Genomic DNA, 267336 nt, shown 5'->3' with positions numbered 1-267336 from the left:
GAGATTCTTTTGGTTGATTTGTGTATTGAAGGAAAACATTTTTATGTATACATATGTATGTGTATATATTAGGTTTAAAAAATTTTTTCTCCTGAGAGCTCTCTTCCTATCTTTTGACCATTTCCATTGCATTCTTATTTATTTATACTCTTTACATATTAAGGATATTATTTTTAAACTACTTTATTGAGATAAAATTAATATACCATACATTTTGCCCATTTAAATTATACAATTGAAAGGCTTTTACAAGATATGGAAGCAACCTAAGCATCTATCAACAGGTGAATGGATAAAGAAGATGTGGTATACATACATATACAGTGGAATACTACTCAGCCATGAAGAGAAGGAGATTTTGTCATTTGCAACAATATAAATGGACCTGGAAGGTATTCTTTTCATTTTTCTGATAGTGTCCTTTGAAGGACAATTAAAATTTTTTTATGATATCCAGTTTATTTAGTTATTCTTTTGTTGTTGTGCTTTTGGCGTGGTATCTAAGAAACCATTGCCTAATTCAAGGCCATGATTATGCCCCTCTCCTTTTCTAACAGTTTTGTAGTTTCAACTCTTATATTTAGGTCATTGTTGTACTGTGAATACTTTTTGTATATGATGTAAGGTAGGGGGTCCAAATTCATCCTTTTGCACATGGATATCCAGTTGTCCCAGTACCATGTTGAAAAAAATTACTTTTTGTCCACTGACTTGTCTTGGCATCATGGTCAAAAAATAATTGACTCTAGATGTAAGGGTTTGTTTCTTGATTCTCAGTTATAGTCCACTGAGCTATAAGTTTGTTCTTATGTTGGTATCACACTGTTTTGATTACTGCAGCTTTGTAGCCAGTTTTGAAATCAGGAAGTGTGATCCTCCAACTTTGTTCTTTTCAAGATTGTTTTTGGCTATTCCAGGTCCCTTGAAGGATATTATTCTCTTGATCACTATATTTCTTTGCAAATGACTTCCAATTTGCTGTTTGACTTTGTTTATGAGGTTTAGTTATACAGAAGTTTTAAATTTTATGTCAGTTTATTGATTTTTTAAAAATTACAATTTGTTTCCTCTGACAGGTTACAAGACAAACACCTAGTTTGCTTGAGTTTTAAAAGGATATTTCTTTTGCCCCACTTGAATGACCAATAAAGACATAAGTCCAAATGGCAAAGTGAAAGGGAGATTATTTGTTGATCATTTTTTATTTTTCTGTTGCTCTTATTTTTATTTTTTATGATAATTATCAATTCCTTTTTCCTTCCAGTATTATTGAGATATAATTGAAATACAGCACTCTTTAAGGTGTACAGCGTAATGATTTGACTTACATACATCATGAAATGATTATCACAATAGGTTTAATGAACATCCATCCTCTCATATAGATACAAAATAAAAGAAATAGAAAATATATTGTTCCTTATAATGAGAACTCTTAGGATTTACTCTCTTAACTTTCATATATAATATACAGCAGTGTTACCTTTATTATGTTGTACATTACGTCCCTAGTACTTATTTATCTTACAATTGGAAGTTTGTACCTTTTGACCACCTTTCTCCAATTCCCCTGCCCCCTCACACCCCGCCACTGATAAGCACATATCTGATCTCTTTTTCTGTGAGTTTGTTTGTTTTTAAAGTATAATTGACCTACAACACTATGTTAGTTCCTGTTATACAACATAGCAATTCAATATTTCTATACATTTCAAAATGATCACCATGATACATCTACTTACAATCTTACAAAATATTACATTATTATTTTACATTCCCTACAGTGTACATTTCATCCCTGTGACTCTTATTTTGTAACTGGAACTTTGTACCTCTTAACCTCCCTCCCCTGTTTCACTCATCCCACCCCCGTGCTTCCCTCTAGCAACCGTTTGTTCTCTGTATCTGTGACTCTGTTTCTATTTCGTTACATTTATTTGTTTTGTTTTTTAGATTACACATATAAGTGAAATCATATTTGTCTTTCTTTGTCTGACTTGTTTCACTTAGCATAATATTCTCAGAGTCCATCCAGGTTGTCACAAATGGCAAGATTTCATTTTTGCTTTATGGCTGAGTAATATTCCATTGTATGTATATACAACATCTTCTTTATTCATTCATTTATCGATGGACACCTTGGTTGCTTCCATATCTTGGCTATTGGAAAAAAATGCTTCAATGAACATTGGGGTGAATATATCTTTTCGAATCAGTGTCGTTGATTTCTTTGGAAAAATACCCGAAAGTGGAATTGCTGGATCATATGGCACTTCTGTTTTTAATTTTTTGAGGAAACTCCATACTGTTTGCCATACTGGCTGTACCAGCTTACATTCTCACCAATAATGCACAACATTTCCTTTTTCTCCACATCCTCACCAGCACTTATCTCCTGCCTTTTTAATAACAGCCATTCTGACAGGTGTGAAGTGATATCACATTGTGGTTTTGATTTGCATTTCCTGGATGATTAGTGATGTTGAGCATCTTTTATGTGTCTGTTGGCCATCTGCATGTCTTCTTTGGAAAAATGTCTATTCAGTTCCTCTGCCCATTTTTACTCGGGCTGATTTTTGATGTTGAATTGTATGAGTTCTTTATATATTTTAGATATAAACCCTGTATCACATATATCTTATGCAAATATCTTCTCCCATTCTGTAGGCAACCTTTTTGTTTTGTTGAATAGTTTCCTTTGCTATGTAAAAGCTTTTTAGTTTGAATAGGTCCCATTTGTTTATTTTTGTTTTTATTTCCATTGCCTGAGGAGATGTAACCAAAAAAAAAAAAAATTGCTGAGAACAATATCAAAGAGCATACTGCTTATGTTTTCTTCTAGGAGATCGGGTCTTACACTGAAGTCTTTAATCCATTTTGAGTTTATTTTTGTATATGGCATGAGAAAGTAGTCCAGTTTGATTCTTTTGCATGTAGCTGTCCAGTTTTCCCAGCACCATTTACTACAGAGACTGTCTTTCCCCCATTGTGTATTCTTGCCTCCTTTGTCATAGATTAATTTCCCATGTGAGTGTGGGTTCATTTCTGGACTCTCTGTTCTGTTCCATTGGGCTATGTGTCTGTTTTTCTGCCAGTACCATACTGTTTTGATTACTATAGCTTTGTAGTATCATTTGAAACCAAGGAGTCTTGCTTTTATATTCAGAAAAATTATTTTTCATTGTTAATTTCTCAGACCTTTCTGAACCTAAATTTCTGAACCTAAATTTATTTTTCTATTTGTTTCCTTCTTTATTTAGAAAATGAGTTACAGAAAAACCAATCACTTATTGTGAAAAATTTAACTTAATTACTTATAAAGCAAAGAGTGAGAACTCCCCCATAACCAAGTGATTCCCAGTCTCACTCTCCAGAGATCACCACTATTAGCAACTTGTATCTCTCCCAGCCATTTTCTATGCAGATACACATGTATAGTGTTTAAAAAGTGGGATCAAACTAATAAATATTCTTCTGCATCTTACTTTTTTCACTTGACAGTATAGCAGGGCATCTTCCTATATGTGGCCAATCACATACTTTTTTGTTATGCTACCTAAAGCCTTCTCCACCCCATGGTTATAAACATATCCTCCTATGTAGTCATCTAGTACTTTTATAGACTATTTTTTATTTATTTTTAACTTAAAAGAAAGTTATTAAATTAAAATAAAGTTGTAAAAGAACAACAACTGTAGCATCAGTAGAATTCTTAATGTCATCTTGTCTACAACAGAGGGGACAGTAATAAGCTCCTCTCCCGTCTGCGCATATTCAAGAGAGGGGCTGGAGAACATGCTGCCTGTTGACACATTCAGAGCTCAAACTGGCTAGAGGAAGAGGGGAGTGTGTGTGTGTGTGTGTGTGTGTGTGTGTGTGTGTGTGTGTGTGTTTGCCCGCACGTACGTTTTCCTCTCCACCTTACTCATGCCTTTTGTACTTGTCTGCACCCATTCTCTGGAGGTATAAATCAGTGATTCCTCATAGAGTGTTCAAATGGTTGGTCTATGTAACATCAGACCACTCTCCTCTGCCAGAAAATTTTGAGAAGGATAAGGATTAAAGAAAGAAGTGACACTTGCAATTCCCATAAAGATTTCTAGCATTGGAGCAAAATCCCGATGGCATTGATTCGGTTTCAGACTTACACTTTTAAAGTTGACATCCCCTGGCCTCTTCTGACATCTCATCCTGACCTCACTGGGCAGCTCTCTGGGCAGCTCCCTGGGGCGGGCTCCCGCAGGCCCTGCACACTCTCTTCCTTCCTTCCTCCATCTTTCCTCGGCCCTGAGCGATCTGGGGCAAGGCAAGAGCTCCGGCTCCTTCCCTGTCCCACCTGACTTCTTTAAGGGGTCACTTCCTCTTGCCTTTCGGTTTTCTTGTGCTCTCAGTATTCTTGAGCCCTCTCTAGGATACGTCAAGTTTCCAAAGCCTCTGAGGGATGGCAGCCCAGGTGCCTATACGGGAGGCTTCCTGAGACCTCAGCGTTTGAGATCAGGGATCTGGAGGGCAGGGGACTTAGCATCCCCAAAAGGTCGAAATGAGTGTGTGTGTGTTTGCGCTGGGGGTGGGGAGGGCATATTCTGGTTTTAGCACAGACCCCTCCAGAGAGAGTCTCCTCTCGGCACCGGTAAGGACAGCAGTCCTGGTAGGGCTACCGCAAGTGCCCTCGCAGAGCAACTCCCGCGCGCGCCGAACCTTTGCCTCGGTCAGCGCTGGCCGGATGCTAAGGAACCGCGGAGACTTGCAAGAGTTGCCATGGGAGTGCGAGGCCGGCCATCTCCTCCCACCACGTGTGCTCGCTTAGGCCGGCCTTCCCTCCCCTGACAATGGGCGTCTCCGCAGGGGCTCTCCCTTTAGGCTTCCCGAGTGCCTCCTCCCCCTCCCCCGCCTCCCCTCCTCCGGGAAGCTAAGCGGGGGCGTGAGTGCGCACCCGGGAGGAGTTGCCCTCGCGGCGGCCGCGGCCAGAGGCGCTCCGCCGGAGCCGCAAACTCCGAGCAAGTCCCCGGTCTCCGGCGCTTCGGGCCCCGCGAGCGGGCGCGGGAGGGCGGGCCGCGGTGGCCGGGCGGCGGGGCCGAACAGGCGGGCCGCAGACCCCCCCGGCGGGGCCCGGGCGCGCGGGGCTGGACGCGGGGTGGAGTTGGGCGGCGGGTCGGGCTGGCGGTCCCGGCCCGGAGCCCCGCGCGAGGATGGCGGCCGCAGGCTCCCAGCCCCACCTAGGCTCGCCCGCCTGGCACGCGCCCCGGGCCCCGGCGCCGCGGACCCCCGCGCCGGGCAGCAGGACGCCGGGCCGGCCTCGGGACCGGGCCGGCCGCGCGTTGATGTCGGCCGCCCAGGCCATCCCTCTGCAGGTGGACATGGCCATGGCCCTGCAGCGCGTGCGGATTTCCGATAAGTACGGCAAGAGCTACCTCTGCCTGCTGCAGGCGGTCTTCGTCGCAGGTACGTCCCCGCCTGTGCGCGCCGCCGGGCGGCCTCCGCCTCCCGCCCCGCTCGCATGCAGCTCTCCTCCCGCGCTCCGTCCCGGCCGGCCGGCGGGCACACTTTGTCTTCCCTCCCAGCCGCGAGCGCCCTTGGCCGGCCGGCCGGCCGTTGTTCCCCGCCGCCCCGGGCCGCGCGGCCGGCGGACCGTGAGAAAGTCCGGGAGGCGGTGTGAGGACGTCTCCGCCGTGGCCTGTTAGGTCCCCTCTCCGCTTCTCACCCGCTCCCGTGTGTCGCCGGAGAGGTGGGGCTAGACGGTACCTGCCAACTCCGCATCCCGCCGACCAGAAGCCGGCCTCCCGGGGATACAGGTCCCTTGTAGTATTGCCTGAATTCTACAAAAACGGGGATGGGGGAATGAATAACACGTTTGGGGAAACCTAGTCCAAAAAGGCGCTGGGATTCGGAGACCCTGGGCACCGCCGTTGGAGGAGGAGTTGTAGAGAAACAGTGCCGCCGCCGACTTTCACCCAGGTTAATGCATCTTTCCAGCCGGGTCCCCGAGTTTCCTGTCTCCTGGGGTCCTCACTACAAAGGCAGAAGTTTTTGTTTGCCTGGCAGGATAAACAAAAAGAGCCAGCAAACCGCACATCCTTTACTGCCACTGCCGCGCTTTGGGTGAGGTGTGAGCGGGGTACCGTGGACGTGGTCACTTGCCAGCCTGGCTGCACACACGTTTACCTCGCCCGAGATGCCAGGCTTTGGGGTTGGTGCCGCAGGGAAGATGCAGTGGGCTCTGGGCTGAGAGAGGTTCCTAGGGGGCCATGCAGACTGGGAATAGGGTGTAGTTCCGGTACCTTAAATTCAGCCAGGGATTTTTAGACAAGTTTTTGAGGTACTGCAGTTGATGGACGTGTCTTCCTCTGAACCTGTCGAGAGTTTTACCTTAACAATTTCCAAGCCTTACAGTGGGAGTTTGGCACCCAAAGAATAGACTTGGTGACAATTTCCCGCAAATCAGGTAGCCCCCCTCCCCACACCTTCCAAATACTATCCCTCCTTATTCAGGGCTACCCATGAATCCAGAGGAAGCCACACAAAGCGCTGTAGTTAGACCACAGTAAGTCAAGGCTGCAGCCTGTGCATTTTCAGATCTTGCCTGGGGTTTTTCAAGGTGGGCAGTATTGTTTCCCGTGTGTAGTAAATCACTAAGAGGGGTGCAGGGATGGGGCACACCCGCCTTCAGGTCTCAAGCAGTTTGGGATGCTACAGCAGCATCTCACTGGAACCCATGCAGCTCAGCAGAATGTGGAAAGTGCTTTGTGTCTTGTCCTTTCCCTCCTGAATCTTCCTGAGAGTTTAAAAAATCGCCATAGGAGAAATGTATGCTCTATCACAAAAATTAAGCTAGCTATATTATGAACTCTTAAGTTGGCATTTCTACCTCCAGTGATTTCTCTTATTTCCATAGTTGTGTGATGTTTCATCTTCCTGTACCGCTGAAGCCTCCGGCACGCAGGCAGGCTCCTGTTGCCTGGGCACCGTGACGCGTCACGGCACCTAAATGACACCAGTTGCTGCGCTTTCACACGGGCGTGCGGTACTTCTCTGCCTTTCAGCCTTTTTAGCAGTAATGTTCATCTCTGTGTGGACCAACGGAGTGTTTTGCAGTGGTTTGTACCTATGCCGTTAGGACACACACCTTAGTTTTACGTGTGAAAAAGATTTCATATATTTGGAAAATATTCGTCTATTTAAAAATATGCTTACAAAGCTTTTCATTGTGGTACAAAACTTTCTGAGAGGTCATTTCAATAATGGCCGTTTAGAGACAGCTCGCACCAGGACACGCTATGGTATAATAAGCTAATTACACATGCTTGTGCAGGATCTGTGTGGGGCGGCCAGAAAAGGGGATGATTGACTCTACTTAGGGAGTTAAGGGAAGACTTCAGGGAGAGGATGATGGATGAATTGAATCTTCAAGGTTGCGCACAAATTTCCGGGTGGACTGGGGATGGGGATGGTGTGTGGTGGGGAAAGGCAGGGAGAAATAATCCAGGAAAAGGAAATAAGATGTGCAGAAACAAGCAGAAAGGGGTCAGCATGGTAGGTTTGGGGATTTTTTTTTTTAATGATTAATGTGTAAAGTGTGGGAAGTACAGGACAGAGAAATTTGGAGAGATAAGCAGAGGCTGCATCAGGCAGAGCCTTGTAAGGTATATTAAAGGGCTTGACTTTATTTGTAGGGCAATGGGGAGTCATTGGAGTGTTGTAGACAGGGGAATGGAACAAGGCTGCTGCGTATGGTTGTACAGGCTGTGCACTGCAAAACCGCGAATGATGCCCTTGCTAGGGTTGTACAGTGCACAGTGTGCGCAGGGGTCAACAGTGGCAACGCACGGTGGGGCTTCCTGCTTTTACAAATACCACGCTGGCAGTGTGTAGGAGGACAGTGTGTGGAGTCCACAGTGGGGAGGAGGAAGACTGTAAGTAGGGCGGCCAGTAAGAAAGCAGTCGTAGAAAGCTGGGCAAGGATGGATGAAGGCATGGACTAAGTCGGTTCTGGGAATGGGGAGAAGCCTGAGGAATTGAGAAGGTAGAATTGATTTGACTTGGCGACTAGCTGCAAGGTTTGAGGGACAGGGAAGGAGACCAGGTTAATTCCAGGTTTCTGGTTAGGGTGATGGGGTGAGGAGAGATGTCATTAAGACAGGGAATGGAGGAGGAAGAGGAAATTGGGGGTTCAGTTTTGGGTATGTGGTTTCTGCATATGTGGTCTGGAGCTGGGAAAAAGCAAATGCTATTTCTTACAATCATCTGTGGCGTCCATCAAACAACTCCTGGCACAGAAGTTCTTTCCTTCAGTTACTTCCGTGGGTTATCTTGATAATTCAGAAAGCCTAGCCTAGATGTAGCCCACATTTATTATAAAATTACCTTTTGAACTTGCCCTTAAATAGAGGTTCCCCTCCTCATCACACTTTCCTTACCTGATGATGGGGGGAAAAGGGAAAAAAGGAAAGAAATGGTTTGCATTCCTTGCAGGACAGAAGAACACCGACTATACTGATGTAAGGTATACTGATCAGATAACTTAGGTAAGGAGCTGTGAAGCCCTATTCACTGCAAATTTGATTTTGTCAGAGTTTAGCTCAAGAAGATGTGTAAATCACAACAAAAGTTGATTATTCAGTATACATTGCAACATGGTATAAAAATGTCTTTCAGTGATGGTGGGTCATTTGCTGGGCAGCACTCACTGCTGAGTTGCTCCACATCACTGACTTTCTGGGTAACTGAGGTTCAGCACTTTAAGTGCTTCATTTTTTCCCTCGCCCAAATCTCTAACCATTTTGGGTGGAAAGCTTTTCAAAAGCAGTGTTTACCTTCCTGACTCCTGAACCTGGAAATAATTGCATCCTTGCTTGATAACTCAAGATTATCCTTATAATAGCATTATTAGTTGTTTTAATTTGCTGTATACAGTGATGCCTCAAGGGCTCCTAAACTGTGGCGGGTCTGTTTGTTCCTGCATTAACTGGGGCACAGGTTGTTCTGCCTCTTAATTTGCAACATCTGGTTTTCTAATCTTCCCATATATCCCCTGTCAGCTGCCGTTTCTTGCTGCTCTTACTTTAACTCCTTGTACCAACCAGCAGTTACTGCCTAATCCTCCATGCTCCCTCCTTCATTGCCCCTTCTGATGTGTTGTGATGGGCTAGAAAGCGGGATAACCAAACTTGTCAGACTTGTCTGCAGAATATGAGTAAATAGACAATGAATAGGGCTGTGGGGAATCATCTTCTGCTAACGTATATGAACTTTGGTACATGGACTCTGATGTCTCTTCTGGTCGCATAAAAGCTTTTTTTTTTTTTTTAAAAATTGAAGTATAGTTGACTTACAATCATATTCATTTATTTGTGTACAACATAGTGATTCAATATTTTTATAAATTATACTCCATATAAAGTTATTACAAAATATTGACTGTTCCCTGTGCTGTATGTTACTTCCTTGTATCTTATTCTATACTTAGTAGCTTGTACCTCTTAATCCCCTTCCCTCTCCCTGCTGGTAACCACTAGTCTGTCCTCTGTGAGTCTGTTTCTATTCCTAAAAGCTTTTTATTTATCTTTTCTAGTTCTCATTGTGTCCTGGAGAGTTGATGCTGTTACATAAGCTACAGTAAACTTGTGTTCTCTTGTAAATTGTGGTATCACAATATATGCAATTGTCATATTTTGCTTTCTTGTAAAACAAAGAAGTGTGCTCACAGTCTACCAGAAAATCGAGATGCATTTTATCCATTGTATTTCTCAGGCACGCCTGCAAGTGCTTGGCACTAGGAGGCACTTCAGTCTTAGATGTTGCCCCAGAGGCTTGAAGGCAACTGTCCCAATACAGCATCTTCTCCAGCAAGTACCCTCTGAAGACTCAGTAAGAAACCTGCTCCTCACCTGCCCCAGGGCAGAAGTGGGGGTCCGCCCCCCCAGGGAGATGCCTCCTGTCTGATTGCTGCCAAGGTCTTGTCCTGGAGGTGGTTCACTCCTGGCAAGAGGCCAGCATCACAGCCCTTCCTCTCATTTATTTTTCACCCAAACCCTCCCCTCATTGTATATGCATGACAAATGGAAGGATGCACCCGACTTCTTGTCATTGAGCAAAGACCTAAGGGAGGTGAGAACGTGGTCAGGGGGCTCCAGAGGAGGTTTCTGGGCAGAGGGGACAATCAGAAGTAAAGGCCTGGAGATTAGAAAGTATTGACAAGTTCAGGGAACGGGAAGAGGACCAGTGTGGCTGAAGCAGTGTGTGTGTGATGAAGTCAGAGATGTAATGGGTCTGGATCACATAGGGCTTGCTAAGGACTTTGACTTTTACTGGGTCAGATGAGGAGCCGTAGGAAGGTCTGAGCAAACCTTGAGTGACTTACACTGCTCTGGATGCTGTGTGGAGAATAAGGCAAAGGGGAGATGAAGGGGAAAACGGGGCAGCCAATTAGGAAGCTCTTAGGGTTGATGGTGGTGGCCTGAACCAGAGAGGTGATAATGAGGGTGGTGAGCAGGGCTGAGAGTCTGAGTACGGTTTGACGGTAGACCCCCAACGATTTGCTAATAGTTTGGATGTGGGCTCTGAGAGGAAGAGAGCAGTCAAGGAAGACTGACTGTAAGAACTTCGGCCTGAGCAAGTGGATGGCAGGAATTGTCATCAGTGGAGATGGAGGTGCCTACAGGGGGAGCAGCTTGTCAGGGAAATCAGGAGGGTCAGAAGTTTGGTTTGGTACTTGCCGACACTTGGAGGCACCTATTCGACATCCATGCGAGATGCTGGGTAGGAAAATGGATACAGGAATCTGGCCTTCAAGGAAGGGACCCAGGGGGAGGATGTACATTTGGGAGTCAGCCACCTCAGAGGTGGTATTTAAAGCCTGGCTGAGTGAGCCTAGCTAGAGAAGAGATCAGTCAGAAGAGATGTTTGCTTCGCACCAGTGAAGACTTGGGGGTGACTTCCTCCCAGAGCCACATTTACGAAAGCACAAGAGAAAGATGTGCTCCAAAAAGATCATTTCTGTGGTTTGTTGTTTAAATGTTTGCACCGTCAGATTTGCTCCCAGGTCACTTTGACTCATGTTCCTTTGCTCACAGTCTGGAACCAACATAATCTATGCCTGGGGGGAAAGAGGAGGTCTATGATTAAAGCTCTCCAAAGAGAGAAACTGCAACATCAGTGTTAAATGCTTCTTCTTTGTGGGTGTAAGAAAACTGTAGTTTAGTCACTGACGACTTAAATTCGTGCTGCAGACGAATTCCTTCCCATCTTATTCTTTCTCCAGCAGCAATGCTAAGCAGCCACTATTGCTTTCCATTTGAGAAGCCCTTTGTTCAGTTACCTCCTGTCATTTTCAATACATAATGTAATTTTCATTAAAAAATCACATTTTAATGGAAAAATCAAAGCCTGATGACAAATTGGAAGGACCAGTGTATACTCAACAATAAAATTCGGGGCTTTAGAAAATAGCTGAATTAGCAAATATAGGGACATTTTAATATATTGAAATTTAGTCCTAAAGGAAGATTATCTCCTTTCTGATTTTCTTCCCGATATTTATCAGTGATATCGTCACCTCTGCCATGAAGAGGTTAAGTCAGCTGGTTAGCCCTGTAGATGCTAGGAAAGCAGACTTTTTAGGAGCACTTATAATTTAAATATGTGTATTTGTCTCTGGAAAATTATGAGTCAGCAATTTGATGGACATATGTCTGTTCTGTTTTCAGATAATTTTTTTGTACTAATTTGAAAAGGGAAGGGGAGCCATTCCAGCGAGGAGAAACAGAAGAGAGTTTTGTTAACAAGAGGACAAGTGGGAGAAACAAGATCCCATTCTAGTTTTTTTTTTTAACGGTTTTATTGAGATATAATTCACATCCCTTACAATGAAGCCATTTAAAATACACATTTCAGTGAGTTTAGTATAATTAGAGTTGTGCATTCATCACCACAAGTTGAGAACATCCCCATCACCCCCAAAAGAGAGCCCCATGCCCATTAGCCATCACCCCCCCACCCCGTTTCCTCCCAGCCGCCCTTCCCACCAGCTCCTGCAGCCACTCACATACTTTCTATGTTTATAGATGTGCCTGTTCCAGACATTTCTGACAAACAGAATCATCATATACCATCTCCTGTGACTGGCTCCTTTCACTTAGCATAATGTTTTAAAGTTTCATTCATGTTGCAGCATGTATCAGTATTTCATTCTTTTATCTGGCTGAATATGACGGCACTGTGTAGCTATATACCACATTTTAATTATCCATTCCTCAGCTGATGGACATTTGAATTATTTCCACCTTTCGGCTATCATGAATAATGTTGCTATGAACGTTCTTATACAAGTTTGTGTGTAGACATGTTTTCACTTCTCTTGAGTATCCAGGAGTGCGATTGCTAGACCATAAAGTAACTGTATGTTTAATCTTTTGAGGAACTCCCAGACTTCCGAAGCCCAAAGTGGCTGTACCATTTTACACTCCCACCAGCATTGTGTGAGGGTTCCATTTTCTCCACATCCTTCTCCGGACTTGTTAATCTCTGTCTTTTTGATTCCAGCCATCCTGGTGGGTGTGAAGTGGTTTCACATTGTGATTTTGATTTGCGTTTCTCGAATGACTAGTGATATTGAGCACCTTTTCAGGTGCTTATTGGCCGTTTGTGTATCTTCTTTGGATAAATGTCTATGCAGATTCTTTGCCCATTTTTAAATTGGGCTATTCTTATTCTTTTTACTGTTTAGTTAGTTGTAAGATCTTTATATAGTCTGGATTCAAGAATCCTTATCAGATATTTTATTTTCAAATATTTTCTCACATTCTGTGAGTTGTATTTCATTTTCCTTGATGGTTTCATTTGAAGCACATACCTTTTTTAACTTTGAAGTCAAATTTGCCTATTTTCTCTTTTTTTTTTGTTCTGTTTGAGTCCCTGCTTTCAATTCTTTTTTTATTGAGGTATAACTGATATTAGTTTTAGGTGTACAAAGTAATGTTTCGATATTTGTATATATTGGAAGTGGTTACCGTGGTTACTGCAATAAGTAATTAAATTAACATCCATCACCATACGTAATTACAAACTTTTTTTCTTGTGATGAGAACTTTTAAGATTTACTTTATTAGCAACTTTCAAGTATGCAGTATGATATTATCAGCTATAGTCACTGTGCTGTACGTTACATCCCCACGATTTATTTTTTTTGCAACTGGAAGTTTGTACCTTTTGACCCCCTTTACCCATTTCTCCCACCCCCTATCTCCTGCCTCTGGCAACTACCAATCTGTTCTCTGAGTTTCGTTTTGTTTTTTTTTTAGATTCCACATATAAGTGAGATCATATGATATTTGTATTTCTCTATCTGACATTTCATTTAGCATAATGCCCTCAAGAACCATCTATGTTGTCTCAAAGGACAAGATTTCCTTTTTAATGGTTGAATAATATTCCACTGTGTATATACAACATCTTCTTTATCCATTCATCCATTGATGGGCACTTAGGTTGTTTCCGTATCTTAACTATTGTGAATAACACTGCTATGAATATGTGGGTGCAGATATCTCTTCAAAATAGTGATTTCATTTACTTCAGATATATACCCAGAAGTGGAATAGCTGGATGATATGGTAGTTGTATGTTTAATTTTTTGAGGAATCTTCACTATATTTTCCACAGTGGCTGTACCAGTTTACATTCCCACCAGCAGTGCACAAGGGTTCCCTCTCTCCACATCCTCAGCGATGCTTGTTATTGTTTGTCTTTTTGGTAATAACTGTTCTGACAGGTGTGAGCTGATATCCCATTGTGGTTTTGATTCCCGTTTCCCTGATGATTAGTGATGCTGAGCATCTTTTCTTATACCTGTTGACCTCTTTTTTCTATTGTCTTCTATGCTTTTGGTGTTATATATAAGATAATATTGCCTAATCCAAGGTCACAAAGAATCCCACCTATGTTTTCATCTGAGCTTTATAGTCTTAGCTCCTACATTTAGGTCTTTGATCCATCTGAGTTATTTTTGTGTGTGATGTGAGCTAGGGATACAACTTCGTTCTTTTAACCATGTGCACATATCCAGGTGTTCCCAGCACCACTTGTTGAAAAGAATATTCTTTCCCTAAGAAAATGTCTTGGTAGCCTGGTTTAAAACCAGTTGACCATAGATACAAGGGTTTATGTCTGGATTCTCGGTTCCATTCCATTGGTCTATCCATAAGTCTGTCATCATACCTGTATCACATTGTCTTCACTGTCTTGATTACTGTAGCTGTGCACTAAATTTTGAAATTGGAAAGTATGAATTTTCCAACTTTTTTCTTTTTTAAGATGGTTTTGCCTATTCTGGGACCTTTGCATTTCCATATTAATTTTAGGATTATTTATTTATTTAACAATTTATTTTCTGCATAAAAATGAGCCAGGATTCTGCTAGGGATTGCACTGAATCTGTAGATCAATTTAGGGAATGTCTGAACCTCATTTTTTATAGGTGTACAAATTGAGATGTCCCCAAGTAGGACATTTATACTTCAGATATTTGGGAATTATTTACTCTAATGCTTCTCTGGCCCATCAGTGCTCACACTGTATGATTATTCACCTACAGATTTTCATGAATTTAGAAGGATTACGATATATTAATTTATTCTTATTATGGGAATTATTCTAGAGACCCCCGCTAAAAGCTTAAGAGGCCAAAAACATCCATGTGAGTTCTCCAAAGGGCAAACAAAATCACAAATGAAGACAACAACAACAACAAAATATAATCACAAACAGTTGCCTTAGTGTTTGTGATTCAGCATTTGGCCTGCGAGTCTGTGTGGGACTAGGGTGGCTTAACACAGGGAAAGTGAGAGGCACGTTGACCAGGAATCGGCAAACATCTTTCCAGGCTGGACGAGACCATTTTTCAGTCAAATGTGTAATCCCCCTCCCTGTGGCAGGAAAGTTGATTGCAGCGGCTAGCCGGTTCAGCTGGGGCCAGCTCTACTGTGGACTGGCTGATTCTTTAAGCAGGAAAAACGTTACTTATCCTGATTAATTATCCCGATTTTTACATACAGTGGATCACCACATATGTCGTTCTCTTTACGGAATGATTCAGTCCTTCTCAAAAGTTACCTGTATGTATTGGGTTCCGGAGTCATGAATTCACTAGGCAGTGATTGTTAGGCGGGTTGCCAAGACAATGGCAGCTGTACAAGGAAAAGATGCTGTCTCTATTGGGTAGTTTTTAATCTTAAGTGGGAAGGAAGAAAAAGCTTTCCACGGCTGCATTCTTCAGCACCTACAGGAGACACAGGTGAGGCCCAGCCACCTGGACACCATGCTTTTGAGGGGGAGGGTCTCCCCCTGACACCGCCCACCCTCTGTGCTTCGTTTTTTCTCCTGTGCTTTTTGGCCCCCTCCCTTTCGTCCCTCTCTCCTCTTGGTTCCTCCTCTTTTTAATTTCTCCTTTTAAAAATGTCTCTCTTCCTTGCCTAGTGCTTTAGGTGTGTCTTTTTTCTGTGTGTGTGTGTGCTTTGTTTTTTGTAAAGGATTATCTTTTATTTTTCCACTTTCTTATGTTTTATTTTTTTTTCTCTGTTCCAGTAAAGCTTTATTTACAAAAACAAGGAGCAGGCTGGTTTTGGTCCCCAAGCTGTAATTGGTCAGCTGCTGCTCTAGTGCACGCTGTCATCCACGCTGTCTGGTTATAAGAGTTGCCTGGCCTTCAGGGTAGAATACAGGTTCCATTGTCTCCCTTCTGATTCTAATTTAGGATGAGGCCCAGGAATCTGCATTCTTTTCAAACCTCTCTGATGATTTTTCCCCAGGGGCCAAGTTGGGGAAACGCTGATTTAGCATATAGTCATTCTTGCTTTGTAATACTAGAAAACCACAAATGTTTATTTCCAGTCTTAACTGATTAATAATGACTTTTCCAATACATACCAGGTCAAGGTTGAGTCAAAAGGATTTTAATATTTGGCTTCAATTTGGTTTAGCAGATTAATTTGATTTATATTATTATTATTTTTAATTGAGGTGTAGTTGATGTACAGTATTATGTAGGTTGCAGGTGTATAGTATAGTGATTCACAATTTTTAAAGGTTAGCCTCCATTTATAGTTATTATAGAATATTGCCTATGTTCCCTGTGTTGTACAATATATCCTTATAGCTTATTTTATACATAATAGTTTGTATCTCTTACTCCCCTACCCCTATATTGCCCCTCCCCCTTCCCTCACCCCACTGGTAACCACCAGTTTGTTCTCTATATCTGTTAGTCTATTTCTTTTTTTGTTATATTCATTAGTTTGTTGTATTTTTTAGATGCCACATATGAGTGTTATCATACAGTATGGTACTGACACAAAAACAGTCACATAGATCAATGGAACAGAATAGAGAGCCCAGAAATAAACTCATGCACTTATGGTCAATTCATCTATGATGAAGGAGGCAAGAATATACAATGGGGAAAAGACAGTCTCTTCAATAAGTGGTGCTGGGAAAACTTGACAGCTACATGTAAAGGAATGAAATTAGAGCATTCTCTAAAACTATATACAAAAATAAACTCAAAATGGATTAAAGACCTGAATGTAAGACCAGAAACCTTAAAACTCCTAGAGGAAAACCGATGCAGAAAGTTCTTTGTCATAAATGGTAGCAATACTTTTTTGAGGGGATTCATCTCCTAAAGTAAAGGAAATAAAAGCAAAAATAAACAAATGGGACCTAATTAAACTTAAAAGCTTTTGCACAGCAAAGGAAATCATTGACAAAGTGAAAAGACAACCTATAGAATGGGAGTAACTATTTGCAAATGATATCCAAAATATATAAACAGCTCACACAACTCAACATCAAAAAACAAACAACCTGATTAAAAAATGGGCAGAAGACCTGAGTAGACATTTTTCCAAAGAGGACATGCAGATGGCCAACGGGCACATGAAAAGATGCTCAACATCACTAATCATCTGGGAAATGCAAATCAAGACCTCACACCTGTCAGAATGGTTGTCATCAAAAAGAACAGAAATAACAAATGTTGGCGAGGATATGGAGAAAAGGGAACCCTTGTACATTGTTGGTGGGAAGGTAAATTGGTGCAGCCACTCTGGAAAATAGTATGGAGATTTCTCAAAAAACTAAAAATAGAACTACCACATGACCCAGCAATTCCACTCTTGGCAAACAAAAACACTAATTCAAAAAGATAGGTGCACCCCAATGTTCACTGCAGTATTATTTACAATAGCCAACACATGGAAGCAACCTAAGTGTCCATCAACAGATGAGTGGATAAAGAATATGTGACATATATGTGTATTGGAATACTACTCAGCCATAAAAAACGAGATTTTGCCATTTGTGGCGACATGGACTTGGAGGTTATTATGCCAGGTGAAATAAATCACCCCAAGAAATATTTTCTTATATTTTTAAATTAAATTATTTATATGCAGTCTTTGTAAAACATCTAAGTAATACACATGTTCATAAACTAATAAGTGGAAGTCACCCCTGTGCCCAATGGAGTCCTACTCTCCAGAGGAAAACACTGCTAACAGTTTGGGTTTGTGGCCATGGGAATTTTTTTTCTACAGATACAGATACATCAATTCAGTTCAACATGAATTGATCACCCCCTGCGTGCTAAACACTGTTGGGGTATTTCAGTGAACAAAACACACGAAACCCCCTGCCTACAAGGAGCTTATTTCTAACTGGTGAGAACAACAGTAAAGAACCCATGTATATCTAAGTATTTTAGCAAACTGGGATCGTCCCCCTTACGTTGAACCATGACTTGCATTTGAATGTGTTTATTTAATAAAGTGATTTCATTATGAACTTTGTGAGACACAGAAGAGTGCAGGGAACATAAAATATATAAGATAAAATCATCTTGTTATATTATTAAAAATTTCTCCTTCCATAGAGCACAAAGAGGCTACTGAACATTCAGGGACCCTGAGCTCTCTGTTCATCAAAGTTTCATTCGAAGTCCTGTGCCACTGGTAGTTAAGTTGGAGAATTAGCTGTTCAATATACAGTCTGATGACAAGAAAAACCATTGGGAGTTATTTTAAATAATAATTCCTCAATTTAAACTGAAATGGTGTGATTAGGTGTTCCTAGAGTCTTTGATGACACTTCAAAGTAATATGTGGAGTTGACAGACATCTTTGAGTTTCCACTTGCCAGCCGGATCACGTGATTAGTCACAGAGCAAAAAGCGGTGGCCCTGTCTTTGTCATTTTGCACTTAGTTTACAAAAGAGGGTCAGTTTTGCTTCCTTTCTTATACTTTCCTAGGACCGTTAACCGATGTTGTGTGTTCCTTTGCATGCTTTATAAGCTAAAGTAAGTCATTTTAATCGGATTTACCATTGTAGATGCTGTGTATTTCAAAATAGATTTTCTGAACCCAAGAAGAGATGAATAGCCACGGAATAGGAGATCTGGCATTTAGTCATATGTCTACATGGATATTGTGAGTTCTGACATTAGTGGGTCATCTTGTCTTCTTTTATAGCTTGTGCTTTAAATAGCTGCTCTCAAAAAGCCTGATGCTATAGTAAAAATGTTAATATTTACCTGTTGCTAAGCTAGTATGTTTAGACTTATCTAGTGATGGCCGTGGCTATGGTGGTTGGGTACTATCATTTTGTTTTTAAGCTCATGTTCTAACATGTCCCTGCTCATTTGCACTGGGGGTACTTGAGTAAGTATGATTTGGATAAATTAAGTGATATCCCTTTGATTTACGTGCTTCCCCCCCCCAAATTTCTATTGTGAAGAAATAATCTGGAACATTCAAAATTGTGTGAGGAAGAAGTTTTTTAAAAACTGCTTTCATGAGTATCCAAAGAAGCTAATTCTCAAAGACATTTATTTTCATAACAGGTAATGTATAGTTTTAAAGATGACGTGTAATTGTATGAAACATACATGAAATATGTGTATTATATATACATATACATATATACATTTTAAAGAGCCCTTTTACCAGAGTTCTGGCATTGAGCGAAGATTTTGTCAATTTTCATAGACTGTAAATTTTAAAAGATACATGATCTAGTCACAAAAGAGCTTTCGTACTGGAGAAGAGTAAATAAAGGCTCCACACAGCAGTTTTAACCTTTTCTTATCAGCGTGAGCTTCCTCAGATTGCATATTGACTTTACAAGTCAATGATAGGATGAAACTTGGTAGATGTACCATCTAAAGATGGTGGAACGAACTTTCAAAACCACCCATTTTAACTGCATACTTATTATTTCCACATCTGCACACTGTGCACGTACAGAAACACATAAGCAGTGGTAGTTGGCAAAAGTTACAGGAGTGAATAGTTCCCCTTCATTTGTTGCATCCATGAAAAGATGAGGGAGCTTGCTGCCAGTTACCCCTCTCCTTGGAAGCAGGTCGGAGTCCATCGATCTTAGTATAACATTGAGCCATGACCTCTAACTCATATGCTGAAATTGAGTCCCAGGAGGTATTCAGCACAGGTTAGGCCATGAAAGCACTTTCCCCCAGTTTTTGTACGTCCTCTGTTTTATCAGTTTAGTGCTAGATGTCCTTTCTCTGTGTACTCATGGTATCCTGGACTCAACACTATTGTAACACTCCGTGCGCAGGGCTGTAACTGCCTCCCACTCCTGGATGAAGAGCCCGCGAGGCTGGGCCAGTGTCTTCACTGGTTTCTCTGCCCCTGGCAATGCTGGGCAACAGAAGGGAGTCTAACAAAGGTTTGTTGAAAGAAGAAATACATGAATGATTAGAGTGGCTGATAGGTAAATGAAAAAGACACTTAAAGTTGTTTTGAAATGTGGATTCCTGATTTGTTCCTGCTCTCTCCTTCCAGCCTCTCATTCCTTCCTTCCGATTCCCATCTTCCCTTAGAATTCCTCTCCGTGCTACTTAGGGGTAAGTCAGCCCACGGTTTCTTCCTTCAAAGCACAATTAAAAGGTTGAGCATCTGAGGACAGCCAGCTCTGTGGACGTTCTTCCCCGAATTGGAACCTAGTCATTCTTATGTGCTGTGTAAGCAAGTCCTAAAACAACGCTGAATGCATAGTAGGTACTCACTCAGGCCCCACTTCCGAATGTTCGTGTTAACATTATCCATGTGTTGAATGCAACCGCAGAGTTCCTTTGATCTTTATTGTCACATCTAACTGATTTTTATTTTTTCCATTTTAGCCTGTGTCAAGCCACCTAATTTACTCTTCAGCTCTATCAGGGTAAAACTCTCCATGATATGTTTTCTTTCGGGTATCATTAAAACAATTTTTAATGTGGTCTTTCCAAATGGATGCTTCATGAGAAAAGAAATCTGTGGTAAGAGCCATAGCCAAAACCAAAACATATCTATAATGATTATGTTATTGCACATATAGGTGCTTGCTAATGTCAACTTTTTAAATTACTGTTTGAGTGGTAGGTATAGAAGATTATCTTACTGTCCTTGGAATCTGTTTTCCACATTACAAATGCAGGCGAGGATCTTTTCAAATGCTTAGTGATCATTGCTATTTCCTTTTCTGTGAAATACTTGCTTGTTTTATTTTTTCCCATTTTTCTATCACTTGGTTTGTCTGTTTTTGATTGACTTAAAATCTCTTATACATCCTTGATAACAATTTGTTTGTCACTTATATGCATTGCAATATTTGCATCTACTTTGTAGCTTGTCATCATTTTCTTCATGATGTCTTTTGTTTAAAGAAAATTTTCACTTTAATGCACCTAGATCATCAGTCTTTTCCTTTAAGCTTTGTGCTTCTTGTATCCTGTTTAAAATATCCTCTCTCCTACTCACAGGTTATACAGATAGTCTTCTGTATTTTCTCTTGTGTGATTCCCAGTGCTGTCAGCTTTGAATCTCCACCAATGCATGACCATTAAAACCAAGTTCTGGGCTCTCTATTCTGTTCCATTGATCCATATGTCTGTTTTTGTTCCAATACCACACTGTTCTGATTACTGTAGCTCTGTAGTATTGTCTGAGGTCTGGGAGGGTTATTCCTCCAGCTTCGTTCTTCAGTATTGCTTTGGCAATTCTGGGTATTTTGTGATTCCATATAAATTTTAGGATTATTTGTTCTAGTTCTGTGAAAAATGTCCTGGATAATTTGATAAGGATCACATTAAATCCTTAGATTACTTTGGGTAGAATGGCCATTTTAACAATATTAATTCTTCCAATCCAAGAGCCTGGGATATCCTTCCATTTCTTTAAGTCATCTTTAATTTCCTTAATCAATGTTTTGTAGTTCTCCACACATAAGTCTTTCACGCTTATGGTCAATTAATCTTCAACAAAGGAGGCAAGAACATACAATGGAGAAAAGACAGTCTCTTCAGCAAGTGGTGTTGGGAAAACTGGACAGCAGCATGTAAATCAATGAAGTTAGAACACTCCCTCACTCCATAGACAAAAATAAACTCAAAATGGCTTAGAGACTTAAACATAAGACAAGACACTATAAACCTCCTGGAAGAAAACATAGGTAGAACATTCTCTGACATAAATCTTAGCAATGTTCTCTTAGGGCAGGCTACTCAGGCAATAGAAATAAAAGCAAAAGTAAACAAATGGGACCTAATTAAACTTACAAGCTTTGGCACAACAAAGGAAACCATAAGCAAAACAAAAAAACAACCTATGGAATGGGAGAAAATATCTGCAAATGACACAACTGACAAGGGCTTAATTTCCAGAATATCTAAACAGCTCATACAGCTTAATAAAAATAAAAAGCCAAACAACCCAATCCAAAAATGGGCAGAAGAACTAAACAAGCAATTCTCTAATGAAAACATACAAATGGCCAATAGGCATATGAAAAAATGCTCAATATCACTAATTATCAGAGAAATGCAAATCAAAACTACAATGAGGTATCACCTCACACTGGTCAGAATGCCATCATCAAAAAGTCTATAAGTAATAAATGCTGGAGCGGTGTGGAGAAAAAGGAACCCTCCTACACTGTTGGTGGGAATGTGAATTGGTGCAGCCACTATGGAGAACACTATGGAAGTTCCTTGAAAAACTAAAAATTGAGTTACCATATGATCCAGCAATCCCACTCCTGGGCATATATCTGGAGGAAACTCTAATTTGAAAAGATGCATGCACCCCATTGTTCATAACAGCACTGTATACAATAGCCAAGACACGGAAGCAACCTAAATGTCCATCAACAGATGACTGGATAAAGAAGTTGTGGTATATTTATACAATGGAATACTACTGAGTCATAAAAAAAGAATAAAATAATGCCATTTACAGCAACATGGATGGACCTGGAGATTGTCATTCTAAGTGAAGTAAGCCAGAAAGAGAAAGAAAAATACCATATGATATCACTGTGCAATCTGAAAAAAAAAAGACAAACAAACTTATCTATAAAACAGGAACAGACTCAAAGACATAGAAAACAAACTTATGGTTACTAGGGAGGGAAGGGAGTGGGAAGGAATAATTTGGGAGTTTGAGATTTGCAGATACTAACTACTATATATAAAATAGATAAACACCGAGTTCATACTGTATAGCACAGGGAACTCTATTCAGTATTTATAGTAACCTGTAATGAAAAAGAATATGAAAATGAATACATGTATGTATATGAATGACTGAAACATTATGCTGTACACCAGAAATTAACACAACATTGTAAACTGGCTATATTTTAATTAAAAAAACACCCCCCCCCAAAAAAAAACCAGGTTCTAAGTCTCCTGGGATTTGGCAGCTGCCTTGGGGCAACTGCTCTTCTCAGCTGGCTTCTCGCAGGATATTTGCCCTGGTAATGGTTTTGGCCTCTGAGGATTTCCTTGTCTTTTCTGCCAGCTCAGCCATGCATAGGAAGAATTTAATTTTCTTTTTCCCACCATGTTTTTGTGTTTTATAGCAGGGAGTTTTCTGGATTTTTAATCCCCCATGGGACCAATAAGGGGAAATTCCTCCCTGTTTTTCAAACTTGAAAGTTCAGTTTTTACATTCAAAGATTTATATCATCTCAGCATTTTCCTTCTATACAAGACCTACAGATATAGATAAGGAACTGTGACCTAGTCCGCTATTTGCAGATGAACTGAAAGATGGGAGTGGTATTGTGACCTAGAAGCAGTCGTGGCTGTTTGGGGAAGGTGGGAATGAAAACCTTTGCAGAACCACGATGCTGACCAATCACTGTCTGCCACTGCCTGAATGCTCGCTTGTACGCTAAACCTTTTAAATTGTAATATTGTTTTCTCTTTCTTCTTTAACAGTGGCCAACGTTTATTGAGCACTTATCACAATCTAGGCACCGTTCCAATACTTGGCTTGTATTAACAACTTCACTCTTCTACAGTAACACTATGAAATAGGTACTATCATTTTCTCCATTTTATCAATAAAGGAAATTGAGACACAGAGTTTAAGCAGCTTGTCCAAGGTCATACAACTTGTAAATGGTAGTGTTGGAATTGGCATATAGGCATCATCTCTGAAGCATGCACTCGAAAGTACTGGGCTCTGTTACCTCTATAAGAAGTATTTATTTGTGTGAAAAAAAAATCAGAATTTTATACAAGTACATCACCCAAGATAACACCAAAATATAGCCACTACGTTAACTTACTGATTCTGTGATGTCATTGTGGTTTATCTTTATGCAAAACCTTTATCATTTTTCCTTAACATACATTTCCAAAAGGTAAGCGCACTTCTACTGGTTTTTCATGTTTAAAGTCCTTTGGAAGGAGAAGTAGAAAAAGTGCATCCTTTGCTCAAATGACCTTTTTTCTTACAAACACCAATTCTTTCCTTGATTTGTTATTTTGTAATAGCTTTATTGTGATATGTTTCACCTACTATACAATTTAGTCATTTGAAGTGTAAAATTCAGTGTTTTTAGCACACTCAAGAGTTGTGTAACCATCACTGCAATCAATTTTGGGGCATTTTATCATTCCTAAAAGACACCCTATACCCTTCAGCCATCATCTTCCCAATTGCCCCATTCCCCTAGCCCTGAGCAACCACTGATCTACTTTCTGTCTCTTTCTCCATGCCTATTCTGGATATTTTATACAACTGGAGTCACATAATTTTGTGGTTTCTTCCATTTAGCAAAATGTTTTCAAGATCCATTCATGTTGTAGCATGTATCAGTGCTTCATTACTTTTTATTGCCAAATAATACTCCATCATATGGATACACCACTTCTTGTTTGTCCATTCTTCAGTTGATGGACATTTGTGTTGTTTCCACCTTTTGCTTATTATGAATAATGCTATTAACATTCCTGTACATGTTTTTGTGTAGGTATTTGTTTTCATTTCTTTGGGGTATAGACCTAGAAGTAGAATTGCTGGATCATGCGGTAACTCTCTGTTTAACTTTTTGAGGAGTTGCACAACTATGTTGCACAGGTCCTGAACCATTTTACATTCCCATGAACAATGTATGAGGGTTCTAATTTGTCCACATACTTGCTAACACTTCTTATTGTCCACCTTTTTCATTATAGCCATCCCTGTGTGTGTGAAGTGGTATCTAATTGTGGTTTTGATGTACATTTCCATAATGACTAAATGATGTTCAGCATCTTTGCATGTGCTGATTGTCCAGTTCTATATCCTCTTTGGAGATATGTCTATTCAAATCCTTTGCCCATTTTAATTGTACTATTTGCTTTTTTAAATTATTACTTAGGAAGTGTTCTTTATGTATTCTAGATAAATATTCCTTAACAGATAATGATTCGCAAATATTCTCCCTTTCTGTGAATTGTCTTTTCACTTTGTTCTTAATGTCCTTTGAAGCATAGAAATTTAATTTTTTTCTTTTGTTTCTTGTACTTTTGTTTGTTTGTTTCTTGTACTTTTGATATCATATATATGAAGGCTTTGCTTAATGCAGGTCCCACAGATTTATTCTTGTATTTTATATTAGGAGTTGTATTGTTTTAGCTGTTATATTTCAATGTTTGGTCCATCTTGAGTTAATTTTTGTATATGATGTTAAGGTAGGGGTCCAACTTCATTCTTTTGAATGTGGTTATGCTGTTGTCCCCTCACCATTTGTTGAAAAGGTTTATTCTTTCCTTATTAAATTGTCTTGTCCTTGTCAAAAATCAACTGGCCATAGATATATGGGCTAATTTTTGGACTCTCAATTCTAGTCCACTGATCTTTATGTCTGTCCTTATCCCAATACCACACCGTCTTGTTTTTATTGTAGCTTCGTGTAGTTAGTTTTGAAACTGGGACGTGTGAGTCCTGCAGCTTTGTTCGTTTTTTCAAGATTGTTTTGTTTGACCTACCTCCCATGTACTTCCACGTGAATTTTAAGATCAACCTGTCAATTTCTGACAGAAAAAAAAAAAAAAAACAACAAGCCAGCTAGGAATTTAATAGGGGTTGTTTTGAATCTGTATATCAATTAGGGGAGTATTGCCACCATAATAATAGAAAGTCTTCCAATTCAGGAATATGGGATGGTTTTCCATGTATTTAGATCATCTTTAATTTCCTTCAATGTTCTGTAGTTTTCAGAGTATAAAGTTTGCACTTATACTTTGCACAATGAAATACAATTGATTTTTGTATGTTGATCTAATAAACTACAGTGTTCCTGAACTTGCTGATTAGTACTAAAAGGTTTTATTGTGTTTGTGTCTCTATGTGAATTCCTTATTCTTTCTACCTACAAGATCATGTCATTTGCAAATAGAGTTAATTTTACTTCTTCCTTTGGGGAAGCCACTGTGTGTTGAGGGTGCTCAAGACCACCCCAGGTTTGATGACTTCCTAGGAGGACTCACAGGACTTGGCATTTAGTTGCACTCATAACTTGTATTTATTACAACAGACAGGTACAAAGCCAAATCAGCAAAGAGAAAAGGCTCATGAGATGAGATCTGGAAAACCTGGCACAAGCTTTCAAGGGCTCTGTTCCAGAGGAGTCACAAAGACAGCACTTAATTAATTCCCCCAGCGACAAGATGGGACACATGTGAAATGTTGCCAATCAGGGACTTCTTTCCAGGCTCGGTGCAGGTTTGATATTGGTGGGTAGTCACATAGGCATCCTACCCCTCGCAGGTACCAAAATTTCCTTGCTCCAGGAAGGGAAGCAGGTGTTTAGCATAATCCTCATTGTTTACTTCCTGAATCCAAGTTCCTAGATGCCAGCCTAAGGCTTATTTTGCAATCAGGCCTTTCTAAGGATAAGCAGTCCAGGCCTGCTATGTTAACTCTTTCTGTACTGACTTCTAATACCACAAGATTTCATTTTTTTCTCCAGAAAGTTTTTTCTTAATTAATTAAAAAAAATTATATAAGGTTACTTTCCATTTACAGTTATTATAAAACATTGGCTCTATTTCCCGTGTTGTACAACACATCCTTGAGCCTGTCTTACACCTAGTAGTTTGTACCTCCCACTCCCATGTTGCCCTCCCCACTTCCCCTTCCCCACTGGTAACCACTACTTTGTTCTCTCTGTCTGTGGGTCTGCTTCTTTTTTGTTATATTCAGTAGTTTGCTGTATTTTTTAGATTCCACATATAAGTGATATCACACAGTATTTGTCTTTCTCTGTCTGACTTATTTCACTTAGCATAATAGCCTCCAAGTCCATCCATGTTGCTGCAGATGACATTATTTCATTCTTTTTTATGGCTGAGTAGTATTCCGTTATATATACACCACATCTTCTTCATCTATTAATCTGTTGATGGACACTTAGGTTGCTTCCGTGTCTTGGCAATTGTAAATAATGCTGCTATGAACATTGGGGTGCGTGTGTCTTTTGAATTAGTGTTTTAATTTTTTTCAGATATATACCCAGGAGTGGAATTACTGAGTCATATAGTAGTTCTGGTTTTACTTTTTGAGAAACTTCCATGCTGTTTTCCACAGTGGCTGCACCAATTTACCTTCTCACCAACAGTGTAGAGGCATTCCCTTTTCTCCACATCCTCGCCAACAACACATTTGTTATTTGTATTCTTGTGATGATAGCCATTCTGACAGGTGCTATCTCATTGTGGTTTGATTTGCATTTTACAGGATTTAATTCTGAAGTGATGAAAATGTTCTGGAGTTACATGCTGATGGTGGTTGCACAACTTTTTGAATATACTAAAATCTACTGAACTGTACACTTTAAAAGTGTGAATTTTTGGTTTGTGAATTACATCTCAGTAAATAGAAATAAATGTATAATAAAAAAGTGTTTCTTCTCAGGCTCACATGGAGCATTCACCAAGATGGACCACCTTAACAAATTTAACAGAATATAAGTCACATAATGTCTGTTCTCAGACCACAGTGAAATTAAGCTAGAAATCAATATCAGAAAGATAACTGGAAAATCCTAAAATACATGGAAATTAAACAGCACACTTCTAAATTACAGATGGGTCAAAGAAGAAATCTCAAAAGAAATTTTAAGAATATTTTGAATTAAATGAACATGAAAGCACAATATCAAAAAAGAAAGAAAGAATGGATAAACAGTGGTTCATCCAGAGAAGGGAATGTTGTTCAGCACTAAAAAGAACTGAGCTATCACGTCATGGAGGAAACTTAAATGCATATTACTAAATGAAGGAAGCCAATTTGAAAAGACTACATATTGTATGATTCCAACAATATGACATTCTGGAAAAGGCAAAACTATGTAGACAATAAAAAATCAGTGGTTGCCGTGCATTGTGTCTGGGAGAGATGAATTGGCAGAGCACAGAGGGATCTTGAGGGCAATGAAACTCCTCTGCATGGCACTATAATGATGGATACGTGCCATTACACATTTGTCCAAACCCATAGAATGCACCACACCCATGAGTAATGTCAGCTGTGACCTTTGGGTGATGATGACGTGTCATCAGTTGTAACAAATGTAGCGCTCTGGTGAGTGATGTTGATAATGGAGGCTCTGCAAGGGGCATATGGGAAATCTGTACTTTCCCCTCAATTTTGCTATAAACCTAAAACTGCTCTTAAAAATCATCTTAAAAAATGAATATACCAAAAAATGAATTTTGTGGCCCAGGAGGAAAACCCTGTATATTTTTTAACAGACTTTTTAGGTTAAAGAGATCTGTTACATAGTTGACATCATACTGAATATACAGTTTTTTAATATAAAAATTTTTAAATTGAAGTATAGTTGATTTACAGTGTTTTAGGTATGCAGCAAAGTGGTTCAGTTATATGTATATTATATATATATAATTTTTAGATTCTTTTCCATTATACAATGTATTGAATATGGTTCCCTGTTGCCTTTGTTATTTATCTGTTTTATATATAGTACTGTGTGTCTGTTAATCCCAAATTCCGTTTATCCCTCCCCCATTTTTCCCCTTTGGTAACAGTGAGACTGTTTTCTATGTGAATGTACAGCTTTGTATTCTGCTCTCTTCATGCTGCATTATCTTGTACCATATAACATCTAAAATGACAGTTGTGAAATCTAATGATATGTGTGTGTATATATATATATCTATATATATATAGACTACAAAGAGGTTGGGAATTAATTTTTTTGATTTCCTATTTTTCCTTCTTATGATTGTAATTGATTTGTTCTGAGGTACTTCATATAGGATTTTCGATGGGAAAATGAAAGACAGAATCAAATGTGATGGTGAATCTGAGATACCAGATTTCAGAAATGTTAACATTTGAAAAAACAACGGGCATCTTAGTACTCAAGCCAAGTTTTATTTGGAGTTTATAACACATGAAAGAGGGACTTTCACTTCCCTTTCCTTTCTCCTTCCCACACATTTTGTTGTACAGGTGCTTTTATAAGCAACCTGAGTCATAGGGCGTCTTAGTGAACTGCCCGAGGTTATACCAGAAATTGGTAGCCAATTGACTCTAGACTCCACCAGTTTCTCCATCCCTGCCATTGTGCTGTAGCAGTTCCCTGCTTGGAAAATACCATTGTACTAAGGCAGTGATCCTGGCTCAGAGGCGTTCCAGAAGCCTGCTCTCCTCCTCGGAAGGTGTGCAAGGTTCTGCACTTTTTGCTTCCAGTCTTGCTTTCTAGCTTTAGCTAGACTATCCCACGCTCTAAACTCAAACCACTTCAGGCCATGTACAGTCCCTGATGCCTTCACCCACTCCTCTGTCGGAGCCTTGCTCCTTCTACCTAGAATGTCCTTCTTTATTCCCCTGTCGAAGTATTTGAATCCTAGTCAGTTTTCAAGGCCCAGCTCAGATGTCACATCATCCATGAAATCTTCCATTTTCTTAATCTCTCAATTTAGAAGCAACAATCTCTCCCCTCCCTGCACCCTATATTGTATATTTCTGTGACAGCACATGCTGTACTGCAGATGATGGCCGGTTATTTACATGCCATGTCTTCTGTTAATTTTTAAGCTTAAGGTGAAAAGGCCTTTCATATTCCAGTGGGCCACAGAACCTAGCAGAGAGGGGCAAATAGAGACCCAGTAGATGCTGGGTGTCTTGAATTACAGTAGATCAGAAGGAGGTTGTTAGCAGAAGGGTTTAGCAAGAATCTCGGTTTTCTTTTGTTAGTACAGAATTATGCAAGTCTTTTATATTGTACTTTTATTGTAGAACAGAGTACTGCATAGTTTGTTGTACTGTAGTCTAATGGAAATTCATCTTGTGATGGTTTCAGAATTAGCCTTTTATTTGTTTCACTATTTAAAGCATAACACTTGTCAAGGCAGCACTTCAGTTTGTTGCATGTGCTAAGTCATTACTGTTTACAGACAGTACAGTGTATCTGACGTTCATATTGAAAGGGAAAAATTACGCTCATACAATCCCATCTGCCTCGCAACAGGATTTAGGGCTCAAAACAAAGCCTAATTTTATTTGAGTCATCAGCAATAGTAAACTTTCAAAGAGATGATTGCTAAAAGTAAGTAAGCACTATTGTTAAGAATTTCAGGCTGTAAAAATAATGGAGTTTCTGGCAAAAGATTGTTTATAAACATTCTTGGTATGATTTGGGATGAAATTCCTCCAGGAAGAAAATGGAAGGTTAAGGAACTATAGCTAGCTAGTAATTTGTATTAGAGCTAATTGAGTGTATTCTTCTGCATGCAGATTTTATTTATTTTATTTTATTTTATTTACGATTGAAGTTTAGTTGATTTATAATGTGTTAGTTTCTGGTGTGTAGCATAGTGATTCAGTCATACATATACATATTCTTTTTCATTATAGGTTATTAACAAGCTATTGAATATAGTTCCCTGTGCTATACAGTAGATCCTTGATGTTTATCTGTTTTATATGTAGTAGTGTGTATATGTTAATCCCAAGCTCCTAATTTATCCCTCCCCCTCCTTTTCCCTCTGGTAACCATAAGTTTGTTTTCTATGTCTGTGAGTCTATTTCTGTTTTGTAAATAAGTTCATTTGTGCCATTTTTTAGATTCCATGTGTAAGTGATATTATATGATATTTATCTTTCTCTGTCTGACTTACTTCACTTAGTATGATAATCTCTAGATCCATCTATGTTGCTGCAAATGGCATTATTTCATTCTTTTTTATGGCCTAGTAGTAGTCCATCATGTATGTATACCACATCTTCTTTATCTAGTTATCTGCTGATGGACATTTAGGTTATTTCCATGTCTTGGCTATTGTAAATAGTTCTGCTATGAACATTGGGATGCATGTATCTTTTCAAATTAGGGTTTTCTCTGGATATATGCACACGAATGGGATTGCTGGATCAAAGGGTAACTCTATTTTTAGTTTTTTGAGGAACCTCCATACTGTTCTCCATAGTGACTGCACCAAACTACATTCCCACCAGCAGTGTAGGAGGGCTCCCTTTTACTCACACCCTCTACAGCATTTATTGTTTGTGGACTTTTTAATGATGGTCATTCTGACTGGTGTGAGGTGATACCTCATTGTAGTTTCGATTTGCATTTCTCTGATAATTAGTGTTACTGAGCATCTTTTCATGTGCCTATTGCCCATCTGTATGTCTTCTTCGGAAAAATGCCTTTGAAGGTCTTCTGCCCATTTTTTGATTGGGTTGTTTGGGTTTCTTTTGTTATTGAGGTATATGAGCTGTTTGTACATTCTGGAAATTAAGCCCTTGTCAGTCTCACCATTTGCAAATATTTTCTCCCAGTCCGTAGGTTGTCTTTTTGTTTTGTTTATGGTTTCCTTTGCTGTGCAAAAGATTTTAAGTTTGATTAGTTCCATTTGTTTATTTTTGCTTTTATTTCTATTGCCTTGCCTGACCTAGGAAAACACTGCTATGATTTATATCAGAGAATGTTTTGCCTATGTTTTCTTCTAAGATTTATGGTGTCCTGTCTTATGTTTAAGTCTTTAAGCCATTTTAAGTTTATTTTTGTGTATACGTGAGGGAGTGTTCTAACTTCACTGATTTACATGCAACTGTCCAGCTTTCCCAACAGCACTTACTGAAGAAACTGTCTTTTCTCTATTGTATATTTTCGGCTTGAAGATTAACTGACTGGCGTGCAGATTTCAGATTGCCTGTCTGAAGATTAGGGAACCAAAGGGATGAAACCGTTAAAGATTCTCCTAAATCTTCTACTAGATTCTACCTTGGGTCTGAATGATGCCCGTGCCTAGCAGTTATTCAGTATGAATTTTTTAAATGAATAAAGGCATGTCTGGTAGCCTCTCTGAGCCTGTTTCCTCATCTGTAAGATGAAGGTTTTAACATCCACCTTGGAGGACTGTTGTTAAGATGAGAGAAAATGCATACTCCGTACTTTATGTGGTACCTGGCAAGTACTAGGTGCTCAGCAAATATCTACTTTTAATAATTTACTACAATTTCCCCCCATTGTTTTCATATTGGAGGTGGTGGCAGGTTGATTGCCTTCAAAGAGACTGTGTCTTTCTGGTTGACATTTCCTTTATTTCCTTTTCCATTTTAATTTGTGCTCCATTTTTGCCTCTTATTTTTAGGAAAACGTGAGAAGAGAGGTGTTTACTCTCTTAAGTGGTCCATTTGCCCTGGCTCTGTAGTACAAGGGCCGAATGTGCACAGCACGGTTCAGAACTCGTGTTCTTCTGTGGGATATGGACAGAAACCCCAGAGAAGGGAGAGATGTTCATGAGAGGCTGTCTCTGTGAAATAAGGCCCAGGGGTGGAATTATTGCTGTTAAACACCAGAATCTGAAGTAAAATGCTTTCTATAAAATAAGAACGCTCATAGATACCAATTTACCTAACTTTATTAACTATTGTTTTCCCTATGGGAGTCAATAATAAAGTCAGTAGAATTTAAATTCCTTGGAATGGTAATACATACTCAAATCATGGCAGCATAGACTCTCACAGAGCAGGACACGAACGATCATTTATTCTAATCCCACTACATGCTCCATTGTCATCTCCAGCCTCCCTCACTCCAGAGCTGCTTGGCCTGCGTTCAAGCACTGTTAGTGATGGGGAAGGGCTTTTCTGCAGACCATGGCAGTCATTTCTGACGTTTCAACAAGTGCTTCTTTCCGCGGAGTCTGTGTAGCTCTCTCTGTTGCTTCCTGTTTGTCTTCTCTCTCTCTGAAGGGCAGAAACAACCAGCCAACCAACCAACAAAAAAATGTACCTGATCAAATAGGTTTGGGAAATCCTGCATACATAGCCCATTTGGAAGGAGTCGCAGTGTGTGTGTGTGTTTGCTGGGGGAACCCTGCAGTATGCTTAACCCCTGATATTTCACAAACTTATTTGATTGTGAGCCTTTACTTTTACCTAGAACATCTATCCACAATTTAGAACACTATTTGGCATATAGTAGGTGCTTGATAATATGTGTTTCTAAAAAGTGAATGGATGCAAAACCAATCTTTAAAAATGACAAAGGGCACCCTGTATCAAGGTGACAATTGTTTTTTATCTCTGCAAGTGACACAACCAAAATGGATCAACTAATTGGATGAGTGTACCTTCCTTTGTGAACCATCCTATGTGTATTATTTAGTTCCATACCTTTTAGGACTTTTATATTTGAATTCTGAGCTTGCATCCTCATTTGTACAACTACCTTTTTTTTTTTTAATATTTTTTTGGGGGGAGGAGGTAATTAGGTTTGTTTGTTTGTTTGTTTGTTTATATGCACAACTACCTTTTATATTATAAAAGAAATATTAGTGATGAGTTTGCAATTTATGGCCGTGGCAATAGAAGCTTGTCTCTCTTGCTTCCTGATCAAATGTATGGAATGAATGAGTTGACAAGCATTTTCCTTGTCTTTTGTTTTCAGTTCTTGCCTGACCATGTTTGATTGGGCAAGCACATGGTTCTTCAGCAGAGCTTTTAAATGAAAAGCTGCTCCAGCAGGCTGTTTTTGAGGGTGTTTGTCAGATTACTTGTTGAGTTAGTGCCCTTTTTTTTGGCTTCCCAACTAGCCCTATTGGGGTTCCACAACTAGTCCAAAGTGAGGAGAATGCATACCTTTCATTGTTGAGTGATTGAACTTCCCACATGGGAGAGCTGGGCAAGGTGCCTATCAAATGTGAGTCCGGTCAACTAGAAACATGCTTTAATGTGGACTAGACTCAGCTTTGTGACCTGGGCTTGTTATTTCTCATGCTCTGGAGTGAAAGAGTTTAAAGGGTCAGCAAGAAGAACGTTATAAATCATATTTGTTCTCACTTTTGCATTTTGCGAGGTGATCTGTGTGGAGATTCAAGAGGGTTAGATACAAAGCTGAGTGTAACTCAGCGTCGGCTTTCTCCCAAGTCTGTACCGTCTCTATTTCTTTGTTCTCAGCAACAAGCCCACCTTGTCTTTTGTGTCCGCTCAGTGATAACCCCGTGTCTTCTGCTTCCCTTTCCTGTAATCTCCTCTCCCTTCGGTCTGTTCCAACCAAGCTTGATCATTTCTTAAGGTAATAACATCTTCTTTTTTAACCCTTCTTTCTGTTTTTTAATTGAGGTGCAGTTGATGTACAGTATTATATAAGTTTCAGGTGCACAACATAGTAATTCACACGTTTTAAAGACTATAGTCCATTTATACTTATTATAAAATATTGGCTATATTTCCCTGTGCTGTACAACATATTCTGGTGGCTTATTTGTGTTATACCTGGTAGTCTGTACCTCTTGATTTCCTCTTCCAATTTCCCCCCACCTCAACCCTGTAACCACTGGTTTGTTGCCTATCCCTGTGAGTCTGCTTCTTTGAACCATTATTTCATCCTTTCTCATTAGTAGGGAAATGTGATTTTGTTGCCACAATTGCAGGAGACATTTTACGCTGGAAACATCAGTATGTTTTCCTTATATCTGTGGATTTTACTTGCTGTTGGATCGCAGAGAATGTAAGGGACTCAGAAAGCATTTGTTGTGTTGCCTTCACTTCTAAAATGGGGTGGGGAGTAATGAGGTAAGGGGTGGAGAGTGACTTGCTCCAGGTCACGGAGCTGCTCAGTGGCCAGGCCAGCACTCAGCCCAGGTCCTCCCACTCCCAGCCTTTGGCCTTTTATTTTATGCCCTGACACCTCTCTTATCACATGAATGGATTAGCAACCGCCTGGATGGTGTGTGAGGAATCAGGTCACAGATATTAGTATTTCCAGATCTGCCCTTCGCCATGAAACTCATCAATTTGTCTTGTTAGATTTCCTACTGATCAAAGCAGGGGAGAAATTTGAGTCTTATTTTGTAGGACTGTTTTCATGCCTAATGCTCTCTCATCTAAACGGCAAAACACGTTTGGGGCGTTGCCACTTGTGCAGGCCTCTGAGCAGAGAAAGTTCTAGTCCTCTTTGCATTATCGCCATCTCATCCTTCCTTCAGGCATCCATGCCTGAAAATGTCAGTGTGTGTGGCACACATTTGTGACGGGCACAAACATTGTTTTATCTGAGGAAACATGTAGCATTGTGAAACTGACTGTGTTCGGCAGTCTGGATGTGAAGACTGGGACATCCCAGGAGCCTAATGTTTTAGAATAATGAGACATGTTTAGGAATTGAGTTTTATGTCCTGACAAATTATGGATTTTTAACAGCATGTTATCTTATGAACATCAATTTGTCAATTTCTATATGTTTCAACTCGGAGGTGTGTGTGTGAGCTGTGGGTGGTGCTGTGACAGACAGAGCCCCTATTCCACTGTCTAGGGTGGGTAGTTGACAACTTGTTTGTGCAGTGCTCTTGAGCAGGATTGGCTCCGGTCAGCCACATGTACATGGAATGATTGGAAAAGCACTGAGAAGGGCAGCTGGTCACCTGCCTGACACCACCAGAGACCAGGTTTTTGAAGGCCCTTTGGATCCGAGAGCGCGTGGAAAATATGGCTTCTCTGAGAGGTGTGGAACCACAGGCATTAAAAGCAACAATCCAAAATAGCTGAGTTTCATAACTCATTTTCTTTTAAAAAGTTATCCTTGCTCATGGACCAGAGGCAGGTTGTGGACTTTGATTTTGGGCCCCTGTAGAGTTCATTAGCATTGAACATGACACATCGGTGCTTAAGATCTGGGACAACTAAAACATATTGAACGTTGCACGGATGTGTTCCATCTCTAATGATCGAAGAGGAGTTAATATGCTGCCGTGTATTGAACACTGACTCTTAGGCCAGTTATTTTGCATTTGGTTGGCACAGCACCCTGTGGGGTAGATATTATTATGCCCAGTTTACATGTGAGGAAACTTGAGGGTCTGAGAGGCTAAGGAACTTGCACGTATTTGTTCAGCCAGTAAATGCAACAAGCTGGGATCTGAATCCAGGTCTCTTTGACTCAAAAGCCATAGGCCTAACTTGCTCTTGGGCTCTTCTCCTCACCTATAAGATGGGATAATAATACCTCTCTCTAGGTTATTTTAAGGAGCCAATACGATAAAAGATCAGAAAAGTGCTTTGTAATGGCTAATAAAGCTTTGCAGGATGAAAGGCGTTATCAGAAGTAGAAGGCAATATGCTACAGTGGCTCTGCGTGCCTGTCTACCCTTTAGACAAATCCAGATGTCCCTGGAGGTTGGACCTTTGCCCCTGGCTTTCTGGTGAGTGAGAGTCATTTATGTCCTGGGCATAGATTTTGAGAACTGGGACACTGGTCCTACTTACCCAGTGATATTTGCCAGTATGATTTCCCTGTTAAGTACCTGAGAGGAATAAAGAGGAGGCCAGCAGTGCGTCTGGGGACACAGAGCTGCGGGACCCGCAGAGTTCTTTGCAGCGCGGTGAGAAACGCCGGTGTGCACTTCCAGCTGTCCTCTAACATGCACATCATTTCTCTCCCTCTTGTCTTAGAAACCGAGGTGCTCTTCCGCATAAAGGACATCAGCCATTTCTTAATGCAAGACATCGCCTTCTTGTCTGGTAAGCAGACTCTTTCATATATTTCGATCAAATGAGCGTATGAATCTGTTAGCAAAGTTAGTTGGGTCCTTCTTTTATAAGTGGCTATATAATTTGTATATTTTAATAAGCATTTCTACATTGTGCATGTAGTTGCTAAACAAATGGACATTGAGAGAATAACTAGAGGTTTTAAATATGTTTAGATATGTGATTAAGACCAATCACGCCAGCCTTGCGCATTGGACGTTCAGGCAAGGCTTTGGCCACCCATGATGGGTTTATTACAGTGCTGTCAAGTCACCCTGATGAAGCAGAATGTACTAAGATGATTTTTAAGGATTTTATTTACACATGATTGAAAAAGTTTACTTCTCTAAAATATGTATATGTATTTGTATGTGCATATGCATTTGTATATAACTCCTAGAAATTGTGAGAAAATATACATCACATAAAATTTACCATCTTAACTATTTTTAAGTGTACAGTTCAGTGGCATTAAATGCATTCACATTGTTGTGCAACCATCACCACCATCCATCTCCAGAACTCTTTTTGGCTTGTAAAACCGAAACGCTGTACCATTAAAAAATACCCCCTCATTCCATCTTCCCTCAAGCCCCGGCAGCTACCATTCTACTTCCTGTCTCTAGGCATTTGACTTTCCTAGATACCTCGTGTGACAGACCACATTTGTTTGTCCACTCATCCATTGATGGACACTTGGGTTGCTTCCACCTTTTGGCAATTGTGAATAATACTGCTTAATAGCATTACATATTTTTAGAGCTATAGGTATGGTAAACCACCCCTCTCTTTTTAACTTGGTCGAATGTATAGGGAAAGTTTTGCTTAAAGACAAGCAAATTACCTTCAGGTGTTAGAGTAACTTGAACTATGCCTTTAAACATTATATTTATTCTATTAAATAGATAAGAAAAGTTTACGAGTATATGCACTGTTTGCATGAAAATACTTCCTAGGTGTTGCGAGTACAAGAGACCATCTTATTCTTTTTAATTAGTTTAATTATTTCTCCTAAAATGATAGCTACATGCTCGGTTTACTAAACAAGCATTTACTTTATAGATGATCCTAATTGGACACTTCAGTCCGGCCTCTGCTTTAATGATTATAATTAGCAGTAATTGTGAATTAGTGGTGGCTTAATTGATGTGGTTTTATGTTTTATTTTGTAAGTGGTATAAATGTGTGATATGCTTTCACTGTCGAGATTTGGGGATTTTACTGAAGCTCATCAATGTTTTTCAAACTGTGTCCCAAAGAGAACCGCCCCCGGGGCCTGCTCCCACCCGCCAGACCCCTCTCCACAATTTCCTTCCGTATCTCCTTTTTGTAGTTGCTTTCAGAATGCTTCTATCTATGGTTTCTTTTGATGAAAGAGTTCCCAATGGGAAAAATAATTCAAACCTCCCAATTTAGGATATAAATATCTCCTTTGTTCTTTTCTCACACAAGTTTACCACCTGGTATATCACTTGTAGGTACTCAGTAATAATAACAGCTTCTAGTTTAGTGGATGACAGGTTGCCCTTATAAGAATGTTGCATTCTTTCATTAGATAGGCAGAGTTTGCTGAAGTGCCGCTTGGCAAGTCTAAGTCATGTTAGATATAATACATAGGTTGCATTATGTGTTACATGTTATTTATATTACTAGTTCTACACCACGCCCTACCTGTAGAGGCCCTCTGTCTAACAGTTGGCTGAATCTCTTGGTTCAGAGTCGTACAGTGTCTTTTCTTTAGAGTTTCTTTAAAACTTGGGTGGAGGCCATCATTTTCCATGATTATCTTTCTTCATCTTGCTCTTGAAGTCTAGAATATTATAAAGGTTTATCATTATTTGCTTTAATACTTTGGACTAGTTTGATTCAAAAACTACTTTGGGAATGGGGACCCTCCCTTAAGTTTCCATTGATAAAGATTAAGGCAAGGAATAAATCTGATCTTTTCCCAAGTGCACGAGAGGAGAATGTGTGTTCTACTTTTGTTGGGTGGAGTGGTCTACAAGTATCAATTAAGTCATGTTGGTGAGACTGCTGTTCAGTTGCACTGTTTCCTTGGGAATTTCCTGTCTACTTGTTCTACCAACTATTGAAAGGGGTTGTGAAATTTCTAAAATTGTGTATTTGTCTGTTAATCCTTGCAGCTCTGTCAGTTTTTCTTTCATGCATTTCCAAGCGCTGTTATAAGATACATAAGCACTTAGGATTATCATATCCTCTTGTTAAATTTAGTGCTATTTGATTATCAAATGATCTTAATATCTAGTAATGTACTTGACTCTGAAATCTACTTTGCTAAAATTAGACAGCTTCCTTTTGACTAATTAGCATGATATATCTTTTGCCATCTTTTTGCTTTTAATGCATTGTGTCTTTGTATTTAAATTGTGTTTCTTGTAGGCAGTATATATAGTTGGGTTTTTATTTTTTTATCCAATTATAATCTCCAACTTTTAATTGGGGTCTCAAAATCATTTACATTTAATATGATTTTTTTCACATGGCTGGGTTTAAATCTACCATCTTAATATTTGTTTTTGATTTGTCCGTTAGCTCTTTTCCCCCCTTCATTTCTGCTTTCTTTTGGAATTAGTTTTATCATTCTATTATATCTTCTTTGCCTTTGACATGTTTTTATTGCATATTGAATTTTTATATCCTGTATCTTTATTCACATAAATTCAGCCAAATAAGAATTACAACTACGCCTCTGGAAAAAAAAACTTTTAGCAAGCAAAATTCAAAGACCACCCTATAACTTTCCTTGTAAAATAATCATTCAACTTCCACTTAGCACTAAATATTTATTAAGCATCTACTCTGTGCCTAGGTGTTAGGCTGGCTACAGAGTGGGACCTTAGACACATGTAAGGCACATCCTTGCAATTAGGTGGCTTTCATTCTCAATTTTCCTCATCCTCCAGGCTGTGTAGAGGGCTATGGAGTGGGGTGCACACTGAATTTTAACCCACAGAGAATTCGTAGTCTTTCTTTGCATTAGTTAGATTCTGATACCATGGTTGCTGTCATTGTGTATGCTGTTTCTTCCACCAATCTGTTAGGCCATCACTTATTTCCTGCAGTTTGTATCCTGTATTCTTTCATGTTCACCATGACTCTAAGTGGTCAATTACTCATTTTGAATGTAGGCTCATAGCACTGGTATAGAAACAGTTATTTCCCAATAGTCATGGTTGTCCAATATGAGGAGTCAGCTATATTTTCAGCTACATTTATTACACACATTTTGTGAAACTTTTTTCTGACTATATTCACTCATTTTGTCTTCTCTCCTCTCTCTTCCTCTTTCTTTCTTTCTTTCTTTCTTTCTTTCTTTCTTTCTTTCTTTCTTTCTTTCTTTCTTTCTTTCTTTCTTTCTTTCATTCATTTCAAAACCACTCTGGCACATTTTAAACTTAAGCAGGAGCCTGGTGCAACTTTGGTTTCTGTGGAAATCATCAATCATTCTTATAAAAGTTGCATTGGCCCCAAACCGTCTTCTTATCACCCCTCTCAAATCTAAAATCCTCTTCCTTGTATTGCTGTTATGTAAATGTTAATTTGGTTTTTTATACTATTTTAGGTGGCCGTGGAAAGGACAATGCTTGGATCATTACGTTTCCAGAAAATTGTAATTTCAGATGCATACCAGAAGAAGTGATTGCAAAAGTGCTGACTTACTTAACATCTATTGCAAGGTATAGCATTTCATTGCATTTTTTTTCAATTTGTTTTATATTGGATACCCATTTGAATGTAGTAACAAGAAAATGGATTTTAGTGTGGCTATTATTAGTATTGTAAATGATCATAAGACTCACCTTCAAAGTAGATAAGAAAGAAAACTTAGAAGGGGAAGCTGAAAGCTACCTAAATTGCCATAAAAATTATACTGAGGGTCTATGAAAACAAAATTGAGGGCCTAGAAGTATTTGTCTCCATTGAAGAAGATCATAGTATTGAAAATGATCACACATAAAGCCTTCAATTTGCCTAAAAGGAAATCTCACTATCCACGTGTGAGGACAGCTATTCTTTATTTCTTCCAAGGATGAACATTAAATAGACTCAGATGTGATACTGGAATAGATAGGAGTACCTTCTTGATGTTAGCCATCATTTGAGATGAGAATACTTTAAGGGGAAAGTTTCAAAAGCTTCCTTAAAGATTTTATTTAAGTTGAAAACAATTTTTTTTAAAGGAAATAGTTTCCAGTTATTAAGCATGAAGACCAAAATGGCACAAATCTAGGATGGTAATATTGTGAAGAGTCTCACGAACAAAAATCAAGTCCCAGAAAACTAAATTTACAGTGCACCCCTGAAAGCTTGAAAGTGGTCTTTTTAGGGCAAATAAAAGTTCTGTTATCCATTAAACTGCCTTCCTTCAAGGAACAGACAAGAGATATGAACATGTATATAACAGGATTTGAATGGGTGAGTGAATGGATCATTGGCTCATGATGGTTTGCCATGAAAAGTTAAATCTGATGTCACAAAGGTTTTCCCATGCCCCAAATCACAGTATTCCAGATTTATTTTAGTAGTCTGCCTGCATTACACATTACTTGTCTATTTAAAAGATTGACATCAGTAACAGAAAAGAAATTTTAAACAGTGAGTAGCAGAATATGGAATTTAATTGGTTTTCCAACGTAGCACTTTGTGATAGCTTTCCAAATCCAAATCTATTCTCAGTCAAGACATCATGTGTAAATGAAATAATCAGAAGTAAGGACATATCTAGGAAATATAGATTATTGTTAAGAAAAATATATTATCTCCTCTTACTTTGTAGGCAAAATGGATCTGACTCCCGGTTTACCATTATTCTTGATCGAAGGTTGGATACCTGGTCTTCTCTCAAAATCTCTCTCCAAAAAATTTCAGTAAGTACCAATTCATCCTACAGTAACTTCTTAATTTTTTTGCATTATACTTTCTGATGATGGGGGTACAGATTATTTTGATACTGTTAGAGACAATAAAAATAGATGGGGTGGGGAGGTAGGAAAGTAGAGAGAAGAGTCGGTAGAGGAGTTTGAGCTAAACAACTCCACCCAAAATAGAACCTAATAGGAAAGAGCGAGTAGTTAATGGTTCAACTTGAGTGACAAGAGACTCGTGATTCCCTATGCCTTTCAAAGCAAGGCAAGTTTTTATGGGAACTTTTTGAAAAATGGAAATAGCTGTGTTGTATACCCATTGTATATGGAAAAGTGTAAAGAAGGCTCAACACAATAGCCAGTAATCCAACCATCCAGAGATAAGCACTTTTTAACATTTTGGTGTGTATCTTCCTAGACTTTTTTCCCACGGGGTAGAGTGGGAAGCCAGTCACCCGCAAAATGACATATCTTACCTCTTGGAATCTAGTCCCTAGCTCCCCAAGACCCAGACAGAGAAAAGAGCTTCCCTAAAGGAGACAGTATAAGAGATGCAATCCTGTCCACAGCCAAGATGATCTTTTACATCATTAGGCTCATCTGGATATTGTCTGACACTTCTCTTTCATAGAAGAAGAGGGAGATGAGGAACCCGTAGACTCCTCCTGAGCTGGTAAGAGTGGGCCTGTCAGCGGAAGTACCATTGTGGTCAACTTCCGCTATCCAACCAGAGTAGCTGAGAATCAGTATATGGTTTTCTTTGAGAGCCCAGTATCATCAACCATATGAAGTTCTTCCTTGTCTCCTGACTGACCCAGGAGGCCACACCCATCAGAGGCAGTCAATTTAGTTGTGAAGGCAAGACACAAATCTAAGTTGGTGGACTTCTGAGCCAGTGTTCTTTTTGCTGATCAGTATGAGAAATGCACTGGCACTCGCGTGGTAAAATGAATGAGATCGTTATTCATCTTGTACGCAGTACGAATGATTCCTCGTCTCGGGCATGTCAGCAGTGGGATTTTTTGTTTATTTCTTATAACAGAGGTACTTAATCATAAGCAATGGAGAGAAGAGTTAATACCAGATTCACACACGTTACCAAAATAAAATAGTAAAACCTGGACTTTATATAATGTATTTTTGCTTTTTCAAAAGTGGTCACATTTATTGAGTAATGCGGATTGTCTTTGTTTCCTGATGAAGCCCTGCCAGCAGGTATCAGTATAATTGTCCTATAGATGAGGGAAGTACATTGATACACGCACTTTGGAAAGGTTATGTGATGAATCCAAAGTCAAACAGCTAAGTAATGAAAAGAGCCTAAGCAAGAATAGCATTTCCATGAATTCCAGTTGATGGCCTTTCCACCTGCTGCTTTCTCCCATTTTCCGAATGACTTTTGATGAGACAGATGAATTTGTTTTTTTTACAAAAAGGTAAAATTCCTTTGGAGAGAGTACAGCTGCCCTCCATATACTTTTGAGCCCTGTCGATGGAGCTGAATAACGTAAAAGCCCTGCTTTGGCCTTTAGGATTGGTCCTCGGGCTTGTTGAACAGACTTTAGTTTATGACAATAATCAATTCTTTTATACTAAATATAGCACTTGTTACAATAAAACTTTTTTTAATCACCCAGACCAGCTTTTTTTTTCTTTTAGCCAAAACTACCTGCTTGATGAAATTAATTTTCATTGAGTGACTGATTGGCACACAGCACCAATTTTTTGATAAAGTTTTATTTTCATTAATCAAATAGGTTGCTTGGAACAGAGGTCTTTGCCATGTACAGATAGGTGGAACTGTCTTTGGTATGTTATTTTAAACTCTTACCTATGAAGTAATTATGCAATTTAGTTTGGAGACTTGAATTTCTAGATTCAAAAAGAAACTATGCAGTTAGGTTCAATTTCATAATGATAGGAGATTTTTTTTTTAAGTTATACATTTTGGGGAAATGTTTATTTGGGAGAGAATCCTATCCATCTTAGAAAGTTTGCATGCTCTATTCTTTCTAGATTATCGTCAGGGCAAAATTACACAAACTGTTAACCTTTCAAAAGGCTTAAACCCAGGATAGAATTTAACCTAAAAAAAAAAACCAGAACTGAATTTTGAGTTACAGATCAGGGTAGGACAAGAATAAAGATATCAGTGAATACTACCTTCACAAAGATTCTTAGCATTCCACCTTAAAAATCGAACTGCGCAGAGGAAAAAGCCAGTCCCATCAAGCTCCTAGGAGGAGAGTCTTTTTTTTTTCCTTCCTCTACACTTAGGATGTGCCTGATCGTCTTGAGCAGTCCAGCACCAGCTAATCCATGAGGCTCAATCAGGCTAAGTAATTGGGGGACTGTGTCGACTCTGAATTACAATGAACAGCAGGGAAGGATCTGTCAGCTGACTAATCAGGGATAGTGGGGTTTTTTTTTTTTTGCAGCGCTGCCACGGTGGTAATGGAAGCAGCCACGGTAGCTTTGTTTGATAGAGATTTTTGGCTGCCGCTTTTAAATACCACCTAAGAAGCAGCTCATATTTCATCAATGTTGCATTGACAATTCGAAAAGAAGAGTGTTATTGTGTATAGGCGAGATGGCAGAAGCAACTCCCCCGAGAGGCAAGATGAGGTTCAGAAGGAATGCGGTAAGGGCTCTGCCTGCAGTCCTGGAAAGCCTATTCCCAAGTTCAAGTGCAAGGATGCTGCAGCATGGTGCTATAGCACAAGCTGCTGAATGGGGCTTTTAAGGACAGATGGCGAGAATGGAGACTTGTCTTTGCATGGATTTGCATTGATGTGATGACTGTGATATGGACATAGGGAAACATAAAGGAGTCAAGGAGGTAGAATGTCATTTCAAAATCTAAATGTGCTCAAGGTTATAAGGAAGCACCGTTAGTCATGTTATTTTAGACTGTACAAACAATTTTGAAGTGTTTGGCAGAATAGCTTGAAATCACTAGTTAAAATAATATCTGACAAAAGGATTCTTCCTTCCTTTCACCATGGTCAAGTAGAGTATGATGTGGACAGATCTGGAGCCGACTTCATCAGCATTTAAAAAGACAGCCCTTCCTGGGTGTTACTGTACAAGTGAAAAAAATTGTAAAGTCTAATGATTTGAAACCTTTCTGATTTCAATTCTTCCCCAAATTCAAACTTTAAAGATGCAGAATTCTAGCCTGTTGACAACTTTTTTTTAAAGAGGCAAAAAAGTGACTCATTTTTCATTATAGTCTGGAATTTAGAAATTTCTCCTTTCAGATACATTTCAAACACTTTTCTACCTCAGATTGGTTCACTTGTATCCTAAATTCCCAGCAAATTTCTAAAGGGAAAATATCCCTACAAAATAGGTGTATTCTGGAGAAATGTGAAATAACACTAGCTAATTTATTAGCTAGCTGATCATCAACAAGGTTTTCAGTGCTACTCTTTTTCTTTCAAAACTTAAGACGTTATTGATGTTATGATTTAAAATATAATACTTGCTTATTTAAATAATCAAGACAACACACAAAAAATAAGAAACTAAAAGTCAGTCATAGAAAAAAATGACACTTGGTATCAAAAGTAAGATAAGGGAAATAAATCAGTATGAATGACAGTGAGCATCAATGGGTGAGTAGATGATTTATTTCCTAATAAAGCTCTTAGCACCAAATGCTATTTTAAAAATTACAGTTTAGGATGTGAGTCTTTTTATTTTGACAAAATTGTATCTTCAGCTTTACACATGATTTTGTATTATGGGAATAATAGCTTCAGATTTTTAACAGACAATTTATGGTGCACAAGTAATGCCTGTGTATCTGCTTTGCAATATTGGGTGCAACTGATGTTAGTACTTTTGTTATCAAAAGTAATTTACTTAAGCTTTCAGAAAATTCCCAAGTCCTTTACGTGCATACGTATTTTCCCAGTTCTGAACTTTGTTTTGCATATATACACATATACAAATATACACGCAAAAAGAACACACAGTACTCATTGAATAGATATGTCTAGTACTGTGCTACACACACTGTGCCTTACAAAGGTATGGAATGGCTACTGAGCTGAAGGAGTTCTCAATCTAATACAGAAGGTAGGACATGTTCATAAATAACTATTATGAAAGAACTTCTAGCTACGGGGGAAGGCCTCATAAAGGAGATGACATTTGTTTGGACCTTAAGCAAGAGCGTTATGTGTCTGTTAGCTTTCTTTGTTTCTTTCCTCTACTCTTCTCACAAATGAATTACTTTAAGTGGTCCCTAGGAACAGATATGAAATTGAAATGAAACTGGTTAGATTTAAGTCAGAAGCCAAGAACTATAGTGGAAGACAAATTTCTTCCACCAACATGAATAGGGCTTAACCAGAGTAGAAAATCGGAAACTCAGCTGATGACACCGTGGTTTAAGTTTGAAGGCTCTCTGGAGTCGGGCTGATTCTGGAGGCTGTGATAAGGTAGCACCTGAAAAGATGATGACAGCGAATTTAAAGTCCAAAGAGAGGATCAAACTGCTTACTTGGAAACTGCAATGACTGTGAAAGAGTGAGAGAGAAGGTTGAGAATAGATTTGAGACAAGAAGGACGAACCACAAGGAAAGAGTCCTGCCCAGGACAGTCCTGCTCCTGAGGTCATGTGGCAAGTTATTTGACGATCCCTGGAGTAACTCTTACTTTCTGGACTCTTTAAGGGTGGGGTACGTGGGAAGAGTGCGGAAGTAGCTCACAGCACTGGAAACACTTTTCTGTAGCTTGAGGTCATGAGCTTTTCCCCAGTGTATTCTAATGTGATAGTTTGGATGCCAACAACTCAGTATTATGTTCTATAGTGATATTAAATTATAATAGTTTAGTTCAGTAAGCTCCATGATGCTAAATTGTTTCAAACCATTTGTTTTGACTGTTAATATTTGTCTCATTTTGTAGATGTCAATGTCAAGTTATTCCTAAATGCTCGGCAGCAAGTCTGAGCTTGCATTCAGACTATGCAGTGTTAAATGCGGGCCCTAGAAAGGGTTAAGTGTCCTGGAAAGAGCTAGCCCTTGGGATTCAGATAGGCCTGGGTGCCACTGCTCCCTAGCTGGAGCCTTGTGCAAGGAATTGCACCAGACTGGGCTTCAGTTTGCTCATCTGTAAAAAGGACAGAATACCTCCTTCACTGCGATGTTACAAAGGCTACAGGGGAGAACATACGTTTAACAAGCCTGGCACGTTATGTACTAGGCTTTCAGTGAAGAGTTCCCTCTTGTTGTGACTGCAGTTCTTGGTCCTTAAAGATTAAAAAACAAACAAACAAAATGAAACAAAACAAAACAACCCATAGGAATAGAAATTATTTGTATAGTAAAATAATTAAACTTTTGTGTTGGATAAGCCACTTTTAACATTTTTAAAGAAATAACTAGAATAACGGAAAAGTGTACAGAGGGTATATGAATTGTCTTTCTTCCTGTCTTAGATGCTGCACAAAAGAATATTAAACAAGGCTAATTTCCAGACTTTAGTAGTGAAATGATGCATCAAGGATATGCCTTTTGTCTTTGTCATTGCTGTCCCAGCTGCTGTGACGCCATAACACTGGGTGATTTGAAGGCAGGCATTCGGAGAAGGGAGTACAATCTTCTATAGGAGGGGAAGGGGAGAGAAGGCTAATTCAGTGCCTGTCGACTTGAGGCAGCAGCTGCCGAGGGCGGGGGGTGGAGCCGCGCTCAGGGACAGGAGACCGGGCTCTGAGCCCTAGGAGATGCAGCATGGCCATTTTCACTGAGGTGCCTTTAAGCCGTCACATGTTGGAACTCCAGAAAAAAATCTGCAACCAATGCCTAAAACCAATGCTGCTTTCTTTCTCCTGCTGCATGCGTCTTTTTTTTTTTTTTTGTAAAGAAAAAAATCCATAAAAGAAAACAAGGCTGACCTTTGCCCACATCCTTTTGCTTTTTTTGACAAGTTCTCAAAAACGATTTATAGTTTTAAAATCTAGGGTTTGATTTTGGAGAAAATAGAAACTGTGCTTTTCCATGTTTATATAACCAGACAGATTAGAGATCCTTAAAGCAACATACCCAAGAATGTAGAAATGTAGTTTCCCCGAAATCAAATGGGAAGAAAGCTGTATGGTGTTGAGCTGTATTTGCTGTAAGATTATGTGCCTCTGATACTGTTTATGATATGTAATATGCTGTTTGATTGCTCAGTTAAATACTAGCTTTAAACTAGATTATCTTGAATCTTTTGCTTATACAAAAACCTATATATAGAGAAAAAGAACTCTCTCTCTACACCTGTATGTATGCTCCGTGCAAACACATCCAAACTGACCTTAAATCCAAATGGCTTTTCAGGTTAAAATTTCTCAAGAGTGCTCCGTTCCCTCCAGATTCTCCTGTCAGGGGTCATAGACAGAGAAGTGGACATACAGTCGATATTGGGCCAGGTTCAGATATGTGAAGCTTTAGTCCAGAGGTTGCAAACCGTTGGTCCAGAGCTGTGTTTTGTTTAGACCATCCGGTGTTTTAAGAAACTTTCTATTTGTTTCCCATCTTTAAAAATCCCACAGAAATCCAGGTTTCTGGCTTCTTTTGAGGAATCATAGATTTGGCAGTGCTGGGCCCACCTTCCCACATGACAGCATTTAACTGAACTGACCAGTGAGCCCCCCATGCTTTCCAGTTTGCCCCAGTCCCCACCATTTCCTAATACTCATCACTGTATAGGAAGAGTGTGAATTGCCACTTTCCACCTTGTTCAGCCTGGGTTTTAATTAAACCCTGCCTACCTCATTAAAACAAAACAAAACAAAAACACACATGGTAGCCATTCAAGTTTGTTGACTTTGCTTTAGGTTTCAGGTGGAGACTATTGACCTTGAACCTGATCCTTGTACCATCTTTGCTATGCTTCTCCAAATTCCTCCTGTTGATCCTTCTTCTATCCATTAGGAGTTTCTGCAGAGGAAGGTGAATCTGGATTTTAATTCTGCCACTTACAAGCTAGAAGTTTCTGAAAAATTGCTTAACCTCACAAAGCCTCAGTGTATTAGGTCTGTATTGCTGCTGTAACAAATTACCAGAAACTTAATAGCTCAAAATGACACAAATGTATTGTTACAATTCTGCAGGTCAGCAGTCCAAAATGAGTCTCATCTCACTGGGCTAAAACCAAGATGTCAGCCGGACTGTGTTCTTTCTGAGGCTCTAGAGGAGAATCAGTTTTCTTTACTTTCTAGGTTCTAGAGGCTGCCCACATTCCTTGGCTCATGACCCCACATCCCTCTGACCTCAGCTTCTGTGGTCACATCTCTGCCTCTCCTGCCTCCCTCTGTCTAATAACTCTGGTGATGACATCATTCACACCCTGCTAATCTAAGATTGTCTCCCCATCTCAAGATCATTAACTTAATCACATTTACAAAGTCCTTTTTGCCTTGTAATGAAACATATTCACAGCTTCCAGGGATTAGGATGTGGGCATCTTTGGGGAATCATTCTTCTGCCTGCCATGCTCAGTTCCTCCCACTGGGAAGTGAAGATAAAAACAGAACCTAATGCATGTAAAATACTTAGCACAATGTCATAATAATGCTCATGGTGTGCATAATTCTCATAATTGGCATTCAGTAAAAAGCAAGCCTCCCACCCATGGCCAGCTAGCCAATCTCCTGTCCCTACTTTAAGGCTTGGAAAGATCCTGAATGTGTGTGTGTGTGTGTGTGTGTGTGTGTGTGTGTGTGTGTGTGTGTGTGTGTGTGTGTGTATAGTTGTTGGAGAGAAGCTATGAAAAGTCATTCATGTGAGGTTGTGGATTTGCTATAATTAGTCTAAGCACCTGTTTAAATTTGGGATAAGTGACTGGGACTGGGATTTAAAAATCAAGTATATCTGATTCACACATGGGACTTAATGGACATAAGAGATGGAAACAATGTACCTGGTCCGAACTGCATGATTTAGTTTCCTAAAAAAATAACTCTGACACACCAAATGAATTGTTTGAGTGCCACCCAGTTGTTTAGTGGTTCTGTCTACTAAACAATAGGTATTGCCTACAAGTTTTTTCTTCCTTCAGACGGCTGTTAGATTTGAGAGTAGCTATTGGCTTAACAGAATCCATGTATTCTAGGAAGATTTGCATGTTAGCTCAATAAAGATCCAAAAATTATCCTATAATTGAAAACATGGCAAGTACCATTATACAGGCAATCCATCCTTGATAGTGCATTTTATTCAACAGTGCACATTTTGGTAGGCTTTGTGATAAGCAAGTCACTAAACATTTTGAAAGAATTAAAGAAGGAGAAGGTATGAGAAAATAATCAGAAGGTTTTACTTAATGATCTGACAAGAACGTAGAATTATCTTTAGAAGCATTTTGTTCAGCTGTCAATGTTTGGGACAGACCGCTTTATCAGATAGAGGCAATGACTGGGTTCATGAGACAGCCAACATAGGAGCAGCTGAGTACCCCCCAGACCCCGCCTGAACTCTCTTCCCTGTGGGCTCTGTGGACAGCGACTCCACTTCTCTCTGCTTTCTGCTTTTTTCTCTGCTGTGTGATCAGCTGTCCCTCGGCCTGGCTGCTGGGACAGCCTTGTACTTTTAGGAGAACCTCAGGCAGAGAGTTGCCACCTGGCCTTCTCTGCTCCCATAGTGTCCCGCCCCACCCCCACCCCCATTTTTGGAGGTGGGTATTTTCGGCTTTAACTTGACCATCCCTAGGGTCTCGCATCTAGAGATTTCCAACACAATACCAGAGAAAATGACATTAAGGAGAGTCAGAGAGAAAAAGACGATGAGACCAGATCAACCTAGAATCCACGAAAGAATAAAAGTAATTTTGCTTTAAGTGTTGGCAAAAGTAGAATGCTTTCGGTTTCATTTGAAAGTCACAAAATAAGCTGGGTCAAGGCAGGTAAGTGTAATAATAAAGCTGGTTATTTGCCCACATGGAGAAAGAAAGGCTTAACTCCTAAAATGAATGGGATAGAAATGGAATGAGCGCTCTCAATCTAAAAATAGGTCCATAGTTCTCACAAGTCCCTATCAGAGTTTCCTCCTAAGCAAGTCTTTATCCATATCTCAAGAAAGTTTTCTATCTAAATCTGCTTGTCCTTAGTTCCAAGAACCCAAAGTAAATTTTAAAAACTATCTCATTGATTTTTTTTGGATTTGACAGAGTGCCTTTATGTTCTTTATTTCTTTTAATTCTTACAATAACTATGGAAAGTTCTTAGCATAAAATAAAATATATATTATGTACATAATCCATTATCATTGGATATCATTGGATATCACTTCTGTCTCTGTTCCCAGTTCTCTGTACATGTTGGCTTTGTTCTTTGGAATAAGCTTTCTCTAGCAGCAGGAATCATGGCTACCAGGAGCTCTGGAACTGCACCCTCCAATTTTCCTTTGAAAAATCCTAGGGTGGGACTTTGTTTCTGCTTCCATCAAATTTCTATCTCACTACCAATCATTGTGTGTTAGAAGGTCAAGGTCATGTAGAAAGATAACAGTTCTCATTAAGAGCCAATGGTAAGAATAATAAGAGGTTGTCTTAGTCCAAGGGGCTGCTGTAACAGAACACACAGCCTGGGTGGCTTATCAACAACAGCAATTTATTTCTCACAGTTCTAGAGTCTGAAGTACATGATCAAGGTGCCGGCAGATTCAGTGTCTGGTGAGAGCCCACTTCCTGGTTCATAGATGGCCGTCTTTTCTCTGTGTCCTCACATGTTGGAAGAGGTGAGGGAGCTCTCTGGGGCCTCTTTTGTAAGGGCACTAATCCCATTCATGAGGGCTCCACCCTCATGAACTAATCACATCCCAAAGGCCCCACCTCTAAATACCCTCACATTGTGTGTTATGTTTCAACATATGAATTGGGGGGGGGGGCATAAACATCCAGTGTGTAGCAGACGGGAAGTAGTTTCTCAGGAAGGGAGAGGGTAGCACAGGTATGGCCACCTGGGGGACTTCTTAGGCATCCCAGTTACAATCATTGTTTAATTTATTGATTTAATTTTGTGCTCCTTTCTTTGACCTATTTGTCTCACACTCAGTTCTCATTCCCTCACTCTAGTTCTCATTGCTACTTTGTGTTTTATCACCATCTCAAGTTGAATTTTAAAGACCTCCAGTTTTGAGTGTCTTTTGAGAGTCTAGGTCTTATCCCTCTATGAAACTTACTCTTTTTTTTTTAATAGACTTTATTTTTTAGAGCAGGTTTAGGTTCACAGCAAGCACTAAGTCCAGAGTTCCCATATACCCCTGCCCCCACAATATCTTACTAATTTTTGTTTTATAGTTTTATTCAATCATTAATATTTCAGCATGCCTGAAAGATGACTGTATTTTAAGCATTTTGGACATAGTTTGCATTTTTATGGGTTTTTTTTTTGTTAGAGGGAGGTAAGTAGGTCTTTAAAATTTATTTATTTATTAATGGCAGTACTGGGGATTGAACCCAGGACCTTGTGCATGCTAGGCATGCACTCTACCACTGAGCTGACATATTTTGCTTTATTATGCTTTAATCCACTGTTTTGAGGCTGATGACTCCCAATTCTACATTCCCAGTTTAGGCTTCTTTCCCTCCTTACTTGTATGTACACTTGTCTGATGGACATCATCTGGTTGTTCTGGTGACCCTGCCAACCCAGCAGGTCCAGGAATGGGAATCAGTATCTTATTCCCCTCCTTAAAAACCTGCTTCTCTTGTGTTCCCATGTCGGTGAGGATTGTACCATTCATCCAGTTACTCAAGCCAGAAATCTGGAAATTGATTGTCCTAGTCTGTCGTTTCTCATCAGACACATCCAATCACCATGCCTTGCGGATTGTAAATCCTAAATTCTATCCTCATCACTGCTGTTGTTGCTCCAGCTCAGAAACTCATCATCCCTGGCTGGGATTACTGTTCCAGCCTTCTAGCTCATCTCTTTGCTTCCACTCTTGTCCCATCCAGTCATTTCCCAAAGCCAAAGTGATCTATCTCAATGATCGTGTTGCTCTGCTGCTTAAATACTCTTAAGAGTCTCCCCTTGCCTCCAGGGAAAAAACCCAAAGTCTTTCCTGATCTGTCTTCTACCCATCTTTCTAGTACCATCTCCCATTGCTACCCCCCCGCCCCCTGCCCCACCCCAGCAGCATTTGCCTCTAGCTTTCCCAACTGAGGCCTCAACATGGGGCAGACTCAGGTGCAAATTCAGACTTCACCAGCTGGGTCAAGTTACACTTAAACTCTGAGCCTCACTTTCTTTATCTGTAAAAGAGGATAGCCTAACTACTTCACAGGATTATCATGAAAGAGGAACTGTGGTAATGTTGGCAAAATACTTCCTTTATAGTAAGCGTTTCCTACATGGTGGTCTGTTATTAATATCAGGCTTACTGTCCCACCCTGCACTAATTTTGCACAGTGCCCTCCTTGCCTTTTGCATTCTTTGATTTAGCAATTATTTCTTGACCATCTGCATGTGCCAGTATTCTAAGAAGCCGGGAAACACTGGCGCACCAGAACAACATTCTGAGCCGATTTAATTCCTCCTTATGCTTCGAGACGTTTTTTTGACACTCCTAGGTCTAGGATGCTCTGTGCTGTCACTTCCTGCTGTGTATTATTCTAATTCCTTTGTTTCGTTTATCACCTTATCGTGCTATAGAGTATATGATACTAATGGGCTCTACTATTAGGCTATCATTTTCTTGCAAGCTGGGGAGGGACTATATTTTATTAATTTGTGGACACTGAACGGTAACAGTGTCTGATAATCGTTCACTCAAATACATGGAATAGACACACAGAAGATATTCAGTGAATGTTGCTTGGATGAAATAAAAATATGAGTGTATAAAGGAGTTTTCTTTCCTTGTTTCCTCCAAGTATACAGTATCTCAACTCCTTCTGGCTTTTAGGGCTTTTCTAGAAACCTGCCTCGTAGGTCTCTTTTACAGGGATGAAATGCAATTTGAGTACAAATAACTCAGTTTAAAAAGAAGCTTCAGAGTCGAATTCTTTGTAATTTGGCATTTAGTTTAGTGTGAGAAAATTCCACACCACGAGCATGACAAGGATCTGACCTGATGACCTTACATTAGTTTTATTTCTATTTTCATGGTTTTAGATTTTATCAATCTCCATTTTAAAGTTGTATCCCTTTAGTGGCTTTTATGACTTCAAACTCTGTTTAATCATGTATTTTCTGCTGTGTGCTCAGTTGAGTGCATGTTCTGACAACTTTTTCTTTCTTTCCTTGTACAGGCTTCCTTCCCTGGGAACTTGCACTTGGTTTTGGTTCTTCGTCCTACCAGTTTTCTGCAACGAACTTTCACAGATATTGGATTTCGATTTAGTCAGGAAGATTTCATGCTCAAACTACCGGTAAGCGTCTATTATGTAGATGTTTTGTCCCTTCCTCGTGAAGGCTGTGTACCACGCTGCTGATGTTTTACATGTGGTCACAAAGCATTTAAAAGAAAAAAAGTTGAATTTGTCTTCCAAAAATGTAAATTTGAAATGCCGAAAAGTCTTCTGCTGCTACTGTTAAAATAAAGGAGTAGATTAGTCAATTTCTAACAAAGCAGTTCCTTTTGAAAAAGATGTATGTCATCACATATGTTATATATGTGTATGTGTGTATGTGTGTGTGTGTATAAAATCAGAACATTTTATTTTTAGGCAAAAAAGGAGTGTGTGTTTTATGTATTTGAACTCCCACGAACTTACATCCTGGGCTAGTTCAGAGTACCATGTGTTTTTTTAAAAGATATTTTTATACATTTTTAGGGTTAGGAAGAGAGTGCTCATAAATTTCAATACTTTTGCAAAAGATCAGTCCCTCCTGATAAATTCTAACTTGCTGCAGAAAGCCCTTTTACTGTTATGGGCTTAACGTTCTTTCAGAAGGTTGACCATGAACAGTGCAAACTTTGAGATCAGGGAGAATGAGGTGTTTGGGTTTCCATGGAGATTGCTTTTGCTTTGCAGACAAATGTTTTGTAACTGGAAATTGTTACTCCCTGAAGGAAAGTAGCGTATACCTGTGGGTGTCGGGGGGGATGTGTGGGAGACAATTCTTAGAATCCTTTATAAAAGATGACTTTGTGGTAATGAATGCTGAAGTTCATTGTGCAGGTGGATGGAGGGATGCCACGAAGGACAGTTAACAGTATCTTTCTTGCTTATTTACATAGGTGGTTATGCTGAGCTCAGTTAGTGATTTGCTGACATACATTGATGACAAGCAGTTAACCCCCGAGTTAGGCGGCACCTTGCAGTACTGCCACAGTGAATGGATCATCTTCAGAAATGTACGTTTCGTCTGCCCTTACCGGAGAGCCTGTAGTTCGTGGTAGCTCTTAAACCTAGTTGGAGAATTTCTTTCCTCTTTGGGAAAACCAGATTTCTGGGGTTCCGAGTCTTCAAAAACATATATAATTCAACGTCCCGATTTTCTCCCATAGGAAATGTCTAGAAGTGATGAAGAGTCACTGAGGATGGCACTTGAATGAGAGGCCTAGGGAATAAGGAGATCATTGTCTGCCCACCTCCTCCCGTGGCCATGTAGTAACTGGAAGAAGCAAAGGGTTTGGGTTCCAAGCCCAGCGCTGCTGATTTGTAGCTGTGTAACTTTGCGCAACTTACAAACCCTCTCTCAGCCGCAGGTTTTCCTATTATAAAACGAGGATAATAATACTTTACCTCATAAGGATTTTAGGAAGATCAAATGAGATTACAAACGTGAAGTGTTTGGCACTGTGCCTGGTGTATGGCTCGCCCTCAGAAAATGCAAATAATCTTCTTAATCTCATCATCCCAGTGATTCTCCTGAGGCAGTTGGATTTGTAGCAAAGATTCCTTCTGTTCTAGAAACATATGAACAAGCCAGGTCCCTGTGACTCATCACTGTGAATTTGTCTTAGAAGCATCTTTGCTCCAAATCCCAGAGATATGGGAACCCTTCTGAAGGAAATAATGATATTTAATTAAATCAGAATTCTGTTTTCCTCATCCTTCTTCATTCAGCAGTCCTGTTCATTTGTATGAAAGTGTATTGTCAAAATAATCAGTATCGAGCCTTTAATAACCTGTAAAGCTATAAATAAAAGAGCGGATACCTTGAGTTGCGTGGTAAACAAAGGGTTTATGTGGTCTCTACATGTTGTCCTTCTTTCTCTGAGTCCTCGGTTTTGGAAACAAAATAAACCACGCAACTTTACGTGACATTTTAGGGCAACAGAGCCTTTGGAGCCACAATTTCAAATTTTCTGCAGTAGCTGAAATGAAATGTTGTGACTCATTGTTCCTCCGTCACTGTAGTCCATCGCCTTGTTTGGAATGCTAATACTTGCTGAAGAATGATAATAAATATAAAGTAGCTTTGATGTTCTCATGTCTCTTCAGAAGTAAAGTTACTATAAAGCAATTTAACAATTTAGAGTTTACTAGAATAAGGAAAACACTGATTTTCAAGAGCATAAAACAAATTATTCAGTACATGGCATCTTTTTTTTGGTTCCTAATTTTTTAGTTTTTAATCTGTATTTTTTTCCTGCTGCAGAACAATACACACTCATTATTGTAAGTCTGTAAAACATACAAATAAAGCAACTCACTATCCCACCATTTAAAGCAACTGCTGATAAGTTTCACATTGTTTCCCTAGTGTCATTTATAATTGCGTTTTGTCTTTTACTTTGTTGAGAAAATACTGGATGTACAATTATATAACTTTTTTTGCTTAGTGTTATAACACGAGTTGTCCCTTGGCATCTTTAAGAAATTGTTTTCATTGGTATTCAAGAAATAAGTGCAGAAGTTTAGATAAAAGACATTCAAGAAGACTCTTCACCTCACTTTAGTTTCTGAGAGGCTTGAATGCAAAGTTAGGATTGATTGTCAAGGGCAGTGCCAACTTTCCTCAGCAGAGGACAGTTCATAGTACATGTTTGCTGTCATACCTAAATAAATACCACTATGGATCTAGGTTTTAAAATTTATTTATTTTTTTTACTGAAGTCTAGTCAGTTTACAATGTTGTGTCAATTGCTGGTGTACAGCATAATGTTTCCAATTACTGATCTAGGGTTTGAAGTGCTGGCAGAGTTTCCATAGAATTAAAAGAATCATGGGCTCTTTGCAGGCTATAGAAAATTTTGCCCTCACAGTGAAAGACATGGCTCAGATGTTACAGTCCTTTGGAACTGAACTGGCTGAGACAGAACTACCAGATGATATTCCTTCAATAGAAGAAATTCTGGCAATTCGTTCTGAAAGGTACCACCTGTTAAAGGTATGTCTGATAGAGGGGACAAACCAAATTGTCCATGGGCTTTTTCTGTAGACATGCTCACTGTGTCCATTTCACAGATTGCTGGGGAGGGAGACAAAAGCTCTATTTATATATGATATTTATTTATTTATTTTAATGAAGATACTGGGGATCGAACCCAGGACCTCGTGCATGCTAAGCATACACTCTACCACTGAGCTACACCCCAACCTGTGCATATTTCTATATTCTAAAGCCCACTATTAAAAAACAAGAATACTTTACAAAAGGACAATGTCCTGGATATGCGGAATCGAAGTGTCCCTTTTTTGCATTTGCAGAGAAATTGTGCATTCTCTGGAGAAGTTGTTCATTTGTAAATAGAATAGTTTGTAAACGCTCCGAATAAGAAATCCACCGTCATTTTTGTTACCGTGCATTCTTTATCTTAGGGAAAGGCCCTCTCATTTGGAAAGCTAGAGTGAGAAGCAAGAGGCAGACAGGTGTTCTGTTTTAACATCCAGCACAGGGACAGTGTGAAATGGAGAAGGAGGACTTCATGAGGAGTCTTGTCCCAGAGCTGCTGTGTACTAGCATTGTGACCAAGCCAAACATTGCTAAATTCATCACAAGCTTGCTTTTCTGCAGAGCACTAGTTCTTGTTGGCGAGTTGAGTTTGCTCTCCTCCCCTGTTGTCTGGAGTGTTGTGTTTTGAAGGCTTCTGAGTCACATTTCAGACAATCACCAAGTACTTTTAGATGCACTTTCCCTCTAAAGTTTAAGAATGATCTGAACAAGCACCAGGCGTCCCTGTATAACTCACGTCCTTCATGTGATAACAGGCACGCTGGGGGCACTGACGACAGGTACAAGCTCTACGTGGAGGTGACATTTTGAAATTGAGAAGAGAAACTGAAATTTTGAATCATAATCTAAAAGCAAAACTCTATTCAAGGGAAAAAAACTCTGTCCCTCACAAACTGTCTGATTGGGTAATTTGCTTACCCTCTCAGAGTCTCTTTCCTTAGATGTTCGATGGGGTTGATGATGAGGATGATGCCGATGATGGTGGCGATGATGATGATGATGATGGTGGTGGTGGTGATGCATACCTTGTAGGGCTGTCATGAGGATGGCATGAAACACGTACGTGATGTATGTAAAACCATGTGTGGCACATACTCGGCACTTCATAAATCCTAGCTCTTTATGTTTACATTCTTCTTTCATATTGGTGGTGGTATCATGGAACCCAGAAAAATCCATGTCCATCCAAATTTTTGCTTAAAGTTTCAGAGAGCCCTTAGATCTCCTGAAGGAAGTCGTAGATCACTCTTAGATGCGTGAAAGATCAACCCTCTAAGGTTAAGACCTTCTGAATAGAAGCACATGCTTCATGGAGAATTAGTCAATTCAAGTGTGAAGTAACATAATTCTTTTGGCAGGCAGTAATTGGTGACAATTAAGGATTAGTAGGAAAGACATCTAACTATATCTGAATGTGCATTAAATATTACCTATAACTGTATGCTGTAGTGTAGTTCTCTATATTATTATGGTACTACTGCTTTACTGGAACACATTAAAAACATTGGCAGAATAGAATAGAATGAATTAGAATGTTCTTTTTAAATTGAGATATAGTTGACTTACAATATTAGGTGAGTTTCAGGCGTACAATGTAGTGGTTCACTATTTTTAAAGGTTATGCTCCATTTATAGTTATTATAAAATATTGACTATATTCCCTGTGCTGGATAATATATCCTTATAGCTTATTTTATACCTAGTAGTTTGTACCTCCGAATCCCCTTGCCCCTGCCCCCTTCCCTCTCCCCACTGGTAACCACAAGTTTGTTCTCTATCTGTGAGTCTGTTTCTCTTTTATATTCAGAAGTTTGTTTTAGTTTTTAGAGTCCACATATAAGTGATATCATGCACTATTTGTCTTCCTCTGTCTAACTTATTTCACTTAGCATAGTGCCCTCCAAGTCATCCATATTTCTGCAAATGGCACTTCATTGTTTTTTAATGGCTGAGTAGTATTCCATTGTGTATGTATACTACATCTTCTCTATCCATTCATCTGTCGATGGACACTTAGGTTGCTTCCATATTAAATTAGAATTGAGAGAAGGATGCTACAAACGGAGCATGGGGTACTTTTACTTGTAAAGATCTTATAAAAATAGTGATCGCAATGTCCATCTCAATAGGCAGAGGCTTCTTGGAGATCCTCACAGCTTTTGGATTCTGTGGTACTGAGGTATTCCTTGATTTTTTCAGTTATGAAAGCAAAGGCCATTCTAGAACTGCTGTTTCTATTCTGCATGCTGTTGGTGCATGCTTGCTTCTCCCCAGGTCATTCAGAACAAGTCACCAACAGGCTGACACCTCCTATTGTGCCTTTGTACAGAATGATATTACAGCTGTAACCAAAGAAGGAAAAATTCTGCTAACAAATCTGGAAGTGCCTGACACTGGAGATGCTGTCAGTTCAAGACTTGAACATCATCAGCAAATTAGTGGTGACTGGCAAACGATTAATAAGTGAGTAGTACTCTTTTTGATTAGGAGTTACTTATTTTATACTTTTGAAAGGGAATAATACATTTTTGCTGTAATCTGTTACGTGTGAAAGTATTCCTGGACCTCTGGGAATCTGAGAACTCCTTCCTGAGTTGTCTCACAGAGATTAGTTTGCTTGTAGAGGAAGGTCAGTGGACACTAATGGTTGCTGCCTGGACCACATGTCATGGGCTATGACTTGCTCGTAATTCTTAATGTCCAGACCAGTTTATCTATATACTTGCGACACAGATTGTTTTTTCAAAGGAATTCTATGACTTTTCTTTGTTAAGATTGCTGACTCAAGTACATGACATGGAAATAGCTTTTGATGGATTTTGGGAAAAACACCAACTAAAAATGGAGCAGTATCTGCAACTCTGGAAGTTTGAGCAAGATTTTCAAGAGGTCAGTTCAAACATTCCTTGCTACGGTTTTTTTTTTCATTATGCTGGAGGTTCTTCCTCCTTGATTATCAGAAACACAGTCTCACAAGAGACTATCTACACTGATGTTTCTTATTCAATTTTATTTTAGGTATAAAATACTTCTGGACTATGGGATGACTTTCCAAGGAAATAACACCAACTTCCTTCATGATTTTTTAAACACCATATCCCTATGCTAACCATATTTAATACACTATAACCAAACATTTTTTTTCTGACCTAGCAATTTATTTCTATGGAAAGCCTGATGGATGAAACTAAACCATGTTTAATTACACATTATTTAAAAGGCTACAAGTTTATTCTAGTTCCATCCTTCTGGAAAATCCATCCTGTATGGTCAAGAGACATGGATTTATTTTCTTCTTTTCTTTTGTAGTCAGCGTCCAAGCTCCTCACAGTCTCTTGTAGAATTTTCCCAGGGATCCAAGGAAAACTCACCTCCTCACCCTTGTGCGTGTGGTCAGCTGGTTTCTTTCCACGCGTGGCTTACTTGCTTGGCGTTGCATTTGTTCTCGCGGAATTAGTCCGGGGAGGGGCGCAGCATTCGGACGCTTACTACCAGCCTTTTCCCTCCAGGGATTCAGACAGATTTTGAAGTGCCATTCTCTCCATGACACCTTTCTTAGCAGAAGAATAGGTCAGATTGCTCTTGGTCCTTCCAGATACTTGTGTCTGTCCCTCCTCCCCAACCAAACACATGCAAAAACAGCACTTTTCTTGAACAAATCCATGGTGCCTCTACTTATACGTTACTTTGCCTCCATGTGACATTCTTGTCCTGTGGTTATACTCTGTTTCTTGAAGTCATTGTTGCCTCTGACCAGTATTGTTGTCGTTTGTCTTGAATGGTAATCTCACTGACACGATCCGTATCTCATAGGGACATGCAGATAGGTTCTGCATATTTAGAAATGGCAACTAAAAAAAGCTAATTTGGAAATTCAGACTCACAAAAAAATTTGAATATTCTCAAGCTTGAGATATTCTTAAACATACAGAATAGGAATATTTTCTTGTATAATCACAGTACAGTGATCAAATTTTATACATTTAACAGTCATGCAATACTTTTATATTATCTGCCATCAGCATTCCAATTTTGTCAATTGCCTTAATCATGTCCATTATATCATTTTCTCCTCCAGTACAGGATCCAGTCTAGAGGGTTGGGTACTGTATTAAGTTGTCATGTCTCTTTAGTCTCCTTTAATCTCTAACATTTCCATAGCCTTTGTCTTTTATGACACTGGTGTTTTGGAAAAAAACAGTCATTTTTTGAAACAAACTGCTCATCATTTTGAGTTTGTCTGATGTTGTCTCATGATTAGATTAATCTTGCATGACCAGCAGGAACACTAGGTAAGTGATGTGTCCTTCTGAGGGCATCACATCTGCAGGTAGATGAGGTCCACCTGCCGCTCATTGTTGGTAGGGGTTTTGATCACCCTGTCAGCGTGCTGTTGAATTTCTCCACTGTATAGTTACTTTTCTTTCCCTCCTTGTGCAACTGGTATGGAATCTGTGGAGAGAAAATTTAAAGCCATGCAAATATCTTGCTTCCCATCAAAAATTCTCCATAAGTTTAGCATCACTTGATGATTCCTATGTCAAGCAATCTTCACTATGATGGTTGTGAAATGCTGATTTTTCCATGCAAAGATGTCTTGTAGTTGTAACTGTTTCAGGCCCACCAATAGGAACGAGAGCATAAATCATTTTGAAGAAGGTAGAAAAATGTCTATCGAGAATGCTATTTGGTATTTATCTATTTATTGGGTTCATGGCTTCCTAGTTTTTAATTCATTACCGTTCTTAACTGTTTTGGCATTTCAAATTGGCTACTGTGTCCTTGTGACATGTCCAGACGTTTTAATCACTTCTTTACTTTCTTGTGTAAAGAGCTGTTCCAAGCTCATCTTATTCCTACTCTGTCTTAGCCCTGGAAGCAGCCATTTTCCTGAGAAGCCCCAGTTTCTTTTTCTGGAAATTGATGTTAAAAGACCAAGATCTGGGTGCTAGGTGTGTTCCTAGCTGCTAAAGAGTCTTTGTTTCTAGAACCATTCACCACAGAGCTAGGAATATATATGCATGTATATGCACATATATATACTTCCATACGTATCCACATGTACATAGCAACATTGTACAAATCATCAGTACATACTGATGTCTGCTGGGTTAAATTTTAACAGATTATATTGATTTCTATGAATAAAATAACTGAAAACATTTTCCACATGTGCAGTTTTTCCATATTGATGTTCTTAATTAATAGCATTTACTACAAAACTTGATTATTAAGGGGAAATGCCTAATAATTTGTATACTTTTAAGACTTTTTCCCCCTATTTTTAGCTCGTGAGTGAAGTTGAACTTCTCTTAAATCAACAAGCAGAGTTGGCAGACGTAACAGGGAATATAGCTCAAGTGAAACAAAAAATTAAAAAGTTGGAAAGCTTAGATGAAAATTCTCAGGTAAGATTGCATTTTATATGTTCTCTCTGTGGAGTATAATAGTTACATTTTGATGGTTTTTAGTAGTATAAACTCTTCTTATGATTAATCTCTCATAGCAACAATCTGTATAATTGGTTCAATAATGTTGGTCTGTCTATATTCTGTTTTTGTTTTTTCTTTTACAAAAAATGTAAAGTTTTTTTTAATTATGTATATTCAAGTCAATAAATTTTTTAAGGATTTCACATGTTCTGATTCCTTCCACTGCCCATCACCTTAGTTCCTCCAATGTTTGAGTTGTAATCTTCAGGATAGCCCTTTCAAAAAGAGTTTTTGCTCAGTCAACTGTTGTCATGTCAGTCAGTACATAATTCTTTTAGTTGGGCTTCTTTGATCTCCAGTAGAACATGGACACACTTCAAAAACTCCTCACCTGTCATCTTTGGGGTCCAATTTCCTCAAGGATATATTCTGTTTCTGTTCAGCGTGGGCCTGAGGTGACCCAGCAAATATGTCACATAGTTGTAACTGTTTCAGGTCCACCAAGAGCAGAAATCATTTTGAAGAAGCTAGAAAAATGTCTATCAAGAATGTTATTTGATATTTGGAAATGATGCAAACATACAAGAACATAATTCCTTAAATAACCGTCATTTGATATATGCATAGATCCATACAGGTAGATCTACTTACTCTTACTAGCTGTGTGATCTTGGGTAAATTAAGTTTTCTAAGCTTCAGTGTCCTCATCTATAAATTAAGGATGTAGTGACCTACTTTGCAGAGTGATTGTAGGATTTATTTAGATGCTGTAGATAAAACACCTAGCACAGTACTTGAGTATATGGATATATAGTAAGTACTCACAAGGAGGGGGGCAGTCAGTAGTTGATAGGGTGGAAACCAGGCTGCTGACATCCCTTTTGACAAGGGAACGCAGTGATGGTCACTTCAGGTGTGTAAAGCTGTCAGGTAGATGCCAACTGGATCTAACGAGGTTTCCAAGGTGGAGATGATGTGAAATCCCTTAGCTTTCCCTTGGCTGGCGTGTACCTCTATGCAGTTCTGTTCTAAATCTCCACATACCAGGAGAAGCAAATCTCATCCACATTCTGGGCGGGCTGGTTCGTTTTCTATTTCTGTTACCAGAAGCACCTGAGCTTCTGATAACGTCACCGCCGTAGCTGATTCCTATAACTGTGGGCTTTTTTGCAGCCTGCAGAAGTATGCCACCAAACCATGTTTTTGATAATATCTCTCTCTGGCTCAACCAAGTTGCTGCCCAGTTACTTGCTCTTCCCCGCTCCATTTGGACAGAGATCATGTGGTTATTGTTTCCCTTCTTTCTTCACATCAGGATCTGTTGGCAAAGACCCGGTTCGTGATATTACACGGACACAGACTTGCAGCAAGTCACCACTATGCCCTGGATTTGATCTGCCAGAGGTGCAATGAGCTACGTTACCTTTCCGATATTTTGGTGAATGAGATCAAAGCCAAACGGATACAGCTCAGCAGGACCTTCAAAATGCATAAACTCCTACAGCAGGTAGTGTCATGGGACATGGCGCATTTCTGAAAAAGATCCATTTTTTTCCCTGAGTTATAGGATGAGGGTCTGGTATATAGCTTTGGAATCAAGTTTGTAAGACATCTGAAGGCCTGAGTTTGACTATGTTTATTGACTCCTTCTACTTGGGAGTATCCACAGCAGGTCCAGGATTGTAAGAATTTCAGCCTCTGTTTGACTGTTGAGATGGTGGTTGTGATGGCTTCCTCCCTATTTTGGGTACACTTCTGAAGCCTCCGCTCTGGTGATAGTTTGCAATCAGAACACTTTTAGAAGCCCTGGGGGCGTTTTGCTAAAGTCTAGACACTCATTCCACGTTTCATAGTTACAGCAATAAAAAAATTAAACAGTGATTGGAAACTATTCCTCCATGGCTGATGGGTCTGACCCCTTTGATGATTGGGCAGTGAAGAGAGGCTCTGATTGTGGCAGTGGAATATAAAATAGGGGTATCACTTATAGGCACTGGATCTGAACATGAACATTTTCATCTTTACATCGCCTTCTCTGGCAAGGAAACTTTTATCTGTCCTCGGCAATCATTACGCGTTTATATTACACTTGACATTTTGCTAGGAGTTTCTATTTCAGTTATTGATTTGGGGAAACTAGGATGCAGCTCAAGTGCTAGTGTGGAGAGAAGGGTCAGACTCCTGCTGCAGAATGAATTCCTTGTTATGAAATAAGCGCAGCACTTTCCAGCCTTGGCCGTGCGTCAGACATACCTGTAGAGTGCTGTAGAAATAAAAATGCCTGGCTTACACCCAGAGCTACTGAATCAGCATTTCTGGGGGTTGAACCCAGATACCTTTATTTTTTAACAGCTCTAAATACAACTCTGATTCACAGAAGTGAGGCTTGATAAACACTCTCCCCAGGGACAAACATATTTCTTTCTTCATTCATTGTGTGTGTGTGTGTGTGTGTGTGTGTGTTTGTGCGATTTGCTCACTAGGCTCGCCAGTGCTGTGATGAAGGAGAGTGCCTTCTCGCTAATCAAGAAATAGAAAAGTTTCAGTCTAAAGAAGATGCTCAGAAAGCCCTCCAAGACATTGAAAATTTTCTTGAAATGGCTGTACCCTTTATAAATTATGATCCTGAAACCCTACAATATGAATTTGACGTAATTTTATCTCCTGAACTCAAGGTAAGAGGCATTTTTTTGGGCGAGTAAATGCATTTTTAAAAACTATAATTGCGGTAGTGTTAAAAAGAGCTTTACTCTTTCACAGGTAACTTTACACCACATTGCAATTATACTGCAGTTCTCTTAAGGATTAGGGGTTATATTAAAGCCACAGTTAAGCATCAAAGAATCCAAAGACTTACGTTTGCTTTATAATGAAGAGTAATTTCCTTTTGGAGCTCTGACTGCATTATTTTTGAATCCTTTTCACATACTAGGACCTCTCACATACATTTTCTTGCACATTCCTTGGAGAAAGACCCAAAGCTGTCTTTGAATATTGGGCCCATATCAGGAGCACTCTGCCCTTTCCTTTGTGCTGCACTGACCACCAGCAGCTGCTCTGTGGACACAGAGCTGGCTTCCTACCCAGTTTGAGGATGAAGGGATGAAGGATCTGGATCTTCTTGGGGAAGGGGGAGCAGCAGAAGCTGGTGTTAGTGAGGAAGATTGAGGTTAGTTCAGCTCCACCCCATTGCAGCTGCCATGAAACACTCTTTCCACATTGTAGATAAGAGCATTTGTGTTGCTATTTGCTGCTAAAATGTCTAATGACTTGTAAGTTTGGAGCAGTATCTAAACCCATGCTTAGCTGCAGATCTTAGGGGAATGCCCCAGAAAAATCAGAAACATAGCTGTGGCAACACTAAACATGCCTTCTTTTCCAGCCATTAACCATTCCAGCCAATGAAAGGTGAATCATTTTATGTAGTGACCTATTTCATGACTGCTTGATTAATTTCTTCTTCAAGTTGTTTTGGTTGAGACCTTCTGGATTTATAACCATGTGAAATAAGCCACTAATCTGTTGCCATTACTTTCCTAAATATTTTCTAGTTATATTTTGAACTAAATTAATTTTTTGACTGTTTGAGTCTGAGAAATGTAAAAGAATTTGTAATGACCCCATTTCAGAAACTATTTCACAGAATTCTTATACAACCTGCAGGTTCAGATGCAGACTGTACAACTCAAGCTTGAAAACATTCGAAGTATATTTGAGAACCAACAAGCCGGCTTCAGAAGCCTGACAGATAAGCACGTGAGGCCAATCCCATTTGTAGTACCTGCTTCTGACAATTTGATCGGATCTAGACCACCATATTTTTCATCTAAACAAGGTAAAGTACCTTACATTCCCCTTTTCTATCTCTCTTTTTTTTTTACTTTGTTACTCTTGGTGTAAATACTGAACTCATTCTTCAATCCTGAGAAACTGAAATTTTATTTAAGCATCTTTGGTCACATTTATATTATATTGCAGAAGGCAAGAGTCATGATAGAGATTATCATACAATAGTTAAACATAGTAGTAATATAGTACAGTATAGGATGATGAAAATCTGGACTGAACTATTCAAGTCTCGCAATGAATAGGAACATTATAGTAGCATCAAACTCACCCTTTTCTTCAGCAGGTGGAGGAAAGCGTATGAAACTGGTATATACACGTGTGCATTTACCACTTATTGAGATAAACTGTTATTTGGCTCTTAGAAGCTTCTAGTAAGTGAATGGCTTAGATAATTGAATGGATTGCCTTTTCTAGATAGGTACAGGTAAACTGAATAATTTCGCTGGTAGTTAACTGTTACAGAGTTTATTTACTTGTTTTAATCTTTGTACACTTATTTTATTTTATTTATTTATTTATTTATTTATTTATTTATTTATTTATTTACTTACTTACTTACTTACTTACTTACTTACTTACTTACTTACTTTTAGGGGGAAATAATTGGTTTGTTTGTTTGTTTGTTTGTTTATTTATTTAATGGAGGTACTGGGGATTGAACCCAGGACCTTATACATGCTAAGCATGCGCCCAACTACTGAGCTTTACCCTCCTCCCGTAGACCAGTTTTAAACATGTAATATATCCATCTCTATTTTTGACATTTGATGGGATAAAATAATTATCCTCACTGTGGTGTTGAGCTGCTCTGGAAATAAGATGACTGTTGCCCCAGGGTTTTCCTTGAGCTTCCTCTGGGGCCTTTTTGGGCAAAGTAATTTGGCCTTTGGGGCTCTAAGTTAGTTGAGTTGGGTGAGCATGGGACTAAATTCATACTCTTTGATCTGAGAGAATCAGAGAGTTCATTAATGTATGAGAACTGCTTTGAAAATCAGAAAAAGCCTGAGCCAAGCATAATGAATATCAAAATCCAGCTCAGCCCCAGCACAGATCAGCTGAAAATGAGGTGATGAAAGCAGGGAACTAGGCTAGGATGATACAAGTTACATAGTTAATAGTTATTAAATATAAAAATACACTCACAAGTAAAACTGTGAGCAATAAATGAATAATACTAAGAAGATACTGGAAAAAAGAATAAAAAGAACGAAAAACCAATAGGGGTTAAAAAAAACCCAGCAGCTATTAGAATAAAAATAGAATAGGTTGATATATCTAAGCAGAAGGCAGAGCTCAGTTAGATTTCTGGCTGTTTCCAGGGTGTGTGACCTTGGGCAGTAACTTAACCTCTTTTTGTTGGTTTTGCCTTGGTTTCCTTATCTGTAAAACAGGAACAATTTTACCCACTGGCTGCAAAGTGTTGTTGTGAAGACAAAGTGAAAAAAAAATGACAGAATATAAAAAAGTACTCAGTTAACTAGACTACTTCCCTCTGACTGAAGCTTCTTCTTTATGGTCCTCTAAAAGCTCGACTCCTCTGAAGGAGTTCCGAAATGGGGCACCTCGGCTTGAGGTACAGAGTCCTGAGGAGACTGCCGAAAACTCACTCAAGGCCTTAGACACTAAAAGTACATTTTGTTTTGTGTTGTTTCATTTTTTTTTCTTTCTGCAGTGGGAGTTGGATACTCTTTCTTTCAAGCATGTAAACTTTTTTCAAAAGGTACCCATCTTTATTACTTTTTGTCAGTACATTTTCTGAGTTTGTGTACGTGGGAAAAATCAGTTTGGCATCAAAAACCAGCAGCGGTTTACTCTTGCATTCTGCCTACGATTAACTTTCTCCTTTTTTCCCATAATAACCGTCCATTATTCTCTCAGTATTAAACTTACCTTGGAAGATAACTATAGAAAAAGTAGATTATTCTCTTTCATCAAATGACAACTCATAAAAAGAAGGCAAGAAAAACAATTGGTAATGTTAAAATACATCAAACTTTCTTCATTTCAGAGGCTCTGTGTCACCCACAGTAAAACTATTTGTTGGGAGTAGCTTGCATTTGCCTCAATTTAGAACTGCCTAATATATTTATGAGGAAGAAGGCGGCTTACTGAATCAATGACAAGGATGGAGAAATGATTTTATCTGCTATCCATCATGCTTTCTAAATTAAATCAGAGCATTATTTATGCTACAGATATTGTTCATTTCACCTCATTGGTCTGTGAGTAATAGGGATTATAACAATCAGTTCCAAATAATCCTTCAAGATTTTTAATTGCTAAGCCAAATATATAAGATTTGCTCAAACCAAAACATTGGTGTTAATTTTTTATAAAATAAGTCAAACTGATTTTTTCAGTTGTTGTTTTTGTTTGTTTATTTTTATTAACTTGCATCAAGTAGAATCTTACGTCTAGCACAGTGCCTGAAACCTAGCAGGATGTAATAAATACTTGTGGAATTAACATTTAATACCGAGGGAAGTTATGGTAGGACATTGTGAGGGTTAAAGTGTGATTCAAGCCCCTAAATCTGTAGCTCCAGTCTAGATCTTTCTCCCATACTTCAGAGTCTGCATTTACCGTTTGCCTCCCTGAATTTCCCGTGAGCAGCTCAGTCTCAGGGTACCCGAAACTGATGCATTTCTTCTGCAAACCTCCTCATCTCAGTGAATAGCACCGTGATTCCTCCAGTTGCCCAAGCCTGGGCCTTTGGCTCCCCTTTCTCTCTCACGTCCCACCTCTTAATCAGTCAAAAAATCTATTTCTTTCCAAGCCCCCTGCTAGCCCTCAGTGCTGCGTCCCGAATCCAAGCTAACACCATCTGTTGCCTTGACAACTGCAACAGTCTCCCTGCTTCCCGCTTTCCCTTCTCACATGCTCCTAGTTGTCTTGCCTTTTGGACTTTCCACATCCTGCGCTCTGTCTGGAGCACTGTGCCCTTCGCTCTCCCTTCTCCCTGAGCTTAGCTCCCACTCTGCAGTTAGGTTTCCTCTTTCTGGGCCACTTCCTTCACGTGAGCTTTTCCTTCCTGCCTCTCCTCCCCTGCACCCCAGTTTGGTCAGGTGTTCATGCTATGTGATACCCAGCCCCCCTTCATTTCTTCTCAGCTTTAGCGCAATTGCCTGTTTTCCGTCTCTCTTGCTAGACTGTAAGCTCTGTAAGAGCAGGGATGTTGTGCAGATCATGTTTGTATCCCCAGCCCCACACATGGAGCTTAGCGGACAGTATAGGTGCTTGATAATTTTCTATATATTCTCGTTGTGAAAAGAATGAATACATCTGACTTGCTTTGCAGAAAAGATGCGTTCCTCCTAAGTTGTGATATTCCTTTTTCATCTCTTAATGTACTTACAAAGACTTAATTAGTCAAGCTAATTAATAAAGCCCCCTAAGTTACTTTTATAAATAGCTTTGGATCTCTGTATATCAAGTTTCTTCAAAGTGATAGACACCGGTATTTATTGAGAAGTTGATTTTATATGGTAATTGCCACTGAGTCTAATTTGTATTTATACATTTACATATATATTATATAAAGTTACCATTCCTATATAGAGTATGCTTTTAAATAAATGAAAGGGAAGGATAAGATATAGAGAACTTAACAGCAGAGCCTGTCCCTGGGTGGGCCTTGCAGTGTTTCCCACTGAGGAGGAAAGTCTGTTCCTTCTGTGGGGAGAAGAGATCCATGTTGGCTGAGTGGGTGGCACCCTTTCCATTAGGGACTTAAATGACCTAGTCTTTGCCTGGACCATGCCCTGGGCTTTGGAGGTCTTGCTTAATAATCCAGGGGCTCACCCTTTGTAAACAGAACAGAAAGAAAAAGAAAGATTACACAGGAAGAAGCGAAAGGTGAAAGCTTGGAATTTTGATGAAGTTCTTTTGTTTTATTTGGTTTTGTTTTAGCATTTTAATATGCTGCCGACATTTTGTTCTGTGTCATAGTTAGAAACACGTATTGGGACGGTAGACTCTACGGATTTGGATACCACTTCCGCTTCCTGGACAAGATAGTAACGTTGGTTACTTACCAATAAAATGGGGATAGAAGGAGTACTTCTCTTGGGGTTGATTTGAAGGTTAAAAAAGAAAACGCACGTGTAGGGCTTAGAATAGTGCCCGGCATGTAGTGAGTGCCAAATAAATGTTAGATGCTGTAATTATTAGTTGAGATTTTTTTCAAAACTCTTTTGGATTCAGAATCAAAATAATCAGTGAGCTACAATCTGATTAAATGCTTGTGTATGAGAATGAACACTACATCTGCAAATAATCATAGATACTAAAACCTAGCTTCATGCTAGCTCAGTAATCCTGCAAATGTTTGATGGGTGAGAGAATGGGTGAATACCTAGCAAAATCATGCTGTATAAGAAGTTGGAATCATATAGATAAGTCTAACCAATCATCTGTTATGTATAGTGTGAGTTAAAAATACTAATATAAAGATGTTGGAATATTAACATCTTTTTAAGTATTTAAGAGATAATGCACGTATTTTTATTTAAAGTGTTGATTTTAATTCTAGTTTGAAATTCTTTCATATTTCTCTACCAGGGAAGAAGACTTGGAGACAAAATCAGAGCAACTTAAAAGTAAATATCATTAATTAATTCAAAATGGGCTTTATTGCTGTAGTTGCAGAATTGGGATAGAGGCTAAAACTGTATTTTTAATTCACTAAACCAATATTGTACATTTGAAAGCCTATTTAATCTAAAAGAAAAAGCTGCGGCTGCACTGTGGCTAATTGCAGTACTGGCATGTCCCCAGATATATGAGCAGTTTGTCAAGTCTTGGCTCAAGTTCCGAATAATTTCTGTAGAACATTTCATATGAGTTCCAGCTTCTCTTTCCTGCCCCCACTTCAATTAGCGTAAATAGCGTTACACCTTTCTACAAAAGGAGATTTCTTTCGTAAGTGATTCCAGTCCTTAGGATACGAGGATGAAGCATGGACAAAGGACAGGGTCTAATGGATTATACTCTGGGCTCAAAAAAGACATCTATTCATTTATTGATTGATTCACGAGTCCTCAGTTATCCATGATATTCTGGTATCTGCAGAGAGTAGCCTCTTCATAACTGTGGCACCGTACATTTTCTTTGTGTGTTTTTGATGGTGAAGAAGGACAAGAACACATCTCCAAGGGGCAGTGTAGCATGTGATACAGATTGTAGAGCTAGACTGCCTGGCTTTTATCTGGGCTCCATCACTTACTGGCTGTATGACCTTGGGTAAGTTCTCTGGAACTCAGTTTTCTTATCTATAAAATGGAGGTAATAATAAAACACCCTTAGTATGGAGTTAGTATAAAGATAAAAGAATGTAATATTTGTGAAGTACTTTGAAAGTTATGTGGTACACAGTGATGTTCTAAGTGTTTTGTCCAGTTATTAGCAGGCTAGTGAATGCCCTACACTGACATGCCACGTCTGGTCATCACGTTGTACAGCCACGACTGCTGGTTTCAAGCAGGCAACAGGCTGACTGCCAAATTCCATGGTCTGACATGTCTTTTGGTTCAGGTTTCCAGTCATGACTACCTTAATATCCTGCTGTGTGTTTTTATTCATTTGCATATCCCTGGGGGAAAGAATATAGGAGACTGTACTGTACATTGTCTTTGTGAGATCTCTAGCTGGTAAACCAAGTTCCAAAATGCACATATTCTTCCAATTCAAGTCAACTGGCACAATCCTTAGGCATTTAAAAATATTATGTTTCACAACTTTCCAAACTTGTATTTCAGAACCCTGTTAGGAGTACATGGCGCATACCTATCTGATAAGTGGAGGATACAAGATTTTCAGTCTTAATTATACTTATTTAAAATGATGATAACACTTGGTACATTGAGCAGACAGAAATCAAAGCACAGTTATAAAGAGGGAGCATGATAATGGTGGCTGACTATCTTGATCGTCAGTTTTCCCGTCTGTAAAATGAGGATGGGGATAAGCGTGCCATTGCTTGCTAAATTGCCGAGAGGATTAGATATAATGATGTGTGTTAAGCACCTAGGACAGCGACTGCACAGTATACAGAAAGCAGTCAATGAATGTTTGTTCTTTTCAGTAATAAAGAGGTCATATTTTGTGGAGATGGTTTTAGCCGCTAGATCCTGTACTTGAGTTTCAGTTCTAGTTGTCATGAAGTAACACTACATTACCTGGAGGTTAAGCTTCTTGCAAGCTCAGCTGTCCAGGACAACCAAGATCCCTAGTATATGCTTCTGAAGAGCAAATAACCATCACAGATCTCATGCAGCTGACTCAGTAGGGCTGTCCAAGTCCTTTCGAGTCTGCAAACTAAGGCAGCAGTTTAGGATCAGAGAGGTCACTTGCAGCAACAGCTGACGTGGGGCAGAGAGCAGAGTGAGATGAACACGTTACAGCCATTTCAAGACACGACAGATAGTTCTGCGTGTCTTGTTAGCCCTGGAGTGTATCATTGTTTATGATGCTGTTGCTGAGTCACTGGGAAAAGGGTCAGTGATACTGTGTGTCCTTGGTTAAAGAATTCGAGGATTCAAGTCATATTTTCTAGCCAGGTTTCCATCAACTATCAGTAAGGTTAAAAAGCCATTTTGGTTCCTCAGTGAATAAACTTTAGTTATCTGGACAACCAACTTTTTATGAACTAACCTCATTTCCCTGGAGTGCTAAAGAAATGAAACATTACTTAACATATAAACTAAATTCTAATGAGTAGCTTAAATCTGTCCTCTTAGGCAACAAAAATGATTTTTTAACTAGTACATATCAAAGTTATTTCTGAAAAAATCATAATTGTAGTGTTATTTTTCAGTTTCTCCTATACAGTTAGAACATACATAAATCTTGATTTGAGCTAGGTATCCAAGGAGAAGAACTATACTCACATGGATGCTAATTGCACTTTTATTTTCATTTCAGATTGAAGTGGTGCATGATTGTCGGGAGAAGAGAAGTTCTGCTCAGTCCTCCAGTTTGGACAATGACAATAGCTTGGATGTTTTAAAGAAGTATCTTTTACTTATTAACATACACCCATACACACATCTACCAGCTTTGAGTCAGTCTTCAAGGCAAACGTGCTTGGAATTTTGAGTTCACAGAATGGGGTTCTCCTGGGTGTGATGGAAAGGGTACTAGATGAGGTGTCCTGGATTTAGGCCTGGCCCACCTGTTCTCTGTTTATGTGACTTGAAATTAACTAGACCTTTTCAGACTCTTAGTCTTCTCTGAGGCAAGAATGAGTGGGACAGTGTTTCAAAAACTACAAAAGATTATGTCGATATATAATGTTATTTGATAGATGCTGTTATCTTGTTCATTTTTATATTGTTATGTTAGTATTCCACACATAAGAACATTGGCCTTTTAAATTTTATATCACAGACTTTTGAGTTAGTTACCAGTATTTTGGAGCAAGTTACATATATATATTCAAAGATTGTTAAATGTTAATGCTTAAAAGTATAAACATTAAAAAAGAGGCCCAAGGTGGAAGTTAAATGAAATGGGTTACTTCTACTGAGGAGAGAGGAAGCAAATTTTAAATATGATGTCAGTTGGAAATCACATTGGAAGGAAAATATATTTTATTTTAAAGAGACAGTAAACAATATTACTACAGAAACTTAAGTATATTGGGAAAACCAGTGTAAGAAATCCACATGATGTCTCGGAAAATTTCAGAACATTACTGGGAAAAAGGAAATATTTTGCCTAAAATGCTATTTTTTTTTTCTGAGAGTAAAAGTGAGAAGGAACTATAGCATAGAGACTGTGCTGTCTAAAAAATATTCCCCAGATTTTCAGGAATAGATTTTTGTGAGTTTTTAGTAAATTGATTCTTAAGCTTAGTGAGTTGAAACTGAAAATTTTTTTTTAATTTAAAAATAACTCCTGAACCCCAATCCCCTTTATTTTAAATATATTTTTAAAAGTCTTGTGGGTGGTACTTATTCTAGAAACCGTAGAATTGATTTTATATTTTGAGGATAAAACCAGAACCATTGGTAGTTCCCCTGCATTAACAACTTTCATCTTAGACTGTTTATAATGATGATAACTGAAACGTTGCAATACGATTCTAAAGCCATGAAATAACCAACAAATATGGTCCTTATATTTTAGCCACGTCCTAAATGAGCTGATACAGACAGAGAGGGTGTATGTTCGGGAGCTGTTTACGGTTTTGTTGGTAAGTGACTGTGATTGTATTTTCCGTCTTTTCCTGCATCAATTAGGAAGTGCTGAGGGCAGACTTCTCTTTTGGTCTCCTTCCTTGATTGTTTGATAAATGTGCATGTTCGGGTTCTCCCTCAGCAGTGAGAATTGTGGGTTCAGAATTTATTATGAAAGAGATAAGCCATTCTCTTAGGAATACAGCAGATTGTTATAATTATTCCCAGGGTGCTATTTAGAGATTGTGATGTAAAGCACTAAACATGGGAGAAAAACATTCATTTGATACAAATGTCATAATACTCATTTGTTCTGAAAAAGAAAACCCAAACACTTATTGCCTGTTTAAGGAGAAGTTAATGACCTATAATATAAATTTTCATACGTGGTTTCTATTTCCTACACCATAAGCTACCCTAAAGGCCAAAGAACTGTCACTTCATTCTAAATTGACTTCCCAGGCTCTGTACTCATACTGTCTTCCATGAATGTTCTGAGTGGAGCACCTTGACTTCTTTGTCCTGCTGTCTAATAATAATAATAATAATAATAATAATAATAATAATAATAATAATAATAATAATAATAATAATAATAATAATAATAGTGGATAACTTTGGGAGCTAGAAGATTTGAATGTTATAATTACAGAAACTTCACCCATTAATCTCCTATACATTCTGCTGAACCTATACCTTTGGTGGCCCAACCAAATGTTAATATGAATATTTTTTAAATGAATAAATGTATTTATTTTGGGTAGGGCTACAGAGCGGAGATGGATAATCCAGAGATGTTTGATCTTATGCCACCTCTCCTGAGAAATAAAAAGGATGTTCTCTTTGGAAATATGGCAGAAATATATGAATTCCATAACAAGTATGTAATTGCTGAATTGAATTTTCTTTTTCACGATTATAATTTAAAGGGTTATTGACCAATTTAGTATATTTCACATAAAATTATATCATTTTTTCCTTTGAAATTTTTACAGCATTTTCATGAGCAGTCTGGAAAATTGCATTGATGCTCCAGAACGTGTGGGACCTTGTTTCCTGGAGAGGGTTAGTTCAATGATTATTTAAAAATATATAAATATGGGCCACCAAAATAGCAGCTAATGTTATAGGAACAGATTTAGAGATAAGGTGGGCATTATTTTTTTATGTCTTTATGTTTTTGGAGGAGACACATCACTCCACAAGTATTTAATGCTAAACCAAGTTTTGTTACAGAAATGGAGTATTTGAGCATGCAAATGGCCATTGTATTCTGTGGTATCAAACGCTTCAATGGCTCAGCTTGTGACCAGTGACCCCTGGGTGATCCCAGGAGCCCAAGGACCATCCTGGATGTGAGGATGTGAGAGTTGGGATCATCTTAGCACAACCAATTCTTGGCTTGGTTAATTTTCAGCCTAAGACATGCCTTGGTATTCCTCTCTATTACATGTAAAGTCTTTGAATCAAACGTAGTCTGGCTTTCAGACACCAAGGCATCTATCACAGGGTCTTTGCAAAACTGGGAGCTGTCTGTTCTTTTTATTCTACGAGGTCATTCAGGGAGGCTCGTTTCTCCATGTCCCAAGAGTGCACTTAGTCAGTTGACTTCCCAGGCTCTGTCGTCATAGTCTCCTCCATTAGTTTTCTCTCAGAATGTTCTCTGCTTACCTAGTTCCTCTCCTTTCCGAAAAATCAGTCCTGTCTTGATTTGAGAGTCAATTTGATAGAGGTGATCACTGAAAGCTTCCAAGGAGATAGCTTATCTCCGAAAGTGTTTATGGAGTGAGAGGATAATAAGGATAAGGAAGAACCTTTCTCAACATATCTTGACTTAAAACGCATTTAAACTGTAGCCAGATTCTTCCCTGACTTCCCTAAGCCACAGCAGTCCCTCTTTCCTTTGAACTCCGGCAGTACTGAATGTCTGTGCTACTCACTGGGAATTTCATATTTACTAAGCATCTTTACGTGTATTCATGAATCCTTTCTCCAACTAGATAGAAAACTCATTGAGGCAGGGTCCATGTCCTATATATCTCTGTATTTCTAATAAGGTCAGCAGAGTTCTTGGCAACTGGTGTGGTTTAATAAATGCCTGGTGATATGTTCATTCATTCGACTGCCATCTACTGAACCCCTACTATGTGCCAAGCACTGTGCTAGGCAATGTGGGATACTGAGACTACTCATATAGAAAAACAGGGAATACGTTGTGTACAGTGTGAGTTGTGCTATATTAGAGATGTACAGAGGGTCCTATAGGAGCCAGGAAGAGGTGCATCTTGCATAGACTGGACATATAAATGATGGTTTTATAGAAGAGATGACTCATGAGATGACGTCAATGAATGAGTAGGAGGTAGCCTATTAGATGAAGGTCAAATAAAGATGATTCCAGGGAGAGTGAATCGAATGGGCAGATGCCTAGCAGGGTTATAGTACAATGATGATGCTCCAGTGGTGAACTAAGGACCTGGGAAGTTAGCTATAAATTCATTCACTAGGTAATCCAGAGACTAAGAGCATATTTCTTGGTATTTAGCTCATAGTAATGAAAAAAGTAGTCTTGTTCAGAGAAGGCTTTTCTCCCTCTAACTCAGACTTGGTAAGTGGAAGTTCTGAAATTACTCAGATAATTAGGTGTCCCTCTACCTGGTCTGATGGGGATGCTATCTTTGGACTATAAAGAGGGCTTCTGACCAGCTGCTAGTGTGACAGGCCCTTTAGGCACACTCCCAGTAATGCTTGGCTACACTCACTCCTGCCCAACCTTTCTTTCTTGAGAAGAAAAGTACATGTTCACAAATTGGTAATACATTTGAATTTTCTTTTTATCACAGAAAGATGATTTTCAAATGTATGCAAAATATTGTCAGAATAAGCCCAGATCAGAGACAATTTGGAAGAAGTATTCAGAATGCGCCTTTTTCCAGGTATAGTAATTATTCAGGTATTGGACATACTCTTTCTGGAAGATACTGGGATATTTCTTATTCATAAATGTATTTTCTGCTTTAAGTAAGTTATATATATGTGTAGATTAAACAATCCAACCCTCCCCCAAACACACACAAACATACGTGCTGTTCCTCAGAGACAACTATGCTCTGCTCTTTGAGTGACTTCTTTTGGTATTTACCTCCATGTCGCCAAATATGCCTATGTTGCTGCTTCCACCATGGGAGATGAGGCTTTAGCTTTCTTTCTTTCCCCCACCACATCCACACACGTACTTCTTTTCCTCCAAATAGTCAATATAGTTATATTGTATAACAGTGTTAAATTATTGAGTATGTGATTTCTGTGCTCAGATGAATCATGTGGAATAAGGTGATTGCTTTTCCCTCCCTTTTTTTTTTTTTTGAAGGGGGGAAGGTAATTAGTTTTACTTATTTATTTTTTGGTTTACTTATTTATTTTTTGGAGGAGGTACTGAGGATTGAACCCAGGACCTCGGCATGTTAAGCATGGGCTCTACCACTTGCGCTATCCCTTCCCCCTTCCCTCCCTTTTGTTTTTCTCACAATTGTCTTTTTCACTCACTTAATTTTCTGGGTACTTATCTCTATCCCAAACTCTCCCAGTTGTGAGAGTTACATCAACCTCTTCTTAGTACATCTAAGCATTATATTTTCTCTGCATGTCATCTTGAATAAATCTCTCCTGGAATCTTCTGCCCTGCTCATCTAGACTCGCTAGGCCTGTTGTGCAGCTGCCATCTTGGGATGTTGGTGAAAATCATTTTGGGCAGTCTGTTCACCTGTCTCTTGCATAGACTCTCCTGTTTCCTAGGGGCCATATCTTTCTCTTCCTTATTTTATTCTCTTGTTTGGTGGAATACATCCTCCAGTAGTTTTACTGAGAAACTGTGCATGATAGGTAAACGTTTTTGAGAGCTTGCATGTCCACAAATGTCTTTATTCTACCCTAACATTTGATTGCTAGCTTGGCTGGGTATAGAAATCTATGTGAGAAATAATTTCCCTCAGAATTTTTGAAGGTATTTGCTCCATTGTCTTCTAGCTTTCAGTGTTGCTGTTGAGAAATCTGATGCCATTTTGATTTTTGTTCCCTTGCATGTGACCTAGTTTTTATCCTCTCTCTGAAAGCTTTATGGGAACTTCTTTTATCCTCAGGGTTCAGAAATTTCACAGTGCTGTGCCATTATCCTAGTCTTGTGGTGATCCCTTTAAATTTGGGACTTCTTGTCCAAATTTACTTGAATTTTTTTCCTTTGATTTTCTCCAGACAATTTTCTCTAGTCTTTCTTTCTGGAATCTCTATTGTATGGATGTTGGATATTCTGGATCAGTCCTTTAATTATCTTTTCTTTTTATTTTCTGGCTCTTTGTCTTCTTGATCTGTTTTCTGGGATTTATGTTCCAGTCCATCTGTTGAGGGTTTTGTTTCTGCCATCATGTTTTTAATTTTGAAGAGCCTCTACTCTTTTTTGTTCTCTGTTCCCTTCAGTAGAAACATGTTTTTGTTTAATAAGTTCAGTATCTTGACTTACCTATATGAGGATAATAATAATAGATTTTTCCCACTAAAAACAGTTTTCTCTTCCCTGCAGAGTTTCTGTGTTTTCTTCATATTGCTTTTCTTTTCTTTTTTTCTTTTTTTTTTTTTTCATTTTGTTTCTGTCACTGTCCTCAAAAGTCTAGTGATATTTGGTTGTCCACTTACATTGAGAATAAGCACTAAAAAGTTCATTGGAGGTTTCCTGTGTGTATGTGGGCTTTTTGACCATGGTCTTCACTGTTGGGTGATTTGTGCTTGGGGGATCCCCAATACCTGTATCTTTAGGTCTTTTCACTCAGGCTGGTCAGATTCTCCACCCTGCTACCTGGAGAGTGAGGATCTGACTACCAGTGTTCTGGTAGACAAGTCGGGGGAAAAGGCTCAGAGTCTCTAAGTTGATACATAAATACTCAAGCAATCTCTTTGCTTTCAGTATGGTACTCTGCCCTCAACTGGACCTGGTATTCCCTAGTCCAACGGCCCTCTGTTTTACTCTTTTCAGATAAACATCTATTCTTCAGCTATGGGAGCGGGGAGGCAGCCACCCAGCTGTGCATAGCGGCATGGCTGTCTAAGATGCTTGTGGTCACTGCTGCTGTTTCTTTTTTTAGATTTTAATGCTCATTTAATTTTTTTTTTGGTAACAGCTTTGTTGAGATATGGTTAAAATAACACAGAATTCACCCTTTAAAAATGTACAATTCAGTAGTTTTACTATATTCACAACCTTGTGCAACCATCACCACTATCAATTTAAGAACATTTTCATCACCCACCCCCCATTTTCCCCTAAGCCTTGTAGCCCTCTGCAATCACTGAGCTACTTTCTGTCACTACGGATTTGCCTGTTCTGAACGTTTCATGTGAGTGGAATCCTAAAATATGTGATCTTCTGTGTCTGGCCCTTTCACCCAGCATAATGTTTCCACAGTTCATCCATGTTGTAGCTGTGTCAGAACTTCTTTCCATTTTATGGCCTAGTAATATTCCACTGTGGGAATATTTCACATTTTATTAACCCATTCATCAGTTGATGAACATTTGGGTTGCCTCTACCTTTTGTGTACAAGTTGTTGCATGGACATCATTTTCATTGCTCTTGGCCATATAGCTGGGTATGAACTTGCTAGGTCATACGATCACTCTTTAACTTTTTGAACAACTGTTGGATTATTTTCCAAAGTTGCTGCACCGTTTGACATTCCCACCAGCAGTGTGCAAGGAGCCTGATGATGCCACACCCCTACCAACACTTGTTAGTATCTAATTGCTTCTCTTTCTTTTTGAGGTGATTTTATTTATTTATTTATTTTTATTGAAGTATAGTTAGTTATAATGTGTCAATTTCTGGTGTACAGCATCTAATTACTTCTTACACAATCGTTCAAGAATCATCTTTTTTCAAAGCCAACCTTCATCTCCAACTTTCAGAGGTACTTGATGCCGGTAATCCTGGAGTCTTCATGGAGGGCAAGGAAAAGTGTTCTATAAGATAAATTGAGTTGTTCCTTGATTTTTCCCTCTTCTGGTTTCCAAATTTTGTCAATGTTTTTTCCTCTCTCATCTTTGTGACTTTAGGTTTTTCCTTGTAAAAATAACTTTTCCATCATTTTAGTTGGGTTTCTTGAGTGGGGAGAGCTAAATACATGTATCAGGCTACCATTTTTAATGATAAGTTGACAATTGAATTTGATTATGTATTGGATTTTATCCATACACAGAGGGTCCTGGATCTCACATACGTATATCCTCTCCCCTTCCCTTTGTGTTCTGCACGTCCATATGCACATTTCATCCTAAGCAGCTCCGTCTTGCCCTAATTATGGAGCCGACAATGTTCCCAGGACCCAAAGTCATGACAGTTATATTTATAGTGGCAGTGAGCCAATAATCAGATGAAATATAGCACCAGTTGATAAGGGCTGTAATTTTTCTTGTGACATTAAAAAAACTTCTCCTACCCAGTCTGATTTATATTCAGTACAACCTATTTCTTTTCTGGGTCTTGGCCTGTGGAGCTGAGCCTTTTGTTACTTTTCTTGGATACACTGAATAACTTTTTAGTTATGTTAACCGGTCATTCATTGCTTTCTTACCTTTTAAGCATTCCACATCATTGTGAGTTTATATGTAGAAACTTTTTAGTCATTGAAATTTTGCGATTTTCTGCCTCTCAAGTCCTGGAAAGAATATTTACTATAGTTTTTCGAATATACTGCCTCTTAAAATTTCCATACCATATATAACAGCGATTTTTCTGGTAAATTTTCCTTGAGATGTAAGAAGCATGCATGCATCGGGTCTAATCAATGAATATTTGGTGTTTTCATAGGGATATGTTTTAATTTAAATTTATTGATAATTCTATTTTAATGCCAGGAATGTCAAAGAAAATTAAAACACAGACTTGGTCTGGACTCCTATTTATTGAAACCAGTGCAACGCATCACTAAATATCAGTTACTGTTGAAGGTAATTACATGAAGCGTTTGTTTCGTTCCTTCCTTACTTTTTTGAGTCAGCTGTGGCAAAACCCTTAAGAACGAAGCAAGTGACTTGGAAGCACTAGAAATAGGTAGGCTCAATGACTGGGAGGTCTGGATTTAGCGGTAGAGTCACTGCAGTGTGGTCCTTTGGTTCCCGGGGCAGTGCAGGAGCCGGAGGTAGAGGTGTAAAGCTGAGAACATGCAGTCTTTTTAGCTATTTAATGATCCATACAAGTTACATTGATGTATGTGTAACGTTGACTGCAGAACTTCTCCTGTTGCTAAGAACTGAACAAATGTTTCTTACCGTTTTGAGACTGTATTTCCCATGGGTCTGCTCAACGAAAAATGAAGATTGCATACCCCTCAGTAATGTGAAAAGATTACTAAAATGCAACATTAAGTATAAACACAACATAGCTTGTTTTAAAACAGATTTTCACAATGTTCTGTGGTATATGCATAATGAATAAAACGAAGTGCTCTATATGGAGGACCAAAAAAAAAATGTGTAATTGCTTTAAGAACAAATCTCTCGTGTGTCCTAATGATTGTTCTTCAGCTCCAGAAGCATCGCATGCCCTTTGCTTTATATGATTCAGTCACTGTTCTCTTTCTCCTCCCGTTTTTGACGTTGTTATTAAATACAGTTTTGATGTGACAAATAACATGTGAAAGAAATTACTCGAAAAAGTGACATTATCTTTGGATTCCTCCTTGAAAGCATATTAGCCGAAAATATATTCATTTTATCCAGCTATTGATATCAGCCTGATATTAAGTTTAGTTCTTGAAATCTAATTACAGGAGCTATTAAAATATAGCAAAGACTGCGAAGGATCTGTACAGTTAAAGGAGGCACTTGACACGATGCTGGATTTACTGAAGTCAGTCAATGACTCTATGCATCAGATCGCAATCAATGGCTATATTGTAAGTAGATTTTAATGATTGTTGCAGTTTTACAGGGTAAGCATCTTAACATTCCTTTCTTCCTCTCCTGGAACCAAATGAGAAATAAGAAGTTAGAGGCAGACAAATGAAGGATCTGAATGTCAGCATTGTTGCTTATGCTGAGTGGAAAACTGGCTTCAGATCAGCAGCCGAATGGCTTTATGACATTCCCCTTGTGCCTAACCCCCAAGTGCAGACCCTGGGAAATCCCGCTTGACGGAATGTTTGGGTCTATTCTAAGGAGACATATGGTCCCATTATTGCTCTTTGCCCCAGTCCAGGGTAGATAGGGAAGAAAAAGATCAAATCTTTAGACTTAGCTCCACCCAGTGGGGAAACTTGGACTGGGTGACGTCATTTGCCAATAAGGATTTTTTTTTTTAATATGTTGTTTGTTTTTTGCGGGGGGTGGTAATTAGATTTATTTAATTATTTATTTACTTATTACTGTTATTTTTATTTTAACTGACGTACTGGGAATTGAACCTGAGAGCTTGTACATGCTAGGCATGTGCTCTATCACTGAGCTATACCCTCCCCCCAGGATTTTTTTTTTACTACTGTTTAAAAAATTTATTATTATTTTTTTAATTGAAGTATAGTTTGTTTACAATGCTGTGTTAATTTCTGATGTCCAGCATAGTGATTCAGTTTAAATATATATATATATATATATATATATATATGCACACACACTCCTTTTCATATTCTTTTCCATTATAGGTTACTACAAGATATTGAATATAGCTCGCTGTGCATATGCAGCATAAACTTGCTGTTTATCTGTTTTATATATAGTAGTTAGTATCTGCAAATCAAGGAAGCGATGGGGAGAGTTGGCCTAGCTGCATGCAGTACCTCCCCATGGAGACATGAAGCCAAGAAAAAGGAGGTTTCTTCTGTCTCCCACCCCCACAGTAATTTTGTAACTGTGGATATGTGGTATGTTTCAATGTGAACAGTTGTGATGACTAAAACTGTAAAAACTATAAATTATTCTTCAGGCTTTTAGTAGCTCCAACTAAATACTGTACTGTTGATGTCAGAGATCTGACTGTATCTCTGCCTTGCAGTAATGAGTTTTGGTTTTCCATTCCAGGGAAACTTAAATGAGCTGGGCAAGATGATAACGCAGGGGGCATTTAGCGTCTGGACTGGACACAAGAAAGGTGCTACGAAAATGAAGGATTTTGCTAGATTCAAACCAATGCAGCGGCACCTTTTCTTGTATGAAAAAGCCATTGTTTTTTGTAAAAGGCGTGTTGAAAGCGGAGAAGGCTCTGACAAATACCCGTCATACAGTTTTAAGCACTGTTTGAAAGTAAGACAATTTGAATTGTGTAATGTAATATTCTTTCATGTATGCTATACTGTATTCAAGTTTGCATACTTTTTCAGTTCAAATGACTGGGTTTTACACTTTAGTTGCACATCTTTTTTTTTTACAAAATCTTTTTTTTTAACTGAAGGATAGTTGATATAGAACATTCCATTAATTCCTGGTGTACAGTGTAATGATTCAATATTTGTATATACTGTGAAATGATCACCACAAGTAACATCCATCACCACATATGATTCTAATTTCTTTTTCCTGTGATGAGAACGTTTAAGATCTACTCTCTTAGCAAGTTTCAAATGTGCAGTGCAGCATTATTAACTATAGTCACCATTGCTGGATATTACGTTCCCCAGGCCTTATTTATTTTATAACCAGAAATTTGTACCCTTTGACGCCCTTCACCACCCATTTTGCACACTCCTACCCATGAAATCTTAAGTAAAAGTCTTAGATAGAAGTCAGGTAAAGCAGAACTTGTCTGCCTGAAATGAGAGCAAGGGAGGGCTAAGCGTGAAATGAGAACTTTAATCCCAGGCCTTCCGCAAGGGGGCACCCTGGGGTCCCACACAGCACAGTTTGAAATTATGGGAAGTGACCCAGTTTCCCTCGTTAGCACTCTCTTACCGGTGGTGCTAGGTAGAGTTCTTGGTCTTAGTAGCAAGGGGCTTTTATCATACAGGAGAGACAAGGAGGAAAGACTTTCTTCCGTTTCCTCAGTGTCATTTAAAAATGGATAACATTTGTGTACCCCTCCTCTTCTCCCTAGCACCTCCCTTCCCGGTGTCCAAAGTCACCTACCACGCAATCCTGCCCACACCTGTCCTGTCCTAGCCTTTTCTTAGAAATTACTTTCTTCTTTTCCATAACCCAAACCGCCGTTCTGTCCTAATGTTAGTTTGGTCTGAAAATGAGAGCAGTATTGTTTGAGGAAGTCAGTGGCAAACCAGTGATACTCCCAGCTGCTTTTGACATTTGATGAGAGGAACTTCCAGTTCACACGAGTCTGTAATTGGCAAATTTGATTTTAATTTTACACCTTATTCATTTTATCCTTCAGGTTCTACATTGCAAAAGCAATATAGCATTTGTTAAAGAAAAGCTGGAAAATGGAGACAAAATTACTTTCTATTCCTCCACCACTATCATTCTAGTCAATCTCTCACAAGCCTGTTCTTTCATAGCTGTTAGCAAGTAATGGAGGGGACGGGGCTGGGTGTCCTGAGATAGGCCGGGAGTGGAGGGGTTTGCTTTTGATTCTTCCCAGAGGTCAACCATCCATGCTGTTCCTAACAGGGTTCCTGCCCAGGGTTAGGCCTCCAACTTCTTCCTACTGTCTACTATCCCTGCTTCACTTCTGAACCCACAGCAGTGGTTGTTTCAAACTCTCACTATTTTCATAACAGAAGTGCCTAGTTGCTCCTTGGATATCAGCAACCCACCTCCAAGCTTCCCAAATCTCCAAGGGTTTTTTATGTCTCTAATAAACATCGGTTAAGAAGTAAGAATGTGTAATTGACCTCAGACAGGGTTCAGATCTCTTGCAATCTATGTATTCCTGGGGAGGGTACTGTATCTTCATAGGTGTGTTGGTCCCACATCCATTTGTTTCACTTTTTATTTGTGGAGTGTGACCTAGTTACTACGTAATATACTATTCCTAGTTTGTATTGATTTTTTTTCTTACTTTTAATGTGTCACAATGATGGACACAGCAACAGAATATTTCTAAAGTACATCAGAGTAAGGAGAGATTAGTAAAAGGCAACCGGTTGATGAGAATTCAAACTACAATGGTTACCATGGAAACAGAGAGTGGGCTAGATGCAAGAAACATTTCCATGCAAGGTAAACAAGCAGGCTTCTTGACTAGTAAGTCAAGTAACGAAGGGGACGGGCTGGGTGTCAGAAAATAAATACAGATACAGAAAATAAATAATACCTGATGTTTGAAGGAAAAAAAATCAGCCTAATTTCTCTTTATTCCCCAATCATGCCTAGAATCCTTAACAAAAAGAGATTAGTCAGTGATTCCTGTGAGGGTTTAGTCTAGGATCACTAGGAAAACAGTGATGTCATTGATAGAGAAAGATGGAAATTAAGCTATTTCTTATAAGCCTCACTATGCTTACTTCCTCTTGCTTACCTGTTAGGAGATTCCAGGACTAAATAATGGCTAGTCGGACTAGTCAGTGTGTTACATAACCATTTGGGTTACTGGTTTCAAAGTCTTCCCCTTGGTAGAGAGGATCGATGTGGATGCTGGCCTCTACTTCTCTCGCACTTTTGGGGGACTGTTGCCTTGACTTCATCATATCAAGCTGGAATTTCAATTTTATGATGATTGTGAGCTAAATTTTAAGTCGGCTGCTTCTGTGCAAAGGAAAGGCCCTAAAGTCACAGTTTGCTAAATGGAGACATTTGAGTTCTTCAGATTTCTCAGTTTGTACGTTTATTATTATCATCTATGTTTCTACATTTACCAAACATGCACATAGTGCTCACTATTGGCTAGGTGCTGTTCTCAGCGTTTACAAACATCAGTGTTAACTCATTTAATCTACGTAGCAACTTTCTACGAAGTACGAACTCTAATAACTCCATTTTGAGGATGGGAAAGCCAAGTTCCAGAGAGGTGAGTGATTTATCCAGGAGCATAGCTAGTAAGTGGTGCAGCACACATCCAAACCCAGGCAGATGGCTCCAGGGTTCACGGTCATAATCACTGTGCCATGCCAGAAGGCCTTTGCTCTTGCTTGTTTATTCTTTCATTCCTTCATTCATTCCTTTTCATCTCCGTTCTCCACACTCAACTTCCTCTCTACCCCTGTAGCAACCATTCTAATTTATTTCATGTACATCCTTCAGTTTGTGCGTTCTTTTTAAATATATACTGATGTTCTGTGCACATCTAGTTTTAATTTATATAAGTTGTATTCTGTTATAATTCTCATTTTCTTTCTTTCTTTTTTGATCCCAGAAACTATTTTCAAGATACAGTCATGTTATTATTTTATATTCAATATATTGCTTCTAACTGCTTCATAGCACTTCAGCCTTGTTACGTTTCTTTGTTAATGTGAATCAAGATCAATTTTTTAATAATACTAACCCAAGAAGTAACTAAATTCTATCCCAGATACATAAATAATAAAAGTCTGAAGATAAGTAGTTGTTGGTTATAATCCCAGAGTTCTTAAGCCACTGGGTGACTTTTAACAAGGTAGTTGACTGCTTCACCCTGATGACAGAAAATTAGGTTAAAAGTTGGGGCCCTGAGCACTTGATACAGCAAGATGTCTTCAGATAAAATGCTTTATAGTAAAGAAAATATATTCATAGCTACCAGAAATCATCGATGAAAATATGAAAGATAAGGCAGAGACCACAGGTAGGATGTAACTGTAGAATCAGCCTTGCTATTTTATTACCTATATATTATATATTATATAGTATATCATATAACTATACTCATAGAGTTAGACCTTTAACTCTGCCTCTAGAGTCTAAAGCGGAGTAAATTTTTATGGTATAGCAAGCATTTCATAAGTAAAATAAAAACCTTTCAATAAAGACTTTTATATTTTGTTACTTGAGAAAATATATACAATCCACTAATTACGAATGCATTGTATTACAGTGGATCATTTGTAGTGAATTGTTTGGAACTAAGAACAATATTGTCTGATAGATGTAATAGTTAGATTTCCAGGCTAACTCAAAAAAGCTCATTTAATCTATGATGATGTTCTATATGTGTGCAGTGAAAATAGCAAAACTAATGCAATTCAAATGAGGGGAAGCTGAGAAAGCAAACTCATACTTAAAAATTCATTATATTATCTGAGCATTTAATACATGCTATTTAATCCTATAGAAATACAATATGTCAACTCCATAAAATAGGTACTCTTCCCATTTTATAGTTGAGGGAACTGAAGTTCAGAAAGGTTAAGCACCTTGCACCGAGACACATAAGTAGCAAGTAGTAGAGATAGAATCCAACCCGGGCCTCTTGGACTCCAAGCCCAGGTACCTTCCAGCTTATCATGTTATTAAGACAAAACCATGCATTGAAACAAAATCAATTTAGAGATTGAATATGAGATTATAATTTATCTTAAATCCTGCTGTTTGAGCAAAAGTAGGTTAGGGAGAGTGGCTGAGTAGGGATATAAAGATATTTTTGGACATTCTGAAAGTAACTTCTGAGTACATTCAGGGTAGGTGTCACAGGCTCTTCATTAATATGTCACATTTCATTTCTAAGCATAATCCCTTTTCCTTGAGATGAGAATCTCACTAGCACTACTTTTAATGCTTATCAGCTCTAATTAGGGTCATTTGGGAAGCATGTAAATGGAACAGAGAGTGAGATATTCCTTTAGATAATTAGGTAAAGACTCAAAGAAAAGAAAAGGCAGAAAGAGCCTAAAAGAGAATGTATGTATAAGGGAGTGAAATTGCTCAAAATGGAATTAACCAAGCTATTAGCAGCACAGGATGAAAGAAAATGGAAGACTTTGTGCTTTGCACAATCATATGGAGGAGAAAAAAAAACTATGGTAAGAAAGTGATATTGCATATAAAAGTTTCACTAGCTACAAGAAGACATCACTCTCCTGTTACAGATTATTTGTTTTCTAGAGAAGCCAAGAGAGTGGTAGAAATAGAGGGGATTTTTGTGTACCTGCTTCGTTCTCCCCGACCCATAAATTGGATGTCTATACCTTGTAGGGCTTCTATAGACATAAGTAATAATTTATGAGATTAACTTATCTGGCATATGATTATTAAAAAAGAACCATTTAAATTAATTTTGAATGACCTTATTCACTGATGTTTAGTCTTCTGTGTTTCAGACAATAATTTGTTTTAATAGTATACGGTTAATTTATAACAGAATTCAATCTTAAGTCGATTACTTGGATGTTCAGACTTATAACACGTGTTTCAATCATTGGAATGGAGCATGTAGTCTGTATTGTAAGTGCATAGTTCAATGAGAACATACGAATATTCAGGTCTGTAATTATATTTACAATTTCATATTCTTTGATTATAAATGTATACTTTGCCCAAGTGAGAAATTCTGTTCCACATAGAATATGAAAGGGATAGATTTAATGTAATTTTATTTTCAGAATAAAATGCTCATGAACATGTTGACTTATATATTGTAGATGGATGAAGTTGGAATCACCGAGTATGTAAAAGGAGATAACCGCAAATTTGAAATCTGGTATGCTGGGAAGGAAGAAGTTTATATTGTCCAGGTTGGTCATTTAAAGATTATTCTAGAAACCATTATCTGCATTAAGATACAAAAGTCTGAATTTGCAAACAAAAATAATTTTGGTTACATTACAAAAGTTCTCGTTCCTGTCTTAGAGGTCACCTAAATATTGTTTGATTATTATTCTTTGTAATTCAGTTGAACATTTTTTCACTAGCAAGCTTTCTTTCACTTGAGATGTCTATGGTGCTTTCTATGGGTTTAAGTTTTCACTGCTACACCAGGGGACTTAATCAACAAGAGGTGACAGCCAAGATCAGATCTGATCATTGTTTCTAAAGAATGTGGTTAAAGCCCTGGCCAGATGTGCTGTAAGATTCAACCTGTTTCAGGGAAGAGGAGAGGATTAGAACATTTGAAGAGGAGGTTGTCATTTCAAAAAATATTTGTATCATAACTCATGACTGAGGAGTGTGCTGTTATCTGTTGAAAGTGCAAGGTGTTTCTTCTTTGTTTTAATTCTGTATGCGGTGATTACAATTCATAAAAATATGTCTTCTTGGCTTGACATAGATGTATGACTTCTTGCTGTCTGTTAACAGACTTATCTTATAAGTAACGGGAGGATATTTAAGGAAGCTTTCATGCTGTCATCAGTTATCAAGATAACTGCAGTAGATTGTCGTTTCAGAAACAGTAGAACTTTTTTTATTTTACCAAAATTAAACATTAAACCATTTATATCTTTAAAAGACCCCCTTACAAAGAAAAGATCAGTAAGATTCACATGTTACATTTCTCTGAGAGTTATTATTTAACGGCAACTTCAAAATGGTTTTGGCTATTATTTCATCTAATCTGATGGCTACTCATTTGCTTCTTAGAAGTTTTACGACTCAAAATGTTAGAGTTTGGATATGGCAGTGGTTCAGGATGTAGATCGTGTTTGATGTACTTAATTAATTACATTTTTTTTAATCATAAAGCATCCTTTATAAAAGGAAACATGTCCTCTCCTCCCCCACTTTTGAATCTTTAGGCTGCAAATGTTGATGTGAAGATGACATGGTTAAAAGAAATCAGAAATATTTTGTTGAAGCAACAGGAACTCATGACAGGTAAATTCAAACATGCATTCTTCAGAACGAGAAGTACAGTGACAGCTCGGTGACTCAGATTTTGTGATAATTCTCCCAGGGAATGGGGCTGATATTTACTTTCTACTATCTATAATGGAAGAGTTTGTTCTCCTAATTAGTAGGAGATCATGATCCAGTGAGCTGTTTAAACTCTTTCGGAAAATGAACTGTAGCGTGGAAGGTGCGCTTTAGTGCCTGAGAAGCAGCTGTGAGGTAACAAACAAGCTGAATGTGTTCATTCTGAGTCCTTCCCACGGGGCACCTCTGCTTAGGGCCTCAGTAATCGGTGCTTAGTAATGTTGGCATGTAGGCAGTTCTAGTTATAAAGTTGAATTCCTTGAATAAAATATTACCTGGTTCAGTCCTTTTCCATATTCTAAGTTCAGACTGGCATTCCGTCTGACTATTTCAAATCTGTGAAGGTGAACTCAAATTGGAATGGGGGGATGTGGTGTGTGTGTGCATATGAAAGTCATTGGTCCTCAAGGAAGTAAGAGCGTGGCTTCCAAATGATGCTTATATAACCTTTATTTCACAGTTAAAAAACGAGAACAGCATAATCAGTTAACAGAACAGAACCATCTTTCTTCTCAGCGGAATGATGAGTAAGTGATTATTCTTTAAAAAATATCACTCCTGCAGGCTTCTGTTTTCCGTATGTAACATGAAACAATGTAATTAAACTATCAGACAAAAATTACCCTCTTTTAGCAGGAGCTCATCAAATTCTATAAACCCATCATTTTTTCAGTTCTATACTTGGAGCCTGATGGTCCTTAAGAGTTGTCCCATTGTTCCCCTTGATGTTAAAAATAGTACAATAGTTTGGGCGAATTTTTAAACATGATTGATTATAAATGCTTTGTTCTCAGTATAGTGTAGTTGGAGAGGAGGTATGGACCTCAGTGGGGGTGGGGTGGGGTGGAGACTGCTTGGACACAACCACAAAGTCTTTGAGGAAGGTAGCTGTCCTAAGTGATAGCACTTCTGCTTGTTTAGAGATGTGGCCTTTGTATTCTGCCTCTAGGAGTCCTAAAAGGTAGAGTTTCCATAGAATATTTGCATATATGCAAATCTCCACACAGATTCCAAAGCCTTGGCAGAGAATTTCACTGTGCAGCATCTGTGTGATACAGGGATCATTGAGAGACTCATTAAAAATATATTTTTCTCTTTGTTGCACATCATCCTTCAGAGGTAGCTAAGATCAGGTGCAAAGTATGTTGATTCATCTGAGGCTTTAGGGGAACCATTTTAAAATCATCGTAAGTCTTTATTTTCTAGGGTTCACAATGCTCAATCTTTTGTCACATATTCTGGAAGTAAAGTCTTTTGATTTCATGCAGGAATTGACTTTACAGTAATTGATACAACTCAACAGTATGAATCAGATTAAGGTTCCATCATCATTCATCTATACCTTACCTTATTCATTAAGGTTAAAATTTCATAGAATAAGAGGGATTTTTTTTAGTGCTTTATAGTTTTTCTAACTTACTGAGTTATAGTTGAAAATTAAAATTATATACATTTAAAGAGTACAGTTTGATGATTTGATATGCATGTACACTGTTAAATAATCCCCACAATCAAGCTAAATAATATATCCGTCACCTCCCATATTTATTCTTTTTTGTGTCTGTGGTGAGAACATTTAGAATTTACCATGTAGCAAATTTCAAGTATATAATGTAATATGCAACAGAGATTTTAAACAATATACTTGCTTTGGGTCCAGAAGGGAGTCGTTTTTCCATGCTGGCTTGGATCCTAGGACTTAAGCTTCTATATATTATGAACAGTTATCACACAGACTTAAATAAGGGGGAAAATCTGCTCACTTTGAATGGATTCTTAGACTATGTTCTTAACACGTGGTATCAGTGGAAGAAATACCTTTTTTTTTTTTTTTTTTGCTTTTAGTTTTTTGTTTGTTTTGGGCGGGGGAGGGAACTAATTAGGTTTATTTCTTTATTTTTTACTTTTTAGAGGAGGTGCTGGGAATTGAACTCAGGACCTTGTGCTTGCTAAGCATGTGCTCTACCAATTTGAGCTATATACTCTCCCCCTAGAAATATCATTTTTAATTTCTTATTACTCTCAGACTGTACGAAAACTCACTGATTTTTACATATTTACTATTTCAGAAGGCAACGGGGAGCTTTTATAGGCACTGAGGAAACTGACCTGGAACACACCAGCGCTATGGTAGAGGTCGGTGAGGCCATCGCATCAGTTCGGGCAGAAGCAAATACAGGTACGTGTAGTGGTCATTTGAAGGTAGGATTCATGGCTGTGCAAGTTGTTTTCTCCCATTGTTAATTTGGGACATCCACCCATCTGTTATCTTTATATGAAGAAAACAAAGGTAAGAAGGTAACCCATTTTTAGAAGGCTCTTCTGTCTTGTGTATGTGCGAGATACTCTGGTGGGCACTGCAAAGCAGAGGTCAAAGTGTGGACGGTGGACCAGTAGCATCAGCATCACCTGGGAACTTGTCAGGAAGTCAGATTTCCTGGCTCCATCCCAGACCTTCTGAATCAGACCTCTGGGAGTGAGACCAGCCATCTGTGTTGTAACAGCTTCTCCATGTGCTTCTCTCTGAGGCCTGCCCCTCCCACACAGGATACAGAGGTGAATACAGCACAGATAGGGCTTCAAGGGAGGCACGCTTTTCTCACCGTCAGTTTCATGAATAGAGGAGGGTCATGTACAACTGGAATATTCCTTTTCCTTTTGCAAATCGTGTCATTTAAAGTGATTTCAGACAATTTGTTTAATGCGGAAAACATAGCAGCCAGTGGGCCAGGCATTGTGTAGCCCTCTGGGCACACGGTCTAATTGAGATTCACTCAGCTGCCATCCCCGTGAAGTGAGGAGGGTAGAAAGATAATTCAACAAGCAAACATTAAGTTTGATAGTGTGGTCATGTGGGAAGTACAAGGGGCTTTAGAAGCACCCGGGAGGGTCACCGAAATAACTCTGGAATCAACGGCGTAGACTTCCCTGAAGAAATGCCTAACGGAGTGCCTGGTACTCAGCTCTTAAAGATGCTAGAACTTAATCTGGAAGACTTCTCTACTCGCTGAGGAGAAACAAGTGACAATGACCTTGCTCAACTTCCATTACCCATTTCGAGGTCAATCCTCTCACGCCATCTCTACTGTGGTCCCCTGAGCGGTCAGGATAAAGCCTACTACCACTGCCTTCATTTGACAGATGAGGAAGCTGAGTCAGAGAAGTTGGCATGACTTTTCCAAGGTGACATGAATAGTTTAGTGTGACCAAGATAGGATTCTGTTACTTCTCTGCCTACATTAGATTGCTTAAACCATACCAGTTCAATGTATTTTATTAATTAAACATCTCTTACAGGCTCTTATGAGACATACAATGTATAGCCCATGGTCTCTGCCTAATAAAAGAGATAAGACAAGTCTAAAATAATATTACCAGGTAGAATGTTCTAAGTGCTATTTGAATGAGACCAATAAAAATGCTATAGGAAGAATTTTTGAAAGAATGGATTTTCTCTAAGAAGGAGTAAATATTCTCTGGAATGTTATTTAGCTTACTATTATTTGTAATAACTGCCACCAACCCCAACATGAAACCATCCTAAAAAGTAAAAGAAGTGTATGATATTTCTAGGCCCTTTCTGAAATATCAGAAATTCTAAAATAGTACAGCCTCCTTGGAGGTGTTATTATAAAAGATACTATTCTTGGACCATTGAAGGTTAGAGCCTTGATGATTGCAGTTCGTTTTGCTTCCCTCCTTGTGGTGGGCCAGTAACATTAAGTAACTGCCACCCTCCATGTTTCTGTTACAGTTTGGACAGAGATGTCATCACCTACAGAAATCTCTGATGAGCCTGACGAATGGCCAAGTAACTATTTCTACTCTTCTTATGATGACAATGAAGAAGAAGAAAGGCCTCTCATGGTTAGTAATGACATATTAAGATAAACAAATAAAAACTCTTTGAGCAGTTTTGTTGATGAAATAGGCAAGGCATGTAGGAGCAATCTTTTGTCAGCATCCTTGAGGTCATTAGGTGTGCTCCATGGCCAAAAGGTACGAAGCAAGTTTTACTATGAACATTCAGTAAGCACTTCTCTGTGTAAGTGGAAGTGTTTTGAGCTATATGTAGAGCTCCTACTGAAGTTGATGACACAGTCAATCATTCCAAGTCTCTATATAGTGACCAGTTTTATCTTTTTTTTTAAGAGAAAAAAGAGTTTTGTTTTTTATTATAGGATTGTAAACTTTAATATATGTACCTTCCTAATAGAGTTAAGGGACAAATAACTAAAGAATCTGAAGTAATAAGGTCTTTCTATTTTTTTAAAAAAATTTTTTGAAGTATAGTCTGTTTATAGTATTGTGTTAATTTCTGGTATATGGCATAGAGATTCAGTCAGTTTTATCTTTAATTGAGCTTCACCACTCTGTTTTCAGTCTCGGCACGTGAGATAAATTCAAAGCACAAAGAAGGCCCAGATATACTTAGAAATCAGTTTAGAGTCCAGATTAGAAAATATAGGAAATAAACATTACTCATGAAAAACTGTTTAATGACCTCTGGGGAATATATTTTAGTGGGCTGTCAAAAGACATGCTAATGCTGCAAATCGCAGCATATTAGAGCAAGAGGGCACCCCATAAAAGTAAAGGTTGCTTTAGGGTAAAAGTATGTGTGTTTTTAATACAGAACCAAAGTTTATTATTTTTTTTCTTCTTAAAAAAAAGAAAAAGAAAACTCATTGTGGAGAGAAGCCCCTCCCTCTTCGCCTAAGGGCGGGGGGCTGTGAAAGATAGCTGGGTAATCAAGTACAAGGGGGTTGGGATGGAGACTGTCTTGCCAGCCTTCACACTGCCCAGCCATGTGGGGTGGAAGGGAAAGGGATATGGAAGAGCCCGTTTCCATGACAACCAGTTGCCTACCCTCTACTTTGGTGGAAAGAAGGGAGAAGGCCCTTAGGTCCCTCTGGAGGATTTCTCCCTCAAAAGACTTCAAGTCACTGTTAACAGAGTCAGGCCTGGTCGTGGAGGGAGAGGGGCCCTGGTGGAAAGTTCTGTAGAAGAACTAGTGTACAGTGTAGTTAAGATCCTGGTGGATTATTACAGGGGAGTTAGAACTGTTTAGGGTAAATCTCCAAATTTCTGAAGTCACCAGTGTGCAGGGTGGGAATTATGCTTTGTAGTGGGCTGCTCCTTGGCACCCTCCAGAGGAACAGATTCAGTTTGGCAGTTCTAATGTTGAGGGAAGGGACTAATGGTGTGGATAATCCCAAAGCTCCATAGCATAGGTGCTGGGATGCTTTCTTTAAAAAAGTAACAGAATATTTTTTGTACTAATAAAACAATGACCATAATTCAGAATTGTATGGTAGTTTACAGTTCACAAAATGATTTCACATTTAATAGTCGCAGTCTTCATAAGAGGAAGGGCAGGCTTTATTAACTCTAACTGACCAAGTCTCAGAGCTGGTAAGAGATTTGTCCAGAGTTAGTTGTCTAGACTGGCAGTGCTCAAACTTTTTAATGAGTTCGCCTTTTTCAAAACAAAAAATTTAGTGAGAAGAATAGCATTTGAAATTTGCAAATCTCTTTAACAGCTGGCTTCAGAAAGGACAGCTGGATTCCCCTATCTGCTTTTGCATTCAGTCTGTTGTGCGATCACACATTAGGTGGCCTCTTGAAAACTCCTCTGTAGACTTGTGAGAGGATGAGAGTGAGAAAGGCAAATGATATAGGTCTGACCCTTGCAGACCCTTGGAACCCCCAATGGTCAGCCTCCCAGACTTTGAGAATCACTGGTTTAGACTAAGAATAAAAAGAATTTCCATTTCCTTAATTAATATTATCTGAGGATGGGAGGTATGGTTGTTCAGATGTGAGCAGTAAGTCAGGGGAAGGCAGTTTGGGTTAAATGTTTGCTGTAAACGATGCTCTCTGAGGGGATTGTCAAGAACTGAGAAAGTCTTCAGTAGGCATTTTTCCAGCTATGGTGTCGGAAAATAAAGCGTATATGCAAAAGTGATGAATGCTTTAATCATAGGGGATGGGTATGTACAAAAAGCTATTAGCTCTTCTCTCTTCTCCCAAGAATTCCCTACATTGTGCTATGAAGGGAAGCATACAAAAGACAATACAATGCATTCCACAACCCCACCCCGATGCAATAAAATAACCCCGAAACCAAAAAGCAAAATAGGTTGGAGTGAGCTGCTCTCTTAGCCTCGCTTTATCGAGCCAAGAACAAGAAGTAACGGGTGCTGCTTCCCTTGTAGAGGCCCGTGTCGGAGATGGCTGTCCTATTTTAACGAAGCTACTATGTTAAATGGCAAGTAGCTCTTTCCTGCCTGCTCCTTGGCCCATTTGATAAAAATACTGCTCAAAAGACGTTCAGCCCAAGTGATGTGGATAATGTTTTCAGATTAATTCCTTTGGATGTGCAAAGAATCAACACTACACAATTCTTTCCTTTTATTTAAAAAAAGTATTAATTATGGTTCTCTTACGTCTTAGAATCGTATATTCAATGTGTAAGAATCTGTGCTGGAAAAATTCTCATCTCAGAATACATTTGGACTTGAAGATTATTATTTCTTCTCTTGTCTACCTTGTAACCAAATGTAATCAGTGTGCCTTGGATTACTTAGCTTATTAATGAATCAAGTTAAAATTATAGCTGAAAAAAGATTAAAGCCAAGTAAAGCACAACATTATGATTTAATATGCTTTTATTGGACTAAGAGCTTCTGTACCCATTATTTTTACCTGTGCAAAGTGATACAAAGTGCAGAAATCCTGTGGGGGCACTAGTAAATCTCTGTTCAGGGCCACTCCCTTTCTGATGTGCCAAGAAAATTTTTTTATGAGAGTAGTTTACAAATAATAGTATGTAAAAATTATTTTCATGCTTTTTTTCCTGGATTTATGCTTATTACTCATGTAACTTAAATTAGTTGTGCCCTGTTATTTTCTGTGTAGTTCATGGTGTAATTCTTTTTGCAAATAAAAATGAATTCTTCAGGTTAAATAAACACATGTTCTGCTTTTTTTTTTTTTCCATCACAAACTGCTCTATGTTTATTTGTTCCTGCAAGGCTGCTGCAGCTAACCACACTTACCCTTGAAGTGGAGAGTGCATTCTTTATATCACAGAGCATGCAGTTGTGCAAGTCGTTTTGCATTCAAACTTGTAATGTCATTTTTCAAAACAACCTTACAGTCTCCAGGCAAATATAAAGCCCTAGCAGATTGCAGGAAGAGAGGCTCAGAAGACCTCCTGTTTAGAAATGGAGATGTCATTCAGCTTCTCCATGAGGATGCTGAGGGCCAATGGTAGGTGCGTTCTCTGGGACTGTGTTGACCTCTGCCTGGGGCACGTGGATATCTAATCAAATGTTCTGCTTTACTTGTATCTTTGTTATACAGTCTCAAGAAGCAGAAATATCACATTTCTTATCAGTGTTTCATTTTCATTGCTTCAGCCATGCCTCTATAGCTCACTGAAAGGAATGTTAACCTTTGGTGAGTGAAAAATGCTTCGAAAGAATGAAATGCTATGAGTCTGCATGCTCTTTGGTGGTTTACCTTTGGCTCAGATGTTTCAGTGAGACATCTGGCTTTGTAATGGCTACAGGCACATTACATTAAGTCATTTAAGTCATTCATTAATTCATCACATGCTTAATGAATGCCCACCATGTGCCAGGGACCATGTTTGCTACTTTACAATGTAGCCACACTTCTCTTTATCAGTTCAAATACTGACTTCTTAGTCTTACCATTCTATCGTTATGCATCTGACTTCATACAGCACCAGTTGCTAAGATACTCCTGCCAGATATACTGTTTGATTATAGATAACCCAAAGCGGGAAGGAAATATTGTTTGGAAGAGGAGTGAATGAAACTTCCATAAATCTTTTGGAAATTTTATATGAAATAATTCTGCCTTCAGTGTGTCAATAACTTTAACTGAAGTGCTATGTTGACTGTGTACTCTGACCCTAAAGGTGGAGGAGTCTGCAGAGGAGGGTGAAATTAATGATGGATCATTAAAGTAATAACCAATTTTGCTAGTGAGCTAAGTCCTTTGTAGGTTACTCAAAGGACTCAAGCACGGTGTCATGAAGGTCTTTGAATATGTGCAATAGTTTTGTAAAAGTTTGAGCTTCAGTGCAATGTATTTGTTTTTTTATTACCTTACCATTATTGGCTACTAACTCATTTATTATTTAGGTTGGTGAAAAATCTAAACAGAAGAAAAGAAGGTCTGATTCCAGGGAACAGTTTGCAGATTTTAATCGGTGACTATAGGTTTCGGAATGCCAAAGTTACAGGTATAATATGAACTGACTGTATGCTACTTGTTTAAAGGCTAAAATTTTTAAAGCTCCACCAAATATGTAATTGACATAGGATAAGAACCTCTCTGCACTTAGAAATAAAGCTGCAAGCATATTATATTGGCTAGGATTTAATTTTTTCTTTAATAGTTTCAAATTAGTGAATAAAGGTGTTTTAAAGATGTTAAACTTTTCCCTACAAGGTTTGTAGGTTTGAAAGAAAGTTTCATATACAGTGGTGTCTTGTAAGAGATCCTTCAGAACTAAATACTGATGATATGTTTTTAAGGAGTCAGCCTTACTGTCCAAGAATGCTTTACTAGTGTGTTTTTACTCAGTTCTAAGAGTATGTTACTTACCTATGGTAGGTTTCTGCTACACATGTGCACGCGCACACACACAAACACACACACACACATTCAGTGCCTGTGCCCAAGACTTAATGTGTTGAAGACACTGTAAAGCAATGAGAATATTCCTTTCTATTAACCCAACCATTAGTACATGAAATTTCTGTATAGAAACAGTATTCTCATAAATTTTTCCCCTAAATGATACTGAGCTCTCTATAAAAAGGCAGCACACACACACACAACACCAGATTTGTTTGTAAACAAGATTATTATTATTATTATATGTACATATTTCCTTTGAATTCCTAGTTTCGGACTTGTATTTGAATTCTAGGTTATGTTACCCTATGTTTAAATGAATCTAATAGACCAGGAATACCCTATTTGGTTCCAAACTTCATTTATGACAGGAAACAAAATCTAAGGGTGATAGGGCTCGATACAAATATTGAGTCACTAGGAATCCCCCAAATAGAGTCACTTCTTGTTTATTTTTGGGGTTCTCTAAATCTGGGTCATCTTTCAAAGGTTTCTTGGATAATTATTGAATTACTGAATTATTTAGATAGTAATGAGAAGAGACTGATAGACCAGCAACCTGAACTAGCTGCCATTTATTCAAAATCCAGACCCGACAACGGCACAGTACACCAGTATTTTTAAGTGTACACGGAACATTCAGCAAGGTAGATCGTATGCTGGGTGGTCACACAATAAATCTCAATAAATTTCAGAAGATAGGAATCATACAAAGTCTCAAAAGATATATTAGAAATTGATAATCTCTAAATATTTGGGTATTAAATGATACACATCTAAATAACACATAGGGCAAAGAAGAAAGCACAAGGGGAATTATAATTATTTCAAATTGGATAAAAATGAAATGTAACATATCAAAATGTGGGGATACAGCTCAGGAGGGAGGGAAATGTAGGGAAATGTATAGCTTTAAATTAAATACTTGTATTACACACTTAAAAATCAAGTATAATTTGCCATATTAACATAATGAAGGGAAAAATTATGTAATCATTCCAATAGATACAGAAAAGCACTTGACAAACTCCACACTCATTCATGAGAACAACTCTCACCAAACTAGGAATAAAGGGAATTTCCTCAATCTGACAATGTATGCTTGTGAAAAATCACAGTTAACTGCCTACTTAATGGTGAAATATTGGAAGCTTTTCCCCCTAAGACTGGGACTAAGCCAAGGATATTGACTCTCACCATTTCTATTTAACATTATACTGGAAGTCCCAACCAGTGCCATAATTCAAGAAAGAAAGATAAGAAACAAAAAGATTAGAAAAGAGACAACACTGTCATACTTAGCAGATCATGTGTATGTGCAAACCCTGAGGAATCTATACACAAAAAGACCCTACTAGAAGTAATAAGTGAATTTTATAAGGCCATGGTGTACAAAGTCATTGTACAAAAATAAATTGTAATTCTATATTCTAGCAAAAAAGAATTGAAAAAAAAATAAAAAACACCATTTGCATTAGTAATATAAAACATAAAACTGATAGGAATAAATCTAACAACAGATGTCTAAGGCTTCTATACTGACAACCACAAATAATTGCTGAGATACATTTACGATGACCTGCTAGAACGAGAGATAGACCATGTTCAGGGACTGGAAATCTCATTGTTAAGAAATCCATTGTCCCCAGATTGACCTATAGAGTTAATGCAATCAAAATCTCACTAGGCCCTTTTGGGGAAAAAAAATTAAAGACGAGTTTATTCTAAAATGTATATGGAAAGGTAGAAATATCTAGAACAGAAGAATCTCAAAAATCTTGAGGAATTACCTGATTTCAAGACCTACTAAAAGGCTACAATAATGAATACAGTGTGGCATTAGTTTAAATATAGAAAAATAGAGATTTCAGAAATAGACCCACATATACATAATTGATTAATGTTTAATCAAGGTGTCAAGTCAACTGAATGGGGAAAGAAGGTTGTTTTAACAAATGGTGCAGGAGCAACTGGGTATCCACACAAAAAAAACAAATGAACCTCCACCCCCTACACCCAACTCTATACACAAAAATTAATTGAGTTGCATCATGGACCTAAACATAAAAGCTAGACTCATAAAGCTTCTAAAAGCACAGGATAATATCTTCATGACTTTGAGCAGTTAACCATTTGTATTATACAGGGCAGAAAAAGTACTAACCATGAAAGAAGTCTGACAGACAAACACAGAGAAACATTGAACATACTGAATCGAGCACTTTACAACTTAAAAAATTTGTATGTGTTAGAATGAGGTAAAATCTAAGATCGTAACATTTTGAACACTTTCAAAAGCCAAGTTGTGATGAATCACATTTCCCCCCAAATTAACTGATTCCATCTTACACATTTAAGAGTTAAGTTCGGAAATAAATATGGTCAGCTTTCTGCCAACTGCTTTATGCTTATTTGGATGGTTAATGAGAGACAGAAAAGAAATACATGAGTCACTTAAAATACATGTTCGAAGAGCTGTTTAAATTTACACATATAAATCATTTTTTAATGAAGCATTTTTAAAAAACCGATAAAGCCATGAAATAACAGTGCAGTGTATATGCTAGAAAAATAATGGCCTTTCTTGTGTTCAGGTCTCCAGAATTCAAACTTGGAAACACCAAGTGCATTCCTCTAACTTCCATATAATGTTAGCATTTGTATTCAGCATTAGGAACACTCAGTAGATTTTCCATAACTTTTATCATCATCATTTGAAATATAGGGCCAGATGTCCTCATACTTAATTCAGGACAAAGTTAATTACACTCAGTTGTAGCTAACTGTAATGCGGGACATGTAAAATTACACATTTGATTTTAGTTTGAAATGATTCCATTACTGTAACTAATACAGTAGATTTAGGGCGTGTTACCGCCGTTCGACAAGTGCATGGCAGAACAACTTAACAACTGCGTTGTGGGGTCTGTGCTTGTTCTTCAGGCAGTAAAGGGCTTACTATACATTTGTGAACATGCATACACTTTATTTGGGAAAAAAATCACATTCTTTTCATTTTTATTTTCTAACATCAGTACACTTTTTCAATGTCCTTTTCTTTTTGGTAGTGTCACTGGGAGAGCTGAAGTGTAAAGTATTGATAAATCATCAGCATTTAAAGCATTTATCACTCTCTTAGCGTGGCATGCTACGAGATAAGGGGACAAGGTCCCTCAGGTCCCTGTTCTCTAGAAAGTTCTGACTTCAGATGTTTTAAATATATACATTACTTTTCAAATAACATGCATCTGTGACATGTCAAATTGACAAATTAGTTACTTCTTGGCAGATTTTGGCTGAATGCTATAATGTCAAGCTGTCTTGATTGAGATCTATCCTTATATTACAATGCATAGAGCAAAACAGTATATTGCGGCCTACAAAAATTAATTTCACTGTGTGTCAGTTAATGGATTAGGAAATGAAAATTGACCACATATGCAATTGTCAACAACATTTAGGTTTAGAAATATATATTAGAGTGTGTTATTTGAAATCTGGCAGATAGAATAGAAAAGTGTCTCTGATAATTATGTGCTCAACATGTTTCATGTTATCTATATGCACACAGCGTAATTCAGACAATATTCATGCAGTCTGGTTGTAGGAGATGTGAATTGTTTATTTTGCTTCTAGTGAAGTTATGCCGTTCATAAAATAGATGCCTTTAGTGAGTAACCGTGTCACAGAATAATGACTTTCATATTAAAATAAATAACCCAAAGATATCACCTTTGAACTTACGATGGACCTTTTGAAGCCTCACATTTAGTGTCAGAAGTCATAGCACAGAACATTTTTGGCCTTAAAAGTCACTTGAGTATTAACATTATTCTTCATTATTTTGTAGATGCTGCTTTGAGTAACACAAGGAAACTAAGTTCCCCTTGAATTAAAGGAAAATGAATAGATTTAAAAATTAAGATTTCCTTTGGAGGTGTGAACTAGGTTATCGTTCTTGTAAGCATTACAGGTAAACAGCACAAGAGTCAGGGAGCTCCTATGCTGCCCATGACGGTCCCAGCATTGCCTCAGGACTGAGGTGGACTTCGTCATTCACAGTTTGTCTCACTCTTGCGAGAAGCCATCTTTGCACCTTCCATCCCCCCAGGTGAAAAGTGCAGTGTTATTTTGTTTCCAAGTAGGGTTTTTCTTGGCATGCAATCAGATTCCATCTAAACACTGGAAATCAATTATTCTGAACATTTACAGGTAGAAAGCTTTACCTGTAATTTAGGGGGTAACTTTTCAGTAACAAAATAGAACAAAACAAAACAAAGCAAAAAATTCAAAGAGAGAAGAGAGAATCAGAGATTTTAATCACCCTTAGTAATCAATAGTTTATTATTTAATTCTGTTAGCTATGTGACTATAATGTGCCAAAGGGATATGTTCTGAAGGACCTCTTCTGCACTTTGACTGGTATTTAGGGTTGTCAGAGCTGTCTTACTAGCTCTAAAAAGACCCAAAGCTCAAAATCCTGCCGTTAGGATATGTTGAAGTTTACATTTTATGCATTGAAATTTAGATACGTCACAGCTTTAAGTTAAATATCCATATTTGCACAAGAAGTTTTCCTGTAACAAAGCTCTGCTTTCCAGTGTCTTTACTTGCTGTTGAACATTCTAGAAAAATCTATTCTAGTGCAGGTTTTCTTAAGTTATATTGTGTTTCTTCCTACGGTTTTTCTTTGATAATACATGGATAGGTGTCTTGCTTTTAAATACGTAAACAGTGTGATCACTTGTCTTAAAGCACAGGCCCAGTCGTTGCATGCAGTGTTGAACTTAGACTTGGAGCATTTTATATTATGGGCCAGTGAAGACAATGGTTTGTAATTGCTGCCTTTTGAATCATGGATTGTGAGTTTTACCATCAAGTTGGCCTATTAGGTGCATGTTTTTTGATGATTGGTTTTACAGTGAACAATAACTATATAACACATAACTTATTTATCTTTTAGGTAGTTGTGTGGATCATGTCAAGATCATAGTTTATTTCAGTGGTATCATTTGATGGAACAATTTTTATGACAAACCAATTGTATTTTATTCAAAGGTACCTGTAAATTATAACTCTTGTAATGTCCAATTGCTGGGATTTATGATGGTTGATTTATAACTCACTTCATGAACATATCCACATGTTTGATATTTCACTTAATTAATGCTTCTGCAACAATACAACTACAAAATGATATTAAAACACGTTTCTTTTGTGTGCTGATCCTGTAATTAGAAGACAGAATTAAGGGATAAAATTTTTGAATAATGATGCCCCTCTGCACAAAAGATTTTAATTTCATGGTATTAAACTAGGAATTTTAATCATTTGAGACAATACTGAGTTCTGTAGAGTCAAACATACAGTATAGTCTTTTAATGTTTTAATCACTGTACAATGAATGCTGTATTTGTACATGTATTTGTATATGTAACTGCACTGTGTTAATTTTATTGGGCTCATAAGTATATGTTACTATGAAACAGCAGCAATTTCCCGTTGTCGTCAAATTTTAATTACATTATAAATGTACTTAAAATGTAAATGTACTTGCGTTAATTCCACATTAAAAATATCCAACCTTAAACTCATTCATATATTTTTTTCAGTTTAGTATAGTATCAACTAACTATGCACTAAAAACTCCTTTCCACTCATTTATTAGTAATGCCCTAAAGACAGCGTAAGTATTTTCAGTTATATGTTTAGCTTCAGATTTGTCATAAAGTTGTACTAAATAAAAGAGAACCAGCTCAGTGATCGACAAAATACAATAGAACAGAGAAGAGAACCCAGAAACAGATGTAGCATTGCATGTGGGGAAATGAGGGACTATTTAATAAATGATGCTAGGAAAATTGTAAAAAAAAAATAAATGTTTACTTTCAGCCTTGCTTCATGGTCCTCTGGGAGAGACAGAGACAGAGAGACACAGAGAGACAGAATGATCTGTCCTTAATGTGGGTAAAATATTTTGCTTAAACCGTTTCTTTACCCAAATCTGTAGGATAGCAATAACTGAGGTTTCAGGGGTTACATAGCCATGTTTGTGAGTGGCTATTTCCACACACTGAAAAAAATCTGCTCCCATAAGGTGGAGCCCAGGGAAACCAGGAAAGCATCAAGATACCTGCAGTTGTTTTCTGAACCATTGCTTGCTTTTTGCAAATGGCCCTTAGTTGGGTTTGCCAGACGTAGTCTCTTCCACAGCCCCTTAGGGAGCTAGAACTTATGCCTTAATACAGAGGGGGAATCAAAACCTATGAAGGTGGTTTGGTTGAATCTTTCATTTTTTGAAAAACTCAGATCGTTTCAGATGTCTTAATGAATATCCCATCACAGGATCAACTATTTCTTTTGCCTGTAAATTTATTTTGAGCTTTTTGGAGGCAGCACCAGCCGGTGAACTACTTAATCAAAAACTTAATCCATCTCCAAGAACTCCTTGAAAATTAAATGTCTTCAAGTTTTTATTGCTGTGTTGGCTGAGGAGTAGGTATTATTGTTGGCATTTCCAAAATTATGTATGAGTCTCTCACTATAGAGTATGTGGCTGTTATACAAGCCTCCCCAATATCTAGGCTACAGTATTCTCTTAAAAAGGGAGAAAATTTCAGAGTATATTTTTGAAAGTATAAGAAACGCTCCACTGGAAGAGAAATTAGGTCAGTGATTTTGTTTTGGGTTTAGTTAGAAATCAATCCAGTTTCACTCAACAGACTTTCTCTAAGGAAAATGCTTATTATTACTAGGTATTAGAACACAGGAATGTGCTTCCCATAGGAGCAGTAGACTCCAGAGTGCTCAGTGAATCAAGTCTCAAGCAATTAATTGTCAGGACAAGTCATTTTGATTACATTCCAGTACACTTCCCTACGTTGATTTGGAATGATCGGTTTACAATCGGTCTTATGGGTCCTGCCCAAGGACAGCAAATGAACAAAACAAACCAGTGTTACAGACCAAATCTAAACCTTTTATCTTGTTCAAAAGGAAACTGAGAGAAGTGACAACAGGCTTTTTAAAAAACATAATTCCTTTCTAGTTCAGAATGTATTTTCTCTATTAAAGCTCATGACATATTCAGGTCTAAAGTTTTCCCTGGCTCTTGGTGAGGCACTACCTAACATTTGTTGATCACCTCATTTTCACATAGATGAATTAGCACATTAAATTCTGAGGAGATAGTTCCAGCAAACATACACCAAATAGGACCAATAATGTGTATTGAGAATAGCCAATGAAGCTGGACTTTGTGACGATGTACTCCTGAAGCTAAATGAAACTTTCCTTAAGCCCAAACCCAAATAATACGTAAACTGTTTCAAAGATACATTTCATCTAAGTATTTGTAAAATATACTCACTAATGGCAACTACTACCAAAATAATCAAACCAATAAAACCAGGCTGGGGAATAAATTAAAATAATGGAGCAGAAGAAGAAGGCAGAAGAGAAAGATATGAAGCATAAAAAGAACTCGATGTGCTGAGGATTTTCTTAGTCAATAGTTTTTATCTCAGTTTGATAGTGAATGCGCTTTTTTACATGGCAAGCTGCAAGAACAAATGTTAGTAACTAAGTGACCTGTAACTTTTCAAGCATAACAAAAATGACTTGAAAAATCTTAGTTGACGTTTTGGAATCTAATATTAGAAGCTAAAGTGGTCTCTTTACTGACCCCAGGGAGGACAAAGGGCTATATCTATACACTTAGAAACAGTTTCAAAATACCTGAATTCAATGCAAAACAGCCATTTTACATATGGGTATTATTAAGAGTATATGAGTATTTAAAATCTGCCCATATTTCTAAAGATACAAACTGTTGGAAAGGATGTGAAGCAAGAACTCTTACACAATGCTACCGGGAGCATAAATTGGTACAACCCTTTGGTGAACAATTTGCTAATAATAAGTAAAATTGAAGAGAATACTGTATGGCTTAGCAATTCCGCTCCTAAGTGTCTACCTCAGAGAAAAAACACATATGTGCTCAAGGAGACAAATGTGCCAGAATGTTTATAATAGCATTGTTTGGAAGAGTGAAAAAAAAAGATTGGAGACAACGTGAGTGACCATGAACAGAAGAATAGATAACTAGATTATGGACTATCATACAGTAAAATACTACTTAGAAGTTAAAGTGAATGCCCTAGAGCTTCACCTGTCAACATCAATTAATCTTGCAGGCATAGATGCAAGATGATAGCATTTATATCATGTTTTTAAATGTGCAAAACAAAATAGATACTTTTAATAGATAATTTAAAGTAAAATATGGATATGCTGGATAATGATGAACTCCAAATTAAGGGTGGTAGCTACCTCTGGAGATGGGGTGGTGGGGCGGGGAGGGACAGACAGAGGGAGTTCATGACATTATTCTCTACACATTTTTATATGTCTGAAATATTTCAAACTGTAAAAAATTCTGCTTACTTTAATTCAGTACTGGAAAAGTGGAATACAATGTCTTGTCCCCTGATGATTGAAATACAGTGAAAATCTGCACTAAACTTACCTTCCATACATCCTGTGGGAATTTTGGTTTTTTTTTAATCTTACATGCTGGCTGAAAATAAGTCAAGAAGTCTTTTTTGCAGTCTTTATAAATATCTTACAAATTACTATGAACTAACATACCAGCAGAAAACTAATATCGAATAAACCTTCATTGACTTAACAATGTATGATTGTAAATGTGTTGTATAGGAGAAATATTTGCACTTAAGAAATGCTATGTTTTATTTTACAACATGAAATAACTACCTGATGCCACCTGAGAACAACTTTAAAGGTTTTATTTTTACATATTTCTAGTTCATGAATATTCTGCTTCCTTAAATACCTTTTATATTTTAATTTTCAGTGTGTTTAGTGCTCACTCAGAGCTATAATTGAGTAGCAGGCCTGTAAAATGATGAAATTTTAGTCATATAGTGTCAATTGGTATGCTGATAAAACAACTGGGTCTCTTAAACAATGTCTTTGTAGCATTTGTCAGTATCTATAGTGTAAACAACCCTACCATGGTGAATTTCAGGCTACTGACATGAAGTCACTCAACTGGGTGTTGGAAAGAGGTATGCAAAATTGGCATTTGTGAGTTGGTATAAGTCAGTTCTAGCACATTGCTGATTTCCTCTTATGAAACATACAGTGTTAGGCCCATAGTAAGTGTTCAGTAAAATTCCTTATTAAAGTGTGCTAAGATTTCTGAGTTATAACCCACCATTAGGTTATGTGTAGCTATGCTTTTAGCATATCTGTTACCTAGATTTGCATTTTCAAAACCAAGGAAGCAGAGATTGTGATCTCAAGCATGATCATCTAAAATCAGAAACTGAACATATGGAAGAGAGTAGGGATAATGAAAAACAAGGGAGGCGTAATGGGAGAAATTAAATTCCTGTGGCCAAGAACAACTGTTTGATTCAGATATAAAACTTCAAAATCCAAATGAAAGCCAAGAGCTAACTGTAAAACCAAGGTACAACAACAAGAAACCTACCTAAATAAGGATACAAAGCACAAACAAGAGAAGTAAATACAGCTTCTGGAGAACACAAACACAAAAGCAATAAAGTTATACAAACATAAAGCAATAAAGTTAACGAGGAGAAGGCCAGGGCTGTACCCATAGACTTCTAGGCTAATCTTTTTTTACATTTCCTAGAAATTAGTGATGACTTCTCTTATTATCTTTGGAGGGAAATGAATGTAGGCGTTCTCTCTGTATTGGTCTGTCTCTCTGTCTATGGCATATTCCTTATGTGCTCAGGATGAATATCTCATTCATGAATATTCATGAATATCTAGATGCCTCTGAGTTTTGCACTGATGTGGTCAGTTAGAGCTTTTATTTCTTCCATGTCATTCATCCGCTGGTTTATTCGTTTAACAAGCGTGCACCAAGTTTCTCAGAGACCTGTTGCATTCTTAATTTGGCGACTTTTACTTTTAGAGCTGAGTTTTAATATCATGAAAATGCATGCTAATTTTTATAACATGTTCCAAGAGGAAAATAGATTTTTATATATAGATCTTCACTAACGCATGTCATGTGTAAATCATGGGACCCCTTGAACTTGATGAGGTCAGCATCTAAACCACTTCATGGTTATTGATCTGAAGAAGCTAAACACTGCAGCATTTCTAAAAGTGTAAGAGTGACAGCATCCGGTAGATTTACTACGTCAGCAAGTTTTTATAGGTTAGGACCTCATATTTCACATTGCAAAGAAGCAACCTTTTGAAAAGAAGTCCGTGGCATCAGGAGTATCCTGTTCCTAGCTCCATCCTTCTCCAAGCAAGGGGTTCAGTCTTCTCCAATCGGTGGTAGGGTGAGGTGAGGGTGGGGGAAAAAAAGAGGTAACTTCCCTACCAGAGTGAAATGATCTGTCCAGGAGTCTGAACTACTACTCTCATTCTGTGAGGGAGTGGCGGCTCTGTTCCACAAGCCGTTGCCTCTTCATATATTTAAAGTCTGCCTGCTGTTCTTCCTTTCTTATAGCTTTATCCAGGCTAGAGGTTGAGATTAATTCTGGAAATCTCAAGGTAAGCCATAGCCCCATGGACAGAATGGAAGAGGTCTCGCTGTCTTTGTTTAAGTGTTTTTATTTCTTTTTTCCCGTTAACGCAGGCACTGGGGATTGAACCTGGGAACTCACGCATGCCAAGCACGTGCTCTGCCACTGAACTCTACCCCCCAACTCCCAGGGCAGAAGAGGTCTGCCTTGAGAGTACTATTGGAGAAAATGAGTACTCTCTGGACTTGGACTGGATGGGAAAGGCGGGGGGCCCACAGTCTTTTCCCTGCTGTGACCCCTTCAGCAGTCTCCATAGTTTGCAGAGCGTGTTGATTTTTGTGGCTTTAAACACGAGATTTGTTTCCCATTTTTATTGGGTTTTATTTTGTATTACACCACCGATCCTAGCATTCTTTTTTTTAACCAGGAGGTTTCTAAATGGCATCAGCTTCAGACTCAAAAAGAGCCCTGATTCCTGAGTGCTTTGCTCAGACAGGCCTGTTAGTAGCTGAAGTCTGTTTTCCCGTCACCCACGGCTGCGCTGCATTGTTAGAATCCCAGCTTCGGCGGGCCTTTGAAGCCTTCCTTCAGCTCTCAAACAACAGCTTCTGGAGTAGCCTGCTGTCTCGGTGTGCTGCAGTATGTCTTACCCTGCACAGCGGCCATGAATCGAGTTGAAATGTTGCCGGAATGACTGTGTGCCAGATGGCGCTCTAGATGTCAAATGTCACATCTGGAAGGCACAATGCTCACAGCTGGGCTAAAGGCCAGACACCAGCACCACAAGTTCATTCCACATGTGCTGCTATGAGTCTGGGACCATGGTTTCAGTTTATTTGACTGTCACTCTGCCTTCCAGGCTACCCTTTGGTCTTCTTGATTTGGTCAACTGTTTGTCAATTAGAGCAGCACTAGTAAGAATTATAGGCAGTTTTCAGTCCCAGGTTTGCTGAAAAGATTGTCACCAATGCAGAATGCCCTAGCTGCCCTAAAAATACAGACAGAGCTCCTGTTGAAAGCACTGTATTTTCACGGTGTGGAGTGGGAGAACTGAGTTCTCATCCTGGCTCGGCCCTTGTGTTACTTTGGGCCTGGCCTTATCTTCACCTCAATTTCCTCATCTGTTAAATGGGCAGAGTGGTTTGGATGGTGTGTAAGGACACTTGCAGCTCTGACATTCTTAGATTGGACTATAAGCCTCCAGAAGTTGTTTAGAAATTATAATTAAGCAATTTTGAGAACTGGTCTGTCATGGTTCAAGAGAGTAGCGGAGAAAACCTTTCTCCCTTGAAATAGAGAATTGGACAGTACTTTGTTCTTGTCATCATTTAGCAACGATATTCAAAAGAATCAAGAACAATCAGACTTAAACAGCAAGTTGAAATGACCACACTACATTAACAAACTTTTCCTCACTCAGCAAGAGTTCTGTTTTAATCTGTCACTTCCAATATTGCAGCAGCATGTTTCAGCCCATTTAGGTTAAGTAGCTACAGCGATGTTGAAAGCACTAATGATTCTTATATGGCGACTGCACATGCTCTGGGTAGAAGCTAGCGAGGGCCTGGATCTGAAGCCCTGGTTCTTAGGTGGACTTAAAGGCCCTATGTGTATCTTGGTGGCAACATGCGACACATGGCTCCTGATGAAAACAGTCATTTTTGAGTGCATGGGATAAAGGTTAACTGTGGCTTGGAGACTGATGGACCCAGGAGCTCCTCCCTCTGCCACAGGGAGGACCAATCAGAGGAGGTATAAGGCCATGCCTCCATTGCTGCCTTTGTAAGGGGTGGTCGCCATGGCAACAAGGCCAGGGAGGCTCACTTTTACCAAGTGCAGAGCGCTGGGGCTACAGACCTTTCCCCATTCAAATTTGAAGTAACGTATTTCCGTGTATGAATCAGTATCCTTTAAACCTAAGGTGGACAATTACAGTGTCTCCTCTTTCTCTCTTTTAGCCGAACTGATTTCTTTCATTTGTTCATGAAACTTCAATCCTAGGCGTTATTTTTATTTAAGCATGGCCTCTTCTCATGATTCCTACTGTGGGATAAACACGGATTCAGATTCAGCTAACATTTATTGAGCAATTGCTGTGTAGTAGTGTAGTAAGCACTCGCAAACGCGCAAAAAGCCAAGGTATGAATCAGAACACCAATTTAATTCGAAAAGGGAAATATTCTAACAGATTGAAGTGTTGATGTGATTGATTGATGTGCTGGTTGGTCAGCAACCCTCTAGAAAATACAATATAGAAGGCCTAATTATAATAAAAAAAGTTGCTTAGTGAGCATGGAACCAGAAAAGGGGAATTTGTTGGCTCACTGGAATGGCTCATGTCTGTAAGCCAGGTGCACCCCTCTCCACTGTGGGGAGACACCAGTTAACGAGGAATGATGCTCATGTTCTCTGATCTGGGCAACTTCTTCCTTAGCCCTGGACAGCACTGGAGATGCACTGATGGATTCTTCCTTGAAGAGTCTACTAGTTGTACTTGCAAACTGACTGCTCTCCTCTTTCTGTTAACATTTTTCCAGACGGGGGACAATAAACCTGAGTTGATGTCAGTTCTCTTAGTTACAATGACATGCCAGTTCGCGTATCATTGTAACTACAAGCTCTTAGGCAACTATTCTGATAGGTCATTCCTTCCAGGATGTATGTATTTTTATAATGTGACTCTCTGAGAGGAACTCTTCCTCCACATTCAGGCATCTTACTTCATCTCTATGCTATGAAAAGCAAGTCCAAGACCAAACAGAAAGCAAGTCTGGGTTTGATAGAGAGGAAAACAGATTTGGGGATTAGGAGTTGGAAAAGATAAAGGATGCAGGAATAAGGGTACCAAAAAAGAAGCAGTGTTTCTGATGAGTTTTAACCTGTCAGCTGCTCCTGTGTTCTTCCTTTATGAGTGTGGTCCTGGCCCTGTGATGGACTGGACTAAATATCCTGGATACAGATCTAATAAGTTCTGATGTTTTGGTGGGAGAGGTAAGAAAGAACTGGAACATGGAATGCTGCTAAGGAGAGAAAAGCAGGGAGTTGCTCCAGTGGAGGAACAGAGTGCCTGATGGGCAGGATGAAAAACCGAACATCATGATTTTGTCAAGGGTTGGACCTGGAGGAATGGTCATAATTTCCTACCACAGTATACTTCTCTAAGATTCTATTTTCTAGTCTACTTATTCTAGCAAAATATGAATTCTAGCTAGACTTCTCCCTGGAAAGAGAAAAACTGTTCATAGAAGGTATTGATTCAAATCTAAAGAGATGAGAAAGTGATTAGTTAGTGAAGGACCTTATTCATTTTCAGTCCCAAATATGTCATCCTTGTTTTCTTCTATCATTGAGCCTTGTTTTTTCCTTAATCCAGTTGACATACTTGGAGACCTTAGTATATATTCCATATTTGCCTTTCACTGCACACTCTTCGCCCCAGCTAATAATTCCAGTTAAGAAACTGGTACCTTCCACTTCAGTAATATGAGGTCCCCCACTATCTCCTTGGCATGAATCACGCCCTCCCTCATGGTAGCCGGCACAGAACATGTTGCTGTAGATGGTGAACTTTGTGGACCGAAGGCATGTGGCTCGGTCAACAAGTGGAACACTCAGGTACTGAAGAATTGAAGCCGATCGCCCTCTGCTGAAGACTTTTCCCCAGCCACTCACATAGCCTGATCCAAACTTGAGGAAGGTGTTCGTATATTCCTTGTCTGCAATGCAAATCGGGGTGACGTAGCTGTTTAGCGTTAGGGGTTCATCCAGTTCCAGAAGGGCAATGTCATGGTTGTACTTATTAACACTGGCGTTGTAGCTGTGGTGAGGGATGGCACGGACCACATTTCGCGTTTGCTCTGTGGGTTCTGTCTCCTCGGCGTTATGCTCTCCTATGGAAAAGAGATTTCTTTTTCAGTCACAGTCTTTCCCATAAAGAAACACATTTTCCCAACATCCACCTAGCATCACTTACTTAGCCAGTGGCTTATGTTCACCCATCAAAAAGACATTTCTCTTTAGTCGCAAAACGTCTTCCACATAATGAAACAGATTCTCCAAGTGTCCACTCCGCATCACTACATTAACTGGCAGCCAAGTGTCAAAGATCTTATTCTTTTTTTTACACTAATAAATGCACATTTATTATTATTTCAAAGAGGAGTCAATAAATACACATGAAAAAGTCTTCTCACTTGCACCTTTAGGATAATGGTTTTCAACTTTTGTGTGCTTCTGTTATACTTCTGATTACCAAATTTTTGATAACACACGATAAAATTATTTTATCACAACACTAAATTAAAGAGGAATAATGAAAATCTGCCAATAATACAATAATTTCATGCTGTACATTACTTATAAAAGCATTTGTATGATTCGTCTTTTTCCAGCCTAACAATAGTCATATTCACTGTAGCAAAATTTTAAAAATTAACTTAATGACACACTGATTGACAACTTATGCCTAGGTTATGAATACTCAGTTATGTGTCACTCAAAGATCTTATTCTTACATTATTAGAATTTTGGTAAAATGTAATGAGGGCGAATGCATACTTTGCAGACCAAAAAGCCACTCAGGACCATCAGTTAGGTGGTTCTGTTCACCCAGGCTGTCACCGGCCTTACATTGTTCACAAGTGATAGTGAAACTATTTGTTATGAATTATCCTAGGCTTTCCCAATTTCAAGCATTTTGATCCATTTTTTTGAGCACATAGTACATTCATTTGGTTCTTCATTCAAATGTTAACTGAGGGAAGGCTACAGCTTGTGCTGGGTGCCAGAGATACTGGGATTAGTGACATGACATGTCTTTGGCAGAAGGCTCAGTCTGGTGTGGACCGGAAACATCAGTAGATACTTGTACGGCACCGAGGTGAGCACTGATAAAGTTACACCAAAACAGTATCAGGGCCTTGGAGGATGGAACAAGTTGGATTTTGAAAAGATGGCCCCTCGACCACCTGTTCACCTTATTTAGCCATGATCTTATTAGACCTTAGTAAAATATGAAATACCCATTACAGAGAAGATCTAGAGATTCTGCAGATTACTATCACTCTTTATTTACCTGCGACAACAGTAATTTTAACACCAGGTTCGATACAGTGGGCTGCAGTTACCACCCATTTTTCATTAATGATGGAACCACCACAGAATGCAGTAGTTTTCCTCTTCAAAAGGACCTGTCGAAACAAAATCATGAATCTTACTACCTAATATATTTGATCCAGAACAAAATAAATATGTGTGCCATTGATAGGAGTGGGCAAAAAGTTGGCTTCCAGGTCCTGGCAGAAGTGCAGTGTTTCTGGAAAGTGTCAGCTCTGAAGATGAATTCGTGTTTCTGGAGCACAATTAAAAAAGCCATTTCTGTAACTGTTTTGAAGACAACGTCCTGTGGAACCAGGAGGAGCTCGAAATGAGGCAACCCTGAGGAAATGGCTTCTTTTGCTGATGTAGGGCCCTTGGATTCCTTCTCCAGGTGAGTCAGGTTCTCTGATAGCATGGACTGATTCAGGGGGATACGGCAGGTACATTCAGAAACGCAATGACTTGACTCCTTAAGATCAATAGTTATGACTGAGTCTCCTGTCCCTGTGTGAGGAAATCTTGCTACAGGTCATTTAAAAGAGAAAAATGACTGATTTTTCCAAGAGGCCTTTTAAAGCCCTTTCTAAACTAGAATAATATGAAATGAGACCTGTGGCCTCCATAAGGGCTGTGCTCATGGCCATCAGGCACTAGGCAACGGCAGGACTTCTGCGCTCCTTCTAGTCTCCCCCAACCACATTTGACTCTCCTGACTGGATCTGCAAGCTGCCTCTGTCCTAAAATCTCTACTAAGCTACACTTGATTTTTGGGCAGAGTGGACAAAGGTGTCTGGGTGCTGCTTTGAGCCTGGGCATTATTAGATAAGAGGCCAATCCATTCTTTCATCTGTACCTTCGTTGTATAACCAGAGTGGACAATGACTATTTTTACCACCTCAATGTCTAGATCAACTTGGAGAATTTCACTTCCTGTGTATGCCAGGGCCTTGAGCCACCTCTTCGGGAAGAAAGCTGAGAAATGTGAACACTAGAGGGCACACTCAACATTTGGTAAACCCTTTGTGGGCACAGACTAGCCCAGGTGAACTGATGCCCTTTTACTAAAGCACACGTAGCCCCAGGCGTAAACCCATTCATCATAAACTAGGAAACTAGGGAAAGGGAGGGCTCAATCCTTTCAAGAGTGAGTCTGAGAAGGTCCTTGGGGGTATATGCTAGTGAAGATTCTTTTTGTCCTGAATTCGATTTACTGAACACTTGCTAAGCCCTAGACACTAAAGCACTAGCCTCCTACCTGGAGACTTGTGGGGTTAACTCCCTGAAAGCCTCTGACCCTCTTTTCTGGACCCAGGCCTTCCCTCTCATTCTAGCTGTTACTTTGTATTTATGAAATATAGGAAAACTCATGTAATAGTATAATAATCCCCAGTGTACCCACCACCCAGGCTTCACAATCTTCTTAATTTTTTTTGAACAGTTATTGATGGCTTGCTATGGACTAATCATTGTGCTAAGTGTTTTATGTACATTTAATAATACAACACTTTGTACAGTGATAGTAACATTCACTTACAGATGAGCAAACTGAGGTTAGTTAAGGTTAGTGAGTGGTGAGGCTGGGATACAAACCCTAGTCCGCCCGGTGGACCAATCGCAGTAGCATCATCTGGGATGCTTGCGAAATGCAGTTTTGGGAGCCCACCAAGACTTACTCAGAATATTTGGTGGGCGGGACAGGAGAAAATGAAGATCTCTAGAATATCCTTATGCATAATCAAATTTGAGAAATTCTGTTTCAGAATTTCCAAGCTTGGTGGTCTTTATGCATTAAAAGCGCTCCCTCCAGGCAGAGCTGGTCACATAATTTGTGGGGCTTGTTGCATAATGAAAAGATGGGGGCTCCTGGTTCAAAAGCCAGGAAAAACGTCATTGAAGATACTAAAATACAAAACTTTGTCATTTTGTCTGTGGTCACGCACAACCTAGCTATCACGGGGCTTTAAATTGACTGTTTACTGTTGTGCTCCCTCAGGTGTGGGGGATATTCATTGGGGGAGTGCAGATGCTCACAGATGCCCAGGGCCTGCAGCCTGCAATTTAGCATGCGAGCACAAACGCACCCCTCAGCTGCCAGGTCCCCTCTGCCACCAGCCACTGGACTGACACCCTGTGCCCCAGCAGGGGGAAGGATAAGTCAGTCTTCCCTTCCCGCTGGCCCACAGCAGCAATCAACAGCGAAGGCGTGACGCCCAAGGAATTGCAGCTTCCACGCCGGGATGTGCTCAATACCTGGAATGAAGGTAGGCAAGAGGCTCGCCCTTGCCATTCACCCTCCAAATGTACTGTGACACATTTCTAGTCCCCAGATACCATGTGGCCAAGCCCCCTCCCTAAATGGCAGGGAGTCTGTGCACCCCACTTCAATCCTCCCTGCACCTGTGCCAGAGGAGGGTGACAACAGTAGCTGTTGGGATGGAGAGGGAGTCTATGTCAGTGTGCCAAGGGTTGGGGATGGCAGTGGTCATCTGGCAGCTGTGGAGAGGGGGTGGCAGACCTAGCCAAGGCACCAGGGGATAGGGGAGAGGGAGGTTAAGAATCCATCCCCGAGAGGTGTGATGATCTGAGGTTCCAGGTCCCCAGGACACACGTGCTCCACTGTCTCATTGAACTTGAGTTATAAGACACAAATGCAAAGCACTGGACTCCAGAGGGGAGGGTATAGCTCAGTGGTAGAGTGCATGCTTAGCATGCACGAGGTCCTGGGTTCAAGCCCCAGTACCTCCATTAAAATAAATGAATTACTAAATAAACCTATCACCTACCCCCCCAAAAAACCCTAAAAAGCGCTGGACTCTAAATGTGGCTTCTTTCTGAATGCAGGGCCCTGTGTGAGTGCACTGGTCACCAGCTCATGAAGCTGGCCCAGACCTCAGCTAATTTTCATCACCGAGCAAATTTGGGCAACACTTCTATATTGGGCCTAATGATTACAACTGAATACGTCTGCTCAAGTAACTGGAGTTAAGAATTCACAATGATATAATGGTGCTTCTCTGTATTAGAGGTGAATTGGACACCTCCCAGCTTAATGGGCTAGTTGGGCCAGACTGAATGACAGCCACAGCCCTGGGGCACAGAGACAATGATGTAGCTAGTCTGACTTCTGCCAAAGACTTGCTACCTGGAGCTTCTATGCCTTTCTGGTGGATGGCTGAGAAATACAGTGATGTTCTCTTAAGCCTGAAGAGTGTGTTTGTTTGTTTGTTTTGCCAATCCCTGAGTGGTATTAGAAATTTTAGCAAACATCTTTGCCAAGGAAAAGCCCTAAATATATTTGCATTTAAAGATATTACAAGTGACTTGGTTTTGGAATGTTTGCTTGGCTACCTCAGGATCACAGCTATCTAAATATTAGCTATTTGGGGATGAGCTGTCTGCTTGGCCAAGGATAAGAGAATGGTGGGAAAAATGGGAAAGCATATGTTCTGAGCAAGGCATCCAACTTCTGATCTGTCAAATATTTTCATGTTTGTCATATCCTAAGAGGAGCCTGTTTTCTCTTTCAGACATACACACACGCATATGCAAAATACACATTCACATATCTGTTCTGATGTTCTTCGTTGATAATGAAAGCCCAGAGTAATAGCTGCTACCCTGTTGTTCCCTTCCTAACCTTTTAACTCGAATCTGGCCTTTCCCTGTGATTTCAGTAAACCCATTTTTGCCCTTCCTAGCCACCTCCAGCTGTACGATAACATTTTTTCTTTGCGTACTCATTCTCTCACATAAAGAGCAAAACCATTTCTGCACAATATACAGCTTGTTATGCTCACAGGTGTGTTTCGCCCCGCCATTGGCCCTACTTCATTTCTCTGGGCCCAGAGGGGATGCTCACTTTTGGTTTTTAATGGTTAACTAAACTAGTCATTGAAACAGATTTCATCAAACCATCCTAGAGAATAATTGTCTAAATGTCCTATCCAAAATAGTTTTGTGGGCCCAGGTGAGATTACATATGTCATGTTTTTATTTCTGCTGATTGTAACTTTATCATCTGAACTAGGAAAAATAGAGGGTTACCTTTTCCAGGTGAAGATATTTCTCTAGTTTTAGGACCTTCATGTAACATCTTCCTCCCAATCCCCCTCACCAAAAAGAAAAAGTTATGCTTCATACACATGGTAACTCCATGCTTTCTGCCGCAGGGGTGTGTCCTAACCAAATGGAAGGGATTGCGTCTGTGTAGGTAGGTGTATAGGTCAAGAGCTCGGGTACCTTTAAGGATAGCTTCAGGCCAAAGCTGAGGAAAGCCAAGACTGGGGAAAATGCTAAGACATTTTAAAGACTATTTAGGCCAAGAATAGAGTAAGGAATAGACAGACTGCTTCTCAAGACATATTTTGTCGGTGAAAATGGCTAAATATTGGCAATTGTATACGATACAACATAATATAAAGGAGTAAGGAAAACTTAACCACTTGGTTTCCATTGTATTCTGTTTTTTCAATCTCGTAGAATGATCTTCAAATTACTAAATGTGGAATAAATATGGCTAATACAGAACTTCAGGCCCACAATAGAACAAAAGAGAAAGACCAGGCACTTCTTCACACACAGGGCCAGACAGATCCTAACCCAACGCAGAAGAGGTGGGCGGAGCTCTGGGGGGGCAGGTCTGCGCTTGCTCAGAATTGCAGGCCCGCAGGGTCAAGCGCGACGGACCAAAACCAAATGAAAGCTTTAGGAAGCCAAAGGCGGTGCTGCTTCCTCAGATCTCTCACTTTTAAGCTGCTGATGAAGGTGGTCTCATAGTATAGGCGTGGCGATTTCCCTTTTTTCTCTAATGTTCAAATTTTTCATTGCTTCCCTTTGTAGCTGTATGAAATTCGCATTCTTTTATAGTTTCCCACTCCGCTAAGGACATACTGACTCTAGGAAATATCCTTTCTGTTCCTATATAGTGCAGTTAACCCTGTCGCCTCCTCTCTTGGGAAGGAGGGCCTAAGTGTCCATGCAGAGTCCCTGCTTCCTCTCTCTGAGTTCTAGAAGGGCTCTGAGCCCACTGCTGGGTATCTGGAGGGAAAATGAAGGAAACCAGCCTCACGCCTCCCTCCGCCCCTCTCTCCGGTCGCCGTGAAGCCGGGCTAAAGGTCAGAGGTCAGACAAACGCGCCTGCGCCTTTGGCTTCGGATAGGGCGGGGCCAGGGCGGCGGGAAGCGCGGGGGTTTCTGGGAAGCTCCTGAGGTTAAAAGCGGCGCAGCTGCCGCGGGTTTTGCCTCTCGCCCGGAAGCTGAGCCGAAAGCTTCGGAGCAAGGTAAGAAATCAATGCGGCTGCAGACGAGCTGTGTGGGAGGTGAACCTAGCTTCTTAGGGTATCAAAGCTGGACAGGGTGGCCTAGGTCCCCTCGCCTGCCCTGGCCCATCTCCCAGCAGGTGAACCCGAGCCCTTGACACTCGCCGGGATGGGGTTATCCCGCCGCTGCTGTCCCAGGGACAGGGCAGCTCTTTATGTCAATAATTCCACGAACATTTGTTCAACCAGTGTCTTCTCCCTAGGCTTCCCAGCCCAAGTAGCCAACCCTAGTGGTGGGAAAGGGTTTCTTAACCGGGGCCGGAGTCGACCTACCTGCCTGGAACTTTCTTAACCAGGGCCGAAATCGACCCACCTGCCTGGAACTTTCACCGCTAAGTCCACAAAGAAAAAGTCATTGTCCTCTTTCTCTTGTAGTCCTTTAGCTCTTGCAAATAGCTCACCTAAACCTTTTCTTTAACTAGAGGGAAGATTTACATTTCGTTCAAACTGTTCGTTACTCCAGGTGAAAGTAAATTCCCTACGTTCTTTTTTATGGGATTTCTTACCCCTTCCCCTTTTACTGAAGTTTCAGCGTTTTGAATTACTCTTTTCTAGGTGACGTTGCTAACCAGTATTTCATATGTCAGAGCCACAAATCTAGTTTGGCCATTGAAACCCCAGCTGTTGCTTGCTTTCTCTTGATGCCTTGGCTGCAGCAGGTGTATTGCAGTCTTGTCTGCAATCAGATCAAGTATTTCCACCTGGGCGTGATAGGGCGGAGCTGGCTTATCCACGAACGGGTAGAGATTCTGCTTGGTTTCATTTCTTCTTTCCTCTTTGTCTAAAAGTGCCTTTTGTACTTTCGCCTAAAAATAGTTTATCTCCTATTTTTGAAAACCAGTAACCTTTTGAGAGAAACTGAGTGCAGGTGGGTGTGGAGAGACAGTTCTCTGGTGAGAAAGAATCAGTGTGGAAATAGGAAAGGGTCTTTCTCAAGTATCCTAGAAAGTAGTGCAGCTCTTCACCTTTGGAAAAGACTAAAACCTAGCGCTTGGTACCTCTACAGTCAGGAACCTTACTTTATATGGATGAAATAGGGAGTGAACTTGTGTGCACACGTGTGGATGAGTGATCTTGAACATTCCAAATGATCTTAGCTACACTTAATAGGAAAGAGACAACAGGTACACTGTAAGTGAGGAGGACATGGACAGACTTGAAATGTTGGGTAGCATTTATATCTTCTTTGTAGTACAGTTCTAACCAGCTCTAATAGTTTCTTCTGCTTAAAAAAAATAGCTTGATAGATTTACTAAAATTTCTATTAGGAAAGACTTGCATTGTTGAAACATTGGCAAGCATCTGGCTTAAAGGGGTTGGGTAGAGAACAGACATTCTGTGATATTTTATAACCCCCGCCTTTATTTAGCTCTCATTTAAGTCTATTTGCCGTTTCATTTCTGGGATGACAAGAGGACAATGCTAAGCCCAAAATACATGCATCCTGGGTTTGTCTTTTTTTTTTTTAAGGGAAGTCATCTTAGCTAATAAAACAGCCCTGGGTTCTCCACTATAGTCACTGCTTTATGTCCCGCAAGCCCAAGGAAGATAATTATAAAGTAGGATCTTTTGTTCTAACCACCTTATCCGTGGAAGTTTGGCACATAGTGAAAATAAAATGCACAAGAAAACAGTAAAATTAGAATTAGATACATGGATGTTAGGTAGAATAAAAGCGTAATTAGAGTGGCTGGGCCCAAGATGGATTGTTCAATGAAAGGTCAATGGAGATGGTCAGTCTTACAAAGAGTGTGAAGGAGAGTAAAGATGTGGATGAGTGAAGGATGGTCATGGTGGGTGAGGGAAACAGTGCTGGTGGGATGCTAAAGTAGGGGGCAGAGGGGGTGTAAAGGAATGTACAGTGTATTTTATTGGCTCTAAAATCAAGTCCAACAAATACCATTAAAAGCAAATGTGTAAGAAAGGAAACTGTAAAGTCTTGGTTGTGATGCTCTGCCACCCTTCAGTACCATTCTCCACAACGTCTGTGCCAATCCCTACTCCCAGGTGTATGTTCAGTATTACAGCATTATATGGGAAAATTGCAGGCAATCTGAAGAATCTTGAATGGACACATAACTAGTCTAAAAAAATTCCAGTGGTGTTAGACCTGGGGACATTTACCTGATTCTGGCTTAAATTGTTACCCATTTGATGATTGAAAAGTCTTTAAAGCTATTGGTCTCTGATGGCAAAGGTTTAAACCTCGGTAGAGAAAGTATTTTGGAGTGAAGCGTCCTTGATATTCCTACAGAATCATATGATTGTGGCCATTAGGGAGTTTTATGTTTGACTAAACTGTTACAAATGTTGTCCGACAGAACTTTCTGCAGTGATGGAAGTGTTCTGTCCAATACAGTAGCCACTAGCCACATGTGGCTCCTGTGCACTTGAAATGTGGCAGGTGTTACTAAGGGAAATGAATCTTTAATTTTATTTAATGGTAGTTAAGTTAAATTTAAATAGCCACATGGGCTTGTAGTTACCTTATTGGTCTTATATAAGGACCAGCCTGGCTCCTTGCCTCTGGGGTTGACTCCTCTCCAATGGAATCACTTAGGCTTTAGCTGTAGGCTGAGTTACAACCAGGTTTTGCTACAAATCTAGCTGTTGGTTAGTTCAGGCGTGCACAGGTGATTCTCCTGTGGGTTGTCTGCAGATCACACCTGGAGAAATGTGGGACTAGGTACCATGAGTCCGCTAGTTGGTGTTTTGGACCCTAGCTTCTATAACAAGTTTGTTTGGACCAGTGAGTTTCAAACTGTAGAGTCTGTCAGAATCACCTGAAGGGCTTGTTAGTGCACGAATTTCTGGGCCCCGGCCCCAGAGATTCTGATTCAGCAGGTCTGGGGTATAGCATGAAAATTTACATTCCTAACAAGTTCTCAGGTGATTCTGATGCTACCACACTTTGGGAGCTGCAGCCTTGGCCCAAGCCCCTGTCTCACATGCCCTGGTTCCAGTAACCCAGTTCTTGCCTTAATCTTTCCTGAGCCCTTTCAGAAATCCCTTTGAAATAATCCAGGTTCTCTGGACCCAGAGACTTCCTGTCACCAGTTCTCCCAGGGGCTGAAGCGGAAGTAGTACCCAGAGCGCCAGTACCTGTGACCTTGCTTCCTGACCTCCACATTGCTTGTCTGAAATTTTTTTGTTATTTCCTTGATGCCAAACTCTCCTTGACCTTGTATGGTAGCTGTCCCTGGACTCCTCTTTCACCAGCTCCTCACCTGGGGGGGCTTCCTTATGCTGCTTAGAGCTTAAACTTGCCTAAACACTTCCTCACCCCAATAGGTCTGTCTAGTGTCCTGGCCTCAGCCTCCCACCTGGTCTGTGCCTTGCCCACTGGGCTCCAGTTTTCACACAGTATAGGGTATAGAGTACCTGCCAAGGGAATTGACCTGGTTTGGCGTCCTTTCCACCAACAATTCGAGTCAGATCCTCAGATTGGTTGCTTTGAGTGGTGTTATTCAGAATTATTTCCGCTTCAGAAGAATTGTCATAGTTCATATTGGAAAAAATAGTTTCAGCACGGGTGAACGTCGTAGGAGTGTCTGACACAGAAACTCTTCCACATGGGAATGGCACTAGAAAAATGGAAAAAAAAATAGTGTTCTGATATTTCTCATTGGCAAGCAGGACATATGTTACAAAAGTCGAGAATGAGGCCCATCCTTGTCAATTCTGAGCAGCAGACCCATCAATATTTTAAAAAATCGAATCAGTAAATATAGTCTCAAACTAAAAGGTTAATTGCATTATTTTCATAGAAAGTTTTCCAGCCCTTCATGAAAAGGACATTTGGCTCAGGAATCCATCATCTTTACGGAAGTAGAATAGGTGTTCCAGAATCAAATTTTGTAAGACTTGTATGAAGTCTGATGACTTTCTGTTTAGTTTCTTTACTAAAAAGGCTTATTCGCAAGCACTGTCCCTGAATTGAAGTCTGGTGGTTGATGCCGTGTAACTCTGATTTTAGAATCAGGTAAATGGGACATCTGCTGCTTATTGTTAACAAGATTTCTTTTATTTCTTTTTATTTCTTTTTAAATTTTTTCTTTTTTTTTTTTTGCGGGGGGAAGTAATTAGGTTTATTTTTAGAGAAGGTACTGGGGATTGAACCCAGGACCTTCTGCATGCTAGGCATGTACTCTACCTCTTGAGCTCTACCGTCCCCACTAACAGGATTTCTTTTATGCACTAGAATGCCTTCTAGATTCCAAGGTAGACTATAGGTATCCATTGGAGAGAGATTATTGCGATTTAATTACCTGGCTGTCAAGTTTTAACGAAATAAATTGTTAATGTGATCATTACAGCCACATCTACCTGGGAACTGGCCACCTTTGACCTTGGGTTGGTTTATTTTTTAAAGAAAAGAAATCATCTACTGATACACTGGGGACAACCAGAGTGGAAATTTGTAGTCAAGCAAAGTCACCTCACATTTCATTTTCATTTCTCACTTTCCTTCCATCCATATCCCTTATAACAGACATCTCTATAGCAACCAGCTGTGGCAAAGTATCACGGAGACAGCATGTAGTTGGGAAAACAGGAAATTAGTTCAAAATACTTATGTATAAATATAAATCATCAACAATGGCTTGAGAAGAAGACTATTACTATTGAAAGCCAGAAAAGCTTATTTTAGGTTGGGCCTATTTATTCTGCTAAAGCTAAGGCTATATTCAGATATAACATTTAATAGTTGGAGGGGGTTTGTAGTTCTTTTTTTTTTTCTCTCTTGTAACAGAGAAGGGCTTATAAGGGTTTAGCTACACGGCTGTCTGCCTCCCTGGAAGTTAGGTTTCGGAGGTTAAAACAGATATATACACACTCCTCCCATAGTAGGCTAGTTTGAAGCAGTGCATGTGAAGAACCAGGTAGAAGGACAGGGGGCAGGCAGGCCCTTGGAGCATGAGAGACTTCATTTTAGTGCAGCATGGATACTCTTGACTTCTGGTCCTTTCTTTAATTTCCTCTGCCGGGCGCATTGCTGAGATAGGTATCGAACCCAGTTGCAGAGGAATGGTGCATGATTTAATGTACCAGTGTAATAAGATACCAGGCTTTGGAAATGCCAAAGAAATTATATCTAGTTTGCTTCAAAAAGGGCCCTCATTTATCAAATATAATTGACCCTGTGGAGTCTACTTTGTTGTTTTTTTTTTTTTAACAATCCAAGTTTCTACTATCATTTTCAGAGAAGAGCAATATGAGTGTGGAGTGGAGATGCTCTGAACACACCAGTCAGCTGTCAACATGGTGGCATGGTTGACATGACTGGGAAACATTGCTTTGTCCACCTCTGTATAGACTGTGCTGATCAGCCTGACACAACTTAAAACAGCTGGTTGTCGGAACTATTCTGATGCCAAGCATGTGAACTCAGCCTGAGACCGAAGGATGGGAAATAACTTCCTCAGAGTAAACTGGCCACACCCAGACAGATGATGCTTAAAGTTGCCCATCCTTCTACTAGAAGCCTATCAGTCATTTATGTATCTTTTATGTTAGAGGATTACTACATTAATTTGACTGGATGAGTTACAAATATGTATATAGAGATCACACAAATCAATCGCTTCATGACATAAAGGTCAGAGGAAAAAACTGGACATAGAAAAGAATTTAGGCGGAAGACAATTACAGAATTTCTATTCAAAATGATGATGCAATTTCAAAAATTAATTTGTCCAAGCTACTAATCTTTTCTATGATTTGAAAAGAAAGTGGAAACAAGTGGGGATTAAAATTATTATGTAGGCTAGTTAGAATGCTAAAAGTTCAAATACAGATTTGGAGAACGTATCTGCTGAGCTTTAAAACAACAACAACTTATTTAGATTTTGACCTGCTGGTTCGCAGGACTTTTGGTCTTCTGCAAGTCGGTATCCAGCAGTACAGAAACAAACCACCTTGTTATCATTGCCCTTTCTACAAAACTGCTTGCATCTGCCATTCTTACTGTTGCATGTTACATCTGAAAGAAAGCACAATCAACAGTAACAGCATCATTTAACATGCATTTCTAAAAAGAGCGTGAGACTACTGACTTATGTATAGGTCAGATGTAAGGGGACATTTATGAAGAGGAGTTTGGGAGCCTTGAGCTAAGAGTAGAAAAAAAAGGTAAAATAAAATTCTTAATAAAGCATAAAAATGGTGATTTGGCCTCAAACTGAAGGTGTAGAAATGCTACTTTCACTGAATCATGGACTGCAATGAAAAAAATCTGTTTATTAAAGTATAACATATTCCAAAAAATACCTGGAACTTTAGTATGAATTTTCACAAGGTGATTTCATTTGTTTAAACATTGATCAGATCAGTACATACATAGGATGTTATCAACACCTCAGAAGCTCTCCTAATGCACCCTTCCTCCTTCCCAAAGTTACTATTACCCCAACTTTTAACAAGGAATTAATTTTACCTGTTCATGAACTTTATATAAGGAGGAGCTCTCAGTATGCACTCTTCTGTGTCTTTCATTTAACATTTTGTTTGTGAGCTTCATGCATGTTTTATATAGCCGTAGTTCATCTACTTGCTGTATAGTATATTCCATTATATAAATATTACTACTTGTATTCATCCATTTTACTGTGGATAAATATTTGAGTTGAGTTTCCGTTTCTGGCTCTTATGTATAATGCTGGCATGAACACTCTTGTCAATATCTTTTGGTAACATATGGATGCATAATTACTGGATATATACTCCCGAGTGCAATGATTGGACCGTGTGTTCAGGTTTACTAGATACTGCCAAATAGTTTTCTAAGATAATTGTACAAATTTAAATTCCCACTATCAGTGTAGGTGAGTTCTAGTTATTGGGTATATGTATTGCTCTGTGATTTACCTTTTCACCCTAAATAGTATATTCTACTGAATAGAAGTTCCTATTTTTAATATAATCCAGTTTTTCTAAGCAAACTTGAAGCTGGCTGAGGTGGGTATGTATCAACACAAGAGAATGAAGTAGGGTCCTTTAAGGGACCTAAATGCCAAAGACCTTGTGTGCTGACAATCATAAGCAGACTAGTGACTCACATTTTCTTTACTCTCCTATGCAATCTCCCTTATTAACATGAAGTGCCTTTCTTTGTCCCTTGTGATGCTTTTTATTGGGATTTTATTTTATCGGATATTAAGATTGCTTCACCAGTTTTTTTGTTTGTTTGTTTGCATTTACCTGAAAAATCTTGTTACATCCCTTTATTTTAGCCTCCTGGTGTAGTTTTATTTTAGGTATCTCTTTTATCAATAGCATACAATTAGATTTTAACTCCGGACTGAAAATTGTCATTAACCCCAATTCACATTAATTGTGATTCCTGATATATTTGGCTTGTTCCTGCCATCTTATTTTGTATTTTCTAATTACTGTGCTTTCCCTTTGTTTCTCCTATGCAATCTCAGTAATAGAAAGTAGCATGATTCAGGGCTTGCTAGCTGAGACCTGCTGAGTTAAGAGAAACAGGCTCTGCCCTTGGGCCTATTTTTGTCTCTAGAGCAGCTCAGCAACACAATGGGAGACCCCTTCCCCCTTACCTACTGGCTCGACAGCAGTACAGCTTTCAATAGAAATGCTCACTTGTCAGGGCAGTTAGAACACGGGGAGTTTGAAAATGAGTGACGATGTCAGACGCCTCTTATGCACCGCCTTAGTGCCCCGAGCCTCATCTGTGTCTGACCTCAGCACTGTGGTGATGAGCTCTGCCCTGGCTTCTGCTGGCCTCTTATGGGTGCAGCCTTGAATGGGCTTGGCTCGCATCTGCCCTGTGTGCCTCTCCCCTCTCAGCCTGGTGCTTCCCTGCTGATGCTGAGGCAGGGGAGGCCACGCGAAAGTCTCCAGCTGCCCAGCAGGTACAACCTGATGAAGGCGTTAACGCCCCACAGGCTGAACTTTGGACCACTGGGAGATGGACGCTGAAGGACAAATTCTTTCACCTCTTCTCCCCTCGCAGGTTGACTATCCTGAGGCCAGCATATGGCTTCTTGGAAACTAGTTCCCAGAGATCAAGCAATCAGGTGCCGGTGAGGAGAGATGACTCCTCCTACACTGGTTCTCCTTTCCTCGCGGCCTCACTCCCCTGTCCCTTACTCTCGGTCCCTAGAATTGCACACCCTAATAGAGCAGCTTGCGGCACAGATTCTTTTTGTCTGGGGGTGGGGGGTGGTTCCAGGCTAACAGAGTGACTGTATGGTTTTGGAGTATATTATGGATTTTTGAGTGATGGATCTAAATTTTCTAATTGTGTTTTACATAGGTAGCATAGGCTCATGTAATGATTAGTTCATGTTCCTTACAGATACTTTAGGAAATAAGGCGCGGCGAGTCAGCTGTGGCTTGGTAGACAAAGGAACCAGCCTGAGCTTTAACCTTTGCTATCAATAACCCACCAAGTGCATGAGCCAAAAAGATGGCACTTGGTCCTGTTTATTTATTTAAGATATTAAATTATTAAGACTTTATTTTTGTTTATTTTATTTTTATGTTTATTTTTCTTATTAAGGTATTTATTAAAGATCTTTCCCGTCACTAATGGTGATTACATCCCTGGCTCTTCTCATGGTACTAGCAGTCATTTCGTTGCTAGAATGCAATACTAGAGTGTTCAGCCAAATCAAATACCACCTGTGGAAAGTGTTCAGTCAATATGTGGTAAGTTAACAGAGGTGGGTGGTAGGTGCTGACTAGTTTGGTCCAGGGCATGCGCAACAGGAATGGGTAAACTCAGGGTCGTTTTTCCAATTCTGATTTGTGTCCTTGGCTGAGTAACTAGACTTTGCCGTCATTTTCCTCATTTGTCACTGCTCTTTATGGCCCAGTGCGTTGCTGCTGCTGTTGATCTCTGGTTTGGTTTGTGCACGCAGTGGACAATATTGCTGTCCAATCTGCAGCCTTTTGACCTCAGATAAAGAACTCAGGATTCTGGAAATAGAATAATAGCACAAGGAATTCCAGCAGCGAGGTCTAGTCCAGGATCTCAGGGACAGTCACTGTGGGCCTCATTCATCAATCATTTATCACACACTCACACGTCAGGAACTATGTTGGGTACGGGTTCTTCCTGGTCCTTCTGGTCCTGAGGCTGATCTCAGTGCCTAGAATATCTGTTGAAGAACATCTCAAAGCATCTGTTCTCTGTCTGTGTTAGCACAGCACACACACCTCTTTCTAATTCCTCTCATGCCTACATGCAAAACTTACCATGTTCTGCTTTATTTTACTCTGCCTTCATCTTCCCTGATACGGTCACTGGTGTGAAAACCAAAGCTTAGATAAAGGATATTCTATTTAACAAGTTATCACAGAATATGCTGCTATTCAGCTAAACTCAAGATATTTTCTCTACTCCACAGAAATACACAGTAAATTAGACAGTAGTGTCTGTGACATGTTAGCAAAATGAAGAAAAGTGTTTATGTGATTTTTTTTTTCTTTCCCATGTTACTGTGGGGAAATGCCTCTTGAACTCCTCAAAAGGGACAGGAGTGACCAAGTTCTCATAGATTTGATTTATCTGAAAAGGACTCAGATGTGATGTGTAGCTGGGGACTTACAGTGATCTTTTTATTCCAGCCAGAGGGGCACAATAGCCAATTAATTGTTCTAATTAGAATGCGTGCCCTGAATGTTTGCACCTCTCCCCCCCGGAGAGGAGCCTGATGAACAAGAGAAGAGGAAAACCACAGGCTCTTAACGGCAGTCCCCTTCCCTTCACAAGGCAGGGACTTGGGGTGCAGATACTCTAGAACCTGTGCTGTCCAGCAGCTTTGGAGATGAGTCCTTAGGTGAGTTTGAAGCAGCAGCCTAAGTGGGAGTTTGTGTACGCTGTTGCTGCTTTCCACTAGTGTCTGAGGTCAGGAGCTTTTGAGAGAATCCCCACTTTGTTTCTGAACTAACTGCGCTGAAAGGATTTTTCTAAACCTTGATCAGATGGGCTGGGGAGATCAAGAGTCCCTCGAGGGTGGGTATGGTGGAGGCTGCAGTGTAACTACAGAGCCCCGACCAAACCAAAATGTGGGGAGCCTGGGAGGTCCGAGACGGTGCCCCTTGTAGACTTCCACACTTTTGCGGTGTGGATGGAGCCTCACAGGGTCACAGATGTAGCAAAACCTGTTAGAGCAGTTTTGTGCTTTTATCTACACTCCTCAAGGCTCTTCTCCTCTTTTAAAATGTCTTTATTTTTAAACTGAAGACATTTAGGGATATTTACTACTAAACACTGGTTTTGATCATACTTTGCTACAGCGTGCCCTTCGTTCTTAGTCAAGACTAATTGAGTCATTCATCCCCTTAGCTCCAATAGCTATATTATATAAGCTGATACTCCATAAATTTCCATGATTTCCATTATAGCAGGATCGTATTGATCTAGGTAGATCTGAATGTAACATCATAACCTTTCAGATGAAAGAAGAACTTCAGAGATGTTGAACCAATTAACACACCCCTAGGAAATGTAACCCAGGCATCAGTTTGTCCTCACACTGGGAACCTGAGGGAATGGGAGTCCAAGCCAGGGGTACCAGTTCATCTACCTGCATCTCCTTTTTCTGTTTTTCTTTTGCCCTGCCTCCTTTTATCCTATCTTTTATTCCTTTTCATCTTTTAGATCTCAGAGGAAGAAGATCAATGGATTTCTCTTCAGCACTGAAAGGATTTCTGAACAACATTAGAGATGACTTTTTTCCTTTCTCAATAGGACAAGTACAGCTGCTGCGTTTCATTTTGTTTTCTGCCCTTTTCGTCTGCATGTCAGGTGGATTGCCATATGCCTTAATAGAGTCCTGTTAATTTTCTACTCTTTGCCCCTAGTCATGTAGCCTGTGGTGTTAAATTCTTTCCCGAGGATTGCATCTCTATTCTTTTAGAGTTTTAGAGTAGAAAGAGAATCCGTCATTAGCACTGTGCTTTTCACAATCACAATACTGGTAATCTTGCATCCAGAGGTAATAAACAGATAGATAAAGGACTTGGGGGTTTACTGCTCCAGCTGCTAAATTCTCAGGAAAAAATATTCTAGGCTATGAGAAGAAAAGATGCACAATGATCCTAGATTTTCTATGTAATTCAATGTAATCAAATTCAGTAATGAGCTCTGATTTTTGTCAAACAAATTTAACATATGAGGTAGTTTGTGTGTGTGAAGTGCCTGTCATGTGGGAGAACTGTCCTCGCCGTACTCCAATTCTATACTTAGTTGACTTCTGCTGCTTTTATTGATAGTGATGTAGTCATAAGTTCAATTTTATGGGTTAGTTTTTTTGCCTTTTGTGGATGGTGGTTAGAAGCATGGGTTTTGGTCAGACAGACTGAAGTTCAAATCCTGGCTCAACCGTTTACTGCTTCAGTGATTTTGAGCTGTTTGAGTTGTACTTTTCTCATCTGCATAGAATGGGGGTCATAATACAACTGAGTGCATATGGTTATTGAGGATTAATATTCCAGGGAACATCATTACCACTTCATACTAGCTAACAAATATGATTATTGCTCTTAATGTAGTTTCTTGAACTCATCCTGGAAACTGTGACTACAGATAAAATGAATGTTTATAATCTTTGAAAGTATGTTTTATACAATGGACTATTACTCAGCCTTAAGAAGAAGGAAATCCTGTCGTATGCAACAACATGGATGAGCCTGGAGGATATGCTAGATGAAATAAGCCAGTCACAGAAGGACAAGTACTGCACGCTTCTACTGGTAAGAGGTGTCTGAAATAGACACATAGAAGCAGAGAATACAGCTGTGCTTGCCAGGGGCTGGGGCGAGGGGAAAATGGGGAGTTGCTGTAAAGCAGGTAGGAAGTTTCAGTTGTGTGAGATGAGTAAGTTCTAGACGTCGACTGTCTAGACTGTCACCGTAGTGCCTGGAGTTAGCAATGGTGTACCGTAAGCTCCAAAACGTGTTGAGTGTAGAGCTCATGTAAAGTGTTCTTTACCGCAATAAAAATGTGTATGTTTTTAAGAGAGAATATGATAGATAAATACTGCATTTTCCAGTTTCATCTGGTGTCAAAGGGAAATTCTGAACCATGAATAATCCAAAGATAGTTACTTACCTAATTCACAGTTCTTTCCTTCATATCCAGCTTGACACCAACATTCATAGGAATTAATGTCATCCTTGCACAGGCCGCCATTTAAACATGGACTGGACTCACACTGATCTCCATCTTTGAGATAGATTAAAAAACTGAATTAGCTGATAAATTGCTGAGAATGCCTAGTCCTTCTGACACAGACTCAGGGGAGAGCCTGATTTAAGGTCAGAGCAGAACTGCGAACCCGGAAACCAGCTGCTCATGGGACACCCCTATCTTCTAAAAGCAACTCAAATACAGGTTCTTAGGCTAACACTGTCCTAGGAAATTGCCCCGAGGAAGGCATGTACATAGCTGAGACACCCGAAGGGAAAGAGGAGGCGGGGGGAAGGATGTCTGAGTGTAGAAGTGTACTCTGTCAGCATAGGGCGAGAAGAATGTTCCGTCTTTCCTTATAGAATGAGGGTGGAGTTAACTCTGAATTGAATAACATTGCTTCAACAATTACCTGTGTGTCATCTGAGGCAGAGCAAGCTGAGCTAGATCACATAGAGTAACTCCACTCAAGGACCTGGCAGCCTCAGAGTGGAGCGCATGTGCCTGCTTCCTTGTATTATCGTTGAACTCGTAAGTATGGTATGCAGTAGTGGTTCAGAACAATAGAAAAGATGCTTTACTGCTTAAGGATATTCTGCTGTCTGAGTTAGGTCCCAGATGGTCTAGACAAAGTCAGAAACAACTTTCAAGGCGAAGAATTAGAAAAGATTCTGAAAAATGTGCTTTATTTATAGGTTGGTTATGTTTCCTTCCTACCTTTCCTGAAGTTTCTACATTTACAGAGTTCTTGAGAGTCTTTGAAGATGCTGGTGGTAAGAAAACAAGAGGAAGGAACAGATAAGAGGAGAAGGGTCAGGATGAGAAGGGAACCTTTCAGTCTGGTTTCTTAGAGCTCTGCCTCCACCTGGACTTGTAAGGAAGCTTCAGAAGAAAGGGATGGACAGAACCAGAAGGGAGGCTGGCACACACACAGCTGAGAGAGAGAGCCCTGAAGAAAACTGGGAGCTAGATCAGCAAGACTTCATATATGAGTAACAGAAGAGTAAGCGATAAAGATGACCTAAGAATAAAACAGCGAGAGAAAGGGGGCAATTACAGAGAACTTTCTAATTATTGGTCATATTTGAGAGCAAAGCTCCCTGACATCTAGTGTGTGGACCCCCACCTGCTCAAGGGACAGCAGTAGGGTGTCCGTCACCCTCACAGTCAGGAGCATGTATACAGGTCCTGTTGACTAAGGGCTAATATTGCTTTCTCAGAAATAGTCCCTCTCTGGAGAATTTGCTTGTTGTAAAAATTAGACCTTGTCCCCTCTGCCCCTTGATCCAGTGTGCTTTTTCACAGATACTTCAATTTGTTCCAATTCTATGAAAACAAAATACGTTATCTCTGGTTTATTATTATTGATGTTCAGAACCAGTCTGAAAAACGAGCTACACTTGCACTTTATATTATAGACCAACAGATCTGAATTATTTAGGATGTTTCACTGAAAGGGTCTGGGCTTGCAGCCAGCTACACAGCAACTCATTTGCTGAGACATATCTTTAAAATGAGTGTCATTTTATCCTGCTTTTAGTCCTCCTTTGGGTGCTTGTCTGTGTGTACTTTGGGCTGAGGCAAAGCCACAGACAGTAGGGGTCAAAGACAACAAGAGATGAGACCTCGCCAAGTGAGAGGTTCCTGTTTAAGGCTACTCGGTGGTTGTTTAATGAATAACAGCATTTGGATTTGAAGGCCAGGGCTTGGGTAATACGGAAAGCAAGGGGTTGGGCACTAGAGAACTTGGCTTCTCTTCTGGGCTCCATGACTCCCTAGCTGGGTGACCTTTGGCAAGTCGCTTAACCTCCCTAAACCTCAGTTTCTTCTTCTGTAAAATGAGGTTAATAATGCTTTGCTCACAGGGTTGGTGTGACGATTAAACGTGACAGGTGCTCTGTAAACTGTAAAGTGCTGGTCAGATGCTGGTTACTGTGGTTGGGTGATGTTTCTTCTTTAATCAGGCTCTTTACATGGTTAGTTGATGGTAGAGAACAGGGCAGGAGTGAGGGGCCTGTGTCCCTACTGTGTGAGAAAGCCCCTACACAGAGAAATAGCATTGGCTGTTTTGGGGTGGTTAGGAATCTCAGCTGCAAAGTGAAAAGAAGCATGCAGTTGTTTTCTTTTTCTTTTTTGTTCTTGTTTTTGTTTTATTTTTAGAAGACAAAGCAGTCATGACAGTGTGAAAAAAAATTAGTGAATAGAAACCTGAGTTAAATAGGGTCAAGAGACCAGAAGAGAGAGCTCTCATGCCCTATGACAGTAACAGAGTCCAACAGGAAAAAGACTCCTTTCCTAGCAAGGACTCAGCCAATGAAGAGCCATGGACTCTTGGTTTCATATAGCCCTCTTTTCCCCTCTATAAAAGAGTTCTCCCTCCCTTGCCATGCAGGGACTTGCATGTGGCTCCTCATGGTTGCAGACCCTGATTGTGATTCTCTGCTGATCCTGACTAAACCCATCTTTGCTGGAGTCTGTTTCAGTTCAACAACAGAATCATGCCCTTGATGTTTCCCAGGTATCTTTACCCAAGTAAACATCTTATCTTTACCAGTAAACAGTGCAGCCTGTGACCTAGATGGCAGGGACCCAACTTCAAAATACGGTGTTTAAGAGGTGCTAATGAACCCCTGCTCAGGGGTGGGAAGCCAAGTCAGGGGAGGCCGTGGGCAATGAAGGGATCAGGAGAGTTTAAATACAGCTAGGAATATTTTGGGGAGGTGGAAGTAGAAATTGATTTGCTTTAAAAAAAAATATATCACAAGATTCAAAGTTTTATTTAGAGTGGAAATAGAGAATAAAAAGACTTGTTTGGACTAACTGTAGAGGAATACCTCAGTAGAGAGTTGGCATGGTATCGTTCATTACTAAGAACAAGGGAAACCAGATGAAGCAAATGTAATGGGGCGGACCTCTTATTTCCTCGTTATTTAAAAACAAGTGGAGAAATGAGTTACAAGAGTATGAACAAGTTCATTAGTGTCTACAGAATAGAATCTGGAAAATAGAATTGATGGAATACAGTGAATTTGCCATCCAGGTTAGTTTCTGTCCATGCAGATGGTCTTTGGTAAGTCAACCTGGGAAACTTACACTGCCTCAACATCCTGCTGCTGGATTTTAAATTAGCTTTAAGATTTAGTTGTCATTAAAGTTTTGACTTTTCCTCCTTTTGGTCAAGTCATTCAGCAAATATTTACTCAGTGCTTCTGTACCAGATATTATTCGAGGTACTAAGAATACATCAATAAACAAAACAATGGAAGACCCCTGCCAGGATGAAGCTTGCATTCTAGTGAGGTGGGAAAAATTAATAGTATAAGTAAGAACATTATATGATACCTCAGATGGTGGAAAGTGCTATGAAAAGATAATTGAACAGGATACGATATCTAAAGTGATGGGGTTACAAGGGGGCAGGTTGAAGTATTAATAGATGATCAAGGTAGGCTTCATCGAGATGGTGACATTTGAGTGAAGACCCGAAGTGGGTGAGGGAGTGAGCCTAAAGGAACCTGGCAGAAGAACATTCAACATTAAAGGAACAGTCAGACCTAAGACTCTAAAGTAGAAGCATTCCTAGAGGTACAAGGAGCGGCCGCGAGGCCAGGATGCCTGGGGCCCAGTGTGTGAGGGGCAGTCTGAGGGGCAGTGGGCAGGGTGGGGCCACCTAGGAGGGCCTTGGAGGCCACCAGGAGGAGGAGGGCTTTTACACAGTGAGCATTTAAGTCAGTCAGCATTCTCTGATTCTTTACTGAGGATTGCAAGCTCTCATTCAGTCCCAGATGAAATTCTCTTTGGTTTCTTCCAGATTCCTGGGGTGGAATGATGTTCTTTTTGAAGCCCTAGGGAGGAGTAAGCTTACCTGCCAGCAGATATCTCCCAGGCAGGCATAAACCTGGAGTATATCACCGTTCCATTTGGGGTAAAAGAGTTGGACTTACTTCCCTGAGCCATTTTGACAGAGTTTAATATATTATCTATTTACACAGAGAAAAAATACATAATTCTCAATGTTTCATATACCAGCTAGAAGATAAAATGAATTGCTTACCAACATACTGCTTCCAAAATTCAGTCTATAAGGAAAAAGAGGCCAAGTTAATTGTAGCATTTAAAATGTTTTGGATTTGATTCCTTTTCTATTATAACATTTATAGTACACATATATGTATAGATATTTTAAAATTACGAAGTGAAGTATGTCTCCCCCCCACCTTTTAGGTTTTCTATTCTTTGCTCCGCATCTGAAGGATGTTATATGGAAATACTCACAGTTTTCTCAGTGTTTTCAAAAACTTCTCGTGCTTCTTCAAAACTACACTTTTCTTCTATACATTCTCTCTCAAGATTCCCTTGAACAAACTCTTCCAATTTACCTGAATTATACCTCTTTGGCCGATTCAGAATTTTGGTGGCATTTTCATGATCAAGAAAAACTGAAATTTAAAAGAACTATTCTTTAGCTTTAGTAAAAAAAGAAAACTTCATGAAAATTAAATACATCTCTTAAGGAAGGCTTTGTTTTTAATCCAAGTAATCCCATAGCCAATTTATCTTTGGGGCATAGAGCCAAAATCTATGATGTTCTCATAGTACTGTATACACATGGAGATTTAGGAATTAAAATTCAATTTTACTTTTAGTCAAGAGAGCTTCGGTAATAAAAGGTCAGATTTTCAATCATATTTAAATTTGCTTTGGATGAAAAACAAAGTTCTCAAACAAGCAGTTAACTTCACACTTTGTCATCATTTGAAAATAGCTAATTGCAGATCCTTGCAAGGTGATCCATCACCCTTGCCGGACTGTGTTGCCAGGATGCAGTTGCCCAAATGACTTTGCAACACATTTTCTCTTGGAAGAACTGGCCTAACGGTGGACCAGCTGCAAAGGCAACCCCAGTATCTCTCACTAGATAATTAAAGAAAAACCACTGCATTAGTGTTTTTTTAATCTTCAGACTCACAACACCTTCAGTTGGCGTGTGTTATAGGAATTCCAGCGACATAAGTTTTTCTCTGGGATCAGGATGTGGTTTATTTTAGCTGTGACTGCTTGGTGTGTAGGAACACTCTTGAACTCTGGAGGACTGAGGTCTCTGACCTAATTCTTTCCCTCCCTTCCTCTCCCCCGACTCGCAAATCTCAGTTGCTTCTGTCTTTCTGTTTTGCTCTCTCTGTCTCTGTATGTGCCTCTCTAGATAGAAATAATACAGTATCTGTATCTGTAATAAATAATAAGAACTCTGGAAGTTGCCTGGAGTTCTTAACTTTTTTTCAAGAGACTGTCTGATACCATCTAAAAAGGACCAGGTATTTATAAGGTGAACTTTCCAGGGCATTTGGGATTGTTTTCTCATTAGCTCAAAAAAAAAAAAAAAAAAAAAAGAAGAAAAGAAGCTATATTCCCTTATTTCCATTGCAGCCTCTAGTCTCTTGACAACCTCTCACTTTTGCTATTCTTGGGCTTCACATTTTTCCTGAATTTAGCTTAGACTTTTTCTCTTCAACTCTTCCCTTGCCAACTTTCTCCACTTCTGTCACCCCTTCTTCGGTGCTGTGGTACCCTGCACCCCTAGGTCAGTGCAGCTGGCTGCCTCTTCCTTCCCTCCCAAGGTGGCCAGCACATGTCCATGCCTCCCAGCCTCCATCAGGCCCTCCTTTCTGCTCAGCAATTTATTTGCTTGGCCCTACAAAATCATCTATGTCTATATCCATTTATAGTGTGGTCTGGTGGAAAAATAGAGGTTTGGAGTCAGATCAGACACACCTGGGTTTGAATCGCATGTCTACCACCTGTTGGCCATGAGACCTTAAGCAAGTCACATAATCTTTGAAGCTTAATGCTGACGAATGTAAATGGATATGATCGGTATAATCAGTAGTATAATCAGACTGCGTACCTCCCAGTGTTGCTGACGGGATCAGGGAGCTAGTATGTGGAGGCTGGTGTATGTTAGTTATCTCGCTTCATTTTCACTCCTCTGTCTGGCCTGCCTTCCTCATTTTCTCAATTCTCTTTATATTTATTTATTTATCCTTCAGAACTGATTTTATTTATTAAATTCTTATTTTTTAATTAAAGTATAGTCACTTTATAAAGTGCCAATTTCTGGTGTACAGCATAATGTTTTAGTCATACATATACATACATATATTCATTTTCATATTATTTTTCATTATAGGTTACTACGAGATATTGACTATAGTTCCCTGTTCTATACAGTAGAAACTTGTATATCTATTCTGTACATAGTAGTTAGTATCTGCCAATCCCGAACTCCCAATTTATCCTCCCAACACCCCGGTAACCTAAGTTTGTTTTCTGTGTCTGTGAGTCTGTTTCCTTTATTTAATGAACTTTCCAGTAGCTCTTTCTCCTTTCCTCCCATCCGTATAATGAAATGTCTATTCTCAGGATCAGCAATGACCTCCTAAAGGATGATGTTGAGCTTGTGCATTTTCTGCCTGCTCCGAAACATTTGTAATTATTAATCTCTTCCTTTGCAGGGCACTCTTTCTGTGAAATCAGTCTCTTCTGGTTCTCCTCTCTGCTCTAACTCTTGTTATTCATCCACCACTTGAATCAATTAATTCCCCTTCATCCGCCTGCCCCTTATATGTTCCAAGTTCTCCCAGCCTCCAGCCTCTGCTTTGGCCTTGTCCCTTTTCACTCTGTACATCTTTGCCAGGGCTGGGACTTGGGTGAGGTAAACAAGGCACCAAGGGCACAGAATCTAAGGAGGCACTATTTCTGTGCAAGTACATTGATGCCCTATGTGCATTGCTTGCCTCGCCCTAGTCCAGCGCTGACTCTTTCAACACAATTTTCTGAGCACTCACTACTGCCAGGCACGGTACTAGGTACCACCAGATCCATGCTCACTCTCTGGATCATCAGACACACATGGTTGTGACTACTGTTAATACAACAGTGAGTTCTGAATACCCATCTCTAGTCGGATATATCTTCTCGATTCCAGGTTATTTTTTCAGCTCCGTATCTGTACATCATAATGTGACTGATAAGAGCTGATGTTTGTTTAATGCTTTGGATGTACTGGACAATGTGCTCAGTGCTTAGCATCCATTATTTCTTTCCCTCCTCACAGCAATCCCATGAGTTAGGTGCTGTTGTCTCATTTTTGTAAATCAGAAAAATGGAGGTTCAGAGAGGTTGAATGATTTGCCCCAGGAAACATAATACAGTGTCAGGGTCAGAATTTAGACACTGGCAGTCAGACTGCACAGTCCATGCTTTGAGGTGTTGTGCTGTATCCTAAATGCCCAAGTTAGATGCTCTGCACTTCCTCTAAACCCGTTCCCCTTCCATACCCAGATGCTTAAGTCATATCATTTCTAGTTCCTTAATGTCACTTGAATTCCTTTCTCTCTCTGTCCAGCTAATGTCCAGGTTCAGGCCCTCGTGCCTTCCCTGAACGTTGACGGTGGCCTCAGGACTGGTCTCCCCTAGTCTGGCCACCCCTTCCTCACACAATTCGGTAGAATGTTGTCAGACTGAGCATCCTAAGTCAGCCATTAGTGGTGTTCATATTGACACTTCCGATGACTCCACACTGCATTCTCTTGTCCAAGCTCCTTAGTTTAGGGCCTTCATTATGTGATGACCTGACCTCACGTCACCTGTCATATTCAATATTGAAAACATAACTGAGTTCCTGAAAGACCTCACGTTCTTTGTGGATCTGGATCTCTACTCGTGAGTGATCCTCTTGGCATAGGATGCCCTAGATCAAACATTTAAGGAGAGTGAGTCTACATATTTTTTAAGACCCAGCTCAAAATAGTGTCTCTGTCAGTGTTTCCCCAGTTAAGATATGCCTTTCTCTGTGCTACTTTAGCATCTGGTACACATTTTATCACATTGTATTGAAATCTCTCACCTGACTTCATGGTGATTTAGGTCAAAGAGGGAGTCTGGTTTATTCCCATGCCCCGGCACCTTGCCACAGTACCTGGGGCCATAGAAGTTACCCAGTAAAGTTGTGTACAGCATATGGACCAAAGCTGTGACAGCTGTGTCACAGATTCGGTCCATACACTGTACAAAATGGGATTGGTTTCACAGAACAATTTTGATTTCAAAATTCCAAATTGATGCAATAATACCCAAAGGCAGCAGCCGTGAAAATGCAGCCTCTCAGTAAATCATTCGTAGAGACTGCGTTTAGAAGCCAGTGACAGGTCAGCAGCAGAAGAGAGTGCTGCAGCAGCCCTGTCCCTCCTTAGGGACATCCCCCCATGCTCTGCTCAAGGACCTGTTACAGTGACTCCGGAATCGCACTGCCTTTCTCCTCAGGATTGTCTGAGGGCCATATATTTAACCTCCCTTCAGGCTTATCTCTTCTAGTCATTATTTGCCAAGCTCTGAAATCATAGTCCCTCTTTTTTTCTCCGAATCTATCCTTTTTCCAACATCTGAGGTCTTCAAGAGGGCAGCATCCTTCTTAAAACTGCCATCATCTTGCCATTTATCTGGAAGGAAGGGTTTGGATCCTTTGTCCTAGATCTCACACTGATGTGGTATGTGTAAAGATTTAGCTTTATGTCCTCCTTGGTGAGTTTTCTAGCTAAATTTCTTTATTCCTGGACTCTACCCACTTTGCTGGTTTGATTTAACCTTTGCATTCTACTATCATTATTTCTGCATTTTTGTGTGACATCATGTCTGGAGTGGGAACCACAGGGCCAGTCTGCTTTCTGCGGACGCTTAGGGTTGGCACCCCTGATCCTGGCACTGTCAGCTACTAGATTCTGTTATAGAAGGTTGACAAGTAAGTGTGATAAATGCTTCCTGTGAGAACATGCTGTTTTGTCTAAGTAGGATAATTTCTTCCCTGTGGGCCTTCTTTGGGGACTGCATAAAGTCACTGAAATTGTGAAAAAACCAAGTGATATAAATCACATTAACGAAATTCCTACTCTTTTTGCCAATTCCTGGACTTGCTTTGCTGAATTTCCTCTTGTATTAACACTGAGATGCTTAGAATCAGAGACAAATTAGTTTCTTCCTAACTCAGAAAACTTTAGTGATAAATAACAGTTTATTATTTTTTTTAACTACAACTTTAACTACTACTCTGTTTTAACTACAACTTTTGATTGAAGGTATATAATTTTATACATTTTTCAAATTTGAGACATGCCCTATTAAATAGTTTTAAAAATTTGAATCACATAATGTCTTAAGAATCAAAATTCTGTGTAAATAAAACCTTTTTTATGCTTTAATGTTACCCATTTTGATTTCAAAGTAAAGAAACACAAAATGACAGTTAATTTTCTCCATATTTTGCTGTTTACTTGTTAAAACATTTTCCCCCTTTTAATTTTTTTAACCAAGGATACGACTGTTTTCTAAGGAATTACATTGTCAAATCATAAGCCCAAAAGTGTCCATTTAAAAATGTATTATAAACATTGTAAATCTATTTAGTTTTAAAAATGAAGAAGACATTGCTACCAGAGAACCAGTACTTACCAACCCACAAGCTGACTACTAGAATCTTGAACATTGCTGTCAAATCCCGTAATCATTTAGTGAAGAAGACAGCCCCAGACATTTCTATATCTAAAAGATAAGCACACTCAGTGTATCTTTAAAAAGGAAACAAACCTGTACATTCAGCACTGAGTAGATATCCTAAAAGGCAGATGGTGACGAGGCCCGGTGATTCTGCCATGATCGTGTTCAGGCACTGCATAACCTTTGCTAGCAGATTGTGCAAGTAACAACGTTGACCGGTTGTTCCAAAGTACAAGCTGAGCTGTATTTACTTCTGGGAAACAGTGTCTATCTCCCTCAGTGGGTCCTTGGGCTATTTCCAATGGCCTCTTGGGTTAAATGAAGGGAAGAGGCGGTGGCCATCATTAAACTTCACCTCTGATTCCATGGGCTGCTGCCACTGTGGCTGATTTGAGGCTGAAGCAGGAAGTGACACGTCATTAGACTAGGGGGAGGTATAATGGCTACAGTTGCTGTGGCAGCAACATTCATCATGGGACCCATGTTATTCTTATCAGGGAGCACTGTCATACAGTTTAAAGGTAAGGGGATGGAAAGAATGAAGTCATTTTGTCACCCACCTTAAAATATCCCCCTTGCTTATATCCCTTAAGTCACCTGTTTGGTCCTTTATGTTCCTCCTCATAAGGAGGAGCTGATAAACTTGACTGTGCCCTGTATCCGTATGGTGAAATGTATGGACCCTGTCTCAGAATGAGATCCATCTAGGTCGCTGCATGTTTCAGTAGCTGCTTTTTGTTGCTGAGCAGTATTTCATGGTGTGGATATGCCACTGTTTAACTATTCACCTACTGAGGGAAATTTTGATTGTTTCCGGTTTTTTGCTATTGCAATAATGTACTTTCAGCATTCACATATAGGTTTCTATGTGGACATAACTTTTTAATTTCTCTGGGATAAATGTGCAGAAAGACAGTTTCGGGTTATACGGGAGTTGAATGTTTGGTTTTTAAATAAAATGCCAAACTCTCTTCCAAGATGGCTGTGCCACTTTACATTCTGACCAGCAGTGGGTGAGTGATCCAGTTTCTCTGCATCCTTGCAAGCATTTGGTATTACCACTTTTTAAATTTTAGGCGTTCTGATAGGTATGTAGTGATAACTTACTGTGTTTTAATTCATATTTCTCTCTTTATCCTCTTCAGTGAAATGTCTGCTCGTATCTTTGCCTGTTTTCCAATTAGACTGTTGGATTTTTAATTGTTGGATTTTTAGTGTTCTTTAAAAGTTGTAGTTATGAGTCCTCTGTCACATACGTGATTTGCAAATATTGTCTTCAAGACCTTAGCTTGTCTTTTCATCCTCTTAACTGGGTCTTTCACTGAGCTAAAGTTTTTAATTTTGATGTAGCCCCATTTATCATTTTTTGATGGATCACACTTTTAGTGTCATATTTAGAGCTCTTCCACTAACACTAATTATGAAGCTTTTTCCCATTAAAAAATATTTTATATGTTTAAGTTCTGGAGTCATGTCTGTGCTCCATTTTAAGTTAAGTTTTATGTAGGGTATGAGGTTTAGGTTGAGCTTTATTTTTTTGGCCTGTAGGTACTTGATTCCTCCAGCGCCCTTTGTTAAAATGACCATCCTGTTGAATTGCTTGTGCAAGTTTTTCACAAATCAGTTGAGTGTATTGGTTTGGGTATATTTCTGAGTTCTCTATTCTGTTCCATTGCTTAAGTGTTTATCACCTCTGCCAATGCCACGTTGTCTTGATTACTGTAGCTATATAGTAAGCCTTTATATAATATAGAGTGTTTTCTCTCACTTTAATATTCCGTGACAAGATTGCTTTAATTATTCTAGGGCCCATAACTTTCTGTATAAATTTTATATTTTTAAATTGAAGTATAGTTGATTTACAATATTATGTCAGTTTTAGGTGTACAGCATAGTGATTCAGTATTTTTACAGATTATATGCCATTAAAATTTATTACAAGGTAATGGCTATAATTCCCTGTACTATGTGATGTTGGCTGTGGGTTTGTTGTAAATGGGCTTTATTATGTTGAGATACATTCCCTCCACACCAACTTTGATGAAAGTTTTTTTCATCGTGAATGGATATTGAATTTTGTGAAATGCATTTTCTATGTCTATTGAGATGATCCTGTGATTTTTATCCTGCCTTTTGTTACTGTGGTGTATCATGTTGATTGATTCGCAAACATTGAACCATCCTTGTGACCCTGGAATAAATCCAACTTGATCATGATATACAATCCTTTCTATATATTGTTAGACTCAGTTTGCTAATATTTTGTTGAGGATTTTTGCATCTATATTCATCAAAGATATTGACCTGTAATTTAATTTTTTTGTAGTGTCTTTGTCAGGTTTTGGTATCAGGGTAATGGTGGCTTCATAGAATGAATTTGGGAGTGTTCCACGGTCTTCAGTTTTTTGAAAGAGTTTGAAAAGGATAAGTATTAGTTCCTCTGTGTATGTTTAGTACAATTCCTCTGTGAAGTTGTCTGATCCTGGACTTTTTTTTGCTGGGAGTTTATTTTTTTTTTATTATAAATTAAATTTCACTACTAGTGATTGGTCTGTTCAGATTGTCTATTTCTTCTTGATTCAGTCTTGGCAGATTGAATGTTTCTAGAAACTTATGCATTTCTTCTAGATTATCCAGTTTGTTGGCATAAAACTGATTATAGTTTCTCTTACGATTTTTTGTATCTCTGGTATTGGTTGTTAATTCTCCTCTTTCATTTCTTATTTTGTTTGTTTGGTGAGCCTGGCTAAAGGTTTATCTTTTCAAAAAAAACCAGCTCTTGATTTTATTAATCTTTTCTATTTTTTTTTGTCTCTATTTTACTTCCTCTCTGATCTTTATTATTTCCTTCCTTATGCTGCCTTTGGGCTTTTTGTTCTTTTTCTAATTCCTTTATGTGGTAGGTTAAGTTGTTTATTTGAGATTTTTGTTTCTTGACTAAGGCCTATATAGCTGTAAACTTCCCTCTTAGAACTGCTTTTGCTGCATCCTGTAGATTTTGGAGTGTTGTTTCCATTTTCATTTATCTTAATTTATTTCCTGATTTCCTCTTTGATTTCTTCATTGACATCCACTAGTTTTTTAGTAGCATGTTTTAGTCTCCACATGTTGGTGCTTTTCCCATTTTTCTTTCTGTGATTGATTTCTAGTTTCATACTGTTGTGGCTGGAAAAAATGCTTGTCATAATTTCTCTCCTCTTGAACTTGAGACTTGTATTGTGGCCGAGTATATGATCTATCCTGGAGAAGGTTCCATGTGAACTTGAAAAGAATGCGTATTCTGCTGTTTTTTGGATGGAATGTCCCATAGTTATCCGTTAAATCCAACTGGTCTGTGTCATCTAAGACCACTGTTGCCTTACTGATTTTTTGTCTGGATGATTTGTCTGTTGATATCAGTGGGGTGTTTAAGTACCTTACCATTGTTGTGTTATTGTCAATTTCTCCCTTTATGTCTGTTAGTATTTGCTTTATGTATTTAGGTGATCCTGTATTCAATGCATATATGTTAATGAGTGTAATATCCTTTCTTGCACTGATCCCATTATCATCATATAATGCCTTTCTTTGTCTTTTGTTACTGACTTTTTATTTTTTTAATTGAAGTCTAGTCAGTTTACAATGATGTGTCAATTTCTGGTGTACAGCATAATGTTTCAGTCATACATGTACGTACATATATTTGTTTTCATATTCTTTTTCAGTATAAGTTACTGCAAGATATTGAATATGGTTCCCTGTGCTATACAGTGTACACTTGTTGTTTATCTGTGTTAAAATATAGTAGTTAGTATCTGCAAATCTTGAGCTCCCAATTTATCCCTTCCCACCCCCTTTCCCTCCTGATAACCACAAGCTTGTTTTCTGTAAGACTTTGTTTTAAAATATGTTTTGTCTGATACGAGTATTGCTACTCTTGCTTTGTTACTTCCATTTGCATGAAATATCTGTGTGTGCCTTTAGCTGTGGAGTGAGTTTCTTCTAGGTGACGTGTAGGAGGCTGTTGCTTTTTAATCCAGTCAGCCACCCTTTGTCTTTTGATTAGAGCATTTTAGTCTATAGACATTTAAAGTAATTATTGATAGATATGTACTTACTGCTATTTTATTACTTGTTTTCCAGTTGTTTTTGTATTTCTTCTCTATTTAATTCTTCTTTTTGTTTCTTCCCTTGTGCTTTGATGATTTTCTTTAGTAGTATGCTTGTGTTTCTTTCTTTTTAGTTTTTGTATATCTACTGTAGGTTTTTAATTTGTGATTACCATGGGGTTCATATATGTTGACCTATAACTATACTTGTTTTAAACTGGTAGTCATTTAGGTTCAAACACATTTTGAAAGATCTACATTTTTTACTCCCCTCCCCCATATTTTGTGTTTTTGATGTCATATATTACATCTTCATGTTTATCCCTTAACTGTTTATTGTAGTTATAACTGCTGTTAGTTTTTTGTCTTTTAATCTTCATACTGTCTTTAAGTGGTTGGTCCTCAGTCCTTACTATATATTTGCCTTTCCTAGTAGGATTTTCCCTTTTATATAGATTCTTATTTCTTTTACACTTAGAGAAGATCCTTTAACATTTCTTTTAGTATAGGTTTAATATTTTAAAATTAATTATTTTAATTGAAGTATAGTCAATTTACAGTGTTGTGTCAATTTCTGGTGTACAGCATAATGCTTCAGCCATACATGTACGTACATATATTTGTTTTCATATTGTTTCACTATATGTTACTACAAGATATTGAATATAGTTCCCTGTGCTATACAGTATAAACTTGTTGATTATCTATTTTATATATAGTAGTTAGTATCTCCCAAATTATCCCTTCCCACCCCTTTCCCGCTGGTAACCATAAGTTTGTTTTCTATGTCTGTGAGTCTGTTTCTGTTTTGTAGATAAGTTTGCCTTTTTTTAGATTCCACATATAAGTGATATCATGGTATTTTTCTTTCTCTTTCTGGCTTACTTCACTTAGAATGATGATCTCCAGGTCCATCCATGTTGCTGCAAATGGCATTTTTTTTGGCATTATTTTATTTTTATGGCTGGTAGTATTCCATTGTATAAATATACCACAATTACTTTATTCAGTCATCTGTCGATGGACATTTAGGTTGTTTCCATGTCTTGACTATTGTAAATAGTGCTGCTATGAACATTGCGGTGCATGTATCTTTTAGAATTAGAGTTCCCTCTGGACGTATTCCCAGGAGTGGGAGTGCTGGATCTTATGATAAGTCTACTTTTAGTTTTTTGAGGAATCTCCATAATGGCTGCACCTTCTGTCTCAGTTGGTATCCCCCACAACACTTTCCTGCATTTCTTCAAGGGAAGCAGCCACAAGAAACGATGGAGGAATGTCTTAGAAATCATTGCACTGATTTTTAGAGATGAGTTTATGTCACAGGGCAAAACAGTAGGTCACAGAATTGTTCCAACCCTGTATATCAAGCTCTGCGGGGGAACCATATTATTTTCCTCTATTTAGTAAACTGCTGAGGATCTCTCTGCCCAAAGATAGCTCCTGATTGTCAGCCGCTGCCTTCTCGAGCCTCCAGCCTACAGGTTCAGCTGTAATCAGTCACGAGGCAGAAAGGATATCAAGAAGTCCCAGCCCTACCATGAGGTAAGGTCTGGACCTACGTTTATTACCAGGCTTGTATCCATGCTGCCTGAGGTGAACCCACTGAACCAGGCCATATGACTGGGATGTTGCCTTGTTTTCATTCACCTAGCCCACCAGTTCTCTCCTCTAAACTGTCTTCTACTAGTCTATAGTCTCCTTTACCCAGTGTTTCCCTGAAGCCTGGCCCTGGCTCTTATAATCTCAGCTGCTCACAGTTTCCGATTCTGAGGTGCTGATGTGTGCTGCCAGCTAGTTGCCTTGGCCTGTGGAAGCTGGCTGCACTTGAGAATCATGGTTCCCCGTGAGCCTTTGGCCTAAGTGTAGTGGACTGTCTACCACACTGTTCAGAGACCAGACCTTTGACTGTTCACAGTTTTCTTCTCCACTCGACTAGCTCACTATAGAGGGCCTGTGTGGCTTCTGTCTGAACTTGCACTGCTTATAGACCATGGTGTATAGATGGGTCCGTAACCATCTCTGTGATGTGATGGAGGTGTTGTGGTATCATGGAGAGAACAGGAAAAGAGTGATTTTTCTAATCACAGCTGGCAACTGTCCTTTTCTTCACACCTTTTGTGTGAGTTGGAACAGCTTCTCTTTCACATGCCATCAAGTAATCAGTCTCAAAACTTTGGATGTATTAGTGAACTCAAGGCAGACTGTTGGGACAGAAGACATGGGTTCAAGTTGCAGATCTCTTACTAACTGTGGGACCTTGGGTAAGATGCATCACCCTACTGGGTTCTAGTTTCCTTATCTATAAAAATGGGGATGATAATCATTGTATGTATCTCATGATAGTGGTGAGAAGATTAAATGGAAGAATGGATGTGGAAATGTTTCGTGGACTGCTCTTTATCCTATAGAGGAGAACTGTGAGTTATGAAATTTTATGTTCTGTTGCTCATATGTGAAGAAATGCATCAGAGTATCAGGACATCTAGTGGCCAAAAAATCTGACCAACTGATCAATGCTTGTAAGAAGAATAGTGGAGTTTCCTGTTAGCTTAAGGTATGGCTCTGTGACTTAGCACATAGAAAATCAAACATTACAGATTTGATTCCAGCCAAATCGATCCATGAGGAGGCAGCGTGTAGTAGTGAAAAGAGCATGGGCTTTAGATAGACAACCTGGGTTCAGATCTCAGCTTAGCCTTAGAACGAGAAAGACAAATATCGAATGATATCACTTATATGTGGAATCTAAAATATGATACAAATGAACTTACTTACAAAACAGAAACAGACTCACAGACATAGAAAACAAACTTCTGGTTACAAAGCAGGGTGAAGAGGGGTGGAGGGATAAATTAGAAGTTTGGGATTAGCAGATACAAACTACTACATATAAAATAAATAACAAGATACTATGGTATAGGATAGGGAACTATATTCAATATCTTTTAATAATCTATAATGGAAAACAATAGGAAAAAGAATATATTTACATATAACTGAATCACTGCTATACACCAGAGACTAACGCAAGTTTGCAAATCAGCTATACTTCAATTGAAAAAAAAAAATCTCAGTTTAGCCACTTACTGGCTAGGTAAACTTGGGCAAATTAGTCTCTTTAAATCTCAATTTCATCACAATAATACTACCCCCAAACTATTGATTTTTTTAAAATCCAATCTGACCATCTTTGTTAACTGGAACATTTAGCCCATTTACATTTAATGTATTTACAGATATATTTGGGATTAAATTTATCATTTTATTATGTGCTGTTCTTTGTTTTGTTCCTTGCCTTTCTTTTAATTATGTTTAATTATTCTATTATTTTCCCTTTACCAGTTAAAGTTATGTACTCTATTTATGTAGCTGTTAGCCTGTAAATTTTAACATGTATAACTTAGGAAAGTGTAAAGTGAGTCAAAGCATTTATCCTACTCCTAGGTACTGCAAGAATTTTGGAACACATTTATATTTTGTCCTTTCCTCCCCACCTCAAGCTTGTATATTTTGTTGCCTGGTATTAAAATCTATCATGTTTCATTTCTGTTTTTAATACCACTAGATTTTATTATTATTGCTTTTATAGTCAGTGTTTATTTGTATTTGCCCTCATTTTTATTACTTTATTCTTCATTCCTTTTTACACCTCAGATATTCCATCTGGTGTATTTTCTTTTGGCTTTAAATTAATCTTTTTAGTAAATACTTTTTAGTAAAAATATAGGGTAATAATGCCTATTATTATTGCCTGTTTTGCATTGGTTCCTTTTTTTTAATTGAAATATAGTTAGTTATAGTGTGTCAATTTCTGGTGTACAGCATAATGTCCAGTCATGTGTATATGTACATATATTCATTTTCATATTCTTTTTCATTAAAGGTTTTTTCATATTCTTTTTCATTAAAGGTTATTATAAGATACTGAATATAGTTCCCTGTGCTATACAGAAGTGATTTGTTTTTTAATTTATTTTTATATATAGTGGTTAACCTTTGCAAATCTCAAACTCCCATATTTATCCCTTCCCACTCCCATTCCCCTGGTAACCATAAGATTGTTTACTGTGCATTAGTTCTTGAAAAGTATTTCTGTAGGTTATAGAAGTCTAGGTTTATAGTTACTTTTGTTCAACACGTGGAAATAGTCCGCCTCTGGCTTCTGTTGTTGGTAGTGAGAGGTCAGCTATCTATTGGTTATTCCTCTGAAGTTAATTTGTGTTTTTTTATGTCTACTTTAAGATTCATTCTCTCCCTTCCTCCTTCCCTCCTTCTCCCCCTGTGTTCCCCCCACTACCCCAAATCTATCTCTGTGCAGTTTCATTATGATGTATCTAGGCATGGATTTCATTTCCTTTATCCTTCTTGGAATTCACTGGACATTTTGAATCTTAGAATTTGTGTCATTATTCTGCCTATGTGGCCATATAATCTTCTCTCAATCAGGACTCTCCTTAGAATGAAAGGCGGTGATACAAATTATTAAGCTGGGGTATCAAGCCTAAACTAGGATTGTCCCAAGCAAACAGGCTCACTATACCTCTGTCCCTCTAGCCATCTTATGCTTACTGTTTTCATGATATATTTTTTCCCAGTCATTTACTTTTGACCTTTCAGTGTTTTTATTCTTAGTTTGTCTCTTGTTGGCAGCATATGGTTCAATTTTGTTTTTTTATCCATTCTGAGAATCTGTTCCTTTTAATTGAAATGCTTATACCATTACAGTTTAGTGTAACTATTGATATGCTTCGATTTGTTTACCCTTTTATTATTTGTTTTCTGTTTGTCTCTTCTAGGGGTTTTTTGGTGGTGGTTGTTACTATCCTGTTTCCTGCCCTCATTTTTGATTTTTTGAATATATTTTAGTACTCTGTTTATTGGCTTTTTAGCTATAATAGTTTGTATTAGTGTTTAGTGGTTCCGCTATCAATTAAAATATACGTTCCTAAACTTTACCAATCTACTGAGAATTAATATTGTATCATTTCATGTAAACTGTAGAAGCTTTTTAACCATATAGGTCCCTTTAACCCCTATTCTCATTCTTTGTTATAATTACCTATGTTTTGCATCTACCTACATTGAAAGACAATAAAATGTTATACTTTTTCTTTAAAATTTTAATATATATTTTAAAGAATTTAAGAAGTAAACCATTTCTAATGCTTTTCATTGTTCTTGAAGATCCAAGTTTCCCTCCAGTACTATGTGCCTTCAGTCTAAAGAACATTGCAGTATGTTTTCTTAGTTTTCCTTTTTCTAAAGATGTATTTATTTTACCTTTATTCCTAAGGGGTATCTTCATTGGATATAGAATTCTGGGTGACTTTCTTTTCTTTCATCACTTTCAATATGCTCTTCCATTATCTTATATTCTTCATAGTTTCTGATTAGAAATCTGTGGTAATCCTACTTCATTGTCATCAGATAACTGCAAATTAACATCACAGTGTGGGACCTGTGGCTTCTGAAATGATGACAAAACCTGTCAATCGATCAGTCTCCTGCTGCTAACTGTTGACTTGACAAAATACAGAAATAGCTACCTGAGGATTCTGATATAAAAGTACAGGCAGGCAAACTGTGGAGAAGAGCTGAAATTCAGAAGCAACATGCACAGGCATGAATTTTGTGCTATTTGTTTTTGTTTTCATGGGTTTTCCCCAAGGGCAGGCATCAGTTATTCAATGAGACAGGGCAGCAAAAGCAGCTTCAATTTGTATAGAAATGGTGCTGTCTTTTTGGCTAGGGGAACCAGGGAAAGAAATCCAGGCAACCGTGTCTAGAGAGTGAGGTATACTTCCCGAGGGGAGAGAGCTGGACAAAGGGATCTTCTAATCCTGTATATGAACAAAGGGAATGTCTCAGGCTGACTCTTGAACCATTTAGTTAAGTGGACTCAAAGGAGCAGAGCAAAGGCTTAAAGACTTTAACTATCAGTTCAACTACCATCATGCATGGGCCATGGTTATTTTGTTTGCATTATATAATTTCCACTCAGTTGGGTTTTTTTTTCTTCCTGTTACTAATTTCTGTTATTAATTTCTATTTATCTTTCTGTTAATTTCTATTTTAATTCTATTTTGGTTAGAAAACATTCTGAATGGTTTCAATATTTTATGTGTTGATTTTATAATGTTCATGGCTCAGCATTGATTTTAATAACTGTTCCATGTGCCCTTGGAAAAAATGTGAATTCTGGCTTTTTTGGATGCAGCACTCTATAACTGAGTATTATATTGAGTTTGTTGTGCTCTTTAGGACTTTTATATGTATACTGCTATTTTTGTCTGCCTGTTCCATCAGCTATTAAGATTTATGGGTAAGCATTCCTTTATGATTGTGGACTTGTCTATTTCTCTTTTAGTTTTCTCAGGAGTTTTGCTTGATATAATATGCTTGGAAGCTATATTATGTGTATACAGCTTTAGGATACTGATATCTTCTGATTGATGTTTTTGAGCTCTTCATCATTATAAAGATATTGAAGAGGTACCTCTTTAAAAATTTTTTTAATTTAAAAAAAATATACAATCTTTAAAGGTTACTTTCCATTTAGTTATTACAAAATACTGGCTGTATTCTCCAGGTTGTACCTTGAGCCTGTCTTACCCCCAGTAGTTGTGCCTCCCACTTCCCTGCCCTTAACACTGCCCCTTCCTAGGTTGTTCTAGTATCTGTCAGTCTGTTTCTTTTTTGTTTTATTCACTAGTTGTAGTTTTTAGAGTCCACATATAAGTGATATCATACGGTATTTGTGTTTATCTGTCTGACTTATTTCACTTAGGATATGCCCTCCAAGTCCATTCATGTTGCTGCAAATGGCAAAATTTCATTCTTTTTTATGGCTGAATAGTATTCCATTGTGTATGTATATAGGTGTATATATATCACATCTTTATCCATTCATCTGTTGATGGACAGTTAGATTGCTTCCATACTTTGGCAATTGTAAATAATGCAGCTATGAACATTGGAGTGTATGTATCTTTTTGAATTAGTGTTCTGATTTTTTTTGGATATATAGCCAAGAGTGGAATTGCTGAGTAAACAAATGGGACCTAATTAAACTTAAAAAAAGCTTTTGCACAGCAAAGGAAGCCGTTGACAAAATGAAAAGACAACCTACTGAATGGGAGAAAATAATGTGCAAATGACACGACCGACAAGGGAATAATTTCCAAAATATCCAAACAGCTTATACAACTCAACATCAAAGAAACAAACAACTCGATTAAAAACTGGGCAGGAGAACTGAAATGACATTTTTCCAAAGAGGAAATGTAGATGGCCAAAGGCAAATGAAAAAATGCTCAACACTGGTAATCATCAAGCAAATACAAATCAAAACCACAGTCAGATATGTATTACCTCACATGTGTCAGAATGGCTATTATTAAAAAGAACACAAGTAACAAATATTGGCAGGGATGTGGAGAAAAGGGAACCCTTGTGGGAATGTAAGTTGGTGCAGCCACTCTGGAAAACAGTATGGAGGTTTCTTGAAAAACTAAAAGTAGAGCTACCATATGACCCAGCAGTTCCATTCCTGGATATTGACCTCTTTATCACTACGAAATGTTGCTCTTCATCTGAAATAATGCTTACTACCTTAATATTTACTTTGCTTGATAGTACTGCAGTTACGCCAGCCTTCTTTTGATTGTTTGAATGTTGTATTTTATCTATCCTTTTAATTTAGACCTTTCTGTGTCTTTATATTTTTTTAAAGTGTTTTTATGTCTATTATCGTTATCTTTAAAAAATTATAACAGCTTTACTGAGATATAATTTACATGCTATAATAATCTTGCTTATAAGTGTACAACTCAGTGGATTTTAGCATATCCAGAGTTGTGAAACCATCACCACTAATCTTAGAACATTTTCATTACCCCAAAAAGAAACTTTGCATCCATTAATCCCTTCCAATTCTTTTTTTACCCCAAGACCCTAGAAAATATAATCCTCTTTCTGTCTCTGTGGGTTTGCCTAATGAGAACACTTCATATAAATAGAATCATATAAAATGTGGTCTTTTGTGTTTGGCCTCCTTCACTTAGCATGTTTATAAGGTCATCCATATTGTAGCATTTACCAATCCTTCATTCCTTTTTATGGCTGAAAAATATCCCATTGTATATACACTACATTTTGTTTATCCATTTATTGATATTTGGACATTTGGATTGTGTCTACTTTTTGGCTATCATGAATGATGCTGCTGTGAACATTCACATAAAGGTTTTGTGTGGACATACATGTTCAATTCTTTTGGTATACACTTAGGAGTGGGATTAGTGGGTTATATGGTAATTCTATGTTTAATATTTTGAGGAACTATCAAACTGTTGGGCTCCCAATTCTGTTCCATTGATCTATATGTCTATTCTTATGTCAGTATCACAATGTCTTAATTATTGTAGCTTTGTAGTAAAATTTGAAATCAAGAAGAATGAATCATCCATATATTTTTTTTTTTTTTGGTGAGTGTTGTGGTTATTCTAGGTCCTTTGCATTTCCGTATGAATTTAGTGATGAACTTAATCAGTTTTTGCACAAAAGCTGGCTGTGATTTTTGACAAGAATTGCATTGAGTCTGTAGATAAATTTGAGGAGTATTTCCATTTCAGCAATATTAATTGCCCCAATCCATGAACATAGGATGTCTTTCCATTTATTTAGGTCTTTTAAAATTTCTTTCAAAATATTTTATAGTTTTCAGTGTACAAGTTTTGTACTCCTTTTGATAAACATTTGTAAGCACTGTATTCTTTTTCATACTATTGTAAGTGGAGTTCTTGTAATTTCAGAATGTGCATTAGTATAGAATTACAATTGACTTTTGTATATTGATTTTTAACCTGCAACTTTGCTGAGCTGTCTTACTAGTTCTAATAGTTTTTTTGGGAGGGATCCCTTAGGATTTCCTCTATATGATTGTGTCATTTGTGAATAGATAATAGTTTTATTTCTCTCTTTGCAACTTGATGCCTTTCATTTCATTTTCTTGCCTAGTTAATTGCTAAGGCTAGAAATGCTAGTAAAATGCTGAATAGAAGCAATGAGAGTATACATCCTTGTTCCTAATGTTAGGGGGAAAACATTAATTTTTTCACTGGTGTGATAATTAGGTTTTTCATAGATGTCCTTTTTCAGATTGATACAGCTCTTTTCTATTCCTAGTGTATCCTAATTGTTACTGAAGCTCTCTCAGGCATTTAAACTGTGATTTTTATAATTTGTCCATATTTAATTAGTTAACACAGCAGGAGTATTTATTTGCTGTGATTTATTACATTTTACCTGGAAGCAGAAGTTGTGTGATTATTTTTAAATGTCTCTTTCTGAAACTCAGTTGTAAGCTACGTGAAGGTAGGAACATTGTCTCTTTTGCTTATTTTGGGTTGTCTGACATTTAGAGGTTATTTGTGAATAAATGAATGAATAATTAAATAAGAGATAATGTCTATAAATTGCTGGTCACATTGTATGTCCTTGATAAAATTAATGGTACTTTTCTTTCTTGACTCTGGTTCTTGCAATTGTATATCATACTAGGGTGGAGGCTACAATTTGCACCTGTTATCAATCATTTTTGCCTGCCTTTTAAGAGAGGGAATAAGAGAAAGCATCAGGGAAGGCTGCAGAACTGGGATGCTGAGATACAAGTGGCTGACCTACTTATCCAGGTTTACTAGAGCTCAGTCTTGTAGCTGACAGCATGAGGATTTGACTTTTTTCGTTTTATGATTTTGAGATTTGGGTTACACCAGTGGATGATTTATGAAGTAACCACTCTCATATTTCAGTGACAGAAATGTGTTAAGCTGTATTTAATCTATTTATGCATTCAACTGGAGGATGCAATGATAATTACTTAGCATCCTCTCTGTGTAAGAATCTGCAGATAAGCAAAGGAGCCTGGGGAAAATGAGGTGCAATTGTGCAGTATAATGTGACCACATGGGTAAAAGGGAGCATAGAGGTCACCATTCTACCCAAGTTAGATAGTAAGGTTTTTGACATATAAGAAAAGAGCGTTATATAAGTATCTGGCTTTCAATATGTGTCTCAGGTTCCTATAACAGTAGTTGCTGCTTCCCTGCATTCTAGAATCAAGAGCCATATTGGTAGGATATAGCCAATTATAAGTCAGCCAGCTACTCTGGTTATCGATTGCTATGACACAAATTGAGGGTAAAGGATTTATACTTGGTCATTTTTCAAGAAGGGTGTTCTAAGAGAAATTCATTGGCTTGTCAGAAATTCTTAAATTATTATCCTCAAAGCTGTGACATTTTTAGAAGAAGAGCATCATATTGCCTCCAAAGATAATACATCATAGCAGATGAAACATGAAAGGAAATTTTGAGTGATTCAACACAACAATGTTCTTTTGCTTTTTAAAGCATTTCATTTTCCTTAGGAGACAAAAGTTTCTACATTTTAACAATTCCATTTGCTCCCCCATCTTGGGAATAAGGTAGAAAAGCAAGTTCCTCCTAGTCCTCCCAGTGATTTGGCTTATCCGTGGACAGTATTTTAAAATTGACAGGGCCCACTCTCGTTTATTTTCATATTTGTGTCTCATAGTAATCCTTTGAATGAGGCAGGGAAAAGAGTTATATCTGTCTTATAGGTACGGAAACCAAGACTCTGAGTCCTGGCCAGTGTTCCTGCCTTTATCCCACTCTGCCCTCCCAGAAGCTAAGCTTATGTTCGCACTAGCTTACTTGCGTGTTTAGCCATTTTTGAAACCCCCACAGTTCAGTTTTTAGTATACTAGAAAGGAAATGAATAAATAAATTTTTGAATTCTTGCTGGATCAAAAGACCTATTTTTCTCAAATATTTAATTAGATTTGTGTATAGTAACCTGCCTTGAACTCTGCTTTCATCTGAGAAATCCTGTCACAGTAAAGTACGTCTGGGAGGAAAAATATCAGAAGGTTAAAAAAAAAACAAAAAAAAACAAAAACCCAACAACAACAAAAAAAACCAGGTTGAGATGAGCTGCCTGACTTAAAAAAAGAAAAAAAATTCTTACAAAGATAGCTTTCCCGCTCAAATGACAGCAGTGAGTGGTGAGAAAGGCAAGACTTTACAGTAGAGAGGGCAAACATGATTATTAATTCATTAGTAAACCACGTTTTCCTCCTGTAGCATCTGTCATTTCCCTTCTGTTGACTCTAGTCTGTTTTTCTATTGATGAACTATCAGATAAAAAAATAATCGGACTTGGTCATTCTGTCTATATCTATAACTGGGTGTAGCCATTTTATGTAGCAAAATGAAGAATTTTCAGCGGGGGGTTAGATGAATCTGCCTTTTTTGTGTGTTTTCTAATTGAATTGTCAGTAGTATTTCATCATAAGCTTTGCAAGTTATTTTTATAAAGCATTAGGCCTACAAAATTGGCCTTGGCCTTGGTGGTGCCTCAGGGTCTGAGAGCACCTCTGCTGAGCCATCCCACCCCCATTCCTGTCTCTGTTGCTTCATTGCTAATTGGTGTAGGTTCTCTGTCTCTGTTTCTCTCTCTACACACACACATATGCACGTACAGTCCCCAAATAATTGGCTGGAGTGAACATTTTATTCAGTGTATAGCTACTTTAATACATTTACCTTACTTTTATTCTGAATTAACTAGTTGCCTTGAATTTTAATTCATTTATTCAAAGAGTATTTATTGAGCACCCACTATATGCTAGGTGCTGTTCTGTGTCCTGTGGTAAAAGCAGAGGACAAGACAGGAATAAGTCTCTGATCTCATTAAAATATGCACTCAAGTGTCAGGGGAGGCAGAATGAAACAATAAAATGTATAGTATGTTGGTGGTAAGTGCTGTGGAGCACAGTAAGGGAACATGGTGGACAGGAAGTACACCTGTGCTGTGTGGGAGGGGGTGCCTTTTGGAATTAGGTGGCAAGGGACTGCCTCACTGACAAGGTGCCGTTTGAATGAAGGCTTGAAGGAGTTGACGGAATGATGCATCCAGATATCTGGGGAAAGAACGTTCTGGGCAGAGGGAGAACATCAAGTGCAAAGACCCCGAGATGGACTTTTGTGTAGCCAGGTCTGTGAAATGCCAGGTGACCGGACCCGAGTGAGGGAGGCAGATGGTTGGAGACAGTCAGCGAGCCGGTGGAGACTGTTGGGAGCTGGTAGAAGAGTTTGCCCAGAGGAGAGGGGTACAAGGTGACATGTGTGAACTGGGTCACTCTGCCTGCTGCGTTGAAAACAGATGTGAAGAAGCGAGGACAGAAGCAGACCAGTGAGGAGGCTGTTGCAGCAACCTAGGGCAGCGATGATGGCGAGAGGACCAGGTGGGAAGAGTGGAGGGGGGAGAAGTGAGGGGGTTCTAGATGTAGTCTGAAAGCATTGCCAGTAGGATTTTCTTCCAGATGGGGTGTGGGCTCTAGAGAACGAGAGCAGTCAGGATGACTCGAAGGAGCTGACCTCAACAGCAGGGAAGGTGGGACTGATGGGACCGTTATGAACTTAGATGGGGAAAACGGAGGAGGAGCAGGTTTTAGGGGAAAGTCTGGGTTTTGGTTTTGGACATGTTAAATTTGAGATGTCTGTTAGAGACTCCAGTGGAGCTACTGAGGAGACAGCTGGTTACACATATCTGGGCTTGAGAAGCTACATATAGGTACATTTGGGAGTTGTCTGTGTATAGGTGGAATTTAAAGACATGGGACAAGATAAGATCACCAAGGGAGTAAGTGTAGAGAAAAATGTCCACAGACTGGGCCCTCTAACATTTACAGGTCAAAGAGATGGGGAAGAGCTAGTAAAGGTGACTGAATGAGAGCTCAGTGATCTGCGAAACCCCAAGTGTGGGCCTTACAGAGAGAGTAAATGCAGAAAAAAATTTTATTTCCAGGAGCCCCATTGTTCTGTTAGGCCTTGTACTCTCCCTTAGTTGGAGGGACTTCACATAGTCACCTGTACGTAAGGGGACTCCTCACTTATTTTTAAAGTTTGGTAGGTGGTAATCTCATACTTTTGTTACAAGAGGCAAAGATACTAGGTAGTGACAGATGTGTCAAAGCAAATATTGTAATGGAACCACTTTTTGTTCCAGAGAATGCAGTGTTATAATTAAGACATTGTTCCACTCTATCATCATGACAGGTCAATTTAGTGCTTTGCCAATTTCTTTTTTTTTTATTCATGGAGCTGGGTAGGGTGTGGTAAGACAGAGATGGAAAGGTCAGCATGAGGCAGGAGAGACTGAGCATTTGAATATTTGACATCGTTTATTTTGACATTCAACAACAACAGGTCACATAAAAGAGGACCCAGGAGCTGTTTTTCCCTTCCACTACCATTAAATGTCATGTCACCAGTGACAGCTTGGAGGCTGATTCCATATTCCTGTTTGTTTGAAGAGCCATCCTTGATATACAGATCTTTTCTGAGGTGGAAGGTCAAGGCCGTGTGTGTTGTGAATTGAACACTCAGGTCAACTTTTGGTTCTTTGCTCTTTGAATTTCACTTCCCTGAACTTGCTGGCCAGCATCTGTCATCTGTAAGAATCAATTTAGAAAATCGGCTAGCAGGTGCCCATTTTGCACATACCTGCCAGTCCCAGGTGAGCGTTCCAGTGGCACCGTGGCACCACAGCATCCTTGCTGGTGCCTAGGAATAGTACTAATTAATTTTCACTGCCTTTTCCCATGTGAGGATTTTGGTCAGAAAGACTCATTTCTAAAAGATGGCCTGGAGCAGATTTAAGCACAGAGCCCTTTAATTGGCGTGAGCGAGCAACAGTTGGACTTTCTGAATTGAGCTTTTCCGTGGTTAACCAGAGCGCATAGAGACAGCTCTAATTGCCTCTCAGCTCCCAAAGGAGAAGACGGAAGGGAAAAAAGATAGCAGAGCAGTGAATGGCCTGACTGAATTAGTCTCTGGGCATTGTTTTTGCGATCTGTCTCTTCATGTGAACCCTACTTTGAAAATAAAATATTTGAATTATAAACAGGTACTGTAGCAGTTGGGCTACATAATCAGCTTTATAATTTGATGTAGAATTTTAAAAATCTGTTGCTGTGACTCATAGGTTGAATGAAGAGGGCTTAGTATTTTAACCTGTGATGTTTTCTGAGACCTTCCTTGTCTTTTTGGGGTAGGCTTTACTAAATTAAGGCCCTGTAGCTTAACTACGAATATATTCTCTTGGCTATTACACACACACACAGTACTGATTTATGAGAGCTTTTATTTGAAAAGAGCACTGTGAAATTAGTGAAAGAATAAAGAGTGTAGAGTATGGGCTCAGTTATAAGATGTCACATTTTACATGGAATGAATCATGCTTTTAGGCAGGTAAGCTATATATAAACTCTTGCCATAAATACACCATGGATGAGTCCAGGAGAAGTTGTGAAGGGCGAGAGGAAGACTGATAAGGACTCGCCTTCTGGGCTGCACTCTGCTCTTCAGGCCGCTGTTGCTCGAGGCTGGGAGACGGGCTGGGCCCCAGGGGCCTCTCGGGTCAGCATCCGCCGCCTCGCGCGGATCTGCCCAGCGATCCTGGGGCAGCCGTTGAGCGCTGTCCGACGGGCTTCCTCACCTGCTGCCGTGGACGTGATGGGGAGTCCCAGGGCAGCAGCACCGCCAGGGTCGCTGGAGCTCCGCTGGCTGGTCGTCACTGTTTTTAAAAATGCCCACCATGCACCAATTTGTAGGGCTTGCCCCTTATCTTGTGGCTTCAGATTTTGACAACTGGCTTGAAATACTGACGTTCTAGGCAATAAGGCATCCTTTTTATTCAAGCTGCTCATTACATGATGAGGTTTTCAGGGCCACCCTTAACTGCTGCTTGCCCTAGCGGGCGGCGGAGCGGGCTCCTGAACCTGTCTCTGAGGGCCCCCCTCCGTCCTGGATCTTGGCACAGCTGGGGGCCTTGGCCGCACCCCAGCCTGCAGGCCTTGGCCTCGCTGCTTAACCTCAGCTGTGCAGTGTGGTGTGTGGAGTTCAGTTCTCAGTAGAGTCAAGACCTGATTTTTCTATGTGATGTGGTCCCCTTCTCTTTATATTTATGCGTTCATTTACTCAATCATTCAAACATTTTCTAGAAGTAACTGTGGGAAAGCTCTTGTATACTTCGTGTCAAGCGGTAAGCAGTACCCGCGAATCTAGAGCTGCAGATAAAACTGTTCTTAGTTACAAAGCTGTAACTGCAAGTTACTGAGGAAATACGAGGCAGGCTTCTAGAGAATCTGAGATGAAATTTCGGCTGAGGTGATAAAGATGTCTCCAGAAACGCACACCAGTGTCAGTTGTTTAAACTTTCTCTCCCTTTCTCTTTTGTTTTGAAAGTGGCAGGCTCCCTTCTTCCTGACGAGTTTCACCTGCCCCCCCCCAATTCCCTGCCTGACTCTGCCCTGTGGTTCCTGAAGGTCTCCCGTCCCACTGGGGCCTCTCTCTCACCTGGAGGACATTCTCAAGCCTCCTTGAGCTCTCAGCCAGTTCCCATGACCTTATCATGTCCGGGCCCTTATTCCCTGTCTGTGTGCCTTCTATAGTTAATACCAAGCTGGACGTGCTCCTTCAGTGGCTGCGATGGGTTGAAGTGGCTCCCTGACCTTGCAAAAATAGGCATGTTGAAGTTAATCTTAACCCCAGTACCTCCAAATGTAACTTATTTTTAGAAAGTCTTTTTCCCCGGAGTTTTATTGAGGTATAATTGATACACAGGACTGTATACGTTTAAGGTGGACAGCATAACAATTTGACTTACATACCTCATGAAGTGATGACCTCAGTAAGTTTAGTGAACATCAGTCATCTCATAGAGATACAAAATGAAAGAAATAGAAAAACTATTTTTCCTTGTGATGAGAACCCTCAGTATTTAACAACTTTCATACATAACAGATGGCAGTGTTAATGATGTTCATCGTGTTGTACATGACATCTCTAGTGCTTATATCTTATAACGTAAGTATATACCTTTTGACTACATTTATTCAGTTCCCCCTCACCCTAGCCACTGGTAACCAAAAATCTCACCTCTTTTTATCTGAGTTTGTGTGTGTGTGTTTTTAAAGTGTAATTGACCTCCAATACTATGTTAGTTCCTGTTACACAACATAGTGATTTAATATTTCTATAACTTTCAAAATGAGAAATAGTGTTTAGAGGTAATAAAGTTAAAATGACATCATTAAGGTGGGTCCGAATTCGATATGACTGATATCCTTATACCCAGGGGAAATTTGGACACAGAGCAGGCCTGTATGGGGGAGGACCATGTGAAGATACGGGGGAACGCCATCTACAAGCCAAGAAACACTGAGGCTACCAGAAGCTTGGAAAGGAGCATGGAACAGATTCTCCTTCACAGCTCTCAGAAAGAACCAACCCTGCCAACACCTTAAACTCTGGCTTCTGGCTTCTAGGCTGTGAGACAGTACATTTCTGTTGAAGGCACCCAGTTTGTGGCACTTGGTGATGGCAGCCCTGCACACTAGTACAGTGGGCACAGATATGATTGCCTAATGATCAGAACCAAGACCACTTCTTGCTCACTCTGGTCAACCCCTCTGCACTTGTTAACCCTATTAGCCACCTTCCTTTTGAAAATTTGAGAGTCAGGATGGTGAGATGAAATAAACCAGAGCTCTGGAGTTTAGGCCAAGCTGGGCTCAAATTCTTGGGTAATTTTATTCATCTTCTGTACACCCATGAAATAGAATTTGTATCTACCTCCTGTGGTAGTTGTGAGGATTACATGAGATATAATGCATGTAAAATATGGGTCATACAGGTAAGCACAATATAAATGAAAATTAATGTTAGCTCTGTAGTCAGGCTGGGAAGAACCTAGACATTGAGTAATACCAAGCCAAATGGTAGGACCCTGGAAGTTTGGCTTGGAGGATGGTTTAGCAGGGGAGGTGTTTGCGCCTCCTCCGAACTCTCACCTTCCTACTGTACTTACCAGGCTGTGCACCTTCATTGGTTCATTGCCCTTCACGTTAGATTTTGAGGTCATTGATAGTGGACATAGTAAATATTTGATGAAATAATGAAATGATTGAATGGAACAAACATAAAATAACGTTCCTGGCTGATCCAAGGGCTCAGTGTTCACGCCGTCATATCAAAGCTCAGTGTGGAAAGCAGTGAGCTACACGAGTCTGCAAGGTAACAGAAGCTGCTGTTAATGAGTTGATTGTTTGGGCTGAAATGTGTTTTTCTCAAGTTCTCAACAATCTCCCCCTGCCAGGACTATATAAAAATTTTTTTTTTTTGGTAAATCACCACTGGATCAACCTGAGTGAGTGAAAACACACTTTCAGCATATTTCTCAGAACTGTATATACTAGGGTGGTGTATTGCTGTCATTTCTGTGACTTCATTATCAGAATTGTCCACTTGTGCTACTCAGACGCAGAGATAACATCAAGACTATATTTTTTAAAAAAGCACTTTGTCACTTTAAGAACGCAGAATGCCAAACCAGAAAGAGCATTCACTTTATGGGCCAAAATTCTACAGCAGTAATCCTAGAAACCACAAATACAGGTAGATCGGAATTTGCTGGCTCCTGTGTCATTTCACAACGGCAGCTGGCTATGTACAAGAATGTGTGTCCTCAGCAAATACTAAGTTTCTTTAATGAACAGTCTGCAGGCTCTTTGTATTCCTTATTATACGAGACTTTGAGATGGGCTTGCACTGATTTTGTTGTAATTCAGACATAAGCTTCCCCTTCACATCAGTCTGAGGGTGATCTTTTCTAGCTGTTAAGGAGTCTAAATAGGTTTTTCAGACTACTCTGTGTTTACTCAGTTTACCCACGGCCCCTCTCCTACCCTCCATTTATTCAACTCGATACAAAGATTTCTCAGTGCAGGTGGAGAAAGAAAAAAAATCATCGTAGATTTTTCCACTGTTATTCACAGAGCTTAAAATAAAAAAGCTGTATTTATACTTCATTGGATAAGAAGGTTTGCTTGGCTAAATGAGATGGTGAGCATTAATATAAGATTTAAAAAGAGACAACGGTTGTGTTACTCCCACCCTTGAAAGTGAAAAGCATAAGGCAGAGAGTTGCAGGAGGTGCAGCTGAATAATGAGGCATTTTTCTGAGAAAGAGGAGTGGAAGAGTGATTCTCAGCTCTGGGCCAAATCCTTGGCCTGACTCAGTGCAATCCAGCACACACTTTATAGTAAAGCTCAGAACAGAGGGTATATGCAGTCAGTAGGCTTTTGTATCATAAAACCTGAGTCTGCTTATAAATACCCCAGCATGTGCATGTTCTCACCCCAGTGTTACTTATAACACTGAAAAGTTAGGAACAGCTCAAGTGTCAAACAGTACAGAGCTGGTTAATCAAACTGACGCAGCCATGTGATGGCATGTTATACAGCTAGTAAAAATTTTGTTGTAGAAAAGAGATTTAATGGCATTGGATGATGGTCCAGTATATTAGTAATTAGAGAAAAAGCAGATCATACAGTAGTAAGTCCAGTAGGAACCTAATAAATACAGACACATAGTCATAGAAGTCTGGAATATAATTTCCAAAATTGTTTACAGTGGCTATCTCTGGATTGTGGAATTAAAGATGGGTTTTACTTCTCTTTGTGCTTTTAAAACGTTCTCTATAGTGATAATGAACTTTGTAATTAACTTTACAATCAGAAAAAGAGAGGATACCTTTCCCTCTTGTAAACACTATTGTAGTGGCTTGAATGGTGCCCCCCCCCTTTCCCGAATATCTGTGTCCTAATCTCTGGAACCTGTGAATGTGACCTTATTTGGAAAAAGTCTTTGCAGATGTAATTAAGTTAAGGATCTCGAGATGGGATTATTCTGGACTGTGCAGGTGAACCCTAAATCCGAAAACAAGCATCTTTATGAAAGACAGAATAGGAGAAGGCACGTGAAGATGGAGGCAGAGTTTGGAATGATGTGGCCATGAACTAAGGGGTACTGCCAGCCGCTAGAAGCCAGAAGAGGCAGGGAAGAATTCACCCCTAGAGCCTCCTGGGGGAGCACAGACCTACCGAAACCTTCATTTTGAACTTCTGGCCTCTGGAACTGTGATAAATTTGCTGTTGTTTTAATTCTGTGGTAATTTGTTACAGTGGCTGCCGGAAACGAATATATACTACAGTTCCTTCTGCACGGACATCTGACTGGGAGCTTCTCTCTGGCTCTCCTCAGCCCTGGATCACTGTGGTCACCATCTTCAAAGAGCCATGCTGAGCTCTGTCACCAGCTCACTGTCCATTCAAATGGCCTGTCTCGTCCCTCCTGTCCCACTTCTCTTCACTCTTATTTGTGAGAGGTTCCTTTTAATCACTACAAACTGCACCTGTTGTTTGGTCCAGGCAGAGCGCCTGTCCACTACTTGTCTCAGGCAATTGGACATTTGTTATTACACATTCATAGAAGGGCTTTAATGGCCTCTGTATTTTCAAAGGCGATCCAGTGACTTTCACCAATCTTTCAGATATCTGTAATGACTTAAAGAGGCTCCCAAATGACAGGACACCCAGGATACTTTGGGTATATCATTATCCATTTAGAGGAGAAAGGGAAATGCTTTATCACAGCATAAGGAGAAATCATACCCAAAGTCGCCAAAGAGATTTCCCAAATACTAGATACTTCTACAGATAATTTGCAGATATTTTGTTTCTATTTGCCAAATAAGTGAAGGTAGCTCATTGGTGACTTGACCCAGTCCATCATGCCGGCTTCATCTCTGATCTCTTGCTGATGGTCCAGTAATCTCTAGTGCTGTGCTCCCTACCTCATGCTATTCCTCCTACTCTGCCCTGGCTGGAGTGAGGCTCTCCTCCACCATGGTCCTCTGCGCCTGACTTGCTTCCTGCCCATTACCCCAATCCTTTAGATTTGGCTCAAGCATCACCTCTAAGAAGTCTTGCCCAAGCCCCACTTCCCAGGTACTAGGCCTGGCCTCCTGTGTCTCTCTAGCAGCATGGCCTCACCTCTACCTCTGCTCTGTTCACGATATGTGGAAATGATCTCTTTGTGCAGGTGGAACATTTTCAAGTTTATGCTACCTGACGATATGGTATCCACAAGGCAAAGGAAAGAGAAAATGAAGCAGTCTCTCCAGTGAATGGAATATTGTCTGTGGCTAAATAATCTTTGCAAAGTAAAGGCTATCTCCATTGCCATGCAGATCTTTTATCTTCTGCCCACTGGATCAATATGAATAATTCCTAAGCAAACCCTTCATTTTCCATTGCAAGAAAAAAGACAGAAGCTGATGAGAAAAGGTTGAACAGGGGCCTCCCAAATGTGAGAAGATGCTTGCTTTGAATGATCATAATAGAAAAGTGCCATGGTCTGTTTGGCTCTTCCCTACTGTACTGTGAGCTGCTTGAGGGAAGCAGTCTCGAGTCCCTGTGCTTAGCACTGAGTTGCTGTTCCTGACAAACTTGTGGGATGAATGAATATTTTCTCGTGGTCTCGTGCTTTCTGTTCAGGCTGTGAAGAGAAGCAGAGCAAACACACTGATACCAGATCTGCCATTTGCCTGGATTAGTGTCCTGAAGCCCTTCAGACAAGACCTTCCTATCACCCATCTCAGAAGTCTCAGAGCATGACAGGATTGTCAGCAGGTGAGAATGGTGAAAAGCAGATAATGCTTTCTCTTTTCAGTCTAGAGAAAGTACCAGCAAGGAGCTTTATGCTGGGAGGTGATAAGGGACACCACACACAACGGGGGAAATCAATGCACAGTCCCTCTGTGGTCAGTGAACACAGTGGTGACAGACGAAATTTTGCTAAGACACTAATCAGCTTTAGTCCTGACATCCCTCCACCCCAGGTCCCAAGATTCCAGGAATAATTGATGGAAGGTGATGCACCCAGGCAGTTGCAAGCAATACTGTTCGTGCTAACAAAGACAGGAGTTGGTTTTCAGTTACTGCTGTCAGACTCTAGAACAGGATTTGAGAGCAGCTCCATAGTTGTATGACCCCTCCTGAAATGGGGTATAACTATGTTCTTCCTAATCGGAAAGTCCTTGGGCTAAGCCAGATGGTATCTTGTGGCTGAGTCTCAGAAAGTTACGAATCTGGAAGAAGAAAGCAGTTTATAGTTGGGAAGGAAAGCAGGATAGTCAAGGAGCCACAAGATTGGCCAAACAGGCCACCATCCTGGAGGGGCTGTACTAGCTGGAAGCCAGATAAGAATAAGGGGGCAAGCAGAGAGGATGACAAGATGCAGGGGGTTGAAACTGGTGCCCAGAGTAATTTCATGAACACAGCCTTCCTCTGCCTGGCCTGGTATGCTTTGCTGAGCAAGGGGCAGTCTCTCAAAGCTCTAGAATGGCTGTCTTTCCCCATTTCCTAGCCCAGTTAGATTGGCCAAGGGCTGACGACCATGAAGAATTGTATGTTTTAGGGTGGGAGTGGGATTAGGAGACTCCTGCCGAAGGCAATACCATGTTGAAAGGTTAGTTTGAGGATTAATGATGAGATACCCTCTGTGAAACATGGAACACTACACACTGCAATTCAACAAATATTTACTGAGCTGTATTTATTGAGGGCAATACAGTCAGTATAAGGAGGGTATAGAGATTGGTATTACATTTGGTGTCCTCAGTAACTATAGAGTGTCTCATCTTAGATATTGAAGGGATGGAGAGAGATGGGAAAACAGGTCGTAGTCCAGATACAGTGCCAGGTGAGGTCGGGGAGGAGGCAGGAAAGATGTGTTGGGGTGGACTCCAGTGCCGGCCAGAGCAGCTGTTACTTAGAATGCTAGTTGGGTAGGACTGTGTAGAATATCTCAGACGTGCGGAAGGCACTTAGGCTGGTGCAGTGGTCTAGGTAGAGATGATGTGGGTCTGACTTACTCTGGTGGCAATGGGAAGAGAATAGACACAGGACTGACAGGCATAGTGGAGAGCTAAACTGGCTTTGACTTGGCGATTGATGGATTGTTGGGCAGAGGGTGGAGAGGAAGCAAAGATGACAGCAATTTTTCAAGCCTAGGTGACTAGATGAATAGGGTCCATCCGAGAACTAGAGAAATCAGCTGGGGTCATTGATTTGAAAGGGGAAATTTGTTTGGTTTTCAACATGTTGAGTTTGTGGTGCTGGTTGAACATCTGAATAGAGATACCCAGAATGCCGCTGGAAACGTGCAGTAAGACTAGGGTAGAAGCCCTGCCACAGATTCCCTGTCTGCTTATGCTCTCTACCTCTGCACCACCTTCCCTCGCAGCTCTTTGTGTGATGAGTTTCTGTTAGCTCTGTATGGAGAAGGACTTTTTCATTGTATACCTAAGAAATCATAGGTTCACAATACTGTTGTTTTTAAATCCATAAACTAGTGATTAGAAGAGAAGTCAAGGCCAAGACAGATGGGTCCCAATCACCAAAGTGATCATTCAGACCACTGAGTAGATGAAATCACTGAGGGAGTGTTATGGGTTGAATTGTGTCCTCCCCAAATTCATATGTTGAAGTCCTAACTTCCAGGACCTTGTAATATGTGACCTTATTTGGAGATAGGACACCTGGTCTGTGGTTATTTGTTACGGCGGCTCTGGCACACTAGCAGAGGGAGAAGGTATATAATGGAGAGAGAGCAGGGGACTGAAGTTGAAACCATAGGGTCACTTCTATCGAGGATGAAAGTTGACAGGAAATAAGAGAAAGCAAAAATGTATTGGTTATAGAGGCGGAAGGAGAGCAACAGTAGTGCCACGTCATGGAAAGTGAGGGAGGAGAAAATTTCAAAAAGAGAGAGTGGCAGGTAAGAATGCCAAAGGGAATTTGAGTAGGACAGGGACTTAGTGGTTCACACTGAGGAGGGCCTAGAAGCCGGGCATGGTCTGGGAGAAAGCAGTTTCATCCGTGGTAAGGGGAGGGCGATGGAGAAGCCGAGTTAGGGAGTGTTGATGTGTAAACAGGAGGGGAGGCGATGGACACCAGTGCTCCTCAAGCATGTCTGAGGATTGGTACAGGCTGGCTGCCTTGAGTCAGCTGGGGAGATTAGAAAAAAGATGAGTTTCTAGGCCTCAGCCCCCAAATTGTATTCGGATTCATCAGGTCTAGGGCGGGGTGTAGAAATCTGGTTTCTTAAAAAGCTAAGTGTTTCTTATGCACAGGTAGATTTGAGAACCATGTGCTAGACTTTTATGTGAAGGAAATTGGTAGTAAAGTAGAAGCAAGAGAGAAGGAAGACATTGATCAGGATTGTCTAGAAGATGCCAAACGAACAACCCTTAAATCTCAATGTTTTTAACTATTGTCTTAATGAGAAATGCTGATTTCTCACTCATCCTCTGTGATCATCACAAGCTAGGGGAGAGGTCTCTGTTTAACTCAGGCTGACAAAGCCTTCCATCATCTTGCTGCTATACCTTCTAGAACATGAAGTCTCCTTAGTTGCTGCTTCAAGGAAAAAGTGTATGGACATTTTACATCTGCTCTTCTAAGCTTCTGATCCAAAATGACATGTTACCTCCATTCACAATTCATTGGCCAGAACTGGTCACGTGAGCTTTCCTAACTGCAGGGAATAGGTGATGTGGACTTGATGTGCCTCAGAGAAGAGGAGAACTGGATGTGGATGAGGACGAGTCAGGTTTGCTTGGAATGGAGCACACAAGCCAAACTGTTTTTCTTGTGGGAGAGAACTGAGCATTTGTGTAGGCCAAGAGAACGGTGCCGGAGGAAGGGGAGGTGGAGAGGGGAAAGGAGGTGAGTTGAGAAAAAGCAGGAATCAACAGGGTAAAGCCCTAGAAGAAGGGTGGGCACAGAAACACCAATTCGGGTGGGCTTCACCTTGCAAAGGAGGGATGCCTTTCTTCCTCAGAGTCCAGTGTGAACAGAGATGGAGAATGACACCTCTGTGAGAGTTTGGTAGGGCACAGAAATTCTCATCATCACGATTAGCAATATTGTTCTGAGACTTGACCTGTCCTTCCTTTCTCCTTTCCAGATTTCTGTTTACAAGTCTTTCAGATGAGAGTTCAGACATTTAAAGCACTTCCAAAATTAACCCAAGACGATTAGTCAACAGGACTGAATTAGCAGGGCATTCAAGAGTCCATTGCATCTCTCCTATCTTAAAGGTAAAGTTCAGAGCTGACTCAAAGCAGATGCTTCAGAGTCCCCTATGACTCGGCAGCTGGGGGGCTTTGGAGGCTTTTCTGGTGTAGGTTCCCAGAGTGTTGGCTCTCCATAGCCTAGCGTTACAATTTGAATGGTGTGTTACTACCGGTTAGGGAAACAGGAACACTAGAGCTTCCACTGTACTTCAGAGGCACAAGAAACAGGATTCTCGATCTGCAAAGGGCCTTAAGAGGTAGGACCATGCTAAACTGACTAAAGTAAATAAAAAATGTTTGTTTTTTTTTTTCTATTTTTGAAAGCCCACATCAGAGGGCTTACCCAGTCACTTCTCTTCTTGCTTTTGGCTAGCCTAGTTCCCTCCTCTTACATTTAAGACGTCTGTCCTCTTGTTTTGCCCTCTGTGGCCACAGAGAACAACAGTACAATCCCTTATATACATGAAGTCATTGTTAGATTGTGCCACAGCCTTAATTACAAACTCAAACATCTTTTCTCTTTCCCACAAATGTATCAAGTGGCTAATATGTGCCAGTCACTGTGGCTATAAAATAAGTTAAAAAATCAGTCCTTGGTTTCATAGAACTTGTAGGGGAAGAAATAGAATTTTCCCTCTGGCCCTCTAGGTTCTTGGCTGAGGCCCCTACACCCACCTCGGTAATAAAAGAGTAATAAGAGAAAAACAAAGAAACTTAATAATGTGTTTACCTCTGTGTACATGGGAGAGACCCAGAATAAGAGAGTAAGTCCCCCAAATGTCCAAACTATCATCTTAAATACCATCTTCAGCTAAAGACAGATGAAGATGTCAGGGGTGGGGAGACAGGTATGGGAGGTGACCAGGAAAAGGACAGTAAACAAAGGTAAGGTTGTTATGCAGATTTAAGTGTCTGCCTTCTCTATTAATAAGAATATCTAGAGATTTAATTATTTTCCTCTTCCTGGTTCAAGAGGGAGACACCCTTACAAATGGAGATTTTCCTTATAAATGTAAATGTCTTTTACGAAAGGGTAATTTCCACTTGGTTTTTAGAGCTTTTCCTTTGTCTGCTGTTTATTAAAAATAATAAGCCTGAAATAATTCTTATGCCAAAGAGGCATATTTCTTCAAACTCTTTAATCTGGTTGGGGGGAAAGGGAGAGAGGGAGAGATGCACATTACATCTTGATTGTTTCACTGCGGTTAACAGAGTTAGGTGCCAGGGCAGGAAGAAAGAATGAATTCTGTCTAAAGTCATCAGGGAAAGCTTGACAGTGCGCCTAACAGTAGACCTCAAGTCTCGAAGTCTGAGTAGGAGTTTCTCTTTCTCCAATATCTGTAACTCTTCACGAACTCTTCTGCTTCCCTCTTTAGTTTTGTGATCATGTTCAAATGCTCAAATTCTCCCACCTTTAGATTTTACCCTGTTTTTTATAATCAACTCTAATCCCACCTAATGCAAAGCGGACAGCCTAGAATCCCTCCAGCATCTCTGGGGATTCTTGGTGAGAGCTGAGGACTGTTTTACTCAGTCACCTCTGTATCCTCTTTGTGGCCACTGAATCCTTGATCTTTGCTCTGTGGCTCATCTCTTGCAATAGACCTGGCTCCCTCTTCCTGCATTTCTCCATGCAAATCCTGCACTGGGTTGGGGGAGGGCTTCACTGCCCCCCATACCTTTGACCTGGGGCTGTGTGTAGCAGACTTTGCTAAAGGTTTGTAGACATGGAAGGGAGGCAGGATTGAGGGGAATGGTGGCTGAAATTCAGCCATGAGCCACTCCCTCACCAAGCCTTGTGCCCTGGCTAGGTCCTGGGAGGAAGGGGGACTGTTTTCTAATGAACTCAAATCTGTGTTATGGGTTAGTGGTGTCTCTGAGGGGGAGTACACCCTAGTAGAGCTAAACAACCTCAGATTATAGTTCCTAGAATATTTGTCATTTCTGCCCCTGGTAGGATTGCCAGGTTTAGCAAATACAAATACCAGACATCTAAGTTAAATTTGAATTTCAGATAAACAGTGAATTTATTTTTAGTTTAACTGTGTCCCAAGCAATATTTGGGACATACTTATGCTGAAAATTATTCCTTGTTCACTGGAAATTGAAATACAAGGTGTCCAGTTAAATTTGATCCGGGACCCTAGTCCCTGGAAGGTACTATCCAGGCCTCCCTTATGTTTGTGACAGCCTTCCACTGTGCCGCACGGCCCCGGCTCCTGCCTGCCACTTCTTTTCTTTCCCTCTCCAGCTCAGTTCTTTCTGACCACCCCCATTGTTTCCCCTTTCTTTTAGAGAGCAGTTTAGCTGTTAGGCTGGTCTCAGCTCAGCTCATTCAGACTCTGCCCAGGGGACTTATCTTCATAACCAAACACGATCTTTGTCCTAAATCATAACCCGTTTTCTCAGAGCGGAATTCTGCGGCCAGTCGGCCAGCACGTGTTCCTGTTCTTCATATAGTCATTCAGCCCCAATCTGAGCAGAGTTCCTGAGGGAGGCTTGACCCATTATAATGTTAATAATTGGCCCATCTTTCTTACGGTGAATGAACAAGTCGATGGTGATAGCCTTAGTTGGGGAAGGTAATCCCTCTCACGTAGTTGCAGCCTGGCAATTGAACCCTAGAGCCTAGGATATTAGGACTGAGATTATTTCAGGGATTCTCTAGTCTGTACTGCTTCCTCACTTTGCAGATGGGGGAAGTGAAGCCGAGAGAGGGCTGTGACTTGTTCACACAGCCAGTTCATGTTAGAGCTTTGGATTTGCTATCCTGTCCTTGTCTCTCAGGAAATGTGAACAATTTGGCAGAAAGCATTTTTCAAACAGTCCCCTCTCTCCCCATGGTTATGGTTTTGTCTGGTGGTTCCATATTGTGCTAAGGTGATGGTAACTTCACAGTTTGTTACCTACACAGCCTCCCTGGAGAATCCCAAGTGGTAAGTTTCTTCCCAGAACCCCACACCTATTGTTGCTGGACCTCAGTGGCAGCTGCAGCGGGGAGTTGGCTGCCCTCTGTTCATCCCACTGGTCCTGCCAAGGAGTTCGGTTTACCCATGATGATTTCCACTTGAAAGCAATAGCAAATGCCTTCATGCCTTTCTTAGTTTCATTGCAGTGAAGAGTAAGCGCTCAGCACTCTCTGAGTTGATGAATAGACGTCTTCTCACTGTAGAAATATGCCAAGTGTGATTTCATGGCAAGAAAGATTTCTTGTCAGCGTATAGATTTCTAGCAGTGGTAAAGACATTGCGAAGTTTCCACGTCGGCTCTTGAAGCCATTGTACAAGGGCCAGACACACTGAGCGTGTTTCCTTTTTGCCACTTTGATTTGTCCTAAATTTGTTGCCTCAGTAAATGTGAAACACTGTTTCCTGACCTTTCTAAATTAGACCGTGCTGCTTACAGGAGCCAATCAGTCACACTGGAAAAAGGCTCAGCCTTTTTGGTAAAGACTTGGACATTTCTAGAACTTCCTTGTTTTAACCTCCCCCTGCTGGTGAAAGATAATCCACATATATTCTGTTCAGGAGCTGAAAAATTTAAGGGGAGGAAATTTCAGTCTTGCTGAATGATTTTGCCTTTTAAATACAGAGAGATAAATGAATATTTAAGAAAGATAAATGAATATTTCTTCTAGGAGCCATAGCCGTGTGATCATTACCTGGCTGCGTTACCCAAGTTTACTTGCACAGTCTATTTATATGTGTGTCGGAATCTGTAGACTGACACTGCGTTGTCTTCATTCTTTGGCTTTTGTGAGGTACACCTATGGCTGTTGGAATTACAACGAACTGTGAGAATGGGATGGAATAGATTGCTTCTGGCCAACCTTTTTCACCTTCTGTTTCCTCCTTTTCATTGGCTGTGAGCTATGAAAATCAGACGGCTGTGCCTGTTAGAGATGTGTCCAAAGTAAGAGTTCAGAGCCCCGGAGTGAGTCGCTTGCACAGAGGAAGCATGAGCACTCCGTAACTAGGGGTGGAGCAAACATTAAAGAATCAGTGCAAAGGTATTTCTTTAGTGCGCATACTTTATAAAATACATTTTGGCTGCTCGGAGGAATTTTCTGCTACCTTCTTAATTTTAGGTGACTTCTTCATGGTTGAAGTTGATAAGTGGCCTTCAGATGAGTTAAGGTATTAATGTGGTATCTGTAATTCTGGGGATTGAATGAAAGGGGGAAAATAATGAAAAATTACAGATTATCATAGAAAACAACATTTTCTATTTTTAAAATGTGATCTTTTCCACAAGCTTCTCTCTGCAGTGTGCATCCATAATTTATGAACGCTCCTTTGCTAAGGGATGGTGGGGGGGGAATACTTTGAATTGTGACATACTTTATAAATGTTAAACATCTAGTTGTTCTGTCCGTTTGGGATCTAATGGTATAGGCGTCTTTCCTGTTGGCCACCATTGTCACACGTCCCAGCCTTTTTTGGAGTGCCTGTGCCGGTGCTGAGGGATGTACAGAGGGGAGTAAGACACACTCCCTGCCCTGAGCTTGCTGGCCGCCCATGAGGGAAAAGAAGCCAGGAGCACAGTGGATGGAGGCCCCCAGTCTGATCTCTGCTTCTGAAGACTTGACTCTGAACTTCATGTGTTTGAGTTTAGTCTTCTGTAAAATGACGACATGACGGTAGAGAAACTCTCACTCTGTGATTCTGTGATCTGTACGGCAGAACCATGTGCTCTGTGGGATCAGTGTCCTTGTGTCACCCACTGCTGTTTCTGTAGCACCTACCGCAGAAGCTAGCACACAGTAGGTGCTCAGTTGTGTATTGAATGACTGCAGAGATGGAGACCGTGCTAAAGAAATCTGAGGAAGGCGAGCTCGTTTGTGGACTGGGTGATCAGGGATTTTATGGGGGAGTAATATTTGAAACAGACTTTTAGAAAAGGCATTTCCATGGGTGCACATTTGGAATGGGGTGCAGTTGAAGGCACTTTGTATCCATGGGAAGCTGTGTGGTGTCATGGGAAGAACATGGGACTTTGAACCAGAAAATTTCAATTCCGGTTCAAGTTCTGTCGCTCACTAGCATGTGTCCTTGAGCGAGTCACTGAATTTCTTGAAGTCTCAGTTTCCTCATGTGTCAAATGGGGATGATGATACCAAACACTTGACAGATTTGTGATGAGGATGAGATAGTATGTTTTATCTTTTGATGCAGTGCTCAAAAATGTGAATCTGCAGAAGTAACAAAAATCAAAAGAGCATGGAGGTAGGAAATGAAGGGTATGTCTATGAACATGTGCTGGCATTGGGTATAGTTGCAAACGAAGTTTGATTTAGACTACACAGAAACATGTATGATGTGGTTAAAAGTGTGGAAATCTGTAAGTCTGTTATATATATATTGATTTTTCTTGAAGAGGAACAACCAAATAAAACTCAGGCCTTTGGCTTAGATCCAAGATCTGTGACGTTCCCAACAGCCAAGGTTCACATTGTTTTCCTATATGAAGCACTGACTATGGGATTTACACCAAAATCAATAAAAATATTTCCTGCTTCTGAAGGGAGTGTTTATCAGATCAACAGTGTGTGTGTACCAAGGAGACCATGGTTATAATGCCAAGTCAGAATTTCATAGTCTTACAGTACTGAAAAGAAATTAGCGTACAACCTGCAAATAGTTACCCAAAGATCGCGGATGTGGGGTCGGGAGAGAGGAAGTGGCAGAGATGACTCCTGGATTTTGAGCCTGGGAGAAGGATGGTGTGTTGTACAGAAACCAGGTTGTCTTGAGGAGCTGTAACTTCCGGAGAAGAGACTATTTGCCTTAGAAAGTGGGAGATACTGGGGAAGCTGGTCTTGTAGCAGCCAGGGGAGGAGCTTACTAGAGATAATGCGTTGGGGGCTCATTTGTATAAAGGTAAGAAAGCCAAGTGACTTGGGTTGTTTTTGTTTTTGTTTTTGTTTTTGTTTTTGTTTTTGTTTTTGTTTTTGTTTTTGTTTTTGTTTTTGTTTTTTTTGAGTGAAGGTAGATTTGTTCAGAGAGATACATTGAAAGGCAAGAGAAGGACCACGAGGTGTAGGGGTTGGGTGCTCAGATTAAAAGTAGGTGCACATTCCATAGACAGAATGTGGGCTGTCTCCGAAGAGGGAGAGAGAGAGGGGCGGCCCCAAGTGACTTGTTTGCTGCCGCCTTTCCGATCCAGTTACTGTGGCCCTTGATATGCTTCCAGATAATAAACTAACATTCTTTGAGCAGTGTGTCAGGCATTATTCTTAGTGCTTTACCTGAATTACCTTATTTAATCCTCACAGTAGGCCTATGCAGTAGGCACTATTATTATTCCCATTTTACAGTTTAGGAAACTGAGGTAAATACACACAAAATTAAGCGACTTGCCCAGTGGTGCTGTTTGCAAACCCAGTTTTCTCTATCTGACTCCACTCATAGATGGGGTTGCCCAGTTAAATTTGACTTTCAGATAAGTAGCAACTGTTTTTTAGTATAAGTGTGTCCCATTTGAGATACATTTAATGCTAAAAATTATTCCTTGTTTATCTGAAAGTCAAATTTAATGGTGGGGGCCTACATTTTTACTTGCTAAATCTGGCAATCCTGTTTCTGGGGGCATATGCTGGATGTTCCCCCTGTCTCTTTCCTCTCTCCCACGCAGACTTAAATCTCTTTTGGTCTCCTTATTCCCTGGTTCTCTTCTTCAATTATACCATCATGCTCTCCTAGTTCAAATTGGTTGAAAAGATAGAAGAAAAGCGCCCACTGGGCATTTAGTGATGGGTGCTGCTTGGTCCAGATCAGCTCTTCTAGTCTGAGACTGTCTGGGAACCAGGGGCACAGGAGTAGTTCTCTAGACAGCTCTCCCAAGAGCACTGCTAGCTGGGACCGGATGGCTTAAGTTCTGATTAGGACGGTTCTCCAGAAATGCCCATGTCCAAATCAACAGTTGATTAATGGTAATTCACAACCTCACGACTTAAGCTGCTTTTGGATAGCCAAGGTGCCACCATGAAAGAAAGGTGATGTAGGCCTTTAAGAACAGCAGGCAAGGCCAGCAAGCGAAGCCAGTGTATTATTGACCACTGTTTGTGTCCTTTCATTTGTACTTTATCCAAAAAAGGATTTGAGATGACTTGCAATGAAACAGTACAAGATAAAAAATAAGTGAAGTCTTTGAGAGTAGAGATGAAGAAAGGAAAATGGGCATATGCCCGTCCTTGGCTGGGCCCCATGAGCCGGGGTATGTGTTCTCAACTTGTCCCCTCCCTGGCTCCGAGGGCTGATTTCAGTTGAGTGACCACAGGCTCTTCCTGTTCTGACTTACCCTGTGACTTGGCATTTCTGGCAAGATCTCTACCCTAGCAACATCAACTTGAAGGCCTGGATCTTTCCCAGTTTATTGGGTGCTCCAGTGCCAGATCTCTGGGTCTCTCTCCAGGAACCTGGAAGCCTTGGCTAATCAATGCAAGTGAGAAGTGCAAGGATATCCTTCATACTCACTCAGAAACGTGGGCCTGAGTGTCTTTCAAAGTGGAGACTTCTCACCTCTTAGGTTATTCATCTTGCACCATCAGAATTGATAAGAGATAGTACTGGCTGCCTAGAAGTAGCTCTGGGCCTCTCATTGAAAGGATTTTACTTCTCTCCATTTAGTGCATTTGTTTTAGGTGAGACCTGCAGTCTAATTTGTTAATAGTATTATTCATATAGTCAATAACATTGAATGCAATCCTCACCATTATTTATCAGTAATAATAGCTCAGGAGGGTAGTAAAAGTAATTACTTCCTAGTGAAGGTACGGGTGAGGAGTGTAACTTAGCATTACTACCTAGAGGAGTACAGCGTATCAGAATCATGTCATTAATAATTTGGCTTATGTGGCAGTAGTTAAGAAGGGTTCCAAGTTAAAGGCAGAACTACAGTGATGAAGAACAGCTCACTGGTTGCCAAGAGTTGGGGACAAAGAGAGGGTGTGACCACAAAGATGCAGTAGAAAGGAAATGTTTGTGATGAAACTTTGAATCATGATTGTGGTGGTAGTTACATGAATCTACATATGTGTTAGAACTCCTAGAACAAAAAAAGTCCATTTTATTGTATGTTAATTAAGAAATAAAAGAAAAAAAAATGGTTCCAAGTTAATGCTATGGATTTATTTAGTTGACTTTTGGGGTACAGTCTAATACTTCTTTCTGTGGTCATCAGGCATCTCATTTTTTAATCACAGTTTATCTCATGTGACTTACAACTGAGAATGAGAGATTTATTTTGCTGTTTCATGTGCTGGACTTCTAAATGGGATGTGGTAGAGATAGAAGATGATTTTTTACACCTATGATTATTACTATGGCATGCACAGTATGGGAACTGAAATAATTAAATGTTTTGCTTTGGGGCATTTTCTTTGTATTCTTAGAAGTTGAGTGGTTCATATCCTGGTGAGTTCTGGAAGGTTCTGATACTGTGTTTCTTCTCTTTGCTCTTCATTTTTCTTACTGAGAAATGCCTGAATAACCTGTGTCTTACTTGAATTTTCATTATCCGTAGATCAGTCCTTTTTAGCTGAAAGTTTATTTGCCTTTCTGCCTGTGTACATAAGACTTTTAAGAGCAAATTCCAAAACTGCCTAGCTTCTTTTACTCCCGTTCATTTATTTTAATTCAGCTTTCTATTTTGACATAATTGAAGGTTCACATGCAGTTTAAAGAAGTAATACAGACTACCCAGTTACCCCAAAGGTGACATCTTACAAAAATTATCATGCAATATCACATCCAGGATATTGACATTGACATAGTCAACATACAGAACAGTTATATCCCCACAAGAATCCCTCACGTTACTGTTTTAGAACCATGCCCACCTCCCTCCCCCACTCATTTTTTCTGTAATTATTCACAGGTGTATAATACCTCAGTTCCTTTTGTAAGTAGGTTGAGTCGTTCCACCTTCAGTAAATCCTGAATTAAATGAGTTATTGGTAGAAGACAACCATATTTTGTGAGTTTCTAATTATGTGTGTAGTTAATTGCATATAGCAAATCCCAGGCCTGATAAGTAGGAGAAATCATTTGAAAGGTCCTTCTAACTATCTTTAGGTCATACCTTGGGGTTAGAGGAGTAAGAAGACTCTCTTGAGGGACTTACTAGAGCCTCTGCAGTGAGCAGGTGTTGAGCGAAAAGCAGTAGAAATAGTGGGACAAGTTAAGACACAAGGCAGGTTTATAGGCTATATTCCTAAGTGCATAGCTATCCAGCAATTGAAAATGCAGTATCCAGTGAAGTGGGGTGAACTCTTCCTTGACCAGAGATTTGTATGAGACTTCAGAATTCCAGTTTGTATGTGTGTATGTGGGTGGGAGGGGAGCATGCGGCAGGAGTGAGTGATGATCTTAAATCAATTGAAGAGTATCTTTTAGTTCTTTTGGAGAAGATCCTCAAGCAAGCCCCTGTGGGAGGAGCTAATCAGTGCTGGGTGGGGTGTGGCTGGTATGCAAGCCTGATATTCAGCCCTAGTAAGAAACTGAGGCGGAAGCCCACACAGACAGACTTTACCAATTCAGAAAGCATTCCAAGAAAATCATGACTGAGCGTTCCAGAACTTAGTTCTATGCAGTGTTCAGTTGTCAAGTATTTACTCTGTGCCGGATTCTGAGCCAGGCGTTGAGGGTATAATACCAATAGACTAAGGCATTGAGAGGCCAGTGGCTAATACTAAAGCATCAAGACATAGTCTAGATTCCATCTTTTGGTGTAGCTGGGGCTCTCATAAGACTCTGCCCTAGTCAGGATTGGTTTTAGCATTTAGTATATTCTCTGCCTAGCTCCTTATTAGAGCTTAAGATCAATACATACATACATACACACAGATCAAGAGATGGATGGAAATGAAGCTCAGCAGTTCCAGCAGAGTAGGTCCTCAGAAGAAAGGGCTAGTACTTTATACCAATTCAGTGCTCTGTCCTTGGAGAATAACACAAGGAGCATTTAACACTCAAGATACCAGTAAATAATGGGTGCAGCTTCATGTCTCTGTGAATGTTTTCAGAGCTCTGAAAAATCTATAGCTGATTGAAAACCCTGAGTGATCTTGCTTAGGATCAAAAAGCTTTCATTAACATCTTTAATCTGTGTAATGAAATCTTGAACTATTTTTCATGCCTTTCTTGTTGCTTCAACCAGTAACCGAAATCTCAAGGGAACTCAATGAATTAGAATGTGACCTAAAATCAAGAGCGGAGAGTCATCAATCAAAAAGGGAGATTATTTGGGGAACAGAAATGATTTGAATACCAAAGAAACACTGCTTGTTGACAGAAGTATACGTTTGTAACTATTGTTTCATTGGTCATGTAGGCCATGGAACAAATCAAAAGCCCAAGTCATATCAAAAAGAAATTTGATTTTAGATTTCACTCCACCACTTTGATTTCATAGAACTTTTAGATTCTCTGTGACTATAAAGCTTGGTGCTTTGTCCTTTCCTTGCCCTGCCTTTCTGCCGTTTGTGTTATTCTCCATCTTTTCCCCCTCAGTTTTATTGAGAAATAAGGTTCTCCATCTTGAAGAGGTGCTTCACACTTATCTTTTCCCCCATCCTCTGTCTCTGCTAACTTGGGTTGTCAGATAGCAGAGAGGCCTTTTTAGGAGACCCTGTTGAGATAGGCTGATTGACTTAATAATCAGCCCTCAAATGTCAAGGGCTTAACACAATAAATACTTATTTCTTGGTCACTCAGGATCCAGTGTTGATGTTTGTGGTTAGTCAGTTGTCCCAGGCAGCTCTCCTCTAAGTGATGACTCAAGCATGTAGCCCTCTTCCATCTTGTGATGCTGTCATCTTCAGTGTGAGCCTCCACGGTCACTGCAGAAGGGAAAGAAAGTACAAGGATGGTATACTTGACACTTGGTCTGGAAGTGGCACATACTTTCCTTGTTTCATTCCTTTGGCCAGAACTAGTCATTTGGCTCCACATAGATGCGAGAGCGACTGGGAAATGTAACCCCATGCTGGGCAGTCACTTCCCAGTGACAGTAGTACACTTTGGTGTTCTGCTGGCTGTTTCTGTCTCACCATCCTTGGAAAACATTGTTCCATGAGAGTGCCTCAGCTCTTTCTAACTCCTAAGTACCCTGCTCTGTTCCCTATTCCAGCTGAGCTCTGTATAATCACAGAATCCTCAAGTCAAAGCCACCAGTTATAAATGCAGTTTTTATCTGGAGCACAGTGGGCACATCTTTTAGTACAGAGCTACATCTTACCATTTATGCTCTCTGGAGCCAGAAATCCCCACATTAAAATTGGACCATCGCTTAGAGAATTGAAAAAAACCTAAATGCAATAATTGATAATAATCTCAGCTCAAGTTTTCATATTTGTTAAATATCATAAATTTGGGGAATAAAAACCTTGATTTAATTTTCTTAGAAGCTGGAGTTTGACCCAGTTGAGTTCTCTGGTGCTGGTTTCTGACCCATACAGATACAAGAGCAACTCTCACCATTCTGGTAAGGAGCCCCTCTTAAGTGCTTTGTTCTGAGGGCACCTTTCAGCATAACATATCAGCAGAAAAGGCTAAATATATATGTATATGGATGGATCCTTCTAAAGGCTAAAAATACTGTATTTGATTGTCCTGCCTCCGTTGATTCTATTAACTTGCAGAGACCAAGGAATAACCTGCAGTTCTTAATCTCCCCCACTTAATTCAGGTCCTGTTATTTACATAACTGTTGATTTCCTGACCAAGGCCTGCTGTTCTCCAAAGATAGCGGAATGGTTAAATAAATTATGCTTCATCTATATGTTGGAGCATTAAGAAAGCTTTAAATTTTGTTTCTCAGAAATTTTAAATGACCATTGGAAGTGCTCATAATATTTAGTTTTTAAATATATATATGTATAAGTGGTCTCAATTTGTGTGTAAATATACATATAGCAAAAAGATTGGAAGAAATGTCAAAATTTTAACTGTGGTTGTCCCTGGGCAGTGGGATTATAGGTGATTTTCATAGTGTTTGTATTTCTATTTTCCAAAGTTTAAAAATGAGCATAAATTACTTATGAGAAGAACGTTAGTCAGTACACTTGTCAGTCAAGCCCAGCATTAACCATTCTCGTGAAAATTTCTAGAGGCTAGCAGAAAGGGAACTTTGGCTATGTTAAAGTAGTTGAATCCTCTATCTTTAAATGAAAAAAGTGTAGAGCGACATAGCATTCAAAACAATGGTTTTTATCGCCTTATCCCTTTCTAAAATTTTACTGGTAAAATGTCCTAATCCTTGCAGATAAACCTTTCTGTATGAACTGCAGTTTTTTCTTTTTCATTGCAGAAGCTTGTGATAGAACAGTAAATTGTATAAGCACATGTCAAAATTAAGTCATGAAATGTGAACCTCGGTGGATAGTACTAGCCTTTGATGTCCTTTTTTCATAGGAGGAGCCAGTATTGCATAAGAAGCAAAGCGTAGGCTTGGGTGTCCTAGGCTCCAATCTTGGCTGTTATGTTCCAGCTGTTAATTGAAGTTTTTGAAATATTGTGTCCACATCGACAGACTGTAGATAGTATAGTCTGGCAATTTATTTTGATGATTAAAGGTGATAAATGTAAGCCTAGTTCACTTGCTTAATCCTAACTTAAGTAGTTGAATTGCTGCTGCTTTTGCTACTGCTGGTTATTACTACTACTATTGCTGTGACCATGACCTTCCCCTCCACCAATGGGAATGGTAACTCTGTATCGTCAGGCTGTGCTGAAGTTGGCCAGGTCAGTTTGATTGCTGTAGCCTAACTTCCAGTCCTGCAAGGGCAGGACCAGCCGCCTTAACCTAACCGCCCCTCCCCAATCCAGCAGCTAAAGGGTTAGGTTCTAGTGAAGCAGGGGATATCCAGTAACCAGCTGAGCCCTCAGGTCTGCATCTTTTCTGATTGTTCAGTGCCTGTGGTACTGACTGTTGAGTATTTTGAATGTTACACCTGGTTCTAGTCAAATAAATACTAAGGGGAGTCATGTATTTCCTATATTTCTGGAGAATAGAATACCATCCTGGCCAACTGTGTTTGAACATTGAAGCCTTGAAAAGTGGGAGAAGATTTCCAGGAAATGTAAGTCGATGATAAAATCTTTATTATTCCTCTTTTCACTTTGTGAGTCCCTCCCTCAGATGGCTCTGTGTTCAGGGCGGTAGTGTGAGCGCAGCTGCTGTGGTTCTTGGGAAGCATCTTTACAGAGAAGGAGGATATCTGTGACATCTGTGCATCATTGACACTAACAGGGGAATTTTTCCTTTCCAATTTCATTTTCTAAGAGATGTAAAATGCATCTCACCAAAACAACAGCAAAACCTTAAAAACAAACAAACAAAACATAACTTCCACAACCTCTTAACTATGTATTCTGTGGTTGAGATTTTAGGAGAAAAGCCAGAGACTGATGAACCATGATTCAACATGGACTTCCTGCGTGGTTACTTCTGTATGTGGTCTGGCCCCATTATTACATTGCAAAGCAAGATCAGTGACAACAGTCTAACTTGAGCATTCAGTTCTTGGACAACCATCCATATTCCGATGCATTTTAATTGGAGAGCTTGAGTTGCTTGCTTATAATTGCATCAAGAAGAGAGAGATGTAAATCTTCCTTGAATTAGATCATCTGTGTGAGATGTAGTGTGGAATATTCTCCAAAAATAATTTTAGCCTAACCCAAGCCCTTAGAGTTAAAATATCTTGATTATATACATTTGTCTTCTGTTCTCAACCCTTAAAGGACAGTAAAGGATGAGATTTCTTTGTGTCCACAAAGACTAAATAAAGTAGAACTCTCTTATGGATTGAATGTTTGTGTCTTCTTGAAATTCATATGTTGAAGGCCTAACCACTGATGTCATGATATTAGGAGGTGAGCCCTTTGGGAAGTAATTAGAATTAGATGAGGTGGTGAGGTGGCACCCCCATGATAGGATTAGTGCCCTTATAAGAAGAGGAAGGGACATTGGCACTTCCTCTGTCTGCCATATGAGGGCATAACGAGAAGGTGGCCATCTGCAAGCTAGGGAGGGGGCCCCTCATCAAGAACCACATCTGCTGGGACCTTGATCCTGGACTTCCCAGCCTCCAGAGCTGAGAAATAATGTCTGTTGTTTAAGCCGCCCAGTCTGGTATTCTGTTGCAGCAGCCTGAGCACACTAAGAAAAACTCCGTGGCCCCCAAACATTCTGTAAGATAGGTTCACTTATATTGCTGGCCAAAGCACGCACCCTGGATGTAACAACTCTATACTGAAACTGATGGCAATGCTCTCCTTCAAGACTGGCGTTATATTGGGATGTTAGGTGTCCATTTTGGAGGGGTATGTTTCTTGTAGGTGAACGGATTTGTGTTTTACCTGGGCTAGACAATTGGTGATGCCAAACATTGCTGGTCTGTGACTTGAGAAGTTCTTCAGTAAGATCAGGGCATTTGGACAGTGGTTAGACTGAGCTGGTCAAGGTAAAACCAGGTATTGGAGCTGGGAGAAGAGAGATCATCTTTTTGAGCATCTGTGTGTGTGTGTGTGTCACAGAACAGTGTTAGACACTGCGGACATGGAGTTAGTATAGCACTGCTCTCTAGAGTGCTGATGGCCAGGAGAGGCCCATGACATCAGTTATTCACTTTGACAATCACTTAAGTGCTTCTGTTGTTTTTAAAGGTGAACCGTTTCAAGCCTCCTCAGCCTACCTAGCCAGCCAGTCTGCAATTAAGGAGATCCGATTGTCTCAACTTTAGTTTCCATCCCTTCTATGGTCTTTAAAACAAATTTTGCTGTAAATTCTTTATCCACAAGAGTGTATCTTGTTTTCTGAATGTTCCTTTCCTTTATAGCATCGTATTCTTGTATGTGTATCCTATTTGTATTCCTTTACCCTTGCTTTATGGTATTGGAGAAGGACACGGATATAAGCATGTATGCTTTAGTTTGCCACTGAAAGTCTCCCAACATGCACCATTTTTACCCACTCCTAGGGACGGATCAGGCCCGTTCCCCATCTGCTCAACTACTCGTCCATCAGACTTACTGCCCCTGTTGATTTCAGCTTGCTGGGCTCTGTTCCCCGATACTCCAGCTGCTGCCGTTGAAGGAGAGAAACTACAGAGAAACTACTCGGACACATGTCTGGCTCCCCTCCGCCAACCTCCTTGAACAAGTCTTGGCCTAGTGGATTTTGGAATCAGATAGAATTGAGTTCAGAACCTGGTACTGTCATTTACTTACCACACAACATAGGAAAAATCAATTAACTTCTCTGAGCCTGAGTTTGTCTGTAAAATGGGCATAACTGTATGCCAGAGTTTTCCGAAGACTGTATGAGTGAAGAGTTTAGCAACATTTAACAGGTTACCTAAGCTATAACAGATTCAATTAAGGAAAGGTCTTGTTATATTTGTCTAAGGCAGGAGATGAGGCCGAACAACTGATTATTTGCACAATTGGTTACCTCAGTGGGAGAGAAACCAGTCAAATCAGCTATTTGACACCAAATAATAAAAGTATCTGACTTATTAAAAAGGCTGAATAGGCCTATATAGTCAGTTTAATCAGGAGAGACATTTGTGTGGAAAATTTCCTGAAATTAAAACAAATGAATAATTTATTGGGTTTACCAACAAACATATCAGCATCTTTAGATTAGTGTCTTACTTTAGTGAAAGCATTCTCTAGTCGAAATGTATTGACTGTTTGGGTGTTTGCAAATCTATTTCAAATTTGAGTATGGAGGACTTGGGTAGCCCTTTTCTAGGCCCTGAAATGAGAAGGTGGAAGGGGGTAGGTGGTGTATAAAAAATACACAATTCTCAGCTCTCAAGGAACTTGCGGGAAGGGAGATGAGCTACATACTTAAGTCATTGTAATACGTACAATACACACGGATTAAATTCTAAGAGCTCATAAGAGTCAGGGTTTTTGTTTTTGCTTTTTGTTCCTCAGTGTAGTTGAAGGAAAGAGGTGTGGGGTGGGGGTGGCATCTGGAGGGAATGGTCTTTCATCTGGGTTTTTAAAGGGTGTAAGTGCCCTGTTTGTGTTCTTCCGTGAGATGGCCATTCAGATGCGGCCCCAGGAGGAGACAGAGGATAGGCTCGGGGAAGCAGAGTTTATTATACTGTCGCTTGCTAGGGATGGGAGGGGCAGTGCGCCCGCAGGGCCACGCGGGGAAGACACCAGACTGGCCAGGAGGCAGAAGACAGGAGAGAGGGAAAGGGTCAGGCCTTTATTGGCGTTTCTGCACGAAAGGCAAAGCAAGGCAAGGTGACCAGTTTCAGATGGGCTGCTTTGAATCATTTCCCTGGGCTAGAGGGGTAGTCCCTACTTGTCTGACACCTGGCCCTGGGTGATTAGGGCAGAGGAATATTGTCGTCTCGGGGGGTAGGAGCCAGACAGAGGAGATTTGCATATCAAAGGCCTGTTTCTGCCTGGACACTTTATCTCTAAGAATTGGCTAGCCCCTGGAGGGGCAGACTTTTTCCAGCCAAGAAGATACTTTTTTTTAGGATGTCAAAGCATCATAATATACAGAAAATTTTAAATATTTTTAATAGACTTCTTTAGCTGTTCATTTGGCTTGTCCATGTCTTGACTTTGTATAGTAAGCCACGAGCACTCTCAGCATGAAGGCACAGGAGGCCACCTGGTAGCAGGAGTTCTAACAAGAGAAGCAGTGCTGTACTTGGATGTGGTCGCAAATATTAAGGCTGATGATGTACATCCCTGTGGCCTCCTGTCAGGGTCTGGAGGGCTGGGTCAGCCGATCTCCAGCAGGCCCAAGGCAGCTATTCTGTCTGATACATCTTTGCTTGAACAATTGGATTAAGGTGATGTTTTGATATATTGCTAGTCACCTTTTATAGCCCCAAGTCTCTGACACTCTTGGCTTCCTAGATGATTGTATTCCTCCTGGTTGTGGCAGCCCTGTGAATACAGCGTGCTGAGAGTCAAAGGAACATAAATACACTTTCCAGCCCCTATCCTGGAGTGTTCTGAGACTCTGCTTAGAATAATCAGCTGTGCGACGGATGTTTAGCTTTCGTTGGCCATCTTTCTGATGAAGTACCACAGAAAGGAATATTAACTCACTTGTTTACTTTTAATTTTTTTTCTACAGGTTGGAGTGGTATTTTTTATTAATAGATGGTGAAATTTTAACATTGAAGAAAATTTTGAATTTGATAAACCTTGATATCTTAGTGGCTTATTAAAGCCCACCAGTAGAGGCGAGGCTCTCTCCCACACTCGGGGACTCAGACTGACAGAGACTCGGCTCTCTTCAAGACATAATTTCTCTGTATTGACATCCAGCTGGCAGACAAGGAAAGAAACCGCAGGGAGATGTGTGTGGCCCAGACAGGGAGGTTGTGCACATAAATTCCACACAATTCTCTTAGCCAGATCTCAGTCACATGGCTCTGCAACGACGCAAGAGGAACCGGGAAATGGGCTGACAGAGCAGCCACTTCCCAGCATCAGCCCACCTCAGTGCAGCTATGCGCAGCTACTGTTTTCCATTTGGCAGCAGTGTAATTGTAATCATTTTGTATCCTGCTTTTTCACTTAACATATATTAAAACCATTCCTATCTGCACAGTTGGCGTAATTATTTGTAGTTGCAATACAGTGTTCTATTGTATTGCTGAATCATAATTGTTTAGGCCACTCCTTATTGGGTATTTAGATTATTTTTCTGGTTTGAGGATTATACATTTCCTTTCTGTGAACATCCTCCTGCTTCAAGACTTCTCCCTCTGTGAAATTACTTTGAGTAAATCCTTCTGACTTGAATTAGTCAAAGGAAGTGGCTTTTACATCTACTTTCAAAATGTTTCTGTTCACAAGGCCACCAGCGTAGTCTAGAGATTCTGGTTCCATTGAGTCTTTCCAGGCAATGAGAATTGAAACATTGCTTTTCTAATCTGCAGAGTAGCCTAGAGGAAGCACAGTCTTCTTCCCTAGTTACTGCCTTAAAGTTATCCTTAAATATTTGGGGAATGTTTCTTTGTCGAAAAGGGATAGTCAAAAATTCCTCTCCCTGAGTTTCTGAATAAACTGTGACACATCTACACAATGGAGTACTATGTGGTGGTTAAAAAAAAGTGAGGGAGATTCTGATGGGCTGATTCGGAATAATTTCAAGGATATACTCTGTAAGTGAAGAAAATAAAGTGCAAAAGACTATCTATACTATGCTACCCTTCATGTAAGGAAGAAACGAGTTTAAAAAAATATACACATATCTGCTCATTTGTACAATATATACAGGAAGGATAAGCCAGAAACTGAGGAGACTGATTATCTGCAAAGCCTGGGACGGAATGAAGGGAAGAATGGCCGTGAGGTAATAAGCAAGAGGAGGTAGGGACTCTTGGAGTTTATTTTTTTGTATAACTCTGATTCTTAGAACCATGGTAATGTTCCCTGTACCCCACCAAAAACGAATCAATAATTTAAATTAACCAAGAAGGGGTGGGGGAGAACTCAATTGGAATACAAATAATATTCCTAACTGTATTTCAGATGACTCACATCACCACACTGAAGGGAGTGGTAAGAGAGGAACTGACCTGAGTAACTGGTAGGTAGCCTCTGAGACGGCCCCCAGAGATCCCTGTATCCTGGCTTACATGCTCTTGTGTAATCCATTCTTGAGTGGTCCTCAATTCAGTGATTGCTTCTAGTGAAAGGAATGTGACAGAGATTATGGGATGTCAATTCTGAAATTAGTCCAAAAAATGGGGTCTTCTGTTTTGGATACCCTTTTTCCTTTCTCATTGTGACAGAAGCTGGCTGCTGTGTTGTGAGCTACCCTACAGAGAGGTCCCTGTGGCAAGGAATTGATGTTTCCAGTTGGACAGCCATTGAAGGACCGAGACCCCCCCAGCAACCACATGAGTGAGCTTGAGATAACTGCATCCCTGGTTGGCACCTTAATGGCAGCCTTGTGAGAGACCATGAGCCTAAGGCATCTACCTAAGTTATGCCCAGATTCCTGACCCACAGAAATAGAAAAATGTTTGTGGTTTTCAGTTGCTAAATTTTGGGAGAAATTTGTTGAGGAGCAATAGTTAACTAATGAGCAACTTTGGAAAACAGCATTCTGACTGGTTACGGTAAGGTTAAAGACAGAAAACTGTACACAGATACTGCAATCTTTTGGTAACACTTTTATTCACAGAGTATTGTTTAGCAATTCTTTAACAACTTTATGTGATCAAGATGGAACAAATAAAATAAATCAATTGTAGATAATGAGAGCCAGTTTTCTCATAGGTGGAAAAAGAAGTTACAAATACGGAAAGAGGGAAGGCTAGAATGATGGAGGTGTTGGACTGGATTCAGAGGTATCAATATAAACTCATGGCTTTTAGTATAGATACAAAAATAGATATTGACGTTTCTTAAACATGGGTTAATACACACACCTGTATTTCTAACTTTACTCTCTGAGAGGATCTAGGACTCAGGACAACCCATTAGCAATAAGCACACTTAGTGCCCAGACCTTGATTTCTAAATGTAGTTTTCCAATAAAAAGAACCAACACTCCTCAGAGAAGTGACTGGTTCCAGAGTTGGAGCATAGAAAATATAAGGTGAACCTGGAAACATCTTGTGGTAACAGAAAATGAGAAAAATGTTCTCACAAAAAAAAGCATGTCAAAAGGAGATAAGATCCAATCTGATGGGCCTACTGGCCAATCTGGGACAAGTGGAGCAACAAAATAAATGATGATAGTATTGTATTAGAACGTACAGAATGAAATAAATATCCATTTGTCTGTACTGATATAAATAAATGAATGAATAAATAAATGGAAGGTACCTTAGTCCATTTGGACTGCTGTAACCAAATGCTATAAGCTGGGTGGCCTTTATATAAACAGCAGACATTTATTTCTCCCTGTTCCGGAGGCTGGAAGTCCAAGGCCGGGTGCCAGCAAGGTCAGCTTCTGGTGAGGACTCTGCCTGGTTGTAGACTGCTGACTTCTTGTGTCCTCACATGGCAGAAAGAGAGCAGCAAGCTGTCTCTCAGCTCTTGTAAGGACACTAGTACTTCATGACCTTATCTTGTCCTAATTACCTCCTGAAGGCCTCACCTTCTAGTATCATCACATTGGCAGGTAGGGTTTCAACATATGAATTTGATAGGGACACAAACATTCAGCATGTAATAGAATAGGCAGCTCTTCCTTACAGAAGAATTCCAATTAGTATGTGTGGAAGGAGCGAGCAATGCAGAGTCACCTTTAGGCAAACACCACAGTGATAATTACAGTAAGATTCACTGATGAATACAAGAAAATCGGTGTGTGAGAGTTTGAGGAGAAGCAGGATATTGGCATAGTCTCAAAATATCTTAAAGATGTTTACCAACTGCAAGGGGAAAAACAATATTAACTTTACAGTGGAGGGACCAATTAAATATCACCTAAACCATCTAATCAGGATTAACGTCAAGGGTAGTAAGACACATGGCATGACGTACCCCCTGATATGCATTAAGGGGGCACAATATAACTTCTGTAGCATTCACGCCGACACTACATAACCTCAATCTAGCCAAACCCAAATTGAGGCCCATCTAGCAAATTAACCGCTTAGTAATCTTCAAGTGTCCAGGTTATGAAAGAAATGAATTCTGAGGAATTGCTGCAGTTTGGAGAGGACTGAAGAGAAATAACAATTGAATGCAAGGTGAGATCCTGAAACAGAAAAAGGACATTAGTGGAAGAACTGCTGAAACTTGAATAAGGCACGTAGTTAATAGTATTTCATTAATATTCATTTCCTGGTGTTGATGAGTGTACTCTGGTTATTATGTAAGCTGTTCATTAGGGGAAGCTGGATAAAGGGCAGACACGAAGTCATTTTTGCAACTTTTCTGCTGGGAAAATTCCTTCCTGAAGATATCTGGTCCCAACCCTGAGGGCAAGACTTGCCTGGTTTTTGGCAGGGGGTGGGGGTGGGGTGATTTTCAGTCTTTTTGCAAATGTTTCTATGGGACACACTTTTATTAGTTATATGTTCAGTGGGCTAGTTTATCTATAGATTTGTAAGTCTATAAATAAAAATGATCTTGTATCACTTGACCTAGAACCTCAGAATTATGCTGTTTCTGCATGCTTCTAAATAGGTGGTGTCTCAAGCTCTGCTTTGGACTGTGTATGGCATGTGATTTGGTTTGTACGTTGAATGGTGGAAGGCCTAGACACTTACCATGGTTTCCAGCAGCCTGTAGTGCAGTATTGCAGAGCTGTTGCTACCAGGATGCTTGTCTCTGCATAGTTCCTAAACCGCAGCTGCAAACGATAAAAGCCTTGGGTGCCCTTTTTAACTCACAGGCTAATTTATGTCTTCTGTCAGTGTTCTCTTGACTAGGGTTTGTTTCACCACAAGCAGGAGGAGGAAGAATTACATGTTGGAACAGTACAGGTAGCACACGTTCAATAACTTAAATCAATTTGAAATTGCCCTAAGTGATGACCCTGTAAAGTAGTTCTGGCATGGGAGACTTACACTTAGAGCCTCACGTTAGGGTCAAAAATAAGTATTTGGCCAACTCGTTCTCTTCTTTATCATAGAGTGACCCTTTAATAAGAGTGAATTTTTTTTTTATAAAAGTAACACAGTGTAGCTATAAAAATTCAAGCAATACAAAAAAGTACAAAGAGTATATGTTTTTAAAAATCTCAAGTCTCAATGCTCAGAAATGACTGATAATATCACACTCTGTGGCCATTATTGATAGCTCTCTCTATAAAGATGGAAGGGTGAATGGATGTGTAGCTGTGCAGATAGAAACAAATTTAAAAGAACTGGATCATATAGAAGCATGTTATTATTTTAATAATAAAAGGATTAGATTTTATTTTTCCTGAATTTAATAAAAGAAAAACAAGAGAGGTGAAGAAAAATCACTGAATGTTCGGTAAAATTTTCTTTGCCACAGGAGATATTGGTTCCTAAATGATTTCTTTAAGATTAAGAAAACAGATTCTAAAGAGCATTACAAGCCTGAAGTAATACTTGTGGTAGGGCTCCATATTTCAATTTTTAACAGTATAAATGCCCTCAAAAGACCAGCTGCTTAGTTTTCTTACCACTTCTCTTCCTTCCCTTCCACCTCTCAGTTTTTGTTGCTTATTTGGGTTTTATGTCATCAGGGTTTACAATATTTACATTGTTATTCTGCAATCACAATTCTCTGTTAAGTTCTAGTTTAATTGGATTCAGTGCTTACTGTCCCATTACCTTATCTTGTCCTGAGTTCTTCATTAGACTCCCCTCTTGGTTGGCTGAATTTCATTATCAAGTAGTATTTCTTTTAAGAGGAGCTCATTAGGGCTACATTTCCTGAGTGTTTAATTTATTCATGTTTGAGACTATCTGCCTATTATTTTTATACTTGAACAACTTGTCTGGATAAAGCATTTTGGAGTCACATGTACTTTCCTTTAGTATTTTCATCTACTAGCACAAAAAGTTTCCAGGGAAGAGTCTGTAGCAAGAATTGCTTTTCTGAAAAAAAAAAAAAAAGAAAAAAGAAAAAAAGAATTGCTTTTCTGCCTGGATACCTAAGTAGGTTATCCTCATACTTTAGGTTTAATAACTTAACCAGAATATGTTTTGACGGTGGTTTCATTGTTTCAGTGTTTCTTGGTATACAGTGCGTGACCTTTTGACTGGAAGATCCAGTTTTTCCTTCTTGGAAATGTTCCTTATTTCAGAAACTCAGTTGTTGGGTCATCTTTATCTGTCCTTCATATCCGTCATCTTTTCTCTAGTTAGTGTCTTTTTCTTGGACAAACATTGTGATGTTGTGATTTATAATAATACATAATATATTTAATCTTCTTATCTATTTCTGGCAGAGCTCTTAAAATCCTTGGAATTGAGGGGAAAAAATAGAATGATTAAGATGTCTTTTGTTATTTTAATGGTGACTTGTGGATTGTCCTTCAATCACCTAAGGATAAGGGTAAGGCTGGTCACCAGAGGAACTGACCATGTGATTAGAGGGTGGGGTCACCTTCTGGAAAGAGAGAGGGGCTGGAGGTTGAATCCTTTGCCAGTGGTCAATGATTTAACTAATCATGCCTGTGTAATGAAGCCTACATAAAACCCCAAAAGGACCACCAGGTCCAGGGAACTTTGGAGTTAGTGAACACAGAGATTTGGGGAGAATGGCACTTCAAGAGGGCATGAAAGCTCTAAGCTCTTTCCCCATACCTTGCCCTGTGCACCTCTTATCTGGCTGTTTCTGAGTTATATCCTTTTATAATAAACCCATAATCTGGTAAGTCAAATGTTTCTCTGAGTTGCATGGGCCACTACAGTGGCAAATTAGTCTAACCCAAGATGGGGTCACTGGGATCTTGAATAATTTATAGCCAGTTGGTCAGAAACACAGGTGACAACCTGAACTTGGAACTGGCCTCTGAAGTAGAAGGGGCTGAGGAATCTTGTAGGACTGAGCGCTCAACCTGTGGCATCTGATGCTGTCTCCAGCTGTTAGAATTGTGGCTGAGTTGTAGGACACCCAGTTGGTGTCTGGGAGGATTGCTCAGCGGTGGTGAGAAAACCCCTCACCCCATGAAGTGGAATTGCGATCTGGACACTTATCTACCTTCCTTATCTCAAATGTTTCCTCCATTCAATCCGTTCTATTTTCTTGTTATTTCCAATTTGTATATTATAATGTATAATAGGGGCATTTTAGTTTTCATTTTATTTTCTTAGCTCCTCCATCTCTACCCTCTGATTTTATCTTACATTTTAACTCGTTTTATTTTATTTTATTTTACTTTTTTAGCATGAAGTTCTTCCAGAAAAAATATAAAAACTGCTTTGTTTTCTTGTTTTGTTTTCCTCTGAACTTGCTGATTCTTTCCTCTACTCCACTCCCCCTTTCCCGCCCACCTTCCTCCTTTTCTGCAGTAGTATGTTTGCAGAGTTGCTTTGTAATTTTGTTTTAATCTCATTCCTGCTCATCATTGGTAGCTTTGTCCATACCATCAGTATTAAATGATGCTGATCTTTATCCAGGTTCATCTTTTAAACCCCAGTCCCATGCTGAGGTACAGGATGAAATCTGGGTATTGGGTTTTGTAGTCTCAGTGCTGGAGGACACTTCCCTTAGGTGATTCAGTCTTATTTGGTGGAGAGCTTGACTGGTGCAGCATGGGTATTTGCGGAGAAACCCATGTTGAGGATTTTGTCTTCTAAGAGCTTGTTAAACATGTCAGGTCCCTCTACCCAGTCAGGGGTGTATTTCACTTGTGTCAGCTTTGCCTCATTTCCTTATCTCAACATGTTGCTTTGGAAAAGGTGATGAATCCTATTAGATCTTCCTGGCACTGCCGAGATCCCACAGGGACCTATGTACTGCCTCATTCCATTTCTCTACAAGTTGAGGGGTATTAATAAAACTCCCACGATTTGTTGGAGTCATCTTCCCTTTTTTCAGTTCTGCTTCTGAGAGCTGGGGTTGGAGTGAAGAGCCCAGCCATGGTGTGCTCTACTACGGTTCACTACCCCTTACTCAGCTCATGTCTTTTCCTTCTTCCCTTCCCAGCTAAAATGACACCATCAATCTGTTGATCCTCTAATCACTTGCCTCCATCTCTCCTGGCAAGACCACAGTCCTGGCTCATTCCAACTCTGCCTTCTCTGTACATTCACCTGAGCAACTGAACATGGCTGGGAAAGCACACAGCCTTGCTGACTGGTTTCACAAACCTCAAGTGGGTCCTTAGTGCCACCTAACAATCCCACTGCTCTTCTGTAGTCCGCTTGTGCGCCCACTCTTCCAGATGACTGCTTCACACATGCTCCTCTCTCAAACACCCAACACCTCCTCCCTCAACTTCTCTCTCAGAGAGCGTTCTTGTTTCCTACTCTATTGAGAAAATTGAAGCAGTCTGAAGAAAACTGCAGAATCCTACGAAAACATCTACCCACATACATTCATGTGTACTCATATTCACTGCCTTCTGTCTAATTATGAAAGATGAACTTCCACTGCTTCAAAAATCACCACTTCCAACTCTTCATTCGATCCTGTCTCCCCTTTTACATTCTCAAGGACATAACTCCAGCAATTTTATCCTCTCCCTCATGTATTGGATTGAGGTTTGTTTTTTGTTATTAAGTTGTATGAGCTGTTTATATATTCTTGAAATTAAGCCCTTGTCAGTCACGTCATTTGCAAATATTTTCTCCCATTCTGTAGGTTGTCTCTTTGGTTTGTTTATGGTTTCCTTTGCTGTGCAAAAGCTTGTAAGTTTAATTAGGTCCCATTTGTTTATTTTTTCTTTTATTTCTATTGCCTGGATAGACTGCCCTAGGAGAACATTGCTAAGATTTATATCAGAAAATGTTTTGCCTATGTTTTCTTCTAGGAGGTTTATAGTGTCTTGCCTTATATTTAAGTCTCTAAGCCATTTTGAGTTTATTTTTGTGTATGGTGTGAGGGAGTGTTCTGACTTCACTGATTTCACATGTGGCTGTCCAGTTTTCCCAACACCACTTGCTGAAGAGACTGTCTTTTCTGCATTGTATATTGTTGCCTCTTTTGTCAAAGATTAATTGACCTTAGGTCTTGTTTATTTTTGGGCTCTCTGTTTTGTTCCACTGATCCATGTGTCTGTTTTTGTGACAGTACCATGCTGTTTTGATTACTGTAGCTCTGTAGTATTGTCTGAAGTATGGGAGGGTTATTCCTCCAGCTTCATTCTTTTTCTTCAGTATTGCTTTGGCAATTCTGGATCTTTTGGGATTCCATACACATTTTAGGATTATTTGTTGTAGCTCTGTGAAAAATGTCCTGGGTAATTTGATAGGGATCACATTAACTCTGTAGATTGCTGTTGGTAGTATGACCATTTTAACAATATTATTTTTTCCAATCCAAGAGCCTGGGATATCTTTCCATCTTTTAAAATCATCTTTTAATTTCCGTAATCAATATTTTGTAGTTCTCTGCATAAAAGTCTTTCACCTCCTTGGTCAGGTTTATCCCTAAGTATTTTATTTTTTTTATGTTATTTTAAGAGTGGTTGTTTCTTTACTTTCCTTTTCTGGTATTTCCTTGTTAGTGTAAAGAAATGCAACTGATTTCTGTATGTTAATCTTGTTTCCTGATACCTTGCCAAATTCTTTTATCAGCTCTAGTAGTTTTTTTGTGGAGCCTTTAGAGTTTTCTATATATAGTATAATGTCATCTACATATAGTGACAGTTTTACCTCTTCTCTTCAAATTTCGATCCTTTTTATTTCTTTTTCTTGCCTGATTGCTATGGCCAGGACTTCCTATACTGTACTGAATAGAAGTGGTGAGAGTGGGCATCCTTGTCTTGTTCCAGATTTTAGTGGGAAGGCTTTCAACTTTTCACAGCTGAGTGTTATGTTGGCTGTGGATTTGTCATAAATAGCCTTTATTATGTTGAGATATGTTCCCTCTAACCCACTTTGGTAAGAGTTTTTATCATGAATGGATGTTGAATTTTATCAAATGCTTTTTCTGCATCTATTAAGATGATTGTGATTTTTGTCCTGTTTTTTGTTGATGTAGTGTATCATGTTGATTGATTTGCGTGTGTTGAACTATCCTTGTGTCCCTGGGATGGATCCAACTTGATCATAGTGTATAATCTTTTTTATGTGTTGTTGGATTCTGTTAAGCAATAGCTTTTCTGAATGTAAAAGTTGTAAGAGCACTCAATGGATCCAAATAATCTTCAGTATATTTTGTCTTCATTCTTTCCCTTGACTCTTCTTTTGTATCTTCAGCAAGGAGAGGTGGTAAAATACTAGCTCTTTTAAATTCAGATCATAACTCCTTTCCTCATTTGTAAGAACTGACCCTCTCAGCCTGTTCTGCACAGACACCAAGGCTTTTCTCTTGCTGACTTGAGCATTCTTGGGCATCTGGGAAATATATATATCTTCTTGCTTTCCAGTTAGCAGAGCAACAAATGACTGCTCAGAGGGCCCAGTCAGTTTTCTGAACATTCTTTGTGGAATGCATAATTAGCCACTTAGAACATTACTCAACAAAAAACATTGCTTTAGTTTGGAGAAACAGTGTTCAGATCAGTTTTCCTCATCCTGCTGGGTAAGCCATTGCCTTTGGTCTGGCACACGTGTGTTTACACTATGTTTCATTTAACAAATACTTGTAGTCAATTCCTGGGGAAACACGCAGTTAACAACATTGCTTCCAAATAGTTAAACTTCTTCTTAACTGTTTTTTTTTTCTCCATTGACTTTTCCAAGTTTGTGCTCACAAGGTTACTCTGTTAAAAAAAAAAAAAAATCCTCTATAGCTTTCTGATGCCAGATCTGACTTTGAAAGACTAGTGATGTTTCTGACTGCTGGTTACCCTTTAACATTATAATGAAGTGCAATGGCTATTTAGTTTTACCCTAAAATGGCATTAACGTGATAGAGAAATTGTGTTCATTGGTAAGGAAGATTTGGAGTGGCAGTTGGCATGACTGTAGCATGCCTCTACTCTTCAGAATCTTTTCCAGGTGTATATTGTGAGTGTAAGTGGAGAGACAAGTGATAAAGAAAAAAAGGAGGAGGGAGAGTTTGCTAGGATTTCTTACCTCTTGGGCATATAAAAATGGATTTTTAAGGATACTGCTCATATTCTTCAGGTCTAAGAGAAAGTAACTTCATGTCAAATAGTTATTGGTACTACTTAGGAATCAAAGATATACCTGTGGCCATTAGGACCTATATAAAAAAATTCATCCTACACACACTTATTGGTGTAATCATCACTTTTTTTGCTTTTTGATTTTTTAAAATTTTATTTGACTAACCTGTAAAAAGTGTTCAGCTAGGGGGAAATCCCTTTATTCTGAGGAAGGAACTTACTAGAGAGTTTATTTGGCAGTAGGCTCTAGGATTTTTAAAACTGTAGTACTGATAAAATGTTATTTGCTCGGTTAATTCGTTTTCTCTCTTGCTCTGTCTTAACCTCTATCTCAGAAATATTTTCTTAGGAAGCTGGAAATGTCTTGTGTCCCTATTTCTACATGGTTATGTGGCACTTCATTACAGTTGTAAAATACTCTTAAAGACTCCAAAGTTTCAAAAGCATTCCTCTTGGAGGTTTCAAGCAAAATGCCATGGTCATATCAAATTGACTCATGTTGAAGAGTTGTGATGTACTATACATCAGTGCAATGTATCCTGGGCATATAGATCTTAGTTACTGTTACGGGTTAAATTGTGTCCCTAAAAAAGATTTGTTCAAGTCCTAACCCTGTGAATGTGACCTTATTTGGAAATAGGGTCTTTTCAGATTTAGTCGAGTCAAGATGAGGTCATGTTGGAGTATAGTGGGCCCTTCAAGTTCAATATGACTGGTTTCCTTATAAGAAGAGAAGGGACACTGATGCACGTAGAGAGAAGATGGCCACGTGAAGACAGAGGCAGAGATTGGAGTTATGCTGCCACAAACAAGGAATGCCTGGGGCTCCACAGGGCTGGGAGGGTCAAGGAAGGGTTCTCCATTACAAAGTTCAGAGGGAGCACGGCCCTGCCAACATCTTGATTTTGGACTTCTGGCCTTCAGAACTGGGGAGAATACATTTATAATAAATGTAAGCCACCCAATTTGTGGTACTTTGTTATGACAGTCCTAGGAAATGGATACAGTTACTGAAAAACAGGACATAACTCTTCTAAAATGCATTAAAGCTACCTGCAAGGAGGTATAATTCGATGAGCAACAAGGTGTATTGCCTGATAAATCTCTAATTATGGAACTCTGCGTATGTTCCAGAAGTAGAAGACAACTGTTTGTTTTGATGCCTCCCACCTTGCTTGGACAACGAGCAAAAAATTGTTGTGCAAATATGAAAGGTACCTCAGTGAATTTGATGTTCAAAGACAGGACCTGGTTTCCCATAGCAATTTCCTCTTATGATATTGGGTATCTTGCTTTTAGTCCCTAAGTTCCCTAATCAAATTGGTACCATAGCAACGATGACAGCATCTGTGTGAATGAGACAGTGCAATGCAATCCACTCTTTGAAATCCCTGCATTGGAGCAAAGGCAACATAATTAAACTTGGAGATACTGAAGTTCAGGATTTCCTATCATGAAAAATTCAACCTTTACTCATGAGCATAGGAAAATCAATTTAGCCAGCCCTTGGTATCTCTTGTACTGCAGGGTTGCTGGCTAAAGGGGAGTGGTCAGAAAGGTTTTGCCAGTCTTATGAGGGCTCTTTACAGTAAAACAGATATCAGGGGCCCCTGTCTAACTCCCCATCTGAACAAGATTTAACAAGAAGAAATAAAGAAATAAATGTTCCTAGGTCCCTCTCAGCCTAGAGATAGCATGTTCATCCACACTCTCCCTTAATTCTACAGAATATAGCTGATCTCTTTGGCATTGATGTCCCTTTTCTGTTTAACATTAGGTCTTTTGCAGGAGGAAATATATGATTGGTTTTCCTAAATTACATACATGTAAAAAACCAACTGCTTTATTTTCAGGGTTGGCAGGCACAAGGAAGATATTATGCTAAATGTCACCTATATCATTATGTTCACAATCATCATTAATCATTTATTTAGGGTCTACTGTGTAAAGGGCAGCAGCTAATGTCTTGGGAATGAGGAAGTGTAAGGCATGGTATCCTGGCTCTCAAGAGCTGACAGTCTAATTGGAAAGGTGGAGCATACAGGAATGAAGTACCTAATACATTATAGTTTGGCATGTTAATATTCAAATGAATGAAACTCTCAATAAATAAACCAGGAGTTGGTGAGAGACAGAGGTTTGCAATGAGTTGTAGAGTTAGCAAAGACTTCATGGAACAGGTGGGACTTGAGGTGAGCCACAGGAGATAGAGGTTATTTAAGGGGAGATGATGGGAGAGTACACCTCCTTCCAGGTGGAAGGAATGTAGTGAACAAAACCCTGGACAAGGGAATGCATGAAGCATGTTAAGGAAACCACAACTAGATCTGTTTGATTGACTTGGAAAGTTCCTCAAGGGGAGAAAGTGGAGGCCAGATTGTCAAAGATCTTGAATGTCTGACTTGAGTTTTTTGACTTTATTGTAGGAAACTGCTGAGCATGAGAATGATAGTTGCAAAGCAGTATTTTCAGAGCTGTGACTAAGAGGAACCTAGTAGAAAATTTAGGTGATATTTTGAAGATCTAGACTACGATACTCAGAACAAAAAGGACTTGATTGATCTAATTGCTGTTATTAGGATAGATTTTGGAGAAGTGACTTACTGGGTTTGGGAATGGGAAGAAAGGACATGGGAAGGAGGTCGTCAGAGATTCCTCAGACTTTGAATTACTTCTTATACCTGGTTAAGAATGTTCTCACTCATTTTTAGCCAACAACTATTAAGCTCTGCTAATGCGCCAAGCACCATGTTAAGTATTAAAGAAATAAAGGATGGGTAAGGAATGGTTCTTAGCACTGAGTCCACACACAGATGTTCCAGTAATTACAATCTGCTGTTCCAGGTGCTCCATCTAGTAATCACTGGTCCCTATCTTTACAGGGTGATAGGTCCCTTTGAGAATCCAAGGAAAGCTATGGATCTCATTCCAAACACTCACATGCAGTCAAGCACACAGATGTGCCCATCTACACACCCCAGGTTAAGAAGCCTTATCATATCCAAGTGAAAAGTGCTATAGGAGTCTCAGGGAGGGGCGTCACAGCATTTTTAGGAGTGTTGTGGGAAGCCTTCACAGAAGGATGGTATCCTCTCACAAAAAGACAGGGCTGTAGTATGGGCATACATGTTAAGAATTCAGGGAAAGCGGGGTGGCAGGAATAGATCAGGGGTAGAGCATGTTCTTGGCATGCACAAGGTCCTGGGTTCAATTCCCAGTGCCTCTGTTAAGGATAAAAAAAATAATTTGGAGTGATGTGCAGAGTGATTTCTGGGTTCTTATCGGGAAGGGTAGGCAGTGATGCCAAAAACTGCCTGACTCCACACAGAGTTGCCTTTTTTCCCCTTTGCACGCCAAATGGAAACCCAATCTCATAAACCTAAATAATGACAGCTAATACTGATGGTCTATTATTATTTTCTGAGTCAAAGCACTTAAAAAGAATTAACAAATAAAATCTTCAAAACACTCAAAAAATATTCGGAGAAAGTCATAAAACTATGCAGCTGCGATATATTTAGGAGATAGCTAGTAACTTGGTGTGGCTGGAGTGTAGACGTGTGTGGGGAAAATGATTGGTAGACACACAGGACAAGATTATGAACACCCTTTTAAGCTATGTTAATATCAATACTCTTAATGAAAATGACAATGATAAGAAAACTTATTGTTTATGGGGCTCCTAACTATATGCTGCACCCTTTTCTAAGTATTTTAAACACGTTGTCAGTAAGCCTTACATCAGCTGTGTGAGTCAGGTGTTATACTCATTTTACAAATGAAAAATTGAGGTATTAGATTAGACTTTTTGTCCCAGGTTACACATTAAGTGGTGAATTGAGAGATAAAGCAAGGTCTAATTCCAAAGCCTCTCCTCATTCCACTATGTTATATTATTTCTTTGAAAATGTTTATAGTGAATCCTTTAGCACTAGGGAGCCATGACAGATTTCAGTTCAGATTAGTAGTATAAAACATGAAATAGGCGAGTGTTTTAGCAACATAATTTTGTTGGTAATATGGAGAATGGAATGGAAGGGAATGAGAGCCTGGGATTAGGAAGAAAGGGTGGGAGGCTATTATGAGAGCCCAAGTGTAAGGAGATGAAGGTCTGGATTAAAGCAGCGTGTGATGAATGTTCCATGCCCACTTGAAGAGAATGTGGAGTTCTATAAATGCTGACTGGGTGAAGTTGGTTAATAGTGTTGTTGAAATGTCCCATAACCTTATATTTTTCTCTCTACTTGTTCTATAAATTCTGGGGAGAAGTGTCCTGAAATCTGACTAAAATTGTGAATTTGTCAATTTCTCCAGGCAGTTCTACCAATTTTTGCTTCATATATTTTGAAACTCTATTATTAGGTGCATAAGCAAATAGGATTGTTATGTCTTTGATGAATGATCCTCTTTTTCATTATGAAATGATCTTCTTATCTTTGGTAATATTCTTTGCTCTGAAGTCTACTTTGTCAGATAATATAGCCATTCTGCATTTCATTTGACGATTATTGGCATGATATATTATTTTCCATTATTTTAATTTTAATTGTTGTGTGTCATTATATTTAACATGACTTATTTTAGGCAGGGTATGATTAGGTCTTGCTTTATTATCTAATCGGACAAGCTCTGTTTCCTTATTGCCAGGAGAGGTTTAGACTATTTACATTTAACGTGATTAGAGGTATGATAAGGTTTCAGTCTACTGTGTTGCTGTTTGATTTCTCTTTGTCTCATCTGTTCTTTGTTCATCCTTTATCTGCACTCTTTTGGATTAACTGAGTATTTTTTATGATTCCATATTATCTCCTTTGTCAATTTATTAGCTATGATTTTTTGTTTTGTTATTTAAATGGTTGAATTAGTTTGCAGTGTACATCTTTAACTTATCACATTTTACCTTTAAGTAATAGTATATCACTTCATACATAGTATAAAAGGCTGACAACAGTATTTTTAATTTTTCACTTCTTGGCCTTTATTTTCAGGATGTTGCTATAATTTTTACTTCTACGTGTGTTAGAAACCCTAAAATACATGTTATTATTTTTCTCTAAATGGTCAATTAATCTTTTAAAGAGATTTACATTATAGGAAAAATAATTTTCTATTTGTCTGTGTAGTTACCATTACCAGTACTCTTCATTTATTTGCATAAATTCGGATTTCATCTGATATCATTTCCCTTCTGTGTGAAGGGCTTTCTTTAATACTTGTTATAGTGTGGGCCTGCTGGTGATGAATCCCTTAATCTTTTCTACATCTGGCAAAGTCTATATATGACCTTCATTTATGAAAGATAATTTTGCTGGGTATAGAAATCTAGGGTAAAAGTTTTGACTTTGGGTACTTTAAAAATGTTACTTCACTATACTTTATCATACATTGTTTCCAATGATACATTTGCAGTAATCTTTATATTTTTGCTTATATAAATAATGTGTATTTTTTTCTCTGGCTGCTTTTAAGAGTATTTTTGTTTTTTGTTTTTTGTTTTGGCTTTTAGAGAATTTGGCTGTGATGAGCATTGGTGTTTTGTTTTGTTTTGGTCATGTTTCTGGAGTTTGGGATTTGTTGACCTCCTTGGATCTTTTGGTTTATAGTTTCTGTCAAGTTTGGAAAATTTGCAGTCATTATTTCTTCAAATATTTCTTCTGCTCCCCTGCCCCCATTTCTTTTACTGGCTTCAAAGACTACAATTACAGAAATACTCGGTTGCTTGAAGTTGTCCCAGAACTCACTGGTACTCTGTTCAATTTTTTAAAAATCTTTTTGCTCTTCGTGTTTCACTTTTAATGTTTTTTATTGCAATTTCTCCAAATTCTCTGATCTTTTCTTCTGTGAAATTGTTTTAATTGTTGTTTTAATTTCCTGAAATTTGATTTGGGTCTTTTAGAATATCTTCTATGTCTCTACTATCATGTTCAATATTTTCTCTAGTTTCTTGAACATATGAAACACAGTTAGAACTAATACCTGTTTTGATGTACTAACTCTGTCATCTGGGTCATTTGTTTTCAGTTGATTTTTCTTATAATTTTGGGTCTTAGTTTCCTGCTTTCTTGGATGCCTTGTAATTTTAGGATGTAATTTAGGTTGACAGACATTTTGAATTTTGGTTTGTTCAGTGCTGGATTTTTTTTTATATTCCTATAAATATTTTTGAGCTTTAACTGGAACACAGTTATGTTAATCAGGAACAGTTTGATCCTTTTGGTCTTCCTTTTAAGCTTGGTAAGTAGGATCAGAGCAACATTTAATCTAAGGCTTATTCTTGCCTTACAACTGAGGAAAGCCCCTCTGAATACTTTACTCAATGCCATGTGAATTATGAGTTTTCCATACTGGCTTATGGAAATAGGAGCTATTCCCATCTCTGTGTGAGAACCGAGGCTTGTTGTCTCTGAACATTTTTAGTAGTTCTTTGACTGGTCTTGAGTAGTTTCCTCACACACATGTGCTGCTCAGTACTCAGCTGCAGAGTCCTCACATCTCCAGAGTCCTCTCTGTACAGCTCTTCTCACTGCTACTCTCTCCTATGAACTCTTGCCCTTTTGGCTCCCCTAGACTTTTTTCTCTGTCTCTTCCACTCAGGGGCATCACTGTGCTCCGCCTGGGTTTCCTTTCTCTGCTCAACAGCCTGGAAACTCCCTCCAGGCAGTAAGCATGGGAGATCATAGGCCTCATCTCATTTATTTTCCATATTTCAAGGGTCACTGTCTTTTATTGCATCATTTCCAATGTTTTAGAAATATTTTTTTTTCATATATTTTGGCTATTTCTTTAGTTTTTTCAAGTAGGAGGGTAAACCGTACCCTTGTTACTTCAGCTTGGATGAATGTGGAAATCCAGGCAGTGTGAAGTAGTTAGATTAGTGTTTGCAAATATCCTCCATACCGGATGCTTTGGCCAATGGAATATGACAGCATGAAATCTGTGAAATTGACAGCATGGAATCTCCAAGCCTAGACCTTAGAGTCAGGGCATGTTTCTCCTTGCTCCTTTGATAGTTTTTAGCTTCTGCCATGAGAAGAACATGACCCAGGTAGCTGGTGCCCCTCTAACCCGGGCTCCTTAAATGAAACATATGCAGCAGGCTGGTTCTTTGCCTGTAACTTGAAACAGAATCACCTTGGCTGACTGAAAACACTCTCTTATAAGTAAGAGAGAAAGCTTTTTTTTTTTTTTTTCACATGCCATTGAGATTTTGTGGAAACCTGCTTGATCTGCATAAATAGAAAAGTTCTAGGTCAAGTGAAAAAAAAATCTTAACCTGAATCATAAAGACAGAGAGTCATGGCCCATCAATCAATTCCCAGACTTGAGCCAGTTTACAAACTCAAAACATATGCAGTCCAAAAAAACAAAAAAACAAAAACAAAATCAAATCTTCAGTGAAGGGAAGGCTAGTTCCCTTTGAAGGAAGACCTAGGTACACTGATAGTAATGAATACTGTTATTGAGTAGTGGAAGAAGATAGTTATAATTACTGGTTATGACCATGTGACTGGTTATGGAAATGAGGACTGTATATGAATATGTCCTTTTTATTTTGTTATGACTATATTTGTGTGTGTGTATACATATGTGTGTGTATATACATATATACTTTATATATGTATACATATACTTGTATATATATACACACACACATATATATACACTAAGCAAATCTGTTTTCTTACTCTTTTGTCTTGTAACATAAGATGCATTGACTTTACATCATAGTATTTGTTAATTTTACATCATAGTATTTAATTTTCAGGGATATCAAAGATAAGAGTAAATATCACTCAAGGACTTTAGCTCTTATTCTCGGGGAGGGATTAGTGTATTTTCTTTTATTTTTAATGGAGGTACTGGAGATTGAATCCAGGACCTAGTGCATGCTAAGCACGTGTTCTACCACTGAGCTATACCCTCCCCCATTTTCAGTTGTATGCAAATAGTTGTATTGTGTTAGGTGGAATTACGACCTTGATATTGTCTTTATTTGGAGATTAAGTATGGTTAAAGGAAATGAATATGGTGCCAAGTTGTGGAAAGTGTGGCCTTGTGATGGTTAATTTTATGTGTCAACCTGACTAGACCACACATTGTCTGGATATTTGGTTAAACATTATTCTGGGTATGTCTGTGAGGGTGTTTCTGGATGAGATTGACATTTGAATTCATAGATTGACTAAGGCAGGTGGCTCTCTCCAGTGTAGGTGGGCCTCAGCCAATTCTTTGAAGGCCTGAATAGAACTAAGAGGCTGAGTAAGGGAGAATTCACTCTCTCTTCCTGACTGTCTTCCAGGGTCTCCTGCCTTCGGAGTTGGAACTGAACTGGAACTTACACTGACGGGTCTGCTGGTTCTCAGGTCTTCAGACTCTGAGTAGAGCTATACCATTGACTTCCTGCGTCCCCAGCTTGCCAATTACAGGTCCTGGGACTTCTCAGCCTCCATGATCATGTGAGTTAATAACTTACATAAATCTGTTTTATATGTTAGTTCTGTTTCTCTGAAGTACACTGACTAATACAAGTAGTGACTTGCTAAAAAGTCTAAGAAACATTCTAATTGGGTGGCCTGTCCAGGCCTAGGATGAAGCAAGCAGGGTGTCTACAATTTTTGTACTAGGTGCCTTTCTTGCCTCAAGTAAGTTGCCCTAGGTTGGCTGAATCAACCTAGGAGTGGCCCTGTTGGTTAGAAGTATTGACCCAAAGTTATTTGGTGAAAAACCTAAAAAATGTGGAGAAAACACAGCCTACAAAAGAGATAAGAAGGAAAAAAAAAGTGAGAATAGAAAAAAAAAAAAAGGGAGAATAAAATATAGTAGACAGCAAGCTCTGTGTTGTGGTGTTAGAGGGCCTAGTGGCGACAGCGGAGGGGAAAAGCAGTAATGTGGAAAGAACAGTGTATGTTCTTACCAGAGTGGAATCAACAGTGAGCAATGTGAGTGGGGAACCTGGCTTGTGAAGGTAGCATGATGCCAAAAGAAATGTGTATCAGTGACGGGACAAACACAATTGATTTTGTATGTTGATTTTGTATCTTGTAACTTTACTGAATTCATGTATTATAATAATTTTTGGTAGAGTGTTGATGATTTTTTTATATATAAGGTCATATCATCTGTAAACAGACCATTTTCAAACAGAGGTAATTACTTCTTCCCTTCTGATTTGGGAGCTTAATTTCTTTTTCTTGCCTAATTACTCTAGCTAAGACTTACAGTGTTATGTTGAGTAGAAGTAGCAAGAGTGGGAATCCTTGTCTTGTCCCTTGTCTTGGAGGAAAAGCTTTCAGCCTTTCACAGCTGAGTATGATGTTAGCTGTGGGCTTGTCATACATGGCCTTTATCATGTACATTCCTTACATATCCAGTTTGTTGAGCATTTTTATTGTAAAAGAATATTGAGTTTTATCAAATGCTTTTTCTGTATCTGTTTAGACAATCATTTGATTTTTATCTTTTATCCTATTGATGTGGTGTTTATTGATTTGCATATGCTAAACATCCTTGCATCCCTGTAATAAATCTCACTTCATCATGTTGTATTATCCTATAATGTTCTGTTGAATTTAGTTTGACAGTATTTGGTTAAGAATTTTTGCATATATGCTCATAATGGTTATTGGATTGTAGTTTTGTTTTTTAATGTAGTGTCCTTATCTAGCTTTGGTATCAGGGTAAAGCAGGCCTTAAAGAATGAGTTTGAGACTATTCTCTTCAAGATTTTGGGAAGCATTCAAATGGTTTGGTGTTAATTTTAGCAAACAGTTAAAGAAAAATTCACCAATGAAACCATGTAATCTTGGGCTTTCCTCTGTTGGGTGTTATTTGACTGCTGATTCTGTTTCCTTTCTCATTATTAGTCTGTTCAGATTTTCCGTGTCTTCATAATTCAGTCTTGGTAGGTTGTATGTTTCCAGAAATGAATCCATGTGCTCTAGGTTATCCAATTTGTTGGCATATAATTGTTCATAATAGTTTCTTATGATTCTTACGTTTCTGTGATATCAATTGTAATGTCTTCACTTTTATTTCAGATTGTTTATTTGAATCTTCTCTCTTTTTTTCTTAGGCTACCTAAAGGTTTGTCGGTATACCTTATGTCAGCCCTGTTAGGGATCCTGAGGCTTTCTCAGACTTTCTGTGAACACTCCTGCTCGACATTTCTTGTTCCCCCTTGGAGGAATTCTAAAGATTGTAGGCCTTCTCTCAGCTCTGCAAAGCCAGACCAGGTGCTGACAGCCTTGCTTCCCCTAGGGCAGTGCTCTGTGCTCACGTTTGTGTGCTGTCTCCCCTTCCCCCAGAGTTGGGCGGGCGGGCTGGCTTGCTTTCTATTTTGGGGGGTAATTAGGTTTGTTTATCTGTTTATTTATTTATAATGGAGGTACTAGGGGTTGAACCCAGGACCTCGTGTATGCTAGGCATGTGCCCTACCGCTGAGCTCTGCCCTCCCCACTGGGCTGGCTTTCTGATGTGTTCGCTAGCCATCAGCAAAGGCTCACTCTTGCCACCTTTGGAGAGTTGCACAAGGAGTCAGCCTTGGGGCAAAGGAGGACGTGTGGGGAAGGTGCACAAAGTACTGAGGTGAGCCCACGGGCCACTTGGGGAGATACGTAGGTAACATGTCCCCAGTGTCTCATGGGCAGGCTTTCTGATGAAGGTATCCTTTTTGAATAGAGATTTCTGGGCTTTGTTCTGAAGTTATACTTTGTGGCTCTGTATTTGCCTTTTGTCCTTATACCTGGATTTAAATCAGGAGCTCTCCCATTATAATCTTGGGCAAGTTGCTTAACATTTCTGTGCTTCAGTTTCATCATCTGTAAAGTGGGGCTTACTCTACAGATGGTTGACATGAAAACTGAATAAAGTAATAAATGTAAAGTGCTTAGAATAGCATCTGGCGTGTCTTACAGCATTCAACAAATAGTGTTGTTGCCGCCCGGGTGGTGGTGGTGGTGGTGGTGGTGGTGGTGGTGGTGGTGGTGGTGGTGGTGGTTGTTAGTAGTAGTGGTGGTACATGCATCTGTTACAGCAGCATCAAAATATATTGTGCATCATCATGACTGTAGCTCTTTAATAAACCATTAATTATGTTAATTTAAGAGTGCCTGAAAATATACAGTGGAGGTTGGACTGCTTTCTGTCAAACTGTAGTTAAATAGCTAAGTTGGGGTTTAAAGGGTTTCATATTTGCTTATGTGGAAACCTAACCACTTTTTCTAGATAGTTTTGGACAATTGAGATGTTACCATAAACAGGAACTATTCTAGATTTTTCATTTTTTATGTTGATGACAAAAGAGGAGTTTATCATCTCATACATACCTATTCTAGGAATCACTTACACTGGCATGTTAAATTTGCTAGGAGATGCTAGGTGCTGCCAGATTTGATAATAAAAAATTAAGTTCCTGATCTCACCCAAGGAACACCACTCCCCTCTAATCAGGTAAACCACCATGGCTTAGATTTGAGGCAAAAGCCAGGGCCTCTCATCCATCAGTTCATCATTTCCCTTTGACTTGAGGGGGAAACTTGGTCCTAGGTGAAGTAGGATACCGTAAATCCGTTACTTGAAGGAAGAATTATCCTAGGGCTCCTGGGTTGCCTTCATCCTCGCACATCCTCCAGGTTTACCCTGAGACTACAGAGGTCTGTGCAAGGTGCAGTAGGTGGGTGGAAAGTATTTGGCTTCACAGCTTGGGAAAGTCATGTATAAGTATTTCAGCTCCGCCTGTGACTTGCTCTGTGAACTTGGGCTACCACTTAGTCCCTCTGGTATTACGTGGTATATGAATTCAGCTTCCTAATTCTTAAAATGAAGATAACATCACCTTTCTTGTCTGCCTCACAGGGTTACTATACGGATCAAGTAAGGTATTAGAGATGTGCTTTTGACCTGTAACATGTGTTGATAGCATAAGGCATTGGTCCACCACTATCTAACCATTCATTCATTTAACAAATATTTATTGAGTACTGACTGTAAATCGGACACTCTTCTAGGTCCTGAGATAAAGCAGTGAAAACAATATACTTTCCATAATGGGGCTGTTTTATTCCACTGGGTAGGGGAAAGATAATAAGCCAGTATTTTATGATATCATCAGGTAATGGTAAGAAGAAAAATAAAGCAGGTGAAAAGATAGAGAAAAATGGATGATAAGCCATGGGACTAATTTAGATAGGGTATGTGTGAATCAAGGGGCCACATAATACCAGTTGAGAAATTAAAGGAGAAACAAGTAAAGCATATGGAAAATCAGAGAAGGGGAATAGCACAATCTCTCCCAGATGGCCACCCACAGCATAGTCATATTTTAGTGCCAGGTGAGGAAAGGTCATTACACGTGCACGTGTGCACACACACACACACACACACACCCCTTTCTCCTCAGAACAAGTTTAGTGTGAAAACAAACAAGAAACGAGTTGAGTGTATTTGGAAATTTGCTGCCTGCCTTCCCAAACACAGGGACTGATTTCAGGGCTAATAAGTACACAAGATGGAAATTCAGAGTTCATAGAGTGGTATTCCTCTGAGGGCTTTGAGATCCCAGAAAGAATTCTGGGGCTTCTGAGCGGTAATGGAGAAATCACTCAGTGAGTAAACAAAGTTGCAGCAGCGTATTGCAACACAGAGCATGTGGTAAAAACACATTTTGGCAATTGATACTATAGAATTGCCAGTTGGGAGAGCCTGTTTTTGCAACTAGTTGAAGTGAGAAACCCAAATGACAAGATATCACTTTGTCTTCTGCCAAACAAATTCAGTGAGGAGGTGGATTCTCTCTAGTAAAGATGGTTGAGACTGGTAAGATGTATTACATATACCAGCAACGTAGGCCCTGCCTCCTGGCAGATAACTTGGCTTCAGAGCCCAAGTAGTACAGAGTATCCACAGAGGACGTGCTCCGGAAATGTTTGAGCAAGAAATGAGGTCCAGAATCTATCTCCTCAAGTAGCTCTGGGATTTAGCTCTGGGAAAGCTGGCTTATGCCACAAAAGCTCAGATGGTGAATTAGAAAATCAACCTGTTAATTAACAGTGAAAATACAGGTGTCCAATGATGACTCTTGTTCATGTTACCGCTTTGCCTCCCCAGGAGGGGAAGGCATAGGAGGACCAGCCTTCTCCAATGCGTTGGGAGTGTGCACTTGTCAGTCATTCTATTTGCATTTTTCTTTTGACAAAACTGAAAAAATAGAAAAACATTGCAAGAATAGTGTGAGGAACTAACATGTACCATGGATCCTTTCCCCAGATCCAGCAACTGTTGACATTTTGTCCCATTTGTACTTACTTTTATCTCTCTATCTCTATCTGTACACAAGACACACATATTTTTTCATGAATCATTTGGCAGTAAGTTAGAGACATGCTGCCCCACAGATACTTCAGTGTGTATTTCCTAAAAACAAGGATAAATACAGCAGGATTATCAAAATCAGAAAATGTAACATTGATACAGTCCCAATTCTGTTGTCTAATTCATAGTCCATTTTCAAATTTAGCCAATTATCCTAATAATGTCCTTGGTAGCTAATGTTTTTGCTTGATCTAGGATACAATTCAGTGTCATGCATTACACTTAGTTGTCACGTGAATTTAATCTCCTTTGTTATTTTAGACAAATGTATAATGACCTATATCCATCATTATAGTATCTTACAGAGAATTTTCACTGCCCTAAAATTCTTCTGTGCTTTGCCTGTTCATCTATCGCTCCCTCCCCCAAGCCCTGGCAACCACTGATATTTATACAGTCTCCATAGTTTTACCTTTTCCAAAATGTCATAAAGTTGGAATCATATAGTATATAGACTTTTCAGATTGGCTTCTTTCACTTAGCAATATGCATTTAAAGTTCCTCCATGTCTTTTCATGCCTTGATAGCTCCTTTCTTTTTAATGCTGAACAATATTCCATTATCCAGATGTACCACAGCGAACAGATAACTGTGGTACATCTTTGGTTGCTTCCAAAATCTGGCAATTATGAATAAAGATGCTATAAACATCCATGCATTGGTTTTTGTGTGGACACAAGTTTTCAGCTTCTTTGGGTAAATACCACGAAGCATGATTTCTGGGTCATATAAGAGTATGTTTAGTTTTGTAAGAAACTGCCTAACAGTCTCCCAAAGTGGCTGTAGTATTTTGCATTCCCACCAGCAATGAAAAAAAGTTCCTTTTGCCCCACATCCTGGTCAGCATTTGGTGTTGTCAGTGTGCTGGATTTTGGCCATTCTAATAGGTGTATAGTGGTATCTCATTATTGTTTTAATTTGGATTTCCCTAATGACATGTGGTATGGAGCATCTTTTCATATGCTTATTTGCCATCTGTATGTCTTCTTTGATGAGGTGTCTGTTAAGGTCTTTGGCCCATGTTTTAATTGGGTTGTTTCTTTGCTAATTACTGAGTTTTAAGATTTCTTTGTGTATTTTGGATAACAGTCCTTTTTCAGGTGTATGCTTTAGAAATATTTTCTCCCAATCTGTGGCTTGTCTTCTCGTTTTGACATTTTCTTTCACAGAGCTGTTCAACCTAACTTTTATACAAGGACCAACTCAGACTTCTATTTGATTTAATTAATATTTTAATTAAAGCTAATTGTAATAACAAGTAAAATTTGAATAAACAGGTTTGGAAATAAATAGAACTTATATTTAGTATGCATAAAGCCTAATGGTGGAAGCAGATGAGTGGATGGTCTAGAATATAGCTTATTATCCCTGAGGATTCAGAGTACCATGGCCATTGGACAGTACATTTTACAGATGGAATGAAGTAGTTGATTAATTTTTCAAGTAATTTAAATGGAGATTGTTTTAAGGGAGATTGTATTTTACTTAGGAAATTTCATAGGAGCAGAAGGATGCATGATTAAAAGAGTCATGGCAAATGGATTTGGATAATCCTAAAGTGCATATTCAACCAGCTGTTGTGAACTGATAAATTACTCTTTTACATTGTAGAGATATTTACACCTGCGAAATCATATGAATACTTAAGTCACCAAGATGCTAGAGACATTCAGTCCCACTGATTACAGTGAGAAAGTTTTGGACTGAAATTGATGACATGGGAGAAAAATGCCATGAAGTAGGTACTGTGGAGGAAAAAAGATAAAGTCAGTTTGTGCCATGTGACGCTTTCTGAGTTTGAGGAAATACCTCTGGAACCAACACAGGTAGTAGAGAAGGAGTGGGAGGGGAGTAGTATAGGTGAGGCTTCAGATCACCTGCACCTACTTAACCAGACCATATGTGATTTTTATCCATTTGTCTTTTGGGCTTCTGTGCTGTAGAAGAATAAAAATGGAAGAAGATTCCCAGTAATTCACAAGGTAAAAATGAAGGCAATTAATCATCACTTCAAATATTAATTTCCAATGTATGGAGAATGAGTCATGACCAAAATGACCATAAAGATTTCATGTGTGGAGTTAGTATCTCCTGGGTTTCCATTAAGTATGTAGAATTGAATTCACGATTAGGATGCTGTAATAGATGTATACACTTTATATAAAAAACTCATCTGGTAAGGGTTAAAAGTTGCAAGATGCTGTTCCTCACAGTCTAAATCCATAGACCTAAGGAGAAATATGATGAAAAGAGACTGAGTGGTGATGTTTTGGCTGGGGACTTATTGAACTGATAGATGGCTATTTTGGATGATGCTTTAATAATATCAATAAAAGATAAAAGCAAGATAGAACAATGATGGCACATCTAAAAAGGCTAGAGTTCTTCTTCCATTTTTAGAGTATCCAGAAGTTTCTTCAGTCAACTTGCAGGCAGTTTCAACTCCCAAATAGAGGACTTTATGAAGAGAAAGACATGGCCATGAGACCCAGAACCTTTGCCTCTAAAATAGGCAAATATTGGACAAAATAGTGATAGGAATTTTTTTTGGGTGAAATTTATTTCTAAAATTTACCTCATGATTTCCAGTAACTTTTTTTTTTCTTTTTTTGCAGAGGGTGGAGCCCTCTCTCTGTGGTGTGTGCCCACTGTGGATTCTTTTTTTCCATGTGCTTTCCCATCAGCAATATGGGCTTAGGCTACACACCTCCTTAAAGGGCTCCTTTATTGGAAAACTCCCTGTGCATGCTCAAACTCTTCCCCTGACACCAGGCACCTTAGAATGGTCTAGCAAACATGGGATGGGGCTAGAGAGAAGTGTTCTAGTTCTCAGGGTTGGCTTTTCTGTACCGCTCCTGGAAGGTTAGGTCAGAGGGCCAGTATTTGATGGGTAGGAAAGGTGGGTTGGTCAAGGGAAAGGCCCCAAAGAAGAGGCTGCATGGCCTTTGCTATGTCTGAGCAAAAGGATTTCTTAAAGCCTAGCCCTGATGATCAGATGAGAGAGCCCACCCACACATTTGGGACCATTGTGCCAGCTATGTATAATGGTGAGCATTTGTCTGTAATGTTCTGTCTTTTTATAATAGCAACAGACAGTGGGGCTAATTCAGAGATTCTAAGGTCCTCAGCTTGGATACATTGTACTGAAATTTAAAGAAGTAGTGGTTACTGTGAAAGATAGGGACTACCATAGTGTTTATAAAAGCAAGGAAAGGGGTAGCTGTGCAAAAAAGCCTACCATAGACTATAAAACTTCAATGAAAAGTCAAGTAGGAATCCTTGGTCCAGCACTCTAGAAAGGAAGGTAAACGCTCAGATTGAGTTGAATGTCAAACGGAGACAGGACGAAAGTGCGCTCCTCAGTGCTGGAAGGGAGAATACAAGAGATGGATTTAATTGTTAAGGCAAATGGCAGATAAGAGATGGTGCTGAGAAGGCTGATTTACTTCATTTTTATTTCACTCCTCCCATTTCTCTCAAGACAAATGGCCTTCAGCAAGTCCAACACTGCTTGACGGTGGCCTCTTTGTTCCTTGAGGTCACTGTGGACAGGAGAACAGCCATACCATGGATTGTGACTGCTCTCTGCTTGACTGCCTCCGTCCTTGGCCGGCCACAACCACCACCATCCCACTGCCACTGAGAGGAAGCTTGGTCATCACCATCCCCACAACCAACCCTGGTTCCATTTGCTGCCAGTCCTCTGCTCTCTCCCTAGCTGACACTGGTGCTAAATTGCTTCTGTTACATTGGAATTGAGTAGTTCAAAGCAGGGGCCTTGAGTCAGACAGACCTGGATCTCAGGTCTTCACCACCTGCTGTTTATGCGAACTTGGACAGTTCCTAAACTCCATGCCTCAGTTTCCTAATGTAGCAGCATATTTCCTACTTCCCAAGGTGTCTGTGAAAACCAGAATGTTTAAAAACATCTAGAATGGTATCTGACTCATAGTAGGAGCTTGGTAAATATAGATTCCCCATCTGAGGTATCTTTGGATACTGGTCCTTAAGAGATGATATTGTGTTCATGCAGCTGCTCTTTGCCTTAATTGCAGGCTCTATGCCTACTAGGAAATTATTTCTCCTGAGTCCTAGCCTGAATATTTGAAGCTTAAAAGTTGCCTCTGAAGCAGTTTTTCCATCATTTATTTTATTGCCACCTAAACTCAAAAGTGTGCCAGCTTAAACCACATAGCAAAGACTGCCAAATGCACAAAACTTTCCTTTTGGAGATACATTTTTTTGAAGACTCAATTTAATTTAAAAATTATTGATGGCCTTCTTTATATCTCTCTACATTCCTTGGCATATCAGAGGGGCTGGCTGGCTGGCTATATACTCCACAGAAGGGCTCCGTTTTAGGAAAACATAATAAAGAAAAAAACCCTTGAACTTAAAGAACATAATCATTGTACCTTGCTTCAGGGGCTTTCAGTGAGTGTGTGTGTGTGTAGGGGGCAGGTATATTATCCACTGGGGCTTTGTGGAACTACACATATTCCTACATTCCTCCTCTCTCCTTTTACAATCTCTTCATTCTGTTAGTAAGGCATATAGATCCTTAGGGAGAGGCATGAGTAACTTAAAAATTCTGAAAAAGCAGAGGTGATTCTGAAATATGCCTAATGTATTTGCTTTACCAAAATTCTGGTTTACAAAATTACTTGTCAGCGATGCCACAGGGAAGGTATATATTATAAACTCCACTCATTGGGAAAACACAGCTAAATTTATAATGACTCAATTCATACTCTGGAACAGACCTGCTGCCCAGTGTTAGGGATGTGTGGAAGTTTGGTTGTCACTCAGAGCTCACCAACCCATTGTCTTTCAGTCAACACCATTTTCTTATTTCTGTCAGAGAAGAGTTGGATGCTGGAGAATGAGGAAGGCATGAGGTAAGATTTCTGGAAAAGGCTTTTGGGTATATATATTGGTTCTCCCCATCCTCTGCACATTTTACATCCATACGGCATAGAAGGCGGTGATGCTTCTCTGATGAGGTAACATTTAGGCTAAGACGCAAAGGAAGAGCAGGCTGGGGACAAAGGACAAGACTCGTCGGGGAGTGGGACTGATAACTCTCTCATCACCACTTTACTGCATTGTCACCTGTTCTACCAAGAAACAACCAATAAGAGATATATGCCCATATATCTATAGATGTCTGTATCTAGAAGCTATACACACACACACACACACAGACACATACACAGACTGACTGTAGAAAGAAGGAAGGGAAGGGAGTGAAGGAAAGGATAAAGAACTACTTTTGAGCACCTGCGACTATAATGTTTGAACGTATGGCACTGCAACATTGCCTTTGTTTCTAAAAAAGCAGTATCATTAGTATAATCTATTTAAATATAGTTAGGTGCCCTCTGGCAAACAAGAATATAGACTTAGCGTGCATAAGAGTTCAATACATGTCTAGCTAAATTTAACAAAGCAACAGGGAAGGGCTCATTTTCAGAAATGCTGTTGAAGTAACTTGACATTACCATGGGGGAAAAATGAACTTAAACCTATACCCCATGCAATATATCACAGTCAACAACATAAAAATTCAGGTGTCAAATATTTAGGAAAACTTAATTTCAGGGGAAAAGAGAAAATAGAGCACTTACTCATTCTGTGGAGGAAGATAATGTTTGATTAAAGGAAAAAAATAAATTGCAAAGGAAAAGATAAGTGGTTGGTTTGATTACAAAATAAAAATTAATAAAACTAAAACACAACAAAACCAAGATAAGTCAAGTGACAAAATAGAAAATTGTGTTTAACACATATGACATTTCCAAAATATATCGAGTTTTTATAAATTTATGTTAAATTCACTGTGGACAGTGGTCAAAGAATATGAAGAATCATTATATAAGATGAAACACCATTAGTAAATTAACATAGAAAACTGCAATCTTGCCAACAGCAAAAGAGGTGCAAATTAAAACAACGATGAAATGTCACTTTATAACTCTAAAATTAGCAGCAATAAAGCAACATTAGTAAAACTAGTGATGGAACTATTGGGGAAATTGAAACATTTATATGTCTCTAGCTACATTGTAAATTATCTTAGTCAATTTGATGAACAATCTGGCAGTTTTTATCAAGAGTCATAAAAATGTTCATACCTTTTTACTAAATCTCATTCCAGGGTATTTGTTTTAAGGATATTATCTAGAAGAAGGAATGCATTATGTATTATTATGATGGAAAACTGGATCCATCCCAAACAGCCACTAATAGAGAGATGGTTTTTAAATTATGGTATTTTAACTTAATGGAATTGCTTTCCCCCAATGAAAATGATAAAATATGAAGATCATTGAGATACATGAAAAAGTATATATAAAATGTTAAAATGTTTAGAGTTAAATAAGTTATGAGTTCATGTTAAGAAGATCTGAAGGGGCTGGAGCTGTGTATTCCCTATGCCTTGTTAAAATTGACCCACTAGGAGTTTCCTTCCATGATGGAGCCTCATATTGAGGAGAAACTCCTGGTAGTTGAGTAAAATTTAGAGATGAGGTGAAGAGAAGGTCCAAATTAAAGTTGAGGAGGAAAACAGATTCAAGAAATCTCAAAGCGAGAGGCCGTATTATTTAATACTATACAAACAACAGAAGAAGAGGCCCTGTGAAGTTAGAAAATCTGTCTAATCATGCCTCTTTCTAAAAGTAGAATAAAACTAAATTCATGTTAAAATGAACAACTGAAATGTATCAGGATAAAATTTCATATAGAGTTACTATAAGAAGAGAGAGAATGGGGAGCAAAATAATACCCCATCAAAACATAAAAATGCATTAGAAAGCCTTGCTTTAAAACATGAAAATGGTCACACATTACTTAATAAAACTAAAATGTATTAAAATGATACACGATATGAAAAAATGTAAATCAGAATTAGAAAAACTCATAAATAAGGATACCAAACTAAAAAAAAAAAAAGCCAGGAAATTCATTTTAGAAATGTAGACTAAATTAGAAGAAATAGAAGAGTGGAAAAGCACAATAATGCTTTAAGAGAAAAAAGATAGAAAGGTGGAAAATGATGTTTTTATTTTTATCTCTAAAAGTTGCCTCCTACCTTCTTTATTAGCAAACATTTTAAGGAAAATTTTTAAAATAAAAAAATAAAAGAAGAGGTGTGAAGTAATTTGAGTGAAAATAACACATATGGAAGGCAAGCAAAGAAGATCCAACCTACAGATAATAGGAGGCCCTGAAGAAGGAAACCAAGCAAGGAAACAGAAGAAATACAGGCAAAATACACATGCACACACACAAATATATATAATTAAACTGTACATCAGAAATGCACACTCACTATGTATTTGAGAATATTGACCCAGAATGATACGCACCAAGACTACATTCTAATAAAATTACTGGGCTTTAACTATATACAATAGCCAAGACATGTAAACAACCAATATGTCCATCAACAGATGACTGGATAAAGAAGCTGTGGTATGTTTATACAATGGAATACTACTCAACCATAAAAAAGAATAAAATAATGCCATTTGCAGCAACATGGATGGACCTGGAGATCCTCATTCTAAGTGAAGAAAGCCAGAAAGAAAGAAAAATACCACATGACATCATTTATATGTAGACTCTAAAAAATGACACAAATGAACTTATTTATAAAACAGAAACAGACTCAGACATAGAAAACAATCTTATGATTACTGGGGGAAAGAGGGTAGGAAGGGATAAATTTGAGAGTTTGAGATTTGCAAATATTAACTACTATATATAAAAATAGATAAAAACTAATTTCTTCTGTACAGCACAGGGAACTATATTCAATATCTTGTAATAACCTTTTATGAAAATGAATATATGTCTATATACATGTATGACTGGGACATTATGCTGTATAACAGAAATTGATACATTTAGCAGACTATACTCAAAAAAAAAACCAAAGGAATAAGCTATTGGTTCATATTAAAAAAAAATTACTGGGCTTTAAAGAAAAATCCTTTAGGAATCTTGGATGAAGAGAACAATCAAGAAAAATAAAATCAGATTATCATCAGATTTTTTTTTAACAAAGCTCTATGCCACAAGGAAATTGAGTAGCATTTTTTAAATATTCAAGAAAAGAAAATATGAACCAATAATTTTACATTGAGGAATACTGACTTTCCAGTATAGAGGACACAGACAAATTGTTTAACAGTATGGAAAGGATATTGATATAAGCCCTTCTTGAGGAAAATAATGGAGAATGAACTTTAGATAACTGAATGATCTCTATATCTCTCTAGAGAAATATCAACGTAAGGGTTAGTGGTGAGCATCAAATGTATAGTTACTCCTAGAGTTAAGTCTAAATGAGAGTTAAAAGGGAAAGAAAAAGCTATGGCTATATGATGAGGCATTGTAAATGTACTACAACCATAAAACAAATGGGAGAAGAAAGAGTTTGGCACATGCAAAATGTTTAAACTATTTAATAATCATATTGGTGGAGGCAGTAATAGTATTGTTATACAGATATTACTAGGTGTGTTATATGGAAAATGCAAATGAGTAATTGTGGAATATTCTAAGTCATGTATTCTCACTGTGGCTAATATCGCCCCCAAGAGGGCATAAAATTATTCTTGGAGAGTGAAAAAAATTTGAAGTGGTGCTCACTTAGTGTCAAAAGCCTTTTCCCTAGGGATGTTTGTTGGAAATACTTAGGGACAGTTATTTAATTTCTACTCTGCCCGATTCAGTCAAATAAGGCAAACACTTGGCTAATCAAAATGCCAGAAAGGAAAATCTGGGGAATGAGATGTTGATCGGGACTTTGAAAAACTACAGTGTATTTATTCCTGGGAATCTAGAAGGACACACTAATTTATAGGACTGCATATGGTCAGCAAAGACATGAGAAGACTCTGAACTCTTGCTGCAGACTGGTATTCATTCTCTCCATAAGGAGGACGTGAAGGCTAAGGCATAGTTGAAAACTGCCTAGCTGACTGTTGAATGCCCTAACACACACACAAAACCCATAGGAAAAGACTGGGAGACCTACTGGTTTCAGGCATTTGAGGAAATCTAATTAACTGATCACTAAGCTAACCAAGCAGAGACGTCAGTGACCACACACAACAAAGACTGTAGACTTTACAGAAGTACTTCTGAAAATTCACTAAACAGAGAGCAATAACAACAACAAACTGTGATGATGATTGCCCAACTTGAATATACTAAAAACCACTGAATTGTGTACTTTAAAATGGTTGATTTTATGATATGTCAGTTATATCTCAAAAACATCATTCCAGCCAGTAAATTAAAATTATAGAATATGATCATTTTGAAATTGAACATCAGTGGCTGCTAACCAGATAGTGAAAACCCAAAAATGATCAAGACCTGAATCCACCCGTATATACAGAAGAACATGTTGAACTGCATCATGAATGTATAATAGCAGCATGCAGATTATGAGGAACTCTGCAGGTAAAACAGCATGAGTTCTTTGGCATATAAATTGTAGGGAAAGGAAATGGATGGAGGGGAGAACCTGTGGATCACAAGAGGTTTAAAAAATATCAAGCTTTTTTTTTTTTTCAAATGGGCAAGATTATTCTATAGTGTCTAGTGATTCACCCTTGAGTGATGAAGCCATAAGAGTCCAAGGAAATGATTACTATAAAGTTTAAGATAGTGGTTGTATTTGGAGGGAGAGAGGGAACTGTATTTGGGATTGAGCCTTTGGAGGAGCTTCTGGGATGGCTAGTTTTTCAGCCTGGTTGGTGGTTACGAGGGTATTATTTGTATAATTCACTAAAGTCCACATTTGTGTGGTTTTCTGTTCTTCATTTTAAAATAAGGTAAAAAATGACCTACATAAACCTATAAATTGAAAGAGATTAGAAGAACAAAAATGTGGATTATGGGCATATTTCTTCAAGTAAAGTTAATAATAATAAGACTAATAATAAGAAATTGACTTTCTATCCTATCCTATGGAATATTGCAGTGGAAGGACTGCAAAGAAGAATCATGTCACACTGTATTTAAAATGATAGTTTTTTTTTTAAAGAGGAAATGTGTCCTAACTATGCTATAAATGGGCTTTGTATAAGTGGGCCACTCTACTCAAAGAACATCCATCTTACAGCCATGAACGGTGAGGGATGAATTTTTAATTTAGTTGGCCTCTGCAGTCATTTTTCAAAAATTACAAACAATGGGACTTTTGTTTAAGGATGTCATGCTGATTCAGGATCCTTTATGCAGAAGTTCAATCTTGTCAGTACCTAAAGGAGTTCCTGACACCAGTTATTCCAGATCTCCTCTGCTCTCCTCAAGCCTCCACCCGCCCTCTGCCTTAACAAATGACCACGCCTACTTTGCTGAGACTTGCATATCTTCTTATCCCCACCTCGACTCATTGCTGCCTCTATTCATATTTTTTATTCTCTGCAGTCTCAAAGGAAGAGCAGGACTCTTCTGTCTAGAAGTAGCCCTTCCACCTCAGCCTTAGTTTCCAAGTGTCTGTTGAATAGTTTAGCTTGGATGTATTGCCATGTACATCTTACTTTTATCACAGACACTTCTAAAGTATTCAGCCTGGGAAGCTGGAAGATTCTTTGAGGCCAAAGGAAGATGGTAGAGGGGCTGGTTTTGGGAAATGAAGAATTCCATTTGGGATATGATCCATTTGGAAGAATGGCAAACCAGCACAAACTGAAGGTCCATGGCCTGTGGTCTGTCTGTTAACCTTTCACAGTTGTTATATTTTTTAAATGTTGATTGTTCACCTAGTGTGTGCAAAAAGTAGTGTACTGGGTACTGTGGGGGAGTGAATACTTCAAAAAAAAATAGCATTGAACTTATTTTCATAGAAGTAATGTACAAGGCAGTGAGAAAGGTAAGGATGGGGTGAATGTTGGGGGTAACTGGGACCAAACAGAATTCTAAGCGTGGGCAAATAAGCACTTGCAAGTTTTCCAACTGTAAAGTTTTGGGCAGCGTTGGTGGGCTCTGTACTCAAGAACCCTTCAGGACAGCTGGAAGGAAAAAAAGCAGCTCTTTTGTGCATTACTTAACCCCTCTCTCTTCAGTATTGAAATATTTCTCTTTCTGCACAGACACTGTGGAAAGTAGATACAAAGGCATAATAAACCATGGCACCTGACCTCAAAGAGTTTACATGCCAGTTGAGGAGATAAGGCATATCTGTGGAACTAGAGACAAATCATGAATTAAGGGGTTAAAATTATTGGAGTGCCTTTTATGAGTTGAACACTATTACAGGCACAAGAAGAAAGATACCAAGATGATGAAAACATTCTTACACTTACTATGGTTAAGCGATTTGATCTTGTTTTCATTCCTGGGATATGCCAAGCAGTGACAAACTGATAAGATATAGAGAGCAGTGAAGAAGCTTTTAGTAAAATCTGTGCTTTAGCAAGATTAACCTGAAAACATTTTGCAGTAAAGGCTGAAGAGAAACTTCAATAAGGCATTGAAGTTGGACAAGTGAGAGTTAGTAAGGGTCTTATCTGCCATAGTGCATGAATAGGTACTTTGATGTTAAACATACTCGGGCTGTGTATAACACCAACTCTGCTGTTCTTGAACAGTGTGATCTTGGACAGGTCACTTGTCCTGTTTGAATCTCAGTCCCTGTACTAATCAGGATTCTCCAGAGAAACTAGATAGATAGATAGATAGATAGATAGATAGATAGATAGATAGATAGATAGATAGATAGATAGATAAATACATACATACATACATACATACATACATACATACATACATACATACATTCATTATGAGAATTGGCTCATGTGATTTTGGATGCCAAGAAGTTGGACAGTCTGCTGTCTGCAAGCTGGAGAACTACGAAAGCCCATGGTGTCATTCAGTCCTGGTCTGAAGGCCTGAGAACCGGGAGAGCTGATGATGTAAGTTGAAGTCCAAGTCCAAAGGTCCAGTAATCAAGAGCGCAGATATTTGAAGGCAGAAGATAGAAAGAGCAACTTCATTCTTTCTGTGCCTTTTTGTTCTCTTTAGGTCCTCAGCAGCTTGGATGATGCTACCCACATCAGTGAGAGCGGTCTTCTTTACTCAGTCTGATTCAAATGCTAACCGCTTCCATAAACACCCTCACAGACATGCCCAGGAGTAATGTTCTGCCGGCTATCTGGGCATCCCTTCGCCCAGTCGGTTGACACTCAAAATTAGCCAAAGCAGTCCCTTTAGGTGTTGGAGCTGGAGAGGAGGGAACAGATGAGGGAGATACTCTTAGAGTATGATAGAGGAGGCTTGACAATTAGAGGTGGAGCAAGGAGAAGAGAAGAATCAAAGACGCTGAGTCTTTGGGCCTGGATGACTGGGAGGATGTTAATTTGACAGTCACAGAACTAAGGACCAAAACATGAGAAACAGGTGAAGATGGCAAGCAGAAAGCTGGAATTTGAGAACTAGAACCCAGAAAGGTGGGTGGGGCTAGGAGTAAGATTTGGGCGTCATACAGAGAGTGGAGGTTTACTCTCACGATGGCAGAAAGTTGTGGTCTTCCTTTTCTCCTTAGCTTTCTGAGAACATTCAATAGCGTAGGCAGAAATAAGAAAATCAGTAATTGAGGGCATATGGGCTACTTTCAGAATCAGTTCAGAGGACAGAGCAAAATAGTAATTTATTTCTCCTGGACCCTGATTTCTCCAATTGTAATCATCCCACTTAAAACAAATAGTGAACTAGATAGATGAAATAAAGCAGGAAGGCAGAGGTATACAGTGTCAGACTTGTCGAGTTCCTAAGATTGGTTGTTGCTGGCTTTAAAATCTGAGAGTCCAATAGAAAACAAACTTATGGTTACCAAAGGGAAAAGGCGGGATGGATAAATTAGGACTTGAGGATTAGCAGATACAAACTCTATAAATAAACAATAAGGTCCTCTTGCGTGACACAGGGAACTATATTCAATATCTTGTAATAAACCGTAATGGAGGAAAAAATCTGAGAGTCCAGACTGGGTCTGTCTGGTTCATTACTGCATGTGTATCCCCCTTGCACAAGCTTGGTACATGGCATGGGCTCAGTTAATACCTGTGAGATGCATGGCTGTTAACGTAGACCCATTAGTCTTGATGATTTTTTTCTTGGAAATCTCTGTTCATGTTCTTCCCACAGCTGTTGCTGAAGTTCTGGAAATAATGAAAATTATTTCTCGTCTGGTCTCTGTGGAGTCAAACAGACCTGGGTTTCTGGTCCTGGCTCAGTCACTTACAGTTGCCTGACTTGATGGAATATGTTTTTGATTTCTCTCTTTCTTCCTGAAGCAGATATTAAACATTTCTAAACTAATGAAAATGTGGCCTCAAAGGCACTGTGAATTTGTTAAAATCCATGATTGGCACTGATGCCCTTGACAGAATGCTCCTTCTATTTCAGTGTTTGCATAATACAATTGATAAGAGCATTTTTTCAAAAATTTCTCAACAAAGAGGAATAAAATGGCTCCTAGTCCTTTGTACATTGTCGAGAGGATGTCACAAAGGGAAATCTGGAAGTCGCTCAGTGACTGAAATGAGGTCCTTTGGATACTTGACAGTAAGAGAACACTGATATTTTTGGTCGTAATGCAAATGGACTTCAGATGTGGGTTTGGAGCTCTGGCTAGTGGTTTATAGTCAGTCAGGAAGCAGCCATCCTAGAAAGTTTCCAGGAAGACAGATCTGTCTTGTTCACAGATCCCCAGTACCTAGCACTGTGCCTGGGGCACAGTAGGTAATTAATATTGGTTGCATGAATGAGACAGGAGCTCAGTATTTACTGCTGAACTTAGGATACTTGGCTTCTTGTCCTGGTTCTGCCACTTTACCACTTCTGTGACCCGGGGAAGATCTTTTTTGCTCTTGGTAGATTAGTTAACTCATCAATGTTAACTTGATTTCAAAAGTTCTTTGTGTTCTCAAATTCTGCAGCTTGTAGTTCTTCACAGTAAATCTACAGAAAGGCTCCCTGATTCAAAGGAGCTCAAATGTGACAAAACAGGGCAGAGGAGCACACTCCCTCAGGCTGACAGTAACAGAGTGTGATTCTGGCTTCATGTTTGTGCCTAAAAAGCCCTTCTCTGTGACTGGAATGTTGGATGCGTATGGTACCATATTAAATGACTCTCCCTTTATCAGGATAGAGACATACCCTTCTGCAAACCTTTATTACCACACAAAAGCTCCAACTACAAGTCAGGCAGTCATTTATTCTTGAGGCCATGGTATCAAGACATCCCACCAATGTAGTATTCTGTCGGTGGCACAAAGCTTTTTCGAAGAGGTAATTAGAATAGAGGCTTTTAATAATAGACCCATTCAGTGTCAGCCTCAGGGGCTACTAACTCATGTTGGAAATTCTCTTGCTGCTTTTAATCAAGAACTAAGCTACCCAAACTTTTTTTTTTTTTTTTTTTTAGTTGCTACTTCAGTAGGGAAAGAACAGTGCAAACAGTGGGACTTTAATATGACCTTCAGCTTCACAAAGCATCATGGGAACCTTTTCCCCAATGGCCCAGAGCAGGCATCCCAAAATAATTTATTAGAATGGGCTTGTGTATCTTGAAGCCTAATCTAATTGGTGTTCAAACCTGTTGCTGCCTCTTCTCCTTTTTCCTTATCTCTAAGGACTCCCAGCAGAGATGAGAGAGCATCCATTTAATCACACCTTCCCTCTCGCTACCCACACTCTTGAATGCATGTGCTCACATGAAGACACACAGCTCTCTCATCCCACCACAATTCCTGCAAACCCTAAGGGTTGCTCAGGAATAGAATTGTGTTAGATTTTGAATGGACCAGAAATATCATCTCAGCCAAATTCCTCATTTTTTATAAATTGGGAAGCTGAGACTCAAAGACAGGTTGTAAACAGCAGAGCCAGGACTCAAGCCCAGTTCTTCTGATACCATCCGCACCATGTTTCTGTGTTTCCCAACAATGGGAAAATATAGGCTCAAGGTTTCAAGAGAGTGGAAAGGCTCCTTGATTCAATTCAGTATATACATTATTTGCTGTCTTTGTATGTGAAACATTATGCTAAGTCCCAGGGGTATTTTGCAGGGGAGTGAAATACAATCCTGGTCCAATGGGGGTCAAAGGAGATGGACGTAAATAGGTCAAATGCAAGCTGATTTCTAAGTGTTCTCATAGAGGCATCAAGTAATTTGGAGTCAGAAGAGATTTGTTCATATTGAACTATTGGTTTGAGGTGCCCCTTCTGAGTGTTACAGGGGAGGGTTTCAACTACGCTTGGGAAGGTAAAGGTTACATTAAACTATCAGCATTGGTATTGTTCTTTCTGCACGTGTTTGGAGAAACTTCCAAAGTACTTCTAAATAAAATACTACTGTTTTTTTCTGAAAAAACATCAAAAATAAAAATAAAAACATATAGGCTTGGAGGAGGGCGTGAGGAAACAGGAATGGGCCTACCTTACTGTTGGCAATTATGAAAAATGTATCAGTATGTATTGGGAGCTTTGAAATGTGCATATCATCGAATCCAGTATATTTGACTTCTAGAAATACAGCCGAAGGAATGTATGTGTGTTTGTGTGCATTTAATTATGTATGTATTTTGTATCTATGTAAAGGATGAACACAAGAAATGTTTGTTACAGCTCATACAACTCAATAACAAAAAAAACCCCAAACAACCCAATCTGAAAATGGGCAGAAGACCTAAATAGACTTTTCTCCATTGAAGACACAAATGGCCAATAGGCACATTAAAAAATGCTGAATATCGCTAATTATCAGAGAAATGCAAATCTAAACTATAATGAGGTATCACCTCACACCAGTCAGAATGGCCATCATTAAAAAGTCCACAAATGCTGATGAGGGTGTGGAGAAAAGGAAACCCTCCTATTGCTGATGAGAATGTAGTTTGGTGCAGCCATTGTGGAAAACAGTATGGAGATTCCTTTAAAAACTGAAAATAGACTTACCCTATGATCCAGCAATCCCATTCCTGGGCAGACATCCAGAGGAAGCTCTAAATTGGAAAGATACATGCACCCCAGTGTTCACAGCAGCACTATTTATAATAGCGAGGACATGGAAGCAACCTAAATGTCCATTGACAGATGACTGGATAAAGAAATTGTACACACACACACACACACGGGAATAGTACTCAGCCGTAAAAAATAATATAATTTGCATTTGCAGCAACATGGATGGATCTGGAGATCGTCGTATTAAGTGAAGTAAGCCAGAAAGAGAAAGAAAAATACCATATGATATCACTTATATGTGGAATCTAAAAAAAAAAAAAAAGACAAATGAATTTATTTGCAACACAGAGACAGACTCACAGACATAGAAAACAAACTTACGGTTACCAGAGGGGAAAGGAAGTGGGGAGGGATAAATTGGGAGTTCAAGATTTGCAGATACACAATACTATATATAAAATAGATAAACAACAAGGTCCTACTGCATAGCATAGGTAACTATATTTAATACCTTGTAATAACCTATAATGAAAAAGAATATGAGGTGTATATATATATATATTTTTTTTAACTGAATCACTATGCTGCACACCAGAGACTAACACAGCTTTGTAAATCAATTATACTTCAATGGAAAAGATTGAATTGAACAGAGAAAAATAATAAATGTAATAATGCAAAGGGAAAAAATCAAGGGGCAAGACAGTATGTTCTATTAAAATCTCTTTTTGTGTACTTTATATACTTACGTATATTGCACATAACCCAGATGTTCTTGTTTCCACCAGGCGTCCACTTTGAAGTCAGTGACATATATCACGTTAAAATACAAACACCTACAAATCCAAGTCTAAAAATAGACAAATGATGTTTTATTGATGATTTCACGAGAAGATGAGGTAGGGGTAGAGTTATTTCATATATCAAACAGCAAAACCTTCTAAATCACTTTCCCTTCAAACATTTCTCTCTTGGCACAGTTTGATATCTTTCTGCAGCAACTTTCCTCCCTTCCCTTTCTCTCAGGCCCCCCAGTGACTCTCCTCCTTTCTATTGCCAACATCTCTTCTCACTCCTCTGCCTTCACTAGCACTACCGCCACCACTGTGCAGCCTTCTGTGATTCCCTAGTCAAGCATTATCCAACAATTTTCTACAGTGATTGAAATGTTCTATAAACTTCTTTGTTCAATATGGCAGTCAGTAGCCACACGTGGCTAGTGAGCACTTGAAATGTGACTGGTACAATTGAGAAGAGATGTTCTTATTTTATTCAATTGTAATTGATTTAAATTAACATGTCGCTCTGAAGCTTCTAAAATATGGCTAGTGTAACTGAGGAAATATATTTTTAATTTTATTTCATTGTAAGGAGTCTATATTAAAATGCCCGTATGTGGCTAGGGACCACCATATTAGGCATCACAGTTCTGGTTCCTTCTTAGGCAGAGCAAGCTAGTCCACCTCTGGATTTTTATCTTTGCTTTGTCCAGTACAGGAGATGTGAGGGCTGAGTCAGTGACTTTTCCTCAGCGTCTGCCTTGCTTAGAAGAAAATTGGAAAGGGTGGGAGATTGAAAATAACTAGTAATTTTCTTTATTTTCATAGGTATGCATAGAAAAAAAAACTGGAAAAGCTAAATGAAATTTTAGTTAATTTGTAGTAGCTGGGTAATAGAGGACTTCTTTTTAGTTTTTCTTTTTACTGTGTGTTTCCCAAGTGAGGTAGCGTGGGCATTACTTTTGTATTTAGAAAGAATATGCAAAACATACTGTTAAAATACCTCTTATGTGTGATTTTTTAAAAAAGCAAATTAGGGAAGGCATCTCTTCTGAGGGTCCTGTAACCAACTCGCAGAGAAAGCAGTCTCTTCCTTGGTGAAGAGGGGACAGCCCAGTGGCGGGCCCCCTGGAGCAGGGCCCAGGAATGGCATGTGTGTCTGTTCTCCCAGCTGCTTCCTCACATCAAATAGCTAACAGACCAGAGCTCCAGAGCCAGGCCATTTCCCGCTGTCATCACTGATGATGCCCGTACGCAGATGGAGAAGTCAATAAAAGGGGGAGGTGGGGGAATTTTCTATATTTGACCCAGTTACTATTTTTGCTGGATAAGGAGAGAAAAGCTTGGGATTTCAAGCATGAAGAAATAGGTCCTGATTTTGTGAGCAAAATCTTGGGCTGCTCTCTTTTAGCCCTTTCTGGCTATGCATTTCCCCCCTGGATTCTGAGTGGAATTTGGCAGCATCCATGTCGACTTGGTGCTGTGACCTTACAACCAAGCCCAGAAGAGAGGGCTGTCTGAGATGGGCACAGAGGAACGGCCCCGAAGGTCTCAGAAAAGCCAGCTGACCTGGGCTGCTGCAGGGTAGGCATGGAGCCAGAACTTCCAGGTTAATACGTAGGATTGTCATGACCTACCCTGCAAATTTGGACTCCAAGGCTTCTTTAGGAAAGGAGTCCCCTCTGGAAATGGCAGTCACCAGTAGGATCAGTGAAGTCTTTTATGCAGTCTTATTTCTGACTCAGCCACACCCAGACCAGCCCGATGGTCACACCTTTGACAGTATCCTGCCTCCCTCCGCAGGAGCTCCTGCCCAGAATACACAGCCAGAAAAATCTCTTGTGAACTTCACTTACCCTCTCCCTGGTACATGATAAGCATAAGGGTTTATGCTCTGAAACCTTCCATGGTTTCTCATGTTTATTTCATAGGGGGCTCTAGAAGGCTGAAAAGCTTTGTGGGACTCAGAAGAATGAAGCTAGAAAGAGGAAATGGTATGATAAATGGGGATTACTTAGAGGCGGGGGAAAATGGGGACCTTCCAGAGCTTCCTGACCGTCACACACACAAGCAGATATTTCCCATTCCAGGGACTAATGCCTACTTCAGTAAATCAGAGGGGAGGGGAGCTGCTGTATTCTGGGCCTGGTTGTGTAGCAACAGAAGGTAAACCACATTTCGACTTTCAATTTTGTGTTTATTTTCACTGATTATTTTTAGTTGGTTCAAGTCTAGGAATGCTTAAAAATCACTCCTTCCTGAAATAGCTGTAGTTCCTCAAAATTAGAAAAGTAAGATGCTTTCAAGTTACAAATCATTGCATTGATGATTATAAGACATTCTTTTTATTAAACAGCCACAGATTAAGTGAGCAGGAAATAGACCCTCTGGAGTCCTGAGGTGTTCAGTGCCTCTACTCAGCTTGATCATCTTGCTCTTGAACAAGTGCCCATGGAGCAGTTTCTAAAATATTTTCTTCTGGCAGATTTCAAGTCACTTGAGAGAAGAGAGCGCACATATTCCTTGTTTATTATACACAACATGGCTACCATTGAGTTCTTGAGACCATCCGTTTTACAAAGGCTGTCTTATTTCTACTATAAAAGTGCCTTGAGGATGTTATTTGTAGCAAACCCACACTGGGCCAGTCAGCTCTCACTTGGCTGGAGCCCAACACTGATGAGGCCAAGGTCATGGATTTAATCCCAGATGGGCCATTTAGCTTTAACAGAAGATGAAAGTTATTTTTTTGTGTGTCTCCAGATTGCAGCTCTCTCATTGCCTTCCAAGTTGCAGTGCAGTGTGCTAACAAAGAAGCCTGAAGCTTGGTGTCCAGCCTGTCTGAGGGTGTGTAAGAGCTTTTTCCAGTAGGAAAACAGGGACATGAGTAGTCAGAACTCCAGGCCACATTAGAATGGCCTTAGGAAGACAGTGGAGCAGGAGGCTAGAGATGAACCCCAGAGCAGTTTGGAGAGGCAGACCCAGGGCCTGAGGTGGGAGGTGGCCTACCATGTACAGCATCTGGAGAGCGGTAGGTCAAGGAATGGTGAGCTTCTGTGAGGGACCCACCAAAGCTGTATAAGAAAGTCTGGGAAAACTTGCTGTGCCTTTGGGATATTTCTTTACTCTTTGTTTTCCTGTTTTATTGAGATACAGTCAACATATAACATCATGTGATACGATGATTTGATATACATATATAATGCAAAATGGTTACCACAGTGGGGTCAGTTAATGGTCAGTGGGGTCATTGCTCACATAAGTTACCATTTTTTCAGGAGTGAGGGGGTGAAACCTTTTCAGATCTACTCTTTTAGCAACTTTCAAGTATATAATACACTATCGTTGTCTATAGTCACCATAGTGTACATTCCTGGACTATTTATTATGGTCCTTCAGGACTCCATTGGTGTCACTCATTTGTGGAACTTCCAGACCACCACTCTCCTCACGTCCAGGCAGAGTTTGGGATGTTTCAACTCAACTTTCATAGGACCCTGTGATTATTATATCATTTAACCATATTGTGTTTTAACCTTTCACTTGTACTTCAACCCCTCCCATGAGAACAAAGAGTGTTGCTCATCAGCCAGTTCTACAGGGATTAGCTCTGGACTCCACAGTCACTGACTGAGAGTGTGCCCTGAGAAGGAGGAATTCAGGATCAAAAACAGGATGAGATATTCTGCGCTTTGGATGAACAGACCCTATAGTTAGATGTGTTTCTCTTGGGAAGGGTTTTAATGAACCCAGTTTCTTGCATCTTCCCGTACATAGAAAAGCAGTAAAATTATTAGCTTGAGATGTCTGTTCTTTGTGAATAGCAGTAATCTTTTCCCAAGAGTGTGTGCTTGACTGCATGTATTCCCTAGCCAAAATCACGTATAAACTGCTTCTCCCCTGCCTCTTTGGAGCAGTTCCCTCAGACCTACCCAGAGGCTGTCTCCCAGGATATAGTCCTCAGTAAGACCCTGATGAAACTTAAACTCACAACTCTTACGTTGCACGTTTTTCTTTGAGGTGACACCCAGTAGACAGCAAGCTTATCTTTAGATCCCTAGCACCCAGCAGCTATAGGCTTCATGCATGCCTGTTGGCTGACTGAATTCATGATTGAACGAATGGAAGAATTGAGAAACAGGGAAGAAAATGCCAAGGAAGGGATATGTGTGGGTTCTTAAAGAATGAGTAAATGTTTGATAGGAAAAACATGCTGTATTTTGGAGAGAGGGAGATGTTTAGTGTAGCTGGTGCCCCAAATGCCTGGAGGGAGGTCAAGGTTGCTAAGCCTGGAAAGGGAAGTTGGCATCAGAAGGTGGAGGGCCTTCTGTCACCTCTGGAGCAGTTGGAGCCTTTTCTCTAGGAGTGGTTCTCAGACTTGAGGGCACACACTGACTGCCTGGAGGGCCTGGTGAAACACAGACTAGTGGGCCCCGTTCCCTGACGTTGTAGGCTGGGTTGGAGCTCACACATTTGCATTTCTAACCGGTCCCAAGTGACAGTGATACCACTGGCCTGGGATCAAAACCTCAGAACCTTGCTCTAGGCTGTGAGCTTGGGGCTGTAAGGAGACTGGTTCAGGAGTAGCTCAGACCTGAAAAAATGGGAAGTGGAGGCTGGCTACAGAAGACCATTCATTCATTCATATGTTCATTCACTCAGTATTTAATAAACACCAACTATGTCCTTGGCATAGTTTTGGTGCTGGAGATAGTGGTAGACAAAGAATTGATAAGATAGAGCTCAGGGTGAGTTCATAAGGCAAATTTGATTTATCCCTGAGTCACCAAAGGGGCAGACCTTGGCCTATAAATGCTGCCTTATTTAGGTGAGGCTTAATCTTGGGTTCTGAGCCTCCTGGTCAGGGTCACAAGGCATTCAGCTGTTGGGAGAGACAGCAGGGAGTCTTAATACAGCCTTAGGAGAGAAGTGCTACAGACTATTCTGGAGCCCTAGCAGAGGAAGGCAGTCACTGTACTACTTTTTATATGAATCCTGTTTTCCCAAGATCGTCCAGATGCAAACATCATTGGTTTATCCTCAATGTGGCTTCTATGTTTGAGGGCCTCGATGTTGATTTAGAACAGTGGTTCTCATCCCTGACTGTACCTTAGACTAATTGGAGGAGGCTTTTTAGAAATCTCAGTGTCCAAGCCCTTTCCTAGATCAGTTGATTCAGAATTTCTGGGGTGGGGCCCAGCCTAGGTATTTTGTAAAACTTCCCCAGATGACTGTAATGCATAGCCAGGGTTGAGATCCTCTGCTGTAGAATAATCTGAATCCTTGAGAGCTAAGTTTAAGCACTTGTGACCAGCGAAGATCCCCAGAGGCTTCTATTGCTGGAAATGGATCCCCAAGGGTCAGGGTGGCAGAAATTCCAGGTGACTTCCTAGAACCCGATGAGCCCCTGGAAAATGTGATAGATCTTTGATTCACAGTGTGTTGTGTATGGCCACTGACAACTTTAAAAGTTTTAGAAACAGTAGTCCTTCACCAAGAAGTAATTGTCATGGTTATATTTGCTCATCTCTGCCCTCGTCTCCTGATTTCATCTCTGGCAATTTAATGTCATTGTTCAGAGCCCAGGGTTAGAGACAGAGCTGATTTTGACCTCTGGCTCAGTTGCTATCACATGTCCTAACCTGGTGACATTCTTTAAGCCTCAGCTTCCTCATCTGAAAAACAAGGATGCTGGTAGCTACCTCACAGGATGATTGTTGAGGGTGAGGTTTAAATCAGCAAATACATGTAAAATATCGCCCAGTGCCTGGATCAGGTAAATGTCTGCGGTGGGGAGGTGTCACATGTTGGATACCCTCAGTGGTCACCTCGGGACTGTGGGGTTGGGAGGGTGGAGGAAATGGAAGACTTTCACGTTTTACTTTATACCCTTCTGTATTGTTTTAAATTTATAGATGGCACAATTTACCTTTGTAATTTTTGCAAGTGCCAAAAACAGATAGAAGAAACTGACCCCCATGTCATGACCCCGGAGAGTAGGCTCAGAGGTCATCCAGCCTGTGCCCTAACAAGTGCAAGAAAGTCTGCTACCATTGCCCTTTGAAGGCTCATTCAATCTCCACTGCACATGCTCTAAGGCAGGATTTCATGTTCAGGTCATTTCATTTTTCATACAATTCGAAATGCTAGAAAGTTATCTTTCTCTTGAGCTCAAATCTGTCTGCCTGTGATGCTCTCCCATTAGGCCTACCTAGTTTGCCTCATGGAGCCACCCAGAGTAAGCTTAATAGATTCTACTGTACCTGATCCCTTAGGACAAGCCTTGATATATTTAAAAAGAGTCCTCCTGTCATTTTGAAATTAAATTAGCTCTTTTCAGAAAATCCCCATTTATTTCAGCTCATCCTCAGAGGACATAGCTTCCCCACACAGTCTCAGATTATACAGACAACAGACAGACTGGATGGTGCAAGGTGTTTATTATGGGTCAATGGTTATGCAAGTACTGGGGAAAAGTCAGACTGGGGAGAGGAGGAAGTTGAACTATAATTCAGGCTCAACAAAGCCTCAGCTAACCAGGCAGGGAGCTCTGGAGAGAGAAGTACCTGTCAGAGTTGCCTAGCAGCAGGCTGAAGGGGCCAAGCGTTATACCCCACCTCACTCAGTCCCTATTGTGGGGCAGCCTTGAACCTAACAGAGCCCAGAGTTTCATGGATGGAAAGCACAGATTCTCCCAGCAGGTCTTGTGAGTGATGGTAAGTACGTGGTGTATTATTTGGCTGAGGCTGCTGTAAGAAAGTACCACACACTAGTAGAAATTTATTTTTTTCACAGTTCTGGAGGCTAGAAGTATAAGGTCAAGGTGTTGGCAGGGTTGGTTCCTTCTGAGGGCCATGAGGGAAGGATCTGTTCCAGGACTTTCTTCTTGGCTTGTAGGAAGCCATCTTCTCCTTGTGTTTTACATTACCTTCCCTCTGTACATGTCTGAGTCCAAATTTCCTCTTATAAGGACATCAGTCATATTGGATTAGGGCCCACCCTGATGATTCCATTTTAACTGAGTTACTTCTCTAAAGACCCTATCTCCAAATATGGTCACATTCTGAAGTGTAGGGGGTTAGGATATCAAATATACATTTTTAGAGGGGGACACAATTCAGCCCATGACAAGTGTGGTCATTTTTGCTTCCACTCTTTATATTTTTTTATATTGGGGTCACACTACCAAATGGAAGTGTCAGATTCAATACATACATGGCATCTTGAAGGATGGTTCCCTATTCTTCCGAATGTTGCCTGTGAGCTGGTGCTTTTAGCTGTGACTTCAGCAGGCCATCCCAATGCTCTGTCAGATCATCAGGTTCTGGGTGTTATAAGACCAATAGATCTCATGGTCATGGTCCCACTCCCACGCATTTTGTGCTTTGAAGCAGGTCCCATGGTCTGATGCAGTGTTATGTGGGTTCCTATGCTGAGGAATCAAATATCCATAAGCCCTTAGAGAGTAGTGCTGGCTGTGGCCCTGTAGACAGAAAAGGTGAACTGATACTACTGCTGTGAGAATAAACCACTGGTCTTTCTGGGATGGAGGGGGCGGCCTCAATACGGTCAGCATGCCACCAAGTGGCCAGTAGGACTCCTTAAGGAATAGTGCCATGGTCGGATCTCAGTATTAATCCCTGTTGCTGACAAGTTGGATACTGAGAGGCAGCAGTAATTAGATACGTCTCAAGTGGCAGTTCATGCTTTTGGGCCCATGTGCAGTCTTCACCTCTGCCGCCATAGATAGCCACTCTGTTTAGGCACCCATCATGCCTGATGATGAGGGCTGCCTTGGTTATTCCGTGCCTCTTCCATGGTAGATACTTTCTGGTGGGTATTAAAATGTGATACAGAGGTCTCCACACTTTGTCCTCACTCCCAGTTGCCCATCCACATGCCTCTACCACTGAGATCCTTGCTCTCTCTATTCCTGTCTTTCTCCTTCCAGGCCCCTAACCAGCTGGCCAGACCATTCATGACTTCTTTTTCCAAAGATAGTGGTTGACCAGGTACATTGTCCAAAACTCCGCCCGATACAAGTATCTTTCCTTGCCACTGTCTTTCAAGGCTGTAATTGAATGAGGCTGTACTGCAGGTGCTGTCCATTTTTGTTTAGCACCCACATACACCCACATAGGATGCCTTTGCATCCATAAGCCAAGCTAAGGCTTTTTACTCCTCTGTCAGCTGGTGGTATGGGATCCACCGTATGGCCATGAATGTCAGCTAAAGGAGGTCTCTTGGGCAACAGTGGTGGATGCTGTGAGAATCTGGGCTACTTTCTCATGCATATTGCTTGTGTCTTCTGGCCCTATTTATGCTTGAGTCAAGATGTACTGCTTCTGCCAATAGGCACATGGAAAAATACTCTATGTCCCTAATTATCAGAGAAATGCAAATCAAAACTACAATGAGGTATCACCTCACACCAGTCAGAATGGCCATCATTCAAAAGTCCACAAACAATAAATGCTGGAGAGGCTGTGGAGAGAAGGGAACCTTCCTACACTGCTGGTGGGAATGTAGTTTGGTGCAGCCATTACAGAAAACAGTACGGAGATTCCTTTAAAAACTGAAAATAGACTTACCCTGTGATCCATCAATCCCACTCCTGGGCATATATCCAGAGGAAGCTCTAATTCAAAAAGACACATGCACCCCAATGTTCTTAGCAGCGCTATTTACGATAGCCATGACATGGAAGCAACCTCAATGTCCATCAACAGATGGTTGGATAAAGATGATGTATATTTATATAATGGAACACTGCTCAGCCGTAGTAAAGAATAAAATAATACCATTTGCAGCAATATGGATGGACCTGGAGATTGTCGTATTAAGTGAAGTAAACCAGAAAGAGAAAAATACCATATGCTATCACTTATATGTGGAATCAAAAAAATGACACAAATGAACTTATCTACAAAGCAGAAACAGACTAATAGATATAGAAAACAAACTTATGGTTACCAGAGGGGAGAAGGAGGGGTGGAGGGATAAATTGGGAGTTTGGGATTTGCAGATATTAATTACTATATATAAGATAGATACACAAGGTCCTACCGTACAGCACAGGGAACTATTCAATACCTTGTAATAGCCTATAATGAAGAAGAGTATGAAGAGGAATATATATGTGTGTATAACTGAATCACTATGCTGTGCATCAGAAATTAATACAACATTGTAAACTGACTCCACTTCAGTTAAAGAAAAAAGAAAAAAGATGTACTACTTCCATCTTATGATGAATTATTGATAGGCCCACCTCATTTTGTGACTTAGTGCATCTAACAGAACCCAGCCCATAGGGGAAATTCTGGACTTGTGGACTCTTGGTGTCTGGTGGTCAGGCATTCTGTCTCCACCAGTAGGACACCATGAGGATTTTTTGCTTTTGTTTTAAGTTTTTCAGGTCCGCACTGCTGTTGCCATGGTCTTGCTCTGGAACCCCAGCAGCTTGTTTTGTGGCCCTTCTACTGGGGCTTGCCAAAACCTGTTTGTGATATTATTCCTCACCATTGATCCCTCCAGCATCATAGAGTCTGCTGGACCACATGGTCCAAGAGGCAGGATTGCTTGCACTAAACACTTAACCTGATGCAAACCTGAGGCAAAACACTTCTGTAGGCTCACGAGGTTCAAAAGTGTCTCCTGTGTCCTCTGGAAAAGCCTGATTAATTCTTGCCCACTAGTGACATCCTTTCTGTGAGACCACACTTGCAGTTCTGGTGAATATTTTCACAATGGGACCACCACTTTGGCCAGGAGCTATCTGTACTCTATTACTAGTTAGAGGGTTCTCCTTGCCAGCCCAGCAATGAGTGATCCAGTGCCAAAGGCCTGTCTTAGCACCTGCTTTCTTGGAACACTCCTCATCACAGCTTCCTCATGTTGGGTTTCCTGGAAGCAGACACTGCAATGGACTGTAGAGTTCAGGGTATTTTTTAGAGACCAACATCTGTGAAAGGAAGCATGACTGAGGAGAGGAAGGAGTCCAAGTGCAAGGCTGACCTGATAGCCCCTTGGCCGACCTAGCGAGGCACTCTGGGGCAGGTGTAGTCCTCCATAGTTGCCCTGGGACAGGTGGAAATGGCCAGGCCTTCTGACCCATCACCCCTCACCTGCTTTGCTCAGCCACCATATGGTGGCAGCCTCGGGAATGGCATCTCCTTGGGTCACCTTGCCATCTGCAGACATGACCTCCGGCGAGGCAGCTGTGTGGCTGTGTGTGACCGTCCTCCCTGCGTGTGGGCGGCAAGGCCTTCCTTGAAGCAGGATCTGGGCAGCAAGTCTCCCTGTCTCCCACCTCCTCCACCATTCCGGTCACCTGGGTCAGTCCTGGTTACAGGTTGTGGACTATCTCATGAGTGAAAAATCCAGAGCAGAAGGCTGTCTGATTCCCCCAGCGATTCTGTGACCAGCGCACAGGACTCTGAGACCAGGACCTCACTTGAGCAAGATCCAATATGCTGGTCCATGCCCCTGAGATGGCATTTTCTTTCAGTTTTTTTTTTCAAAGTCGTCTCGCATTATCCAAATATACAAAGCTGCTGTAGAAAAGAGGAGTTCAAATAACAGTTACTAAAGTGGTGTACGGCCGGAAGGACGTGGTGTGGGGTCAGGACGAGATTAGTGGAAATCCCTGCCCTGCTGCTTACTGGCCACATGACCAGCACGTGTTTGATTGTCCATAAATGTGGATGAGAAGAGTTTTGAAATATAAGCATATTTGAAGCATAGCACAGGGAGTTATATTCAATATCTTGTAATAACCTGTACTGGGTGAGAGAACTTTTGAAGTGATTTAGGGTGATTTAAGTTCTCTAAGCCTCTTTCATTCTCTGGAAAATGGGAGTAATCAGCACCTACCACAGGGCTGTTACGAGAATGAAAGCCAATAAGATAATTATGAAAGGTGGTTCACTGCTCTATCACCAGCCCCAAGAACAGTATCTGGCCCTGCGGTAGCACTCCACAGTGTGAATGAACATGTGCATGAATCAGTCAGTTTTGTGCACAATAAATGCCAACTTTGATGATTGTTATACACTCAATACTTTCCATTCTTTAACTCATATAAGTTTTGCAACAGTCCTCTGAGTATCTCACCATTTCACAGAGGAGGAAACTGAAGCTCAGAAGGGGTAAGGTCATGTTGCTGGTAAGTTAAGCTAGCATTGGAGCCCAGATCTTTGTGCTTCAAAAACCTGTGTTCTTTCCCACATGCAGCTTACGGTTTTCAACCATCTCTATCATCCACTGAAGTATTTACCAGGGAGTGGATTTTCTGACAGCCGAAAAGGGCTAGTCAGCCTTTTCAGAGCAGGGTGCTCTCATTTTCAGAGGCTGAGGCTGCTGACAATTTGATAGTTCTTTAGGTTGTCTTAAGAATAGATACCTTACCCCAAGGATCAATCCACTCACTCTCCTGTCTTTTCAAAGAGCAGTCTCGTGAAACATAGACTTTAGATGAGAGAGCAAGAAATCAGCAGAAGGCTAAGGAAGAAGGTGCATTCATCAGTCAAGGTTTAATCTGAGCTGTGAGGCAACACTAACATGAGTACGTAGTCCGTAACATGCTTTGCATGCTTTAAAAAGCATATCTTTCTACTGCCCCAAGTTTTTCTTCCATTCTTCCATTGCTTTCTACTGATGCTTGCTGGTAGCCTGGTGAAGGGAGTGCTGGGGGAAGTCCAGGGAGCGTGGCCCCTCCGAAAGGCATTGCCCCAGTCCCGCCAGCACACTCCATTCATTAAGCTCAAGTCCACTGAACACCTTCTGATGAAACACTGATTTCAAGACACCCAAAGAGCCAGTTTGGAGCTCTTTGTTTTCCTTCCTCTCCTCCGGCCTTAGAATTTTGAATCGAGCAAAATGGCACTCTTTCTGCCCATAGTTACCCTCACTCAGGGCACTTTGGAGCCGTGGATCTCCATCTTTAGTCTTGGGACCAGGATCTCGTGTGCTTTCACAAGTGTGTAAATCATGTTATATAACACTCATTTTAGTGTTGACTCACAGCTGAGATTAAACCTTGACTGATGAATGAACCTTTCATATCTAAAGGCAATAGTTAAGTATTAAAATCCCTGAACTGGCAGTCTTACGATAGCGCACATGCCAGCGAAGTGTAAGGCGCTTTAAAGACAAGCATTTTCTGCTAATTTTAGCTTCCCTGTGCCGTAAGAAGACTCACCAGCTCTATGGCTCCATCCTTAATAAATAGTGAGAACAGCTGTGCTCTCACTGCTAGTGACTGAAGGTTGGGCAGCCGTGGGGGTATTCACTGTATTTTCACGTTTTTCGTTTTCTCACGTGAGTGGTAACTTTGTCCAGCCAGCCACTGTCACATCATTACTTCACTTTCTACAAACCGTACCCATCACCAGCACTACCGTCATCATCATCATCTCAGAGCACGGTTATAACCCTGCCTGAATAGCCTCCCCTAAGCCCGTTTTCTTCAGGAACTCTAGCCTAAGCGACTTCAGAAGTCTTCACTCTGACAGTTTACTGCCATCACTCACTCAAATTGAGGGATATTATGTTCTTTTGGTCTAGTGTATGCCTATTTTCTTCTATTTTGACTCTCAAAAAAGAGAAAAGAAAGATACATAAAACATCCACCAGCAAATCCAGTTGCCGTCACCTTCAAAAGAATATTCAGAACATGATGGTATTTATTCGGAGCGTGTGTGTGTGTGTATGTGTGTGTCTGCGTAATCTCTAGCCTGGACCACGGCCATAGCCTCCTAACTAGTCTCTGGTCATGCTAAGTGATCACTCTTGTCCTGTACAATCCGTTCTGTCTCTAATAGCAGCCTGAATAATCCTTTATTAATGTAAATCAGATCATGTCACTCTACTACTCAGAAGCTTCTAACCACTTCTGGTTACATTCAGAATAAAACCCATGCTTCCTGCCGCATCTCCTGAGGCCCTGCGCAGCCGGGGCTCTACTGACCTCGTAAGCCTCATCATCTGTCTTCTCCCTTCTCTCTTTGCTCCATCAGCACTGGATGAAATGTGATGTGGTGAATGCTACAGGATACATGATGGGACTTTTCTTGGAGTCCTGGAAATTTGGCGGAAGCCCAAAACTGGGGGAAGTGGGTGTTAAGTATATTGATCATAATGGAAACTTATAATTTTTCATCACTTCCTAGGTGCCAGGCATGTTTCTAAGTGCTTTCACATGGACTGACTCATTTAAACACAACCCCATGAAGCAGGTACTATTATCCTCCTCGTTTTACACAAAAGGAAATCGAAGTGCAGAGATGATAGGTACTTGCCTGAATTCACACACACACAGGCAGTGCTGCGGCTAAGAGTGGAACCAGGTGGTCTGGTTCTGGAGTCCTTGCCCTTCGCAGCCATGTTTCAGCGCTCCTCACAGTCTCAAGGGATCAGCCAAGGCACTACCAAACATACCTTTGAAAAATATATATATACTACTCATTTACTTTACCCCAAGTTACACAACAGTTTCAAGACAATACTGACACTATACCACCAATATAATTATCGAGAAAAGTGAAATGTTTTTCATGTATCCTTCTCATTCTTCCTATGTTATAGTTGTACTGTAGATAGCTCCAGTGCCTGAGCACAATAGCCCTTCCAAATTATACGTGTTTCCCTTTTAACCCTCCTTTAGTCTTAGTTCCACAAGTGACTATACATTAAAGATTGCCACCAGACCTTATGTTGATGCCTCTCAAGTCGGTCATCTGAAGCTTGTGTTGTAGAAACTTCCATGGGAAAGGTGCATGGGAACAGTATTTTTTGAGTTCTTCCAAACATAGCTTTTCAATACTTGAAAAGACATGACTGAAGTACCCCTTCAGATCCTCACCCCCACCCCATTCAACTGTGATCAGCAGACGAATGGGGCCTTTTGAAGTTAGGGTAGTCTTGGGAGAGAGGAAATTTGTATTAGTGGGGAGTTATCCAGCCAGGTTGGTGGCATTTTCCTTCCCTCCTCATGCAGAACAAAGAACTCAAGTTCAAGCCCAATGAGACTGGACTGCTAATATGTCCTAGAGTACCGGTTGCACTGAGCTCTTCAATGTGTCTTTGGGGGTCTCTGTATCCACAGGTCCTAGAGCTGTGCCAGGTGCAAGGTAAGAGTTCTGTACACCAGTGAGGGAGTCACAGCTGTGCTGGAGCACTTCCTTCTCTGTCTGGGAAACACCCAGGAAATGAGATGTATGGATTTGAACCCTGAGTAGCTTATGATCTAGACAGGGAGATGGAAAGCAGAGAGCAATTAGGAAAAGAAAAAAAATACATGTACAAAAAAGACACAGAAATATTATAAACTGACTATAACTCAATAAAATAAAATAAAATAAAATAAAATAAAATAAAATAAAATAAAATAAAATAAAACAAAACAAAAAGACACAGAAAAGTCCAGCTGCCAAGTATGAAAACTAAAGGAAATCAGCACGGAGGGCTTACTAAGGTTGCAGTTATTATTATCTTCATTTAGTAGATGTCAAAACAAGATGCAGAAAGATGATGAAGGGCATGGATTTATACCCATAGTGCAATCAGACATGCCAGGAAGATTCAGACACTTCGATTTGCTGGGGCCCATCTTCCAATTCTTGTGATTGACTGGGGCACAAAGATATGGGTATATTATTACAGGAAAACTCCTGATAGTGAGACTTGTGGAGAATAATGACTACCTCTTCCAGCTGCATCTGATTCCACTACATCTGTGCCCATCAACTCAGTCAGCGGTGCCAGAGTCACTTGAGTAATTGTAGCCAGAGTTAGGGACACTGCCAGCTACGGCCCTGGCAGCAGGCAGTGGAGCTGGGAAATCGGAGTAAGGAGGTGGAGAGGGGTGTACTTGCAACAAGAGCCTTGGGCAAGGAGACTCGAGAGGCCTCTTTACAGATTGGAGGCAGGGTAGTATAGACAGTTGGTTATGAGCTGGGGCATTGAGCCACACTGCCTGGATTCAAATTCTGGCTCTGCTTAGTAACCAAAGTAACTTACTCAATCTGGCACCAGCATGTGGCATGTTAATTGACTCCTATGTGACTCTGTGTTCTCATCCATAAAATGGAACTATTAATAGTACCTACCTCACTGGATTGTCATGACTGTTAAATGAAATCATGTATGTAAAGTGTTTGGCACTTAGCTAGTGCCTAACAAATATTTGCTATTGTTATTACCTTCTACCGTATGGTTTCAACCCATTCATAAATGAGGAAAATCATTTAGGTAGTCATGACTTGGGTATTTCATTAATAAAATAGCACTGGATGAAAAATACGAGTACCTTGAATGTTGTAAATGTTCCATGAAACTTGTTTCAGGTGCTTTGTATATCATGTATATCACATGTATATCACACATATGCACATACCATAAATGCAGATACGCACATATACACGGATATATGTGAAAATGTGTACACACTTATATGTGTAAATATATATGTGTACTTATACAGACAAACTCATAAAAATGCACATGTTCACGTGCATACACATATGCACATAAACACTGGCACACATTCACAGATGCACAAATGCACGTATACGTGTGCAGACATGCACACATACCTATATACAGATACATATTCATGCATATACACATATAAACTTGCAATGTACTGATACAATGTAAGCATACTAAACATAAATCCATATGCACAACACATATACACACATGAACGTATATATACACATTCACATACAAAAATACAGATGAACATACACACATATGCACACAGATGCACAGACATGCACTAATATACACCCACACAATAGACACGTATACACATAAACACACACACCTACACACATGAAGATATACACGTGTACATATATATTCACACATACGTATACCACATACACCCACATATACATATACCTTTACTACACACACACACACACACCCAGCACTTTTCTGTTAGCATGAGGATCAGGTTCTAGATGTCAGGTATGTCTTTGCCTCTGATCCATGTTCAGACTAGATCAGGCACTTGGTGCCAATGGAGAAAAACATTTGATCACACCAGAAGCCTTTTATAATCACTACTGGCAGATTTTAATACTGCTTTTAAAACATTTATATCCGTATAACCTATTCAGAAAAGACTGGTGACATTAACCGTTCATATTCAAATCCTTAACTACGGGTTGATGTTTGGACTTGGGTTATATCACTAAAACCGGACTCCATGGGACAGACAAGTGCTGTTAGAAATTGTTTCAATTGGCTAATTTTGGAACAGTTGATCCCTAACTAGAATTCAAGGAGGAAGGGAACTTGTATAAATGAAACCTTTCATAAAAAAGGACAAACAGAGGAACCCCAAACTAGAGCAGAGACCTTTAATATTTCTGTAACATAAAGGAGGTTGTTTTTTTTTCTTAAGGAGTTTTTGAATGAGTAACTTGAGAAGATAAGCTGTACTTTCAACTTCTCTTGAAAAAAACCAAATGTACAAATGAGAAGCCTACTGTCTTCATTAGGTGGTGGGAGGGGGAGATATTAGAGGCATTTGAAAGCCAAGAATCCTGGATCTCTCCTATGTGGTGATGGCAAGGGTTGGGGAAACTTTAGGGTTCAGCCCCTATATGAAAATTGAGGACGGAGAGTACCAGGTAGAGAGACCCAGTAGAGATAGTTCACAAGAAAGAAGAATTGGGCATTCTACTGACACATTGCCAACTTGACTTCTTTGTCCCCCTCAAAGAAATCATTCCCGTGTTAAGTTCTGAGGATACAGAGAAAAAGAAAAGGCAGCCCCTGACCTCGAGGAGCTCAGTCTTACCCTGTCCTTAGTCCGCCAATTCCAGACTTTTTACCCCAGAGCCTATGGTAGAAATGGCTAACTGTCCAGCCAAATTCATGATCCCTTTCTGTTGTATGCAGTGGTCACTGGAAAGTGGCTGGCAGTCAGGGCTACACTTCCCAATCTTCATTAGAGTTTGATGGGGTCATGTGACTAGTTCTCACTAAAAGCATATGAGTGAAGAGACTTGCATCACTTCTAGGCAATCATGTACATTTTCTCCACCCCATTTTCTCTTCACTGGCCTGATACAGAGGAGTATAGTGATCTAGGAAGCATGTGTTGAAGTTAAAGGAGCTGCAAGGTGGAATGGGTCCCTGAGTCACTGCTTAGAAGAAAGTCATCTGTCTAACAGCAACACCTTTTTGGACTTTTTAATGAGTGAGAAGTAGAGTTCTATTGTGTTTTAGCCTATCACATGCTTGAGTCTGTTTTTTTTCCAGCAGTTACCCTATTCTAATACAAGTGCCTTAGGTAAGATGCATCTTTCTTGATTTATCATTTAGATCAGAACATTCCCTGAGTTTGGTCATTCTCTTAGTCCATCCAGGCTGCTATAACAAAAATACCATAGACTAGGTGGCTTATGAAAAACGAAAATTTATGTCTCACAGTTCTGGAGGCTGGGAAGTTGAGGATCAAGGTGCTGGCAGATTTGATGTCTGGTGAGGGCCAGCTCCTTTGTTCATAGATGACCTTCTTCTTACTGTGTCCTCATGTGTGAGAAAAGGAAAAAGCGAGCTCTCTGGGGTTTCTTTTGTAAGGGCACTAATTGCATTCAGGGGGGCTCCATCCTCATGACCTAATTACCTCTCAAAGATATCACCTCATAATTCCATCACTTTGAGGGGGTTAGGATTTCAGCATATGAATTTTGAAGACAAAAGCATTCTATCTGGCAGTCATGGATTCAAAGTAATGTGAGGCTATCTAAAACCCTCTCTACTGACTTTGGCCATTGATACTTCTGCTCTGCAAGTAGGGAAAAATTTTTAATAAAGGAGCAAAGCAGTTAAATTACTATCAACCTTCAGATGCTTGGTGGCAAGCATATAAAGGGTATTTATTTTATTTGGTAAACAATTAAAAAGTATTAGGCACTGTTATAACTGCACTATAAATATTAACTCATTCAATTTTCTCAACAATTTTATGAGCTAGTCTCAATTTTTCCCTCCAATTTGCATTTGAAGAAACTGAGGCACAGAGAGGTTCGGTAATTTGCCCAACGTCATATGCTCATAAGCAGCAGTCTGGGGAGGAAACCCAGCCAGTCTGGCTCTAGAGCTCATGCTTTTATCCACCCTACCGGATTGCCTCCCATTAACGGATGAGGTGTTTTTTACTGCCCTCCTCTTGGTGGGTTGCAGATCTGATTTCCTTCCCTCAACCTTTTTTTTTTTTTTTTTTAACATTTTTTATTGATTTATAATCATTTTACAATGTTGTGTCAAATTCCAGTGTAGAGCACAATTTTTCAGTTATACATGAGCATATATATATTCATTATTACATTCCTTTCTCTGTGAGCTACCATAAGAACTTGTATATATTTCCGTGTGCTATACAGTATAATCTTGTTTATCTGTTCTACAATTTTGAAATCCCAGTCTATCTCTTCCCACCCCCAACCTCCTTGGCAACCACAAGTCTGTATTCTATGTCTATGTGTCTATTTCTGTTCTGTATTCATGCTTTGTTTGTTTTTTTTGTTTTTTGTTTTTTTAGATTCCACATTATGAGCGATTTCATATGGTATTTTTCTTTCTCTTTCTGGCTTACTTCACTTAGAATGACATTCTCTAGGAGCATCCATGTTGCTGCAAATGGCGTTATGTTGTCAGTTTTTATGGCTGAGTAGTATTCCATTGTATAAATATACCACCTCTTCTTTATCCAGTCACCTGTTGATGGACATTTAGGCTGTTTCCATGTCTTGGCTATTTTAAATAATGCTGCTATGAACATTGGGGTGCAGGTGTCATCCTGAAGTAGGATTCCTTCTGGATATGAGCCAAGGAGCGGGATTCCTGGGTCATATGGTAAGTCTATTCCTAGTCTTTTGAGGAATCTCCATACTGTTTTCCACAGTGGCTGGACCAAACTGCATTCCCACCAGCAGTGTAGGAGGGTTCCCTTTTCTCCACAGCCTCTCCAGCATTTGTCATTTGTGGACTTTTGAATGATGGCCATTCTGATGTGTGAGGCGATACCTCATTGTAGTTTTGATTTGCATTTCTCTGATAATTAGTGATATTGAGCATTTTTTTCATATGTTTATTGATCATTTGTATGTCTTCTTTGGAGAATTGCTTGTTTAGGTCTTCTGCCCAGTTTTGGATTGGGTTGTTTATTTTCTTCTTATTAAGTCGTATGAGCTGCTTATATATTCTGGAGATCAAGCCTTTGTCGGTTTCATTTGCAAAAATTTTCTCCCATTCCATAGGTTGTCTTTTTGTTTTACTTCTGGTTTCCTTTGCTGTGCAGAAGCTTGTAAGTTTCATTAGGTCCCATTTGTTTATTCTTGCTTTTATTTCTTCTAGGAGAACATTTTTGAGATGTATGTCAGATAATGTTTTGCCTATATTTTCCTCTAGGAGGTTTATTGTATCTTGTCTTATGTTTAAGTCTTTGATTCATTTTGAGTTGATTTTTGTATATGGTGTAAGGGAGTGTTCTAGCTTCAATGTTTTACATGCTGCTGTCCAGCCTTCCCTCAACCTTAAAATAGGTAGTGGTTCTTCAGTGAGTAATTGGGACCATGGTTTTGCTTTAAGCAGAAGCTGTGCTTTGGCCTTCAATCCCTGAACTCTTCCTGAATTAGAAAGTAGAAGGCTTATGATTTTCTTTTTTTTGTGATATCTTTGTCTGGTTTTGGTATCAGGGTGATGGTGGCCTCATAGAATGAGTTTGGAAGTGTTCCTTTCTCTGTAATTTTTGGGAATAGTTTCAGAAAGATGGGTGTTAACTCTTCTCTAAATGTTTGTTGGATTCACCTGTGAAGGCATCTGTTCCTGAACTTTCTGTTGAGAGTTTTTTTTTTTAATTATTACTGACTCAATTGTATTACTGGTAATTGGTTTGTTCATATTTTCTGTTTATTCCTGGTTCAGTCTTGGGAGATTGTACCTTTCTAAGAATTTGTCCATTTCTTCTAGGTTGTTCATTTTATTGGTGTATACTTGCCCATAGTAACATTAAGTGAAGTAAGTCAGAGAATGAAAGATATCATATGATATCAATATATGTAGAATCTAAAAAAAAAAGGTACAAATGAACTTATTTACAATCCCACAACAGACTCACAGACATGGAAAACCAACTTATGGTTACCAAAGGGGAAAGGGAGGAGGGGAGGGACGATTTAGGAGTATAGGATTAACAGATACATGCTACTATATATAAAGTAGATAAACAGCAAAGTCCTACTGTATAGCACAGGGGACTATATTCAGTATCTCGTAATAACCAAGAACAGAAAAGAATCTGAAAAAGAATATATATATAGGTGTATGTATATCTGAATCACTTTGCTGTACACCTGAAACTAGCACAACATTGTAAATCAACTATACTTCAACCAAAAAAGTGAAAAAAAATTTAAAAACGAAAAGAAAAAAGAAAGTAGATGACTGCCATCTACTGCCTCCATGATACCATTTTAAGTGTTCCTTGGAGGTTGTGTGTGTGCATGCAGAGGGAGGCAGCCAGCCACACAGAGCTGCTTTGCTTGTGAGAATTAATAGGATCACAGCACACAGTGGTATGCTTGCAAATAGAAATACTGCTCTGTTCAAACAAATCTGTTTCTTGCTTCATGCCAAGAACTACAGTGGGTAAACTTGCATTCAAATTGGCCTTGGTGCATGGAGCGTTGTTTCTTCTGTAACAAACCCTTGGCCTTGGCCAGATCTCCCTGGCCCATGATCGCAGTCAGGGAGTGTTGAGTGGGGCAGATGTGGCCCATGGCTCTGAGTTGTCAGGGGTTTGCCATGTCTTTGGGTGAGAGGAGAGGAGAGAGGTAAATATCCCACCAGCAACAGTCAACTCTTGTCTTCACTGAAACTGATTGGGGTTGGGTTGTTAATTCTCCCTCACCCCTTTCCTTACTCACTCCTTACCGTCCCTTTGGGAGTTTTGTAACTCTTTTCTCTATCACTTTTAATTCCCAAGGGTTGAACTCATCACTCCCTCTAGACCCTCATCCCTGTGTTTGTCTCTGTCACCTCTTTAAAAAATCTCAAGAACATGATGCTTCTACACATTTATATTTCTAGGTGTAAAACCATAAGAACTTAGAGTATCAGAACTGGGAGGACCCTTAGAGATGATCTTCCAAACCTCTTCATTTTGTAAGTGAGGAGATGGGGGTCTGGGAGAGGGTGTATACTGGAAGTGCAAGTGAATAAAACTGTCGCTGAGGTTTGACCTGTGTCCCTACGTCAGGGCTGTGATACTGATGAGCCACATGTACGTGGACAAGATATTGGTATACTATAGCGATGGCCTCCTAAGCGATACGCTTGGCAAAGTCCAGACTACTGTTCAAAGGGCCACACGATTTCGAGCATTCTGAGCTGATAAGGAAAGCTTGCAACTCGGTGCTAAAAAGGAGAAATAACAATAGATGCCAAACGTCAAGCCTCCTCCTCTAGGTCAGCTGTTGTGCTGGGTGCTGACGTGCTCTGTTTATGCGGCAACTGAGGGTTAGGTATCACAGCTCTATTAGCTCATTTTCAGTCTCACCGTAATCTCCCAAGGTTGGTTTTATTATCTTTCTGGTACTGTTGGTAAACAGAGGCACAGATATATTAAATAGCCTGCCAAAAGTCACAGAGCAAGTAGTCACAGACCCCGGATTCACACGCAGCTGTCTGACTTTCCAGTCCACACGTTAAACACTGAGCCCCCCGGGGGGACTGCTTGGCCGTCCTGAGATGCTCAGATGCGCCCAGAGTGTGCCGAGATGTGCTCCTTCACTAGTCTGATAGCTCTTTGCCCATCGTCTTTGGGAGAATCAGTAGTAGCATCTCAGAATCGTGTCTTGGCTGGTGACCGGGCCTTAGCATGGGCCCTAGGAAGTGACAGAGGGCGTTTGGCTCTCACAGCCCAGTGTCCCCTGATAACTGATCCTTTCTCCAGGTGACCAGCTGGCAGGTGGCCTGCTGAAGTCGCTCTGCAGATGATCAGCATCATAAAGCCCTTCACACTGAGTTACTGCAGCATCTATAGATTTGGTTTCTGAGGAATTAGTGCTTTTCAAGAGAGAAGAAGTTTATTTGCCTTTTCATTTTATGCCAGAGGGAGAGGTCTGGCTCATCAGTGGTGAAACCTATAGCCTGCTTGGGGAAGGGGGGCGGGGGCAGGTGCAGAGAGAAGAGTGGGGTTCTCCTCCCTGTGTGATGCTGTGATTCCTGTCAAGATTGGCCTGGTCTTACCCCCTTTCGTCCTTTAACCACATAGCAAAGAAGAGAAATGGGAAATAAGTGTGTCTTCACCAAGTATGTTCTTGAATGAAGCCATGTGTCCTGGTACTTGGAGAACTGGGCAAAATCCAGTGATAATGGTTAATAGTCATACAGCACATAGTATCTGTGAGATGCTGTCTGAAGTGCTTTATATATCCATTAATTCACTTAATCCTCACAACGACCTTAAGAGGTTGGTACACTTTTTTAAAAATTATTTCATTATATTATTATTATTATCATCACCATTTTACAGATCTTGAAACTGAGGCCCAGAGAGGTAAGGTAACTCGCTCCAGATCACACAGCTAGTAAGTGATAAAGCCAAGTAAACTCAGGCAATGTGACTCTGGAGTGTGTGCCCATGATCATCACATCATCCTTCTTCAGGGAGAGAAAACATGGCCTCGCTGTGAGCCTGCGTGTCTTTTGAGGACAGGCTGCCTGTGCTCTGACTCTAACTTGGCCTCGGGGCTTCTCAGGTCACTGCCAAAGACTGGAGTGCAGTGCGCTGACCTTGATGCTCTGTATATGATTGTTTGCTTGTCTGCCTTCCCTGTCCTATGCAGCTTATGTCAGGACCACCAAGAGTGAGAACAGTCAACATCCAGGAAATAAAAACTCTGGATTTATCCCTTTTCTCCTGCAAAACTGAAAATTGAGCCCTGTTTCCTAGTCATTTGGTTCTACTGTCGCGAATTCTTTTGTGGACTAAATCAGCCCTTTGTTCAAATGAGTGGAGATAAAGCCAACACTCATCTCGTTATAGCCTCTTCCTGGAGAAAAGCGAGCAGGCTTGTTCACCAGTAGTATATGTAGTCAAATAATCTCTGAATTGGACCAGTTGCAAGATCAATTTCAGCTATAAAAGAGTATGATTCTGTTGGTAAAGATTGGGAATCCTAAGCATGTTTGCAGTTTCCACCAATTGCCAGAAAAATTTTGAAGCCCACCCTCAAGAATTTCATAGTCCTAAACCCCAGTGTTTCACTACAAAGGAGAAGCAAACGGCAAGTAGAATTTGATATTTGTTGCCTTACATTCAGAAAAATACACCAGTGGTTTTAAATATTACACACATGTTATTTTTAGAGGCCCCCAAACTCTTACTCACTCTCGGTTTAGAAGGCTGATCAAAATAAATAAATAGCAATGGTTTCTGCTTAAAATAGGTCTGTCTCAGTTTCCATGGCATCCAATCTGTTAGCACCAATATTCTCGCCTGGATCTGTGCTTAGCCTTTAGGATGGCAATGTTTGCTTTAAGGTTTATCAGATCTATCATAGCTCGATGGGTTCCATTATACTCCAGGAAAGAGAGGATTTGTTGAGGCCAGTAAGTAGGTGGTGCTGCTTTTGATTCCTGGCATCAGTGTCTGGTCCTAACCTTCACATGACTCTGAGGGTCACTGGGATTTGATAGAATTACAGATGATAAATTTACTTGATCTCTAGCTACATAGCGGCCACTGCAGGTAACATTCCTAGGCTGACCCTGCTGAAAAGGTATCCCAGGGAAATAATTCCAGTGCAGAGCATATGGGAGCAACCAGGGTTTGGACAATGTATAAATCTTCATTTTGCCCTTCAAGACGCTTCACTGCAAGGCTCAAGAAAACCTTTTCATGTATCAGTGAGTATATCACTAAATTTATTTCCTCAAGCAAGTGGATGGACAGACAGGTAACCATACAAACAGTACCTTGCAAGCCTTCCTTAGAATGGGAAGAAAATGTAATTAAACTGATATGTGCAATTTCCAAAGAAACTAACAGGAAGGCAAGTGTGGACTTCTTTGTTAAAATATACATAACAGTGTGAAGTAAAAGAATGTGTAGCAAGTTTAGCAACTGGAATGGCCATGGTTCTTCTCTGGACATATCATGTAAAAATAATACTACATTTAGAAAACACATATGAGTCCCACATTTTATAATCACTCCTGACTCTCAAAGTTTATTCATAGTCATTTTTTATGCTTTTTAAAAAAATCATAGTTTTTAAAAAATCAGGTGACGCCTTCTCTTAAACCTTATGCCTTTTTTTAAAATTTTCTATTTTTTAGCCAGACTGCACTTGGACATCTTTGGGAAGATCAATCTTGATAGGTCTTTACCCCTAGCTTCCTTGCATTTAAAAGGAAAAGTCTGCATTAGAACACTTCCTAACCTGGGCTCCATGGATGGGCTTCATGGGGGTCAATGAGCTTCAGGCAACTGTATGCAAAATTGTGTGTGTGTGTGTGTGTGTGTGTGTGTAAATACATATTTGCAGTGTTCTGAGGAAAGAGTCTCTGGCTTTCATCAGACTTGCAGATGTTCATGTAACCCCAGAAAATTGAGAATTTCTGAGTTGGATGATTTCTTAGTTCCTGTATGACCCTAAAGTTCAAAGAGATTTGCTAAGTGAGATTCATTACAGCTCTTCCTTAACAGAGGGGAAGGTGACAGGAGATTCAACAGGTAGCCCAGTGAAGGCTGTATCATGTTCGCCATAGTCCAGCATAACTGAAGGTCTGGTTATGTAATGAGATCATCTAATGTATGATTTTAAACTGGAGACAGCAAGAGTAATAAAGACTAATAATTTGCAAGCCCTGATAATTTTAAGTCGTTAGGAACCCTGAAAGACTTCTTCAAGCCCACTTTATTTTCAGTGCTGTTTGTTGTCGTGCTAACCACCTACTTCTCATTCTTTTTGCATATCCACGGATCTCCCGTGTACTTTTGGAGTAAACTACTCAAGTACAGAATAAACATGGGATAGAGACAAGATGAGAATGAAGCTGACTATGATTGCAACTAGGTCAAATCTATTAATATGTGATATTTATGTCTCTGCATGGTTGAAGCTGCAAATCCTTTTGCATAACATTTCCTCTTGCTTTGATAGAAAATTTCTCACTCAAAATACTTCAAAACCATCATTTAAATTTTTATCACCCCTGAAAATTTCATTCTTAAACAGAACACAATGTTATCATGCTGAAAGAGATGTCGTTGGATTACATCACTTTACATGGTGTGAAACTCTCTCTCTCTCTCTCTCTCACTTGAATTAATTTCACTGCTGCATATCAGAAATATGCCTGTGAAGTTGGGGGGGTTATAGGACAGAGCTAATGAGGACAAGGTCATGGGTTCAGTATCTGTAAGAGTATTAACTCCATTCTGTTTCCTGGCCACAGACTGTGCCCCAATCCTGGCCAGAGGAGTCTTGAGGTCAACAGAATCCAGGGAAGAGAGATGACTCCGTGTAAACCCATCCTGCGTGACTAGAGAGACTGCTCATAGAACACCCATTTCAGAATCTCCCAGTGTCAGTGGTGGAAAGAATCTCAGGGCTCTTCCCTTTTTCCTCCCCATCTGATGTGCAATAGTTTTGTAAAGGGGTTATTCAGTCTCCCCTTGATTACCTCCAGTGACAGAGAAATCATTGCCTTCCGGTGCCAACCATTCAGTCTTGAAACTGTTCTGATAAATTCTTTTTTATGTGAATTACAACCTTCTGTCATTCTGTAAACTGGTCCTAGGCCTTCCCTGTGGGATCAACAGAAAAAGACTCCAAACCACTCCTGTACAAGTTGGGAAACAGCAAAAGAGTTGAAGTTGAGGCTTCTATCTTTACCCCCACTTTGCCATTCTTATTGGCTTATGTCAGCAGAGAGAGCCCTTGCTAAGAGAAGCAAGCATTTAAGCAGGGCTTTTGATTCATTTATATAAAGGTCTTGGTATAACATTTAGGTAGGAAGTCTAAATTCCCTTTCAGTTCTTGAGGCCAGTTTCACATATAGCACACAGCCAGTGGATACAAAAGGGACTGTTAGAGTGCTGTCCATCAACCCTCAGCCTGCAAAGAACATTGCAATGGGGCAGTGCCTCCAGGCTGGAGATATGGGACCTTTATGGGTAGTCCAGACTAATCTGTCATGGCTTCTCCAGAGGGCCTATTGGGGAGACCTTTGAATGACAAGATTGAGTTTTAATCCCATCAAAAGACATGTACTATAGAAATAAAAGCAAAAATAAACAAATGGGACCTAATTAAACTTACAAGCTTTTGCACAGTGAAGGCAGCTATAACCAAAACAAAAAGACAGCCTATCGAATGGCAGAAAATATTTGCAAATGATGTGACTGACAAAGGTATAATTTCCAGAATGTATAAACAGCTCATACAGCTTAATAACAAAAAACCAAACAACCCAATCCAAAAATGGGCAGAAGAACTAAACAAGCAATTCTCCAATGAAGGTATACAAATGGCCAGTAGGTACATGAAAAAAATGCTCAGTATCACTAATTATCAGAGAAGTGCAAATCAAAACTACAATGAGGTCTTTGAATATATCTTGCCACTCCCTTCTGGCCTGTAGTGTTTGCGTAGAGAAATCAGCTGAGAGCCTTATGGGGGTATCCAGCAAGGCTATCCTTTAGAATAGAAGGAGAGAGAAAGAACTTCACAGACAAGCAAAAACTAAAAGAGTTTAGCAACACTAAACCCATGCTAAAAGAAATATTGACAGGTCTACTCTAAATAGAAAAGAAGCAGGATGCTACAAAAATGAGAAGCTCAAAACTGGAAAGGTGACAACTACCATGAATTCCAAATAGAATAAACACAAAATTGTGAAAGAAGACATCTAAATCATTAAGAGTGGGAGAGGGAAGCAGGGAAAGCCACTGTGGAAAACAGTATGGAGATTCCTCAAAAGACTAGGAATAGACTTACCATATGACCCAGGAATCCCGCTCCTGTGCATATATCCAGAAGGAACCCTACTTCAAAAAGACACCTGCACCCCAGTGTTCATAGCAGCACTATTTACAATAGCCAAGACATGGAAACAGCCTAAATGTCCATCAACAGATGACTGGATGAAGAAGATGTGGTATATTTATACAATGGAATACTATTCAGCCCCAATACCCGACAACATAATGCCATTTGCAGCAACATGGATGCTCCTGGAGAATGTCATTCTAAGTGAAGTAAGCCAGAAAGAGAAAGAAAAATACCAGATGAGATCGCTCATATGTGGAATCTAAAAAAAAAAAACAACCATAAATACAAAACAGAAACAGACACATAGACATAGACTACAAACTTGTGGTTGCTAAGGGGGCAGGGGGTGGGAAGGGACAGACTGGGATTTTAAAATGTACAATAGATAAAGAAGATTATACTGTATAGCACAGGGAAACATATACAAGATCTTATGGTAGCTCACAGTGAAAAAAAAATGTGACAATGAATATATGTATGTTAATGTATGACTGACAAATTGTGCTCTACACTGAAATTTGACACAACATTGTAAAATGACTGTTACTCAATAAAAAATGTTAAAAAAAACTACAATGAGGTATTACTTCATACCCATCAGAATGGCCATAATTCAAAAGTCCACAAAACAATAAATGCTGGAGAGGGTGTGGAGAAAAGGGAACCTTCCTACACTGCTGGTGGGAATGTAGTTTGGTGCAGCTACTATGGAAAACAGTTCCACATAAAACTAAAAATAGACTTACCATATGATCCAGCAATCCCACTCCTGGACATATATCCAGAGGGAACTCTAATTCGAAAAGATACATGCGCCCCAGTGTTCATAGCAGCACTATACACAATAGCCGAGACATGGAAGCAACCTAAATGTCCATCGACAGATGACTAGATAAAGAAGATGTGGTATATTTATGCAATAGAATACTACTCAGCCATAAAAAATAAAACAATGCTATTTGCAGCAACATGAATGGACCTGGAGATCATCGTTCTAAATGAAGTAAGCCAGAAAGAGAAAGAAAAATACCAAATGATATCACTCATATGTGGAATCTAAAAAAAGAAAAAAGAGGACACTATGAACTCATCTGCAAATTAGAAACAGACTTGCAGACATAGTAAACAGCATTATGGTTACTGGGGGAAAGGAAATGGAAAGGGATAAATTTGGGAGTTTGAGATTTGCAAATATTAACTGCTATATATAAAAATAGATAAAAAACAAATTTCTTCTGTATAGCACAGGGAACTATATTCAATACCTTATAATAGCCTTCAATGAAAAATAATATGAAAAAAATATAAGTATATATATGTACGACTGGGACATTATGCTCTACACCAGAAAATGCCACATTGTAACTGGCTATACTCCAATTAAAAAAAAAAGAAATCAAAGCAATACATCCATGGAATTAGGAAAAAAAGACATGTACTCATTCATTCAGCCATTCAAAAGGTATTTATTGATGGCCTTCTATGCTCTAGATATTAGGGCTACGATGGTGGCCAGTTGGGGGCCATCAAATAAATAATCAAATAATCAAAGGAATAGATAATTCCAAACTAGGATTAGTGATAGAAAGAAAAGCTACAGATTATTTTCAGAGCATGTAACAGGTCTGACTTAGTTGAGGATTTCAAGGAAGCCTTGCCTGACATTTGAGTTAACACATAAAGGATGAACAGGAATGAACAGTAAAGGGTGCAGAGATGGGAGCATTCCAGACAGAGGCAACAGCATCTGCAGAGGCCCCTTGGGAGGGAAGTGTGGAAAGAAACAGAATATTCAAGAAACTGAGAGAGGACTGCTGTAGGTGAAATTCAGAGATGAGGATATGGTATGAGATGAAGATGGAGAGACCGTAGGGCCAGTCCATGAAGGATCAGGCAGTCTGTGCACCATTATCTTCTGTACTTTCTGTCACAAAATCTCTGTTCTTTTCAGCAAGTGCCATGATCATTTTCCACCTTCAGTTCTTTACTTGTATTGTTCTGGTCCCCAGGAACATTCTGCTTTATCATCCTTCTCTTATGCAAAGCCTTACTCATCTTGTCTTTGAACTTGGGCATCCAAAATGTGGGGGTGAAGGCAAAGGGCTCTAATGTATATTAAACACTTGCTGTTCACCAAGCATGGTGTTGAGTCCTTTATATTTATGGTCTTTAACACCCCCATCATGACACTATGAGGTAGAGCCCTTCTACCATCTTACCAAGGGTGAAATTGGCACTCACAAATCTTGAATAATTGGTCTAGTGTCATCTAGCTAAACTATTAAGTGCAGACAGCAATTCAGGTTTACCTGACTCCAAAGATTCTGTTCTTTCTCATACATCAAGCTGCTTCTCTCTGCCTTTCTCATTGTTCATTAACCTCCCAATAGACGTGCCCTGGCCCTACTAATTTTGACATTGTTACCATTTGAAACATCAGTTGCTGGTATCAATGGGATGACATCCAGTGGGAGTCTAAGTTCCTGGGCATAAGAGCCCCATTCAGGGTTCATAAATGCTCTTAAGAGCCCCAAGGAACCAGATGCACTCATTTCAGGAGAGGAAGTTTGCACACAGAACATCCACTTTGCTATCACCTCTTGAAAGTGAGCACTTAAAGTTTATCTGCTTTAAGACCCAGTCTAGGCACAAGGTCACATTCAAAGAAATGTATTCTGAAAATCAATAAAAAGATGTAAAAAACAGTAAAATTAGCATTGTAGATGTCTCAGAAATCACCAAAGATCCCCTTTCCAATCTCAGTGTATGTCACACCTTCATGAAGTTCTTCCTAAAATTTCTTTTGCCATATCATTCTCCCTCAACACCTTACCCACAGTGCAGATGCCCCAGACTGCTCTCATTTTTCAGTCTGTACACAACCTTCCCCAAACCTAATCTGTGCTGCTGACTCTGGTCTTTCTTGCTCTTTCTTCTCATCTTCAGGATTTATTCATCTCTTTCTTGCCAGTACCTTTCTGCTCTGTCCAGTGTAAGTCCTTTGAGTGGTCTCAGTGGTCAGGATGGCAGAAAAAGGATCTTTATAAATCAGGAGGAGCAGGAGATGACCTGAATGTCTGAATGTTTTTATTTAGATATTAGTTCATTTTTTTCCTTCACATTTATTTTTGTGTCCATTTCAAAACTCTTTCATCTTAAATAACAGTATCCAAAGTGATCAATATTTTGCTTTCCATGTCCTCATCTTGGCAGAGTGTAATAGTGCTCATGGATAGCCCTGAGCTACTCTGCACTTCCCAGCATCCCTTTATGGTCAGATTGGCTGTGGACTGGTTCTAGTCTATGGATTTGTCTGAACTCACTTCTGGTCCTAGATGGGTGAGTATCCAGTTTGCCTTTTCCAAACTCTCCTCTGTTTGCTGTCTAGATAATACTGGGGTGACTTTGAAGCCACCAGATGGAAGCACTCTGAGTCCTTGAGTCACTGCTTAGAAGAGAATTAATTCACATTTGACCATAATGTGAGTGAGAAATAAATTGCTGTTGCATTGTTTGCTTTAGCAGCTAGTGCTAATTAAGTTAATATATTATTTTTAATATTTTAATTAAACTCATTAATAAGTTCATAATTGTAGTGAAGTCCACTTTATCAATCTTTTCATCTATAGTGGGTACTTTTTATGCTCTGTTTAAGAAATTGTTGTCTAACCCAGGGTCAAAGAAGCATTTTCTTTTTTTTTTTTTAATTTTTTATTGATTTATAATCATTTTACAATGTTGTGTCAAATTCCAGTGTTCAGCACAATTTTTCAGTCATGCATGAACATATATATATTCATTGTCACATTTTTTTCTCTGTGAGCTACCATAAGATCTTGTGTATATTTCCCTGTGCTATACAGTATACTCTTCTTTATCTATTCTACAATTTTGAAATCCCAGTCTATCTCTTCCCACCCCCCACCCCCTTGGCAACCACAAGTTTGTATTCTGTATCTGTGAGTCTATTTCTGTTTTGTATTTATGCTTTGTTTGTTTTTTTGTTTTTTGTTTTTTAGATTCCACATATGAGCGATCTCATATGGTATTTTTCTTTCTCTTTCTGGCTTACTTCACTTAGAATGACATTCTCCAGGAGCATCTATGTTGCTGCAAACGGCATTATGTTGTTGGTTTTTATGGCTGAGTAGTATTCCATTGTATAAATATACCACATCTTCTTTATCCAGTCATCTGTTGATGGACATTTAGGCTGTTTCCATGTCTTGGCTATTGTAAATAATGCTGCTATGAACATTGGGGTGCCGGTGTCATCCTGAAGTAGGGTTCCTTCTGGATATATGCCCAAAGGAAGCATTTTCTGACCCTTAATTATAGAAGTTTTATTGTTTTACCTTTTATATTTAGGTCTACTATCTATCTCAAGGCAATTTTTGTGTACAATTCTAAGGTCATGGTTAATTTTCCATACGAATATGCAATTGACCCAGTACCATATATTGAAAAGATCATCCTTCTCTCAGTGGGTTTCAGGAACCCCTTCATTGAATGTCAGATGTAGTAGGCAGTCTCTAAATGGCTCCCAGTGATCCCCACATTCTAGTTAGTATCTGCTTTCTCGTGTCATCGTATCCACTTGAGTGTGGGCTGGAGTTAGTGACTCACTTCTAATAAACAGAATATGGCAAAAGTGACTGGAGGTCACTTCTGTGATTAGGTTAAAAAAGACCATGACTTCCATTTACTCTGGCTTTCTTTCCCTCTTCAGTAAAGAATTTTTTTTCTCCCCTTGTAATCTGGAGTGTGCTGTGCTGAGGTTGGAGGGAAGGGATGTCATAGGTCTGTAAATGGTACAGTCTGTGTTGATATTGCCCAGAATAAGATGGAGCTGGAAAGGCAGCCCCCTGACAATTGGACTATTAGAGGGAGCCTCTATGACCTGCAGGAGAAGACATCACAAAGGTACAGTACACAATCAAACTGAGTCCCCTGCTGCTGCCCTAGGTTGGCAAGGATGCCTTTTCTGTCAAAAAGGAGAGACCCTACCACATCTGGGTTACATGACAGCAAGCCAGATTTATTAAGATTTTGTTATCTGGAGTTAACCTTCTATGAACAATATTACCACATATAAAATAGACCTCTGTTTTCTGTTTTTTGTAAGATTTTGGTTAAGAAAAACCTGAGGTATAGAATTTCATTTTCCAGCAGTGTCAATTTTCCGCAAGATAAGATGTAAATCAAATAAACATTTCTTTGTCTCTATCCCTTTCATCCCTCCTCCCATCTGGATATGAAACATATATTTGGAATATAAGTGAGAGATACGGATGGGCTGGGCTTGCAAAAGAATCAACATATCTGTGGCTAGAGCTTTACTATATTCATCCTTGGAAGAGGAAAGGGAAAAACATAAAAAGAAATGGCTAGTTCAGAGTCCAGATTCTTATTTTATGGATGTAAAAGGTCCAGGTTGCTACAAGATTGCCACAATTTTCAGCTGTGCTCAGACGGTAGTTCTTTGTGTCAGTTGTTCAGCAGAGTTGTGCCAACCCACAGAAGGAAAGACCAGGCTCACCGTGTAGTAGGGAAGAACACATCTGACTCCATATTAGATCTCTTCCTTTGGCTCTAACCCTGCGCTCAGTTTCCTGTGCTTAGTCAGGCTGGTTCTGCACCTTTTGTAAAAGGATGTTGCCTAGAGCCTGAAATACACAGGATTGCCCATTCTCAAGGCTCTGACCTTTAAGGGTATAACACTTTTCCATTCATATAGAGATAAAAATTTGTAGAATAGAAAATAACATATGTCTTGTTGGAGGTTTACAGGGACACCATGACCTGACCTAGGTGCACAGCTGCAAGAACAAAGGATTCTGACACCAAGAAGTTTGCAACAACCAACCACACCCCCTCCCCTTTTTAGTATAAAAGGAACCTGAATTCTCACTTGGGGAAGATGGTTCTCCAGGACATCACTCCCCCATCTTCTCAGTCTGCTGGCTTTCTCAATAGAGTTGTTATTCCTTGCCCCAACACCTCATCTCCTGATTTATTGGCCTGTTGTGAGACGAGCAGAATGAGTTTGGACTCAGTAACAACAGAAGGGTGTTCATTTAGAAGAAAGCAACACTGATGATCACCATGACTTCTTGAATCTGGGTTATATTGCAGAAAGCCTTATCAGTTTGGTAATTTTAGTTACTCTATAAAGATAATGTAATTATGTTTAATTTTGTCTCATATACAACAGTGATCTCCTATTTGGTGTCAGTTTTTCAATAAAGTTTTCATTATAGGCAGAACCCAAGAATAGACATTTTCAGAGTCCAGAGAACATGCTTCCTTTTTTCCTGGTAAGTGAGCGAGTCTACTGTTGCTTCACATTTTCCCCAATTTAAGACCAAGGTTATAACCATCAGAGACACAAGTGACAGTGGTAGCTGGAGTGTGGTTGGCTTTAAACATGGACAGTTTCCAGTCAGACCACTTCTTCTCACTTTATTTCACGATTTTCTGGGGTCCCAAGAGTTCCCCAATCCTCTGGTTCCGGCAGGAGGAGCTGAAGGTATTTTTCAGTCTCCGTTTTGCCGCGTAGTCAGCTGATGGGCTTGGGCGTGTCCTTAGCCTCATCCTCTTCACCCGGCATTTGCCATTGCTCACAAATAGAGTGCAGGGGCCCCAAACTCCATCAGAGTCTGTGCAAAGGGGAGGTCAAATGAGGAAGAAGAGAGAGGGTCAATTAGTCTCTTTGGGCTGGGTTCTGTCCTAATGGTAAAGGACTGCCCAGGAGGGGAAAGCACTGGGCAGCGACTTTGCCACTTCAGGTAAAAGCAAAATAAAGCAATTTTACTTCCATTTCCTAGGAGCATGGCCTGATCCCAAGCCTCTTACATTCTGTTATTTAATACTCACTGCAACTCTGTGAGGCAGACACTATTATTTCAGATAGGAAACTGGGTTAGGCACAGAGAGATTAAGAACCAGTATCAAACTACATAGGATGTAAGTAGTTAATCTACGTCTGTGATTCCAAGGTCCATTCCCAGAACTCTTATTTGACACTGAGTTCTTACAATGATAAGATGTTTGAGGGAATGAATGATAGTATATTTTACAATGGGAAAATATGCAGCCATTACAAAAATGGTAACAAATATGGAAAGATATACAACATATTTTTAAATTTATTTATATATTAAAAGTCCCCACCAGTCACCTATTGTGTTTCAGCCACTGTGCTAGGTGCTAAGGAATACGAATGCACTGCCCTCATGGAGCCTGAAGCGGGAAGTTTCGTCATGGACGATAAACTGGCCCCAGTGCTGTCAGTTCTGCCTACAATGAGTGCAGTGAACAGAATGAAATGGATCTCTAGGATTGGAGGGGGTGTTTCAGCTTGGGTGGACTGGGAGGGCCTCTCTCTCCAAGGAGTTGAGGTCTAAGGGACGAGAAGTAGTCAGTCGCTCTGCATTTCAGGCAGGGGAACGGCAAGTACGAGCACACAGAGCAGGGGAGAGCACGTATGTTACTGGATGGAGAGAAGGGAACTGAGGCTCAGGTGCAGTGGACTGACTGGGTGGCGGCAGTGAGGGGAGAGGAGGAGATTGGAGGGGCTAGCAGGGGTCAGATATAGGACTGTGTAGGCCACATTAAGGAGTTGGGGTTTTGTTTTTAGTGTGCTGGGACACCTGTGATGTGTCTTAACTAGGGAAGGGTTATGATCTGGCTGCTTCCTGAGGATTGAAATGTAGCAGTGCAAGAAAGGCAGCAAGGGATTTGCAGATACACACTACTATACATAGAATAGATAAACAACATGGACCTACTGTAGAGCACAGGGAACTGTATTCAATACCTTGTAATAACCTATAATGAAAAAGAATATATATAAATTTTTATATATATATATATATATATATATATATATATATATATATATATACATATAACTATATATATATGTAACTGAATCACTATGCCATACACCAGAAACCAACACACTATAAATCAACTAGGCCTCAATTAAAAAAAAAAAAAGGACAGCAAGGAGAAGCATTAAAGGCTATAGTGAGTTATAGTCGGAGGAGATCGGCAAATATTCTTACCTAAAAGCAATTATAGACCTGGCCCAAACTGACAAGACACCCATCTCTGGACCGTGGAAGTTGACAAAGGGCATATAATGCATTAAGAATTGTTTATTTAAGAAAAACTATTGAACCTCAGGTCAGAACCATAGGAATTTGACATTTGTAAAGTCTGGGGCTGCTTCTGTCTCCCCTCCATCTATCAGCTGTAAAACCAACAATTTTGCTGCCAGAGGTGGCTAAATTGGCCCAGGGGACAGTAGAGAAACCTCATGCTCCTGGGCATTGTAGGAAACAGGGGTGATCTTGGTGACAAATGAATGGGGGAAGGACAGCATCACAGCTTGCCTGATATGATCCTGGTCAGCAAGCAACAGACTGACAGACTAGCCTTTAACTTAACTGGAAAGTCTGGGAAATGAGACAACCACGGTGAGCCTTGATAAGCTCCCTTGTATCTGGCAGTCTAGAAGGCTGTGCACATGCACAGAGCTGCGTGAAGGCCAAGAGAGCAGAGAGAGTCCTCGCTCTCCTTAAGTCCCTGATTAAATGTGAGGCCTTGCCTGGGACAGAGGAGGCATGAGAGGGCCTGGTAGCCAGTAGAAGCTGGGACATACTTGTGAACTGTCTGAACTTTGAGGTAACTTCCAACCCACATGGAGACGCATCAGCAAGCAATGGAAGACTTTCAGACTCGTGGATTCTGAGCACAACCTCTAACCAGTCATTGGCTGCTTACAAAGATATGCTGACCCTAAGAAGACAGGCCTCAAAATTGAAAACAACTTTTTTTAACCTGAGCAAAGACATTAGTGACTACATGCTTTAGAGACAACAGGCTTTACACAATGAATATAGAAAGTCCATTACCTACCTACCTACCTACCTACCTACCTACCTAACAAAACACAGTCAACAACAACCCCTGGAGTTCCTACAATTTTGTTGAAAATTTCCAGTTTTTGACAAAAATTTACGACATTCAAAGAAACGGCAAAGTGTGACCTGTACTCAGGAAAAAAGCAGTTAAACAGGCTGACTCTGAGTTGGCTAAGATGTAGGATTTAGCACAAAAGACTTCAAAGCCACGGTTATAAATATGTTCAAAGAACTTAAAGAAATGATGTTTAAATGATTAAAATATGGTATGACAGAAATAACTCATCAAACAGAGAAACTGGAATCCTCATACTTGGTGGTGAGGATGTGAAAATGGTGTGATCCCTTTAGAATCAGCTCATCAATTTCTTAACATGTGACTGCAATTTCATGCCTAGAAATGTGCCAGAGACACATGAAAACATGTGCCCACACAAACATATGTGTTCAAATGTTCATACCAACATTATTCATAATGCCCAGAAACTGAAAATAATCCAAATGACCGTCAGCACATACATAGTACATAAAACGTGGCATGTCTGTTCAGTGGACTATTATTTGCAATTAAAAAGAATGAGCAGTTGGTATATGCAGCAACATAGCTGAGCCTGAAAAACATTGTGATAAGCGGAAGAAGCCATGCACAAAAACCCCTACATTTTGTATGATTCCTTTTATTAAAATGCCAAGATGTATTTACAGAGACCTGAAGCAAATCAGTGGTTGCCGAGGGCTGGAGGTGGGAATGTGGATTAATTGTAGACATATAGGAGCAAACTGGGTGATGGAAACGTTCTAAAACTCTTTAACTTTACAAAATGTCGTTTTTTTAATGCTTATAATAGATAAATTTTGTATTATGTAAATTATACATCAATAGAAGTGTTAAAACTAAAATAAACACTTTTATAAGGACTGATAGAGGCCCAGTCAGGGAACCTTTATCCTAATGCCCCAGAGACTCTCCTCTCTTGCTGACAGACACCAGAGCAGGCGGGAGGAAGTGGAAAACGAACCCAGTCAACAACAGATGGCCAGATCTTGGAAACCTCTTTATCTTCATAGTTAAAAATGTCTACTCCCTACCCAGAGACACCAGAGCAGTTGGGGGTGATAAAAGAAATGTTCACATATTGAGATATAGGGAAGTCATTCTGGCTTTTACATGAGTTAACTTGAATTTTATGCTAATTAAAATAGCCTTTTTGTGGCCTATCAAACATACCTTGTACATCTGCTTTAATTAATAAAGAAAAGGGCACATGGACCAGAAGTAAAGAATATCCATGTTAAAAATAAAGATTAAATGCCTCTCTTGCTGGGACGCCAGTGCTGATCCTCCTTTGATGATAAGACTCCCTTCTCAGGTGCCAAGGCCACACTGTACATGTTGTACATACACGTGCTGGTCTGTATTTTTTTTTAAACCTTGAAGAAAGTAATCCTGACTTGTTTAATGTTCTTTGTTCTGACAAGATATGAAACTGTGCTGAAAACTCTGTTTCTCCAGAGCAGTTTCTCAGAGTAAGCTGGGAAGCAGGCTTCTGGGCTAATTCTCAATTTGGCTCAAATAAAACTCCTTTCTATTCTTACTATTGATTGTTTGTTGATTATTTTCATTGACAGGGGCATCAATAAGGAGATCTCAACACACCCTTCTCTCCCCCATGGAGAACACCTTATGGTACCCCTTTCCCCACCCCACCAGTCATCAGTAGCAGGAAACACAGGGAGCCTCAGTGGACCAAATAAATGAAGCAGACCAAAAAAATACCACAGAGTCTCTGAAAACAAACTGCCATTGGAACCACCGCCCACAAAATTAGGTCAAGACCTGCATGCAAAACTAAAACAGGGTGAGTGCCTGCTGAAATAGAAGAATTACATAGTTCTCAGCATCCTAAAATAATGAACAAAATGTCCAAGATAACTTGAAAACCACCCATCATAACAAGAACCAGAAAAAGTACAACTTGAATGAGGAAAAACAATCCACTGATGCCAACACAGAGATGAATCAGATGTTGGAATTATCTGACAAGGATTTCAAAGCAGCTATCATAAAAATGCTTCTGCAATCAATTACAGATTCTCTTGAAACAAATGAAAAAAAAAAAGCTCAGCACAAAAAATAGAAGTCATAAAAAAGAACCCAATGGAAATTATAGAACTGAAAATTATAACAACTGAAATAAATAACTTGCTGAACAGGCTTAATAGTAGACTGGAGGTTACAGAGGACATAAACTTAGGACAGAATCCTAGAAGCCACCCATTTTGAGCAACAGAGAAAATAGACTGAAAGGAAACAGAGCCTAAGGGACCTATGGCATAAGAAAATATTCTGATATTTGCATAATCAGCGCCTCAGAAGGATAAGAGATAGGCTGAAAGAGTGTTTGAAGGAATAATAAAGTTCTAACTTGGCAAAAGACACAAAGCTACAGACCCAAGAAACTGAGTGAACCATAAATAAGAAAACCAAAGAAAGAAGCTAAGACACATCATAATTAAACATTTGAAAAATAAAAGACAAAGAAAAAAAATCTCCAAAGCAGGCTGAGAGAAGTGACATGTTACCTATAAGGGCACACCAATTCAGAAATGTATTTCTCATCTGAAAACACAGAGGCCAGGAGTGACACAGCATTTTTCAAATGCTGAAAGAATTATCAACAGCAAGTTCAAATTCTGTATCAGATGAAACTATCCTTCAGGAATGAAGAGAAAATAAAAGCATTTATAGGCACAGGAAAACTAAAAGAATTTTTCACCAGCAGACATACCATTAAATATTGGCTAAAGGAAGTTCTTCAAACAGGAAGGTAATGGTAAAAGAATGAAATTTGTAGCATCAGGAAGGAAGAAGGAACAATGGAAAGAGCAGAAATATTGGTACATATAATAAATTATCCATTTCCTCGTGAGTGTTATGAATCATTATTAGTGATTAAATCAAATCTAACATCATCTAATACTCAAAACAATGGTATTTAAAAGTGGGGAGTGTAAAGAGACCTAACTGGAAGTGAGGTTTCCCCACTTGAAATGGTAAAAATGTTGATACCAGTAAACTGTTAAAAGGCACAGATTTACATTGTAATACACCAAGCAACTACTATGAACACTAACATAAAGAGACTCTAAAACACTGTAAATGAATCAAGATGGGACAGTAAAAAAATGTCTAAGCAGCCCATAGGAAGGCAAGAAAAGGAACAGAGGAATGGGAACCAGAGGGACTAAATAAATAAAACAAGAAATTCATGTGCTAATATATCCATAATTACATGAAATATAAAGGATGTAAATACAGCAATTGAAAGACAAAGATTAGACACATAAATAAAAAACATGACCCAAATATATACCCCTTACCAAAACTTCAATGTTTTTTCTAGTTTCTTGAGGTAGGAACTTAGCTTATTGATTTGAGACCTGTGCTTATTTCTAATGTAAGCATTTAGTGGCTTAAAATTCCTTCTAAGCACTATTTTTCAGTGTCGTAAGTAAATTCAATGGCATAAATAAGTTGAAAATAAAACGATGGAAAAAGATGTAAATTGCAAATATTAATTTTAAAAAAGCAGATGTGCTTATAGTAATATCTGTGATAAAACAGACTTCTGATTTAAAAAAAATCACTGCAAAGAGGGCCATTATATAATGGGAACAATCAGTCAGGAAGATATTACAGTCCTAAAAGTGTGCATTCCCCAAATCAGAGTCTCAAAACATATGAAACAAAACTGATGGAGTTGCAAATAGAAATAGGCAAATCCACAATTATAATTGGGAACTTTAAAACCTCCCCTTTCAGCAACTGACAGAACTACTACACAGAAAATCAACAAAGATATAAAACATTTGAGCAATGCTATCAGCCAATAGGATTGAATTAACATATATAAAAGATTCCACTCAACGTCAACAGAATGTGCATGTTTTCAAGTGTATGGAAAGGGAAAGGCTCTCGGATAGAGAATATTGACAAAGAATAAAATGGAAAGGCCCTACCTGCTAATAAGGCTATAGCTACAGTAATCAAGACAGTGTATATTGGTGGAGGGATAGACACATTGGTCAATGGAATAGAATAAAGAATCCAGAGATGGATCCTCACAAATATGCTCAATTGTTTTTAACAAATGTACACGAGTAATTCAGTGGAGGGCTGGCCTTCTCAACAGGTAATGCTGGAGCAACCGAACATCCACAGGCAAAAAACCACCAC

General features: G+C 39.6%; 3 protein-coding genes, 1 long non-coding RNA gene and 1 other non-coding gene across 13 annotated transcripts; 3 read left to right on the top strand and 2 right to left on the bottom strand.

The window, feature by feature from the left end:
* Positions 1 to 1058: 1058 nt before the first annotated feature.
* Positions 1059 to 1185, bottom strand: LOC123616169 (small nucleolar RNA SNORA27). Its single transcript, XR_006724053.1, has one exon. It is a non-coding gene; the product is annotated as a small nucleolar RNA SNORA27 (small nucleolar RNA).
* A 3923-nt stretch (positions 1186 to 5108) lies between these two features.
* On the top strand, positions 5109 to 104046 carry MCF2 (MCF.2 cell line derived transforming sequence). 6 transcript variants are annotated; one of them, XM_074359688.1, is made up of 31 exons: positions 5109 to 5442; positions 36253 to 36321; positions 39914 to 40028; positions 41129 to 41219; positions 53466 to 53585; positions 54398 to 54514; positions 56347 to 56496; positions 58892 to 59025; positions 59337 to 59451; positions 61851 to 61970; positions 63310 to 63501; positions 64478 to 64669; positions 65658 to 65829; positions 67516 to 67563; positions 70404 to 70441; positions 72765 to 72853; positions 73971 to 74037; positions 74785 to 74900; positions 75016 to 75085; positions 76864 to 76956; positions 80924 to 81016; positions 81838 to 81963; positions 83084 to 83305; positions 88507 to 88599; positions 89599 to 89677; positions 90237 to 90303; positions 91846 to 91955; positions 93531 to 93643; positions 96939 to 97051; positions 97954 to 98054; positions 103416 to 104046. In XM_074359688.1, the coding sequence occupies exons 1-31, from the start codon at positions 5190 to 5192 to the stop codon at positions 103466 to 103468; spliced, it is 3531 nt and encodes a 1176-aa protein (XP_074215789.1). In that variant the 5' UTR covers positions 5109 to 5189; the 3' UTR covers positions 103469 to 104046. The 6 variants fall into 6 exon arrangements, with proteins under 6 accessions (XP_074215789.1, XP_074215790.1, XP_074215792.1 ...); XM_074359689.1 differs by lacking the exon at positions 103416 to 104046 and adding an exon at positions 102303 to 102434; XM_074359691.1 differs by lacking the exon at positions 96939 to 97051.
* Positions 104047 to 111129: 7083 nt separating this feature from the next.
* On the bottom strand, positions 111130 to 141424 carry F9 (coagulation factor IX). 3 transcript variants are annotated; one of them, XM_010952528.3, is made up of 8 exons: positions 141201 to 141424; positions 135837 to 136000; positions 135616 to 135640; positions 131484 to 131597; positions 125256 to 125384; positions 122783 to 122985; positions 114062 to 114176; positions 111130 to 112877 (listed from the first exon to the last, which is right to left on the bottom strand). In XM_010952528.3, exons 1-8 carry the CDS (start codon positions 141286 to 141288, stop codon positions 112312 to 112314), a joined length of 1404 nt encoding a protein of 467 aa, XP_010950830.1. In that variant the 5' UTR covers positions 141289 to 141424; the 3' UTR covers positions 111130 to 112311. The 3 variants fall into 3 exon arrangements, with proteins under 3 accessions (XP_010950830.1, XP_045370857.1, XP_045370858.1); XM_045514901.2 differs by having other exon boundaries at positions 141066 to 141204; XM_045514902.2 differs by lacking the exon at positions 125256 to 125384.
* A 103-nt stretch (positions 141425 to 141527) lies between these two features.
* Positions 141528 to 266338, top strand: LOC123616164 (uncharacterized). 2 transcript variants are annotated; one of them, XR_006724051.2, is made up of 5 exons: positions 141528 to 141631; positions 165688 to 165822; positions 169163 to 169295; positions 187541 to 187616; positions 187796 to 187854. It is a non-coding gene; the product is annotated as an uncharacterized LOC123616164 (long non-coding RNA). The 2 variants fall into 2 exon arrangements; XR_012504824.1 differs by lacking the exons at positions 169163 to 169295; positions 187541 to 187616; positions 187796 to 187854 and adding exons at positions 205243 to 205399; positions 264729 to 266338.
* Positions 259584 to 260266, top strand: LOC141576412 (small ribosomal subunit protein eS27-like). The gene is made up of 3 exons (XM_074359607.1): positions 259584 to 259709; position 259881; positions 260235 to 260266. Exons 1-3 carry the CDS (start codon positions 259584 to 259586, stop codon positions 260264 to 260266), a joined length of 159 nt encoding a protein of 52 aa, XP_074215708.1.
* Positions 266339 to 267336: the final 998 nt, after the last annotated feature.

Source organism: Camelus bactrianus, chromosome X, assembly GCF_048773025.1.
Source record: "Camelus bactrianus isolate YW-2024 breed Bactrian camel chromosome X, ASM4877302v1, whole genome shotgun sequence".
NCBI classification, from domain to species: domain Eukaryota; kingdom Metazoa; phylum Chordata; class Mammalia; order Artiodactyla; family Camelidae; genus Camelus; species Camelus bactrianus.
Note: the sequence above shows the minus strand (reverse complement) of the source record. Positions and strands in the feature narration are given on the sequence as shown.

Coding starts and splice junctions, on each gene's coding strand:
- F9 (XM_010952528.3), bottom strand. CDS start 141,288: ATGCAGTGCCTGAACACGATCATGGCAGAATCACCGGGCCTCGTCACC. Junction 136,001..141,200: donor ACTCAGTGCTGAATGTACAG/GTTTGTTTCCTT, acceptor TTTAAATTTCAG/TTTTTCTTGATCATGAAAAT. Junction 114,177..122,782: donor CAGGTCAATTCCCTTGGCAG/GTACTCTATACC, acceptor TTGTTTCGACAG/GTCCTTTTGAAGAGGAAAAC.
- LOC141576412 (XM_074359607.1), top strand. CDS start 259,584: ATGGATGTAAAAGGTCCAGGTTGCTACAAGATTGCCACAATTTTCAGC.
- MCF2 (XM_074359688.1), top strand. CDS start 5,190: ATGGCGGCCGCAGGCTCCCAGCCCCACCTAGGCTCGCCCGCCTGGCAC. Junction 40,029..41,128: donor TACTTAACATCTATTGCAAG/GTATAGCATTTC, acceptor CTTACTTTGTAG/GCAAAATGGATCTGACTCCC. Junction 88,600..89,598: donor AAGAAGTTTATATTGTCCAG/GTTGGTCATTTA, acceptor TTGAATCTTTAG/GCTGCAAATGTTGATGTGAA.